General features: G+C 46.5%; 6 protein-coding genes, 1 long non-coding RNA gene and 6 other non-coding genes across 24 annotated transcripts; 9 read left to right on the forward strand and 4 right to left on the reverse strand.

Moving 5' to 3' along the window:
• The first annotated feature begins 10,006 nt into the window (after positions 1–10,006).
• On the forward strand, positions 10,007–10,080 carry trnan-auu (transfer RNA asparagine (anticodon AUU)). Its single transcript has one exon. It is a non-coding gene; the product is annotated as a tRNA-Asn (tRNA).
• Positions 10,081–12,562: 2,482 nt separating this feature from the next.
• trnae-uuc (transfer RNA glutamic acid (anticodon UUC)) lies at positions 12,563–12,634 on the forward strand. The gene has a single exon. It is a non-coding gene; the product is annotated as a tRNA-Glu (tRNA).
• A 5,972-nt stretch (positions 12,635–18,606) lies between these two features.
• On the reverse strand, positions 18,607–18,678 carry trnaw-cca (transfer RNA tryptophan (anticodon CCA)). The gene has a single exon. It is a non-coding gene; the product is annotated as a tRNA-Trp (tRNA).
• Positions 18,679–50,070: 31,392 nt separating this feature from the next.
• On the forward strand, positions 50,071–50,142 carry trnar-ccu (transfer RNA arginine (anticodon CCU)). Its single transcript has one exon. It is a non-coding gene; the product is annotated as a tRNA-Arg (tRNA).
• A 36,027-nt stretch (positions 50,143–86,169) lies between these two features.
• Positions 86,170–86,241, reverse strand: trnam-cau (transfer RNA methionine (anticodon CAU)). The gene has a single exon. It is a non-coding gene; the product is annotated as a tRNA-Met (tRNA).
• A 7,235-nt stretch (positions 86,242–93,476) lies between these two features.
• LOC140460391 (endogenous retrovirus group 3 member 1 Env polyprotein-like) lies at positions 93,477–116,871 on the forward strand. Of its 4 annotated transcripts, XM_072554910.1 has the most exons (4): positions 93,488–93,686; positions 101,423–101,531; positions 105,602–105,856; positions 106,042–116,871. In XM_072554910.1, the coding sequence occupies exon 4, from the start codon at positions 111,229–111,231 to the stop codon at positions 112,828–112,830; it is 1,602 nt and encodes a 533-aa protein (XP_072411011.1). In that variant the 5' UTR covers positions 93,488–93,686; positions 101,423–101,531; positions 105,602–105,856; positions 106,042–111,228; the 3' UTR covers positions 112,831–116,871. The 4 variants fall into 4 exon arrangements, with proteins under 4 accessions (XP_072411014.1, XP_072411013.1, XP_072411015.1 ...); XM_072554913.1 differs by lacking the exon at positions 105,602–105,856 and having other exon boundaries at positions 93,477–93,686; positions 110,937–116,871; XM_072554912.1 differs by lacking the exon at positions 105,602–105,856 and having other exon boundaries at positions 93,485–93,686.
• A 5,864-nt stretch (positions 116,872–122,735) lies between these two features.
• Positions 122,736–135,147, reverse strand: LOC140460397 (uncharacterized). Of its 3 annotated transcripts, none has more exons than XM_072554931.1 (3): positions 134,611–135,147; positions 134,287–134,517; positions 122,736–124,326 (listed from the first exon to the last, which is right to left on the reverse strand). In XM_072554931.1, exon 3 carries the CDS (start codon positions 123,937–123,939, stop codon positions 123,055–123,057), a length of 885 nt encoding a protein of 294 aa, XP_072411032.1. In that variant the 5' UTR covers positions 123,940–124,326; positions 134,287–134,517; positions 134,611–135,147; the 3' UTR covers positions 122,736–123,054. The 3 variants fall into 3 exon arrangements, with proteins under 3 accessions (XP_072411032.1, XP_072411031.1, XP_072411030.1); XM_072554930.1 differs by having other exon boundaries at positions 134,605–135,147; XM_072554929.1 differs by lacking the exons at positions 134,287–134,517; positions 134,611–135,147 and adding an exon at positions 125,251–125,386.
• Positions 134,844–142,047, forward strand: LOC140460400 (uncharacterized). Of its 3 annotated transcripts, none has more exons than XM_072554938.1 (2): positions 134,844–134,906; positions 137,976–142,047. In XM_072554938.1, the coding sequence occupies exon 2, from the start codon at positions 138,384–138,386 to the stop codon at positions 139,203–139,205; it is 822 nt and encodes a 273-aa protein (XP_072411039.1). In that variant the 5' UTR covers positions 134,844–134,906; positions 137,976–138,383; the 3' UTR covers positions 139,206–142,047. The 3 variants fall into 3 exon arrangements, with proteins under 3 accessions (XP_072411039.1, XP_072411038.1, XP_072411037.1); XM_072554937.1 differs by having other exon boundaries at positions 134,850–135,164; XM_072554936.1 differs by having other exon boundaries at positions 134,850–135,019.
• A 17,012-nt stretch (positions 142,048–159,059) lies between these two features.
• Positions 159,060–172,881, forward strand: LOC140460399 (uncharacterized). 5 transcript variants are annotated; one of them, XR_011954065.1, is made up of 2 exons: positions 159,060–159,354; positions 171,259–172,881. XR_011954065.1 is itself a non-coding variant. In XM_072554935.1 (2 exons), exon 2 carries the CDS (start codon positions 160,997–160,999, stop codon positions 161,867–161,869), a length of 873 nt encoding a protein of 290 aa, XP_072411036.1. In that variant the 5' UTR covers positions 159,073–159,195; positions 160,589–160,996; the 3' UTR covers positions 161,870–162,324. The 5 variants fall into 5 exon arrangements, 3 of the variants coding, with proteins under 3 accessions (XP_072411036.1, XP_072411033.1, XP_072411034.1); XR_011954064.1 differs by lacking the exon at positions 171,259–172,881 and adding an exon at positions 160,071–160,481; XM_072554935.1 differs by lacking the exon at positions 171,259–172,881 and adding an exon at positions 160,589–162,324 and having other exon boundaries at positions 159,073–159,195.
• A 2,470-nt stretch (positions 172,882–175,351) lies between these two features.
• Positions 175,352–225,157, forward strand: LOC140460061 (uncharacterized). The gene is given in 4 exon segments (XM_072554467.1): positions 175,352–175,556; positions 183,158–183,740; positions 183,743–184,680; positions 223,128–225,157. Coding segments are annotated over 3 exon segments (2,388 nt in total). The 5' UTR covers positions 175,352–175,556; positions 183,158–183,565; the 3' UTR covers positions 224,403–225,157.
• LOC140460409 (uncharacterized) lies at positions 189,724–197,845 on the reverse strand. The gene is made up of 3 exons (XR_011954075.1): positions 197,741–197,845; positions 193,042–193,141; positions 189,724–190,602 (listed from the first exon to the last, which is right to left on the reverse strand). It is a non-coding gene; the product is annotated as an uncharacterized lncRNA (long non-coding RNA).
• Positions 225,158–232,306: 7,149 nt separating the features above from the next.
• On the forward strand, positions 232,307–232,380 carry trnan-guu (transfer RNA asparagine (anticodon GUU)). The gene has a single exon. It is a non-coding gene; the product is annotated as a tRNA-Asn (tRNA).
• A 2,770-nt stretch (positions 232,381–235,150) lies between these two features.
• LOC140461038 (uncharacterized) lies at positions 235,151–236,106 on the forward strand. Its single transcript, XM_072555823.1, has one exon. The coding sequence runs from the start codon at positions 235,183–235,185 to the stop codon at positions 236,104–236,106; it is 924 nt and encodes a 307-aa protein (XP_072411924.1). The 5' UTR covers positions 235,151–235,182.
• The last annotated feature ends 11,815 nt before the right edge of the window (positions 236,107–247,921 follow it).

Here is a 247,921-nt window from a genome sequence, read left to right on the forward strand (position 1 = left end):
TGGAGAAACTCAGCCAGTCTGGCAACACTGGTGGAGAGAGAGAGAAAGAAACAAAGACAATATCCTGGCTTGAGTCCAGAACAGTTGTGAGGAAGGGTCACAGCACTTGAAATGCTAACTCTGCTTCTCTCTCCACATGTGCTGCCAGTCCTATTGAGTTTCTCCAGCATTTGATGCATTTTTGTGTTTCAGAACTCCATCATCTGCAGTTCTTCATTACACTGACTTAGGGAAGCTCAAATCCCATAAAAGGGTAGAGCAGAAGCGCTGGAATTACTCAGCAGGGCTGGCACCAGTTATGGAGATAAAAACAGTTCGGACTTCAGGTCATTGAATGATCTTACATCAGGGACAAACTTTTGGGAAAGCTGCAAGAGTAAAAGGCACTTGTGTAACTTCAAAATCTGGGAGAACTCTCTCAGCCTTGGGGGTCAGGCTGACTCAGCATTCTGGTCCTGTTCATTACCTGTTAAATTCTCAGTTTGTTGTTCTTGCTATATTTCTACATGGTTGACACATTCCTATGTTTTAAAATGAAATTACAAACAGACAAGAATTTTCCATGTAAGTAATCATACATTAGAGGGTTTGGAACGTGAATGTAAACTTTTAAACAGAAAGTATTTTTTCATGCATGGGGTGTGGGCATCGCTGGCAATGCCAGCATTTATACCCATCCTTAACCACCCTGTGGTTGGTTGGAAAAGTGAATGAAGGTGTCTGAGATTGTCTTGATCAGGACAGCAATCTCAAAGATGGGCGTGCTCAGGTAGAAGTACCCTCCACTCCCACAGCCAAGTCTGCATTCACTTCAATTATAGATGTCATCTAAACTTCCCAGGACAAGGACAGCATGGGATGACAATCAGAATAAAGCTTCCTCTACTCTTCAATTGCAAGTGAAGCTACCTCAACACTGTCCCCAACAAACACTGCCAAGACAGAGACTGCATTGGGTTAGATACAGAGTAAAACTTCCTCTACACTTCCCCATTCATGCAGTCCCAGGGGAATGACAGCAAAGGGTTAAAGAAACATTCGCGCTTCTTCCATTCTGACTGACACTTAGTCCGCTCTACACCAATCCTCAAGGAAAATTCAGAACTGAGAGTATTATCTGGTCATGAATTCACACATCCTCATGCGAATGACAGCAACAGAAAATCATGTCGTGACACACAGATAAAACACACACAATGTACAACAAAACAAGACTGTTATTGGGATCAAAGACATTTAAATGACAGGAGACATAGTCCCTGCAGTGATCCAAATGTGAGCTGAACAAATTTCACACTTGAACAATATTCTATGAGAATGCAATGTCCACCTCACTGCTGTCTATTCAGTTCCTCTGCTCTCGTTCAGGGCTGAGTTGCGGCTGACCACATTGTGGCGTGGGGGTCAAGAGGTTGGACAGTTAAGGTCAACTTGGATTGAGGGCATCCTTTGTCATGCCAGTGAGGTCGAGGGTCGCTCATTTACTCAACTTATAATCGGGGACAAGGGGATGTCAGGCTGGGCTTGTATCAGTTTGAGTTTAGAAGAAACAGATGATCCGATGGAGCTGTATAACATCTGGAGAGGACTTAATGTAAATGCAATTTCAACTCAATTCTAGCCAGAGACTAGTCTCTCATTTAAGATAGGAAAGTTTTGTTTTTCTCACAAGTGTTCTCGAGTCTTTGAAATTCACTTCTTTAGAGAGCAGCACGTGGTGGTGGGTAACCAACATGGTCTGGGTGGGACGGTCAGTCAATGTTGACTCGATGGGCTGAATGGCCTACTTGCACGCAATTGGCCTATATCAATCAATAGTATGCACTTGCTTTATGGTTACCGACATCAAATTACATGAGTGGTTTTGGTTATTTCATCTCTTATTATCGTATTCAACCAACTACAGCATCTAGAAACTAGCTCAATTACAATATCCAATATCTGCTGAGTACTTTTTCTTTTTGTCACGACCAATATCTTGAACTCTGACGTGTGACCTTTTCATTACTGTCAAAGTTCCTGATTTATCCGGACATTGTCATGGTTTTACTTTGTCGAATGTCCTCCTGGCATTTGCAGTTAAGACCCTATATTCTGCCCTTGTCAACATTTCCCCTTACAATTCTCTACTAAGGATTTCATGAAAAAGCTCAGAGTGTGGTGAGACTGCGGAACTGACTACCATAGTGAATAGTTGGGGTGGAAGACACTACAACTAAGGGTAAGCAACCCAATACAAATGAATGTCACTGTCACCAGATTCACAACACACTGAAATTTAAACATGCAATGTCCCTCAATTTCTCAACTGTCCCGAACCAGACTTGATGAAGAACAGATCTTGCACATCAACATTATAATTTAAACAACAACCAAATTATAAATATGGCAAATTTTCTCGGGCAAAGTTAAAGAAGATAATCTAATTAATAGCAATGATTTAAACCCTTTGATCAAGCCCCCCACCATCTCAGAGACAGAGACTTAAGCGGCAAATTAAGAAAGAATTTATTTTTAAACTTACCAATTCAAGCAAACAGTTTCCAACAATGGATTGCCAAGCCTTTGTGCAATCTTTGGACTATGACTGTTTCACAGACACGTAATTGTAAATCTAATTTAAAAGTCACTGCCGAAGGTGAATAGACACCCCAGTATTCAGCCATTTCTTACAGGCTGGGAGTCATTCCCAGAAAGAGCCAACAATTCTTTAACTGGACAGCTCCTGGTCTCAACGAGCAGCAGTGCCCAATGGAAGCAAAGTTGCAGGGGTGGGGGAGCATGACGGCATAAAACAAAAAAAAACCGACCGACTCTCCCACGATGAGCACTGTCAGAATGTGCAGGGGTTCAGTCCTTTCAGTGACCCACAGCAGTTTCACCAGCAGAATCAGATTGTTGGGAGCACTGGTGTGCCTGCTGGTGCTTCTGCAAGGTGCAGAATGATGAGAACCTCCGCTTCCACTCGGGGCACCTGTGCCTCAGCAGGTGGGAGGAATTGCTGAAGGCCTTCCCGCACTCTGGGCAGGGGAAGGGCCTCTCCCCCGTATGGACCCGAAGGTGGGATGGCTGGGTAAAGCCCTTCCCACACTTGAGGCAGGAGAACGGGCTCTCCCCGGTGTGGACCCGCTGGTGCCTCAGTAGGGCAGAGGTATCATTGAAGGCCTTCCCGTACTTGGAGCAGCTGAAGGGCTTCTCTAATATGTGGACCCCGAGGTGGATCAGTCGGACGGAGGAATAGCTGAAGGCCTTCCCGCATTCGGGGCAGGAGAATGGCCTCTCGCCTGTGTGGACACCCTGGTGCCTCTGCAGTACAGAGAAATTGCTGAAGGTCTTCCCACACTCAGGGCAGGAGAACAGTCTGACCCCGGTGTTACTGCGCCCATGAGTCTCCAGGTCAGATTGGAAACGGAAGCCTTTCCCATAGTCGCCACATTTTCATGGTTTCTCCACGGGACGGGATTCCTTGGGTTTCTCCATGACCGAAGCTTCAGCTGCACACAAACGAGTGTACAGCACCTCCCTGCCGTGAATTCCTTTTCCCAGTCTGTATAACGTTTACTGGCTCCAGAATCAGAGTGCTGCAATAGTCGGGTCTCTCATCCAGTCTCACTGATGCTGAAAACGTACTGAAAGAGGAATCAAAAAGCTTGGTTCCTTCTCACAGAATCATAGTCGAAAATTGTTATAGTCCCGATGGATTCAGTGACTGCCAGACATTGACGTGAAATTGAGGACTGCAAATGCTGTAGAATCAGAGTCAAAGCACAGCCGATCAGGCAGCATCTGAGGAGCAGCAGAGTCAATGTTTCAGGCAAAGCTCTTCATCTATTGATATTGAAACGTCCATCTTCAGATCTACAAATAATCTGTAAAAAGAGATTACAAAAGTCATTAATGTCAGTCCAGGTTAGAAATTCAAAACAAGCAATTCTACTTTCTGCAAAACATACTTTTCTTTTTCCACAAAATTGAAAGCACCATCCCACCCCCTCTCACCCCTCTATTCTCACTCCGCTCAAACTAATCCTCCCGACGGAACTGATTCAGGATCTTACAGAGACCGAAAAGTGAAAACATCAAGACAGACACCTCTGAATTCTGGATACCTCCACCTGAAAGTTAGTATCTTTCACGACATCTAGGAGTGAGTAAGTCTGATTTTGGGAAGAAAAAAAAGTGTTAATTCAGGAAGAACCTTCAATGCAGCTTCTTGAGAAACAACCAGACACGAAATGGTTAACATCTGGGGAGGTGGAAGTGGGGAGATGGAGGAAATGAGATATCAAGACATTGACACCGACACCAGACAGAAACTGAACACACAGACATGGCAAACTTTACGGGCAAGCCAGAGTCATAGAGATACACAGCACAGAAACAGGTCCTTCGGTCCAACTCATCCGTGCCGACCAGATCGCCTAAATTAATCTCGTCTCATTTAGCAGCACTTGGCCATATCCCTCTGAACTCTTCCTATTCATATACCCGTCCAGATGCCTTTTAAATGTTATAATTGGACCTACATCCATCACTTCCTCCGGCAGATAATTCCTTACACTTGCCTCCCTCACCTCAAACATATTATCCTCCTGTTCTGGAGTTCTCCCATCCCAGGGAAATGACCTTGTCTATTTACCCTATCCATGCCTCTCATGATTCTATAAATGTCTGTAAGATCACCCCTCAGCCTCTGGTCCACCGGGGAAAACAGCTGAAGCAATGCACTGCGTTTCCTTTTAGCTTCACACTCACAGAACCTTACTCCCGTGTAAAACATTGTTTCCCTCCCCCACACTGTCCATGGGAAAAGCCAAGACTGCAGAGACTCTGGAGTTGGGGGAATGCCACGTAGAATTCCTGCAATGTGGAAACACGCCATTCAGCCCAACAAGTCCACACCGACCATCCAAAGCGTAACTCATATGGACACATTCCCCTATCCCATTCCACTACACTTCCTGCACACTATGGGCCCATTTAGTATGTCCACTTCTCCCGAAACTGCACACCTTTAGATGTTGGGAGGAAACCAGAGCACCCGGAGGAAACCCAGCAGACACGGCAGGGAGAATGTGCAAACTCCACACAGAGAGTCGCCCCAAGGCTGGAATCCAAAGTAGATCCCTGGCGCTGTAAGGCAGCAGTGCGAACCACTGATCCATCGTGCTGCCCATGTGTGCAGAAAGAGGTGGGGGCTGGGAACTTTGTTAATTGTACCACACAGTGGATTGTTGTGTAAGGTTAAATCTCACGGCATCCAGGGAGAGCTAACCAACTGAGCACAAAATTTAGAAGCGCGTTGTTGGAGATGCTGGAATCCTTCCTGAAAACAACAAATGCCGGAGATCACAGTGGGTCAGGCAGCGCTGTGCTACTCTATGACTGGACAGTGTGGACGTGGAGATGATGTTTCCACTAGGAGAAGAGTTGAGGATGCCAAGTCATTGAGGGCATTTAAGACAGAGATAGGTTCTTGATTAATAAGGGGTCAAGGGTTATGAGGAGAGGGCAGCAGAATGGGATAGAGAAACATATCAGCCATGATCGACTGGTGGAGCAGACTCGATGGGCCAAATGGCCTCATCCTGCTCCTGTGTATTGTGGTCTTAAAGCTGGGCAGATGACTTAAGGGGTTCTCACAAACTATTTCAGAATCCTGAAGAGGGGTTGTTGGACTCGAAACTTTAACTCTGCTTTCTCTCCACAGATGCTTCCAGTCCTGCTGAGTTTTTCCAGTGTTCTCAGTTTTTGTTTCAGATTTCCAGCATCCACAGTTCTTTGTCTTCTTCATCAAATTCATTTCTTGCCCTTCCCAAGTGTGTGGAACTTCATCTCCCTGATCGACAAACTGTTCACTTACCCTAGAAATGACCAAACCTCCTTCTCAAAGTAGACGCCTTTGTTGCAAAATGATTCTTCAATTCTGTGACCAAAATTATTGCATTCGTAATTACTTACACCAGGGACTCACAATATCTCAGGCCAGAACACAGCTAGATTGTTTCAGACAGTACATTTATGTGATTTCATACAATTCCCTATTCCCAACTTTACCAGCGTGTTGCAGGGAATGGAGGGTTTGAGTTAAGAAGAAGTTGGGACATTTTTCCAATGGAGCCGAGGAAGTAGACAGTTAACCTTATAGAGATTTTTAAAATCAGAAGGGGTATAGATAAGGTGTCATTCCCAGGAGGCTCAGAATATTTTATTGCTCCAGAAGGTGTAAAAGGGGGTCAAAGCTTCAACAGAAATCGAGCAGAGCTGAGAACAGATAATATTTAACCCTGTGGGAACAGGGAGATTAGAGGACAGAGAAATCAGGACCTGAAATCCGAGCTGACACCAGACTGCCATGTTATCAGTGCTTTGATTAGTGCCCACCCTCTACCTTTACTGAGCCTCTCACTCGACTTGAATGCCACGTATCCCCTCGATATTCCGGATCCAATCCTTGTCATTCTGAAGCCATATCTCTGTAAGGAGTCTCAGATCACAATTATTCTCTACAATGTGTGCAGTCAATTAATTCGCTTTTGTTACAATGGAGCACACATTCACATACTGAGCTTTTAGTCTTATTTTTTGTGATGGTTAGAATCCAGTTTTGATTGCTCGTACATTTATTCTTCTTGTCCCTTTCTATCATTCTCTGGTGTTTGGTTTCCACATCACTGCATTGCTCACTGGCCTTGATTTGGATTGGCCGTGCTAAATTGCCCAGTGTCCAGGGATGTGTAGGTTAGGTGGGTTGGCCATGGGAAACGCAGGGTTATCGTTTCAAAGTAATAGAAGGAGTAGGCCATTTGGCCCATCGACCCTGCTCCGCCATTCATTAAAATCATGGCGGATCGATCAATCGTCTCAGCTCCTCTTAATTGCATTATCCCAACTTCCCTGAATTCCCTTACCACGCAAAAAACCCATCCAACAGTGTCTTAATGAAGCTGCCTCTACTGCTTCCTTGAGCACAGAATTCCATTAATTGACCATTAACCACATAGGTCCTGCCCTGAGTTGCCTCATCAAAATGCAACAGCTCATATTTGTCTAAATTAAACTCCATCCACTACTCCTTGGCTCATCGGCTCATCTGATCAATTATAATTTATATTAAACTTTCTTTCCTACCTTATTCCCTAAAAGATGAAAATCTCCATCCCAAACTCTCGCCCTCCATTCTCACTTTGTTGAATCTCATCACGGATGTCCTCATCCTGAAGGGTTTGGTTCATGCTGATTAACAGGCTCACATTCAAGGGGGATCTAACTGAAACGTACAGAACATTGAACGGCCTGGACAGAGTGGACATAGGGAAGATGATTCATTGGGAGGAGAGACTAATACCCATGGGCATAGCCTAAGCATAAAGGGAGAATGGAGATTAGGAGCAATCTCTTTTGCCAGAGAGTCGTGAATCTATGGAATTCATTGTCACAGAAAACTGTGGAGGCCAGGTCACTGAGTATGTTGAACATTGAGATAGAGATGTACAGCACAGAAACAGACTGTTTGGTCCAACTTGTCCATGCCGACCAACTATCCCAACCCAATCTAGTCCCACCTGACAGCACACGGCCCCATATCCCTCCAAACCATTCCTATTCATACACCTACCCAAATGCCTTTTAAATGTTGCAATCGAACTAGCCTTCAACACTTCCTCTGGCAGATCATTCAATAAACGTACCATCCTCTGCGTGAAAAAGTTGCCCCTTAGGTCTCTTTTGTATCTTTCCCCTCTAACACGAAACCCATGCCCTCTCGGTCTGGACTCACCCACCCCAGGAAAAGACTTTGTCTATTAATCCTATCCATGCCCCTCATGATTTTATACACGTACAGTTACAACGTTTAAAAGACATTTGGATAAGTACATGAATACGAAAGTTTCGAAGGTTTATGGGCCAAACACTGGTAGGTGGGCCGAGTTTAGTTTGAGAATATAGTCAGCATGGACTAGTTGGATGAAGGGTCTGTTCAGTGCTGTCAGACTCTGTGAATGACCTGTATTGGTCTTAAAACCATTTTCTTACCTCCCCCGATAAGCATCCACTTCTTTGTTGTTCAAGACTCAGATGAACTTAGCCTTGAATATGTTCAATGACCCCACTTCTGAACTCAATTCCTCTTCATAATTTACCACTTGCCTCGCTCATTGCCTGCTGCATCTGCCCGACAACTGGTATTGACTGGTGTGGAGGGACTCTGAGACCCCTCTATACATCCATACATCATTCCTGATGAAGGGCCTGTGCCCGAAACGTTCCCTGTCCTGCTCCTCAGATGCTGCCTGACCTGTTGTGCTTTTCCAGTGCCACATTTTTCGACTTTCACCTCTAGTCCTCACTTTCTCCACATTCCAATATGTCACCATTTCAACAATGCACTGCTTTTTTTTAAACAGCAAAGGCTATAACTTCACATTGCGGCACTGCACTTGCCTTGTGTTTGTCAATTGAGACACAGGCCTGGACCAACTTCGGGAAGAGGCAAATGACTGAGTTCTGAACAAAAACCGTAGCACACTCAAAACGTCGGCTCTGTTTACCTTTCCACTGATGCTACTCGACCCGTTGGCTTTCTGCAGTATTCGCTGTGTTTGTTTGACACAAATGCTGCTTTCCATTAAAGAACTGCAATCCCTGTCCTCTGGTAACTGACCCTAGTCAGTGGCAATAGGTTCTTCTGATCATTAAGGTAAAAACAATGACTGCAGATGCTGAAAACCAAATACTGGATTAGTGGTGCTGGAAGAGCACAGCAGTTCAGGCAGCATCCAACGAGCAGCGACATCGACATTTCGGGCAAAAGCCCTTCATCAGGAATAAAGGCAGTGAGCCTGAAGCATGGAGAGATAAGCTAGTGGAGGGTGGGTGTGGGGAGAGAGTAGCATAGAGTACAATGGGTGAGTGGGGGAGGAGATGAAGGTGATAGGTCAAGGAGGAGAGGGTGGTGTGGATAGGTGGAAAAGAAGATAGGCAGGTCGGACAAGTCAAGGAGACAGTAACTGAGCTGGAAGTTTGAAACTAGGCAAATGTGGCTGTGGTACCGAGTTTGTTTCATAACATGGTTGAAGAGCTTCAGAGCAGAGGAAATGACCTGGGAGTTGCAGTGGGAGAGGGACTCACTGAGATTCTTGTAGAGAGAGGAGGAAAACTTCTTCAAGGCAGGCATCCTTGCAAGAGGATTCGCAGTAGGGTTAAAATCAACAAGGTAAAAACAATGACTGCAGATGCTGAAAACCAAATACTGGATTAGTGGTGCTGGAAGAGCACAGCAGTTCAGGCAGCATCCAACGAGCAGCGAAAACACCACGTCTTCTCCCATCATTGACAGAAACCCCTGGAAATCTCCAGTTAACCATCTTTGCTCCAAAGAGAACATTCCCAAACTTGGGAATGTCTCCACATAATGGAAATTGCTCATCCCTGGACATGATGCATGTGTTACAATGGGGAAGAGGTTTTGGCAAAATATTGTCAGTTAGCAGGTGGAAAAATGTTCAGGAAGTAAAACACAAATCCCAGTCTCCAGCTTTGTGAATCTTTAGAAACTCTTTGGGAAGTGGAATTAGAGGAGAATGAAGGATGAACTGACGGACTGAGCAGAGACAGTCCAGACACCGTCCCCTTGTTTAAGAGGCTGATTGACTCTGATATTCTCGGGACATCAACTGACCCGAGACATTGAAAGAATTCTCTGCACATCAGGAATTCAAACCCATTCTCGGCTCGGGGCCAATGAGAAAATTCGGGAAAAGGCAAAACACTGAAAGGCTCGGAGGGCGATGGCCCCGGTGTAGGAGAGCTCGTTCGTCGTGACATGGATGTGCCTGCAGATGGTGGGATCAGGCTGTCCCCATGTCTCCATAATGAATGTCCAAGGCTTTATTATGGAAAAGTAAAACTGATAGAAGACAATGGTAATTTTGGGCGGGGCGGGTTGAATTATGAATTGAATAGTAGGTTCCTCAAAGACACTGTGGGCCTGGCGCTCGGGTCTGTCTCTGTGGCGCAATTGGTCAGCGCGTTCGGCTATTAACCGAAAGGTTGGTGGTTCGAGACCACCCAGGGACGGTGTGTTTCTTGTTCTCGCTCCTACCGCTTTCTTGGCTGCGAACGTGCACGTTCTTAATGGTTTCAGGAAAATGTTTCCCAAACGGAAATCTTTTCCACTGAGGCAGCACAAAGGGGTTTCTGAATTGATTGAATTTCTAACGTAAAGGACTGCGGATGCTGAGAATCCGAGACAGAAAGCGAAACTGCTGGAAAAACTCAGCAGGTTTGGCTGTACCTGGATGAGGAAAAAGACGAGTTCTGAAATATTGTCTCTGATTCTCTTTCCACAGATGCTGCCTGACCTCCTGAGTTGCTCCTGCAATTTCTGTTTTTGACTGAACGTCCATTTCATCTTTCGGGATGAAACACTCAGACTCGCCATTTGCAGATATTTAACCCTTTTGAAACCTGTGAAGTGATTGGATTCAAACAAACTCAGCAATGATTTACTCTTTCGCAGCTCCACAGGCAGACAGACCTGGGAAATGAAGCTGTCAGTGTGGTTCTGTATTGGTGGGCCGAGTACTGAATGCGATGGACATGAAATCCATTGCGGTTCCCCCACGCAGGTATGAACCCTGCCGACGACAGTTGAGAAACGACGTCAAAAGAAAAGGGAGATTGCTCCACGGTTTTTTTTTTAAATGCAGTCAGTGGACGGGTTGAAATATTTCAATCACATTGGGACTGGTCGGGAATCTGTAGCCCACTGCCTGTCACGGTGGAACAAGCAGAAACCCACAGAGCTGCTATTGAGGCGATGAGCCAAGTGTTTTGAAATGAGACGAGAACAGTGAGGGGCGTGAAGTCGTGATCGAAGTTAAGCAGGCACCTGAGGACAAAGGTGTTTGATTTGCCAATGAAAGATACTGCTTCACAAAGTTGGGCCTGTGGAAGGGAATCTGTGATTTAGATTATCTTTGGTTGTTCACATTGTGAATGTTCCCATTGCTGCGCATGTCCGTGTCAACGTCAGAACTCTGCAGCATGGTGGCGTTTGATCCGCACAGGGCCAGGGGCGCAATGGATGACGCATCTGACTCCACCTACCTGTTTGAAATGCAGCTCACAGCTTCTTCACGCACCCCAATTAATCTTTCTCATTGTCCTGAAGCCGGCATATGGTTTGAATTCCTGATCTGCGGGAATGAGAATCCTTTCACTGTCTCGCGTCAGTAAATGTCCCTGAGAACATCAGAGTCAACTCACAGCGCTGTCAGAGGAGGGGAAGCTGAAATAGCCCCACACGCTGCTCACGGGCACATTTCACTTTCCCCAACTCACCGCCCCAACCACTGCGGCTCTTGGGAGTGGAAAGGGAACAAACACCAAAACCCAGTCTCACCTTTGTAAATCTTCAGGAAATAAGAAAACTGTCCATCCCTTCGGATCTTCCATCCTGGGCTGACAGCCTTGATTTTAAATGGCTGTCCAGTCAGTGCCGATTCGTTTTGGCTGAAAAAAATCTTCCGTATCTCATCCCAGCATTTCTTGCCACAGAGACCTGTGTGGCAGAGTTCATGTATATATTTCCTTGTATGGTATTTTATAAATAACATTCGTTTGCTGGTTGTTTGTATCGGGTATTTCAGGTTCATTAGCCGCTGTTTGAGTGTGTTGGGAGGTTTGTGGACTACCATGATGCTGAGAGGGTTGAGTTGTCTGGACATCATTTCCCAGATGTTTTTAATGTAAAGTAATGTGCTAGGGTTTCTGTAGACGTTGTGTCCGCTTGTGTCAGTTTGTTGATGTGAAATCGGCACACTGGGTTTATTGGTTAGGCAAAAGTGAGGACTGTAGATGCTGGAAACCAGAGTTTAGATCAGAGTGGTGCTGGAAAAGCACAGCAGGTCAGACAGCTTCCGAGGAGCAGGAAAATCGACGTTACGGGCAAAAGCCCTTCATCAGGAACAGAGGCAGGACGCTTCCAGGAGTGGCGAGATTAATTGGGGGGTGCTGGGCCAAAGGTAGCAAAGAGTACAATAGGTGAATGGGGGTGGGGACGGAGGTGACAGGTCAGAGAGGAGCATGGAGCGGATCGGTGGGAAGGGAGATTGACAGGTCCTGAGGACAGCGCTCAGTTGGAAGGTTGGAACTCAGGTAAGGTGGGGGGGAGGGGAAATGAGGAAACTGGTGCAGTCCACATCGATGTCCTGGGGTTGAATGTATCCGAGGCAGAAGTTGGGGCGTTCTTACCCCAGACATCGGGTGGGGAGGGAGGGGCGATGGAGGAGGCCCCGGTCCTGCATGTCCCTGGCAGAGTGGGAGGGGAGGTTGAAATGTTGGGCCACAGGGCGATGGGTGTCCTGGAGATGTTCCCTCAAACGCTGTGACTTGACTCTGCGACGGGGCTCCAGTCTCCCCAATGTAGAGGAGACCGCATCGGGAGCAATGGATACAAGAAACAACTTTGGTGGAAGCCTTCTCAATACCGTGACCCGGGTTCGATTTCCGGGCAGGGAAGCAGTTTTCAGTAGGGCTGTCAAACTTCACTGTCGTCTCCCTGGTGGTCTAGTGGTTAGGATTCGGCGCTTTCACCGCTGCGGCCCGGGTTCGATTCCCGGTCAGGGAAGCAATTTGCAGTGTGCTTTTTTGGCTGCTCGTTCTCCTTAAAGTTGTAGAGTTACTTGTTGGTCTTCGTAGTCACTGGGTGCTGCACTGTGTTGTGGTTCGTTGAAACAGTGTCCTCGTTCAGATTTGTTTGTATGTGTAGGGATGATTACTTCTGTAGCTAAGTACTTGGTTCGCGTGTGTGGCTTTCCTGCAGAGGCTGTTTTGAATTTATCATTGACTGTTCGCTCTACTGTGACATCTAGATATGGCACTTTGTTGTTGTTCTCCTCTTTTGTTAATTTTATGCCAGGAAGGAGATTGTTGATGGTGTTGTAGGTTTCCTCTAATTTGTTTCATTTTTTGATGACAGAAGTGTTTCATGGGCGTTTCGTTGTTTTGTTTGTAGGGCTTGTTACTGAATATGAAGTGGGTGATAAGGTACAGTTCCACGAGGTTGACAGTGTTATCTTTGCTGCTGAAGTTGGTTCTGTGTTTTTGTCTTTAGTTCTTCGAGTAGTGTCTTCAGTTTTCTTTGGCCACGTTGATGTTAATGGATGTGAACAGGGCTGTTATGTCAAAGGACAACATTATTCCATCCTCTTCTATCTTCGTGTCTTTGGTGTTTGGGAATTCTTGGATGGAGTAAATGGAGTGGCATGAATCTTCGACTTGGTGTTTTAGTCCTCAGTGTAGGCCTTTAACTAGTCCGTATATTGGTGTTCCAAGTAGTGAGACTATGGCCTGAGGGGGGCTCCTAGTTTGATAAAGAGGAGAACAACAATAAACAGCATTCTTCGATGTCTCAGTAGAGCGAACAGTCAATGGGGAACTTCAAACTAGCATCTACAGAAAAACAACACACACAAACCAAATACTTAACCACAGAAGCAATCATCCCAACACCCACAAACGAAGCTGCATCAGGACATTATTTCAACGAGCCACGACACACTGCAGCACAGAGAAACTACGAACACCACAAGAGAAAAACGTAGATAAGCTTATCTCTCCATGCTTCAGGCTCACTGCCTTTATTCCTGACGAAGGGCTTTTGCCCGAAACGTCGATTTCGAAGCTGCTTGGATGCTGCCTGAATTGGAGTTGCGAAGTTATGTTGTGGCTGTACAGGACATTTGTGAGACCACTTTTAGAATATTGTGTGCAATTCTGGTGTCCCTCCAATCAGAAGGATATTGTGAAATTTGAAAGGGTTCTGAAGCACCAATGGGTCCACAGAGGGGAAGAGGCCCTTCTGCTGCCCTGAGTGTGGAAAGGCATTCAGTGATTCCTCTGCCCTGCTGACGGACCAGTTGGCCCACACCGTGGAAGGCTGTTCTCCGGCCCCAAGTGCGAGATGGCCTTCAGCAGTTCTTCCCATCTGTTGAGACACCAGTGGGTCCACACTGAGAGGCCGTTCTTCTGCCCCAACTGCAGGAGGGGCATTGCTCTTTCCTCCGATGTACTGGCCCATTGGTGTGTCCAAATGGTAGAGAGGTCGTTCAGTTGCCCTATGTGCAGGAAGGCCTTCAGCAATTCCTCGGCCCTGCTGAGGCACCAGTCTATCCACACCGGGGAGAAGCCATTCTCCTGCCTCGAATGTGGGAAGGTCTTTACCTGCTCATCCACACTGCTGAATCACCAGCTGGACCACACGGGCGTGTTGGGGGGGGGGGGGGGGGGGGACAGTGGCGGAGGAGGGGAGGCCATTCTGCTGCCCTAAGTGTGGGAAGGCCTTCAGCAATTCCTCTGCCCTACTGAAGCACATATCTGCCCACACCTGGGAGATGCCCTCCAGCTGGACCGAGTGTGGGAAGAGGTTCATGTTTTCCTACAACTTGCGGAAGCACCAGCGGGGGCACCAGCGCTCCCAGCAATCAGATCCGACCAGTGATGATGCCTTCAGTCACCTCCCAGGTCTGAACCTCCTGCCATTTCTGACAGTGGGTGCAGTGGGAGAGTCGGTGGGCTGTTTTAGTCTTCTGCTGGACTGCAATTGCCTTCCCGACACCCCACAATCACAACTCCATGGTGGCTCAGGGTTAGCACTGCTGCCTCATGGCACCAGGAACTCAGGAATAATTCCACCCTTGGGAGTCTGTGTGCAAGTTATGAAGGATAGGAAAATGGATCTGAGTGGGTTAGTTTTCGGAAGATCAGTGCAGATCTGTTTGGCTGAAGGACCTGGTTCCACATTGTGGGGGTTCTATGATTCTATGAGCTTTGCCTTCAGTGGACACTGTTGCTCATTGAGCCCGGGACTGCACATTGCCAATGAAATGATCCAGAGAAACCTAAGACCGCAAGAACATCGGAGAAGAAGTTTGGCCTACTCTGCCATTCGTTAGTAACAAATGTATTGGATGAGATTAGCTACAGTGTGGAAACAGGCCATTTGTCCCAACAAGTCCACACCGACCCTCCGAAGTGTAACCCATCCAGACCCATTTCCCTCTGACTAATGTACCTAACTCTATGGGCAATTCAGCATGGCCCATCCACATGACCTGCACATCTTTGGTTTATGGAAGAAAACAGGACCACCCAGAGAAGACTCACTCAGACATTGGGGGAAAGTGCAAATTCCTCACAGACAGCCACCCAAGGCTGGAATCAAATCTGGGTCCCTGGCGCTGTGAGGCTGCAGTGGTAATCACTGAGCCACTACATATTGCAACCCGAAGTTGGCAAGCCGGGGGTTGGGAGAATACAGCAAGCCAGGTAGCACCAGGATGTGGAGTAGTCAGCGTTTTGGGTATTAACCCTTCTTCATGACTGAAAGAGTGACTTATCTATGAGAAAAGATTTACATGAATGTTGCTGGGGGTTGGAGGGTTTCAGCTGCAGGGAGCGGCTGAATAGCGTAGGGTTGTTTTCACTGGAGCATCGGAGGCAGAGAAGGGACCTAATACCGGTTATAAAATCATGAGGGGCATGGACAGTGTAATAGACAATGTCCTTTCCTTGGGTAGGGGAGTCCAGAACTAGAGGGCACAAGTTTAGGGTAAGAGGCGAAACAAATTAAAGGGACAACTTCTTCATGCAGAGAGTGGTACTTATATGAAATGAGCTGCCAGAGTATATGGGTCAGGTGCTGTCAAATGGGAGTAGATTAATATAGGATATCAAGTCAGCATGGACATGTTGGACCGAAGGGTCTGTTTCCATGCTGTACGTATCTCTGACTACTGGTCCTGATGTAAGTTTAAAATAGAGTCCAAGTAACTTTGAATAGTTCAATCTTGTTGAGCTCACCTCCTGAAAAGTTTCAGATGAATCCCTCTGAGAGATACTGTTTAAACATGCTGAGTTGGACAAAGTATCCCATTAAGTTCAACACAAACCCAGAGTTGAAGAAGTCAGAAGTCAGAACACCAAGGGGACCAAAACTGATCACAATATTCCAGGTGCAGCCTCATCAACGTCCTGTATAACGACAACATAACTTGCCAACATCTGTACTCAGTTCCCTAACTGATGAAGGCCAGTGTGCTGAAACCTTTCTTCACTGCCTTGTGTACCGATGTTATCAGAGATATAGGACCTACTTTAAACTGATCCACGGTCCAGCTGCTGGGAGCACAGAAGTAGAGTAGTGCTGCGTGAGTGTGCTGGGTAGATAACCCAGAGGTCGATGGGTAAAAACCATGTGATTCTATTGCTCAATGTCTCTGTAAGCTGCTTTCATATACAAAGGTTCTCTGTTCTGCATCTTGCCTTTGCATCTGCTTCCCAAAGCTTCTTCAGTGGAGGCGTGGCCGCTGGAGCCCAGGAGTTCAACAACCCCCCAGCGCTGGAGGAAGGACCGAGCTCCAAGATGCGCGGGGTACGGCTGGAAGCTGGATTTGCTCAATGCTTGTATTTTTAACTCATTTAAATGGTACCTACTGTATGGGGCTATGGTTTACATTAAAACCAAAGGATCATATCAGAGTGTTTATATTTAGCAGTGGTGGTTGGTAAAATGCACTTTCTGGGGGAGCACTTTCTATGATGCTGCATTTCTCGCCTTCTGCCCTTCCCCCATTTCTTATCTCCCATCTTGATTTTATATTTTTTTGGTCAAATTTAATTTCAGATTAATCAGACTTGCGATTCACTGTGTGCTATTAATTTGTTTGTTCGAATAGTTCAAGTCAAAATTAATGCTGCAATTTAATTTCTGATGTCAGAGTTTGACATTGAATGTGCAGGTGTGAATACCAGTAAGTTGTGAAAATAAATCAAGAACTTGTGGTTTGTAACAAAAAGAGCAGTTCACTGATATTCATGGCATCGTCTCATTTGGGAGTGATGATTCAAATCTGACCAACAAACCGTTTCATGCAGTCATCCAATTGAATAAAAATTTTCTTTAATTTAATAAAAGAAAATAATTCTGGCAGGCTAAGACTTATGCAATGTATTAATAAGATTCTGTCCATTGCTCGCAATATGGTCTCAACCACATTGGGGAAACTGGATGGCAACTAACCGAATATTTCAGTGGACAGCTCTTGGACTCTAATTCTAACCGACACACCGCCCTGTGGCTAAACACTTTATCCCACCCTCCTCAAGCTTATCTCTCCACGCTTCAGGCTCACTGCCTTATTCCTGATGAAGGGCTTTTGCCCAAAACGTCGATTTCACTGCTCGTTGGATGCTGCCTGAACTGCTGTGCTCTTCCAGCACCACTCTTCCAGTATTTGGTTTTCAGCATCTGCAGTCATTGTTTTTACCACTTTAACTCCCCCTCCCATTCCACCAAGGACATGCAAGTCCTGGGCCTCCTCCACTGCCAACCTCTTGCTACCCGACACTTGTAGGAAAAACACCTCAACTTCTGCTTTAGGACCCTCCAACCACATGGTATCAATGCAGTTTTCATCAGTTTCCTTATTTCCTCTCCCCCACCTTGTCCCAGATCCAACCTTCCAATTGGACACCAACCTCTTGACCTGTCATACCTGTCCACCTTGCTTCTCACCTATTTACTCCACCCTCATCTCTGACCTATCACCATCAATTCCTACCTCCATCTACCTATTGCACTCCCAGCTGCCTTCCCTCCAGCCCCACTTCCTTCCCATTTATCTCTCAGCCCCCTTGGGCCACCCTTTATTCCCGATGAAGAGCTTATGCTCTAAACCAAGACTGTGATGAAGCAACATCCTCAACAAATAGAAAATAGCTCCCAAGTCAGATTTCATCCCCTCTTCTGTTTCTCAGTTCTTTCAGAAATAAGGAATGTCTTTTTCTTCCACTAGAAAGTGGTCTTCCCCTTTGCACTGTCTGAAGTGTTATGCCTCACCACTCCTTCAGACACCTTTTAAGAATCCTTTCAACCTGTTTTTCTAACAATTGTGGAGGTGACCAAAAGCAAACATTTCACTTCTCCTCAATGTCCCATTTCTCCTCCTATGAGCCATTTTGTCATGTTGTCTCTGTTACAAGCAGCCGAGTGCACTTGGTTTCTGAATTGAAATTTGGCCATTGAAGTGAACAGGATTAATATTTATCGATGGCGAGCTGTGTTTGCACTAACTGTAATTTTCCATCAATACGATGTCTTTTGTTCCACCAAAACTGGAAACAATGATCTGTGTTTATATTGCAGTCGGATGTAGAAAATCATCCCAGCGATCTTCACGTTATTATAGTTTACTGAGGCCATAACATCAATACGTGGCAGTTTGATGTGACTAAAACCTGGATGGAAATCTCTAGATTATGTTGTAAAAATATCGGTATAATGTTATTCACACTGCGCTGTCACCAACTGAACGAAGCGGCTGTGTGTTTAAATCCCGTGATGAACAGTTTGTGTTCGACTTCTCACATTGCGGGGAGCTGAGCATTTACCCAAACAATAGGCACACCACCTCCCTGACACAGTGTTCACAAATCAAACTGACAGCAAAGATTCACATGTGATCGAATGCTTCTGCAAAGAACTTTCGACATAACCGACGTATTTCTTTCTTCATTTGAAGTGTTCGACGTTGACTGTAGTGAGCCTGACGTGATTTGAACACGCAACCTTCTGATCTGGAGTCAGACGCGCTACCGTTGCGCCACAAGCTCACGGAAGGCTGGTAGCCTCTATTCATACTTAAGGGAAGTGATCGCAATACAATGATTTTACGTTCATGTCTGTTCTGTTTCTCCCCCTTCTCCTTCTGTCTCTCGAAACAATTTCCAACTCTCTCTCAATAAAAATCTGAAAGAACTGCGGATGCTGTATATCAGGAACAAAAAACAGGAGTTGCCGGTGACCCTTCCACAGAACAGATGGTGATTGGGAACATGTCGGTTTATATTCAGGAGATATTGTGGGAGGAAGGCGGAGATCAGGACAGAGCCCAAAGAGAAGGAAGAACTGTTGGACAGAAAAAGGAGTTGATAACGATCTGTGTGGGAGGGTGAATAACTGTGAGGGTGAATAATGGAGACTGTTCGTGGCTAAGTAGTGTGGAATGACAGACTATGTGATAACAAGGCTTGGTGTGTGTGGAAGGGACGGGGATACTATGGAGATCAGGCCCTAGAATTACTGAGTTCGGTCTTGGTACTGGAGGGATGTATGGTCCCCAAGTGTAATATTCGGTGCTCTTCGTTCTGCTGGTGCTGAGCTTCGCTGGGACAATACAGCAAACCTGAGACAGAGATGTTTGCCAGGGAACAGGGTGGGGTGTGGAATTGGCAGGCAACTGGAAGCTCAGGGACTTTTTTGCCGGCAGAACGTAGATGTTCTGTGCAGCAGTCACCCAATTTATGCTTCGTTTTCCCCAATGTAGATGAGGCCACATTGTGAGCAGCAAATGCAGTAGACTGGGTTGCGGGTAGTGCAGGTAAAGTGCCGCTTCACCTGGAAGGTAAGTTTGGCCCCTTGGATAGCGAGGAGGGAGCAGGTAAATGGGCTGGTGTCACACATTCAGCGGTTGCAGGGGAAAGTGCAACTCAACCTGCAAGTTTACTTTGAGAAAATCCTAGACTTGAACTCCCAAGTCTCTTTGCATTTCGGATTTCTGCATTTTCTCCCCATAATCCTTCTGTTCCAACAGTGACTGTCTAGTGTCAGGGCAGCACCAGTGATTTCCTGACATATGGATTGTATTTGGGGATACCATGGAATGTCAGGAATTGCGAGTATCTCAGGAGCAATCATTATTCCTGGAGGAGGCAGAGAGGAATGTAAACTCCGGAACTTTGATAACTTCATGAGGCAGCAATAAATCTTTCTGAACCAAGAAACGAAAGGGCCAATGAGAAACTGCTACAAGGGAGTTAACAAATAACATACATTAACTATCGCTGGGAAGGAGGAGGCAAAATAAATGAGCTGTTTCTTTGGACAGATGAGATAATGGTGTTTAATAACTGTGTGGCAAAAGGACAATTAATTCTGCCTGTAGAAGGAAGGCCTTGGCATAAACGGGTTAATCGCAGGACAGGCTGTTTCAAACAGGTGGAAACCCCTCAAGGATAAGAAGGTAAGCTACAGACCTGAGGTCTCCAGAAGTGTGGGGAGGTGGTGTCAGAATCTAAAGAAACGTGACACCACAAATTTGAAAGTGAGGGAACTCCACCAGAAATCAACTCCAGAATGATTTAGCAGCAGTACTTGGAAGAACAACACTGCATCAAACCCCTGTAAACTTCCAGAGATGGGCACTGTTGGTGGAAACAATGTTAAATTCCACCATCACTTGGGTGATAGCCAAGGTGGCGGGGTGGGGGGGGGGGGGGGGGGGGCGGAGGGGGGTGTGGTTCGGGGGGAGAGAGAGGCTGAAATTGCTTACTTGAGGGATTTTATTTTTTGGTTGCTACCTATAATAAAGTGTAAATCATTGTTTCAACAGTTGGTTGTCTGTGTAGTTTCTGAGTCAGTATTCAAATTAAAGCGATTCACCCACAACCAGAGTGAGAGGCTGGGATTAATAATGACTCCTTTGCATTCAGCAGGACGGCACGTCAATACTGTTATAAAGCGAATGCTGAATCCCTTCCCCTCTCTGAGATCTCAAACCGAAACACCAAAAGAGGAGTGCATTGCCCTATAATCTATAAAATTAGTATGAAAAGTGGTGTCATCTGCTCTAGTCTTAAAAACAAAAATAAATCCCTGTCACTTTAAAATCAAGGAAAAGTAATTTACATATCCAATTTGAATGGAGAACAACTGAACTAAACTATTAACAAACCAAATAAATCCCTTCGAACTACTGACAATTCTGGCATAAAACAGGATTCTTGCTGTTCCAATAAAGACAGGACCCACTAATATAACAAGAAATAGAATTTAGTCTCTCAGATTACAGCCAGGTTACATGTCTTCCAGGATATTCTATACATCCTTCTGTTGAATCTTTTGTCAGGAATGTCTCCTCCAATTCCTGCCCTTCTGGGTTTTTTGTAAATGATGCTGTCTCATTCACAGATGACTGTCAGGGCGGATTTCTCTGTCTAGTGCTGAGGACTCTTAGCTCAAGCAATGGGGAGTTAGCTCTGGGGCTCTGTCCTTGATGCGATATTGAGTTTTTACAATAGGATTGGTCCTCTGTTGTCAGGTTTAGATTTAATAGGTTCTGGTAGTCAAAGGACCTGATTTAAATTAATTGTCTTAATTGAAATGTCATTATCTTGGCCCGCTAACTGTACGAACTTTTGATAGAAATGTTTCAGCTTGTGTGCTTTCTGTTGTGATGATGTTACTCCTTTAAGAAGATTATGTCGTTCTTGATTTTCTTTCCCAACAGGGGTTGTAAAAGGCAGAGGGTCTGATTCGTTTGGGCTAAGGGACTTCACTAATGGCCAACAGGTATTGGCAAAGGCAACAAAGGTTTGAGATCTTTTTTTTCTAGAACGCTTCGACCGCAAAACCGTCTGTAACGTCACCCCTCAGCCTCTGACCCTCCAGGGAAAATAGCCCCAGTCTATTTCAGCCTCTTGCAGCAGCTCAAACCCACCAACCCTGGTAGTATATTTGTAAGTCTTTTCAGAACGCTTTCATGTTTCACAACTTGTAACAAACATGTCGACTAATTCAGAGAAGCCTCTCAATTACAGCTGTAAATGGAGAAAGTGTGTTTAATAATGAGTCATGAATAAAGGCTGCATTAATCTTTTACTGTGACGTTTTACTCCTACATCTCAAAACAGAGCATACAAACCTGGTCAGAAGCAGCCTATGGGATTTAAGACACTATTGGCTGTTTTCCAATGAGAACTGACTTTGCACAGAAACCATAGATATTTTACATGAAAGGGGTACCATTCGTTTTAAGGTCAGGTACATTTAAGTGGCACTGCATTGGCTTAGAAATGAGAGATCCTTGACACACACACAGCTGGACTCATCACTGCGCCATTATTAGCAAATTGGAATTAAGGCTGGGATGTTTTCCCCCTGGAGCAGAGGAGGATGAGAGGCGAAGTTTATAAAACCGAGAGAGTTATAGATAGGGTTAAGGATTGTTGTCTCTTCCCAAGTATGGGGGAATTTCAAGACTTGGGACACATTTGTATGGTGAGTGGGGACGCATTCGTATGGTGAGAGGGGAGAGATTGTAAAATGTTTGTCCCACATAATTTTTCAGAGTGTGGTTTGCGTATGGACTGAGCTGCCAGTGGAAGTGGTTGAGGTAGGTACATTAACAACAGTTAAAATACATTTGGTCAAATACATGGAGAGGTAAGGCTTAGAAGGATAATTGTCAAGTGCAAGGAAATGGGGCGACAGTTTATGGACATTTTGGTCGGTGTGGACCAGTTTGGGCCGATGGGCCTGTTTCCATGCTGTCTCACTGATTCGTGTCTCTTTGTCGCTCCAACAGTTTTGAGTTTTCAGATGAACATCTCACTGAATCAGCCTGAATAAAATCTGATCTCAATAGTCAACTCTGATGTGGAAGTGCTGGTGTTGGATTGGGCTGGACAAGGGCAGAAGTCACACGGCACCAGGTTAGAGTCCAACAGGTTTATTTGAACTCACGAGATTTCAGAGCACTGCTCCTTTGTCGGTGAAGTGATGAAGCAGCAGCATTGAAGAAGGAGCAATGCTCCTAAAGCTTGTGATTTCAAATAAACCTGTTGGTCTGTAAGCTGGTGTTGTGTGACTTCTGATGTCTTCAGCTGTGGGTTTGTGTCGAACTTAATGGGATATTTTGTCCAACTCGGCATTTTTAAACAGTATCACTTGGAGGGATTCATTTGAAACCTTTCAAGAGGTGAGTTCAACAAGACTGAACTATTCAAAGTTACTTGGACCCATTTTAAAACTTACATCAGGACCGGTCGACATAGAGATATACAGCACGGAAACAGAACCTTTGGTCTAACTCATCGATGCTGACAAGACATCCTAAATTAATTTTGTCCCATTTGTTAGTATTTGGCCCATTATCTTTCTAAACCCTTCCTGTTCATGTCCGAAACCAGATGCCTTCTAAGTGGTATAATTGTACCAGCCTCCACTTTCTCTGGAAACTCATTCCATACACGCACTATCCTCTGCGTGAAAACATTGCCCCTTACGTCCCTTTAAATCTCTCACCCAGCCAAATAGCCTCTCCCTGCAGCTCAAACCCTCCAACCCCCGGCAACATCCTGGTAAATTGTTTCTGATACAGAAGTCAATGTTTTGCGAAGAACCCTTCTTCAGTCCTGAAGGAGGGTTAATACCTGAAACACTAACTTCACCTCTTAATGCTACCTGGCTTGCTGCGTTCTCCCAGCCTCCTGCTTGCCTACTTTGGATTCCAAAAACCTCAATGTTTTTTTTGTTTCTAACAAATGGCAGAGCAGTCTCAATGGGCTGAATGGCCTAATGTCTGCTCTTGTGATCTTTGCTTTCTGCGGATCGTTTCAATGGGAACGTGTAGTCCCGGACCCCGAGTAGCGTTGCCCACTGGAAGCAAAGTTTATGGAATCACAGAATCCCTACAGAATGTAAACAGGCCCTTTGGCCCAACAAGGCAACACCAACCCTCCGTAGAGTTACCCACCCAGACCCATTCTCTTAACCCTATTACTTTACATTTACTTGGAGAAAGTGAGGACTGCAGATGCTGGAGATCACAGTAGAGAGTCTGGTGCTGGAAAAGCACAGCAGATCAGGCAGCATCCGAAGAGCAGGGGAATCAATGTTTCAGGCATCATTGCTGAGGAAGGACTTATGCCCAAAACGTCGATGCTCCTGCGCTTCAGATGCTGCCTGACCTGCTGTGCTTTTCCAGCACCACACCTTTGACCAGTCTACATTTACCCCTAACTCATGCACCACACTTACACATCCCTGAACACTATGGACAATTTAGCGAGGCTAACTCACCCTAAATTGTACATCTTTGCATTGTGGGAACAAACCGGAACACCCTGAGGAAACCCATGCAGACACGGCAGGAGAACGTACAAACTCCACACAGACAGTCACCCCAAGAGTAGAATCAAACTCGGTCCATGGCTCTATGAGGCAGCTGTGCTAACCACTGAGCCACCATGCCGCCCTGAGCTACTGTGGGTTTGCAGTTGGGGGTGCGAGGCAGTGTGCAGTCCATAATTTTTTTTTAAAAAGCCCACCAACTTTCCCACTGCACCCATTGCCAGAGTGGGGCACAAGGTTTAGTCCACAGTAGCGTCACTGGCCGTATCCGATTGTTGGGAGCACTGGTGCACCCGCTGGTGTCTTCGCAAGTTGCTGGAAAATGTGAACCTCTTGCCACACTCAAGACAGCTGAATGGCCTCTCCCCTGTATGGACCTGCCCGTGGGTCAGCAGAGCAGAAGAATTGCTGAAGCCCTTCCTGCACTCGGCAATAGAACGGCCACTCTCCTGTGTGAACCTGCCAGTGGGGCAGTATGTGGGAGGAGCGGTTAAAGTGTTTCTCGCACTCTGGGCAGGAGAACGGCTTCTCCCCGGTGTGAACCCAATGGTGTATCAGCAGGTGGGAGGAATTGCTGAAAGCCTTCCCGCACTCGGGACAGCTGAAGGACCATTCCCACGTGTGAATCCGCTGGTGGGCCACGAGGTTGGAGGAGACCGCAAAGCCCTTCCCGCACACTGAGCAGGGGAATGGCTTCTCCCCGGTGTGGACTTGCTGGTGGGTTAGCAGTTGGGAGGGCTGGGTAAAGTCCTTCCCACACTCAGGGCAGGCAAATGGCCTCTCCCCAGTGTGGACCCGCTGGTGTGTCAGCAGGGAGGAGGAACTCCTGAAGCCCTTCCTGCATTCGGGGCAGGGGAAGGGCTTCTTGTCTGTGTGGACCCACTGGTGCCTCAGCAGGGCAGAGGAATCGTTAAAGGCCTTCCCGCACTCGGGACAACTGAATGGCCTCTCCCCCGTGTGGACCTGCTGGTGCTTCAGTACATCAGAGGATTTGCTGAAGGCCTTCCCACAATCAGAGCAGGGGAAGGGCCTCTCCCCGTGTGGACACGCTGGTGCGCCAGTTAATGCGAGGAGTGGGTGAAGCTGTTTCCGCACTGGGGGCAGGTGAATGGTCTCTCCCCAGTGTGGACCCAGCGGTGGACCAGCAGGTGGGAAGAGCGGATAAATCCCTTCCCACACTCTGGGCAGGAGAACGGCCTCTCCCTGGTGTGACTGCGCTGATGAATTTCCAGGGCAGATGGGACACTGAAGCCTTTCCCGCAGTCACCACACTTCCACGGTTTCTCCATGGGGCGAGATTCCTCTGGTTTCTCCATGGACAAAGCTTCAGCTGCACACAAATACATGTCCAACCCCTCCCTGCCGTGAATTCCTCTTTCCAAGCTGTATAATTGTTACAGGCTGCACACTCAATGCGCTGCCACATTAGCGTCTCTCATCCAGCTCCACTGATGCTGAAAACGTACTGAAACAGAAACCAAAGAGTTTCGCTCCTTCTCATAGAATCATAGTCGAAGATCGTTACAGTCCCAATGGATTGATTGATTGTCTGTCATTGACGTGAAAATGAGGACTACAGACTCTGGAGAGTCAGTCAAAATGTGTGGTGCTGGAAATACACGGCAGGTCAGGCAGCATCTAAGGAGCAGGAGAGTTGCTGTTTCGGGCATAAGCCCTTCAACTACTGAATTTGAAACTTCAGTCTTCAGATCTTCAAATGCACTGGTTAAAAAAAGATTATGAAAGTCATCACTGTCAGTTAGGGTAGAAATTCAGAACAAGCAATTCTACTTTATGTGGAACATGCTTTTCTTTTGTAATTCCATGAAATTGAAAACACCATTTACCCTCCTCCGATTGCTCTACATTTACACCTGATTAATGCATCTAACCTACACATCCTGGACACGATGGACAATTTAACATGGCTAATTCACCCAAACATGCACATCTTTGGATCGTGAGAAGAAACAGGTGCACTGGAAGAAATCCGCCGCAAACACCAGTTGGAGAATATGCAATATCCACATAGACAACGGCCCCGAGGCTGGAATCATACCTGAGGCCATGGTGCCATGACGCAGCAGCACTAACCACTGAGACACTGTACCTTCCCTTTCCAGCCCCGCCACCAAGTCATTCAGCTTAAGTTCAAGCAAAGCACTACGTTTGATTTTCGCTTCACGCTCACTGAGCTTTCAGCCGGTCCCCACTTCCTCTACGAGAAATGCAAAGAGCTGGGGGATGCCACATAGAATCCCTGCAGTGCGGAATGAGGCCATTTGGCCCAACCAGTACATACCAACACTCTAAAGAGTAACCCACCCACACCCATTTCCCTATTCCCATCATTCTCCATTTACCTCCGACTAATATACGTAACCCACACATTCCTGAACACTATGGGACAATTTAACATGGCCATTTTCACCCTAACCTGCACATCTTTGGACTGTGGGAAGAAACCGGAGCACCTGGATGAAACCCACACAGCTACGGGTGGGGGGGGGGGGGGGGGGACAATGTGCAAACTCCACACAGACAGTCACCTGAATCTGGAATCAAATCCTTCTCCCTGGTGCGGTGAGACAGCAGTGATAACCACTGAGCCAGCGTGCCGCCCATGTGTGCTGAAAGAGATGCAATGTGGAACTTTATTGACTGTACCGCACAGTGGATTGTTGAGTAAGGTCGAGTCTCGAAGGATCGAGAAAGAGGTAGCCAACATTCAGGAGCGCATTGCGACAGATGCTGGAATCCGTCCTGAAAACAACAAATACTGGAGATCACAGCTGGTCAGGCAGCGTCCACATAGAGAGAGCAATCTGACATTACAGGTTCAGATGACCCTTCATAGAGATTTATAAAATCCTGATGGATACAGAGAAGATGAATGTCAGGAGTCGTTTCCCTGGAATGAGGGATTTCAAGACTAGCAGACATATTTTTAAGGTGAGAACAGAAAGATTTAAAAACAAAATAAGGGGCAACATTTTTACACAGAGTGCTTCATGTGTGGAATGAATTTTCAGAGGAAGTGGTAGATGTGCTTAGTCACAGCATTTAAACATTTGGATAAGTACACGAATAAGAAATGTTTCACAGGATATTGGGCCAAGCACATGTAGGTGGGACTAGTTTAGTTTGGGATTATAGTCGACATGGACTGGTTGGACCGAAGGATCTGTTTCCTGACTGTGTGACTCTGACTGGATACAGTGGATGTGGGGAAGATGTTTCCACCAGTAGGAGAGACAAGGACCAGAGGACATAGGCTCAGGGTGAAGGAATGGTCTTCAGAACTGAGATGAGGAGGAATTTCTGCAGCCAGAGGATGGTGAATCTGTGGATCTCATCGCTGCAGAGGGCTGTGGAGACCAAGTCATTGAAGGCATTTAAGACAGGGATAGATAGGTCCTTGATTAGAAAGGGGATCAAGGATTATGAGGAGAAGGCAACAGAATGGGGTTGAGAAACATATTGGTCATGATCGACTAGTGGAGCAGGCTCAATGGGCCAAATGGCCTCATTTTGCTCCTGTGTATTGTAGTGTTAAAACTGGGCAAATCGTGGAGGTGGTTTTCATGAACAATTTCAGAGTCCTGAAGAAAAATTGTAAAGACGTGCAGCACAGAAGCAGACCCATTAGTCCAACCCATCCATGCCGACCAGTTATCCTAACCTAATCTCGTCCCATTTGCCAGGACATGGCCAATATCCCTCTAAACCCTTCCTATTCATATACCCATCCAGATGCATTTTAAATGCTGTAATTGTACCATCTTTCATCACTTCCTCTGACACTCATTCCATATATGCACCACCCTCTGCATGAAACATTTGCCCCTGAAGTCCCTTTTAAAGTCTTTCCCCTCTCACTCTAAACCGATGCCCCCTAGTTCTGGACACTACAAACAGGGAAAAGACCTTGCCTGTTTCTAAAATCATGAGGATTATGGATAGATTAAACATCTGGAAGGACACACCTCCCCCCCCCCCACCCCCACAAGCCTCTAACGCTTCAGGAAAACAGCCCCAGTCTATTCTGCCTCTCCAGATAGTTAAAATCCTTCAAACCCGGCAACATCCTTGTAAATCTTTTCTTAACCCTTTCAAATTTCACAGCATCCTCCTGTTAGGATGTAGACCAGAATTGCACACAATATTCCAACAGTGGCTTAACCAGTGTTCTGTACAGCTGCAACATTACCTCACAATTTCTGTACTCTATGCTCTGACCAACAAAGGAAGGCATACCAAATGCCTTCCACACTGTTCTATCTACCTGCAACTCTACTGTTAAGGAGCTACAAACATGCACACCAAGGTCTCTTTGTTCAGCAACACTCCCTCGAATCTTACCTGATTTGCTTTTCCAAAAATGCAGCACCTCACATTTATCTAAATTAAACTCCATCTTCCACTCCTTAGCCCATTAGCCCATCGAATCAATATACCATTGTGATCTGAGGTAACCTTATTTGCTGACCACTGCACCTCCAATTTTAGTATCATCTGCAAACTTACTAACTCTACCTCTTATGCTCACATCCAAATCATTCATATAAATGATGAAAAGCAGTGCAACCAGCACCAATCTTGTGGCACAACACTGGTCACAGGCCTCCAGGCTGAAAATCAACCCTCCACCACCACCCTCTGTCTTCTACCTTCAAGCCAGATTCTATCCAAATGGCTAGTTCTCCCTGTATTTCTCGAGATCTAACCTTGCTATCCAGTCTCTCATGAGGGACCTTGTCGAACGCCTTTCTGAAGTCCATGGAGATCACGTCTACTGCTCTGCCCTCGTCAATCCCTTGTTACTTCTTCAAAAACCTCAATAAAGTTTGTGAGACATGATTTGTCATGAACAAAGCCATGGTGACTATTCCTAATCAGTCCTTGCCTTTCCAAATACATGTAAATCCCGTCCCTCAGGATTACCTCCAACAACTTGCCCACGGGCAATGTCAGGCTCACTGGTTGATAGTTCCCTGGCTTTTCCTTACCAACTTTCTTAAATATTGGTACGACGTCAGACAACCTCCAGTCTTTCATCACCTCATGTGTGACTATCGATGATACAAATACCTCAGCAAGGGACCCAGCAATCACTTCCCGAGCTTCCCACAGAGTTCTCGGGTACACCTGATCAGATCCTGGGGATTTATCCGCTTACATGCATTTCAAAACATCCAGCACCACCTCCTTTGTAATATGGACACTTCTACATTTTTCAAGATATCATCATCTTTTGCCCCAAATTCTATTTCTTCCATGCCCCTCTCGACAGTAAACACTGATGCAAAATACTTGTTTATTATCTCCCCGATCTCCTGCAGCTCCACACATAGGCTGTCTTGCTGATCTTTGAGGGGGCCCCCTTCTCTCCCTAGTTACCCGTTGCTCCTATTTATAAAAACCCTTTGGATTCTCCTTAACTCTACTTGTCGAAGCTATCTCATGTTCCCTTTTTGCCCTCCTGAGTTTACTCTTAAGTATACTCCAACTGCCTTTATACTGTCAGGATTCACTCGATCTCTCCTGTCTCTTCTTGTCATATGCTTCCTTCTTTTTCTGAAACAAAAGCTCAATTCCTCTAGTCATTCAGCATTCACTACACCTACCAGCCTCCCTTTCACCCTAACAAGAATATACTGTCTCTGAACTCTCTGTTTCTTATTTTTGAAAGCTTCCCATTTTCTAGCCATCTCTTTACCTGCGAACATCTGCCCCCAGTTAACTTTTGAAAGATCTTGCCTAATACCATCAAAGTTAGCCATCCTCCAATTTAGAGCTGATCTATTCTTTATCACTCTTTTATAGTTCATAGAATTATGGTCACTGGCCCCAAAGTGCTCCTCCACTGACAGCTCAGTCACCTGCCCTGCCTTATTTCCCAAACGTAGGTCACGTTTTGCACTTTCACGAGTCAGAACATCCACTTCATGAATCCGAAAATTTTCTTGTACACATTTGAATTCCTCTCCATCTAAACCCTTAACACTATGGCAGTCCCAGTCTATGTTTAGAAAGTTAAAATCCCTGATCATAACCACCCTATTATTATTACAGATAACTGAAATCTCCTTACAAATGTTTTTCTCAATTTCCCTCTGACTATTAGGGGGTCTATAATAAAATCCCAATCTGGTGATCATCCCTTTCTTATTTCTCAGTTTCACCCAAATAAGCTTCCTGCATGTATTCCCAGGAATATCCTCCCTCAGCACAGTAATATATCCCTTCTCAAAAAAGCCACTCTCCCTCCTCTCCTGCCCCCCTTTCTATCCTTCCAATACAATGTGTGTTCTGGAACATGAAGCTGCCAGTCCTGTCCATCCTTGAACTATGTTTCTGTTACTGCCATAATATCTCAGTGCCAGGTTCCTAACCATCATCTGCCTTCCCTGTTTGGCCTCTTGCAATTGAAATAAATGCAGTTTAATTTACCAGTCCTACCTTGTTCTCTGCTTTGTTCCTTCCTGCTCGGATTGTTTGACTCAGTCCGTTTCCCAACTGGACCAGTCACAGATTGATCCCTTTCTTCGCTGTTTCTCTGGGTCCCAGCAACCCCAGCTCCCCGCCACCATCCCCCCACCCACCCCCACCTTACTATTTTAATTCATCCGGAGCAGGTCTCGCAAATCTCCCAGCAATATATTAGTCCCCTTCCAATTCGGGTGCGATCCATCCTTCTTGTACAGGTCTTTTCCACCCCAGAAGAGATTCCTATATTCACATTTTGGATCCTTTCTCCCATGCACCAGTTCCTCAGCCACGCATTCATCTGCTCTGTCCTCCTATTCCCACCCTCACGAGCAACATTCCCCATTAACTGGTTAATTCCTGGATTGCTTTTCTAAAATGCAACACCTCACGTCCGTCAAAATTAAACTCCATCTGCCAATTCTCACTCCATCAGCCCATTCGATCGATTATAATTTATAGCAAACTCTCTTTCCTCCCTTATTCCCTAAAAGCTGCTTTCCTTTCATTCTCATTTCACTGAACCTAATCCCTGCTCTGTCTCATCCTGAAGAGTCTGGTTCATGCAGATTAACAGGCCTACACTCGGATGGGGAGGGGGGGGGGCGGCGGGGTGGGGATTTAATTGAAACATAAGAATGCTGAATGACTTGGACAGAGTGCATGTTGGGGGAAGTGTTTCCATTGGTAGGAAAGATGGGGACTCGAGGGCACAGCCTTCGAGTAAACGGAAGTTCTTTTCGAACGGAGATAAGGAGAAACTTCTTCAGCCAGACAGTGGCGAATCTATGAAATTCACTGCTACAGAAAGCCGCGCTAGCCAAGTCACTGAGTATATTTAAGACTGAAACGGATAGGTTCTTGAGTATCAAGGGGAGAAAGCTGGAGAATGGGGTTGAGAAACTTATCAGCCATGATTGAATGGTGGAGCAGACCCAGTGGACTGATTGGCCTAATTTCTTTTCCTATCCCTTATGGTCTCTTGCTGTCCGAGACACAGAGAGAAAATTGAGAGCAGGAGTAGGCCATTTGGTCTTTCAAGCCTGCACCAGCATTCAACAGATCATGACTGGATATGAATCTACCTACATTTAGGTTGAGAAACTGAGATTTTTTTTCACTGGAGCATAGGATATTGAGAGGTGACCTTACAGAGGATTATAAAATCACAAAGGATAGCGATGTCCTTTCGCTCAGATGTGAGTTTCAAGATTAGGGAGCATATTTTTAAGGAGAGAGGAGAAAGAGTTTTAAAAAGACATCAGAAGCACCCTTTTTTAAGAGAGTAGTTTGTGTGTGGAATGAATGTCCAGAGAAAGCCCAGAGGTCAGAAAAGTTTTCCTTCGTGTGAATCCAAGGAAAGCGATGGGTCAGATGTAGGACCAGGCCGTGCACTCAGAGCATGTGCAGATCAACTGGCAGAGGTCTTCTCGGACATCTTCAACCTCTCCCTGCAGCAGGCCACTGTCCCTGCCTGTTTCAAGAGGGCCAACATCATCCCTGTGCCTCAGAAGACTCATGCAGCACATTTCAATGACTACCTCCCAGTTGCTTGAACTTTGGTGGTCATGAATTGCTTTGAAAAGCTAGTCATGGCATTAATCAACTCCAGCCTCCACACGACTCTTGCCCCACTCCAATTTTGCCTATTGGCAAATTGGTATCCACGTCAGATGCCATATCATTTGCCCTTCCCTCCTCCCTAGAACATCTTGACACCAAGAACAGACACGTAAGAATCCTAAAAGATTGACTACAGTTCAGCCTTTAACACTGTTGTCCCCTCGAGACTGATTACTAAACTTAGTGATCTCGGACTAAGCCCCACTCTCTGCAACTGAATCCTCAGTTTCCTGACCCACAGGCCACAATCAGTGAAGACTGGGGACAATATTTGATCCTCACTAACACTTAACACGGGAGCCCTCCAGGGGTGCGTACTCAGCCCCCTACTGTACTCACTGTATACCCATGGCTGCATCGTGAAAAACCAGACTAATGCCATTTACAAGATCCTCTGGTCAAGGGCTCGTGCCTGAACTGTTGAATCTCCTGCTCCTCAGATGCTGCCTGAACCTGCTGTGCTTTTCCAGCGAACTGGAACCCACTCCTCCCACAGCAGACTTTTTCAATATTTTCGTGGTGAAGGCAGTAGAATCATATAATTCTGACATGCCATTCGGCCCATTGAATTCATACCGACCTTCCAGACAGTACCCCATCCAGATCCACCTGCTGACCCTACAGCCCTGCAGTTCCTCATGGCTAACCCACTCTAATCCGTACACTTCAGCATGGCCGATCCACCCTAAACTGCAGATCTTTGGACTGTGGGAGGAAACTAGAGCACTCGCAGGTAACCCCCACAGACACAAGGAGGAGGACGTGCCAAAGTCCACACAGACAGTTGCCCAAGGATGGAATCAAACATGGACCCCCTGGCACTGTGAGGCAGTGGTACTAACCACTGAGCCACTGTGCCATCCAGAGTTAGCTTCTAACTTTTCACACACCCGCAGCAGAGGCTCTCTCCTGACACTTGTGGACCACATCTGCTGTAACCTCCCTTTCCCACATCTTCAGCCCTGAGCACATTGTTTCCCGAATCCTGGCACCAGATAGACACCGATGTCATCTGTCCTCCTGCTACCAACTGCAGAGACTGGAGACAATCCCTGTCACTATTCTGTCCCTTACCACCACCTCCCCAATGTTGTTCGTACTCCTAGCACCCTGCCAGTTCGTTCTCCCACTCCCTTGCAGCCCTCTCTCAGATCCCCTTTACCTGCCTGATCCACGCTCACACCTCCTGACCCTGTCCACTGACTCAATCAGAACGGTCTGTCCGGAGAGGAATGACCAACTCCTGGAATAAAATGTCTGGTTATCTTTATCCCCAAAGGTCTGCAGCCTGGCTTCCAGCTCCATCTCTCTGAGCCGAATGTCCACCAGCATGTGTTTGCCCTGGATCACAGCATCCAGAGCCTCCCACCTTCTGCAAATCAACAGACAAGTCCCACCTTACCCTCTCCAACGTGTGTTGTGTAACTGCTTAATCATTTCTGGTGGCCGAGCAGAGGCTAAGTTCAACTTGGATTCCAAACTTGGGTATCAATAGCCATGAGGATGGCTTCAAATGGACATTTGGTTCATGTCACACAGCAGGTGACTCCACTACACTATACAGTCTCTCTCTCTCTCACACACACAGACACACAGACACACACACACACACACACACACACACTCACACATACTCTCATACACACACGCTTGCACGTAAGTCAATAGTGTGAATTTGCGGAATTATATTTGCAAACACACTATATTTTGCTCAAAAAGTGCACAATCTCCAGGCAGTCAATGCATGTAATATTTTATAAATTCCTACTTTGGAAATAGAACCAGTCTGACTCACGACTGGGATACTGACAGACTTGAACCTCACACCTTCCATGCATTGTCTGAGCTGTCACTTCTTTTTATAAAATGGAGTCATAGAGTCTTAGAGACGTAAAGCATGGAAACAGACCCTACGGTCCAATCTGTCTACGCTGACCAGACATCACAACCCAATCTAATCCCGCCTGCCAGCACCCAGCCCATATCCCTCCAAACCCTTCCTATTCATATACCCATCCAAATGCCTTTTAAATGTTACAATTGTACCAGCCTCCACCACTTCCTCTGGCAGCTCATTCCATCCACGTATCACGCTCTGCATGAAAAAGTTGCCCCTTAGGTCTCCTTTATATCTTTCCCTCTCACCCAAATGGAATGCCCTCTAGTTCTGGACTCCCCGATCCCAGGGAAAATACTTTGTCTATTTATTCTATCCATGCCCCTCATAATTTTGTAAACGTCTATAAGGTCACCCCTCAGCCTCCAACGCTCCAGGCAAAACAGCCCCAGCCTGTTCAGCCTCTCCCTATAGCTCAACTCCTCCAACCCTGGCAACATCCTTGTAAATCTTTTCTGAACTCTTCCAAGTTTCACAACATCTTTCCGATAGGAAGGAGACCAGAATTGCACGCAATATACCAACAGTGGCCAAACCAATGTCCTGAACAGCTGCAACATGACCTCCCAACTCCGGTACTTAATACTCTGACCAATAAAGGAAAGCATACCAAACGCCTTCTTCACTATCCTAATTACCTTAGGTTATCTCGAGGATATGACTTAAAAGAAGTTCTAGGATTTGCATATTAATGAACTGAAACCTGCAATCCATTCTAAAAGATGAAAGACTTAACAACAATCTTGGTTTGTTCAATATATCATTTCAGTTGCATGACACTGACCTTTTGCGATAAATTCTGTGTCTTTTAGCAGCGGTTCGAAAGCTAGTGCTTCCAAATGAACCTGTTGGACTATATCCTGGTGTTATGTGATTTGTAACGTTGTTTCTCATGAACACAGCCACAACACTTCCTGCTGGTGCCAGTAAACATTGCGATGTTGATGAAACGATGCAGTACCTGAAGAGATCTTAACAGTTTCTAACGATACTTGCGACTGATTCACTACTCCTTCTGATTCAAGACTTTGGCAACATAGTGCTGGGAGCTGAGTGAGCAGCTTTGAAACAGAAGCATGTTGGATTTTAAATCTTTCAGTGTCTGAGTCCGAATTTAGGCAACCTTTATTGCGACCCAACTTTGTTACAGCTTCATGATCTCCCCAGCAAAAAAATTACAAAAAGCACCTTTCCTTTTCTTCAACAGCTGAAGCTCAAAGCACACACACACACATCCCTGACCTCCCCTGCCACCCCAGTTGCTTTACTATTGGTAAGCACTGAGGTGTCCGTTTGTAACTGAATCCTTGGTACAGTCTTAACCCAAAGGAAGTAATGCCTCACTCAGCGATTTCAACCCATACACTTTCTTCAAGTAAATTTCTCCCCACTCATTTTCCAGGGGCAGGGGTGGGGACAGGGGTTTAAAGTCGACCATATTGCAGAGAGTCTGGAGTCATGTGTAGGCCTGACCGGGTAAAGGATGCATCTGGGACGACTGAGTGAATCCTTTCCCACAACAGCAATTTCCTTCCCTAAATAAACCATGAGTGAATCAGATGAGGATGCGTTCCCCCTGAAAATGGTTTCATCATTAGATTCTGAACTCCAGATTTCTGACTAAATTCCAACCTGCCGTGGTGGGATTCAAACCTGGGAGCTCCCAGAATTGAGTGGGTCATTCACTTGACAATACCCCTTGGTCATTGCTCTTTCAATACCAGTGATGACACATGAACTCACTACTGCCTTCGGAAGTTGTCCACCCAACCAAATCCCTTCCTGCAGTCAGGGCAGGAGAACAGCCTCTCCCAGTGTTGACCCACTGGTATGTCTGCAGGGTGGATGAACTCATGAACCCCTTCCTGCAGTGACAGTAGGTGAACGTCCTCTCCCCAGTGCGGACCCAAGAATGTTTCAGCAGGCCAGGAGAATTGACGAATGTATTCCTGTACTTGGAGCAAGTGAATGGCTTCTCCCCGGTGTGAACATGCCAGTACATCAGCTGGTTGCACAGCCAACTGAATCCCTTCCCACACACAGAGCAGGAGAATGGCCTCGCCCCTGTGTGAATGCTTCAATGAGTCTCCAGCACTGATGGGGAAGGGAACCCTTTCCCACAGTCCCCACATTTCCACAGTTTCCCCATGGGGAGAGCTTTCCTTGTGTCGCTCTGGGTTTGAAATTACCAACAGAATGGGTACACAGTCTCTCTCCACCGTGAGGGGTGAGACTTTGATTCCCCAAACTGAGTAACTGATTCAAGCACTTTTCACAGTCAGTGCACTGAATCTCCCTCACTCGGGTGTCTCCGTATTCTTCCTGCAAAAGTGTCCAAAATCTCTCAAGCAGACAAAAGCGAACATTTCTTCTCAATTGGAATTGTTGCTGATATTCAAGTCCCAATGAATCAAGTGGCTCTGTCAGAAGTTGATGTATCATTTGCTTTCAGATTTCTTTCTATATGTCTTCCTGCAAAAATAAATTCACAAAATACGTGATCCCAGACTGTACTGTTAAATGAACATAACATCGGTGACAATTCCTGTAGTTTGCCAGATGCCTGATCACATATTATCCAGGACACAGAAACCCGAAAACCCTCATGCAGCCAGATAGCCTTAAGTGTGTATGGAGGAAATCTTCATGTCGGTGACAATAACCTGGAACAAGCTGCTGACAAAGGCGCTGGAAATGGAGCTGAATCAAGGACAATGAAAATGAAATGTTAAGGCTACTTGAGAAAAACAGACCAGTAAAGTTGCTGAATGACTTTCTGCTGTCCTATTCAATAAAAAAGATGACAAGAAATACAGAATATAACTTCAGTGCTAGATTAGAATGTGAAAAATAATAGCCACAAAGCTTTTATAACAGCGAATAATATCAGTTATACACCACATGAAGCAACATACGTCCACATTTTATATCAACGTGCCAATCTCTTAGATTCTGCTCCATCCCACGATTAACTACCCTTTTAAATCTGAACACGAGGAAAGAAGCGATCTTTTTCCACAATGCAAATTGTATTTAAATAAACGTGTCAAACTGAGGTTAAAAAGAATTAATATACCGTTAAGAAGAACAGAGAGCGTCTGACACCTTTGCAGAGTCTGCTCCCTCCCTCGATTCACTTCAGTTGCTCCAAGTGAATAGTGTTTCCTCCCTCTCTCTCTCCGTCCCAGGATGAGGAATGGAAAGGGCGAAGATATTGCTTTGTTCCCACGATTTCACCATGATGTGGGAATCCTTGTCTCTCTCCAGCTTTGACAATCAGTTGAAAGACGACTCATGTACGGAGCGTGTTCCATCTATTGCTGCTGCGAATGGGGTGTTGCTATTTCAGGCTGTGTACCCGCTTAAAGCTCATCCCACAGTCAGTCCATTGGAACACTCTCACTCAGCTATGCATACCTCAGTCTCACTGATGTTTGAAACCTTGTGAAGCAGACAGGACAGGAGAGAAATTTTTAAAATCTACGAGATTCAAAGGCCGATGATATTCCCGTGTCAATGAATTGATTGTCTCTATCAGATCTTGTTTTGAGATTTCTGGCTGTAAATCCTCCCTTTCTCGTATCCTGTAAAAGGAGATTACAGAAGACATTGCTGTCTAGAAAGTATAGAAATTCAAAACAGACAATTCTGGTTTCTGTGGAATATTCTTTCTTTTCTCCTTCCCTCCCTCAAAACTGTGAATCTTAATGCTACAGTCTCCCTCCATTCTTACTCTGCTGTAGCTATTATCACCCTCATTCCCGCTCTCCTTAAAATGGTGACAAATGTTGACTGACAGATCTATGCTCGCCTTCTCCCGTCCTGGACACAGGCTGTAAGAGACTGGGCCAGGAGTGGGCCATTCAGCTCATGGGGCTTGTTCTGCCATTCCACAAGATCATGTCTGTGCTGCTGTGGCCTTAACTCCATTTCCTGCCTGCTGTCTATAACCTTTCACATACCTGTCACTCAAAATTATGTTTAATTCAGCCTTGAAGACATTCCATGGGCCAGAATCCATTATTCTCTGAGGGGAAGCATTACACAAATTAACGAGAGAATCAAATTCATCATTTCTGCCTGATATTGGGAGAGCCCTGATTTGTAATCTGTGTAAGTGAGCTCTAGACTTTCTGACTAGGAAGCATTTTATCAGAACCTGTGTTGATGAGAACCATCAGAGTTTTATTGGTTTAAAATGACGTCACCCCTCATTTTTCTCAAAGCCAGTGACTGCTTACCCAATCTGCTCAACCTCTCCTCATAAGACAATCCTGTTCATGCCAGGAATCAGTCGAGTGAACCTTCTCTGAACTGCTTCCAAGACAAGTACATCCCTCCTTAAGGAAATGACCCAGAAATTCACAGAATATATTTGAGCTGTGGTCTCACCAATACCATGAGCAGCTGGAACAAGCCCTCTCATCCTATAAACTCTACCCCACTTTCATCTCCTGCAAAGTCAACAAGTTAACCTCAGAATGAGAAAATAAATGGAAAAGGAGAGGGTGAGAAAAGAGTGTGTGGTACTCACAGATATCATATAGAGGAAGGAAGTTGCAGTCTGGGGTGAAGCTCAATCTTCGTTCAGAGAAAGAGGCGCAACAGCTTCAGGAACTCATGGTCCAACTTCTGCAATCAGACATAGGGGGTTCTGATTGACAGGATGACCTACCAGCCTTCCGGTCCTCCAGAAATTCCAATTGGTCAATCTCCAGGCACATGCGAGGGCAGTTGACCAATGCGAGACAGGCAGTTTAAAACACATGGACATCACTGGCTGGCACTGCGGCTCCAAGGCCTTCAAATTTCTTCCTCTCCTGGGGTCCCCAATGGTACCCCTCCAATGATTCACTGATTCATTTGGCTGAACTGGTTCTCACCCTCAATAATTTCTCCTTTGAATCCTCCCACTTCTGCCAGACCAAAGGGGTAGCCATGGGCACAGGCGTAGGCACCAGCTATGCCTGTCTCTTCATTAGGTACATAGAAAAGTCAGTCTTCCGCAGCTACACCGGGACCATTCCCCACCTTTTCCTCCGTTACATTGATGGCTGTATCGGTGCCACCTTGTGCTCCCACGTGGAGGTTGGACACTTCATCAATTTCACCAACACATTACACCTTGACTTTAAGTCCACCTAGACCATTTCAGACACTTCCCTCCCTTTCCTGGACCTCTCCCTCTAACAGAGACCGATGCAACACGGACATCTTCTACAAACCCACCGACTTCCACAGCGACCTGAACTACAGCTTCTCCCATCCTGCCTCGTGTAAAAACGCTATCCCTGATTCCCAATTCTTCCGCCTCCACCACATCTGCTCCCAGGAGGACCAGTTCCACCACAGAACACATCAGATGGCCTCTTTCTTCAAAGACCACAATTTCCACTCCAATATGGTCGATGATGGCCTCCAAGCGCATCTAATCTGCTCCCCAACCCAACCCACTCTCCAATCTTGGCACCTTCCCTCACCACTGCAAGAATTGGAAAACCTGCGCACACAGCTCCCCTCTTACCTCTGTCCAATGCCCTAAAGGAGCCTTCTACGTCCATCATAGATTCACCTGCACTTCCCCACACATCATTTACTGTCTCTATTGCTGCTGATGCGGTCTCCACTACCTTGGGGAGACAGGACAACTACTTGCAGAACACTTCAGAGAACATATTCAGGACAGATGCACAAAGCAACCCCACTGCCCACTGCCTGAATGCTTTAACTCCTCCTCCCATTTCGCCAAGGACATGCAGGTCCTGGGACTCCTCAATCGTCAAAACCTAACCACCCGACGCCTGGAGGAAGAACGCCTCATCTTCCACCTTGGGACCCTTCAACCAGACGGGACTGGCGTGGATTTCACCAGTTTCTTCATTTGCCCTTTCCCCACTTTATCCCAGATCCAATCTTCTAACTCAGCACCGCCCTCATGACCTGTCCATCTTCCTTCCCACTTATCCGCTCCAAACTCCTCTCTGACCAATCGCCATTATCCCACCTTCACTACCTGTCACACTCTCAGCCACCTTCCCCCACCCACCCCCATCTCCACGCCCCTCTCATTTCTTTCTCTACCCCCTTGGCTCACAAGCCTCATTCCTGAAACACCAATTCTCCTGCTCCTCAGATGCTGCCTGACCTGCTGTGCTTTATCAGCACCACACTCTCAAGACTGCGGTTCCGATTGGCTCCTCCAATAATTCTCTGCCATGATTCTGTACGTCACAACGCAGAAGCAGCCCTATCAGTTTCAGAGTGAAACTCTGTACCTCTGCGCGACATCGGGGAGAAAAACAACGTTTCTCCTTTCCCATTCCTCGTCCTGGGAGAGAAAGAAAGGTGGCGGGGGGTGGGGTGGGGGTGGCGAAAAACCACTGTTCACTTGTAGCAACTGGAGGCCGAGGCTGTGAATCCAAGGGTAGGAATTTCAGATTCTCTCTCTCCAGGCTTTCAGATCCTCATGGCACTTATCAGTATTGGAACTTAAAAAGGGACACAGATCTGTCTGGTGTTACTGAAGCATTTAATGCACTATTCGTGGTTCTCTAAGATTAGATAATAATTATTTGTTGAAATATTGTGTTTTAGATATGTCAATATACTTCCAATTATACTGTTATTGAAGGGGACAGGAAGTGAGTATTGGACGGAGAGTCACAACGATGTACAGCACGGAAATAGTCCAACACATTCAGTCCAACACACTCATGTCCAGCAGCTATCCTGGACAAATCTAGTCCCATTTGTCAGCGTTTGACCCATATCCCTTTAAACCCTTCCTATGTATGTCCCCATCCAGACGTCTTTTAAGTGCAGTAATTTTACTAGCGTTTAGCAAATCCGCTGGCAGCACACACCACACTCTGTGTGAAAAGGTTACCTCTTTATGCCCCTTTTAAATCTTTTCCCTCTCACCTGAAACTTCTGCCCTTGGACAGTTTTGGACACCCCACTCTGGGAAAATACCTTGTCTAATTCCCCTACCCATGTCACTCATGATTTTATAAACCTCTATTAGGTCACCCTTCAGCCTCTGATACTCCAGAAAAGCAGCCACAGCCCATTCCGCCTCTCTCCATAACTCAAACACTCCAACCCTGGCAAGATCCTTGTGAATCTTTTCTGAGTCGTTTTAAGTTTAAAACCCTTCCTAAATCAGGGAGAGCCGAACTGAACACAGTATTCCACAAGTGGCCTGACCAATTTGGGATATCTGATCGGCATGGACATGTTGGAATTGAAAGGCCTGTTTCTGTGCTGTCGAGCTCTGTGACTCTATCATAGGGATGTTACCCAAGTCCACATTCCCTTCACCATCCTGCCACCTGTTGTGTGGCTCAGACCCTGGAAACCTCAGTTGGTGACGAAAACCTGACAATGTCAAAAACGTCTTGGCATTTCTCACAAAAGCCACCAGGATTTTAAGCTTCCGTCAAAAACATTATTTTCCTATTTGTGCAACCTGAAACAATGGATGAGAATTCCCTGTTTCACATGCGTGGTCTTCTCCTGTTCCCTGTATCCGATGTTGAGGACGGCAATGCTTGTCACGGGCCGCTCGTGTGTCAGAGAAATGTTTCAAAACAAAATGGTTGAATTATATGCCAGTGGAGAGAGTTGTTCATGTGCCCCGCATTAATGTAACTGACACCTCTCACCCCAAGGGTTTCAGAGAGAGAGAGAAAGAGGGAGAGAGAGCAGAAGAGCGAATGGACTCTTACTCTCCCCCAACCCTACATTCCCCCACCCCCCTCCCCCGAGAACAACGTGCAAGTAGAAATAAAATGGTTTAATTATCCGCCAGTGGAGATAGTCCAGTTCCTGGGGAAGAGACAAACATCAGCCCCCCCGGGGACAGAATGACAAGCAGATGTTCTGGAAAGGCTTTGCTGCTTGCAATTCTTGCAGCAATGTGGAATGTACTTCACACTGAGCAAGTTTCAGCTGGCTCAGAGTCTCCAATGTTCATTGCTGTGTTTGCCGCCAGCTCAGAGAAAGAACAATATGAAGGACGTAGGAGTGAATAACGATCCTCGTGAGAGGGCGAATAACTGTTAATGGAGACTGTTAGTGGCTAACAATACGTCGTATGTCATAGCAGACGAGGTGATAAACAGGAGTCTTTTGTGTGGTAGGGGTGAAGGACATGGGGGAGTTCAGGCCCTATAGTTATGGAACTCGATATTGAAGACCGGAGGGCTGGAAGGGCTTCAAGTGGAAAATGAGATGTTGTTCTTTCATCTGGAGCTAGAACACTGCTGCAAGCCTGAGACAGGGATGTTGGCCAGGGAACAGGGTGATGTGTTAAAGTGGCAGGCAACCGCAAGGTCAGGGCCTTGAGTTTCTGCGGGCAGAAGCGGGATGTTCTGCGAAGCAGTCACCCAGTTTATGCTTCATGCTACGTTGGGGAAACGGCACTGTGAGCAGAGAATGCGGTGGAATGAAATAGCAGCAGGGAGACTGGATGAGAAGCAGCTGTTCGGGAAAGTCTTTGCCGCTTGCAATTCTGAGAGCAATCTCAAATGTATTTCATACTGAGCATGTCTCAGTTCGCTCAAGAGGTCTGGGGCATTACCTGCGCGCGTGCTTTCTGGCTCGTTGGTCTAGGCGTATGATTCTCGCTTAGGGTCTGTTACTGCGCTGATTTGCGAAAGGTCCCGGGTTCAAATCCCGGACGAGCCCGTATTTTTTAACTTGACTTGTGCAAAACTGCCTGATTAACTTTCTCAAAAAGCACCTTCGTGAAACCAGCGTGGGCTGCTTGGAGTACGAATGAGGCAGAAAACAGAGAAATGAAATGGTTGGGGATCGTGTTCAACAAGCTACTTGGATGCTGCCTGAACTGCTGTGCTCTTCCAGCACCACTAATCCAGAATCTGGTTTCCAGCATCTGCAGTCATTGTTTTTTACCATAGTGCTCAACAGGTTGACGTGAGTGGTGCGGTGTTTGAGGAATGTCAGCAATCAAGGTAGATTGGAAAATTGGGACAGCTCTCCTCGGAGAACCGAACTTTTCCAAGGCATGAGGGACCTAGAAACAGGAAATAATGTTGTGAAAATGCTCCCACGCCTGAAAGGATCCATAACGATTCGGCAGAATTTTAAGTCACGAGGAAAAGAAGTAAAAGTGACATTAGGAAGAACGTTTTCGTACAGGGAGTGGTGAGGGTCAGTAAGTCCCTGTCTGACATTGACAAAGAGGAAGATTCAATGGACCCAAAAGGGAATTCGGTGGTCACGTTCAGATGTGCAGATTTACGCTGAGAAGGCGAGAGAATGAAACGACTAGAGTCACACGTTTACTTTAGTGTAGAACCAGCAGAGCGAAGGTGGGCCGCATAGCCTCCGTCTGCGCTGTGACACATGTTGTGATTCAGTGTGAAATCACAGTTCGACCAACAGAATGTGGGAATTTAGAAAAAAGTTTAAATTGACACAGCTTCCATACGTCTGCGAAACAGCATATCACACGACAGCAGCGGAGGTCTTTGACATCAGGCTCGAAGGTGCCTGCCGCGTGCCAGATAAAAACCTGAAGTGTTCTGTGCAACGTGCTCCCCAAGCAGCAGCAGAGTGGCGCAGCGGGAGCGTGCTGGGCCCATAACCCAGAGGTCGATGGCTCGAAACCATCCTCTGCTATCGTTCCCGTTCTTCAGCAAACTGCCTTTGTATTTACTTGCAGATGTTCATATCGCTCCACTCCATTCAAGCGGCAAGGTTTTAGAGGTCTCAGTGGTGTTCTGTTCTTGGTCGGTTTCCTCTGAACTGAATCGCAAAACCGGTTCTCTCCGATGCGAATGAGCTGGTAAAGTTGTAAACCCATGCCTTGCGGTTTCGGCCATTCCCTGCAGTAATTCGCCACCCTGGTTCAGACATCAATGACAAGCATGTCAGAAACCGCATCACGACTCAGACATCGTCCCCCACTATTCGGACGGATACCACCGATTGTGAATAACCTCAGAGAGAGAGAGAGAGAGAGAGGCAAGTGACAGACAGTCGCCGTGGAATCCATGGGCTGAATGGCTTCTGTCTGCGCGAGAATGATGCAACGTGTTGCTGAGGGAGCAAAAATGGTTCATTTTTAACCGTCCCTTCCGTGTTGGACTGCCTGCAGTCCCTCAGCTCAGGGCCGTGGGGATGACTCTCAGTGAGTGAACGTTTCACACGGATTCTCTTCATCTGGGACACTTGGGGCTCAGATGTTAACTGCTGCACGGTCGCAGCAAAGAAAGCGATGCCCACTTTGCAATAGACTTTCCGTAAGATTGCTGCGTGAAGACGATTTCTGAACACCATGCAGGCTGCACAACAATGTGAATTTACCTGGGCGAAGAGTCCTCGGTGTTCATTTCTCTCTGTCCTGCCAGCACAGCATCTTTCTGTCTCTCCGATAACACACCTTTGGAGAAAGTTCACAATCAAAGTTGTTCATGTTCCCCGCATTAATGTAACTGACACCTCTCACCCCAGAGGTCGATGGATCGAAAACATCCTCTGCTATCGTTCACTGTCACCTTGATCTGCTTTCTTCAGCCAGCTTGCCGAGTTTCCAAATGGCGTGTTCGTATCGACGCCCTCTCCATTCAAGGGATGTGGTTTTAGAGGTCTCAGTGATATTCTGTTCTTGGTCGGTTTCCTCTGAACTGAATCGCAAAACCAGTTCTCTACGATGCTAAACAGCGGGTAAAGTTGAAACCCATGCCTTGCGGTTTCGGCCATTCCCTGCAGTCATTCGCCACCCTGATTCAGACGTGAATGACAAGCATGTCAGAAACCGCATCACGACTCAGACATCGTCCCCCACTATTAGGACGGATACCACCGATTGGGAATAACCTCAGAGAGAGAGAGGGACAATTGACAGACAGTCGCCGTGGAATCCATGGGCTGAATGGCTTCTGTCTGCGCGAGAATGATGCTACGTGTTTATGCCGTCCCACTGCCTGTCTCTGGGGCAGACAGGCTGAGAGAGCAAAAATGGTTCATTTTTAACCGTCCCTTCCGTGTTGGACTGCCTGCAGTCCCTCAGCTCAGGGCGGTGGCGATGACTCTCAGTGAGTGAAGGTTTCACACGGATTCTCTTCATCTGGGACACTTGGGGCTCAGATGTTAACTGCTGCGCGGTCGCAGCAAAGAAAGCGATGCCCACTTTGCAATAGACTTTCCGTAAGATTGCTGCGTGAAGACGATTTCTGAACACCAAGCAGGCTGCACAACAATGGGCGAAGAGTCCTCGGTGTTCATTTCTCTCTGTCCTGCCAGCACAGCATCTTTCTGTCTCTCCGAAAACAGACCTTTGGAGAAAGTTCACAATCAAAGTTGTTCATGTTCCCCGCATTAATGTAACTGACACCTCTCACCCCAAGAGTTTCAGAGAGAGAGAGAGAGAGTAAGAGGAAGAGAGAGAGCAGAAGAGCGAATGGACTCTTACCCTCCCCCAACCCTACATTCCCCCACCCCCCTCCCCCCAGAACAACGTGCAAGTAGAAATAAAATGGTTTAATTATCAGCCAGTGGAGATAGTCCAGTTCCTGGGGATGAGACAAACATCAGCCCCTCGGGGACAGAATGATAAGCAGATGTTCTGGAAACGCTTTGCTGCTTGCAATTCTTGCAGAAATGTGGAATGTACTTCACACTGAGCAAGTTTCAGCTGGCTCAGAGTCTCCAATGTTCATTGCTGTGTTTGCCGCCAGCTCAGAGAAAGAACAATATGAAGGACGTAGGAGTGAATAACGATCCGCGTGAGAGGGCGAATAACTGTTAATGGAGACTGTTAGTGGCTAACCATACGTCGTATGTCATAGCAGACGAGGTGATAAACAGGAGCCTTTTGTGTGGTAGGGGTCAAGGACATGGGGAGTTCAGGCCCGAGAGTTATAGAACTCGATATTGAAGACCGGAGGGCTGGAAGGTCTCCAAGTGGAAAATGAGATGTTGTTCTTTCATCTGGAGCTAGAACACTGCTGCAAGCCTGAGACAGGGATGTTGGCCAGGGAACAGGGTGATGTGTTAAAGTGGCAGGCAACCGCAAGGTCAGGGCCTTGAGTTTCTGCGGGCAGAAGCGGGATGTTCTGCGAAGCAGTCACCCAGTTTATGCTTCATGCTACGTTGGGGAAACGACACTGAGAGCAGCGAATGCAGTGGAATGAAATAGCAGCAGGGAGACTGGATGAGAAGCAGCTGTTCGGGAAAGTCTTTGCCGCTTGCAATTCTGAGAGCAATCTCAAATGTATTTCATACTGAGCATGTCTCAGGTCGCTCAAGAGGTGTTGGGCATTACTCGCGTACGTGCTTTCTGGCTCGTTGGTCTAGGCGTATGATTCTCGCTTAGGGTCTGTTACTGCGCTGATTTGCGAGAGGTCCCGGGTTCAAATGCCGGACGAGCCCGTATTTTTTAACTTGACTTGTGCAAAACTGCCTGATTAACTTTCTCAAAAAGCACCTTCGTGAAACCAGCGTGGGCTGCTTGGAGTACAAATGAGGCAGAAAACAGAGAAATGAAATGGTTGGAGATCGTGTTCAACAAGCTACTTGGATGCTGCCTGAACTGCTGTGCTCTTCCAGCACCACTAATCCAGAATCTGGTTTCCAGCATCTGCAGTCATTGTTTTTTACCATAGTGCTCAACAGGTTGACGTGAGTGGTGCGGTGTTTGAGGAATGTCAGCAATCAAGGTAGATTGGAAAATTGAGACAGCTCTCCTCGGAGAACCGAACTTTTCCAAGGCATGAGGGACCTAGAAACAGGAAATAATGTTGTGAAAATGCTCCCACGCCTGAAAGGATCCATAACGATTCGGCAGAATTTTAAGTCACGAGGAAAAGAAGTAAAAGTGACATTAGGAAGAACGTTTTCGTACAGGGAGTGGTGAGGGTCAGTAAGTCCCTGTCTGACATTGACAAAGAGGAAGATTCAATGGACCCAAAAGGGAATTCGGTGGTCACGTTCAGATGTGCAGATTTACGCTGAGAAGGCGAGAGAATGAAACGACTAGAGTCACACGTTTACTTTAGTGTAGAACCAGCAGAGCGAAGGTGGGCCGCATAGCCTCCGTCTGCGCTGTGACACATGTTGTGATTCAGTGTGAAATCACAGTTCGACCGACAGAATGTGGGAATTTAGAAAAAAGTTTAAATTGACACAGCTTCCATACGTCTGCGAAACAGCATATCACACGACAGCAGCGGAGGTCTTTGACATCAGGCTCGAAGGTGCCTGCCGCGTGCCAGACAAAAACCTGAAGTGTTCTGTGCAACCTGCTCCCCAAGCGGCAGCCGAGTGGCGCAGCGGGAGCGTGCTGGGCCCATAACCCAGAGGTCGATGGATCGGATCCATCCTCTGCTATCGTTCCCATTCTTCAGCAAACTGCCTTTGCATCTGCTTGCCGATGTTCATATCGATCCACTCCATTCAAGCGGCAAGGTTTTAGAGGTCTCAGTGGTGTTCTGTTCTTGGTCGGTTTCCTCTGAACTGAATCGCAAAACCGGTTCTCTCCGATGCGAATGAGCTGGTAAAGTTGTAAACCCATGCCTTGCGGTTTCGGCCATTCCCTGCAGTAATTCGCCACCCTGGTTCAGACGTCAATGACAAGCATGTCAGAAACCGCATCACGACTCAGACATCGTCCCCCACGATTCGGACGGATACCACCGATTGTGAATAACCTCAGAGAGACAGAGAGGCAAGTGACAGACAGTCGCCGTGGAATCCATGGGCTGAATGGCTTCTGTCTGCGCGAGAATGATGCAACGTGTTGCTGAGGGAGCAAAAATGGTTCATTTTTAACCGTCCCTTCCGTGTTGGACTGCCTGCAGTCCCTCAGCTCAGGGCCGTGGGGATGACTCTCAGTGAGTGAAGGTTTCACACGGATTCTCTTCATCTGGGACACTTGGGGCTCAGATGTTAACTGCTGCGCGGTCGCAGCAAAGAAAGCGATGCCCACTTTGCAATAGACTTTCCGTAAGATTGCTGCGTGAAGACGATTTCTGAACACCATGCAGGCTGCACAACAATGTGAATTTACCTGGGCGAAGAGTCCTCGGTGTTCATTTCTCTCTGTCCTGCCAGCACAGCATCTTTCTGTCTCTCCGATAACACACCTTTGGAGAAAGTTCACAATCAAAGTTGTTCATGTTCCCCGCATTAATGGAACTGAAACCTCTCACCCCAAGGGTTTCAGAGAGAGAGAGAAAGAGGGAGAGAGAGCAGAAGAGCGAATGGACTCTTACCCTCCCCCAACCCTACATTCCCCCACCCCCCTCCCCCCAGAACAACGTGCATGTAGACATAAAATGGTTTAATTATCCGCCAGTGGAGATAGTCCAGTTCCTGGGGATGAGACAAACATCAGCCCCTCGGGGACAGAATGACAAGCAGATGTTCTGGAAAGGCTTTGCTGCTTGCAATTCTTGCAGCAATGTGGAATGTACTTCACACAGAGCAAGTTTCAGCTGGCTCAGAATCGCCAATGTTCATTGCTGTGTTTGCCGCCAGCTCAGAGAGAGAACAATAGGCAGGACGTAGGAGTGAATAACGATCCGCGTGAGAGGGCGAATAACTGTTAATGGAGACTGTTAGTGGCTAACAATACGTCGTGTGTCATAGCAGACGAGGTGATAAACAGGAGTCTTTCGTGTGGTAGGGGTCAAGGACATGGGGGAGTTCAGGCCCGAGAGTTATAGAACTCGATATTGAAGACCGGAGGGCTGGAAGGTCTCCAAGTGGAAAATGAGATGTTGTTCTTTCATCTGGAGCTAGAACACTGCTGCAAGCCTGAGACAGGGATGTTGGCCAGGGAACAGGGTGATGTGTTAAAGTGGCAGGCAACCGCAAGGTCAGGGCCTTGAGTTTCTGCGGGCAGAAGCGGGATGTTCTGCGAAGCAGTCACCCAGTTTATGCTTCATGCTACGTTGGGGAAACGACACTGAGAGCAGCGAATGCAGTGGAATGAAATAGCAGCAGGGAGACTGGATGAGAAGCAGCTGTTCGGGAAAGTCTTTGCCGCTTGCAATTCTGAGAGCAATTTCAAATGTATTTCATACTGAGCATGTCTCAGGTCGCTCAAGGGGTGTGAGGCATTACCCGCGTGCGTGTTTTCTGGCTCGTTGGTCTAGGCGTATGATTCTCGCTTAGGGTCTGTTACTGCGCTGATTTGCGAGAGGTCCCGGGTTCAAATCCCGGACGAGCCCGCGTCTTTTAACTTGACTTGTGCAAAACTGCCTGATTAACTTTCTCAAAAAGCACCTTCGTGAAACCAGCGTGGGCTGCCTGGAGTACGAATGAGGAAGAAAACAGAGAAATGAAATGGTTGGAGATCGTGTTCAACAAGCTACTTGGATGCTGCCTGAACTGCTGTGCTCTTCCAGCACCACTAATCCAGAATCTGGTTTCCACTATCTGCAGTCATTGTTTTTTACCATAGTGCTCAACAGGTTGACGTGAGTGGTGCGGTGTTTGAGGAATGTCAGCAATCAAGGTAGATTGGAAAATTGGGACAGCTCTCCTCGGAGAACCGAACTTTTCCAAGTCATGAGGGACCTAGAAACAGGAAATAATGTTGTGAAAATGCTCCCACGCCTGAAAGGATCCATAACGATTCGGCAGAATTTTAAGTCACGAGGAAAAGAAGTAAAAGTGACATTAGGAAGAACGTTTTCGTACAGGGAGTGGTGAGGGTCAGTAAGTCCCTGTCTGACATTGACAAAGAGGAAGATTCAATGGACCCAAAAGGGAATTCGGTGGTCACGTTCAGATGTGCAGATTTACGCTGAGAAGGCGAGAGAATGAAACGACTCGAGTCACACGTTTACTTAAGTGCAGAACCAGCAGAGCGAAGGTGGGCCGCATAGCCTCCGTCTGCGCTGTGACACATGTTGTGATTCAGTGTGAAATCACAGTTCGACCGACAGAATGTGGGAATTTAGAAAAAAGTTTATATTGACACAGCCTCCATACGTCTGCGAAACAGCATATCACACGACAGCAGTGGAGGTCTTTGACATCAGGCTCGAAGGTGCCTGCCGCGTGCCAGACAAAAACCTGAAGTGTTCTGTGCAACGGGCTCCCAATCGGGAGCAGAGTGGCGCAGCGGGAGCGTGCTGGGCCCCTAACCCAGAGGTCGATGGATCGAAACCATTCTCTGCTATCGTTCACTGTCACCTTGAAACTGCCTATGCACTCGCCACGTCCACTCCATTCAAGCGGCATGGTTTTAGAGGTCTCAGTGGTATTCTGTTCTTGGTCGGTTTCCTCTGAACTGAATCGCAAAACCAGTTCTCTACGATGCTAATCAGCTGGTCAAGTTGAAACCCATGCCTTGCGGTTTCGGCCATTACCTGCAGTCATTCGCCACCCTTATTCAGACGTGAATGACAAGCATGTCAGAAACTGCATCGCCACTCGGACATCGTCCCCCACTATTAGGACGGATACCACCGATTGGGAATAACCTCAGAGAGAGAGAGAGAGACAATTGACAGACAGTCGCCGTGGACTCCATGGGCTGAATGGCTTCTGTCTCCGCGAGAATGATGCTTCGTGTTAATGCCATCCCACTGCCTGTCTCTGGGATTGGTGGGCTGTAAGGTCTCCAGGTGGAAAATGAGGTGTTGTTCTTTCATTTGGAGCTGGAACACTGCTGCAAGCCTGAGACAGGGATGTTGGCCAGGGAACAGGGTGATGTGTTAAAGTGGCAGGCAACCGCAAGGTCAGGGCCTTGTTAGTGAAACTGACACCTCTCACCCAAGGGATTCAGAGAGAGGGAAACAGCTGAACCGCAAAAGTGCTAGATCACTTTTCCACAAAAGCATCTTTGTTAAACGAGATCGGATTGCCAGAAGTAGGGGATGGGGCTGAGCTACCATTGCAGTGAACACTGCGAAGGGAAACATTTGTTCAAAGTTAGAACATGTTTTGCAGATTGTTCGCCCACACAATCCGAGTCTGAATGAATTCTCCAGCTGCGTTATTGCTAAAATCTGAGAGTGAAATTTCAGGAAGCGGGGAATTGAAGTGATTGGAGACAGCGCTGAACAGGTTGTCGTGAATTGTGCCGTGTATGAGGAATGTCAATAATGAAGGCAGATTGGAAAGTTGGGACAGTTCTCCTTGGAGAACAGAAGTTTGAAATCTGGCCCAGTTGACGTTTTCCAAGGCATGAGGGATCCCGACAGAGAAAATATGACCATGAAAATGGTACCACGCCTGAAAGGATCGCTCCCAATTAGGCAGAGTCTTGAGCAAAGGAAGTAAAAATGACATTATGAAGAACGTTTTCGTGCAGAGAGTGGTTAGGGTCAGATTTACACAGTTGCGCTGGCACCCTTGGAGAGCTCTGAGTTGTCTTGTCCTCTTCTGTCGCTGTGTTCTGATCTCAAGTGTGAAACCTCTTCCCTCAGATGGGAATGAACTGGTGAAGTAGAAACACATGACTTGCTGTTTTTGTCCATTTCCTGCGGTAAAGAAACAGACGCCCTTGGAACAAAATACTTTCTGCAGGATTGCTGTGTCAAGGCAAATTCTGAACACCAAACAGGTCGCACAAGAAGGCACTCATATCAATTTACCTGAGGGAAGAGTCTCCGGTGTCCATTTCTGTCTGTCCCGATACCACATCACCTTGTCATTTCTCCGAGAACAGACCTTTGGAACAAGTTTAAAGTTGCCATTTGATGGATTCGTGTCAATGACGTCTCCTCCCCCAAGTGATAGGGAGAGAGAGCAGAAGAGCGAATGGGCTCTGCCTTCCACCAGCACAGCTTGGAAGGAGAAACAAAATGGTTCAATTATCCGCTAGTGGAGAGAGCCCGGTCCCTGGGGACGGGACAAACAGCAGTGTCCTGGGAGCAGGGAGACAGACTGAGAAGCAGATGTTCTTGAAACCCGTTGCTGCTTGAAATTCTGGGAGCAATGTACAATGTATTTGGTACTGAGCAACTCTCAGCTGCTTCTGGAGCTGGCTGCGCCCATGGCATGTGGCTCGTTGGTCTCAGGGTATGAACAGGTTGACGTGAATGGTGCCGTGCCTGAGGAGTGTCAGTTCTGAAGGTAGATTGGAAAGTTGGGACAGATCTCCTTGGACCTATGGTTGCTGTGGAGGAGGATGATAAGACACAGAATATCGAATAAAATATTATAGTGTTAGCAATATAAATGATAGATTGAAGAAACCTTGATTGCTGTTAAGACTTTCATCTTTCAAAACGGGTTGTAGATTTCGGTTCATTAATCTGTAAATCCCAGAACTTTTAAAAGTCACATTCTCCAAGTAACTTAAGGTTCTATAAAAGGAGGTGACACCTCAGGTCAGACAATGCATGATAGCTGTGAGGGTAGGGTCTATCTGTATCCTAATCTTGAGTGAGACTGGTTCTATTTCCAAATATACAACCCTGCAAACGCAGATTCACCCCAAAGACTTCTATATGTGAGTGCATGCATGAGAGAGAGCGTGTGTGTGTGTGTGTGTGTGATGGAGTATAAGCATGTGAGATGGTGTATGCGTAAGTTTGAGTGTGGGGATGTATTACTGTGTGTCTGAGAGAGAGCATGTCTATCGGAGAGGGTCTGTACGAGCGTGTGAGTATGTAAGAGAGTGTGCTTGTGTGTGAGAGAGTGTATTGTGTAGTTGGGTCTCCTGTAGTGTGACGTGAACCCAGGGTCTCGGCTGAGGCCATCCTCATGTGTTCTAAACTTGGCTATCAGCCTCTGCTCGGCCACTAGATCAAAGAGGGCTGAGGCACGAGAAAGGACGGGCGGGGGAACTGGTGGTGGTGGAGAAGGGAGAGAAATGGAGAGGGGACAGAGGTTGGGGAGTAGAGAATGACTGGGGTTCAGAGGGTTAGGGAGAGAATCGGGGTGCAGTGTGAAGAGGGGAGAAAGGGCAGTGGGTGGGGTGAAAATGGACAAGGGGCAGAATGGGAAGCGAGAGACAGCACAAATCCCACCTTCCCCAGGACTGGTGTCAGTGTCCCACGAACTGGAACCCACTCTTTCCACAGCAGTTTTGGGGCAACCATTTCTCAATATAAGCATGGTTAAGGCATATCATCCCTGCAGGCCATTCACACCGACCTTCCCAACAGCATCCCACTTAGACCTGGGTTCAATTCCCGTCTCAGGCGACTGACTGTGTGGAGTTTGCACATTCTCCCTATGTTTGCGTGGGTTTCCTCTGGGTGCTCCGGTTTCCTCCCAAAGTCCAAATATGTGCAGGTTAGGTGAATTGGCCATGCTAAATTGCCCGTAGTGTTAGGTAAGGGGTAGATTTAGGGGTATGGGTGGGTTGCGCTTCGGCGGGGCGGTGTGGACTTGTTGGGCCGAAGGGCCTGTTTCCACACTGTAAGTAATCTAATCTAATCTAATCTAGACTCACTCGATTATGCTACAGCCCTGCAGTTCCTCATGGCTATTTCCTGATGAAGGGTTTTGCACGAAACGTCGATTCTCCTGCTCCTCAGATGCTGCCTGACCTGCTGTGCTTTTCCAGCACCACACTCTCGACCCTAATCTCCAGCATCTGCAGTCCTCACTTTCGCCCTGTAGGGGGTGAATGTTATATTCCTAGTCTTTTAAATCTTTTTAAATCGTTTCCCCTCACCCTAAACCTATACCCTGTAGTTTTGGAATAGCTCTACCCTGGGGAAAAGACAGAAACGTTGAGCAGCCAAACAAAATGCAAAAGGAATAACATGTCGAGGCACAGGGGAAAAAGCATTTCGACAAAAAATTGCTTTAGTATTTTTCTTTCGTATTCGCATTTAGAGACTTAAAATTTGTCACGATCTGGAGGTGCCCGTGTTGGACTGGGGTGTACGAAGTTAAAAATCACACAACACCAGGATACAGTCCAATAGGCTTGTTTGGAAGCACTAGCTTTCGCAGCGATGCTCCTTCATCAGGTGGTTGTGGAGGATAAGATCATAAATTCTGTGTCTTATGATCTAGGATTTGCACATTAATGAACTGAAACCTGCAACCCATTCTAAAAGATGAAAGACTTAACAGCAATCTTGGTTTGTTCAATACATCGTTTCAGTTGCATGACACTGATCTTTTGCTATAAATTCTATGTCTTACGATCCTGCTCCACAACCACCTGATGAAGGAGCAGCGCTCTGAAAGCTAGTGCTTCCAAATAAGTCTGTTGGACTATAACCATGTGTTTTGTGATTTTTAACTTTAAAATTTGTAACAAATCCCTGCACACTGAGCATGCTCCGCGGTGTCAGTTATCAATGTGCATGACCGCCAGTGTCAGCAAAGCACTGCGCATATTCCTTGGTGTTTGCAGAAACTGCGCGTCAGCTCCTTTCCATGGACCAATGAAAAACCTTGGAGGACCGGAAGGAGACTGGTCCTCCAGCCAAGCAGAGCCGGCTATTGTCGAAATCTGGAGGTTGGACCGTGATCTCTGAAGATGCTGCCGCTCCTTTCTCTGTGAACTTCACCCCAGACTGTTACTTCCTTCCTCTGTCTAACTTTTGTGAGTACAACAGTCTGTTTCTCACCACTTTTTCCATTTTTGTTGCATTCTGGGGTTCAATTGTTGACTTGCAGCAACTGAAAGGAAAGAGTGAATCGAGGGAGGGGACAGCATCTGGAAAAGTTGATCCAGGTCTGTGTCTCAATTTGCAAACACATGGCAAATGCAGTGACACAATCTATAGCCTTTGGTGTTTAAAGAAATAAAGGCAGAGAGGAGGCGTATTGTTTAAATGGTGATATGTTGAGATGTGGTGAAAGTGAGATGATGGAGGTCAGAGTTGAAAGGTGTGGCGCTGGAAAAGCACAGCAGGTTAGGCAGCAACTGAGGAGGAGGAGATTCAATGTTTTGGGCACAAGCCCTTCATCAGGAATGATGTGTGGATGGACAAAGGGGCCTCAGCGTCCTTCTACACCAGTCATTGCCAGTTGTCAGACAGGAGCAGCAAGCAATCAGCAAGGCAAGTGATATATTAGCAAGAGAATTTGAGTTCAGAAGTGGGGATGTCTTCCTGCAGTTAGGTCAGTCATTGAATGTATTCAAGGCTGAGTTCATTTGACTTTGAAGAACAAAGAAGTGGATGGGTATTGGGGAAGGTAAGAAAATGGTTTTAAGACCAGTGTAGAACAGTTACAGTCATATGGCTTTTGCCCAAAACGTTGATTTTGCTGCTCCTTGGATTCATCCTGAACTGCTGTGCTCTTCCAGCACCACTAATCCAGAATCTGGTTTCCAGCATCTGCTGTCATTGTTTTTACCAGCACAGAAACAGACCATTAAGTCCAACTAGTCCATGCTGACTGTCTTCTGAAACTAAGCTAGTGCCACCTGCCAGTGTTTGGCCCAGACTCTCTGAACCTTTCCTATTACAATTGCAACATTTAAGAGGCATTGGATGGGTATATGAATAGGAAGGGTTTGGAGGGATATGGGCCGGGTGCTGGCAGGTGGGACTAGATTGGGTTGGGATATCTGGTCAGCATGGACGGGTTGGACCAAGGGTCTGTTTCCATGCTGTACATCTCTATGACTCTATGTACATATCCAAATGTCTCTTAAACACTGTAATTGTACCTGCATCCACCACCTCCTCTGGACATTGATACCACATGAGAACCATTCTCTGTCTCAAAATAAAAAGGTGCCCCTCATGTTTTTTTAAACTATTTCTCCTCTCATCTTCAAAGTTTGCTCCCTAACCTTGAAACACCCATCCCGGGGAAAGATACCCGTGAAGATTTTATAATCCTCTCTAAGGTCATCTCTCAACTTCCGATGCTACAGTGTAAAAAAAATCCCACCCTGTCCACCTAGATGCCGGTATATTTATATCCAGTTATGAACTGTACAATGCTGGTGCTGACTGGAAAGACCAAATGACCTATTCCTGCTCCCAATTCTCACACTCTGTGTCCAGGACAGCAAGAGACCATATGACAAAGGTGCAGAAATTAGGCCATTTAGCCCATCAGATCTACTCCACCATTCAATCACAACTGATACATTTCTCAATCCCATTTTGAAATTTTGATTTTGGAAAGGCAGATCAGGGCAGGATCTGCAAAGTTAATGGGGAGTGTTGTTGACCAAAGATACCTTGGAGTGCTGCTTCATAGTTTCTTGAAAGTGGAGTCGCAGGTAGACAGGATTGCGAAGGAGGTGTTTGATGTGCTTGCCTTTATACGTCAGTGCATTTCAGTACAGATGTTGGGAGGTCATGTTGCCCCTGTACTGGACATTGATTCGGCCACTTTTGGAATACTGTGTTCAGTTCTGGTTCCCCTGCTACAGGAAAAGTATTGTGAACCTTTGAAAGGGTTTGACAAAGATTTACGAGGCTATTGCCAGAGTTGGAGCGTTTGAGCTATAGGGAGAGGCTGAATAGGCTGGGGCTGTTTTCCCTGGAGCATTGGAGGCTGAGGGGTGACTTTATAGAAGTGCATAAGGAGCATGGATAGGGTGAATAGCCAAAAACATTTCCACATAGTAGGGAAGTCCAAAACTAGAGGGCATAGATTTGAGGTGAGAGGGGAAATATTTAAAAGGAAGCTTATGGACAACTTTCTCACACAGAGAGTGATACAAGCATGGAATGAGCTGCCAGAGGAAATGGTGGAGGCTGGTATAATTACAGCATTTTAAATGGCATCTGGTAACAGGGTGAATTGAGAGGGATATAGGCTAAGTGCTGGCAAATGGGACTATGTTAATTTGGGATATCTGGTCAGCACAGACAATTTGGACTGAAGGAAAGCAGAAGTATGGTTGTGAAGACTGGAATTTCAGAGCAGCTTTCAAAGATATTTTGTCCTTACTGGGAGCAGAAGCTACAATGAAATCTTTCATTTGAGAGACAGCAACTGAGAAAGTGAGGACATCCAGGATTTTGATGGAATGTGGGAATTTGTTGCCATGTGGGGTTGAAGTGTTTCAAGTAAAGTGTCCTGAGCGGGAAGCCTAGTGAAGGGTTAGGTGGGTTTTTTTTTTAAACTGCTCATTTCTTTCAGCCCCCAACAATGTATTTCCAATGCTGTGCATCAGAAGAAGCGGTGAATCAGTCACTGGTATCATCAGAAGTCTTACGATTTTCTGTACTGCAGGTATTGCATTGTTGTATCAGCATTGTAAAGGTCACTGGCAGCAGCGGGAGGTGTGGGTTCTATTCACTGGAAGCGATGAAGCAGTTAGATAACACACATATGAGAGGGCAGAGTGGGACTTGACTTTCAATTTGCAGAAGTTGGGAGGTTGTGGCAGCTGTGGTTCTGGGCAAACACAACTGCAGTAAATCATAGAAGCCCTACAGTGTGGAGGGAGGCCATTCAACCCATCAAGTCCACACTGACCCATCGAACAGCATGCCACCCAGACCCATCGTATGTCGTTGTTTCTGCTGGTGGGTTAGAGTAGGTAACAAAATTAGGGGTAGGTTTAAGGCAGAGGAGGAGGGACTACGTTTCCTGGAGAGTGGTGAATCTATGGAATTCTTTGCCCAAGGAAGCAGTAGAAACAGGCATATTCAAGATAATCGATGGGATTTTGGATGGTAGGTGAATTTAGGGTAGTCAGGATAATGCAGGTAAGAGGAGCTGAGATGATGGATAGATCAACCATGATCGTAAAGAATGGCGGAGTAGGCTCGATGGGCCAAATGGCCTCTTTCTGCACTGCAGGGATTTTATGATTGCTTCATATGGTGTATATGTGATATTCGCTGTTGTACACGCTGCATGGCTATGATTTTTCACCTTTTAATATAGTAATGGAATTACATCCTGTATTTCTTGTATTCATCTTTACTGAACAGGTCAGCAGGAAGTCTTTCGGCAACTTTACTGGCTTTCTTTCCTGAAGCAGCCTTGATATTTCATTTTCATATCCATATTGATTCAGCTCCATTTCCAGCACCTTTGTAGGAAGGTTGTTCCAGGTCATTGTCACCTAAATGAAGTTTTCCTCTTTATATACCTCATGCTACCTTGCTGAATGAGGGTTTTCAGGTTTCTGTGTCATGGATAATATATGATCAGCAGGTATCTGGCAATCTAAGGAATTGTCACCGATGTTATGTTCATTTGACTGTACTGACCGTGACTTATTTTGTGATTTCTTTTGCAGGAAGACATGGGGAAAGAAATCTGAAACCAAAAGATACATCAGCTTCTGAGAGAGCCACTTGATTCATTGGGACTTGAATATCAGCAGCCATTCCAGTCGAGAAGAAATGTTTGCTTTTGTCTGCTTGGACACTGGTGTGGCAGGAAGAATACTGATACACCCGAATGAGGGAGATTCAGTGCGGTGACTGTGAAAAGTACAGTACTTCACACCAGTTACTCAGCTTGGAGGATCAAAGAGACCGTTCACTTGCTCTCCGTGCGGGAAGGGCTTCACCCACTCCTCCCACCTGCAGAGACATCAGTGAGTTCACCGACCATCGCAGGGGGATTGAAGGAACTTCGGCCGAGTGCCATTATCGACTGCATTAATAACCCAGTTCTGGGGACTCCCGGGTTTGAATCTCACCAAAGCAGATGGCGGATTTGGAGTTCAGTCAGAAATCTGGAGTTCAGAATCTCATTATGAAACCATTTTCGGGGAACATACTCCCCAATCTGATTCACTCATGCTTTCGGGGAGGAAACTGCCCTTGTGGGAAAGGATTCACTCAGTTGTCCCAGCTGCATCCTTTCCCTGGTCTGGCCTATATGTGTCTCCAGACCCACACAGTGTGGTTGATTCTTGACAGCCCAACTGCAAATGCGTGGGGAGAATCTTACTTGCATACAGACTATGGGTTGCAATTGCTGAGTGAAGCAATACTTCCTCCAGGCTAAGGCTGCACCAAGGATCGAATTACAAAGGGACAACTCAGCTGACCAATAGTGAAGAAAGTGGGATGCAGGGAAGGGGTGTGTATGTGTGTGTGTGTGTGCGTGTGTGTGTGTTTAAAAAAAAAGCTACTTTTTGTGCACCTTTTTGCTGGGTCGATCTGAAGCTGCAACAAAGTTGGGTCCCAACAAAAGTTACGTGAACTTATCGTCAGACTCAGACATTGAAGGCTATGAGATCCAACAGGTTTTTCTTTTAAAACTGCTCATTTCTTTAAATCTCCGGCGCGAGGTTTCCAATGTCTTATATCAGAAGGAGCAGTCAACGTGTAGCTCGTAGTATTAGAATTGTACATTTTTCAGGAGTGATGGTTCATTGTTTCCTCAGCATTGTAAAGTTTACTGGCAGCAGTGGGAGGGGTGGGCTGTCTTCACTGGAAACAAAGGTAAAAATCCAGTTCTAGTCCAACAGGTTTATTTGGAAGCACTAGCTTTCGGAATGTTGCTCCTTTGTCAGGTAGCTGTACAGCAGGATCATAAGACACAGAATTTGTAGCAAAATGAAATATTGAACAAATCTCGACTGCTGTTAAGTGTTTCATCTTTAGAATGGGTTGCAGGTTTCAGTTCATTAGTATGTAAATCCCAAAACTTCTTTTCAGTTACAGTATCGAGATAACTTAAGGTTTTACAAAGAGGTGCCATCTCAGCCCAGACAATGCATGAAAGATGTGAGGTTCGAGTCTGTCTTGAGTCAGACTGATTCTGTTCCCAAAGTAGGAGTTTATAAAATATTACATGGATTGACTGTCTGCAGATTGTGCACTTTTCGAGAAAATAGAATGTATCTACAAACATAATTCTGCAAATGCAAATGCACCCCATGGTCTTATCTATGTGTGCATGCATGAGAGTGAGTGAGTGTGTGCATACACAAGAGTCTGTCTGAGAGAGTGTGTGTTTGTGTGTGTGCATGCTTGGTAAAGTGAGAGTGTGCAGGAGTATAAGTCTGTGAGAGGATGTGTGTGTAGGTGAGAGTGTGAGTGGGTACATGTGTGTGCATCTGAGAGAGCGTGTATATCTGAGAGAGTGCCTGCGTGAGTATGTGAGAATGTATGGCTGTATGTGAGAGACAGAGAGACAGAATGTGTCCAGTGTAGTGGGGTCACCTGCAATGTAACATGAACCCAAGGTCCTGGTGGAGGCCATCCTCATGGGTTCCAAACTTGGCTATCAGTCTCTGCTCAGCCACGAGAAATGATTAAGCAGTTACACAATAGACACGGGAGGGGGCAGGGTGAGACTTGTCTTTTGATTTACAAAAGGTGGAAGGCTCTGGATGATGTGATCGAGGGCAAACACAACTTGGAGGACCTTCGGCTCAGAGAGGTGGAGCTGGAAGCCAGGTTGCTGACACGCTGGGAGGGCAAGGCAGAAAGTTAATCAGATGCTTTGTATTCCGGGAGATGGTCTTTCCCTCCGGACAGAGCCTTCTGATGGGATCAGTGGACAGGGTCAGGAGGGTGTGAGCCTGGGTCAGGCAGGTAAAGGGGATCTGAGAGAAGGCTGAAGGGGAGAGGAGCTAACTGTGGGGTGGTGGGAGTAAGAACAACGTTAGGGAGGGGGAGCTAAGGGACAGAACAGTGACGGGGATTGCCTCCGTTCTCTGCAGTTGGCAGCAGAAGCACAGATGGCATCAGAATCTGATGCCAGGTTTCAAGACCGCTGTGCTCTGGGCTGGAGAAGTGGGAAAGGGCGGTGCAATGGGTGTGTTCCAACAATGTCAGCAGGACACAGCCTCTGCTGAGGCTACATGAGAAGTTAAAAGCTGCAAAGACAAAGCAGAACCTCAAAGCACTGGGTGGGATGGTGGCTGAGTGGTTAGCAATGCTGCTTAATAACGCTCGGAGCCTGGGTTTGATTCCACCCTTGGGTGAGTGTCTGTGTGAAGTTTGGCATGTTCTCCCCCTTGTGTCTGTGTTGGTTACCTCTGGGTGTTCTGGCTTCCTCCCACAGTCCAAAGATCTGCACTTTAGGGTGGATCAGCTGCGCTAAAGTGTGCAGGTGAGCTTGCATCTTGGATGACCATGTTAGTTTCGGTTCCTTCATTTGTAAATCCGAGAACGTTTTTAAACTTACATTCTCAAGATAGCTTTTAACAATAGTTGTCATCTCAGCTCAGATAATGTATTGAAGGTGAGACATTAAAGTCTGTCTGTGTCTCAATGTTGGGTCAGACTGATTCTATTTCTAAAGTGGGAGCTACAGAATCTTGCATGGATTTATGCAGTTTTTGATTAATTCGGAATAAATGCACTTCTGCAAGGAAGTGTACAAACAACTGACCAGGAACACGATAGGCAACTACCAGCTGATCTGACCAAAGAGCACAAACGTGAACTGACAGCATTCATCAAGACTTCTGATCCAATCCTTCCAGAAGCTCAGCATCCATGGACTAGTTGAATCCGTGGATGTGTCAGCACTCTACACCAGCATTCCTCATGATGATGGCATCACGGTAACAGCTTCAGTACTCAATACCAACAACTGCCAATCTCTGAGCACTGTCCTACAACTCATCCGCTTCATTCTCAACCACATTTTCGCCTTTGGCAACCAGTTCTTCATCCAGACACATAGAACAGCCATGGGGACCAAATTTTCTCCCCAGTATGCCAACATTTTCACGCAGAGGTTCGAACAAGGCTTCTTTTCTGATCAGGACCTCCAACCAACACTATACACCAGATATATTGATGACATTTCTTCCTTTGGACCCATGGTGAGGAGTCACTGAAACAACGATACTGTGATATTAACAAGTTTCATCCCACCATCACACTCGCCACACTCTTTAGTATCTGTCTCATTTTTGAACACATGCAGCTCTATCAAGGATGGGTATCTCAGCACTTCTCTGTACCACAATCCCACGGATAACCTGACAGTGCTACACTTCTCTAGTGAAACATATTAAAACAGCCACCCCCTCTGGACAAGCCCTTCGCATACATAGGATCTGTTCAGGTGAGGAGGAACGTGACAGACACTTGGAATTACACAAGCATGCTCTCATAAGAATGGGATACAATGTTCAACTCATCAACTGCCAGTTCCAATGTGTCACAGCAAGAAATTGGAATGACTTCCTTTAGGAGACAGACACGAGCTGCAACCAAAATAGTACCCTTTGTTGTCCAGTACTTCTCAGGAGCTGAAACACAACGCCATGTTCTTCACAGCCTGCAACACATTATTGATGAGGATGAGCACCTCGCCAAGACCTTCCTCACGCCTCCACTTCTCGCCTTCAAACAACCGCCAAACTTTAAACAGATAATTGTTCTCAGAAAACTGCCTGGCCTTCAGGACAACACAATACAACTCTGTCATGGCAGATGATGAAAGACGTATCAGTGTGTTGACATGATTACCACCATTACACGTGGGGACACCACCCACCGTGAGTACAGCAGGTACTCATGTGACTCAGCCAACATTGTTTATCTCGTACGCTGCAGGCAATGATGCCCTGAGTCTTGGTATATTGGTAAGACCCAGCAAAGGCAACAGCAACAGATGAATGGACACTGCACAACAATCACCAGCGAGGAGTGTTCCCTTCCAGTCGGGAAATACTACAGTGGTCCGGGACATTCAGCCTTGGACCTTCGGGTGACTATCCTTCAAGGCAGACTTCAGGACAAGCAATCACGGAAAGTGGCTGTGCAGAGGCTGATAGCCAAGTTCAATACCCATGGAGATGGCCTCAACCAGGACCTTGGGTTCATGTCACACTACACTATACATTCTGTGTCTCTCTCTCTCTCTCACTCACTCACTCACTCACTCAAACACACACGCGTACATTCACACACACCCTTTCGCAGACTTATACCCCATTACACTCTCTCTCACACACATGATCACTCGGTTTCTCCTGCACACACTCACACATAAAAGTTTGTGGGTTGAATTTGTACTTGCAGAATCGCATTTTATTTTGCTCAAAAACTCATACACGTAAGATTCTGTAATACCACGATAGAAATAGAATCCGTCTGACCTAACACTGGGCCACAGACAGACTTTAACTTAACATCTGATTGAGATGACACCTATTATTAAAAGTTGGCTTGACAACGTAACTTTTGAAAAGTTCTGGGATTTACATGTGAAGGAATCAAAACTAACATGGTCATTCTAAAAGATGGTAGAGGTCAGCTAAAGTTGTTTAATATTCCATTCCATGACACTGCAATCCTGTTGCTATAAAGTCTGTGTGTTATGATTCTGCTCCACAACCAACCGATGAAGGAGCAGCGCTTCGAAAACTAGTGATTCCAGATAAACCTGTTGGGCGACAACGTGGCATTGTGTGATTTTTAACTTTGAAAATCTGACAGTGATGCCAACATCTCCATACTGCGCTTGCTACTCGGTGTCAGCAACGAAATGCGCATGTTCCACGGTGTCAGCAAGACATTACGCATGCTCACGCAAAAAGCGGAAACACTCTGTGACTTTGTTTTGATGGACCAACGAGAAGCTCTGGAGGATCGGATGGAGACTGGTCCTCCTGCCAATCACAGCAAACCCATCGTTTGGATGCGGAAGTAGGACCATGTGCTTCTGAGGTGGTTGCTGCTTCTGCTCCCCTCTCTCTGAATGAAGATTGAGCTTCACCCCAGACTGCAACTTCCTTCCTCTGTCCAACATCTGTGAGTACAACACACTTTTCTCAACCCCTTTTCCATTCTGGGGTTGAGCTGTTGACTTGCAGGAACTGAAGGGAAACGGAGTGAATCCAGGGAGAGGACAGACTCTGGAAAAGTTAAAAACAATGACTGCAGATGCTGAAAACCAAATCCTGGATTAGTGGTGCTGGAAGAGCACAGCAGTTCAGGCAGCATCCAACGAGCAGCGAAATCGACGTTTCGGGCAAAAGCCCTTCATCAAGAATAAAGGCAGTGAGCCTGAAGCATGGAGAGATAAGCTAGAGGAGGGTGGGGGTGGGGAGAGAGTAGCATAGAGTACAATGGGTGAGTGGGGGAGGAGATGAAGGTGATAGGTCAAGGAGGAGAGGGTGGAGTGGATAGGTGGAAAAGAAGATAGGCAGGTCGGACAAGTCAAGGAGACAGTTACTGAGCTGGAAGTTTGAAACTAGGATGAGGTGGGGGAAGGGGAAATGAGGAAGCTGTTGAAGTGTTCCGAGGCGGAAGATGAGGCGTTCTTCCGCCTCAGAACACTTCAACCCGAGGGCATCAATGTGGTCTTCAACAGCTTCCTCATTTCCCCTTCCCCCACCTCATCCTAGTTTCAAACTTCCAGCTCAGTAACTGTCTCCTTGACTTGTCCGGACTTGTCCGACCTGCCTATCTTCTTTTCCACCTATCCACTCCACCCTCTCCTCCTTGACCTATCACCTTCATCTCCTCCCCCACTCACCCATTGTACTCTATGCTACTCTCTCCCCACCCCCAACCCTCCTCTGGAAAAATTAGTCCAGGTCTTTTTTCAATGGCAAATACAGGAGAATTGACATTTCAGGCTCGAGCCTTTCATCAGTAATGATGTGTGGATAAACAAAGGGGCCTCTGCGTCCTTCTAATCCAGTCAGTGCAAGTTGTCAGACAGGTGCAGCAAGTAGTGAGTAAAGCAAGTGGTATATTAGCAAGAGGAATTGAGTTCAGAAGTGGGGACGCCTTCCTGCAGTTTGGGAGTAACTGAATATATCCAAGGCTGAGTTCATCTGAGTTTTGAACAAGATGTGATGGTTATGGGGGAAGAAAGACCAATACAGATCACTTACAGAAACAGACCCTTCAGTCCAACTAGGCCATGCTGACTATGTTCTCAAACTAAACTGGACCCACCTGCCTGTGTTTCACCTGTATTCCTCTGAACCTTTTATATTGGAGTCATAGAGATGTACAGCACAGAAACAGACCCTTCGGTCCAATTTGTCACTGCCTATCAGTTATCCTAATCTAGTCTATTTGCCAGCCCTGGGCCCATATCCCTTGAACCCCTTCTATTATAGACCAATCCAAATGCCTTTTAAATTCTGTAATTATACCAGTCTCCACCACTTCCTCTGGCTGGTCATTTCATATGTGCACTACTCTGTGTGAAAAGGCTCCCCTTAGAGCTCTTTTATGTCTTTCCCCGTTTGCCCAAAACCTTTAGTTCTGCACTCCCCCACCCCAGGGAGAAGACTTTGTCTATTTACCCTATCCATGCCTCTCATGATTTTATAAACCTCTCAGATCATCCCTCAGCCTCCGATGCTACAGGGAAAACAGCCCCGGCCTATTCAGTCTGTCCCGAGAGCTAATTTTTTCAAATCTGGCAACATGCTGGTAAATCTTTTCTGAACCCTTTCAAGTTTCACACCGTCCTTCTGATGGGCAGGAGACCAGAGTTGCACGCAATATTCTAAATGTGGTCTCACCAATGTCCTGTCGAGCTGCAACACCATCTACCTCCCAACCCCTTTACTCAGTGCTGTAACCGATAAAGGAAAGCATACCAAATGCTGCCTTCTCTATCATATCTACCTGGGAGTCTACCTTGAAGGAACTATGAACCTGCACTCCAAGGTCTCTTTGTTCAGCAACACTCACCAGGAGCTTACCATAAAGTGTATAAGTCCTGCTTTGATTTGCTTTTCCAAAATAAGGTACCCCATGGCAGGCTCATGCAAAAACTACGGAGGTATGGCATTGAGGGTGCATTAGAGGTTTGGATTAGGAATTGGCTGGCTGGAAGGAGACAGAGGGTAGTAGTTGATGGTATAGGTTCATCTTGGAGTGCAGTTACTAGCGGTGTTCCACAAGGATCTGTTTTGGGACCATTGCTGTTTGTCATTTGTATAAATGACCTGGAGGAGGGGCTTGAAGGCTGGGTGAGCATGTTTGCAGATGACACGAAAGTCGGTGGAGTTGTGGACAGCGAAGAAGGATGTGGCAGGTTACAGCGGATATGGATAAGTTGCAGAGCTGGGCAGTAAGGTGGCAAATGGAATTCAATGTAGCTAAGTGTGAAGTCATTCACTTTGGTAGGAGTAACAAGAAGATGGATTACTGGGCTAATGGTAGACTACTTGGTAGTGTGGATGAGCAGAGGGATCTTGGTGTCCATTGACACAGATCTTTGAAAGTTGCCACCCAGGTAAGTAGTGCTATGAAGAAGGCATATGGTGTACTGGGCTTTATTGGTAGAGGAATTGAGTTCCGGAGTCCTGAGGTTATGTTGCAGTTGTATAAGACTCTGGTGTGGCCTCATCTGGAGTATTGTGTGCAGTTTTGGTCGCCATACTATGGGAAGGATGTGGAGGCTTTGGAACGAGTGCAGAGGAGGTTTACCAGGATGTTGCCTGGCATGGTAGGAAGATCGTATGAGGAAAGACTGAGGCACTTGGGGCTTTTATCGTTGGAGAAAAGAAGGTTTAGGGGAGATTTGATAGAGGTGTACAAGATGATTAGGGGTTTAGATAGGGTTGACAGTGAGAACATTTTTCCGCGTATGGAGTCAGCTGTTACTTGGGGACACAGCTTTAAATTAAGGGGTGGTAGGTATAGGACAGATGTTAGGGGTAGATTTTTTACTCAGCGGGTTGTGAGTTCATGGAATGCCCTGCCAGTAGCAGTGGTGGACCCTCCCTCTTTATGGTCATTTAAGCGGGCATTGGACAAGCATATGGAGGTTATTGGGCTAGTGTAGGTTAGGTAGGCTTCGGTCGGCGCAACATCGAGGGCCGAAGGGCCTGTACTGCGCTGTATTTTTCTATGTTCTATAATCCAGCACTTCACACTTATTTAAATTAAACTTCATCATTCATGTACTAATCCAAATGTCTTTTAAATGTTCTAACTGTATCTGCATCCACCCCTTTGTCTGGAAATTCATTCCACACACAAACCACTCTCTGGTGGGGGGGGAGGAAAATGGCGATCCTCATGTCCTTTTAAAACCTTTCTCCTCTCTCTCTCTTTCAAATTTTGCTCCGTAGTCTTGAACCCCCATTCTAGAGAAAGGATTTTGGCCGTTCACCTCATCTATACCCGTCACAATTTTATACTCCTCCTCTGCTCCAGTGGAAAAATTTCCAGCCCATTAACCTGAATGTAGGTATATTCATGGCAGGTCAGGCAGCATCCGAGGAGCTGCCTGACCTACTGTGCTTTTCCAGCACCACTCTAATCTAGACTCTGGTTTCCAGCATCTGCAGTCCTTGTTTTTACCTTTTACGTCAGTATACTCATATCTACTTATGATCTGTTCAATGCTGGTGCAAGCTCGACAGGCTCAATGGCCTATTCCTGCTCCCAATTTGCACACTCCTAGTCCAGGACAGCAAGAGACCATAAAACACAGGAGCAGAAATTAGGCCTCTCAGCCCATCAGGGCTGCTGCACTATTAAGTTCTGGCTGATAAGTTTCTCAATCCCCTTCTCCCACTTTCTCCCTGTAACCCTCGATCCCCTTGATACTCAAGAACCTATCTATCTCCATCTTAAATCTACTCAGTGACCTGGCCTCCACAGCCTTCTGTAGCAATGAATTCCACATATTCACCACTCACCGGCTGAAAACGTTTCACCTTATCTTTGTTCTAAAAGATATTCCTTTTACTCTGATGCTGTGCCCTCGGGTCCTAGACTCTCGTCCCAATAGGAACATCTTCCCCATATACACTCTGTCCAGGCCATTCAGAATTCTGTCTGTTTGAATTAGATCTCACCCCTCCCTGAGTGTGGGCCTGTTAATCAGCATGAACCACACCCTTCAGGATGAGTTACAGCAGGAATTAGGTTCAGCAAAGTCAGAATGGAGGAAGTGTGTGTGGGACGGAGATTCTCAGCTTTTAGGGGATGAGAGAGGAAACGAAGTTCAATATAAATTAGAATTGATCGGATGGGCTGATGGGCCCAGGAATGGCAAAATGAGTTTAATTTAGATAAATGTGAGGTGTTACATTTTGGAAGGCAAATCAGGGCACGACTTACATAATTAATGGGAAGTGTTGCTAAACAAAGTGTCCTTGCAGGTTCATAATTCCTTGAAAGTGGAATTGCAGGGAGACAGGATTGTGAAGAAGGCATTTGGTACGCTTTCCTTTATTGGTCAGAGCATTGAGTACAGGGGTTGGGAGGTCATGTTAGGCCACTTTTGGAAAACTGTGCAATTCCAGTTGCCCTCCTCTGGAAGAATATTGTGAAACTTAAAAGGGTTCAGAAAAGATTTACAAAGATGTAGGCAGAGTTGGAGGGTTTGAGCGATATGAAGATGCTGAATATGCCAGGAATAATTTCCCTGGAGCATTGGAGGCTGATGGGTGACCTTACAAGAGTTGATAAGGGGTATAGATAGGTTGGATAGCCAAAATCTTTTCCCCATGATAGGCGACTCCAAACCTAGAGTGAATAGGTTTCACGTGAAAGGAGAAAGATTTAAAACGGACCTGAGGGGCAACTTTTTCACACAGAGGAAAGTGCATGTTTAGAATGAGCTGCCAGAGGAAGTGGTGGAGGCGACTACAATTACAACATTGAAAAGGCATCTGGATGGGTATGTGAATAAGAAGGATTTAGAGAGATACAGGTCAAATGCTGGCAAATGGGATTAGATGAGTATAGGATATCTGGTCGGCATGGATGAGTTGGACCGAAGGCTGTGTTTCTGTGCTGTATGACTTTAATCATCTTGCGTGAAAGCAGAAGTGTTGTTGTGAAGATTGAACTTTCAGAGCAGCTTTCAAAGATGTTTTGCCTTTACTGGAAGCAGAAGAAGTGACAATGAAGTATTTCATTGGTGAGACAGCAACTGAGTACGTGAGCACATTTAGGATTTTGGTGGAAAGTGGGAATTCATTGCACTGTGGGGGTGAAGTGCTTTAAGGCTTCCCAGCAGGAAGGACAGTGTGCTGATTGGGGTGCCCAGTGAAGGGTTAGGTGGATTTTTGTTTTAAACTGCTCATTTCGGCCAGCCTCCAACATTGTATTTCCAATGCTGTCCATCAGAAGGAGCTGTGTGTAACTGGTATCGTTAGAAGTCTTACGGTTTTCAGTACTGCAGGAATGGCATTGTTTCATCAGCATTGTAAAGGTTTCTGGCAGCAGAGGGTGGTGTGGGCTGTGTTCACTAGAAACGATTAAGCATTTAGATAACATACATACGAGAGGGCAGGATGGGATTTGTCTTTCGATTTGCAGAAGGTGGGAGATTTTGGGAGCTGTGATCTGAGGCAAACACAACTGCGGTAGATCATAGAAGCCCTACAGTGTGGAAGCAGGCTATTCAGCCCATCAAGTCCATTCTGAACCTTCCGAAGAGCATCCTGCTCAAACACCCCTCCCACCCCCACCCCTTAGGGAATCAAGGATTCGGGATAATGCAAGTAAGAAGAGCTGAGATGATGGATAGATCAGCCACGATTTTAATAAATGGTTGCCATAAGGCACAAACAAATTCAAATTCGGCCAATCAGTTTAGATTTTGCCCCAAAATAACAAAGTCCAATCAAGTTTGAATTAAATATTTTGATAATATTAACACCAATAAAATGATCCGATGTTTTGGACTATAACACCAGGCATTTTTGTGAGTTTTAATATTCTCTGTGTTGCACATAAAGAGTAAAGTCGTTAATTTTTACTTTAAATATTTACCTCTGGGATAGTTCTTTGCCTCTCAAACTTTTACATATTACTGCATGGGGTGAATCACTTCTGTGTTGATGGTTTAATTTAGCAGAGGGGGTTACCCCGTGTCGTAACAGCGCTGCAACATAACAAAAGTGAATGAATTGACTGCACACATTGAAGAGAATGATTTTGATCTGGGACTCCTTACAGAGACATGGCTTCAGGATGACAAGGATTGGATCCTAAATATTGAGGGGATTTGTGGCATTCAAGTCGAATGGGAAGCTCGGTAAAGGTAGAGGGTTGACACTGCTAATCAAAGCACTGATCACAGGGTAGTCTGGTGTCAGCTCGGATTTCAGGTCCTGGTTTCTTTGTCCTCTATTGATCTCCCTGTTCCCACACAGTTGTTGTCCGTTCTCAGCTCTGCTTCATTTCTGCTGAAGCTTTAACCTCCTTTGACACCTTCCAGAACAATAAATCATTCAGTCAATCAAAGTCCAGCCCATAATCTCCCAGCCTGTCAACCATCCAGACACAGAGTATCATACCAGAAAATATAACAAAAAAGATGAAAAGTTAGAATTAAATAGGTGCTTGTGTCTGTTCATTGGCAAGTAAACGAGAAATAGGGGTCTGCCAAGAATCTTATAGTGCCCTAATTGAAGAATTGTCTCTCCCTTACATCTATGTATTAGGACCCAGCTATGATTTATAACAATATTTACATCAACAGAAATAAAGCACCTGTTATGCAATAGACCTAGAGATATACAGTATGGAACTAGACTTTTTCTCTCTCTCGTGTGTGCGTGCGCGCACACACACCAAGGTCTATGGGGTGAATTTGTATTTGCAGTTACCATGTATTTTGCTCAAAAAATGCACAATCTGCAAGCAGACAATACATAGAATATTTTATAAATTCCACTTTGGAAATAGAACCAGTCTGATTCAAAAACTGGGATACAGACAGACTCTGGCCTCACACCTTTGATGCATTGTCTGAGCTGAGTTGTCATCTTTTCTAATAAAACCTTAAGTTATCTCGAGTAGGTGTCTTATGTAAACCCCAGAACTTCTTATATTAATGACACCAGCAACTCTTTCTAAAAGATGAAAGACTTTACAATCCAGGTTTCTTCAATGTATCATTTCAGTGGCATGACTCTGTAATGTTTTGCTGTAAACTCAGTGTCTTATGATCTTATACTCCACAACCACCTGATGAAGGAGCAGTGCTCCGAAAGCTAGTGCTTCCAAATAAACCTGTTGGACTGGCGTCATGTGATTTTTATCTTTGCCCAGGTTAGGGTGGATTGGCCCTGCTAAATTACCCATAGTGCTGAGGGTTTGCAGGTGTGGGAGAATTGTTAGAAGCGATTTGATTCCACCTTCTCGTGACTGTCTGTGTGAACGTTGGTATGTTCTCCTCCTTCTGTCTGCGTGGGTTACCTCTGGGTGCTCCGGTTTCCTCCCACAGTCCAAGGATCTGCAGTTTCGGATGGATCGGCTGTGCTAAAGTGTCCAGGGATGTGCAGGTTAGCCATGGGGAACTGCAGGGCTGTAGAGTAAGTTGATGAGTCTGGGTGGGATGCTGTGTGGAAGGTCGGTGTGAATTTGATATGTGAAATGGCCTGCAGGGATTATATAATTCTCCTGCTTTAGCCACATGTGGATTGAGAAATGACTGCTGTGGGAGGAGTAGGTTCCAGTTCATGGGACACTGCCCCAGTCCCGGGGAAGGTGGGAATTGTGCTGGCTCTCTCCCCACCCACTGCCCCCATCCATTCTCTCTCGCCCCGCAACTCTCTGCCCCCCATTTTCTCTCTCTCCCCCTCATTGTCTTCCTCCACCCTTTGACCCCGAGTCTTTCCTTTCCACCCCCACCACCCTCTGTTCCCCCCAGTCTCTCATGGCCCCCACAATCTGTCACCCTGTCCATTCTGTATCTCTTCCAACTCCCACTAAACTTTCTCATGCCTCGAGCTCTCTTTGATCGCTGTATCAAGCTCATCTCAGAAGAGAGAGAGAGAATGGTTGGTGATGACACTGCCTGGGAGATAGGGGTGCACGAGAAATGGCTGATCTTTCAAACTGAGTATAGCTAAAATAATATATTCAGAAACAGCATTAAAGTTTGAACGCATGTTCAATTTTATATTAAGACAAAGCTGCAGCCATCTTTCTCAAACTTGATTTGAACTATGTGCAGTTGAGGACACGCTGTTCGGGCTGAATGAGGCTTTTGTCCAAAATGTCAATTTTCCTGCTCCTTGGATGTTGCCTGACCTGCTGTGCTTTTCCAGCACCACAGTCTTGACTCTAATCTCCAGCATCTGCAGTACTCACTTTCGCCTGTTAGGGGTGAATGGCCGATTCCTAGTCTTGAAAAATTGGTTCTGTGAGGTGTAGAGGTGTATTCTACCTTCAAGAGAGTTGAAAAGTGAGCAGAACCAGCTGACATAGCACCAAACGTTCTGAACAAGGTAACAATTTAACATTTTAACAGCTCAGTAGCTGGGTTGCCTGGAGACAAAAATATACTCAATTTTGGCCAATTGATTTAAATCTTGCCCCAAAATACTGAATTCCAATCAAGTTTGAATTTAGTATTTTGCGAATATTGGTTAGCACTGCTGCCTCACACCACCATGGTCGATTCCAGCCTTGGGTGACTGTGTGGAGTTTGCACATTCTCCCCGTGTCTGCTTGGGTTTCCTCTGGGTGCCCCGGTTTCTTCCCACAATCCAAAGATGTGCAGGTTTGGACAGGGCACTTCTTCAGGGGAATTAACTTTCACACTTTTTTTTCTACTCCTTAGGTCCTTTTTAAATCTTTCCCCTCTCACCCTCAACCTATGCCCTCCAGTTTGGGAGTCCCCGACCCTGAGAAAAAGATGAGTAGTCAAATAAAATGCAAAAGGAATAAAATGTCGAGTCGCAGGATAAATATAAAATGTCGCTCCAGCCTTTCTTGTCTCCAATTGTCATTTGGGCACAAAACCTGTCAGTAACACCAGCAACTTCACAGAGCGTCTTGCGCATGCTCCTCGGTGACAGAGGGATATAGGTTAAACACAGGCAGGTAAGTCCAGTTCAGTTTGAGAACATAGTCAGCATGGACTAGTTGGACTGAAGGGTCTGTTTCTATATCGGATCTGTATTCGTCTTGCCTTCCCCCATACCCATCACATCTTTGTTGTTCAAAAATCAGATGAACTCAACCTTGGATATTTTCAATTACGCCCTAACTGCAGGAAGGCGTCCCCACTTCTGAACTCAATTCCTTTTGCTAATATACCGCTTGCCTTACTCACTACTTGCTTCACCTGTCTGACAACTTGCACTGACTGGATTAGAAGGACGCAGAGGCCCCTTTGTTCATCCACACATCATTGTTGATGAAAGGCTCGAGCCTGAAATGTCAATTCTCCTGTATTTGCCATTGAAAAAAGACCTGGACTAACTTTCCCAGAGTCTGTCCTCTCCCTGGATTCACTCCGTTTCCCTTCAGTTCCTGCAAGTCAACAGCTCAATCCCGGAATGGAAAAGGGGTTGAGAAAAGAGTGTGTTGTACTCACAGATGTTGGACAGAGGAAGGAAGTTGCAGTGTGGGGTGAAGCTCAATCTTCATTCAGAGAGAGAGGAGCAGCAGCAGCAAGTTCAGAAATTCATGGTCCTACTTCCGCATCCAGACGATGGGTTTGCGGTGATTGGCAGGAGGACCAGTCTCCATCCGGTCCTCCAGAGCTTCTCATTGGTCCATCAAAGCAAGGTCATAGAGTGTTTCCGCTTGTTGTGTGAGCTTGCGTAATGTTTTGCTGACACCGTGGAACATGCGCAGTATGTTGCTGACACCGAGTCGCATGCGCAGTATGGAGATGTTGGCATTGATGACATTTTCAAAGTTAAAAATTACACAATGTCGCCCAACAGGTTTATTTGGAATCACTAGTTTTCAAAGCGCTGCTCCTTCATCGGTTGGTTGTGGAGCAGAATCATAACACACAGACTTTATTAGCAACAGGATTGCAGTGTCATGGAATGGAATATTAAACAACTTTAGCTGACCTCTACCATCTTTTAGAACGACCATGTTAGTTTTGATTCCTTCAATCCCAGAACTTTTCAAAAGTTCCCTTCTCAAAATAGCTTTTAACAATAGGTGTCATCTCAATCAGATAATGCATTGAAGGTGTTAAGTTAAAGCCTGTCTGTGTCCCAATGTTAGGTCAGACAGATTCTATTTCTATCGTGGTATTACAGAATCTTACGTGTATGAGTTTTTGAGCAAAATAAAATGCGATTCTGCAAGTACAAATTCAACCCACAAACTTTTATGTGTGTGAGTGTGTGCAGGAGAAACCGAGTGATCGTGTGTGTGTGACAGAGTGTAATGGGGTATAAGTCTGTGAGAGGGTGTGTATGTGTGTGTGTGAGTGAGAGAGAGAGAGAGAGAGAGAGTGTGTAATGGGGTATAAGTCTGTGAGAGGGTGTGTGTGAGAGAGAGAGCCTTTGAGAGAGCGCATGTGTATAAGAGAGAGTCTGTGTGAGTGTGTTGGTTTGGAGGAGCATGTATTTGTGTAAATGCATGAGTGTGTGAGAGAGTGAGTGAGTGTGAGTGAGTGTCAGTGAGTGAGTGAGTGAGTGAGTGAGAATGTATATTATAGTGGGGTCACTTGTAGTGTGACTGGAACACAAGGTCCTGGTTGAGGCCATCTCCATGGGTATTGAGCTTGGCTATCAGCCTCTGCCCAGCCACTTTCCGTTGTTGCCTATCCTGAAGTCTACCTTGAAGGATGGTCACCCGAAGGTTCAAGGCTGAATGCCCCGGACCGCTGTAGTGTTCCCCGACTGGGAGGGAACACTCCTGGCTGGTGATTGTTGTGCAGTGTCCATTCATCTGTTGCTGAAGCCTCTGCTCGGTCTCGCCAATATACCAAGACTCAGGGCATCATTGCCTGCAGCGTATGAGATAAAACAACGTTGGCTGAGTCACATGAGTACCTGCTGCACTCATGGTGGGTGGTGTCCCCACGTGTAATGGTGGTAATTGTGTCAACACTCTGATACGTCTTTCATCATCTGCCGTGACAGAGTTGTATTGTGTTGTCCTGAAGGCCAGGCAATTTTCTGAGAACAATTATCTGTTTAAAGTTTGGCGGTTGTTTGAAGGCGAGAAGTGGAGGCGTGGGGAAGGTCTTGGCGAGGTGCTCATCCTCATCAATAATGTGTTGCAGGCTGTGAAGAACATGGCGTAGTGTTTCGGCTCCTGAGAAGTACTGGACAACAAATCGTACCATTTTGGTTGCAGCTCTTGTCTGTCTCCCAAAGGAAATCATTCCAGTTTCTTGCTGTGACACATTGGAAGTGGCAGTTGATGAGTTGAACATTGTATCCCATTCTTATGAGAGCATGCTTGTGTAATTCCAAGTGTCTGTCACGTTCCTCCTCACCTGAACAGATCCTATGTATGCGAAGGGCTTGTCCAGAGGGGGTGGCTGTTTTAATATGTTTCACTCGAGAAGTGTAGCACTGTCAGGTTACCCGTGGGTTTGTGGTACAGAGAAGTGCTGAGATACCCATCCTTGATAGAGCTGCATGTGTTCAAAAATGAGACAGATACTAAAAAGTGTGGCGAGTGTGATGGTGGGATGAAACTTGTTAATATCACAGTATCGTTGTTTCAGTGACTCCTCACCATGGGTCCAGAGGAAGAAATGTCATCAATATATCTGGTGTATAGTGTTGGTTGGAGGTCCTGTGCAGAAAAGAAGCCTTGTTCGAACCTCTGCGTGAAAATGTTGGCATACTGGGGAGAAAATTTGGTCCCCATGGCTGTTCTATGTGTCTGGATGAAGAACTGGTTGCCAAAGGTGAAAATGTTGTGGTTGAGAATGAAGCGGATGAGTTGTAGGACAGTGCTCAGAGATTGGCAGTTGTTGGTATTGAGTACTGAAGCTGTTACCGTGATGCCATCATCATGAGGAATGCTGGTGTAGAGTACTGACACATCCACGGATTCAACTAGTCCATGGATGCTGAGCTTCTGGAAGGATTGGATCAGAAGTCTTGATGAATGCTGTCAGTTCACGTTTGTGCTCTTTGGTCAGATCAGCTGGTAGTTGCCTATCGTGTTCCTGGTCAGTTGTTTGTACACTTCCTTGCAGAAGTCCATTTATTCCGAATTAATCAAAAACTGCATACATCCATGCAAGATTCTGTAGCTCCCACTTTAGAAATAGAATCAGTCTGACCCAACATTGGGACACAGACAGACTTTAATGTCTCACCTTCAATACATTATCTGAGCTGAGATGACAACTATTGTTAAAAGCTATCTTGAGAATGTAAGTTTAAAAACGTTCTCGGATTTACAAATGAAGGAACCGAAACTAACATGGTCATCCAAGATGCAAGCTCACCTGCACACTTTAGCGCAGCTGATCCACCCTAAAGTGCAGATCTTTGGACTGTGGGAGGAAGCCAGAACACCCAGAGGTAACCAACACAGACACAAGGGGGAGAACATGCCAAACTTCACACAGACACTCACCCAAGGGTGGAATCAAACCCAGGCTCCGAGCGTTATTAAGCAGCATTGCTAACCACTCAGCCACCATCCCACCCAGTGCTTTGAGGTTCTGCTTTGTCTTTGCAGCTTTTAACTTCTCATGTAGCCTCAGCAGAGGCTGTGTCCTGCTGACATTGTTGGAACACACCCATTGCACCGCCCTTTCCCACTTCTCCAGCCCAGAGCACAGCGGTCTTGAAACCTGGCATCAGATTCTGATGCCATCTGTGCTTCTGCTGCCAACTGCAGAGAATGGTGGCAATCCCCGTCACTATTCTGTCCCTTAGCTCCCCCTCCCTAACGTTGTTCTTACTCCCACCACCCCACAGTTAGCTCCTCTCCCCTTCAGCCTTCTCTCAGATCCCCTTTACCTGCCTGACCCAGGCTCACACCCTCCTGACCCTGTCCACTGATCCCATCAGAAGGCTCTGTCCAGAGGGAAAGACCATCTCCCGGAATAAAAAGCATCTGATTAACTTTCCGCCTTGCCCTCCCAGCGTGTCAGCAACCTGGCTTCCAGCTCCACCTCTCTGAGCCGAAGGTCCTCCAAGTTGTGTTTGCCCTCGATCACATCATCCAGAGCCTTCCACCTTTTGTAAATCAAAAGACAAGTCTCACCCTGCCCCCTCCCGTGTCTATTGTGTAACTGCTTAATCATTTCTCGTGGCTGAGCAGAGACTGATAGCCAAGTTTGGAACCCATGAGGATGGCCTCCACCAGGACCTTGGGTTCATGTTACATTGCAGGTGACCCCACTACACTGGACACATTCTGTCTCTCTGTCTCTCACATACAGCCATACATTCTCACATACTCACGCAGGCACTCTCTCAGATATACACGCTCTCTCAGATGCACACACATGTACCCACTCACACTCTCACCTACACACACATCCTCTCACAGACTTATACTCCTGCACACTCTCACTTTACCAAGCATGCACACACACAAACACACACTCTCTCAGACAGACTCTTGTGTATGCACACACTCACTCACTCTCATGCATGCACACATAGATAAGACCATGGGGTGCATTTGCATTTGCAGAATTATGTTTGTAGATACATTCTATTTTCTCGAAAAGTGCACAATCTGCAGACAGTCAATCCATGTAATATTTTATAAACTCCTACTTTGGGAACAGAATCAGTCTGACTCAAGACAGACTCGAACCTCACATCTTTCATGCATTGTCTGGGCTGAGATGGCACCTCTTTGTAAAACCTTAAGTTATCTCGATACTGTAACTGAAAAGAAGTTTTGGGATTTACATACTAATGAACTGAAACCTGCAACCCATTCTAAAGATGAAACACTTAACAGCAGTCGAGATTTGTTCAATATTTCATTTTGCTACAAATTCTGTGTCTTATGATCCTGCTGTACAGCTACCTGACAAAGGAGCAACACTCCGAAAGCTAGTGCTTCCAAATAAACCTGTTGGACTAGAACTGGATTTTTACCTTTGTTTCCAGTGAAGACAGCCCATCCCTCCCACTGCTGCCAGTAAACTTTACAATGCTGAGGAAACAATGAACCATCACTCCTGAAAAATGTACAATTCTAATACTACGAGCTACACGTTGACTGCTCCTTCTGATATAAGACATTGGAAACCTCGCGCCGGAGATTTAAAGAAATGAGCAGTTTTAAAAGAAAAACCTGTTGGATCTCATAGCCTTCAATGTCTGAGTCTGACGATAAGTTCACGTAACTTTTGTTGGGACCCAACTTTGTTGCAGCTTCAGATCGACCCAGCAAAAAGGTGCACAAAAAGTAGCTTTTTTTTTAAACACACACACACGCACACACACACACATGCACACCCCTTCCCTGCATCCCACTTTCTTCACTATTGGTCAGCTGAGTTGTCCCTTTGTAATTCGATCCTTGGTGCAGCCTTAGCCTGGAGGAAGTATTGCTTCACTCAGCAATTGCAACCCATAGTCTGTATGCAAGTAAGATTCTCCCCACGCATTTGCAGTTGGGCTGTCAAGAATCAACCACACTGCTGTGGGTCTGGAGACACATATAGGCCAGACCAGGGAAAGGATGCAGCTGGGACAACTGAGTGAATCCTTTCCAACAACGGCAGTTTCCTCCCCTAAAGCATGAGTGAATCAGATTGGAGAGTTTGTTCCCCGAAAATGGTTTCATAATGAGATTCTGAACTCCAGATTTCTGACTGAACTCCAAATCCGCCATCTGCTTTGGTGAGATTCAAACCCGGGAGTCCCCAGAACTGGGTTATTAATGCAGTCGATAACGGCACTCGGCCGAAGCTCCTTCAATCCTCCTGCGATGGTCGGTGAACTCACTGATGTCTCTGCAGGTGGGAGGAGCGGGGGAAGCCCTTCCCGCACAGAGAGCAAGTGAACGGTCTCTTTGATCCTCCAAGCTGAGTAACTGGTGTGAAGTACTGTGCTTTTCACAGTCACCGCACTGAATCTCCCTCATTCGGGTGTATCAGTATTCTTCCTGCCACACCAGTGTCCAAGCAGACAAAAGCAATCATTTCTTCTCGACTGGAATGGCTGCTGATATTCAAGTCCCAATGAATCAAGTGGCTCTGTCAGAAGCTGATGTATCTTTTAGTTTCAGGTTTCTTTCCCCATGTCTTCCTGCAAAAGAAATCACGAAATAAGTCACGGTCGGTACAGTCAAATGAACGGAACGTCGGTGACAATTCCTTAGATTGCCAGATACCTGTTGATCATATATTATCCATGACACAGAAACCTGAAAGCCCTCATTCAGCAAGGTAGCATTAGGAATATAAAGAGGAAAACTTCATCTAGGTGACAATGACCTGGAACAACCTTCCTACAAAGGTGCTGGAAATGGAGCTGAATCAAGGATATGAAAATGAAATGTCAAGGCTGCTTCAGGAAAGAAAGCCAGTAAAGTTGCGGAAAGACTTCCTGCTGACCTGTTCAATAAAAATGAATACAAGAAATACAGGATGTAATTCCATTACTATATTAGAAGGTGAAAAATCATAGCCATGCAGCGTGTACAACAGCGAATATCAGATATACACCATATGAAGCATTCATAAAATCCCTGCAGTGCAGAAAGAGGCCATTTGGCCCATCAAGTCTACTCCGCCATTCTTTAAGATCATGGCTGATCTATCCATCATCTCAGCTCCTCTTACCTGCATTATCCTGACTACCCTTAATTCACCTACCATCCAAAATCCCATCGATTGTCTTGAATATGCCTGCTTTTATTGTTTCCTTGGGCAAAGAATTCCATAGATTCACCACTCTCCAGGAAACGAAGTCCCTCCTCTGCCTTAAACCTACCCCTAATCTTGTTACCTAGTCTAACCCACCAGCAGAAACGACGAGATAGGGTGGGTCTGGCTGGCATGCTTTTCGATGGGTCAGTGTGGACTTGATGGGTTGAATGGCCTCCTTCCACACTGTAGGGCTTCTGTGATTTACTGCAGTTGTGTTTGCCCAGAACCACAGCTCCCAGAACCTCCCAACTTCTGCAAATTGAAAGACAAGTCCCACTCTGCCCTCTCATATGTGAGTTACCTAACTGCTTCATCGCTTCCAATGAATAGAGCCCACACCTCCCGCTGCTGCCAGTGACCTTTACAATGCTGATACAACAATGCAATACCTGCAGTACTGAAAACCATAAGACTTCTGATGATACCAGTTACTGATTCACCGCTCCTTCTGATGCACAGCATTGGAAATACATTGTTGGGGGCTGAAAGAAATGAGTAGTTTAAAACAAAAACCCACCTAACCCTTCACTAGGCTTCCCGCTCAGGACACTTTACTTGAAACACTTCAACCCCACATGGCAACAAATTCCCACATTCCATCAAAATCCTGGATGTCCTCACTTACTCAGTTGCTGTCTCTCAAATGAAAGATTTCATTGTAGCTTCTGCTCCCAGTAAGGACAAAATATCTTTGAAAGCTGCTCTGAAATTCCAGTCTTCACAACAATACTTCTACTTTCCTTCAGTCCAAAGTGTCTGTGCTGACCAGATATCCCAAATTAATATCGTCCCATTTGTCAGCACTTAGCCTATATCCCTCTCAATTCACCCTGTTACCAGATGCCATTTAAAATGCTGTAATTATACCAGCTTCCACCATTTCCTCTGGCAGCTCATTCCATGCTTGCATCACTCTCTGTGTGAGAAAGTTGCTAAAAGGTTCCTTTTAAATCTTTCCCCTCTCACCTCAAATCTATCCCCTCTCGTGTTGGACTTCCCTACTATGTGGAAGTGTTTTTGGCTATTCACCCTATCCATGCTCCTTATGAACTACTATAAAGTCACCCCTCAGCCTCCAATGCTCCAGGGAAAACAGCCCCGGCCTATTCAGCCTCTCCCTATAGCTCAAACCCTCCAACTCTGGCAATAGCCTTATAAATCTTTGCCAAACCCTTTCAAAGGTTCACAACACTTTTCCTGTAGCAGGGTAACCACAGTATTCCAAAAGTGGTCTAATCAATGTCCAGTACAGGGGCAACATGACCTCCCAACATCTGTACCGAAATGCACTGACCTATAAAGGCAAGCCCATCAAACACCTCCTTCGCAATCCTGTCTACCTGCGACTCCACTTTCAAGAAACTATGAACCAGCACTCCAAGGTATCTTTGGTCATCAACACTCCCCATTAACTTTGCAGATCCTGCCCTGATCTGCCTTTCCAAAATCAAAATTTCAAAATGGGATTGAGAAATGTATCAGTTGTGATTGAATGGTGGAATAGATCTGATGGGCTGAATGGCCTAATTTCTGCACCTATGTCATATGGTCTCTTGCTGTCCTGGACACAGAGTGTGAGAATTGGGAGCAGGAATAGGTCATTTGGTTTTTCCAGTCGGCACCAGCATTGAACAGTTCATAACTGGATATAAATATACCGGCATCTAGGTGGACAGGGTGGGATTTTTTTCACTGTAGCATCGGACGTTGAGAGATGACCTTAGAGAGGATTATAAAATCTTCAGGGGTATCGATGAGGTGAACAGCAGGTATTCTTCTCCCGGGATGGGTGTTTCAAGGTTAGGGAGCAAACTTTGAAGATGAGAGGAGAAATATTTGAAAAAGACATGAGGGGCACCTTTTTGTTTTAAAACAGAATGATTCTCATGTGGTATCAATGTCCAGAGGAGGTGGTGGATGCAGGTACAGTTACAGTGTTTAAAAGACATTTGGATAAGTACATAGAGTCCTAGAGATGTACAGCATGGAAACAGACCCTTCGGTCCAACCAGTCCATGCTGACCAGATATCCCAACCCAATCTAGTCCCACCTGCCAGCACCCGGCCCATATCCCTCCAAACCCTTCCTATTCATATACCAATCCAAATGCCTCTTAAATGTTGCAATTGTAATAGGAAAGGTTCAGAGAGTCTGGGCCAAACACTGGCAGGTGGGACTGGTTTAGTTTCAGAACACAGTCAGCATGGACTAGTTGGACTTAATGGTCTGTTTCTGTGCTGTATGACTGTAACTGTTCTACACTGGACTTAAAACCATTTTCTTACCTTTCCCCAACACCCATCCACTTCTTTGTTCTTCAAAGTCAAATGAACCCAGCCTTGAATACATTCAATGACTGACCTAACTGCAGGAAGACATCCCCACTTCTGAACTCAACTTCTCTTGCTAATATACCACTTGCCTTGCTGATTGCTTGCTGCTCCTGTCTGACAACTGGCAGTGACTGGTGTAGAAGGACGCTGAGGAGCCTTTGTCCATCCACACATCATTCCTGATGAAGGGCTCGGGCCCAAAACATTGACTCTCCTCCTCCTCAGTTGCTGCCTAACCTGCTGTGCTTTTCCAGCGCCACAATTTTCAACTCTGATCTCCATCATCTCACTTTCACCACATCTCAACATATCACCATTTAAACAATGCGCCTCCTCTCTGCGTTTTTAAAAACACATCAAAGGCTATAGATTGTATCACTGCATTTGCCATGTGTTTGCAAATTGAGACACAAACCTGGATCAACTTTTCCAGAATCTATCCACTCCCTCGATTCACTCTTTACTTTCAGTTGCTGCAAGTTAACAATTGAACCCCAGAATGAAACAAAACATGGAAAAAGTGGTGAGAAACAGACTGTTGTACTCACAAAAGTTAGGCAGAGGAAGGAAGTTACAGTCTGTGGGTGAAGTTCACAGAAAAAGGAGCAGCAGCAGCTTCAGACCTCACGGTCCAACCTCCACATTTCGACCATGGCCGGCTCTGATTGGCAGGAGGACCAATCTCCTTCCGGTCCTCCAAGGTTCTTCATTGGTCCATGGAAAGGAGCTGACGCGCCGTTTCTGCGGGCACCAAGGAATATGCGCAGTTCTTTGCTGACACTGGCGGTCATGCGCAGTGATTGCTGACACCGCGGAGCATGCTCAGTGTGCAAGGATTTGTTACAAATTTTCAAGTTAAAAATCACAAAACACATGGTTATAGTCCAACAGACTTATTTGGAAGCACTAGCTTTCAGAGCGCTGCTCCTTCATCAGGTGGTTGTGGAGTATAAGATCGTAAGACACAGAATTTATGATCTTATTCTCCACAACCGCCTGATGAAGGAGCAGCGCTTCGAAAGCTAGCGCTTCCAAACATGCCGATTGGACTGTAACCTGATGTTGTGTGATTTTTAACTTCGTACACCCCAGTCCAACACGGGCACCTCCAGATCATGACAAATTTTAAGTGTCCAAATGCGAATACGAGAGAAAAATACCAAAGCAATTTTTTGTCGAAATGTTATTTTCCCCTGTGCCTTGACATGTTATTCCTTTTGCATTTTGTCTGGCTGCTCAACGTTTCTTTCTTTTCCCCAGGGTAGAGGTATTCCAAAACTACAGGGTATCGGTTTATGGTGGGGGGAAACGATTTTAAAAGATTTAGAAGACTAGGAATATAACATTCACCCCTTACAGGGCGAAAGTGAGGACTGCAGATGCTGGAGATTCGGGTCGAGAGTGTGGTGCTGGAAAAGCACAGCAGGTCAGGCAGCATCCGAGGAGCAGGAGAATCGACGTTTCGGGCAAATCCCTTCATCAGGAAATAGCCATGGGGAACTGCAAGGCTGTAGCATAATCGAGTGAGTCTAAGTGGGATGCTGTTGGGAAGGTCGGTGTGAATGGCCTGCAGGGATGATGTGCCTTATATTGAGAAATGGTTGCTCCAAATCTGCTGTGGAATGAGTGGGTTCCAGTTCGTGGGACACTGACACCAGTCCTGGGGAAGGTGGGATTTGTGCTGTCTCTCGCTTCCCATTCTGCCCCTTGTCCATTTTCTCCCCACCCACTGCCCCCGCCCTTTCGCCCCTCTCCACACTGCACCCCAATTCTCTCCCCAACTCTCTGAAACCCAGTCATTCTCTACTCCCCAACCTCTGTCCCCGCTCCATTTCTCTCCCTTCTCCGCCGCCACCAGTGCCCCCGCCCGTCCTTTCTCATGCCTCAGCCCTCTTTGATCTAATGGCCGAGCAGAGGCTGATAGCCAAGTTTAGAATACATGAGGATGGCCTCAGCCTAGACCCTGGGTTCACGTCACACGACAGGAGACCCAGCAACACAATACACTCTCACACACACAAGCACACTCTCTTACATACCCACACGCTCGTACAGACCCTCTCTGATAGACATGCTCTCTCTCAGACACACAGTAATATATCCCCACAATCAAATCTACGCATCCACCATCTCAAATGATTATACTCCATCACACACACACACACACACACACACTGTACCCAGCATGCACACGCGCACACACGCTCTCTCTCATGCATGCACTCACATATAGAAGTCTTTGGGGTGAATCTGCGTTTGCAGGGTTGTATATTTGGAAATAGAACAAGTCTCACTCAAGATTAGGATACAGATAGACCCTACCCTCACAGCTTTCATGCATTGTCTGACCTGAGGTGTCACCTCCGTTTATAGAATCTTAAGTTACTTGGAGAATGTGACTTTTAAAAGTTCTGGGATTTACAGATTAATGAACCGAAATCTACAACCCGTTTTGAAAGATGAAAGTCTCAACAGCAATCTCGGTTTCTTCAATATATCATTTATGTTGCTAACACTATAATATTTTATTCGATATTCTGTGTCTTATCATCCTTCTCCACAGCAACCATAGGTCCAAGGAGATCTGTCCCAACTTTCCAATCTACCTTCAGAACTGACACTCCTCAGGCGCGGCACCATTCACGTCAACCTGTTCATACCCTGAGACCAACGAGCCACATGCCATGGGCGTAGCCAGCTCCAGAAGCAGCTGAGACTTGCTCAGTACCAAATACATTGTACATTGCTCCCAGAATTTCAAGCAGCAACGAGTTTCAAGAACATCTGCTTCTCAGTCTGTCTCCCTGCTCCCAGGACATTGCTGTTTGTCCCGTCCCCAGGGACCGGGCTCTCTCCACTAGCGGATAATTGAACCATTTTGTTTCTCCTTCCAAGCTGTGCTGGTGGAAGGCAGAGCCCATTCGCTCTTCTGCTCTCTCTCCCTATCACTTGGGGGAGGAGACGTCATTGACACGAATCCATCAAATGGCAACTTTAAACTTGTTCCAAAGGTCTGTTCTCGGAGAAATGACAAGGTGATGTGGTATCGGGACAGGCAGAAATGGACACCGGAGACTCTTCCCTCAGGTAAATTGATATGAGTGCCTTCTTGTGCAGCCTGTTTGGTGTTCAGAATTTGCCTTGACACAGCAATCCTGCAGAAAGTATTTTGTTACAAGGGCGTCTGTTTCTTTACCGCAGGAAATGGACAAAAACAGCAAGTCATGTGTTTCTACTTCACCAGTTCATTACCATGTGAGGGAAGAGGTTTCACACTTGAGATCAGAACACAGAGACAGAAGAGGACAAGACAACTCAGAGCTCTACAAGGGTGCCAGTGCAACTGTGTAAATCTGACCCTAACCACTCTCTGCACGAAAACGTTCTTCAGAATGTCATTTTTACTTCCTTTGCCCAAGACTCTGCCTAATTGGGAACGATCCTTTCAGGCGTGGTACCATTTTCATGGTAATATTTTCTCTGTCTAGATCCCTCATGTCTTGGAAAATGTCAACTGGGCCAGATTTCAAACTTCTGTTCTCCAAGGAGAACTGTCCCAACTTTCCGATCTGCCTTCATTATTGACATTCCTCATACACGGCACAATTCACGACAACCTGTTCAGCGCTGTCTCCAATCACTTCAATTCCCCGCTTCCTGAAATTTCACTCTCAGATTTTGAGCAATAACGCAGCTGGAGAATTCATTCAGACTCGGATTGTGTGGGCGAACAATCTGCAAAACATGTTCTAACTTTGAACAAATGTTTCCCTTCGCAGTGTTCGCTGCAATGGTAGCTCAGCCCCATCCCCAACTTCTGGCAATCCGATCTCGTTTAACAAAGATGCTTTTGTGGAAAAGTGATCTAGCACTTTTGCGGTTCAGCTGTCTCCCTCTTTCTGAATCCTTTGGGTGAGAGGTGTCAGTTTCACTAAAAAAGGCCCTGACCTTGCGGTTGCCTACCACTTTAACAGGTCCCCCTGTTCCCTGGCCAACATCTCTGTCTCAGGCTTGCAGCAGTGTTCTAGCTCCAGATGAAAGAACAACACCTCATTTTCCACGTGGAGACCTTACAGCCCTCCGGTCCCAGAGATAGGCAGTGGGACGGCATAAACACGGAGCATCATTCTCGCGGAGACAGAAGCCATTCAGCCCATCGAGCCCACGGCGACTGTCTTGTCACTTGTCTCTCTCTCTCTCTCTGAGATTATTCACAATCGGTGGTATCCGTCCTCATAGTGGGGGACGATGTCTGAGTCGTGATGCGGTTTCTGACATGCTTGTCATTCACGTCTGAACCAGGGTGGCGAATTACTGCAGGGAATGGCCGAAACCGCAAGGCATGGGTTTCAACTTTACCAGCTCATTAGCATCGTAGAGAAGCGGTTTTGCGATTCAGTTCAGAGGAAACCGACCAAGAACAGAATATCACCGAGACCTCTAAAACCATGCCGCTTGAACGGAGTGGAGTGGATCGATATGAACATCGGCAAGTAAATGCAAAGGCAGTTTGCTGAAGAAAGCAGGTCAAGGTGAGAGTGAACGATAGCAGAGGATGGTTTCGATCCATCGACCTCTGGGTTATGGGCCCAGCACGCTCCCGCTGCGCCACTCTGCTGCCGCTTGGGGAGCTGGTTGCACAGAACACTTCAGGTTTTTGTCTGGCACGCGGCAGGCACCTTCGAGCCTGATGTCAAAGACCTCCACTGCTGTCGTGTGATATGCTGTTTCGCAGACGTATGGAGGCTGTGTCAATATAAACGTTTTTCTAAATTCCCACATTCTGTCGGTCGAACTGTGATTTCACACTGAATCACAACATGTGTCACAGCGCAGACGGAGGCTCTGCGGCCCACCTTCGCTCTGCTGGTTCTACACTTAAGTAAACGTGTGACTCTAGTCGTTTCATTCTCTCGCCTTCTCAGCGGAAATCTGCACATCTGAACGTGACCACCGAATTCCCTTTTGGGTCCATTGAATCTTCCTCTTTGTCAATGTCAGACAGGGACTTACTGACCCTCACCACTCCCTGTACGAAAACGTTCTTCCTAATGTCACTTTTACTTCTTTTCCTAGTGACTTTAAAATTCTGCTGAATCGTTATGGATCCTTTAAGGCGTGGAAGCATTTTCACAACATTATTTCCTGTTTCTAGGTCCCTCATGACTTGGAAAAGTTCGGTTCTCCGAGGAGAGCTGTCCCAATTTTCCAATCTACCTTGATTGCTGACATTTCTCAAACACCGCACCACTCACGTCAACCTGTTGAGCACTATGGTAAAAACAATGACTGCAGATGCTGGAAACCAGATTCTGGATTAGTGGTGCTGGAAGAGCACAGCAGTTCAGGCAGCATCCAAGTAGCTTGTTGAACACGATCTCCAACCATTTCATTTCTCTGTTTTCTTCCTCATTCGTCCTCCGGGCAGCCCACGCTCGTTTCACGAAGGTGCTTTTTGAGAAAGTTAATCAGGCAGTTTTGCACAAGTCAAGTTAAAAAACAGGGGCTCGTCCGGGATTTGAACCCGGGACCTCTCGCAAATCAGCGCAGTAACAGACCCAGAGCGAGAATCATACGCCTAGACCAACGAGCCAGAAAGCACGCACGCAGCTAATGCCCCAGACCTCTTGAGCGACCTGAGACATGCTCAGTATGAAATACATTTGAGATTGCTCTCAGAATTGCAAGCGGCAAAGACTTTCCCGAACAGCTGCTTCTCATCCAGTCTCCCGGCTGCTATTTCATTCCACCGCATTCGCTGCTCACAGTGTCGTTTCCCCAACGTAGCATGAAGCATAAACTGGGTGACTGCTTCGCAGAACATCCCGCTTAAGCCCGCAGAAACTCTAGCTTATCTCTCCATGCTTCAGGCTCACTGCCTTTATTCCTGATGAAGGGCTTTTGCCCGAAACGTTGATTTCGCTGCTCGTTGGATGCTGCCTGAACTGCTGTGCTCTTCCAGCACCACTAATCCAGTATTTGGTTTTCAGCATCTGCAGTCATTGTTTTTACCTAGTAAAAACCCTAGGCCTGCATGCTCTAAATAAGTTGGACATTGTACCTGCACTGAATAAAAGAATAAAGGATATTAAACTGCTTACTGCAGCTGGGTCATGAAATTTCTTTAGTATTTGCCAGCGTGAGTTTCATTTATTCCTGCAATTTCACAGAAGTGCAGTCCAGATAGTCAGTTTCTTAAAGGGACAGTGGCTGCGAGTTGAGGAAACTGTTTGATGCTCTGTATCTGTGCAGGTCCCGAGAGGTGGTTGGTAAGGACTGATTAATATCATAATTTTTCATGGAGACAAGATGGCATGGGATGGTATTGTTCTGAATACATTACTGCGTTCAAAGTTAGCTTTTGATGTAGAAATAACTGCTTGTAACAAGAGCTGTTAAGGGTTGAAGGTGTGAAAAAGCAGGAATGACTTGAAAGGTGTTTTAATTTAGTCTATTTTATAAATAGACTACAAAACCGCGGTTTTATGAATGAATGAAGCCGCATTATAGGAAGGAGTTATGAATGAATCAAACGGGAATGCAGTATTATTAGATATAGGGCACTTGTGAACAGGTTAGAAAAGACTTATGAATGAGTAAATAGAAAGCGTTGTGAGTGGGTTAGTAAAGAGACCACTTTATAATACAACATTGGACAGCCTTGCAGGTGTAAGCTGCAGTGAAGGGATCTGTGGCGTGAGGTCTGGCTCTGAGACTCAGAAGGGAAAGGGGGGGAGGAGGAGAGCGCTAGTTATAGGAGACTCTCTAGTTAGAGGGACGGACAGGCGGTTCTGTGGACATGGGCGAGACTCTCGGATGGTTTGTTGCCTCCCGGGTGCCAGGGTCCGAGACGTCTTGGACCGTGTCTTTAGAATCCTTAAGGGGGAGGGTGTGCAGCCAGAAGTCGTGGTACACATTGGCACCAACGACATTGGTAGGAAGAGGGGTGGGGAGGTCATTCAAGAGCTCAGGGAGTTAGGCTGGAAGCTAAAAGCTAGGACAGACAGAGTCGTCATCTCTGGGTTGTTGCCGGTGCCACGTGACAGTGAGGCAAGGAATAGGGAGAGAGTGCAGTTGAACACGTGGCTGCAAGGATGGTGTAGGAGGGAGGGCTTCAGGTATTTGGACAATTGGACTGCATTCTGGGGAAGGTGGGACCTGTACAAACAGGACGGGTTACACCTGAACCAGAAGGGCATCACTATCCTGGGAGGTAGGTTTGCTAGCACTCTTCGGGGGGATTTAAACTAATTTGGCAGGGGGATGGGATCAGACTTGTAGTCCAGCAAGTAAGCTAGCTGTGTGTCAGGATGTCCGAGACTGTAGGGAGGCTGTGGAGAAGGTAGCACTGACAGGGAATACTTGCGGACACAGAGATGGGCTCAAGTGTGTATACTTCAATGCAAGGAGTATCAGAAATAAGGTGGGTGAACTTAAGGCGTGGATCGGTACCTGGGACTACGATGTTGTGGCCATCACGGAAACGTGGATAGAAGAGAGACAGGAATGGCTGTTGGAGGTTCCTGGTTACAGATGTTTCAGTAAGATTAGGGAGGGTGGCGTTGCTAATTAGAAATGGTATAACGGCTGCAGAAAGGCAGTTTGAGGGGGATCTGCCTTTGGAGGTAGTATGGGCTGAAGTCAGAAATAGGAAAGGTGCAGTCACCTTGTTGGGTGTTTAGTATAGGCCCCCCAATAGCAGCAGAGATGTGGAGAAACAGATTGGGAAGCAGATTTTGGAAAGGTGCAGAAGCCACAGGGTCGTAGTCATGGGCGACTTCAACTTCCCACATATTGATTGGAAACTCTTTAGAACAAGTAGATTGGATGGGGCGGTGTTTGTGCAGTGTGTCCAGGAAGCTTTTCTAACTCAGTATGTAGATTGTCCAACCAGAGGGGAGGCCATATTGGATTTGGTACTCGGTAATGAACCGGGACAAGTGGTGGGCTTGTTAGTGGGTGAACATTTTGGTGATGGTGACCACAATTCTGTGACTTTCACCTTGGTTATGGAGAGAGATAGGTACGCACAACAAGGTAGATTTTACAATTGGGGGAAGGGAAATTACGATGCTGTAAGACAGGATTTGAGGAGCATACGTTGGGAGCATAGGCTGTCAGGGAAGGATGTGGTGGAAATGTGGAACTTTTTCAAGGAGCAGATACGACGTGTCCTTGATATGTATGTACCTATCAGGCAGGAAAGAAATGGTCGTGTGAGGGAGCCTTGGTTGACGAGGGAGGTTGAATGTCTAGTAAAGAGGAAGAAGGAGGCCTACATAAGGTTGAGGAAACAAGGTTCAGACAGAGCAGTGGAGGGATACAGGATAGCCAGAAGGGACCTGAAGAAAGGGATTAGGAGAGCTAAGAGAGGGCATGAAAAATCCTTGGCGGATAGGATCAAGGATAACCCCAAGGCATTTTATGCGTATGTGAGAAACCTGAGAATGACGAGAACGAGGGTAGGTCCGATCAAGGACAGTAGTGGGAGATTGTGTATTGAGTCGGAAGAGATAGGAGAGGTCTTGAACAAGTACTTCTCTTCAGTATTTACGAACGAGAGGGACTGTATTGTTGAAGAGGAGAGTGTGAAACGGACTGGTAAGCTAGAAGAGATACTTGTTAGGAAGGAAGATGTGTTGGACATTTTGAACAACTTGAGGATAGACAAGTCCCCCGGGCCTGACGGGATATATCCTAGGATTATGTGGGAAGCAAGAGAGGAAATTGCAGTACCGTTGGCAATGATCTTCTCGTCTTCACTGTCAACGGGGGTAGTACCAGGGGACTGGAGAGTGGTGAATGTTGTGCCCCTGTTCAAAAAAGGGAATAGGGATAACACCGGGAATTACAGGCCAGTTAGTTTTACTTCTGTGGTAGGCAAAGTAATGGAAAGGGTACTGAGGGATAGGATTTATGAGTATCTGGAAAGACACTGCTTGATTAGGGACAGCCAGCACAGATTTGTGAAGGGGAGGTCTTGCCTTACAAGTCTTATTAAATTCTTCGAGGAAGTGACGAAGCATTTGGATGAGGGTAGATCAGTGGATGTAGTGTACATGGATTTTAGTAAGGCATTTGATAAGGTTCCCCATGGTAGGCTTATGCGGAAAGTCAGGAGGCATGAGATAGAGGGAAATTTGGCCAATTGGATAGAAAACTGGCTAACAGGTCGAAGTCAGAGAGTGGTGGTAGATGGTAAATGTTCAGCCTGGAGCCCAGTTACAAGTGGAGTTCCACAGGGATCAGTTCTGGGTCCTCTGCTGTTTGTAATTTTTATTAATGACTTGGATGAGGGAGTCGAAGGGTGGGTCAGTAAATTTGCCGATGATACGAAGATTGGTGGAGTTGTGGACAGTGAAGAGGGCATTTGTCGTTTGCAAAGGGACTTAGATATGATGCAGAGCTGGGCTGAGGAGTGGCAGATGGAGTTCAACTCTGCCAAGTGTGAGGTTGTCCATTTTGGAAGAACAAATAAGAATGCGGAATACAGGGTTAATGGTAGGGTTCTTAGTCAGTTGGAGGAACAGAGGGATCTTGGGGTCTATGTAAATAGATCTTTGAAAGTTGCCACTCAGGTGGATAGAGTTTGTAAAAAGGCCTATGGTGTATTATCGTTCATTAGCAGAGGGATTGAATTCAAGAGTTGTGAAGTGATGTTGCAGCTGTACAGGACTTTGGTTAGGCCACATTTGGAGTACTGTGTGCAGTTCTGGTTGCCTCACTTTAGGAAAGATGTGGAAGCTTTGGAGAGGGTGCAGGGAAGATTTACCAGGATGTTGCCTGGAATGGAGAATAGGTCGTACGAGGATAGGTTGAGAGTTCTCGGCCTTTTCTCGTTGGAACGGCGAAGGATGAGGGGTGACTTGATAGAGGTTTATAAGATGATCAGGGGAATAGATAGAGTAGACAGTCAGAAACTTTTTCCCCGGGTACAAGAGAGTGTTACAAGGGGACATAAATTTAAGGTGAAGGGTGGAAGGTATAGGGGAGATGTCAGGGGTGGGTTCTTTACCCAGAGAGTGGTGGGGGCATGGAATGCGCTGCCCGTGGGAGTGGTAGAGTCAGAATCATTGGCGACCTTTAAGCGGCAATTGGATAGGTACATGGATGGGTGCTTAATCTAGGATAGAAGTTCGGCACAACATCGTGGGACGAAGGGCCTGTTCTGTGCTGTATTGTTCTATGTTCTATGTTCTATGTTCGAACATCTCACACCATGTTATCGTCCTCACAGCCTCATGGAAAGGGAGAAAGCAGAGCCAATCTTTACACAGAGTAAACTTCTTCACAGAGATAAACATGACGCGTATGCACCTCCCAACCCTACTGCTTGTTCCAAATCAGTAAGTGTGTCTTAAATAGGTGTTCAATTCACCAAGGAATGTATGTCCTCTTGAAAACTAATAGAAGTCACACCCACAAAGCTTCCAAACGTTCTCTACTCGGTGTGACTGGATTGTTGTCTGAACAGATGGGATGACTGACTGAATCCCTTCCCGCACTCGGGGCAGGTGAACGGTCTCTCCCTGGTGTGGACCTGCTCCGTCACATGAAAGAAAACTAGATTTACAATTTAAGGCCAAACATGCTATTCTGCTAAGTTATTCCAATTAATTGGTAATTTTTTTTGTTTAAAAATGTGAAAACTTAGTGTACAGTTCTTCCAGTTAATCACTGGTATTCAAATTTCTCTTCAGAATCAATCATAACAAAACTGGGTGTCACTGTGGGATTTTAAATCTGTAGGGTGTGCTTGGTAAAGTTTGAATGAACAATATTTCAAAGTGAATTTTATCGTGTTCAGTACCAAGATTTTCTGGAGAGGAAAGATATGCCCACAAAATAAGTGTTGGTTCTGTAGAAAATGAGTCTGGGGACTCAATAACAGGATAAAGAGACGACAGATGAATTGAAAAGAACTTGAATGTCTTTACTAGAGAGGATACAAGAAACACCCTGGTACTAGCTGTAAATCAGGAATTGAAAGGGAGGGAGGAACTGAAGAAAATTACAATTACCAGGGAAGTAGAACTGTTGGAACTACGGGTTGACAAGTCCCAGGTATCCGAAGGATTTCATCCGACACTCAAAGAAAAACTGGCTAGTGAAATAGTTAATGCATTGGTTTTAATTTTCCAAACCACATTAGTTTCAGGGAAGGTTTCTTTAGATTGGAAAACTCCTTTCTTCAATAAGGGAGACCGAGAACAGGAAACTGTGTCATAGGGAAAATGTTCAAAGCTATTATTAAAGATTTTATGACAGGGCACTCGTATAAGTTCAAGGTTATCAGGCAGCGTGAATATGTTTTTGTCAATGGGAAATAATGTTGTAATAATGTTTTGAAGAACGGCCTCTCCCCACTGCGACTGAGCTGATGAATCTCCAGTACCGACAGGGAATGGAATCCCTAGTCTCCACTTTTCCACAACTTCTCCGCAGTTCTGGTATCCTTTTGTCTCTCGGTTTCCGATGAACAATTGAAACTGTGATCACACTCAGGAAGTACATACAGTTACCTCCTGCTGCGAAGAGTGTAAGGGCTCTTCAGTCTGTGTAACTGGTTACAGCTCCTTCCCACAGTCAGCTCACTAGGACACTCTCTCTCAACAAGGGGAAAAGACATACAAACGTTGAGCAACGAGACAAAATGAAAAAGCAATAACATGTCGAACCACGGGGCAAAACATTGTGGCTCTGTCCTTTTTATTTTCTTTCGGCAGTTGGACTCTTAAAATTTGCCAGTAACACCATCCAGGTAGAGCATACTGCGCATGTTTGCCGGTGTCAGCAAAGCTGTGCGCATGCCCACCAGTGTCAGCAAAATACTGGGCATGCTCATCGCTGTCCGCAAAAAAAGGCGCGCGACCTTTTCTTGATTGACCAATAGAGAAACCTGGAGGACCGGAAGGAGTCTGGTCCTCCTGCCAATCAGAGCCACCCCATTGTCTGAATGTGGACGTTGGTCCATGAGCTTTTGAAGCTTCTACTCCTGTTCCTCTCTCTGAGTAAAGATTGAGCTTCATCTAGACGGCAAATTCCTTCCTCTGTCCAAGATCTGTGAGTACAGCACTCTCTTTTCCATTTTGGGATTCAATTATTGACTTGCAGCAATTGATAGGAAAGGGAATGAATCCGGGAGGGGACAGACTCTAGAAACGTTGGTGCAGGTCTGTGTCTCAATTAGCAAAATGGACAGGCAGGAGACTTGAAGAACACACCAGCCAGGCAGCATCAGGAGGTGGAGAAGTCGACATTTCGGGTGTAACCCTTCTTCAGGACTGGGGGCAGGTGTAGGGGGAGATGCAGATAAAGGGAGTGCTGGGGGCAGGGTGGTGAAGTGGGGATATGTGAAGACAGGCTGAGGGTATGACTTAGTTACTGGCATGGACCAGTGGAAATGAGCGGTCCAGGCTAAGAAGGGAGTCGGGGAATGGGATGGGAGGTTATTTGAAAGTGGAGATATCAATGTTGAGTCCTCCGAGCTGTAAACTACGCAGGTGGAAGATGAGGTGGTGTTCCTCCAATTTGCGGTTTGGTTCGTTGTGACAATGGAAGAGGCCAAAGATGGTCATGTCAGAAAGAGAGTGGGAGGGGGAATTAAAATGGGTGGTGACTGGGAGGTCTGTTCGGCCTCTGCTGATCCAGCTGCCACGCTCAGCGAATCCAAAATTTTTTGAAGATGTAACTCTGAAGATGGGCAAGGGAGATCCAGTGGATGTAGTGTACTTGGACTTTCAGAAAGCCTTTGATAAAGTCCCACATAGGAGGTTAGTGAGCAAAATTAGGACACATGGTATTGGGGGCAAAGTACTGACTTGGATTGAAAATTGGTTGGCTGACAGGAAACAAAGAGTAGTGATGAACAGCTCCCTTTCAGAATGGCAGGCGGTGACCAGTGGGGTACCGCAGGGATCAGTGCTGGGACCGCAGCTTTTTACAATATGTATTAATGATATAGAAGATGGCATTAATAGTAACATTAGCAAATTTGCTGATGATACAAAGCTTGTTGGCAGGGTGAAATGTGATGAGGACGTTAGGAGATTACAGGGTGACCTGGACAGGTTAGGTGAGTGGACAGATGTATGGCAGATGCAGTTTAATGTGGATAAATGTATGGTTATCCACTTTGGTGGCAAGAACAGGAAGGCAGATTACTACCTAAATGGAGTCAAGTTAGGTAAAGGGGCAGTACAAAGAGATCTGGGTGTTCTTGTACACCAGTCAATGAAGGCAAGCATGCAGGTACAGCAGGTAATGAAGAAAGCTAATAGCATGCTGGCCTTCATAACAAGAGGGATTGAGTATAGAAGCAAAGAGGTTCTTCTGCAGCTGTACAGGGCCCTGGTGAGACCGCATGTGGAATATTGTGTGCAGTTCTGGTCTCCAAATTTGAGGAAAGACATTCTGGCTATTGAGGGAATGCAGCGTAGGTTCACGAGGTCAATTCCTGGAATGGCGGGACTATCTTATGTTGAAAGATTGGAGCAACTGGGCTTGTGTACCCTTGAATTTAGAAGACTGAGAGGGGATCTGATTGAGACATATAAGATTATTAAAGGATTGGACACTCTGGAGGAAGGAAACATGTTTCCACTGATGGGTGAGTCCCAAAACAGAGGACACAGCTTAAAAATAAGGGGTAGGCCATTTAGGACAGCGATGAGCAGAAACGTCTTCACCCAGAGAGTGGTGGGTGTGTGGAATGCTCTGCCCCAGAAGGCAGTGGAGGCCCAGTCTCTGGATTCGTTTAAGAAAGAGTTGGATAGAGCTCTCAAGGATAGTGGAATCAAGGTTTATGGAGCTAAGACAGGAACAGGATACTGATTAAGGATGATCAGCCATGATCATAATGAATGGTGGTGCAGTCTCAAAGGGCAGAATGGCCGACTCCTGCACCTATTGTCTATTGTCTATTATCATTATCCAAGTTTACACTTGGTCTCCCCAATGGACTGAAGACCACAATTTGCAAACACGTGGCAAATGCAGTACCACCATGTGAAGATTTAGCCTTTGTTGTGAAAAAAAAGCAGAAAGGGGGTGTATTACTTAAATGGTGATGTATTGGGATGTGGAGAAAGTGAGAATTGCAGATAATGGAGATCAGAGTCAAAAAGTGTGGTACTGGAAAAACACAGTAGCTTAGGCAGCATCCAAGGAGCAGAAGAGTCAACATTTTGGGCACGGGTCCTTCTTCAGGAATGATGTGTGGATGTATAGAGGGACCTAAGCATCCTTTCTACACCAGTCAATGCCAGTTGTCAGACAGGTGCAGCAAGCAATCAGCAAAACAAGTGGTATATTAGCAAGAGGAATTGAGTTCAGAATTGGGGATGCCTTCCTGCAATTAGGGGGTTGTTGAATATATTCAAGGCTGAGTTCATCTGGGTTTTGAACAGCAAAGAAGTAGATGGTTACGGGGGAAGGCAAGAAAATGATTTTAAGACCAGGAAAGAACATTTATAGTATCAGACAGCACAGACCCTTCAGTCCAACTAATCCATGCTGACTATATTCACAAACTAAACTAGTCCCACCTACCTGTGTGTGGCCCATATCCCTCTGAATCTTTCCTATTCATGTACTTATCCAAATGTCTTTTAAATGTTGTTACTGGACCTGCATCCATCACTTCCCCTGGATATTCATTCCACACATCAACTATTCTCTGTGTAAAAAGTAAAGGAGCCCCTCATGCCTTTTTAAAATCTTTCTCCTCTCTAATTCAAATTTGCTGCATAATCTTGTAACCCCCCCTCTAGTGAAAGGATACCCGGTGGTCACCTCCTCGATGTCCCTCATGATTTTATACACCTCTGTAAGGTCACCTCTCAACCTCCTGTGCTCCAGTGAAAAAAGTCCCAGCCTATCCACTGAGGTGTTGGTAGATTAATATCCCATTATGATCTGTTCAATGCTGGTGCAAGCTCAAAAGACCAATGACCTTCTCCTGTTCCCACTCTCACTGAGTCCAGGACAGCAAGAGATAGGACATAGGAGCAGAAATTAGGCCATTCATCCCATTGACTGTCATCGAGTCATAGAGATGTACAGCATGGAAACAGACCCTTCAGTCCAACCCTTCCATGCCGAACAGATATCCTCACCCAATCTAGTCCCATCTGCCAGCACCCGGCCCATATCCCTCCAAACCCTTCCTGTTTATATACCCATCCAAATGCCTCTTAAATGTTGCAATTGTACCAGCCTTTACCACTTCCTCTGGCAGCTCATTCCATACACGTACCACCCTCTGGGTGAAAAAGTTGCCCCTTAGGTCTCTTTTATATCTTTCCCCTCTCATCCTAAATCTGTGCCCTCTAGTTCTGGACTCCCCGACCCCAGGGAAAAGACTTTGTCTATTTACCCTATCCATGCCCCTCATAATTTTGTAAACCTCTATAAGGTCACCCCTCAGCCTCCGACACTTCAGGGAAAACAGCCCCAGCCTGTTCAGCCTCTCCCTATAGCTCTAATCCTCCAACCCTGGCAACATCCTTTGGAATCTTTTCTGAACCCTTTCAAGTTTCACAACATCCTTCCAATAGGAAGGAGACCAGAACTGCACGCAATACTCCCAACAGTGGCCTAACCAATGTCCTGTACAGCTGCAATATGACCTCCCAACTCCTGTACTCAATACTCTGGCCAATAAAGGAAAGCATACCAAACACCTTCTTCACTATCCTATCTACCTGCAACTCTACTGTCAAGGAGCTATGAACCTGCACTCCAAGGTCTCTTTGTTCAGCAACACTCCCTAGCACCTTACCATTCAGTGTATAAGTCCTGCTAAGATTTGCTTTCCCAAAATGCAGTACCTCGCATTTATCTGAATTAAACTCCATCTGCCACTTCTCAGCCCATTGGCCCATCCGGTCACGATCCTGTTGTAATCTGAGGTAACCTTCTTCGCTGTCCACTACACCTCCTCCAATTTTGGTGTCAACTGCAAACTTACTAACTGTACCTCTTATGCTCGCATCCAAATCATTTATGTAAATGACAAAAAGTAGAGGACCCCGCACCGATCCTTGTGGCACTCCACTGGTCACAGGCCTCCAGTCTGAAAAACAACCCTCCACCACCACCCTCTGTCTTCTACCTTTGAGCCAGTTTTGTATCCAAATGGCTAGTTCCCTCTGTATTTCATGAGATCTAACCTTGTGAATCAGTCTCCCATGGGGAAACTTGTCAAACGCCTTACTGAAGTCCATATAGATCACATCTACTGCTCTGCCCTCATCAATTCTCTCTGTTACTTCTTCAAAAAACTCACTCAAGTTTGTGAGATATGATTTCCCACGCACAAAGCCATGTTGACTATCCCAAATCAGTCCTTTCCTTTCCAAATACATGTACATCCTGTCCCTCAGGATTCCCTCCAACAACTTGCCCACCACCGAGGTCAGGCTCACAGCTCTATAGTTCCCTGGCTTGTCCTTACCACCCTTCTTAAACAGTGGCACCACATTAGCCAACCTCCAGTCTTCCGGCACCTCACCTGTGACTATCAGTGATTCAAATATCTCAGCAAGGGGCCCAGCAATCACTTCTCTCGCTTCCCACAGAGTTCTAGGGTACACCTGATCAGGTCCTGGGAATTTATCCACTTCTATGCATTTCAAGACATCCAGCACTTCCTCCTCTGTAATCTGGACATATTTTGCAAGGGTGTGATCATCTATTTCCCTACACTGTATATCTTCCATATCCTTTTCCACAGTAAATACTGATGCAAAATACTTATTTAGCATCTCCCCCATTTTCTGCAGCTCCTCACAAAGGCCGTCTTGCTAATCTTTGAGGGGCCCTATTATTTCCCTAGTTACCCTTTTGTCCTTAATATATTTGTGAAAACCCTTGGGATTCTCCATAATTCTATTTGCCAAAGCTATCTCATGTCCCCGTTTTGCCCTCTTGATTTCCCTCTTAATGTATACTCCGACTGCCTTTATACTCCTCTAAGGATTCACTGAATCTATCCTGTCTATACCTTACATATGCTTCCTTCTTTTTCTTAACCATACCCTCAATTTCTTTAACCCTCAATTTCTTCATTCCTGAAGAAGGGCTCATGCCTGAAACGTTGATTCTCCTGCTCCTTGGATGCTGCCTGACCTGCTGCGCTTTTCCAGCAACACATTTTCACCTCAATTTCTGTAGTCATCCAGCATTCCCTATTCCTACCAGCCTTTCCTTTCACCCAAACAGGAATATACTTTCTCTGGATTCTTGTTATCTCATTTCTGAAGGCTTCCCATTTTCCAGCCGTCCCTTTACCTGCGAACATCTGCCCCAATTAGCTTTTGAAAGTTCTTGTCTAATACCGTCAAAATTGGCCTTTCCCCAATTTAGATCTGGTCTATCCTTTTCCATCACTACTTTAAATCTAATAGAATTATGGTCACTCCCCCAAAATGCTCCCTCACTGACACCTCAGTCAGCTGCCCTGCCTTATTTCCCAAGAGTAGGTCAAGTTTTGCACCTTCTCTAGTAGGTACATCTACATACTGAATCAGAAAATTGTCTTGTACACACTTAACAAATTCCTCTCCAGCTAAACCCTTAACACTATGGCAGTCCCAGTCTATGTTTGGAAAGTTAAAATCCCCGACCATAACCACCCTATTATTCTTACAGATAGCTGAGATTGTATTATAGACCTCCTAATAGTCGGAGGGAAATTGAGAAACAAACTTGTAAGGTGATCTCCGCTATCTGTAAGAATAATAGGGTGGTTATGGCCGGGGATTTGAACTTTCCAAACATAGACTGGGACTGCCATAGTGTTAAGGGTTTAGATGGAGAGGAATTTGATCCGCCATTCAGTCATGGCTGCTAGGTTTCTCAACCCCATTCTCCCACTTGCTCCCCGTAACTCTTGATCCCCCTTTCTACTCTGACCTATCTATCTCAGTCTTAAATATCCTCAGTGACCTGACCTGCACTGCCTTCTGTGGGTTTCTCATTATCTCCATTCTGAAAGGGGGTCCCTTCACTTTAAGGCTGGGCCTCGAGTCCTAGTCTCTCCTCTCAATGGAAACATCTTCCCAACATCCACTCTGTACAGGCCATTCAGTATTCTGTATGTTTCAATTAGATCCTCCCTGAGTGTGGGCCTGTTAATCAGCACGAACCAGACCCTTCAGGATGAGGTACAGCAGGGATTAGGTTCAGCAAAGTGAGAATGTGGGATGGAGATTTTCAGCTTCTAGAGAATAAGAGAGGAAAGAGATTTGCTTTCAATTAGAATTGATCAGATGGGCCAGTGGTCTGAGGAGTGGCAGATGGAGTTTAATTTAGAGAAATTGAGGTGCATTTTTGTCAAGTAATGCTGGCGAGACTGACACAGTTAAGTGGAGTAATGCATAACAAAGAGCCCTTGCAGTGCAGGTTCATAGTTCCTTGAAAGTGGAGTCTCAGGTAGGCAGGATAGAGAAGGCAGCATTCGGTATGAAGGTGGAGAGGAGCTCCTTTTCCCGGTGAGTAGTGAATCCATGGAATTCTTTGCCAAAGGAAGCAGTAGAGGCAGCTTCATGAAGTATATTTAGGACACTGTTGAATGGGTTTTTGCATGGTAGGGGAATGAAGGATAGTTGGTACAATGCAGGGAGGTGCAGCTGAGATGATGGATAGATCAACCATGATCTTAATGAATGGCAGAGCAGGCAGGATGGGTCAAAAAAAATGGCCTACTCCTGCTTCTGTTACTATAACCCTGCATTTCCCATGGCTAACCCACCTAACCTGCACATCCTTGGACACTCTGGGCAACTTAGCATGGCCAATCCAAATCAAGATCAGTGAGCAATGTGGAAAATGAACATCAGAGTATGATAGAAAGGAACAAGGAGATTAAATGTACCAGAACTCAAGATTGGATTCTAAAGATACAAAAGTTGAAATTAAAAAGGGTGTGTCTGAATGTATTGTAACAAATGTGAATGAATTATCTGTCCGCATTGAAGAAAATAATTATGATCTGAGAGTCCTTACAGAGACACGGCTTCAGGATGACAAAGATTGGATCCTGAATATCGAGGGGTAGTCAAATGTGAAGCGAGGTAAAGGTAGAGGGTTGGCCCTGCTAATCAAAGCACTGATCACAGGGTAGTCTGGTGTCAGCTCAGATTTCAGGTCCGGATTTCTCTGTCCTCTGTTGATCTCCCTGTTCCCACAGAGTAAGATGTTCGTCCGTTCTCAGCTCTGCTGGATTTCTGCTGAAGCTTTGACCTCTGCCTTTTACACCTTCCAGAACAATAAAACATTCTCAATTGAGACCCAACCCACGATCTCCCAGCCTGTCAACCATCCAGACACAGAGTTTAGTCATAGCAGGGAATCAAACGAGAAACCTGAAACAAAATTAGAAACAAATGTGCAATTGGTGCTCATGCTTCATGTTTGTTCATAAGGAAGTAAACCAGAAATAGTGGTCGCCTGGGATTCTGATGTCCCCGATATGAGGAATTCTGTCTCCCTTAGATGTAACTGTTAGTGCTGTTGGGGCAAAGTAACTCGTGTGGCAAATCATTTAAAACAAAGTCGTCAGGAGAGGAGACCTTGAGCAATTAACTAGCTTTATTCATTCCCATGGGGAAGCCTTTTTTGTTTAAAACAAACTCCAACGTATTCCAATGAAATACAGAATGTTACAAGTTTTATGGTAAAACACAAGCCCACTCTCCATTAATTATGCAACTGAGGGGCAGTCGTAAGGTTCACAGACCTTGTCCAGATCTACATTTCTTAATGTCTACAAAACTGAATGTTATCTTTTACTGCAGGTTTAGCTGGGCTCGAATTACCGATAAGGGACAAAGAGAACCAATCCATCATTCTATGAAGCAGCACAGTCTAATGGCCTGAGGAGCAGAGACAGCCCGCAGCTGCAAGGTCAGGCTATCAAAACAGAATTCCTTAGCCAGGGCATTACGTTAGCAGGCTACATTTTACTGCAAACATAGCTTTGTGACAAAATAACTTCCACAGAGTTTTGTGTCAACTTTGGTCAAATTCTCCCATATTCCCTCCTTCTTTTATTAAAAAGAGGAGATTGAGGATGTCAGCAAAAGGGGGATTATATACCCAGAGCCAGGGGGATTGCCAAGGGGTGATGGTTGGAGATCGGACAAATAGTCCTCTGGTTCAGTAAGGACAGGGGCAGAAGGCTCCAGGGATTGGGAATCATCATCGGGGTTTCATCAGGAAGGGGAAATCTCAGCATCTGGGAGATCGCTGGAGAGGAGGGCCACAACAGTGAACTGAGCCAAGCACAGGATTGTCTGCGGGGTGACTTTGATTTTCAGTCGAGCAGTTCCAAAGGCTGGGGGAAAAGAAAGCTGCAAGTCGGTCAATTTCCGTAAGGGCTCACGTGGTGTGAGTTCAGGACAGATGGGGATATGGGCACATACCCAGCAGCTAGAGTGGTTGACCTTCTGTGTATAAAGAAGAGTATTCAATTGTAATTCCCATTTACTCAACGTTATCAGGCCCAATCAAACATAGTTCATGAAAGAAAGATAAGAAAGAGTGCAGTGAAAGGCTGAATGATCAAATTAAAATTTACAAATTAAACACACTTCAGCTCATTTCCAAGCTGCTTTCTGAAAATCTGGGTGCCAACAGGTTTGTAACAGAGTATTAATCATTCCCTTCTTGCTCAACTGTGTACAGTAATGTACATAATCAACTGAAAAAGGCAGCAGCAAAGAATGAACACAAACCAGTCCATCAGGGGTCACCCACAATTTGGTGTGGGTGCGGAGGGAGTACCCTATTTGAGGCCATAGTTTGTGCTTTTCAGCGGCTTCCCCTGTGATTTCAGCACCATACCCAGGCAAATGTGCATTCAAACCAGATTACAAAGTGTTAATCTTTCTGCAAACTGCAGGGTGTCGGCGCTGAGTCAGTCTCTCCCTGTCTGTCTGTCTCTCTCTGCCTGCCTGCACCTCTCTCTCTCTCTGTGCCTGCCTGCGCCCCTCTCTCTCACTGTCTGCCTGCCTCTCTGACCCCCCCCATCTGCCTGCCTGCGTGCGTGCGTCTCTCTCTGTAACATTTTCCAACTTTCTTCATATCTCAGTTTGTCAGCTTTTGTTTATTCCTTCCTTCCAAGGATAATGAGGCACTCACATTCCAGAACAGTCCAAGTTAGGGAGTTGAGCCTCATAGATCCTGGTTGTGACACTTGGTTTGCTTAACCAAGTGTGCAACCTCTAAATACCTGTCAGCCATTCCATTTTCAAATCAAACACTTGTTTCAAGGCAAGTTGTTCATGTCTCTGCATTAGTCCACAACCCAGGGGAATTACAATGGAGTCTTTAATAGTTTCCCAAAGTATCGTGTATGTCAAATTCATTCAAGTCTAGATATCCTGAAGCGAGCAATTATACTTACTGCAGATTTCTACTCCCCAATTAAAACGAATGTTGGGAACTCAAATGGATCAGGGGCCTTTTGACGCAGCCTCGCACCTCCGTGTGGGTCAAGGGCTTATCAAGTAGGGTTTCCCTTGTCATAACCCTGGGCCAAGCAAATTCTTTATTACTAACTTTGTAAAGTGTAAGTGCTCTCAGCAGCATTACGTCAGGACACCAGGAGCCTGTTGAGTACTCACACTCGTATCTTGTGGCTGAGTAGCGAGAATTGTATCAGCATTTTTAACAGCATTTTCATCTCTGGTCAGCTTTCCTTTTTATTTTGACACACCAAAAGCAGCAACCACCCTCTATATTTCATCTCTCCAACGATATCGGCCGGTGACCTGGCAGGATCATGGTATCTCCTGCCTGACTTGCCATATGTGGAGGATGGAAATGAAAGTCCCATGCAAGGAAAGAATTTGTTTATCAGGGAGCAGTACAGCTGCAAGACCAACCATCTCCGCTGAGCCTGGGAAACACAATCTTAACCTGGGAAACATTCAGCCCGAAGCAAGCAGGCACTAAGAAGGTCACAAAATGGTTGCAGGCACAAAATAGTTTCCAGGTTTTCAATATGTAACAAAATGTCTGACCCAAATCTAACAATTCTCCTACATCATCGCAGGGAAGAAAACAAGAAAAATGAAACAAAATTAGAAATAAATAGGTGCTTGTGGTTAATGTTTGTTAATTAGGAAATAAACGAGAAATAGGGGTCTCCCAGGATTCTTCTGGTGCCCTCCCTGAGGAATTCTCTCTCCCTTTATATCTATTAGTACCCAGCGAAGATTTACTACAATATTTACATCAACAGAAATAAAGCATCTGTTATCAAATAGACTTAGAGACTTACAGCACTGATGTAGACTTTTCCTCTCTCTCAGGGACATATGCACCCACAAATCCATGGGAGTGAATGTGTATTTGCAGAATTAAAAATCCTACAACACCAGGTTATAGTCCAACAGGTTTAATTGAAAGCCCTTGCTTTCAAAGTGCAGCTCCTTCATCAGGTGCTTGTGGAGAATAAGATTGTAAGACACAGAATTTATAGCAACAGTTTACAGTGTGATGTAACTGAAATTATATATTGAAAAAGACCTGGATTGTTTAAGTGTTTCATCTGTTAGAATGGCCATGTTGATTTCAGTTCTTTCATATGTAAATCACAAAACTTTTTTTTAAAAAACGTTACGTTCCCAAGTGAACTTTACCAATTGCTGTTGTGTTAGCCTACATAATGTATTGATGGTGTGAGCCCCCCTGTGTGAGACTGTCTGTGCCACAATGGCTAGACTGATTTTAATCTAAAAAATTGATTTATGGAATCTTACATTGATTCATGCAGTTTCTGAGCAAAGAAAGATGTAATTTTGCAAGTACAAATTCACCCAACAAACTGTGTGTGTGTGTGTGTGTGTGTGTGTGTGTGTGTGTGTGTGTGTGTGTGTGGGTATATTTGCAGATACAGTCAATTTTGCTTAAAAAATGCACAATCTGCAGGCAGTCAATCAATGTAATATTTTGTGAATTTCACTTTGGAAATAGAACCAGTCTGACTCAAGATTGAGTTACAGGCAAACTCTGACCTCACACCTATAATGCATTGTCTGAGCTGAGATGTCACCTTTTGCTATAAAACCTTGTTATCTCGAAGGTAGCATACAAGAAGTTCTGGGGTTCACATTGTAATGATACCTGCAAACCATTCAAAACTGTGAAAGACTTAACAATCCAGATTTGTTCAATATACCATTTCAGTGGCAGGATGCTGAAATGTTTTGCTATAAATTCTGTGCCTTATGATCTTATACACCACAACCACCAGATGAAGAAGCAGCACTCCAGAAGTCAGCGCTTCCAAAAAAGCCTGTGGGACTACAATCTGGTGATGTGTGATTTTTGACTTTTGTGCAGGGTTGGAGTGGATTGGCTGTGCTGGCCATGTGAAATTATGCATGATGTATAGGTAAGGTGCATTACTAAGGGTTAAGTGTAGAGCAGTGGTGGTAGGGGAATGGATGTGGGTGGGTTACCTGAGAGAGGCGATTTCGGTTCAAACAATTAAGATGTGCATGACCCTGAAGACTAAGGGGAATAGAGCCATAGGGGTGGGGTAAAACAGGCTTCTCTATAATAAAGGACAAGGCATGCTTCTTTTGTAAGAACATTTTGTACACTCAAAAGTGGGATAATTTAAATTGTGCAAATGCTGACATTTTGTGAGCAGAGTAAAAACAAACAAGTCCTTGATTGATGAGACCACTAACTCTGACAGAGAAGAATAAGTCCTTGACTGATAAGACTACAGGGTAGCAAAACAACTTGGGAGACATCCGCTGCAGACTTTGTGACATGGGTGCAGAATGGAAAAATACTGATGGTTTAGAATGTGAACCTCGTGACTCTTTAGAGCCAAAGAGGGGAGGGACTTGTGCTGTATATAATGAGAAACTTTGTAAGCCTCGGGGCGCCTTTTTCTCAGAAGGGTGCCCAACTCTGCAGACTTGCTAATAAAACTTTGTTTTCCTGAATATGTCTAGAGCGATTATTAAGAAGCGATTTTCGTTTCTAACAACTTGGAGGCTCGTCCGATCGACGCTCCGGCCGCAAGGGGAGCTGAGGAAGGACATCGGAGAAGGTGCACCCTGCCGAGTTCGGCAGTCCCTGATTCCTTGCTTGTCGCCCCGCGCGGCTTGAGCGAGTGATATCCGGAAGGCTCAGGAAAACAAAGGAGGGGTGTGGCCGAGGCAGTGGGGACGGTTAACGATCGAGTAATTTCAGTGCACCAAACCCAGGTAAGAAAAAACTTGCGGGGACCGTGTTTCCGGAGGACTGGGGACCTGCGGAGTGCCTGTAGATTTTTCTACAGAGGCGTGGGACTCAGGAATCTAGAGACCGGGGCTCGTCTGTGAGAGATTTTGCAGAGACCGTGTTTGCGGAGGAACGTGGACCTACGGGGTGTCTGTGATCTGTTTCACAGAGACGTAGGACACAGGAATCCAAAGACCGGGGGTGCCTGCAAAGGGACCTGGGCGACCACGGGACTGAAGGTCCGGGAATTGGCTAACTGGTGATAGATTATCACGGGATAATACAAGATTCTCCGATTCTACGAAGTCCTCGGCAATGGGAAATAAGGGATCCAAGGCGAATAAGGGAAAGGTAGGCTTGAACGTAGACAATGAAAAATACCCCGGGGTACCTGACGATAGTCCGTTAGGAAGAATGTTAAGTAATTGGGATCAGGGTAGGAGAAAAGGAAAATCTAGAAAAAAGATGGTGAAATACTGTCAAACGTGGTCCCAGAAACCTATTCAGGGAGACTCAGTGTGGTGGCCTAGATTTGGCACTGACCAAGACTGGGTCTGGCAAGCTCTGATTTTATATGTCAATTCAAAACCTAATGTTATTCAGGAAGAAAGTGATTACGCCCTTTGTTGGCTACCGGTCACAATATCTTGCAAAATGAAGGCCACTACTGAAGACTCAGAAGAGCAGACAGAATGGGAACCTTTAGATCACTTACCGCCGCCCTACGTGACCCCGTCTGCCCCACAGAATGATCCTTTGGGTGGCGACGATTCAGGGGAAGGGGAAGAAAACGGGGAGGAATCACCAGCAGCCTCAGGGGTACAGACTAGATCTCAAGCTGAAAGGAGTCACAGACAAAACTCTGTCTCGATTGCAAGAATGATTCCACTCCGGGGAGTGCCCATGGGGGGCGAGGAAGGAGGGACGGGATATGTGAACGTCCCCTTAACGAGTACTGAAGTACGGAATTACAAGAGGGAGATGAAGGGCCTACTGGAGGACCCCATGGGCCTGGCTGAACAATTAGATCAGTTCCTGAGGCCGAATACTTACACGTGGGATGAGATGTATTCCATCATGGGAACATTGTTCTCTAGCCAGGAGCGACAGATGATACGACAAGCTGCGCTGTTGGTCTGGGAGAGAGGGGGAAGAGCAGGAGGGGAGCAGAAATTTCCCCTCACCGACCCCGAGTGGGATAAGCAAACGGAGGAAGGACGGCGCAATATGAGAGACATGCGGGAATATTGGATAAAAGGAATAAGGCAGGCAGCCCCGAAGGGGCACAATTTTACCAAGGCCTTTGGGAATCATCAAAACCCGGAGGAAACCCCTACAGACTTCCTAGACAGGATTAGGAAGAACTTGCAGCAGTTCGCTGGGGTGGACCCTGAGACGGAAGTGGGACAACAACTCATACGGGTCGAGTTTGTATCAAAAGCCTGGCCGGACATACGAAAGAAGTTAGAGAAAATGGATGATTGGGATAGTAAACCTCTAAGTGAACTACTATGGGAGGCGCAAAAGGTGTTTGTGAGAAGGGACGATGAGAAGCAAAAGAAGGCGACAAAGATAATGATTCAGACGGTGCAACAAGTGACAGCTGGAAGAAGGGAAAAGGGAGAGCCGTGGCAGGAACAGGAAAGGGGAGAGTCGTGGCAAGAGCAGAGGAAAAGAGGACCGTGGCCGGAACAAAGGAAGGGTGGAGGAACTCGAGACCGCGACAGGGAAACGAGGAGGATACTCAGATGTTACTACTGTAATGAAGAGGGACATTTTAAACGGGAGTGCCCCCGCTACAAGCGGGAAGTGCGGTCGTACGCCCTGATGGAGGAAGATTAGGGAGGTCGGGGGTTCCTACCCTTGGGGCAAAAGGACTATCGACAGGAACCCCTGGTAAACTTGAAAGTAGGGCCCCAAGGGTAGGAGATCACATTTATGGTAGACTAGGGAGCCGAAAGATCAAGTATAATCCAAATACCCCCCGGCGCCCGAGCAGGAAGAACAGTTATGGGGGTGTCTGGCATTGGAGGAAAGACATTGCAAGTCCCAGTAGTGGAGGACGTGGAAATTGGGTATGAAAATAGAACTACTAAACGAGACCTCCTTCTACTGCCATCGGCGGGGTTTAATTTGTTAGCAAGAGACTTGCAGGTCAAACTAGGGATCGGAACGGTACCAAGTAACGGGGAAATGGTGGTAAGGTTGTTCGCCCTCACCGAAGAAGATGATCAACAAATAGACCCGGAAGTATGGTACCGAGAGGGGAACAGAGGGGGTCTAAACATCAAACCTCTCCAAATCACCATGTTACCAGGAAGAGGCCCGGAAAGAAGGAAACAGTACCCGATTGCTATGGAAGGAGGGGAGGGGTTACAACCTGTGATAGAAAGATTAATCACAGATGGACTACTGAAGGAATGTATGTCCCCTTTCAATACTCCAATACTCCCTGTGAGGAAGCCGGATGGGACGTATAGGCTGGTGCAAGACTTGCGGGGGTTGAATGAAGTAGTCCAGGCTAGATACCCGGTGGTACCCAATCCCTACACGTTAATGAGTAAAATTCCCCCCGAACATGAATGGTTCAGCGTAATAGATTTGAAGGATGCCTTCTGGAGTTGCCCCCTTGACAAAGAAAGTCGGAACCTTTTTGCATTTGAATGGGAGAATCCCTTCACAGGACGAAAGCGACAGTTAAGATGGACTGTCTTGCCGCAGGGATTCACGGAGTCACCCAACTTGTTTGGACAAATACTGGAGCAGATCTTAGGAGGATTTCGGTGTAACGCGGAGAATCAATTGCTCCAATATGTCGATGATCTCTTACTCTCAGGACCAAGAGAAGAGGAGGTACGAGCAGACACCGTTGCCCTGCTGAACTTCCTGGGGAAACAGGGCCTACGCGTCTCCAGGACAAAACTCCAGTTTGTGGAGCAAGAGGTAAGATATCTGGGCCATCAAGGCAGTAAGGGGCATCGCCGTATCACGCCAGAACGAATATCAGGGATTACGGGTATGCCAATACCCAGGACGAAGAAGGAAATCAGACAATTCCTGGGGCTAGTAGGGTATTGCCGGATATGGATTGAAAGTTACACCACTCTAGTAAAAATTTTGTACGACAAACTGGGACAAGAAGGACAAAAGGTGGACTGGTCAGATGAGGAGGAGCAGCGATTTAATATTATTAAAAGTAAACTGATCCGAGCTCCGGTATTGGCTTGACCCACCCTGAAGGAACCGTTCCAGTTATATGTCAATAGCACCGGCGGAATTGCCCAGGGTGTGCTTACCCAGCTGCGGGCAGGGAAACATCAGCCGGTTGCATTTTTGTCAAAAATGTTAGACCCTGTGTCCTGTGGATGGCCGACCTGTATACAGGCAGTGGCAGCTGCGGCAATGTTAGTAGAAGAGGCACGGAAACTTACCTTTGGAGGAAGGATCACAGTATACTCCCCACATTCGGTTAGTACCATACTGGCTCAGAAGGCTCACCGCTGGTTAACAGACTCTCGCATCCTGAAGTATGAGACGATTTTGATGACCGGGGACGATCTCAATTTTGCAAAAGATCTCAGTTGCAACCCTGCCCAGTTTCTATACGGACGTCCTGCAGATGGGGAACAGGAGCATGATTGTGTGGAATTTGTAGACTTGCAGACCAAATGCCGAGAGGACCTGCAAGAGGCCCCGCTGGGTGGAGGACAGGAACTGTACATCGACGGGTCCTCCCGGTGCATCAGTGGGGTCCGGTACAGTGGCTATGCTGTCGTAGATGGTGCAACGAAACGGACGATCGAGTCCGGACGACTGCCCGGGAAGTGGTCAGCCCAATCCTGTGAGTTGTACGCCCTCCAGAGGGCCCTGAAGTTGTTGGAAGGGAAAGTGGGGACCATATATACTGACTCAAAGTATGCATACGGAATCGTTCATACTTTCGGGAAAATCTGGAAAGAGAGAGGATTGATAACTTCCCGGAGAAAAGAATTAGCTCACGAACAAATGATCAGCCTAACGTTGGAAGCCCTGGCGTTACCTACGGAACTCGCAGTAGTCCATGTACCCGGCCACCAGAAGGGGTCGACACCGGAAGCGGTGGGAAACCGGCTGGCAGGTGAGGAAGCCAAGCGGGCAGCGGTCGAAAAATCCGTCCAATTGTTAACGTTAATACCGTTGAGGGAAGGGCTCGTTAAACAACCCGTCTTCACCCAGGGGGAGATTGATAAAATGGATCAATTGGGTGCCCGGCTAGAAACTAACGGGAAGTGGACGGTTCCTGATGGGAGACAAGTACTGAACAAACAGATCACCCGGGGTATTCTGCACCAATTACACCATCAGACCCACTGGGGGGTGCAAGCCATGTCTGACACGATCCTGAGAGACTATGTATGCAGGGGGATATACACATTAGCCCAACAAGAGGTAGTCGGATGCCCCACTTGCCGGCGTATTAACCAGAAAGCCATGCATTCTATGCCAGTGGTGGTCAGCCCCTCGCAATTAGGCCATTCCAGAGGATCCAAGTCGACTTTACAGACTTACCCCCAGTACAGAGATGGAAATATCTGCTAGTAATAGTAGACCATTTCACTCACTGGGTAGAGGCTTTCCCAACTGCCAAAGACGATGCACCAACCGTGGCCCGACTGTTGTTAGAGAACATAATCCCGAGATATGGCATAATGGAATCTATCGACTCCGACTGCGGGACACATTTTATTTCTAAGCTACACCATTTGATCTGTACTGCCCTGGGTATCCAATGGAAATTCCATGCACCCTGGCATCCTCAGAGTTCGGGTCGGGTTGAGAGAATGAATGGCATGCTCAAGACCCAATTGACTAAGCTGGTGTTAGAAACTAAGTTACCTTGGCCGAAGTGCCTTCCCATTGCCCTATTGAGGATACGTACGGCACCTCGCCGGGATGTCGGGGTTTCCCCCTATGAAATGCTGTTCGGATTACCATATTGGAGTAAGGTTGATGGGTGTCCCACTCTACAAGGGGGAGATGTATTTGTCAGAAACTATTTACTGGCCTTATCCCGTTCTTTTGCAGAACTCCGGAGGAAAGGTCTCCTGGCTCAGACTCCGCCGCTCGACTTCCTCCTGCATAAGGTGGAGCCCGGAGATTGGGTGCTTGTTAAGACCTGGAAGGCCGAAAAGCTCCAGCCGCGGTGGGAAGGACCGTTCCTGGTTCTGTTAACAACTGAAGCAGCTGTTCGGACGGAAGAAAAAGGGTGGGTCCATGCATCAAGGATAAAGGGGCCTGTTCTGCCTGAAGGAGAAAGCACTTGGACATGTGAGCAAGGGGACAAGCCGTTGGTGGTAAAACTGAAAAGACAGCAATAATGAACTCTCCTTGGACTGTATTGGTGGGGATATTGATCAGTTTACTCCTGTATGTGGGGGAGGGCGAGGGCGAGGGGAGATGTGACAAATGTCGGACTACGGTAAGGCTCGGGATTCGAATCTACTCGGGATCATTTGTGTCCCATTCCTATGTGGACGATTGGTGTTACGATGTGAGTGCACGACACGAATGTTGGGAGGGTGGAAGACCCTATTATCAGGTGTATAATAAAGGATACGGTGGCAAAATCCGTGGATGCCCTATAAATGACCGCTGGGTGTGTATTAGCAAAACTGGGAGGTGGGACCTATCCTCCGTGTTGCTCAGGGAGCAGGTTGACAGAGTCAAGGAGACCAAGATACAGAACACTGATCGGGGGTTGGGGAAAGAGCAAAACCGTCAAGGAACGGTCGTGCTCTCTAAAGTGCCATCTGTATACGAAGAGGTAGAAGAAAAGATTGAACTCCCTGATGTAACACAAAACCTGTTTATTGATCTCACCTCTCGAATAGCCACTGTTTTAAATGTTAGCAATTGCTGGGTTTGTGGGGGGCCGCATAAGTCGGAACAATGGCCGTGGACTGGTCAAAGCTTAGACATAGGGGAATTGCTGCAAACCACTTGGACCCATGTCAACGAAAGGAAAAGCCAGGGGTGGAGACTGACGAACAGCCCTGAGGGCCAGTTCTGTATTGAAGGCAAGGGGACTGTGGAGGTAGGGATTAGTCCCTGTCAGAGTGTATTGGACGCGACCACGCGAGTATGGTGGCCTGAGGATATTACTTGGTACATTGCAAACCGAGATCATGGAAATTGCGTTCCATTACGTACTGATTCCTCCTCTGACGAGCTGGGGGCTGGTTACTGGAATTGCAGTGGTCCTGGTCCTTATGAGGGCATCCCTGGGGTAAAGGAACTGTGGGATGACGTTGTGAGGCAGGGTGGCCCTGCTCCAGATGGCCTATTTTGGATATGCGGTAATCAGGCATACTCCAAACTGCCCATGGGATGGGCTGGGGTATGCTTCCTGGGTCTAATACGACCTGCGTTCTTCCTATTACCCCGGAAGGAAGGCGACGATTTGGGAATTAAACTCTTTGACTCCCTCCGTAGGTCGCCAAGGGATATCCAAGTCGGTGATTGGGGGGATGAGTGGCCACCGGCCCGGATTATTGCATACTACGGGCCAGCTACATGGGCACAGGACGGATCATGGGGATACCGTACTCCTATCTATATGTTAAATCGTATTATCAGGCTCCAAGCAGTCGTAGAGGTTATTACTAACCGGACTGCCCTGGCCCTGGAGTTGCTGGCTAAGCAGCAGAATCAGATGAGGGCTGCTATATATCAAAACCGACTTGCCTTGGATTATCTGTTGGCCTCGGAGGGGGGCATGTGCGGGAAATTTAACCTGACTAACTGCTGTCTAGAAATTGACGATAATGGTAAAGCGGTTTTGAAAATTTCCGATGAAATTCGGAAATTGGCCCATGTGCCAGTACAATCTTGGCGTCCTCTTAGTGGCATCGGATGGTGGGATGGTCTCCTAGGTGGTAGTTGGTGGCGCACGGCGTTGCTGGTGGTTGGGGGGGCGTGATGCTTCTCCTCATATTACCCTGCCTAACCCCCTGGATTCAGTTTTTAATTCAGAAAAATATTTCCCAACTCCAGGCAGTGGCGGTTCCACAACATGGGATGCAGGAACTTGAGACCATAAGACATAGGAGTGGAAGTAAGGCCATTCGGCCCATCGAGTCCACTCCGCCATTCAATCATGGCTGATGCGCATTTCAGCTCCACTTACCAGCGTTCTCCCCGTAGCCCTTAATTCCTTTAGACAACAAGAACCTATCAATCTCGGCCTTGAAGACATTTAGCGTCCCGGCTTCCACTGCACTCCGTGGCAATGAATTCCACAGGCCCACCACTCTCTGGCTGAAGAAATGTCTCCGCATTTCTGTTCTGAAATGACCCCCTCTAATTCTAAGGCTGTGTCCACGGGTCCTAGTCTCCTCGCCTAATAGAAACAATTTCCTAGCATCCACCTTTCCAAAGCCATGTATTATTTTGTACGTCTCTATTAGATCTCCCCTTAATCTTCTAAACTCCAACGAATACAATCCCAGTATCCTCAGCTGTTCCTCATATGCTAGACCTGTCATTCCAGGGATCATCCGTGTGAATCTCTGCTGGACACGTTCCAGTGCCAGTATGTCCTTCCTGAGGTGTGGGGACCAAAACTGGACACAGTACTCCAAATGGGGCCTAACCAGAGCTTTATAAAGTCTTAGTAGTACATCTCTGCTTTTATATTCCAACCCTCTTGAGATAAGAGACAACATTGCATTCGCTTTCTTAATCACGGACTCAACCTGCATGTTTACCTTTAGAGAATCCTCGACTAGCACTCCCAGATCCCTTTGTGCTTTGGCTTTATTAATTTTCTCACCATTTAGAAAGTAGTCCATGCTTTTATTCTTTTTGCCAAAGTGCAAGACCTCGCACTTGCTCACGTTAAATTCCATCAGCCATTTCCTGGACCACTCTCCCAACCTGTCTAGATCCTTCTGTAGCCACCCCACTTCCTCAGTACTACCTGCCTGTCCACCTAACTTCGTATCATCGGCAAACTTTGCTAGAATGCCCCCGGTTCCCTCATCCAAATCATTAATATATAATGCGAACAGCTGTGGCCCCAGCACCGAACCCTGCGGGACACCACTCGTCACCGGCTCCCATTCTGAAAAAGAACCTTTCATCCCAACTCTCTGCCTTCTGTTAGACAGCCAATCCTCAATCCATCCCAGCAGCTCACCTCGAACACCATGGGCCCTCACCTTGCTCAGCAGCCTCCCGTGTGGCACCTTATCAAAGGCCTTTTGAAAGTCTAGATAGACCACATCCACTGGGTTTCCCTGGTCTAACCTACTTGTTACCTCTTCAAAAAATTCCAACAGGTTTGTCAGGCATGACCTCCCTTTACTAAATCCATGTTGACTTGTTCTAATCAGACTCTGCTCTTCCAAGAATTTAGAAACCTCATCCTTAATGATGGATTCTAGAATTTTACCAACAACCGAGGTTAAGCTGATTGGCCTATAATTTTCCATCTTTTGCCTTGATCCTTTCTTGAACAAGGGGGTTACTACAGCCATCTTCCAATCATCCGGGACCTTTCCTGACTCCAGTGACTCTTGAAAGATCTCAACCAATGCCTTCGCTATTTCCTCAGCAACCTCTCTCAGAACTCTAGGGTGTATCCCATCGGGGCCAGGAGATTTATCAATTTTAAGACTTTTTAACTTTTCTAGCACTCTCTTTCGTAATGGCAACCATACTCAACTCAGCCCCGTGACATCCTTTAATTTTTGGGATATTACTCCTGTCTTCCTCTGTGAAAACTGATGCAAAGTACTTGTTAAGTTCTCCTGCTATTTCCTTATCTCCCATCACTAGGCTCCCTGCATCAGTTTGAAGTGGTCTAATGTCTACTTTTGCCTGTCGTTTGTTTCTTATGTACTGAAAGAAACTTTTACTATTATTTCTAATATTACTGGCTAGCCTACATTCATATTTGATCCTCTCATTTCTTATTACACTCTTTGTTATCCTCTGTTTGCTTTTGTATCCTTCCCAATCTTCTGATTTCCCACTGTTCTTAGCCACTTTATAGGATCTCTCTTTTTCTTTAATACATTTCCTGACTTCCTTTGTCAGCCAAGGTTGTCTAATCCCTCCCCGGTTAATCTTTCTTTTCTTGGGAATGAACCTCTGTACAGTGTCCTCAATTATACCTACAAACTCCTGCCATTTTTGCTCTAGTGTCTTCCCGGTTAGCCTCTGCTTCCAGTCTATTTTAGTCAGTTCCTCTCTCATGCCTTCATAATTACCTTTATTCAACTGTAACACCATTACATCAGATTTTGCCTTCTCCCTTTCAAACTCCAGACTGAACTCTACCATATTATGGTCGCTACTTCCTAAGGGTTCCCTTACTTTAAGATCTTTTATAGAGTCTGGTTCATTGCAAAGCACTAGGTCCAGAATAGTCTGCTCTCTTGTGGGCTCCATGACAAGCTGTTCCAAAAAAGCCATCCTGTAAGCATTCCATGAATTCCCTTTCTTTAGATCCACTAGCAACATTATTTACCCAGTCCACCTGCATATTGAAGTCACCCATGATCAATGTAACCTTGCCTTTCTGACATGCCTTCTCTATTTCCCGGTACATGTTGCGTCCCTGGTCCTGACCACTGTTAGGAGGTCTGCACACAACTCCAATTATGGTTTTTTTGCCTTTGTGGTTCCTCAATTCCACCCACACAGACTCCACATCATCCGACGCTATGTCATTCAATACCATAGATTTAATTTTGTTCTTAACTAACAAGGCAACCCCACCCCCTCTGCCCACCTCTCTGTCTTTTCGATAAGTTGAAAAACCATGGAGGTTTAACTGCCAGTCCTGACCCCCCTGTAACCAAGTCTCTGTGATGCCTACTACATCATAATCATTCACTATTATCTGTGCCATTAGTTCATCGGCTTTGTTATGAATGCTACGAGCATTCAGGTAAAGTGCCTTAATGCTAACTTCCTTATCATTAGAGATGTTGGAAGTCATATGTCCTAAGTTATCCTTGCTTTTTTCTGCATTCTCAGTCTGCCTCAATTTTAAATCCGCCTGGAAACAGGCTATCCTGCTGCTTATCTTTCCATTTACCTCCATACTCCCTGTCGCTTTCACTTTCCCTTCCCCCCAACTCAGAAGTTTAAAGTCCTACTGACCACCCTATTTATCCTCTTCGCTAGAACATTGGTACCTGATCGGTTCAGGTGGAGACCGTCCCAATGGTACAGATCCCCCCTGTTCCAAAACTGATGCCAATGCCCCATGAAGTGGAATCCCTCTTTCCCACACCAATCCCACAGCTGTTGCTGTGAAAGACCAAGGATTTCCCGGGCCCTTGAGGAGGGGAGGCTTATCTTGGTCAGGCACATCTTAAAAAGAGAAAGGGTGGAATTGTGAGAGGCAATTTCGGTTCAAACAATTAAGATGTGCCTGGACAACATTTTGTATACTCAAAAGTAGGATAGTTTAAATTGTGCAAAATGCTGACACTTTGTGAGCAGAGTAACTTCTTTTCTAAAACATTTTGTATACTCAAAAGTAGGATAGTTTAAATTGTGCAAAATGCTGACATTTTGTGAGCAGAGTAAAAACAAACAGGTCCTTGATTGATGAAACCATAAACACAGACAGGGAAGAATGAGTCCTTGACTGATAAGACTGCAGGATAGAAAAAAGACTCGAGAGACATCTGCTACAGATTGATACAGAGACATCTGCTACAGATTGATAAGACCGTTAGCACAGACAGAGAAGAATAAGTCTTTGACTGATACGACTACAGGGTAAAAAAAACAACTCTGGAGACACTTGTTGCAGACTTTGTGATAAGGGTGCAAAATGGAGAATAATGACGGTTTAAGAATGTGAACCTCATGGCTCGTTAGAGCCAAGGAGGGGAGGGACTTGTGCTGTATATAATGAGAAACATTGTAAGCCTCGGGGCGCCTTTTTCTCAGAAGGGTGCCCAACTCTGCAGACTTGCTAATAAAACTTTGTTTTCCTGAATTTGTCTAGAGCGATTATTACGAAGCGATTTTCGTTTCTAACAAACTATATTAAACAAAATAGCTTTCCTGGGTATCAATATTTACAACAGTAAAGCAGCTATTATTTGGCAATCGACCAACTAATTGAAATAATTTCAGAATAAATTAGCTGTTTCATTATTATACATTGAGATATTTTAATTAAAATGTCACAAAGGAAATCTTTAACACAAAGCAAAGTTAGATAAAATACAAAAGTATCTTGCAGAATTCACTTCAAATCATATCTGTTGAATCACAAAAAGATGATGCTCAATGTACTAAATGATGGACAAACATTGTAAAGAATGTATATATCTCAATTATATCTTAAATGAATATTTACTCTGCCTTGGACAACAACAACTGAAAGTTTTTTTAACAAATTGACAACTACAATAGCAAAGCTTTAGAAAATCCACCACTGAGCCAAATCTTGCATAAAAGTTTTTTTCAGGAAATCCTTTAAAGATTTCAGGCTTCTACAGCTTCAATTAGCTGAAGAAGAAAAAAATGCATCTGGTTGGAAACACGAATAGAAAAGAATCAGAGGGATATGGACCAAATGTTGGGAAATGGGTCACTAGATTAATTTAGGATATTTGGTTGTCTGGACTGAAGGGTTTGCTTCTGTGCTCTACAACTCTATGACTCTATTTCTACATAGTCAGAATCAATTTCACAAAACTAGGATTAGGCCATTCATCCTTTACAGCCTGTCTTGGGCTGTGGCCTAACTGTGCACGTTTAAATGCAAGTTTCAGAAAGATTTCAGCAGTTCTTTTCAAAAAGTGAACATATATTCAGAAACATTGTTAAAGTCTGAAAGTATCAATGTAACTATTCTCAATGTTAAAGATCAGCCATTTCAGAAAGTCATTTAAATGTAGAGCTTTTCTAACAATAGGTGTGAATTCTGTCTGTGTCCCAATATCGAGTCAGATTGACATTGTTGTTCGAAAAGCTCTGCATTTAAATGACATTCTTGAAGGTAATTTAAAACAAGTTCTGGGATTAATGTACCAAAGAACAGAAGCCCATTCTGAAATATGAAAGATTTAATCTAAAATTGTTTAGTGAAGGACATCTCCATGACCGTGGACTCCTTTGGCTAAAATTTCTGTGATCATGATCTTATTGTCCATGACCACCTGATGAAAGAGCAGCACTCTGAAATGGAGTGATCAGTAAAAATGTCTCATTTGGATTTCCCAAGGTTAGAAATGGAAGCATATCTCTTCAAGGTTACAGTTTGATTTGCCCTTTCAACGTTCTTGAAATGTAAGGTGTTCCATTGTAGTGTTCAATTCTGATTCATTAATATCAGTATCCAGTCTCATCTGAGTGCAGAACCAACTCAACTGACGGAACAAACAAAAACTTTTCGGTTTGCTTTTTAGATGTGACATCTTCTCTCCCTCCCTCTCTGGTGACCCAACAGGACTACCAGAGCTGGAAGTACCACTCTCGAAATACGATTACTGACCTACAGTTTTCTTGTGCTGCTGAACATAAGGATTTAAAAGCTGCTAGCCTGATCTCTCACAAAGCACAAAAACAGACTGCTCACCCTTGTCTGCGTAGAGGAGAAATTTCAGGTGGAACAGATCACAAAATAACTGTTACCAGTCCCACAACACGTGTTTCCCATGGACAAAGTTAAAAATCTCACAACACCAGGTTATAAACCAACAGATTTATTCGGAAACGCGAACGTTTGGAGCACCGCTCTCTTATCAGGTTGGTTGTGGAGAATGAGATCATGTTCGTGGAATTTATAGCCAAAGGAGTCCAGTGTCATGGAGATGTCATGTATTAAACAATTTTAGATTAAATCTTTAATCTTTTAGAATGGGTTTCTGCTCTTTAGCATGTTAATTCCAGAACTTGTTTTTAATTACCTTCGCAAGAAAGTCATTCAAATGCAGAGCTTTTCTAACAATAGGTGTGAATTCTGTCTGGGTCCCAGTGTTGAGTCAGACAGACATTTTTCTTAGAAATGTTGTGCATTTAAATTACATTCTTGAGAAGGTAGTTTTTAGATTAGGGTATAGGTTAGGCTGGATTGGCCATGCTAAATTACCCTTATTGTTCATGATATGTAAGGTAGGGGGGGATGAGCTATGAGAAATATGAAGTAAGGGAGTGGATCTGGGTGGCAATGCCTTCCTAACCATCCAGTCTACCAGTTCTTTGCAGGTTGCATCACTATGTATCTGAACCCTCTTATGTCTCTGTTTTAACTATGCAAGCCCTATCCTTCCTCGTTTTAGCAAAATGCAACCCCTTGCTTTTTCATACCTCTCTCATATACGCACACCCTAACACTCTCACACACTCACAGACTTACACTCCATCACACTCAACCAAGCATGCACACTCTTACATACAAACGCACATGCGCACACATACACAACTCTTATGGAGTGAATTTTTATTGGCAGGATTATATTTGCAGATACTTTCAATTTTGCTCACAAAGCACACAATCTACAGGCAGTCAATGCATGTAATATTTTATATATTCCTACTTTAAAAACAGAACTAGTCTGATTCAAGATTGAGATACTGACAGACTCAAATCTCACAACTTTAATGTATTGTGTGAGCTGAGATGTCACTTTTAAAAAATATATAAAACCATAAATCATCTCAAGGACATGACTTAGACGTTGTTCTTGGAGTAACATATTAATGAACTGAAACCCGCTATCTCTGGATGAACTGACCAAGGCCCTCGAGTCCTTCGAAAAGAATAAAACTCCCGGAAGCGACGGCTTACCGGTCGAGGTTTATTCCGCTCTCTGGGACTTGATCGGCCAGGACCTGCTGGAGGTGTATGTCAGTATGCTTCGGGCAGGTACCATGAGTGAATCCATGAGGAAAGGCATCATCACCCTCGTCTACAAGCGGAAGGGGGAGAGGGAGGAAATTAGAAATTGGAGACCGATCTCACTGTTAAATGCAGACTACAAAATCTTGTCAAAGGTCATCGCCAACCGGGTCAGGTCTGCTCTGGGATCGGTGATCCACTCGGACCAAACCTGTGCTGTACCGGGCAGGAAGATCTCTGAGAGTCTCGCACTCCTCAGGGATACGATCGCCTACGTGCAGGACAGGGGGGTGGACACCTGCCTTATCAGCCTGGACCAGGAGAAAGCCTTTGACAGGATATCGCATACATATAAGAGGGATGTCCTCTCCAAAATGGGCTTTGGGGAGGGAATCAGAAATTGGATCAGACTGCTCTACACCAACATTGTCAGTGCAGTCTCAATCAATGGGTGGGAATCAGATAGCTTCCCTGTAAGATCTGGAGTCAGGCAGGGATGCCCCCTCTCACCCGCCTTGTTTGTGTGTTGCATAGAGCCATTTGCCGAATCCATCAGGAAGGATGCGAGCCTGAGAGGGGTGACTATTCCTGGCAGCGGGGGCCTGCAGGTTAAGGCCTCCCTGTACATGGATGACGTCGCTGTTTTCTGCTCGGATCCGCTGTCCGTGCACAGACTCGTGTGCATCTGCGACCAGTTCGAACGGGCCTCGGGGGCCAAGGTAAACCGAGGCAAGAGCGAGGCCATGCTCTTCGGGAACTGGGCCGACCAATCCTCTATCCCCTTCACCGTCAGGACTGACCACCTGAAGGTGCTGGGTATTTGGTTCGGGGGGGCTGGGGCGTGCGCCAAGACCTGGGAGGAGCGGATCAGGAAGATGAGACAGAAACTAGGCAGATGGGGGCAACGGTCGCTCTCCATCGCGGGAAAAAACCTGGTCATCAGGTGTGAGGTACTCTCAGTATTGCTATATGTGGCACAGGTCTGGCCTATCCCCCGGACCTGTGCCGCCGCAGTCACCCGGGCCATCTTCCAATTCATTTGGAGATCAAAGATGGACCGGGTCCGAAGAGACTCTATGTACAAAGACCGGTGCAATGGGGGAAAAAACACGCCCAATGCCACCCTCACCCTGATGGCCACCTTTGTGTGTGGCTGCATCAAGCTGTGCGTGGATCCCCGGTACGCAAACACCAAGTGTCACTACGTACTGAGGTTCTACCTGTCCCCGGTGTTGCGAAGGATGGGCCTGGCCTCGCTGCCGCGGAACGCTCTGAGTAGTTGGACCGTTCCGTATCACCTGTCCTTCGTGGAGAAATTTATGAGGAAAAACACCTTTGACCACAAGTCCATCAGGAAGTGGTCAGCACGTAGCGTCCTTGAGACCCTTCGGGAAAAGGAGAGGGCGGATCCTGTCGAGCGGTTCCCTGAGCAGACTGTCAAAGCCATTTGGCAGAATGCCTCATCGCCAGAACTTTCCAAAAAGCACCAAGACGTGGCCTGGCTGGTGGTGAGAAGGGCTTTGCCTGTGAGATCCTTTATGCACGCCCGGACTCTCTGCCGCACCGCACGCTGCCCTCGAAGTGGCTGCGGGGGGGACGAGACTGTCACACACCTCCTTCTGGAATGTGCCTATGCAGAGGAAGTCTGGAGAGGAATGCAGTGGTGCTTGTCGAGGTTCGTCCCGAGCAGCGCCGTGACGCGGGACTCCGTGCTCTACGGCCTGTTCCCTGGGACTCACACCGAGACGAACATTAACTGCGCCTGGAGGATCATCAACTTGGTGAAGGACGCTCTCTGGGCGGTCCGAAACCTGTTGATCTTCCAGCTGAAGGAGTTGACCCCGACCGAGTGTTGCAGACTGGCACATTCCAAGGTCCAAGACTACGTGTTGAGGGACGCGCTGAAGCTTGGGGCAGCTGCCGCCAAGGCGCGGTGGGGAAAGACCACCGTGTAAGATCGGCCTGCCTAAAGAAGAACAGGGGGCCCATACAGATGTTTTTTTTGGGCTCTGCTGATGCCTCAGCCAAATATATGTATATATACAAGATTGAAAAAATGCACAGGATTGTAAATGCGAATGAAAAGGATAAAGTCGAATCTGTGTTTGTAAATATGGACATATGTATGGCATGATCCAATGTACAGAACATCAAATCATTTATGAATAAAGTATATTTTTGAATTTAAAAAAAAATTAATGAACTGAAACCTGCAACCCATTCTAAAAGATATCAGTTGCATGACACTGTGAATTTTGCTATAAGATCTCTGTCTTATGATCCTGCTCCACAGCTACCTGTGGAAGGAGCAGCGCTCCGAAAGCTAGTGCTTCCGAATAACCTGTTGGACTATAACCTGGTCTTGTGTGATTTTTAACTTTATCCACCCCAGTGGTTTCTAGTGAACACAGCCCTTACCTCCCAGTAAACTTTACAATGCCAATGAAACAACACAGTACCTCCTGAAAAATTTACAATTTCTAATGATACGAGCGACCCATTCACTGCTCCATCTGATACACAACTTTGCAAACTTAGTGTAGGAGGCTGAAAGAAACGAACAGCTTCAAAACAAAAAACCTCTTGGAGCTCAAAACTTTCAATGAGAGTCTGAGCCCGTGGTAAGTTCAGGTAATCTTTATTGTGACCCAACTTTGTTAAAGCTTCAGATCCTCCAGCAAAAAGGTGTAGAAAAAGTAGCTGCTTTTTAAACAGCTCAAGGTCAAAGCACACACACACTCCTCACCCCCCATCCCACCTCACTTTCTTTACTATTGGTCATCACCGAGTTGTCCCTTTGTAATTGGATCCTTGGTACAGCCGTAACCTGGAGGTGGTATTGCCTCACTCAGCAATTTCAACCCATACCCTGTCTCCTAATATGTTTCTCCCTGCTCATCTGCCAGGGGCTGAGGGGGGAAGGGGGGGGAGGGGGGGGAGAAGGAGGGGGGGGTGGGAAGGGTGGGGGGGGGGGGGAAGGAGGGGGGGGGGAGAAGGAGGGGGGGGGGAAGAGGAGGGGGGGCGGGTGGAAGAGGGGAGGTGCTGGGCAGTGTAGTGTTAACCACACAGCTGTGGGTCTGGAGTCACGTGTAGGATGCAGCTGGGTGACTGAATGAATCCTTTCCCACAATGGCAGTTTCCTTCCCTAAAAAGAGCATGCGTGATTCAGATGGGCCCCCCACCCTAAAAACGGTTTCATTATCAGATTCTGAACTCCAGATTTCTGACAGAATTCAAATTCCATGATCTTGCCATGGCTGTATTCAAACGCAGGAGTCCCCGGAACTGGGTTGATAGTCCAGTCCCTAATGGCACTTAGTTGTTGCTCCTTCAATCACCCTGTGATGGCACGTGAACTCGTTGGTGCCTCCGCAGGTGGGAGGAGCAGGTGAAGGCCTTCCCACACTCTGTGCAGCCGAAGGGCTTCTCCCCAGTGTGGAGACGCTGGTGGGTCTGGAGATTGGAGGAATCGCTGAACCCCTTCCTGCACTCAGGGCAGCTGAAGGGCCACTCCCCTGTGTGAATCCTCTGGTGTCTCAGCAGGATGGAGGAATTGCTGAAGGCCTTCCCGCACTCGGTGCAGGGGAATGGCCTCTCCCCCATATGGATCTGCCGGTGGGTCAGCAGAGTGGTGGAATTGCTGAAGGCCTTCCTGCACTCGGGGCAGCTGAAGGGCTTCTCCCCAGTGTGGAGACGCTGGTGCTTCCACAAGTTGCTCACCTGACTAAATCCCTTCCCGCACTTGGGGCAGGTGAAAGGCCTCTCCCCAGTGTGGACCCGCTGGTGAGTCAGCAGGTGGGAGGAATTGCTGAAGGCCTTCCCACACTCGGGGCAGCTGTAGGGCCTCTCCCCCGTGTGGACCCGCCAGTGGGTCAGCAGGTCAGAGGAATGTCTGAACGCCTTCTTGCACTCGGAGCAAGAAAATGGCCTCTCACCAGTGTGGAGTCGCTTGTGGGTCTGGAGGTTGAAGGAATTGCTGAAGGCCTTCCCACACTCGGGACATGGGAAAGGCCTCTCCCCTGTATGGACCCGCTGGTGAGTCCGCAGGGCAGAGACCTGGGTAAAGCCCTTCCCACACTCAGGGCAGCTGAAGGGCCTCTCTCTGGTGTGACTGCGCCGATGAGTCTCCAGGGCAGATGGGACACAGAAGCCTTTCCCGCAGTCACCACACTTCCATGGTTTCTCCACAGGGCAGGATTCCTCAGATTTCTCCATGGCCGAAGCTTCAGCCGCACACAAACACGTGTAGAGCCCCTTCGCACCGTGATTTCCTCTTAACAGGCAGTATAGCTGTTACACGCTCCACACTCAGTGCACTGCAACAGTAGGTCTCTCATCCAGTCCCACTGATACAGGAAATGTACTCAAACAGGAACCAAAAAGCTTTGCTCCTTCTCACAGAATCACAGTCAAAAATCGTTGTGGTCCTGATGGATTGATTGACCGTCAGACATTGCCACCAAAGTGAGAACTGCTGACTCTGGAGAGTCACTGTCAAAACGTACGGCACTGGAAAAGCTCAGCAGATCAGGCAGCATCCGAGGAGCAGGAGAGTTGACGTTACAGTTAATTTTGAAACTTCTGTCTTCAGATCTTCAAACGCTGTAAAAAGAGAATATAAAGTCATCACTTTCAGTTCTGCTTTCTGGTGAACATTCTTTTCTTTTATTATTCCACAAAACTGAAAGCGTCATCCCATTCTCTCTCTCTCCCCCTCTGTTCTCATTCCACTTTAACCAATTCTCCTGAAGGTGCTGATTCAGGATTTTACAGGTGCTGAAAAGCAAAAACGTCAAAGCTTATCTCTCTGAAACTCCACCTGAAAGTTAGTATCTTTCACGTCATTGGCATAATGCTGAGAGTGAGCAGGTCTGATTTGGAAAGCAAAATAAAGTGTGCCACTTCAGGATGAGCCTGCAATGCAGCTTCTTGAGGAACAACCTCAAGAAATGGTTAATGTCCCCGGGAAGGGAAGCATAATGAGACTTCAAGGTATTAACACCGACACCAGAGAGAGAAACAGAACATACAGACGTGGCAAACGTTACTGGAAAGCCAGAATCATAGAGATATACACACAGAAACAGACATAGGCATTTAAGTCAAACTATTCTGTGCTGACCCGATATCCTAAATTAATCTAGTGACATTTGCCAGCACGTGTTCCCTGGCCCTCTGAACCGTTCGTTTTGATACACCCGTGCAGATGCCTTTTAAATGATACCAGCCTCCATACTTTCTCTGGCAGGTCATTCCATACACAGATTCACACCCGACCAAACCTTGTAAAAAAATTGCCTCCTTTGGTCTCTTTTAAATCTCCACGCCCCCTCCCCCTAAACCAATCACCCTCTAGTTCTGGACTCCCCCACCCCAAGGAAAAGACCATGTGTATTTACCCTATCCATGCTCCTTATGATTTTATAAAAGTCTAAAATGTTACCCCTAAGATTCTGGCGCGGGCTGGGGAAAACAGCCCCACCCTACCCTTCCGTCCCTCCTCACCCGGGCAATTAAGACACATACCTGAGTTTGCAGAGTCTGCTCCCTCCCTGGATTCACTCCAGTTGCTACCAGTGAACAGATTTTCTCCCTCTTAGATTGAACAGTTGCTCAGCGAAAGGGTTTTACTCTGAAACGGGCAGAGCCACTTCCGCGTTGTGACGTCATCGATGGGTCGATGCGGGAAAAGGAGAGACAGGAAGGGGAGGGGCGAACAGCGAGGAGGGGGCGGAGCGATAGGGCGGAGAGACGATTGGGGTCAGGGGCGGGGCGACAGAGTGGAGCGAGAGGCGGGTACGGAGGCGGAGTGCGGCCGGGACAGTGGGAGGAGCAAGTGTCGAGCGACGGCCCACGAGATAGGGCGTGACGAAACAAAGGGGCGGGGCGAACGGCGGCTCCGCACTGCGCCTGCTCCGGATTGACGGCCCGCACTGTTCTGCACAGTTTGCAAAAATCTTTTCCCTTCAGAGAATCCGCACAATGTAGAAGCAGGTCACCCGGCCCAATGAGACCACACCGACCCTCCGAAGGGTAACCCACCCACATCCATTCCCTTTCCTCTCCTGCCCGATATTTACCCCCCGAATAGACCTCACCTGCACATATCTAGGCACGATGGGTAATTTAACATGGCGAATCCACCCTAATCTGTACAACCCTGGACCATGTGGGGAAATTTAGCATAGCCAATCCACCCTCACCCTTCACAGATTAACTACTCTCCGGGAAAAACAGCTCCTCCTAAACTCTACCTTAAATCTACTCCCCCTAATTTTATGGCCGAGTCTCATCCACCAACAGAAACTACTAGACAAGGCAGGGAGCTGGTGGGCGTGCGTCTGGATGGCATGCTCTTCAGAGGGGTTGAATGGCCTACTTCCACACTGTGGAGATTGAATGATTTATTGCAGTCGTGTTTGCCCCGGATCACAGCGCGCAGAACTACCCACCTTCCACCAAATCAAAAGACAAGTCCCACCCTGCCCTCTCGTATGTGTGTTATCTGTCTGCTTAATCGTTTCCAGTGACTACGGCCCAAACCCCGCTGCTGTCAGTAAACTTTAAAATGCTCAGGAAACAATGTAACGAGGACATGCCGCAACCCAAAGGACTAGCCACACTACCATACATCAGGAGCATTTCTGAACTGAAAGCCAGACTACTGCGACCACTAGGACTCATAACAGCACACAAACCAACAGCCACGCTCAGACAACAACTCACCAGAATGAAGGACCCGATACCCAACATGAGCAAAACTAATCTAGTGTACAAAAATCCCATGCAAGGTCTGCACAAAACACTACATAGGACAAACAGGAAGACAGTTAACGATCCGTATACACGAACACCAACTAGCCACGAAACGACACGACCAGCTATCCTTAGTAGCCACACACACAGACGACAAGCAACATGACTTCGACTGGGACAACACTACCATTATAGGGCAAGCCAAATAAAGAACAGCCAGGGAATTCCTAGAGGCATGGCATTCATCCACAGACTCTACCAACAAACACATCGACCTGGACCCAATATACCGGCCACTACAGCGGACAGCTGGAAATGACAACTGAAAGCGGCAGAGACAGGCCACTATAAATGCCGGAGGAAACAGCACAGAAGCACTTCACAGGAGGCTCCCAAGCACTGAGGATGTCACCTAGACAGGGGACGAAACGTTTGCAAGACAAATTCCCACTCAGCGAACAGAATCACAACAACGAGCACCCGAGCTACAAATCTTCTCCCAAACTTTGAAAACAATGTAATACCTGAGGTACTGAAAACCGTAAGGTTTCTAATGATAACAGTGACTGATTCACTCCTTCTGATGTACAGCAGTGGAAATACAATGTTGGAGGCTGAAAGAAATGAGCAGTTTAAAACAAGAACCCACCTAACCCTTCACTTAGCACCCCACTCAGCACACTGTACATACTGCCGGTAAACCTTAAAGCACTTCATCCCCACAGTGCAATGAATTCCCACTTTCCACTAAAATTCTGGATGTACTCATTCACTCAGTTGCTGTCCCACAAATTAAAGATTTCACTGTAACTTGTTCTGTGCAATGAACCAGAATTGATCAGGGACCTCGAAGTGAAGGAGCCATTGAGAAGTAGTGACCATAATACAATACGCTTCAATCTCCAATTTGAGAGGGAGAGGGTACAATCGGAAGTGACAGTATTCCTGTTGAATAAAGGGAACCATGGAGCTATGAGGGAGGAGCTGGCCAAAGTTCAATAGTGCAATACCTTGGCAGGGATGACAGTGGAGGAACAATGGCAGATATTTCTGCGTATAATGCAGAAGATGCAGGATCAGTTCATTCCAAAAAGGAAGAAAGATCCTAGGAGGAGGCATGGGTGGCCGTGGCTGATGAGGGAAGTTAAGAAACATATAAAGTTAAAAGAGAAAAAGTATAACATAGCAAAGATAAGTGGGAAAATGGAGGACTGGGAAGCTTTTAAAGAACAACAGAGGATTACTAAGAAGGAAATACACACAGAAAAAAATGAGGTACCAAGGTAAACTGGCCAAAAATATAAAGGAGGATAGTAAAAGCTTTTTTAGGTACTTGAAAGGCAAAAAAGTGGTTAAGACTAAAATTGGGCCCTTGAAGAAAGGCGAATATGTTACGGGGAACAAAGAAATGGCAGAAGAATTGAATTGGCACTTCAGATCTGTGTTCACTGGGGAAGACACAAGCAATCACCCTGAAGTAACAGTGGCTGAAGGACCTGAACTTAAGGGAATTTATAGTTGCCAGGAATTGGTGTTGGAGAGACTGTTAGGTCTGAAGGTTGATAAGTCCCCGGGGCCTGATGGACTACATCCCAGGGTACTGAAGGAGGTGGCTCCAGAAATCGTGGATGCGTTGGTGATTATATTCCAGAGTTCGATAGATTCGGGATCAGTTCCTTCGGATTGGAGGGTGGCTAATGTTGTACCACTTTTTAAGAAAGGTGGGAGAAAGAAAACAGGAAATTATAGAGCAGTTAGTCTGACCTCAGTGGTGGGAAAGATGCTGGAGTCTATTATAGGGGATGAAATTATGACATATCTGGATAGTAGTAACAGAATAGGTCAGAGTCAGCATGGATTTATGAAGGGGAAGTCATGCTTGACTAATCTTCTGGAATCTTTTGAGGATGTAACTCTGAAGATGGATGAGGGAGATCCAGTAGATGTCGTGTACCTGGACTTTCAGAAAGCTTTTGATAAAGTGCCACATAGGAGGTTAGTCAGCAACATTAGGGCACATGCTATTGAGGGAAAAGTACTAACTTGGATTGAAAGTTAGTTAGTTGGCTGACAGGAAACAGAGTAGTGATAAATGGCTCCATTTCGGAATGGCAGGCAGTGACCAGTGGGGTATTGCAGGGATCAGTGCTGGGACTGCAGCTTTTTACAATATATATTAATGATATAGAAGATGGTATGAGTAATAACATTAGCAAATCTGCTGATGATACAAAGCTGGGTGGCAGGGTGAATTGCGAGGAGGATGTTAGGAGATTACAGGGTGACCTGGACAGGTTAGGTGAGTGGTCAGATGCATGGCAGATGCAGTTAAATGTGGATAAATGTATGGTTATCCACTTTGGTGGCAAGAACAGGAAGGCAGATTACTATCTAAATGGAATCAATTTATGTAAAGGGGCAGTACAAAGAGATCTGGGTGTTCTTGTACACCAGTCAATGAAGGTAAGCATGCAGGTACAGCAGGTAATGAAGAAGGCTAATAGCATGCTGGCCTTCATAACAAGAGGAATTGAGTATAGAAGCAAAGAGGTTCACTGGCCACTTGGGTGTTTTCCCTTTTCAGAATTGGACCATTTTGTAGAAGCAAAGAGGTGCTTCTGCAGCTGTACAGGGCCCCGGTGATACCACACCTGGAGTACTGTGTGCAGTTCTGGTCTCCAAATTTGAGGAAAGTCATTCTAGCTATTGAGGGAGTGCAGTGTAGGTTCATGAGGTCAATTCCTTGAATGGCGGGACTACCTTACGCTGAAAGGTTGGAGCGACTGGGCTTATATACCCTTGAGTTTAGAAGGGCTATAAGATTATTAAAGGATTGGACACTCTGGAGGCAGGAAACATGTTTCCGCTGATGGGTGAGTGCCGAACCAGAGGACACAGCTTAAAAATACGGGGTAGACCATTTAGGACAGAGATGAGGAGAAACTTCTTCACCCAGAGAGTGGTGGCTTTGTGGAATGCTCTGCCCCAGAGGGCAGTGGAGGCCCAGTCTCTGGATTCATTTAAGAAAGAGTTGGATAGAGCTCTCAACGATAGTGGAATCAAGGTTTATGGAGCTAAGGCAGGAACAGGATACTGATTAAGGATGATCGGCCATGATCATATTGAAAGGTGGTGCAGGCTCAAAGGGCAGAATGGCCTACTCCTGCACCTATTGTCTATTGCTCCCAGTAAGGGCAAAGCTGCTCTGAAAGTGCTCTGACTCTACTGCTTTCAGCAAAGCTGATTAGAGTTAAAAAGCATGGAAACAGACCCTTCGGCCCAGCTTGTCATGCCAACCAAATATTCTAAATTAACCTAGTCGCATTTGGCCCATATCCCTCTAAATCCTTCCTATTCATGTACATATCCAGATGCCTTTTATATGTTGTCATTATCTGGTAGTTTGTTACAAACATGCACCATCCTCTGCACGAAAACCTTGCCGGTCACGTCCCTTTTAAAACATTCCCCTCTCACCTCAAACATATGCCCTCTAGATTTGGACTCCCCTACCCTGGGGAAAAGTGCTTGGGTATTTACCCTATCCATGCCCCTCATAAACATCTGTAAGATCACCCCATAGTCTCCAATTCTCCAGGGAAAATATCCCTGGCCTCTTCAGCCTCTCACTATAGGTCACAAGCATGGCAACAGCCTTGTATATCTTCTCCAACCAATTCCAAAGTTTCACAACCTCTTTGCTACAGCAGGGAGACCAGAACTGAACACAGTATTCCAAAACTGGCCTAAACAATGTCTTATACAGCTGCAAAATGCAGCACCTCTCATTTCTCTAAATTAAACTCCATCTGCCACTCCTCGGCCCATTGGCCCACCTGAACAAATCTAATTTATAATGAACTCTCTTTCCTCTCTTATTCCCTAGAAGCTGAAAATCTCCATCCCACATACTCTCTTTCCATTTGCCGAAACTAATCCCTGCTGTACCTCATCCTGAAGGGTCTGCTTCATGCTGACTAACAGGCCCACACTCAGGAGAGATCTAATTGAAACACAGAGAATACTGAATGGCCTGGATACAGTGGACGTTGGGAAGATGTTTCCGTTGGTAGGAGAGACTCAGACCCGAGGGCACAGCGTCAGAGAAAAGAGAAGGCCTTTTAGAAAATAGATAAACATAAAACTCTTCAGCCAGATAGTGGTGAATCTATGGAATTCATTGCCACAGAAGGTTGCAGAGGCTAGGTCACTGAGTATATTTAAGACTGAGACATATGTTCTTGAGTACCAAGGGGATCGAGGGTTATGGAGAGAAAGCAAGAGAATGGAATTGAGAAACCTATGAGGTACAATTGAATGGTATGAGCAGACTTGATGGGCTGAATGGCCTACTGTCTGCTCCTATGTCTTATAGTCTCTTGCTGTCCTGGACACAGAGTGAGAACTGGGAACAGCAGTCGGCCATTTGTTTTTTTGAGCCTGCATAAGCATTGAACAGATCATAACCGGATATGAATCTAACTACATCTAAGTGGATAGGCTGGGACTTTTTCACTGGAACACAGCAGGCTGCGAGGTGACCTTATAGAGGTTTATAAAATCATGAAGGATATAGATGAGGTGAACGGCGGGTCTTCTTTCTCTGGGGTGGTTTCAAGATTAGGGAGCAAATTTTGACAGTGAGTGGAGAAAGATTTTAAAAAGACATGAGGGGCACCAGTTTGTTTTAAAAAAACACAGAGCGTGGTTTGTGTGTGGAATAAATGTCCAGAGGAAGGATGCAGGTACCGTAACAACGTTTCAAAGAAATTTGGACAAGTCCATGAATAGGAAATGTTTGGAGGGATATGGGCCAAACACAGGCAGCTGGGACTAATTTAGTTTGAAAACATAGTCAGCATGGACTAGTTGGACTGAAACTGTTCTAAAACCATTTCCTTGCCTTCCCCCATAAACATCCACTTATTTGTTGTTCAAAAATCAGACAAACTCAGCCTTGAATACACTCAATGACCCCCCCTAACTGCCGGAAGACATCCCACTTCTGAACTCAATTCCTCTTGTTAAAATACCACTTGCCTTGCTGATTGCTTGCTGACCCTGTCTGACAACTGGTATTGACTGGTTTCAATTACATTCACACATCATTCCTGATGAAGGGCTCATGCCCAAAATGTCAACTCTCCTACTCCTTGAATGCTGCCTGACCTGCTGTGCTTTTCCAGTGCCACACTTTTCGACTCTGATTTCCAGCATCTGCAGTCCTCACTTTATCCACACCCCAATACATCACCATTTAAACAATACACCTCCTTTCTGCTTTTTTTCACACCATAGGCTATAATTTTACATTGTGGGATTGCATTTGCCATGTGTTAGCCAATTGTGGACTTCTCTACATCGGGGAGACTTGGAGAACCCATTGTGCCTGGGCCCGCAGAGGCCGACCGGAACTCCCAGTCACCAGCCATTTTAATTCCCCTTCCCACTCCCTTTCTCACATGACCATCTTTGACGTCCTCCCTTACCACAATGAATCAAACTGCAAATTGGAGGAACAACATCTCATCTTCCGCCCGGGCTGCGTAGAGTTGGGAGGACTCAACATTGGGGAACTCAATTTCAAATAAGCTCCCTATCTTTCTAGCTCCTCCTCCTCCCTGCCATCAACCAGATTCATTCCTCTCATTGATGGGGGCTAGAGGGTGGGGCTGGGGAGAACAGAAAGAGAATGGACGGGGGCTGGGTGGAGCTGTGGAGAACAGAGAGAGAGAATGGACGGGGGAGCAGAGCGTGCGGGAGAGGAGAAGGACTTGGGGGGGAGAGAAAGGCCTGCAGGGCAGAGCGTGGGGGACCCGGAGAATGGGGGAGAAGGGTCTGAGAGGGAGAATGTGGGGGTAGAGTGTTGGGGGGGGGCAGGAGAGAGAATGGTGTGGGGTGCAGAACGTGAGGAGAGAGAGAATGGACGGGGGCAGAAGATGGGTGGAGAGAGAGAATGAGTGGCAAGGAGAGGGTGGGGGCGGTGGAAGAATGGACAGCAGAGAGTTGGTGGAGAGAGAGAATAGACAGGGAACAGAGAGATGGAGAGCAGAGGGTGAGGGGAGAGAGGGAGGATAGATGGGGTCAGAGGGCGGGGAGAGGGAAATGGACAAGGGGCATTGTGGGTGGCAGGGTGGAAATGGACAGGAGGAGCTGTGGATGGACAGGGGATGCTGAGGGTGGGGGGAGGGGAACGGAAAGGAGGTGCTGTGGGTAGCAAGAAGAGAATAAGTGACCTCAAGGACAATTGTTTTATGCAGAGGGTTGTGTGTGTGTGTCTGTGTGTGTGTGTCTGTCTGTCTGTCTGTCTGTCTGTCTGTGTCTGTGTGTGTGTGTAAAACAAGCTGCCAGGGAAGTGGTGGAGATGGGTACAATTACAATATTTAAAAGGCATCTGGGAGGGATATGGGCCAAAGGCTGGAACTTGAGACTGGGTCAGCTTGGGACATCTGGTCAGCATGGATGAGTTCAACCAAAGGATCTGTTTCCATGCAGTATGTCTCTAGATATCTATAACTGTATGATTGAAACCAGATCTTTTTACTGATAATCTTCCTGCTGGACTTTTGTAGTGCACTCAGTTTCAGGAGATTTGTGGTGGGTATAAGTGGCACATGTCTCCTATCATGGGAATTCTGGAAAATATAAAAGGGCTGATAAAAGTACTTCACCTTTGGGAACACTGGGTCTTGTGGAAGCAGGGCATTTGACAAACCTTTTCAGAGAAATTTCCTCCAACTGGTGCACTATAGACAGATTTCCCACGGAACATTACACAGATATTAAGAATGTTACCTTCTGTAAAACATTTTCCTGAAAAATGCAGAAGAATTCAACTTGCTAATGTGAAACAAATGTTGGAGAAAAAGGAAACTGCCAAGATCAAAAGGCTGATGAATCTCAACATTTATCAGATTGTTTCGAGGACAGAAAAATCTGCACTGGAGACACCCTGAAAAGGGTTGTCTCATACCTATTCCTTCAATTAGTTTTGTATGTCTTAATTGTTAAGTCATACCTCGTACATGGAAAGATGGCTATGGTTTGTGGAAGTCAGTCATCTCGGCTTCAGGACAACTCTGCAGGAGTTCATAGGCCAAACCATCTTTTTCAATGACCTTCCTCCATCATAAGTTCAGAAGTGGAGATGTTGCAATAATTGCAGATGTTCAGCACTATAAACAACTCCTCATAAACTGAAGCAGTTCAGTTTGAAATGCTACAAGATCTTAACCATATCCAATGGGCTGATGAGTGGCAAGTAACATGAATGCCACGCAAATGTCACACAATGACTCATCCCCAAAAGAGATAATCTGACCACTGACCTGTGATATCAACAATGTTACTGTCACTAAGTACCCCACGATCAACAGCCTTGGGGTTTACCATTGAACAGAAACTCAACTCGATGAACCATATATACACAGTGGCTACAAGAGCAGGTCAGAGGCCAGAAATACTGCAGTGAGTAACTCACCTCCTGACTCTCCAAAATGTGTTCCAATTTCTACAAGCCACAAGTCAGCAGTGTAATGGAATACTCCCCACTAGCTTGGATGGGGTTGCAGCTTCAACTGTATTTGAAACGCTTCATACCATCCAGGTCAATGTTGCCTGCTTGATTGGTACCATATCCACTGTTCAGAAGCAGTAGTGTGTAGTATCTACAAGACGCACTGCAAAAATTTACCAAAGCACCTTACAAATTGCCTTTCAAACGAACAACCACTTCCATCGAGAAGGACCAGGAAAACAGATACATGGGAACACAACCTATTGCAAGTACCCCTCCAAGCCACTTACCATCTTGACTTGGAAATGTATTACTGTTCCTTCAGTGTCACTGGTCCAAATCCTGGAATTCCTTCCCTGAAGACATTGTGGGTCACCGGACAGGATGTGGACTGCAAAGGTTCAAGAAGGCAGCTCACCATCACATTCTCAAGGAGAACCAAATGCTGGCCAGCCAGTGACGCCCATGTACCAGAAGTAGATTTTAATAAATTATTGTAACAGCGAGTTGGAATCTGCAAACTAAAGAGAATCAACGTTAAGAAGGGTCAGATGGAGAGCATTGATTCGGTGCTTATTTGAGAACAGACAAAGAGTGATTATACTGACACTGACTTGGAACTAGAGTTTAGAGTTAAACACCTGTAGTGTTCTACTCAATGCATAAATCTAAAATCGCTGAAAGATTTGCCCCTGACGTGTACTTCATTAACACATGAATAGGACAATTAAGAAGGCATATGGGATACTGGATTTCATGACATTAATGGCGCCTTCAATTCCCACAATCCCATGCGATCGAGAAACCTCTCTATGGGGTCCTGGCAGTGCGCATGCGTGCGGTAAGTGTGAGCGAAATGGCGCCGGCGGCTGAAGGAACAAGAACAGAAATCGCTGGAAAAGCTGAGCAGGTCCGGCAGCGCCTGTCGAGAGAAATCGAGGAGGTGTTTCGGGTCAAGTGATCCTTCTTCAGATCAGGAACAGGTTTCATAAACATCCCGGGGAGAGGAGACAGTGAGACAGGGTAGGATTGGAAACCGCGGGAGGAGGGAGACTGGGGAGTTTATAAACTCCTCGGGGGAGGCCTGAGGCCGTGAATAAAACCTCCCCAGGCCCACTTCACCACCGGAGGAGCTCTCGTGTTGCCCGGGCAACAGGGCGCCATCATTGTAAGGATAAGGCGCATTTTGACTTGGGGCGGGGAGCGCGGGCGGCCATCTTGGTGAGGGCACCATCAGCCGTCATTTCCGGGAGAGAAATGACAGTTGGTGTCATTCAACTAGAATTTCCTCATTTCACTCAGAGACCTGTCCCTGAGCTTGGTCTGTGTGGCCTTCAGACAGGAAAAGGGAGTGGGAGGGAGAGAGAGAGATCTAGAATGACACGAAGGTGGACTGTGAATTTGTGGTGAATGAATCTGATCATTTGTGGCGCTGGGTACTTCCAAGATCGCAGTGGCCAGGAGAGCATTGATGTGTTGATGTTATTTTCAGTTTGTAGACAGGAGAAAAGAGAACGCCAGGAGTGGAGGAAAGACATGATGAAGATAGATTTGAAATTCAATACAGGAGGAGGGTTAACTTGAGCCAGCACTTGCCCATATCCCTCCGAACCCTTCCTATTCATATACCCATCCAGATGCCTTTTAAATGTTGGAATTACACTAGCCTGCTCCACTTCCTCCGGCAGCTCATTCTATATACTTACCACTATCTGCATGAAAAAGTTGCCCCTTCGTTCTCCTTTAAATCTTTTCCCTCTCATCCTAAACCTATGTTCTGTAGTTATCGACTCCCCCACCCCAGAGAGAAGACTTTGTCTATTTATTCTATCCATGCACCTCATCATTTTATAAACCTTTATAAAGTCACCCCTTAGTGTTCGACTCTCCACGGAAAACCGCCAGACTGTTTAACTTTTCCCTATAGCTCAAATCCCTCAACCCTGGCATCATCCTTGTAAATCTTTTCTGAACCCTTTCAAGGTTCATACATCCTTCTGATAGGAAGGAGACCAGAATTGCATGCAATATTCCAAAAGTGACCGAACGAATGTCATATACAGCCGCAACATGACCTCCCAACTCCTGTATCAATACTCTGACCGATAAAGGAAAGCATACCAAACACATTCTTCACTATCCTATCGATCTGCAACTCTACTTTCAAGGAGCTATGAACCTGCACTCCAAGGTCACTTTGTTCAGCAACACTCCGTAGGACCTTACCATTAAATAGTTCTGCTAAGATCAGCCCAAGGTTTGCCAATTGCATGACCTCGGACCATAGTTTGGGGTGTGGGTTACCAGCACTGGGATTTGTAAACTTTTAATCCTATCAATTGCCCCAACACCATTTCCCCACAACTACTCATTTCCTTCAGTTCTGCTCTCAGTGGACCATGTGTTCCCCACCATTTTGGGGATGTTACCTGTGTCCTCCTTTGTGATGATAGAAGCAACATATGTGGGTAATTGGTCTGCCATCCCTTTGTTCCACATGAGAACTTTGCCTGTTCTAGTTGTTATTGTTTTCTCTAATCTTTTTTTATCTTCACATACCCATTGTCCCCTTTTGATCAATCCTTTTGTTGAAACCTGAACTGCTCGCAGTCTTCAGATCTGGTACTTTATTTTTAGCCAATTTGTACGCCACTCCTTTGGATCTCGTCCTATCCATCATGTCCCTTGTTAGCCGTGGCTGCGCCACCTTCTGTGTTTTATTTTTTCAGACAGGAATAGACAACTGTTGCAGTTCCTCCAGGTGCTCTTTAAATGTTTGTCATTTCTTTCAATAATGTTCCCTCATTTGTTGTGACCTGTTTGTGCCTCTGCCATTGTAATTTCCTTGCTTTAGATATAAGTCCCCAGTCTCAGAATCACCTCTGTTCCTCTCCATTTTAATGGAAAGTTCTCTCACTTGGTTCTTCACTCTTCTGCAAGAGACCTCTTACAGCTACAATGCCAATTATTCCCTTCTCATGAAGAAATTAATATTTTGGAATTAAATTGCCATTGTTCAGCAGAACCATAGCCACTTTTGGAATGTTGTGTGCTGTTCTGGTCTCAGTCCTATCAGAAGGATGTTGTGAAACTTGAAAGGGTTCAGAAAGGATTTACAAGAATATTGCCAGAGTTGGATGGTTTGAGTGATAGGGAGAGGCCAAGCAGACTGGGGCTGTTTCCCCTTGCGTGCTGGAGGCTGAAGTTGATAAAATCATGAGAGGGCATGGATAGGGTAAATAGTCAAGGTCTTTTCCTTGAGATGGGATACTCCAGAAAGTAAGGGTAATAGGTTAAGGGTGGGGTGGGGAAGGGAAGGTTTAAAAGGGACATAAGGGGCAACTTTTTCATTCAGAGGGCGGTGTGTGTAAGGAACAAGCTGCTAGAGGAAGTGGTGGGGACTGGTACAATCACAACATTTAAAAGGCATCTGGATGGGTATATGAATAGGAAGGGGTTAAAGGAATATAGGCCAAGTGCTGGCAAATAGGCCTAGATTGATTCTGGATATCTGGTCGGCATGTTCACTTTCTCTCTGGTGTCGGTGTCAATACCTTGATGTCTTGTTTTCTCCCCCTTCCTGGGGACGTTAACCATTTCGTGTCTCATTTTTCGTCAAGAAACTGCATTGCAGATTCACCCTGAATTGACAGTTTTTGCTTCCTAAAATCAGATCTGCTCACTCTCAGCAGTATTCCAGTGTTGGGAAAGAAACTAACTTTCAGATGGAGCGATCCAAAATTCAGAGAGATGTCAGTCTTCACATTTTTGCTTTTCTGCCCCTGTAAGATCCTGAATCAGCACCTTCAGGAGAATTAGAGTGGAGTGAGAACAGAGGGGGAGTGAGAGTGAGAGTGGGATGATGCTTTCAATTTTGTGGAACAACAAAAGAAAAGAACATTCTGCAGAAAGTAGAGTTGCTTGTTCTGAATTTCTACCCTGCACTGACAGTGATGACTTTTGTAATTTTTTTTTACAGAGTATTTGAAGATCTGAAGACTGAAGTTTCAAAAATATCAGATGAAGGCCTTATGCTTGAAACATCGACTCTCCTGCTCTTCGGATGCTGCCTGACCTGCTGTGCTTTTCCTGCACCGCACATTTCAACACTGAGTGTCCAGTGTCTTCAGTCCTCACTTTGATGTCAATGTCTGACAGTCACTCAATCCATTGGGAACACAACAATTTTCGACTGTGATTCTGTGAGAAGGAGCAAAGCTTTTTGGTTCCTGCTTCTATATGTTTTCAGAGTCAGTGGGACTGGATGAGAGACCGTATGGTTGCAGTGCACTGAGTGTGGAGCCAGAAATAGTTATATGACCTGGAAAGAGGAATTCAGAGCAGGGAGGGGCTCTACACATGTTTGTGCGCAGCTGAAGTTGTGGCCATGGAGAAACCTGAGGGATCCTGCCCCATAGAGAAACCATGTAAGTGTGGTGACTGTGGGAAAAGTTTCCATTTCCCGTCTGCCCTGGAGACTCATCGGCGCACTCACACGGGGGAGAGGCCGTTCCCCTGCACAGAGTGCGGTAAGGCCTTCAGCAATTCCTCTGACCTGCTGAAGCACCAACGGGTCCACACAGGGGAGAGACCCTTCAGCTGTCCCAAATGCGGGAAGAGCTTTACCCAGGCCTCCAGTCTGCTGACCCACCAGCAGGTCCACACCGGGGAAAGGCCGTTCCTTTGCACCAAGTGCGGGAAGGCCTTCAGCAATTCCTCAGCCCTGCTGAGGCATCAGCGGGGCCATACTGGGGAGAGGCCCTTCAGCTGCCCTGAGTGTGGGAAGGTATTTAGCAATTCCTCCGCCCGGCTGAGGCACCAGCGGGTCCACACGGGGGAGAGGCCCTTCAGCTGCCCCGAGTGCGGGAAAGCCTTCAGCAATTCCTCCGACAGGCTAAAGCACCAGCGGGTCCACACGGGGGAGAAGCCCTTCAGCTGCCCCAAGTGTGGGAAGGGCTTTACCCACGCCTCCAGCTTGCTGACCCACCGGCGGGTCCACACCAGGGAGAGGCCCTTCACCTGCCCCGAGTGCGGGAAAGCCTTCAGCAATTCGTCCGACAGACTGAAGCACCAGCGGGTCCACACAGGGGAGAGACCCTTCAGCTGCCCTGAGTGTGGGAAGGGCTTTACACAGGCCTCCACCCTGCTGGCCCACCAGTGGGTCCACACTGGGGAGTGGCCATTCACCTGCTCTCAGTGTGGGAAGTGATTCACCCGCTCTTCCCACCTGCAGAGGCACCAGCGAGTTCACATGCCATGGCAGGGGGATTGAAGGAGCAATGGCAGAGTCCCATTATTGACTGGACCCCTGGGTTTGAATCCTGACGTGGCAGATGGCGGAATTGGAATTCGGTCAGAAGTCTGGAGTTCGGAATCTAACGATGAAACCATTTTTGGGGGTGGGGGCATGAGAACCCCCATCTGATTCACTCATGTCCTTTTTAGGAAAGGAAACTGCCGTGTGGGAAAGGGTTCATTCAGTCGTCCCATCCTTTACCCGGGCTGGCCTACATGTGACTCCAGACCCACAGCTGTGTGGTTGACTCCCCCACCTGCGGAAATGAACAGGGAGAAACTTACTTGGATACAGGGTCTGGGTTGAAATCGCTGAGTGAGGCAATACTTCCTACGGGTTAAGACTGTACCAAGGATCCAATTCCAAAGGGATAACTTGGTGCTGACTAATAGTAAAGAAAGTTGGGGGTGAGGGGACTGTGTACTCTTTGATATTGAGCTGTTTTTTTTTAACAAAGCTACTTTTTCTACGCCATTTTGCTGGGAGGATCTGAAGCTGTAATAAAGTTGGGTCTTGATAAAGGTTACCTGAACTTACCGCTGGGCTCAGACTTTCATTGAAGGCTTTGAGCTCCAAGAGGTTTTTGTTTTAAAGCTGCTCATTTCTTTCAACCTCCTGCACTAAGTTTCCAATGTCATGTATCAGATGGAGCAGTGAATGAGTAGCTAGTATCGTTAGAAATTGTAAAGTTTTCATGAGTGCAGGTCCTGCATCATTTCCTCAGCATTGTAAAGTTTCCTGGCAGCACCGGGAGGTGGGGGCTGCCTTCACTAGAAAAGATGGGGAGGAGCCAGAGATGGACTGGGTTGGATCAAGTTCAAAAATCACACATCAGGTTATAGTGGTTTATTTGGAACCACTAGCTTTCGGAGCGCTGCTCCTTCATCAGGAAGCTGTGGAGAAGGATCATAAGACAGAATTTATAGCAAAAGATCACAGTACAGTGCAACTGATCGGATATATTGAACAAACCTAGATTGTTGTGAAGTCTTTTGTCTTTTAGAATAGGTTGCAAGTTTTAGTTCATTAATGTGTAAATCCCAGAAAGTCTTTGAAGTCAGATTCTCGAGATGACATAAGGTTTTATATAAATAGGTTTCATCTCAGTTCAGACAACAATGAAATGTGTGAGGTTTGAGTCTGTATCCCAATCTTGAATCAGACTGGTTCTATTTCCAAAGTAGGAATTTACAAATATTACATGTATCAACTGCCTGCAGGTTGTGTGCTTTTGGATCAAAATTGAATGTATCTGCAAATGCAAATTCACCCCATAGACATGTGTGTGTGCATGAGAGCGCGTGTGTCTGTTTGCATAGGTGCTAATGTCTCCTCTGAAATGGTGAGGTGCTTCCATTGTCCTGTCCTGGGAGCAATGCTCTTGCTGGTGCCTCTCTGTCTGACCTGTCCTTTTGTGTGGCTTTGGTATTGCTGGGTTGTGAAGCTGCCCTCAGGGCTTTGGGATAGCTGTGGTATTCTGTCATTGTTAGTGGGTACTTGAGGTGGACAGGTATTCCCTTGTCTGCAAGTGTTGTCTAGTTTCACTTGTCAGCCTGCTTGGTCCCTGCTAAGGCATTCTGGGTGTTTTGGTACAGTTTGGCCAATTTTGCTTTTGTGGGCCTATTGTGGGTTGCCAGGGTGGCAGATCTTTTCCCACATACAATTACCAGGAATACTTGGAATCCTGAGAAGGATTTAAGTGAATCCTCAAGAGATGTTGTATCCCTTGGACTATTCCCAGCAAGTCAATGAACTATCAAGACTCTTGTAAAGATTCGTGGGAACTCTTGCAGGGATTTAAAGAAAACTAGATTTACAATTTAAGGCCATACATCCCATTCTGCTAAGTTACACCAGTTAATGGGTAATTTTTATTTGTTTTAAAAATGTGAAATCTTAATGAAGAGTTCTTCCAGTTAATCACTGGGTATTCAAATTTCTCTTCAGAATTAAAGATCATAACAAAACTGGGTGTCTTTGTGGGATGTTGAATCTGTAGTATGTGCTTGGTAAAATTTGGATGAACAATATTTCAAAGTGAATTTTATCGTGTTAAGTACTAAGACTTTCTGGAGAGGAAAGATTTGCCCTTGTGTGTTTTGCAACACTTAATCAAGGTCAGTTCAATAGAATACGCAGACAAGTTGATGCTAGAGTTGAGAGCTATGGCAAAATATCAGAAATAATGCAGGCAGTCGCACGGCAATTTAGGGTTAGAAAGTTAGCTTAAAAAATGGTGGAAAGTTTTGTCAGCTTTTCTTAAAAATAGTTAACAAAATAAGTGTTGGTTCTGCAGAAAATGCGTCTGGGGATTTAGTAACAGAGGATAAAGAGATGGCAGATGAATTGAAAAGAATTTGAATCTGACTTCACTTGAGAGGATACAAGTAACACCCTAGAACTAGCTGTAAATCAGGAATTCAAAGGGAGGGAGGAACTGAAGAAAATTACAATCCCCAGGGAACGAGGACTGAGTAAACTGTTGGAACTCCGAGCTGATAAGTCCCGGGTATTTGAAGGAATTCATCCTAGACTCTTAAAGAGAAATTAGGGCGTGAAATAAGACCATAAGACATAGGAGTGGAAGTAAGGCCATATCGAGTCCACTCCGCCATTCAATCATGGCTAATAGGCATTTCAACTCCACTTCCCCGCATTTCTCCCCGTAATAGTTAATGTATTGGTTTTAATTTTCCAAACCTCATTAGTTTCAGGGGTGGTTTTTTTTTTAGATTGGACAAATCCTTTCTTCAAAAAGGGAGACCATTTAACTTAACATATGTAATGGGAAAAATGTTCAAAGCTATTATCAAAGATATTATGACAGAGCACTTGTATAAGTTCAAGGTAATCAGGCAGCGTGAATGTGTTTTTGTCAATGGGAAATAATGTTGTAATAATTTTTTGAAGAACGGCCTGTCCGCACTGCGACTGAGCTGATGAACCTCCAGTGCCCCCAGGGAATGGAATCCCTTCCCTCAGTCCCCACATTTCCCCAAATTCTCCGCAGTTCTGGTGTCCTTTTGGTTCTGTGTTTCCGATGAACAATTGAAACTGGGATCACACTCAGGAAACGTGTACAGTCACTCCCTCCTGCGAATAGTGTAATGTTTCTTCAGTCTGTGTAACTGGTTAAAGCGCTGCCCAAAGTCAGCTCACGGGGAGACTCTATCAACAAGGGGAGAAGACATACAAAAGTTGAGCAGCGAGACAAAATGCAAAACCAATCAAATGTCGAACCACGGAGAAAAAATATTGTGGCTCTACCCCTTTTTTTCCTATTGGCATTTGGACACTTAAAATCTGTTAGTCACACCAGCATCTCGATAGAGCATACAGCGCATGATTGACGGTGTCAGCAATGTCGTGCACATGCTCGCCGGGTGTCAGCAAAATACTGGGCATGCTCATCGCAGTCGGCACAAAAAGGCGCGCGATCTTCTTTTGATTGACCAATAGGGAGTACCGGAGGACCGGAAGGAGTCTGGTCCTCCTGCTAATCCGAGATACCCCATTGTCTGAATGCGGAAGTTGGACAATGAGTTTCTGAAGATGTTGCTGCTCCTGTTTCTCTGAATGAAGATTGAGCTTCACCCCAGACTGCAATCTCCTTCCTCTGTCCAACATCTGTGAGTACGGCACTCTCTTTTCTCACCACCTTTTCCATTTTTTTTTCATTCTGGGATTCAGTTGTTGACTTGCAGCAACTGAAAGGAAAGGGAGTGAATCGGGGTGGGGACAGACTCTGGAAACGTTGTTCTACGTCTGTGTCGCAATTGGCAAAATAGACAGGCAGGAGGCTGGAAGAACAGAAGAAGCCAGGTAGCATCAGGAGGTGGAGAAGTCGACGTTTCAGGTGTAACCCTTCTTCAGGATTGGGGATGGGTGCAGATAAAGGGTGTCCTGGGGGCAGGGTGGTGAAGTTTGGGACACGTGAAAGGTCTGACCTGGTTGGTGAATGGGAGAAATAAATCTGGTTAGTGACAAGGAGGAGTGGAAATGAGGGGGAGGGGCTGAGAAGGGAGTCGTGGGGGGAACGGAGTCGGGCGGTGGGGGGGAAGGGAGGGGAGGAAGGAAGAAGGGAGTCGGAGGGGGGAGGGGAGGAAGGAAGAAGGGAGTCGGAGGGGGGAGGGGAGGAAGGAAGAAGGGAGTCGGAGGGGGGAGGGGAGGAAGGAAGAAGGGAGTCGGGGGGGGAGGGGAGGAAGGAAGAAGGGAGTCGGGGGGGGAGGGGAGGAAGGAAGAAGGGAGTCGGGGGGGGAGGGGAGGAAGGAAGAAGGGAGTCGGGGGGGGAGGGGAGGAAGGAAGAAGGGAGTCGGGGGGGGAGGGGAGGAAGGAAGAAGGGAGTCGGGGGGGGAGGGGAGGAAGGAAGAAGGGAGTCGGGGGGGGAGGGGAGGAAGGAAGAAGGGAGTCGGGGGGGGAGGGGAGGAAGGAAGAAGGGAGTCGGGGGGGGAGGGGAGGAAGGAAGAAGGGAGTCGGGGGGGGAGGGGAGGAAGGAAGAAGGGAGTCGGGGGGGGAGGGGAGGAAGGAAGAAGGGAGTCGGGGGGGGAGGGGAGGAAGGAAGAAGGGAGTCGGGGGGGGAGGGGAGGAAGGAAGAAGGGAGTCGGGGGGGGAGGGGAGGAAGGAAGAAGGGAGTCGGGGGGGGAGGGGAGGAAGGAAGAAGGGAGTCGGGGGGGGAGGGGAGGAAGGAAGAAGGGAGTCGGGGGGGGAGGGGAGGAAGGAAGAAGGGAGTCGGGGGGGGAGGGAGGAAGGAAGAAGGGAGTCGGGGGGGGAGGGGAGGAAGGAAGAAGGGAGTCGGGGGGGGAGGGGAGGAAGGAAGAAGGGAGTCGGGGGGGGAGGGGAGGAAGGAAGAAGGGAGTCGGGGGGGGAGGGGAGGAAGGAAGAAGGGAGTCGGGGGGGGAGGGGAGGAAGGAAGAAGGGAGTCGGGGGGGGAGGGGAGGAAGGAAGAAGGGAGTCGGGGGGGGAGGGGAGGAAGGAAGAAGGGAGTCGGGGGGGGAGGGGAGGAAGGAAGAAGGGAGTCGGGGGGGGAGGGGAGGAAGGAAGAAGGGAGTCGGGGGGGGAGGGGAGGAAGGAAGAAGGGAGTCGGGGGGGGAGGGGAGGAAGGAAGAAGGGAGTCGGGGGGGGAGGGGAGGAAGGAAGAAGGGAGTCGGGGGGGGAGGGGAGGAAGGAAGAAGGGAGTCGGGGGGGGAGGGGAGGAAGGAAGAAGGGAGTCGGGGGGGGAGGGGAGGAAGGAAGAAGGGAGTCGGGGGGGGAGGGGAGGAAGGAAGAAGGGAGTCGGGGGGGAGGGGAGGAAGGAAGAAGGGAGTCGGGGGGGGAGGGGAGGAAGGAAGAAGGGAGTCGGGGGGGGAGGGGAGGAAGGAAGAAGGGAGTCGGGGGGGGAGGGGAGGAAGGAAGAAGGGAGTCGGGGGGGGAGGAGGGAGGAAGGAAAGAAGGGAGTCGGGGGGGAGGGGAGGAAGGAAGAAGGGAGTCGGGGGGGGGAGGGGAGGAAGGAAGAAGGGAGTCGGGGGGGGAGGGGAGGAAGGAAGAAGGGAGTCGGGGGGGGAGGGGAGGAAGGAAGAAGGGAGTCGGGGGGGGAGGGGAGGAAGGAAGAAGGGAGTCGGGGGGGGAGGGGAGGAAGGAAGAAGGGAGTCGGGGGGGGAGGGGAGGAAGGAAGAAGGGAGTCGGGGGGGGAGGGGAGGAAGGAAGAAGGGAGTCGGGGGGGGAGGGGAGGAAGGAAGAAGGGAGTCGGGGGGGAGGGGAGGAAGGAAGAAGGGAGTCGGGGGGGGAGGGGAGGAAGGAAGAAGGGAGTCGGGGGGGGAGGGGAGGAAGGAAGAAGGGAGTCGGGGGGGGAGGGAGGAGGAAGGAGAAGGGAGTCGGGGGGGGAGGGGGAGGAAGGAAGAAGGGAGTCGGGGGGGGAGGGGAGGAAGGAAGAAGGGAGTCGGGGGGGGAGGGGAGGAAGGAAGAAGGGAGTCGGGGGGGGAGGGGAGGAAGGAAGAAGGGAGTCGGGGGGGGAGGGGAGGAAGGAAGAAGGGAGTCGGGGGGGAGGGGAGGAAGGAAGAAGGGAGTCGGGGGGGGAGGGGAGGAAGGAAGAAGGGAGTCGGGGGGGGAGGGGAGGAAGGAAGAAGGGAGTCGGGGGGGGAGGGGAGGAAGGAAGAAGGGAGTCGGGGGGGGAGGGGAGGAAGGAAGAAGGGAGTCGGGGGGGGAGGGAGGAAGGAAGAAGGGAGTCGGGGGGGGAGGGGAGGAAGGAAGAAGGGAGTCGGGGGGGGAGGGGAGGAAGGAAGAAGGGAGTCGGGGGGGGAGGGGAGGAAGGAAGAAGGAGTCGGGGGGGGAGGGGAGGAAGGAAGAAGGGAGTCGGGGGGGGAGGGGAGGAAGGAAGAAGGGAGTCGGGGGGGGAGGGGAGGAAGGAAGAAGGGAGTCGGGGGGGGAGGGGAGGAAGGAAGAAGGGAGTCGGGGGGGAGGGGAGGAAGGAAGAAGGAGTCGGGGGGGGAGGGGAGGAAGGAAGAAGGGAGTCGGGGGGGGAGGGGAGGAAGGAAGAAGGGAGTCGGAGGGGGAGGGGAGGAAGGAAGAAGGGAGTCGGGGGGGGAGGGGAGGAAGGAAGAAGGGAGTCGGGGGGGGAGGGGAGGAAGGAAGAAGGGAGTCGGGGGGGGAGGGGAGGAAGGAAGAAGGGAGTCGGGGGGGGAGGGGAGGAAGGAAGAAGGGAGTCGGGGGGGGAGGGGAGGAAGGAAGAAGGGAGTCGGGGGGGGAGGGGAGGAAGGAAGAAGGGAGTCGGGGGGGGAGGGGAGGAAGGAAGAAGGGAGTCGGGGGGGGAGGGGAGGAAGGAAGAAGGGAGTCGGGGGGGGAGGGGAGGAAGGAAGAAGGGAGTCGGGGGGGGAGGGGAGGAAGGAAGAAGGGAGTCGGGGGGGGAGGGGAGGAAGGAAGAAGGGAGTCGGGGGGGGGAGGGGAGGAAGGAAGAAGGGAGTCGGGGGGGGAGGGGAGGAAGGAAGAAGGGAGTCGGGGGGGGAGGGGAGGAAGGAAGAAGGGAGTCGGGGGGGGAGGGGAGGAAGGAAGAAGGGAGTCGGGGGGGGAGGGGAGGAAGGAAGAAGGGAGTCGGGGGGGGAGGGGAGGAAGGAAGAAGGGAGTCGGGGGGGGAGGGGAGGAAGGAAGAAGGGAGTCGGGGGGGGAGGGGAGGAAGGAAGAAGGGAGTCGGGGGGGAGGGGAGGAAGGAAGAAGGGAGTCGGGGGGGGAGGGGAGGAAGGAAGAAGGGAGTCGGGGGGGGAGGGGAGGAAGGAAGAAGGGAGTCGGGGGGGGAGGGAGGAAGGAAGAAGGGAGTCGGGGGGGGAGGGGAGGAAGGAAGAAGGGAAGTCGGGGGGGGGAGGGGAGGAAGGAAGAAGGGAGTCGGGGGGGGAGGGGAGGAAGGAAGAAGGGAGTCGGGGGGGGAGGGGAGGAAGGAAGAAGGGAGTCGGGGGGGAGGGGAGGAGGAAGAAGGGAGTCGGGGGGGGAGGGGAGGAAGGAAGAAGGGAGTCGGGGGGGGGAGGGGAGGAAGGAAGAAGGGAGTCGGGGGGGAGGGGAGGAAGGAAGAAGGGAGTCGGGGGGGGAGGGGAGGAAGGAAGAAGGGAGTCGGGGGGGGAGGGGAGGAAGGAAGAAGGGAGTCGCGGGGGGGAGGGGAGAGAAGGAAGAAGGGAGTCGGGGGGGGAGGGGAGGAAGGAAGAAGGGAGTCGGGGGGGGAGGGGAGGAAGGAAGAAGGGAGTCGGGGGGGAGGGGAGGAAGGAAGAAGGGAGTCGGGGGGGGAGGGGAGGAAGGAAGAAGGGAGTCGGGGGGGGAGGGGAGGAAGGAAGAAGGGAGTCGGGGGGGAGGGGAGGAAGGAAGAAGGGAGTCGGGGGGGAGGGGAGGAAGGAAGAAGGGAGTCGGGGGGGGAGGGGAGGAAGGAAGAAGGGAGTCGGGGGGGGAGGGGAGGAAGGAAGAAGGGAGTCGGGGGGGGAGGGGAGGAAGGAAGAAGGGAGTCGGGGGGGGAGGGGAGGAAGGAAGGAAGAAGGGAGTCGGGGGGGAGGGGAGGAAGGAAGAAGGGAGTCGGGGGGGGAGGGGAGGAAGGAAAGAAGGGAGTCGGGGGGGAGGGGAGGAAGGAAGAAGGGAGTCGGGGGGGGAGGGGAGGAAGGAAGAAGGGAGTCGGGGGGGGAGGGGAGGAAGGAAGAAGGGAGTCGGGGGGGGAGGGGAGGAAGGAAGAAGGGAGTCGGGGGGGGAGGGGAGGAAGGAAGAAGGGAGTCGGGGGGGGAGGGGAGGAAGGAAGAAGGGAGTCGGGGGGGGAGGGGAGGAAGGAAGAAGGGAGTCGGGGGGGGAGGGGAGGAAGGAAGAAGGGAGTCGGGGGGGGAGGGGAGGAAGGAAGAAGGGAGTCGGGGGGGGAGGGGAGGAAGGAAGAAGGGAGTCGGGGGGGGAGGGGAGGAAGGAAGAAGGGAGTCGGGGGGGGAGGGGAGGAAGGAAGAAGGGAGTCGGGGGGGGAGGGGAGGAAGGAAGAAGGGAGTCGGGGGGGGGAGGGGAGGAAGGAAGAAGGGAGTCGGGGGGGGAGGGGAGGAAGGAAGAAGGGAGTCGGGGGGGGGAGGGGAGGAAGGAAGAAGGGAGTCGGGGGGGGAGGGGAGGAAGGAAGAAGGGAGTCGGGGGGGGAGGGGAGGAAGGAAGAAGGGAGTCGGGGGGGGGGGGAGGGGAGGAAGGAAGAAGGGAGTCGGGGGGGGGGGGGAGGGGAGGAAGGAAGAAGGGAGTCGGGGGGGGGGGGGAGGGAGGAGGAAGGAAGAGATGGGAAGTGAGGTTATTTGAGACTGGAGAACTTAATGTTGAGTCCGCTGGGCTATAGGCTGCCCAGGCGGAAGTGGAGTCGCAGGTAGACAGGATAGTGAAGAATGTGTTTGCTATGATTTCCTTCATTGGTCGGAGCATTATGTATAGGCATTGGGAGATCATGTTGTGGCTGTAACTTAGTAAGGCAACTTTTGGAATAGTGCGTCCAGTTCTGGTCTCCCTGGTTTCGGAAAGAACTTGTGAGACTTTGAGAGGGGTCGGAAAAGATTTGCGAGGATGTTGTTAGACTTGGAGGGTTTGACCTACAGGGAAAGGCTGAGTAGATCCAGGATATTTTCCCTGGAGCATCGGAGGCTGAGGGGCAGCCTTATAGAGGTTTATAACTAGCATGGATAGGGTGAATATCCAAGGTCTTTTCCCCAAGGTAGGAGAGTCCAAAACTATAGGGCATATGTTTAGGTGAGAGGGGAATGATTTAAAAGGGCCCTGAGGGGCAACGTTTTCACGCAGAGGGTTGTGGATGTACGGAATGAGCTGCCAGAGGAAGTGGTGGGGCTGGTACAATTATATTTAAAATGCATCTGGCTGGGTACATGAATAGGAATGGTTTAGAACCATAAGATCCACATGCTGGCAAATGGGACTAGATTAATTTCGGATATCTGTTTGGCACAGACGAGTTTGACCAAAGGGTCTGTTTCCGTGCTGTATGACTAATTGTCTTCGGTGAAAGCAGAAGTGTGGTTGTGAAGACTGGAGGCTGGGAGCAGAAGAAGTTACAATGAAATATTTGATTTATGAGAGAGCAACTGAGTGAGTGTGGACATTTGGGATTTTGGTGGAAAGTGGGAATTCATTGCACTGTGGGGATCAAGCCCTCCCTATCCAGTCATTTCAGCTGGTGGATGAGACTTGGCAGTTCATGCAGGCAGTCAATCCAGATAATATTTTATAAATTCCTGCTTTGGAAATAGAAACAGTCTGAGTCAAGACTGAGATACAGGCAAACTCTGACCTCATACCTTGAATGCATTGTCTGAGCTGAGATGCCACCTTTTGTTGTAAAGCCTTATGTTATCTTGAGAGGGTGCCTTACAGGAAGTTCTGGGATTTACATATTAATGATACCTGCAATCCATTCTAAAAGATGAAAGACTGAACAATCCCGATTTGTTCAATATATCATTTCAGTGGCAGGCCACAAATGTCTTTCCATAAATTCTGTGCCTTATGGTCTTATTCTCCACAACCACCTGATGAAGGAGCAGTGCTCCGAACGATTGTTCTTCCAAATAAACCTGTTGGACTATAACCCGCGTTTGTGTGATTTTTAACTGTGCCCAGGTTAGGGTGGATTGATCACGCTAAATTATGCATAGTGCCCAGGGATGTGCAGGTGAGGGTGGATTGGCCGTGCTAAAGTACCCATCGTGCCCAAGGAGGTGCAAGTTTGTGTGGGTTAGCCATGCTAACTTACACATAGTGTCCAGGGATGTGCAAGGTAGGGTGGATTGGCCAAGGGATATGGGCCAAGTGCTGGCAAATGGGACTAAATTGATTTACAATATCTGGTCAGCATAGACGATTTGGACCAAAAGGTCTGCTACTGTGCGGTATATCTTAATGACTCTGGCTTTCTACTAACGTTTGCCACGTCTCTTCTGTTCAGTTTCTCTCTCGTGTCTGTGTTAATACCTTGATGTATCTGGTTATTCCTCAAGATGCATTCCTGATTCATCCTGAACTGACACATTTTATTTTGCTTCCCAAAATCAGACCTGCTCACTCTCAGCAGTATCCCACTGTTGTGAAAGATATTAACTTTCAGGTGGAGTTATCCAATATATAAGTCTTGACGTTTTTGCTGTTCTGATCTTGAATCAGCACCTTCAGGAGAATTACTTAAAGCGGAGTGAGAACAGAGGAAGGGGAGGAGAGAGAGAGAGAGAGAGAGAAAGAAAGAAAGAGAGAAGGATGTTGCTTTCAATTTTGTGGAATAACAAAAGAAAAGAATGCTCCACAGAAAGTAGGAAAGCTTGTTCTGAATTTCTACCCTGCACTGACAGTGTTGTCTTTTGTAATGTCTTTTTCCAGAGTATTTGAAGATCCGAAGGGAGAAGTTTCAAAATGAACAGATGAAGGCCTTATGCCCGAAATGTTGACTCTCCTGCTCCTTGGATGCTGCCTGACCTGCTGTGCTTTTCCAGCGCCGCACTTTTCAACACTGACTCTCCCGCGTCTGCGGTCCTCACTTTCACGTCAATATCTGACAGTCACTCAATCGATTGGGACAGCCACAATTTTTGATTACAATTCTGTGAGAAGGAGCAAAGCTTTTTGGTTCCTATTTCAGTACATTTTCATGATCAGTGGGACTGGATGAGAGACCCTACTGTTGCTGCGCACTGAGTGTGGAGCCTGAAACTGTTATACGGCCTGGAAAGAGGAATTCACACCGGGGAGGGGCAGGACACACATTTGCTTGTGGCTGAAGCTTTGGACATGGAGAAACCGTGGAAGTGTGGTAACTGTGGGAAAGGCTTCCGTACTCCGTCTGACCTGGAGATCAATCGGCGCATCCACACCGGGGAGAGGCCGTTCTCCTGTCCCAAGTGCGGGAAGGGCTTTACCCAGGACTCTGCCCTGCTTAGGCACCAGCGGATCCACACGGGGGAGAGGCCTTTCACCTGCCCTGAGTGTGGGAAGGCCTTCAGCGATTCATCCTCCCTACTGACCCACCGGCGTGTCCATACGGGAGAGAGGCCCTTCAGCTGTCCCGAGTGCGGGAAGGCCTTCAGCCGTTCCTCCAATTTGCTGACCCACCAGCAGGTCCACACAGGGGAGAGGCCCTTCAGCTGCCCTGAGTGTGGGAAGGCCTTCAGCTATTCCTCCTCCCTGCTGACTCACCGGCGAGTCCATACGGGGAAGAGGCCCTTTTGCTGTCCCGAGTGCGGGAAGGCTTTCACCCGCTCCTCCCACCTCCGGTGCCACCAGCGATTTCACGTGCCATCGCAGGGGGTCTGACAAAGCGACTGCCGAGTGCCGTGATCGACTGGACTATCAACCCAGTTCTGGAATCTGTTGGGTTTGAATACCACCGCGGCAGATGGTGGAATTGGAATACGGTCAGAATCTAAAGATGAAACCATTTTCTGTGGGAGGGAGGGGGGAGGGGAGAGAGAAAACCCCAATCTGATTCACTCACTCCCTTTTTAGGGAAGGAAACTGCCATTGTGGGAAAGGATTCACTCAGTAGTCCCAGCTGCATCCTTTACCCAGTCTGGCCTACACGTGACTCCAGACTCACAGCAGTCTGTTTCACTCCACACTGCCCCCGTTCCAGGCCCCATGCGTTAAGGCTGTACCAAGGATCCAATTACAAAGGGACAACTCTGTGCTGACTGATAGTAAAGAAAGTGAGGTGGGGGGAGGGGGAGGGGGAGGGGGAGTGTGTGCGCTTTGACCTTGAGCTGTTTAAAAAGCAGCTACTTTCTCTACATCTTTTTGCTGGGGGGGATCTGAAGCTGTAACAAAGTTGGGTCACAATAAAGATTACCTGAACTTACTGCTGGGCTCAGACTCATTGAAAGCTTTGAGCTCCAGATGGTTTTTTGTTTTAAAGCTGCTCATTTCTTCCAGCCTCCTGCCCTAAGTTTCTAATGTCGTGTATCAGATGGAGCAGTGAATGAGTAGCTAGTATTGTTAGAAATTGTAAATTTTTAAGGAGTACAGGTACTGCATCGTTTCATCAACATTGTAAAGGTTACTGGCAGCACTGGGAGGTGTGGGCTGTGTTCGCTCGAAACTCTTATCTTTAAAATTGAGAATAGCTAAAATGATATATTCAGAAACATCATTGAAGTCTAAACGCATTTCAATTTTTTAAAAAGAGCTGCTGAAATCTTTCTGAAAATTGCACTGGAATATGTGCAGTTAGGCCACAGCTCAGGACAGGCTGTAAGGGGTGAATGACCTATTCCTCATTTTGTGAAATTGGTTTCAACTATGTAGACATAGTCAGAGTTGTAGAGCCGGAAACAAACCCTTCAGTCCATATCTTAAATGAATCTAGTGACCTATTTGCCAGCATTTGGCCTATGTTCATTTGTACCCTTCCTATTCATATCCCCATCCAGCTGCCTTTTAAATGTTGTAATTGTACCAGCCTCCACCACTTCTGCTGGCAGTTCATTCCATACACACACCACCCTCTGCGTGAAAATGTTGCCCCTCAGGTCCCTTTCCCCACTCCCCTTCAACCTATGCCCCTTTCGGACTGGACCTTTGGGAAAGACCTTGGGTATTCACTCTATCCATGCCCCTTACAAGTGTCTATAATTTTAAGGAGGGGAAAATGAGGACTGCAGATGCGAGACATCATTTTCCACACCCCCACCCCACTTTATTCCAGTCCCGTGACTTCAACTCAGTACGCTCTCTTGACCTTTTCCATCAACTTTTCAATCTATCAGCTCCACCCACTTCTCCAACCTATCCATCGCCAAACCGTTATTTCCCGATGCCTGGAGGAGGAACACCTCATTCTGCCTTGCGACCCTGCAACCACACAGGACAAATGTGGATTTCAACAGTTTCCTCGCCTCCCCCACTTTATTCCAGTCCCAAGCCTCCAACTTGGCGCTGCCCCTTCTGACCTGTCCATCATATTTTCCTATCTATCTGCACCACAACTCCCTCCGACCTATCATCTTGCCAACCCACCTCTCTCTCTCTCTCTCACACACACACACACACACACACACCTACCTTCATCTACCTATGGCATTCTCAGCTACCTTCTCCCCCAACCTCACCCTCTTCCCATTTATCTCTCAGCACCCCCCGCCCACAAGCCTCGTTCCTGATGAAGGGCTTATGCCCAAAATGTCAATTCTCCTGCTCCTTGGCTGCTGCCTGACCTGCTATGGTTTTCCAGCATCACACTCTCGGCATAATTTTAAGGTAACTGGAGGAAGGTTTCGGGAGAGATGTCAGAGTAGGTTCTCTACTCAGATAGTGGTGGCTGTGTGAAATGCACTGTCAACAGTGGTTGTAGAGTCAGATACATTAGGGACATTTAATTGACTCTTGGATAGGTACATGAAAGTTAGTACAATAAATGGTATGTAGGTCAGTCTGATCTTAGAGTCGGATAAAGGGCCGGTACTGTGCTATATACCTAAGTAGAGTCAAAAATGTTGTTTTATCAGCAGTACAGTCAGATCCGAGCAAACAAGGACATGCAGGTCATACTGCGCTTAGACAGAGTGAGGCAGACAGAGTTACAGCTGCACAGGAGGTGCGCAGAAGCAACATCAGATTTCATATTGGAGAGCTCCATTCAGCAGTCTAATAATAGCAGGGAAGAAGCTATTCTTGAACCTGTTGGTACATGTGTTCAAGCTTCCGTATCTTCTGCCTGGCAGAAGATGGTGCAGGAGATCATTCCCGGGGTGGGAGGGGTCCTTGAGGTTGGTAGCCTTTCAACGACAACGAGAAGTGTAGATGGATTTCATGGGTGGGAGGTTGGCTTCTGTGATGGACTGTACTGTGCACACAACCTTCTGTAGTTTCTTCCAGTCCTGGGCAGAGCAGTTGCCGTAGCAGGACGTGATGCACCCAGATTCAATGCTTTCTGTGGTGCATCTGTAAATGTTGGTGAGTGTCATTGTGGACATGCTGAATTTGTTGAGCATCTTGAGGAAGAAAAGGTGTTGTTGTGCCTTCTTGACCGTTGCATGGGTAGGTTTAGATATTTCGCCACTCCTTTCTCATTCTTACTAACTCCTTTACTTGATGCAGTCACAGTCAGTTTCATACCTTGTGCAAATCTCTTTTGAAGGTCTTCTTCAGAAGGATAAAATATTATGAGGGGCAAAGGTAGTGTACATACATAATATGAAATCTTTAAACTTGAATTCATTTTAAAGAGCAGAACAACGTATTTATGGTAAAAATGGGTAAACTTAACAGGTTTTATGAAGGGTGAGAGTGGGGAGTATGTGGAGGTGCATGTTAAAACAGGACTGAGTCTGCATGGCTTTGACAACAGGAGGTCATGTCTGACAAATCTATTAGGATTCTTTTGAGCAGGTAATGAGTAAGTTAGACAAAGGGAGAGCCAGTGGACGTGAGCGATTTGAATTTCCAGAAGGCCTTTGACAAGGTGCCGTGCAGGAGGCTGCGAAGTAAGATAAGAGTCCCTGGTGTAGGAGCAAGGTCCACCTCATTCTTGTAGAGGATTGGCTGACTGGCAGAAGGCAGAGAGTTGGCATAAAGGGGTCTTTGGAGTTCTAAAGGGGTCCATGCTGAGAATGCTTGGACAGTCCAGGAGAATGGTCAGAGAAGGGGCAGATGGAATACAATGTGGTAAAGTCTGAGGCTATACACTTTGGGAAGACCAGAAACAGAGACTGTTTTCAAAATGGGAAAGGCTTCGGAAATGTGAAACAGAAAGGGATTGTACCATTCATTCGGGGTGGTGTGGAAAGGATCGTATCATTGAGACTTGGGAGGATTATACCCTTAACGGCTGTGGGGGAGTAATGGATTATACCATTCAGAGGGGGACGATTACATCATTCGAAGGTGAAGGGGCGGGGAGGATTATACCATTCACATCACGGGGTGTGGATTGTACCATTCACAAGGAGAATTATTTAGTTTTATTTTTCAGAATTTCCAGGATACACGATATATGCCAATTTTACCCACCAGAAATCGACTGAAACTGGGTGCACTAAAAAAATCCAGCAGGAAGATTATCAGTAAAAAGGTCTAGTTTCGGTCATAGCAGTTATGGACTTATATCGTCACACTGCACAGAAACAGACACTTCAGTTCTACTCATACACGCCGACCAGATGTTCCAATCTGGCCCAGTCCCAAGTTCCAGCATTTGCTCCATATTCCTCTAAATCCGAACTATTCATCTCGACACCTTTTAAATGTTGTAATTGTACCCACCTCCACCACTACCTCTGGCTGCTCATTCCATACACGCTCTACCTTCTGCATGAAAACGTTGCCACCTCCACTCCAGGGAGAACAGCCTCAGCTGAGTCAACGTCTGCCTATAGCTCAAATCTGGCAGCATCCTTGTAAATCTTTTCTGAACCCTTTCAAGTTTCACAACATCCTACCAAGAGGAAGGATGCCGGAATTGTACACTTATTCCAAAAATGGCCTAAACATTCTCCTGTACAGCCACAACATGACCTCTCAAATCCTATACTCAATACTCTGACTAATAAAGGAAAGTATACCAAACATCATCTTCACTATCCTATCTACCTGCAACTCCACTTTCAAGAAACTGTGAACCTGGTCTCCAAGGTCTCTTTGTTCAACAACACTCCCTAGAACCTGACCATTAAGTGTAGATGTGCTGCTCTGATTTGTTTTTCCAAAATGCAGCACCTCGCATTCATCTAAATTAAACTTCATCTGCCACTCCTCAGCCCACTGGCACATCTGATCAAGATCCCATTGTAATCTGAGGTAACTTTCCTCGTTGTTCACTACACCTCTAATTTTGGTGTCATCAGTAAACCTACAAACTATACATCCTACGTTCACATCCAAGTCATTTGCATAAAAAATATAGAAAGGAGTGGACCGAGCATCGATCCTTGTGACACTCTGGTCATAAGCCTCCAGTCTGAAAAACAACTCGCCACCACCACCTTCTACCTTTTCAGCCAGTTCTGTATCCAAATGGCTAGTTCTCTCTGTATTCCATAAGATCTAACCTTGCTAACCAGTCTCCCTTGGGGAACCTTGTCGCATGCCTTACTGAAGTCCATATAGATCAAGTCCATTGCTCTGCCCTCATCACTCTTCTTTGTTACTTCTTCAAGCACTCAATCAAGTTTGTGAGACATGATTTCCCACGCACAAAGCCATGGCGACTATCCCTAATCAGTCCTTGCCTTTCCAAATATGTGTAAATCCTGTCTCTCAGGTTTCACTCCAACAACCTGTCCACCACCGATGGCAGGTTCCCTGGCTTTTCCCTATCACCTTTCTTAAATAGTGGTACCATGTTAACCAATCTCCAGTTTTCTGGCACCTCTCCTGTGACTATCACTGATGCAAATATCTCAGCAAGGGGCCCAACAATCACTTCCCGTAGCCTCCCACAGAGTTCTCAGGTACACCTGATCAGGTTCTGGAGATTTATCCACCTTTGTGTTTCAGGACATCCAGCATCACCTCCTCTGCAATATGGACATTTTTAAAGATGTTCTGATCTATGTCCCTACATTCTATATTTTTCATGTCCTTCTCCAGAGTAAACATTGATGCAAAATACTTGTTTAGTATCTCCTCCATCTCCTGTAGTTCCACACATTGGCTGCCTTACTCATCTTTGATGTGCCCTATTCTCTCCCTAGTGACCCTTTTGTCCTTAATGTATTTGTACAAACTCTTTGGATTCTCCTTAACCCTATTTGCCAAAGTTATCTCATGTCTAGTTTTTGCCCTCCTGATTTCCCTTTTAAGTATACTCCTATTACCTTTATACTCTTCTAAGGATTCACTCAATCTACCTGTCTATACCTGACATATGCTTCCTTCTTTTTCTTTACCATACACTCAATTTCTCCAGTCATCCAACATTCCCTACACCTTTCACCCTTCACCCTAACCGGAATATACTGTCTCTGGACTCTCATTATCTCATTTCTGAGGCTTCCCATTTTCCAGCCGTCTCTTTACTTGCAAACATCTGCCCCCAAACAGCTTTTAAAAGTTCTTGCCTATTACTGTCAAAGTGAGACATTCTCCAATTTAGAATTTCAATTTTTAGATCTGGTCTATCCTTTTCCATCACTATTTTAAAATTAATAGAATTATGGTTGCTGGCCCCAAAGTGCACCCCCACTGACACCTCAGTCAGCTGTCCTGCCTTATTTCCCAAGAGTAGGTCTAGTTTTGCACCTTCTCCATCGGTATATCCACATACTAAATCAGAAATCTTTCTTGAACAAGCTCAGCAAATTCCTCTCCATCTAAACCCTTAAACCTATGGCAGTCCTGGTCTATGGTTGGAAAGTTAAATCCCCTACCATAACCATATAAGGGGAAATGAGTTTAAAGCTGGGCACAATCCTCCAGGTGCAGTTTCAGCAATGCTATGTTTGGTTGCAGCAACACTTCCCTCCCATTATGTTCTATTCCTTTAGCGATAAAAGCGAATGCTGTATTCACTTTCTTTATTATCTACTGTACCTGCATGCTAGTTTTCTGTGACTCATTAATGAGGATACCCAGATCTCTCTGCACCAGATCATCCCAAACCTTCTATTAGATAATACATTGCTTTGCTGTTTTTGTTTTGACCAAAATGCATGACCTCACACTTATCCACATTAAACTCCATCTGCCACATTTTGTCCTACTCTCCTAACCTATCTCGATCCATTTGAATGGTTCATGTTTCCTCATTGCAATTTACCATCATGCCTATTTATGTGTCATCCACAAACTTGGCAAATGAGCCTTTTATACGTGTATCCAAGTCACTAATGTAGATTGTAAATAGCTGGGGTCCAAGGACACAACCCTGTGGCACCTGACTAGTTACATCTTGCCATTCAGAAAAAAAGCCATCAATTCGGACTGTCTGTCTTCTGCCCATCAGCCAGTCACCTATCCAAGCTGATAAATCACCCCATATCGCATATGATCTAACCTTGTGAATTAATGCTTTGAGTGGCACTTTAGCAAATTCCTTCTGAAAAGCCAGATCTATTACATCTACAGGATCCCTATTATCGACTTGTTACATTGATGAAGAACTTAGTTAAATCTGATTTGCCCATCATAAAACCATGCTGACTCTGATGGATAGAGTTTTGACTTTTCAAATGTCCTGATATTGCTTCCTTGATAATTGACTCTAACACCTTCCCAACAACAGATGTGAAACTAACTGGTCTGCAATTTCCCACATATTGCCTGCCTCCCTTTCTGAATACAGGCATTACATTAGCATTTTTTCCAATCCACTGGAACCAGAGGATCCTAAGATATAGGAGCAGAAACTAAGTCATTCAATCATGTCTGAAACGTTTCTCAGCTCCATTCTCCCTTTTTCTCCCCATAACCTTTGATCCAAGTTATCAGCTTGGATAGGTGACTGGCTGATGGGCAGAAGACAGACAGTCCGAATTGATGGCTTTTTTTTCTGAATGGCAAGATGTAACTAGTCCGGTGCCACAGGGTTGGGTCCTTGGACCTCAACTATTTACAATCTACATTAGGGACTTGGATACACGTATAAAAGGCTCATTTGCCAAATTTGTGGATGACACATAAATAGGCGTGATGGTAAATTGCAATGAGGAAACATGAACCATTCAAATGGATCGAGATAGGTTAGGAGAGTGGGCCAAAATGTGACAATCAAGAACCTACCTATCTCTCTATTAAATAAACTCAATGAATCTTTCTCATGTCCAGGGAATTTTGAAATATTGTAACTGATGTAGGCCATCAGGCCCAGGGGAGTTGTTTGCCCTCAATCCTAATAGTGTACCTATCGACGTTGATGTGACTTTGACTTGCTCGTTCCAATCCGAATTTTACTGCTGTCCTCCAACGTGAAAACTGAGGAAAAGTATTGATTTAGCAGCTCTGTCATTTCAGTGTTCCCCTTATTAACTCACCTGTTTCATCTTCCAAGGAACCAACATTTACTTTAGCGACTCTGTTCCCTTTGGCACAACAATAGAAGCTTTTGATATTTTATATTAGGCTTCTTTCGTAATTTACCTTACCTATTTCTATTCATTTTTGAAAACCCCTTTGTTTGTGTCTGGAAGTTTCCCGATGTTTCAGCCTTCCAAAGGTCTGGAGTAACATTCCTGAACAGGCTGAACATTAAAAAGAAAACCACATTCACATTTAAATGACACCCACCTTTCAGGGGCTGGGGGCGGGGAAAACCAACCCCCATTGTCCCCTATTGGTTGGAGGCCTCCCCAACCACGCCCCTCAGATGGTGACGATATTGTTTGGACCACGCCCCCTGTGTGTTGGCGCATGTGCAGTGTAGGTCCCGCGGCCGGACAAAGACCGTGTTACTGAGTGTGGGAGAGGAATGGCGCCGGCGGCTGAAGGAACAAGAACAGGAGCCGCTGGAAAAGCTGAGCAGGTCCGGCAGCTCGTGTCGGGAGAAATGTGAGGACGGGTTTCGGGTCCCGGTGATCCTCCTTCAGGACAGGACCAGGTTTCAGAAACATCCGGGGAGGTCGCCAGGCCCGAGCGCCAAGACCTGGCTCCTGCCCCCGGGGAGAGGAGACAGTGAGACAGGGTAGGATTGGGAACCGCGGGAGGAGGGAGACTGGGGAGTTTATAAACTCCTAGGGGGAGGCCTGAGGCCTCCAATAGAAGCCCCACAGGCCCCAGTGTTTACTTCACCGGCGAAGGAGCTCTCGGGTTGCCCGGGCAACCGGCCGCCATCTTTGTGAGGGTCAGGCGCGTGTTGTCTTGGGACGGGGTTGTTGGATTGTTGTATAATATTGATCTCCTCTGTACTTTTAATCTTGAATATTTTAAAAATGTACACTGGCTTCAATTCATGAATTCTAAGTACAGAAGCAAACTATAAACATCTCCTTACATGCATCTCAACATGTGCATAGGAGCCAAGACTGTCTCAAGATTTCCTGAGGTGATGAATCAATAGCTCTTTCTATTTTGATTAATGAAGGTGGTGCCCAGCAGACTCCTGCTCACAGCCTGTTCTGTTAGCCTTTATGGGAGAGATAGGATAGCAAAACATCTCTGACTCTATAATTGCTGAGATTACCTTTACAACCTTTCTTAAACCAGGCTGCAATGTTTGCAGTTCTCTAGTCTTCTGGCACCTCCTCCAAGTCCATGGAAGACTGATAAATTACGGCTTCCACAATTTCTGTTGTCCCTTCCTTCAAGATTGTTGGATGCATTTCATCAGTGCCTTGTCAAACTTTAAGTACCAAATGCTTAGCGAAGACTTCTTTCATGTTAATTTTGTACTCTTGGCAGGTCATGTTGCGGCTGTGCAGAACATTGGTTAGGCCACTGTTGGAATATTGCGTGCAATTCTGGTCTCCTTCCAACGAAAAGATGTTGTGAAACTTGAAATGGTTCAGAAACGATTTACAAGGATGTCACCAGGGTTGGAGGATTTGAGCTATAGGGAGAGGCTGAACAGACTGGAGCTGCTTTCCCTGGAGCGTTGGAGCCTGAGGGGTAACCTTATAGAGGTTGCAAATTTATGAGGGGAATGTATAGCATAAATAGACAAAGTCTTTTCCCTGGGTTCGGGTCTGTTTCCATGCTGTACATCTCTATGACTCTGTTGGTTGCATCTGTAAGATCCTGAATCAGCACCTTGAGGAGAATTAGAGTGGAGTGAGAACAGAGGAGGGAGAGAGTGTGGGATGGTGCCTTCAATTTTGTGGAATAACAAAAGAAAAGTATATTCCGCAGAAAGTAGAATTGCTTGTTCAGAGTTGTTACCCTGCACTGAGTGTAATGACTTTTGTAATCTCTTTTTACAGAGTATTTGAAGATCTGAAGACAGAAATTTCAAAATCGACAGATGAAGGCCTTATGCCCGAAGCATTGACTCTTCTGCTCCTCGGATGCTGCCTGACCTACAGTGTTTTTCCAGCGTCTCACTTTTGAAGTCTTGACTCTCCAGCATCTGCAGTCCTCACTTTCACATCAATGTCTGACAGTGACACTGGGACATCGGGACTGCAACGATTTTTGACTGTGATTCTGTGAGAAGGAGCAAAGCGTTTGCTTCCTGCTCGAGTGCATTTTTAGAATCAGTCGGACTGGATGAGAGACCCTACGTTGCAGCGCAGTGAGTATGGAGCCTGAAGCAGTTATACGGCCTGGAAAGAGGAATTCACGGCAGGGTGGGGCTGTACCCACGTTTGTGTGTGGCTGAATCTTCGACCATGGAGAAACCCGAGGAATCCCGTCCCATGAAGAAACCGTGGAAGTGTGGCGACTGTGGGAAAGGCTTCTGTGCCCCGTCTGCTCTGGAGACTCATCGGCGCAGTCACACCGGGGAGAGGCCCTTCAGCTGCCCCGAGTGCCGGAAGGGCTTTACCCAGGCATCCGCCCTGCAGACCCACCGGCGGGTCCACACGGGGGAGAGGCCTTTCAGCTGCCCCGAGTGTGGGAAGGTCTTCAGCAATTCCTTTGCCCTGCTGAGGCACCAGCGAATCCACAAGGGGGAGAGGCCACTCTCCTGCCCCGAGTGCGGGAAGGCCTTCAGTGATTCCTCTCACCTGCTGACCCATCGGCGGGTCCACACAGGGGGGAGGCCCTTCAGCTGCTCCGAATGCAGGAAGGCCTTTACCCAGGCCTCTGCCCTGCTGATCCATCAGCGGCTCCACACAGGGGAGCGGCCCTTCAGCTGCCCAGAGTGCGGTAAAGGCTTCAGCGATTCCTCCACCCTGCAGACCCACCAGCGGGTCCACACGGGGGAGAGGCCCTTCACCTGCTGTGAATGCGGGAAGTGCTTTACCCAGGCCTCTGCCCGGCTGAGACACCAGCGGTCCCACACCGGGGAGAGGCCCTTCAGGTGCCCCGAGTGTGGGAAGGGCTTTGCCCGGGCCTCCAACCTCCAGACCAACCAGCGGATCCACACGGGGGAGAGGCCCTTTAGTTGTCCCGAGTGCGGGAAGTGCTTTACCCAGGCCATCACACTTCAGAAACACCAGCAGGTCCACATAGGGGAGAGGCCCTTCAGTTGCCCCGGGTGCAGTAAGGTGTTCACCTGCTCCTCCCACCTGCGGAGGCACCAGCACGTTCACGTACCATAGCAGAGGCATTGAAGGAGTGACGGCTGAGTGCCATTATTGACTGGAGTATTAACCCAGTTCTGGGGCCTCCCCGGTTCGAATTCTGCCGTGGCAGATGGTGAAGTTGGAATTCAGTCAGTAATCTGGAGTTCCAAGTCTAACGATGAAGCCAATTTTGGGGGCGGAGTTGTGGGGGTGGGGATGGTGTTGGGGTGAGAAAACCCCATCTGATTCACTCACGCCATTTTTCGGGAAGGAAACTGTCGTTGTGGGAAAGGATTCACTCAGTCATCCCAGCTGCATCCTTTACCCTGTCTGGCCTATGGTTGACTCCACACTGCACCCATGCCCCCCCTCCGTGCCCCCCGCCCCCTTTCTCTCTCCCACTGGGCCCCTCCCATTCCCTTTTTGCTGGGGCAGGGGGAATCTGAAGCTGTAACAAAGTTGGGTCACAATAAAGGGTTACCTGAACTTACCGCCAGGCTCAGACTCTCATTGAAGGCTTTGAGCTTCAAATGGTTTTTGTTTTAAACCTGTCGATTTCTTTCAGCCTCCTGCACTAAGTTTCCAATGTCGTGTATCAGATGGAACAGTGAATGAGTAGCTAGTATCGTTGGAAATTGCAGATATTTCAGGAGTGCAGGTACTGTGTTGTTTTATGGGCATTGTAAAGTTTCCTGGCAGCACCAGGAGGTGGGGGCTGTGTTCATTCGAAATGATGGGCAGTTGTTGGTGTTGGACAGAGGTGGAGAAAGTTAAAATCGACACAACTCCAGGTTAGAGTCCCAACAGATTTATTTGGAAGCGCTAGCTTTTAGAGCGCTGCTCCTTCATCGGGTAGCTGTTGAGCAGGATCATAAGACATAGAATTTATCACAAAACATTACAGTGTCATGCAGTTGATCAGATTTCCTGAACAAGTCCAGTTGTGATTCAGTCTTTCATCTTTTAGAATGGGTTGCAGGTTTCGGTTCATTAACATGGATATCCCAGAACTACTTTTAAATCACATTCTCCAGATGACTTAAGATTTTGTAAAAATAGGTGACATCTCAGCTCAGACAAAGCAAGAAAGGTGTGAGGTTCAAGTCTCTCTGTATCCCAGTCCTGAGTCACACATGTTCTATTTCCAAAGTAGGAATTTATAAAATATTACATAGATTGACTGCCTGCAGATTGTATTTTGCTCAAAAAGCACAATGTATCTGCAAATGCAAATTCACTGCATAGGTTTGTTTGTGTGTGTGTGTGCACGCGTGCGCATGAGAGAGAGAGATGGAGAGTTTGCATGTGCATGCTTGATAAAGTGTGTCGATGCAGTGGAGTATAAGCCTGTGAGAGGGTGTGTGCATGGATTTGAGTGTGGGAGGTGTGTGTGAGAGAGGGTCTGTGTGACTGGGTGTGTATGTGTGGGAGTGAGAGACAGTGTTAAGTGTAGTGTGGTCACCCAAGGTCCCGGTTGAGACCGTCCTCATGGGTTCCAAACTTGGCTATCAGCCTCTGCTTGGCCAGTAGAAACAATGCAGCAGTTACTGGGTGACATGGTGGCTCAGTGGTTAGCAGTGCTGCCTTGCAGCACCAGGGATCCGGGTTCGATTCCCACCTCGGGCAACTGTCTATGTGGAGTTGGCACATTCTCCTCATGGGTTTCCTCCGGGTGCTCCAGTTTCCTCCCACAATCCAAAAGATGTGCAGGTCATGCTAAATCCCACATAGTGTTGGGTGCATTAGTCAGGGGTAAATTTAAGGTCGGTGAACAGGTCTGGGTGGGTTACTCTTTGGAGGGTCAATGTGAACATTTTGGCCCAAAGGGCCTGTTTCCATACTGTAGAGAATCGAATCTAATCTACACACACACATTGGAGAGGGCAGGGTGAGACTTGTCTTTCACTTTGCAGAAGGTGGGAGGTCCTGGATGCTGTGATTCAGTGTAAACACATGCTGGAAGACCTTTGGCTCAGAGAGATGGAGTTGGAAGCCAGGCTGCAGACACGTCACGGGGAAAGTTAACCGGACACTTTATTCCAGGAGATGGTCATTCCCCTCTAGACAGATCCTTCTGATTAGGTCAGTGGACAGGGTCAGAAGGGTGTGAGTGTGAATCACACAGGTAAAGGGGATCGGAGATTGGGAGGCAGGGGGAGGAGCTAACTGGCTGTGTGGTGGGGGGGACACTGGGGGGTAAGGGCAGAATATTGACAGATGATTGTTGTCTTTCTCTGAAGTTAGCAGCAGGAGGCCAGATGGCATCGGTGTCTGTCTGGCACCAGGTTCAGGAACCGACGTGCTCACGACAGGAGAAGTGGGAAAGGGAGGCTGCAGTGGGTGTGGTCCACAAATCTCAGGAGGGCAGAGCCTTTGCTGAGGGCGCATGAGAAGTCAGAAGCTAAAAAGATAAAGCAGAACATCAAAGCTCTGGGTGGCATGGTGGCTCAGTGGTCAGTACTGCTGCCTCACAGTGCTGGGTTTGATTCCAGCCTCAGGCGACTTTGGCACATTGTCCCCCTTGTGTCTGCGTGGGTTCCTCCCACAGTCCAAAGATCTGCAGTTTAGGGTGGATCAGCTGTGCTGAAGTGTCCAAGGATATGCATTTTCAGGTGCGTAAGCCATGGGGAACTGCAGGGCTGTATGGTAAGTGGGTTGGTCTGGTGGGATGCAATTTGGAAAGTCAGTGTGAGGTAAATGGGCTGAATGGCCTGCAGGGATTATGTGATTCTACTGCTTTAGCCATTTGTATATTGAGAAATGATTACTGTGGTCCTGGGGAAGGTGGGATTTGTCGTGTCACTGCCCTTTGTCCATTCTCTTTCTGTCCCCTGTCCATTTTCTCTCTCTTGACACCCACCCTCAGCTCCTCCCCCTCCCCCCCCAACCATTCTCTTTCCCCACCACCTGTTATTTCTCGTGCCTCCATCCCTCTTTGATTGTTGTATCAAGTCCTTCTAAGAAGAGAGAGACAGATGGTGATGACTCTACCTGGGAGATGGGGGTGCACGAGAAATGGCTGATCTTTAACATTGACAATAGCTACTCAGAGACAACATTAAAGCATGTTCAATTCTATTTTTAAAAAAGCTGCAGGCATCTTTCTGAAACTTGCGTTGAAATATGTGCAATTTGGCCACAGTTGAGGACAGGCTGTAAGGGGTGAGTTGCCTATTCTAATATTGTCAAATTGGTTCCATGTAGAAATAGAGTCATGGAGCATGGAATGGAACAGTTTGGTCTGTGCCGACCAGATATCCTAAATTATTCTATTCCTATTTGCCAACATTTGGCCCAAACCCCTTTAAACCTTCCTATTCGTACACCCATCCAGATGCCTTTTAAAAGTTGTAATTGTACCAGCCTCCACTCCGGCAGCTCATTCAATACATTTACCATCCTCTGCGTGAAACAAGTTACCCCTTAGGTCCGTTTTAAACCTTTCCCCACTCACCCTAAACTAATGTCCTCTCGTTCTGGCATTTCTTGAGGCAAATTAAAAGTCACACGTTTTTTCTAATCCTTTTGTCCCTCATCTTTCCCCACTCAACCTAAACCTATGCCCTCCAGTTTGTGGCTCCCCTTAACGAGGGAAAAGAAATACACAAGTTGAGCAGCCAGTCAAAATGCAAAAGGAATACAATGTCGAGCCGTGGGGGGAGGGGGGAAGGAGATTGTAATTCAACTTTTTTTTTCCTCCGATTGGCATTTGGAGACTTCAAATCTGATCGTAACGTAAGCATTTCTGAAGTGCATAATGCGCATGCCCCTCGGTGTCATCAAGCACTGCGCATGTCCGCTGGTGTCAGCGGAAGACTGCATGCTCCTGGTTGTACGCACAAACGACTCATGACCTACTTTTGATGGACCAATAGGGAACTCGGGAGGACCGGAAGGAATCTTGTCCTCCTGCCAATCAGAGCACCGCTATTGTCTGAATGCGGGAGTTGGACAATGAGCTTCTGAAGTAGCACTTGCTGCTGTTCCTGTCTCTCTGAATAAAGACTGAGCTTTACCCCAAACTACAACTTTCTTCCTCTGTCCAACAACTGTGAGTACAGCACTCTCTTTTCTCGCCATCTGTTCCACTTTTTTTTCCATTCTGGCGTTCAATTGTTGACTTCCAACAACTGAAAGGAAAGGGAGTGAATTCAGGGTGGGGTCAGAGTGTAGAAATATTGGTCGACAGTGTGGTGCTGGAAAAGCATAGCAGGTCAGGCAGCATCCGAGGAGCAGGAAAATCGACGTTTCGGGCAAAAATCCTTCATCAGGAATTTTCCTGCTCCTCGGATGCTGCCTGACCTGCGTGCTTTTCCAGCACCACACTCTCGACTTTAATCTCCGGCATCTGCAGTACTCGTCTAGAAATGTTGGTCCAAATCTGTGTCTCAATTGGCAATCACATGACAAATGCATGACCACAATGTGATAATATAGCCTTTGCTGTGGGAAAACAAAAGCAGAAAGGAGGTGCATTGTTTTAATGGTGATATGGAGAAAGTGAGGAGTGCAGATGCTGGAGATCAGAGTTGACAAGCGTGGCCCTGGAAAAGAACAGCGGGTCAGACAGCATCCAAGGACCAGGAGAGTCGACGTTTTGGACACAAGCCGTTTATCAGGAATGTTATGTGGATGTACAAAGAGGTTTCAGTGTCTTTCTGCACCAGTCGATACCCGTTATCAGACAGGTGCACTAAGCAGTCAGCAGGGCAAGTGGTGTTTTAGCAAGGGGAATTGAGTTCAGAAGTGGGGTGGGGCCTTCCTGTGGTTAGGGGGTCATTGAATATATTCAAAGCTGAGCTCATCTGGTTTTTGAACAACAATGAAGTGGATGGTTATGAGGAAACAGAAAAAATGGTTTTAAGAACAGTTACAGAATCGTACAGCACAGAAACAGATACTTGATTTCATGCTGACTATATTCATAAACTAAACTAGTCCTACCTTGTTTGGCCTATATATCTCTGAACCTTTCCTATTCATAAGAGCAGAAATTAAGCCATTCAGCCCACTGGGTCTGCCCATACCATTCAATCACGGCTGAGAAGTGTCTCAGCCCCATTCTCCTGTTTTCTCCCTGTAACCCGTGATACTCAAGAACTGTTTCTGTCTCAGTGTTAAATATCCTCAGTTACCTGGCGTCCACAGCCTTCTGTGACAATGAATTCCATCAGTTCACCACTCTCTGGCTAAAGAAATTTCTCCTAATCTCCGTTCTGAAAGGTCTTCCCTTTACTCTAAGGCTGTGCCCTCGGCTGCTAGTCTCTCCTTCCAATGGAAACATCTTCCCAACATCAACTCTGTCCAGGCCATTGAGTATTCTGTTTGTTTCAATTAGATTCCCCTGAGTGTGGCCCTGTTAATCAGCATGAACCAGACCCTTTGGGATGAGGTACAGGAGGGATTAGGTTCAACAAAGTGAGAATGGAGGGAGTGTGTGGGATGGAGATTTTGAACTTCCAGGGAATAAGAATTAGAGAGTTTGCGATAAATTAGAATTGATTGATTGGATGGGGCAATGGGCCAGGGAGTGGCAGATGGAGATTAATTTAGGGAAATGTGATGTTTGCATTTCGGTAAGGCAATCCAGGCAGGACAGTTAAGGGAGTGTTTCAGAACAAAGAGACATTGGAGTGCAGGTTCATTGTTCCTTGAAAGTGCAGTCTCAGGTAGCCAGAATAGTGAAGAAGGCATTTTGTACGCTTTCCTTTATTAGTCAGAGCATTGAGTATCGGAGTTGGGAGGTCATGTTGTGGCTGTACAGGACATTGGTTAGGCTACTTTTAAAATACTGCATTCAATTCTGGTCTTCCTGCTACAGAAAAGATGGTGTGAAACTTTGAAAGGGGTCAGAAAAGACTTGAAAGGCTGTTGCCAGAGTTGGATGGTTTGATCTACAGAGAGAGGCTGAATCGGTCAGGGATATTTTCCTGGAGCATCGGACACTCAGGGGTGACCTTATAAATATTTATAAGGGGCATGGATAGGGTGAATGCAAAACTAGAGAGCATATGTTTGAGGTGAGAGGGGAATGATTTAAAAGGGACATGAAGGGCAACTTGTTTCACGCAGAAGGTGGTGCATGTATTGAATGAATTGTCATAGGAAGGGGTGGAGCCTGATACAATTACAGCATTTAAAAGGCATCTGGATGGGTACAAGAATAGGAAGCGTTTAGAGGGATATGGGCCAAATGCTGGTAAATGGGACTAGATTAAGTTAGGATATCTGGGCGGCACATATGAGTTGGACTGAAGGGTCTGTTTCTGTGCTGTATGACTCTCTGGGTCTTTGGTGAAACCAGAAGTGTCATTGTGCAGACTGGACTTTCAGAGCAGCCTTCAAAGATGTTTTGTCCTTACTGGGAGCAGAAGATGTTACAATGAAATCTTTCATTTATGAGACAGCACCTGAGTGAGTGAGTACATCTGAGATTTTGGTGGAAAATGGGATTTCATTGCACTGTGGGGATGAAACCCTACCCTATCCAGTCATTTCTGCTGGTGGGTGAGACCACTCCTCAAGATTAGTTGGAGTAGATTTAGGATAGAGATGAGGAAGAACTGCTTTTCCCAGAGAATAGTGAATCTATGTAATTCTCTGCCCAGGGACGCAGTAGAGGCAGCTTAATTAAGTATATTCAAGACACAGTTAGATGGGTTTTTGCATGGTAAAGGTATTAAGGGTAGTTAGGACAATGCAGGGAGGAGAAGCTGAGACAATGGAGAGATCATTCATTAAATGAATGGCAAAGCAGACTCGACGGGCCAAATGACCTACTCCTGCTTCTATTACTATGAAACTCTAACCCTGCATTTCCCATGGCTAACCCACCTAACCTGCACATCTCTGGACACTATGGGCAATTTAGCATGGCCAATCCGAATCAAGGCCAGTGAGCAATACAGTGATGTGAAAAATGAACATCCGAGAACGACAGAAAGACATGGAGAGTAAATGTACCAGCAATCAAAACTGGATTCGAAAGATCATAAAAATTGAAACTAAAAATGGTATGTCTGAATGTGTGCTGCATTGCAGCAAAAGCGAATGAATTGACTGCACACATTAAAGGGAATAATTAAAATATGGGACTCCTTACAGAGATATGGCTCCAGAATGACAAGAATTGGATCCTCAATATTGAGGAGGTGATCAAATGGAAAGTAAGATCAAGGTAGAGGGTTAGCACAGGTAATCAAAGCACCGATCACAGGGGAATCTGGTGTCAGCTCCAATTTCAGGTCCTGATTTCTCACCCCTTCTGGATTTCTGCTGATGCTTTGACCCCTTTTTTTTACACCTTCTGGAACAAGAAGTCAACCCAGACCCACAATCTCCCAGCCTGTTAATCATCCAGACATGAAGTGTAGTCATAGCAGGGAATAAAACAAGAAATGTGAACCAAAATTAGAAATAATTAGGTGCTTGTGTTTAATATTGTTCAATAGGAAGTAAACCAGAAATAATACTCTCCCAGGATTCCTTCAGTGCCTTATTTGAGGAATTCTCTCACCCTTCCATCGAGCTATTAGTACCCACTATGATTTACAACAATATTTATACCAACAGAAAAAAACGTATCTGTTCTCAAATTGACATAGAGATATACAGCATGGAAACTGACTTTTTCTCTCTCTCATGCACACATGCACAAGTCCATGGGGGTGAATTTGTGTTTGCAGAAGGATATTTGCATATGCATTCTATTTTCCTCAAAAAATGCACAATCTGCAGGCAGTTAATATATGTAATATTTTGTAAATTCCACATTGGAAATAGAACCAGTCTGACTCTAGACTGGGATACAGACAGATTCTGACCTCACACCTTTAATGCATTGTTTGAGCTGAGGTGTCTCCTTTTGTTATAAAGCCTTAAAGTTATCCTGAGAAGGTGCCTTACAGGAAGTTCTGGGATTTACATATTAATGATATCTGCAATCCATTGTAAAAGATGAAAGACTTAACGATCTGGGTTTGTTCAATATATCATTTCAATGCCAGGACACTGTAATGCTTTTCCAGAAATTGTGTCTTATGATCTTACACTCCACAACCACCTGATGAAGGAGCAGTGCTCCAAATGCTAGTGCTTCCAAATAAACCCGTTGGATGATAACCTGGTGTTGTGTGATTTTTAACTTTGTCCAGGTAAGGTGTGATTGGCCAGGCCAAATTACCCATAGTGCCCAGGGATGTGCAAGTTCAGGTGGATTGGCAGTGCTAAATTACCCACAGTGCCCAGGGATGTGCAGGTTCGATGTATTCGTCAAGGAGTAAATGTAGAGCAATAGGAGTATGGGTGTGGTGAGGTTGCCATTCGGAGGTTGGTGTGAACTTGTTAGAACAGTGAGGGTTCTCTGAAGAGAAGGGATTTTTGTTAACTGTTCAGGAAGGGGGAGAGGGGGGAAGCAGTGGGTGGAGTGCAGGGGGAGGAAATTTGTTCACTTGTAGCAACTGGAGTGAACCCAAGTAGGGAGCAGACTCTGCAAACTCAGATATGTGTCTTAATTACCCAGGTAAGAAGGGTTGGAAGGATAGGGTGTTGCTGTTTTCCCTAGTGCGTCAGAATGTGAGGGGTAATCTGATAGACTTATTTAAAATCATGAGGGGCATGGATTGGGTAAATAGACGAGGTCTTTTTCTTGGGATGGGGAGTCCAGAACTAGAGGGTAATAGATTTAAGGTGGGGGAAGGGGGAGGGAGACTGCAAAGAGACCTAAGGGGCAACATTTTCATGCAGAGGATGGTGCATGTATGGAATGAGCTGCCAAAGGAAGTGGTGAAGGCTGGTACAATGACAACATTTAAAAGTCATCAGCATGAGTGTATGAAAAGGAAGGGTTCAAAGGGATATGGGCAAAACGCTGGCAAATGGGACGAGATTAATTTTGGATATCTGGTTGGGCACAGAAGAATTTGACTGAAGTGTCTGTTTCTGTGCTGTACATCTCGATGACTCTGGCTTTCCATGAATGTTTGTCATGTCTGTTTGTTCAGTCTCTCTGGTGGTGGTGTCAATGCCTTGATGGCTCATTTTGCTTTCCCCCCCACTTCCTGGGAATGTGAACCACTTTGTCTGATGGTTCTTCAAGAACCTGCATTGCAGGTTCACCCTGAATTGACATTTTTTGGCTTCCCAAAATCAGACCTGCTCACCCTCAGCAATATCCCAGTGTTGTGAAAGATATTAAATTTCAGGTGGAGTTATCCAAAACTGAGATGTCAGTCTTGACATTTTTGCTTTTCTGCCCCTATAAGATCCTGAATCAACACCTTCAGGAGAATGAGTTAGAGCGGAGGGCGGGAGAGAGTGAGTGTGGGATAGTGCTTTCAATTTTGTGGAATAACGACACAAACAAATTGCTTGTTCTGAATTTTTATTCTGGACTGACAGTAATGAATTTTGTAATCTCTTGACAGAGTATTTGAAGATCTGAAGACGGAAGTTTCAAAATCAACAGATGAAGGACTTATGCCCAAAATGTCGACTCTCCTGCTCCTCAGGTGCTGCCTGACCTGCTGTGCTTTTCCAGCATCGCACTTTTCGATACTGACTCTGCAGCGTCTGCAGTTCTCACTTTGACGTCAATGTCTGACAGTCACTCAATCCATCGGGACCACAACAATTTTTGAATGATTGTGAGAAGGAGCAAAGTGTTTTGGTTCCTGTTTCAGTCCGTTTTCAGCATCAGTGGGACTGGATGAGAGACCCTACTGTTGGAGTGCACTGAGTGTGGAGCCTGAAACAGTTATAAGGCCTGGGAAGAGGAATTCACGGAGGGGAGGAGCTCTACACGTGTTGTGTGCGGCTGAAGCTTCGGCCATGGAGAAACCTGAGGAATCCTGCCCCATGGAGAAACCGTGGAAGTGTGGTGACTGTGGGAAAGACTTCCGTTTCCCATCTGCTCTGGAGATTCATCGTCGCAGTCACACCGGGGAGAGGCCATTCCCCTGCACAGTGTGTGGGAAGGCCTTCAGCAATTCCTCCGACCTGTTGAGGAACCGGCGGGTCCACACCAGGGAGAGGCCCTTCAGCTGCCCCGAGTGTTGGAAGGCCTTCAGCAATTGCTCTGACTTGTTGAGGCACTGGTGGGTCCACACGGGGGAGCGGCCCTTCAGGTGCTCCGCATGCGGGAAGGGCTTCAGCCAGGCCTCCACCCTGTTGGCCCACCGGCAGGTCCACACTGGGGAGAGGCTGTTCCTCTGCACAGAGTGCGGGAAGGGCTTCAGCAATTCCTTCGCCCTGCTGACCCACCAGCGGGTCCACACGGGGGAGAGGCCATTCAGCTGCCCTGAGTGCGAGAAGGGCTTTACCCAGGTCTCTGACCTGCTGAGACACCAGCGGGTCCACACAGGGGAGAGACCATTCACCTGCTATCAGTGCGGGAAGAGTTTTAACCGCTCCTCCCACCTGCAGAGACACCAGAGAGTTCACATGCCATCGCAGGGGGTTTAAAGCAGCGACGGCTGAGTGCCTTTATCGACTGGACTATCAACCCAGTTCCAGGTGCTGCCAAGGCAGATGGTGGAATTGGAATTCGGTTAGAAATCTGGAGTTCAGAATCTAACAACAAAACAATTGTCAAGGAGGGGAGCGGGAATCCCCATCTGATTCACTCACAACCTTTTTGGGGAAGGAAACTGCTGTTGTGGGAACGGATTCACTCACTCGTCCCAGTGCATCCTTTACCCGGGCTGGCCTACACGTGACTCCAGACCCACAGCAGTCTGGTTGACTATTCTCCACTCCTTCTTCCCTACCCCCCCCCCCCATCCCAACTCCAGCCGATGAGGGGGGAGAAACCTACTTGGAGACAAGGTATGTGTTCAAATTGGTGCATGAGGCAATACTACTTCTAGTTTATGGCTATACAAAGGATCCAATTCCAAAAGGACAACTCTGTGCTGACAAATAGTAAAGAACGTGTGTGTGCTTTGACTTTGAGCTGTTTTATAAAAAAAAGATACTTTTTCTACACCTTTTTGCTGGGGGGATCTGAAGCTGTAACAAAGTTGGGTTGCAATAAACATTACCTGAACTTACTGCCGGGCTCAGACTCTCATTGAAAGCTTTGAGCTCCAACAGGTTTTTGTTTAAAAGCTGCTCATTTCTTTCAGCCTCCTGCCCCAAGTTTCCAATGTCATGTATCAGATGGAGCAGTGAATGAGTAGCTAGTATCATTAGAAATTGTAATTTTTTTAGGAATGCAGGCACTGCGTTGTTTTATCAGCATTGTAAAGTTTCGTGGCAGAAGTGTGGGCTGTGTTCACCAGAAACGTTGTGGAGGTGTCAGTGTTTGGACTGGTGTGCACAAAGTTAAAATCTCACAACACCAGGTTATAGTCCAACAGGTTTATTTGGAAGCACTAGCTTTCAGAGCGCTGCTCCTTCATCAGGTAGCTGTGGAGCAGGATCAGAAGACACAGATTTTATAGCAAAAGATCACAGTGTCATGCAACTGATAGGATATATTGAACAAACCTTGATTGCTGTTAAGTCTTCCATCTTTTAGAATGGTTTGCAGGTTTATGTTCATTAATATGTAAATCCCAGAACTACTTTTAATTCATGTTCTCAAGGTGACTTAAGGTTTTATAAAAATAGTGACATCTCAGCTCAGACAATGCATGAAAGGTGAGAGGTTCGGTCTGTCTGTATACCAATCTTGAATCAGACTGGTTCTATTTCCAAAGTATGAGTTGATAAAATATTACATGGATTGATTGCCTCCATTAACTGCCTGCCGATTTTTCCACAAAAAGCACACACTGAATCTATCTGCAAATATAATACTGCAAATGCAAATTCATCCCATGGACTTGTATGTATGTGCATGCATGAGAGAGTAGTGTGAGTGAGTGTGTGTGTTTTTGCATGTGTGATGGAGTATGAGGGTATCTGCAGTGGTGGATTTGTGTGTGTCTGAGAGAGACCATGTGTATGAGAGAGGGTCTGCGTGAGTGTGAGAGAGTGTAGGGTGTAGTGGGGTCACCCAAGGTTCTCCTCGTGGGTTCTGAACTTGATCATCAACCTCTGCTCAGCCACTGGAAACAGTTAAGCAGTGACACAACACACATCGGAGAGGACAGAGTGGCACTTGTCTTACAGAAGGTGGGAGGCTCTGGATGCTATCATCCAGGGTCAACACACGCTGGAGGACCTTCGGTTCAGATTCAGCTAGAGGCCAGGCTGCAGACACGGTGGTGGGTGGGGGGAATCTTAACCGGACACTTTATGCTGGGAGACGGTCATTCCCCTCAGGACAGCCTTCTGATTTGCTCAGGGATTGTCTCCGTTCTCTACAGTTCCCAGCTAGAGGCCAGATGACATTGGTGTCTGCCTGGTGCCAGGATTCAGGAACCGATAAGAAGAGGGAGAGAGAACGGATGGTGATGACTCTACCTGGGAAATGGCTTATTTTTAAAATTAAGAATAGCTAAAATGATATATTCAGAAACATTATTAAAGCATGTTCAATTTTATAAGAAAGCTGCAGACATCTTTTGAAACTTGCATTGAAATATGTGCAGTTAGGCCACAGCTGAGGACAGGCTGTAATGGGTGAATGGCCTATTCCTAGTCTTGTGAAATTGGCTCAGACTATGTCAAAAAAGAATCATAGAATTGTAGAGCACAGAAACAAAGCCTTCGGTCCCAACTGACCAGATATCCTAAATTAACCTAGTCTCATTTGCCAGTACTTTGCCCATATCCCTGTCAACCTTCCTGTTCATGTCCCCATCCAGATACCTTATATATGTTGTAATTGTACCACATCCTCTCGCAGCTCATTCAATTTACGTACTACTCTCTGTGTGAAACAAGTTGCCCCATAGGACACTTTTAAGTTTTCCCCTCTCACCCTAAACGACTTCTAGTTCTACTCCTGGACCTCTCCACCTCAGGAGAAATACCTTGTCTATTTACATTATCTATGCCCTTCATGATTTTATAAACCTCTATAAGGTTACCCCCTCAGTCTCCAATACTCCAGGGAAAACAGCTCCAGCCTTTTCAGCCTCTCTCTGTAGCTCCAAACTTAACAACATCCTTATAAGTAAGTCATTTCTGAATCCTTTCAAGTTTCACAACATTCTTCCCACTGAGTGATCAATAGGCTGTGAACAATTTATTTTTTTGTTGGGGTGTAAGAGAGGGCATTTCTTAAGACCAATTAACTTTCACACTTTTTCTTTCTCATCCGAGGTCAGTCAAATCTTTCCCCACTTACCCTAAACCTATGCCCTCTCGTTTAGGACCCCCAACCCTGGGGAAAAGATATACAAAAGGTGAGCAGCCGAACAAATGCAAAAGGGCTAATAAGTCGAGCCACAGAGGGGGAAAAGAAAGTGGCTCCAGCCTTTTTTTCTCCTATTGGCATTTGGACACTTCAAATCTGTCAGTAATACCACCTTCCAGGATCTCCAGCGTCACTGTGACAGCAAGCACTGCGCATGCTCCTCGGAGTCAGCAAAATAACTACACCAGCTGCTCGGTGTCCGCGCACACGGCTCGCGCCCTTCTTTTGATGGACCAATAGGAAGCACTGGAGGACCGGAAGGAGACTGATCCTCCTGCCAATCAGAGCGCCCCTATTGTCTGAATGCGGAAGTTGGAACATGAGCTTCGGAAGTTGCTGTTGTTGCTCCTCTCTCTCTCTCTGAATAAAGATTGAACTTCACCCTAGATTGCAACCTCCTTCCTCTGTCCAACATCTGTGAGTAGGGCACTCTCTTTTCTCACCCTATTTTCAATTTCTTTTCTAAATTCTGAGCTTCAGTTGTTGACTTGCAGCAACTGAAAGGAAATGGGGTGAATTGGGGGTTGGGGGAACAGACTCTGCAAACGTTGGTTCAGGTCTGTGGCTCCATTGGCAAACGCATTACCACAATGTGATGATTTTGCCTTTGCTGTGGAAGGAAAAGCAGAAAAAAGGCGCATTGTTTAAGTGGTGATATATTGGGATGTGGACAAAGTGAGGACTGCACATGCTGGAGATTAGAGTCGAAAAGTGTGGTACTGTAAAAGCACAGCAGGTCAGGCAGCATCCGAGGACCAGGATTGTTGGTGATTTGGACACGAGCCCTTCGTCAGGAACGATGTGTGGATGTACAAAGGGGCCTCAACATCCTTCCACACCAGTCACTGCCAGTTGTCAGACAGGTGTAGTAAGCAATCAGCAAGGCAAGTGATATATTAGCAAGAGTTCAGAAGTTGGGATGGCTTTCTGCGATCAGGCAGCCATTGAATATATTCAAGCCTGAGTTCATCTGATTTCTGAACCACAAAAAAGTGGATGGTGATGGGGGAAGGCAAAAATAATGGTTTTAAGTCCAGTACACAACAGTTACAGAGTCATACAGCTCAGAAACAGACACTTCAGTCCAACTAGTCCATGCTGAATATATTCACAAACTAAACTAGTCCCATGTAGTTTGGCCCATATCCCTCTGAACCTTTCCTACTCACGTACTTATCCAAATGTCTTTTAAATGTTATTACTGTACCTATATCCACCACTTCCTTAGGACATTGATTGCACACACAAACCACTCTCTTTCAAGAAAAGGTGTTCCTCATGTCTTTTTAAAATCTTTCTCCTCTCTCCTTAAAAGTTTCCTCCCTAATCTTGAAACCCCCATCTGAAGGAAACAGCACCAGCCACTCACCTCATTGACACCCCTCTTGGTTTTATAAACTTCTCAACTTCCTGTGCTCCTGTGAAAAAAGTCCCAGCCTATCCACTTAGATGTAGGTATATTCATATCCAGTTATGCTCTGTTCAGTGCTGGTGCATGCTCAAAAGACCAAATGGCCTACTCCTGCTCCCAATTCTCTCTCTCTGTGTCCAGGACAACAAGAGACCATAAAACATAGGAGCAGAAACTAGACCATTCAGCCCATCAGGTCTGCTCATACCACACAACCATGGTTGATAAGTTTCTCAATCCCATTCTCCCACTTCCTCCCCGTAACCCTTGATCCCCTTGATACTCAAGAACGTATCTATCGCAGTCTTAAATACCCTCAGAGACCTAGCCTCCACAGCCTCATGTTGCAATACATTCCACGGATTCACCACTGTCTGGCTGAAAAGTTTCTCCTTATGTCCCTTCTTAAAGGTCTTCCCTTTTCTAGTCTCTTTCAGGTCTGGTCTCGCCCACCAATGGAAACATCTTCCCAATGCCCACTTTGTTTAGGCCTTTCAATGTTCTGTATGTTTCAATTATATCTCCCCTGAGTGAAAGTGTGGGCCTGTGTTATGAACTAAGCCAGACCACTGAAAACATTCTGAAGCAGGCAGCCCCAGACCATAACTTTGAAATTTGATTTGGTAAGTGTACAGTGAAAATTACCTGGAGTAAGTTAGCTTGGTTGACTACTAGATTTTAAAACAGACAAAAATTTATTCACAAAATTACACAATGAAACACAAAGATCAGAATAAAGAACCCCTACAGAACTCAACCTTGCCAACTAGACTCAGTTATGCTGTTCTGAATATACACAACAGTCCCAATAAGCCAACTCCCTTTGAAAACCAGTATAAATGGAACACATGCTTATAGGTTGAAGTTGAGAGGCGGAAAAGAGAGAGAGTTTCCACATAGCTCCCTGTTGAACTTCCAACCAGTTCAATACTGAACTAAAACTGCTCAGCTCACTCCCCTTTCTTTATACAGGTCACTTCTAAAACTTGACCAATTTGGCCTGAAGTCACACCTGTTTACATATAAACAAAAGGCCTTTCAAATTCCCGTTCATCTCTGTTCAAACCAGACTGATCAGAACCCAGCCGGTTTATTACCTCTGAAAAAAGTCATGGACAGAGTCTCCTTGAGCCAGAGAAAAGCTTTTAGTCAAAAAGGAACTAGCTTTGTGACACCTGTTAATCAGCATGAACCAGACCCTTCAGGATGAGGTACAGCAGGGATTAGGTTCAGCAAAGTGAGAATGGAGGGAGAGTGTGTGAGATGGAGATTTTCAGCTTCCAGAGAATAAGAGAGGAAAAAGAGTTTGCTGTAAATTAGAATTGAACGGATGGGCCAATGAACCGAGGAGTGGCAGAAGGAGTTTAATTTAGAGAAATGTGAGGTGTTGCATTTTGGTTAAGCAATCCAGGCAGGACTGGCACAGTTAAGGGGAGTGTCACAGAACAGAGAGATCTTGGAGTGCAGTTTCATGGGTCCTTGAAAGTGAGTCTTAGGAGGTCATGGAGTGGCTGTACAGGACATTGGTTAGGCCACTTTTAGAATACTGTGTTCAGTTCTGGTCTCCCTGCTACAGGAAAGATGTTGTGAAACTTTGAAAGGGTTCAGAAAGGATTTTCAAGGCTGTTGCCAGAGTTGGAGTGTTTAAGACAGGAAGAGGCTAAATAGGCCAGTGAAAATTTTCCGTGGAGCATTGGAGGTTGAGGGGTGACCTTATAGATGTTTATGAGGGGCAGGATAGGGTGAGTACCCAGGTTAGGGGAGCCCAAAACTGGACGGCATATGTTTGCGGTGAGAGGGAATGATTTAAAAGGGACCTGAGGAGCAACGTTTTCACAGAGGGTGATGGAGTCTGATACAATTACTACAAAATTTAAAAGGCATCTGGATGGGAATATGAAGTGGAAGGGTTTAGGGGGATATAGGCCAAATGCTGGCAATTGATTTAGGTTAATTTAGGATTTCTTGTTGGCACAGATGAGTTGAGTTGAAGGGTCTGTTTCTGTGCTGTATGACTCTAATCATCTTCGGTGAAAGCAGAAGTGTGGTTGTGAAGACTGGACTTTCGGAGCAGCTTTCAAAGATGTTTTGCCTTAACTGGGAACAGAAGTTGCAATTAAATCTTTTATTTATGAGACAGCAACCGAATGAGTGAATATATCTTGGAAAGTGGGAATTCATTGAACTGTGGGGATGAAGCCCTACCCTATCCAGTCATTTCTGCTGGTTGATGAGACTCGGACTCAAGATTTGGGGGAGTAGATTTAGGACAGAGATGAGGAGGAACTGCTTTTCCTGGAGAGAAGTGAATCTATGGAATTTTCTGCCAAGGAATCAGGAGAGGCAGCTTCATTAAGTATATTCAAGACACAGTTGGATGGGTTTTTGCAATGGTGGGGGAATTAAGGGTAGTTGGGACGATGGATAGGTCAGCCATGAGCTGAATGAATAGCAGAGCAGGCTCAATGAGCCAATGGCCTACTCCTGCTTCTATTACTATGGAACTATAACCCTGCATTTCCCATGGCTAGCTCACCGAACCATCCCTGGACACTTTGGGCAATTTAGCCTGGTCAATCCAAATCAAGGCCAGTGAGCAATGTCGTGATCTGGAGAATTAACATCAGAGAATGATAGAAAGGGACAAGGAGAGTAAATATACCAGCAATCAAAACTGGATACTAAAGATCACAAAAATTGAAACTAAAACGGTGTGTCTGAATGTGTGCTGCATTGTAACAAAAGCGAATTAATCGACTACACATTTGAAGAGAAAAGTTATGATCTGTGACTCCTAACGGAGACATGACTTCAGAATGACAAGGATTGGATCCTGAAAATTGAGGGGGTAGTCAAATGGAAAGCAAGATAATGGGAGAGGTGCTAATGAAAGCACTGATCACAGCGTAATCTGGTGTCAGCTCGGATTTCAGGTCCTGGTTTCTCTGTCCTCTGTTGATTTTCCTGTTCCAACAGAGTTAAATGTGGGTCTGCTCTCAGTTCTGCTGGATTTCTCCTGAAGCTTTGACCCCACCCCACCCCTTTACACCTTCTGGAACAATAATACATGCAGTTAATTGAGACCCAATCCACAATCTCCCAGTCTCTCAAACCAATCAGACACAAGAGTGTAGTCATAGCATGGAATCAAACAAGAAGAATGAAACAAAGTTAAATGTATATAGGTGCTCGTGCTTAATTAGATTAGATTCCTATAGTATGGAAACAGGCCCTTCCACCCAAAAAGTCCACACTGACCCTCCGAAGAGTAACCCACCCAGACCCATTCCCCTACATTTACCTAATGTGCATCTAACATGGGCAATTTAGCATGACCAATTCAACTGACCTGCGCAACATTGGACTGTGGGAGGAAACGGGAGCACTCGGTGGAAACCCACTCAGACCGGGGGAGAATGTGCAAACTCCACACAGAATCAAACCCAGGTCCCTAGTGCTGTGAGGTAGCAGTACTAACCACTGAGCCACCATGCTGGCCCCAAATGTTTGTTCATTAGGAAGTAAACCAGAAATAGAGCTTTCCCAGGATTCTTTTAGTGCCCTACTTGAGGAATACTCTCTCCCTTACATCTAACTATTAGTACCCAGCTATGATTTACAACAATATTTACACCAATGTAAATAAAGCATCTGTTATCAAATAGACATAGAGATATACAGCACGGAAAGAGACTTTTCTCTCCCTCATGCATGCATGCACACACGTGACTGACAGGAAGTTCTAGGATTTACATATTATTGATACCTGCAACCCATTCTAAACGATGAAAGACTTAATCCAGGTCTGTTCAATATATTACTTCAGTGGCAGGACACTGTAATGTTTTTTCCATGAATTCTGTGCCTTATGATCTTATTCTCCACAATCACCTGATGAAGGAGCAGCGCTGTTAACACCAGTCCTTCCAAATAAACCTGTTGGGTGTTTGATTTTTAACTTTGTCCAGGTTAGGTTGGATTGGCCAAGCTAAATTACCCGTAGTGCTCAGGGATGTGCGTTAGTCAGGGCAATAGGGGAATGGACGTAGGTGGGTTACCCTTCGGAGGGTCGGGATGGACTCCTTGGGCCGAGTGGCCTGCTTCCACACTCTGGGAATTCTCTGAAAAGAAGGGATTACTCTATTGCAAATTGCAGGGCAGCGCAGGCGCAGTGCGCGGAGCTGTTGTCGGCCTTTCCCCGCCCCCTCACTTCATCTATGACAATAGACAATAGACAATAGACAATAGACAATAGATGCAGGAGTAGGCCATTCTGCCCTTTGAGCCTGCACCGCCATTCAATATGATCATGGCTGATCATTCCTAATTAGTATCCTGTTCCAGCCTTATCTCCATACCCCTTGACTCCACTATCTTTAAGAGCTCTATCCAATTCTTTCTTAAAAGAATCCAGAGACTGGGCCTCCACTGCCCTCTGGGGCAGAGCATTCCACACAGCCACCACTCTCTGTGTGAAGTAGTTTCTCCTCATCTCTGTCCTAAATGGTCTACCCCGTATTTTTAAGTTGTGTCCTCTGGTTCGGCACTCCCCCATCAACGGAAATATGTTCCCTCCTGCCAGAGTGTCCAATCCTTTCATAAGCCTATACGTTTCAATCAGATCCCCTCTCAGTCTTCTAAACTCAAGGGTATACAAGCCCAGTCGCTTCAGTCTTTCCGTGTAAGGCAATCCTGCCATTCCAGGAATTGACCTCGTGAACCTACGCTGCACTCCCTCAATAGCCAGAATGTCTTTCCTCAAATTTGGAGACCAGAACTGTACACAGTACTCCAGGTGTGGTCTCACCAGGGCCCTGTACAGCTGCAGAAGCACCTCTTTGCTTCTATACTCAATCCCTCTTGTTACGAAGGCCAGCATGCTATTAGCCTTCTTCACGACCTGCTGTACCTGCATGCTTGCCTTCATTGACTGGTGTACAAGAACACCCAGATCTCTCTGAACAGCCCCTTTACCTAATTTGATACCATTGAGGTAGTAATCTGCCTTCCTGTTCTTGCCACCAAAGTGGATAACCAGACATTTATCCACATTAAACTGCATCTGCCATGCATCTGCCCACTCACCTAACTTGTCCAGGTCACCCTGTAATCCCCTAACATCCTCATCACATTTCACCCTACCACCTAGCTTTGTGTCATCAGCAAATTTGCTAATGTTATTGCTGATACCATCTTCTATATCATTTACATATATTGTAAAAAGCTGCGGTCCCAGCACGGATCCCTGCGGTACCCCACTGGTCACTGCCTGCCATTTCGAAATGGAGCCGTTAATCACTACCCTTTGTTTCCTATTAGCCAACCAATTCTCTATCCAATCTAGTACTTTGCCCCCAATCCCGTGCGCCCTAATTTTACTCACTAACCTCTTGTGTGGGACTTTATCAAAAGCTTTCTGAAAGTCCAGGTACACTACATCCACTGGATCTCCCTCGTCCATCTTCCGAGTTACATCCTCAAAAAATTCAAGAAGATTAGTCAAGCATGATTTCCCCTTCATAAATCCATGCTGACTCTGTCCTATCCTGTTACTATTATCCAGATGTGCCGTAATTTCATCCTTTATAATAGACTCCAGCATCTTTCCCACCACTGAGGTCAGACTAACTGGTCTATAATTTCCTGCTTTCTCCCGCCCACCCTTCTTAAAAAGTGGCACAACATTAGCCGCCCTCCAATCCTCAGGAACCAACCCCGATTCTATTGAACTCTGGAAAATAATCACCAGTGCATCCACGATTTCCCGAGCCACCTCCTTCAGTACCCTCCTTCATAAGGCGGAAGTGGCCCTGTCCGTTTCAGAGTGAAACTCCCTCCCTCTGGGCAACTCTTCATCCTGGGAGGGAGTGGGGGGAAAATCTGTTCACTTGAAGCAACCGGAGTGATCCCAGGGAGGGGGCAGACTCTGCAAACTCAGGTATGTGTCTTAATTACCCGGGGGAGGAGGGACGGAGGGATGGGATGGGACTGTTTTCCCTCCTGCGCCAGAGACTTAGGGGTGACCTTCTCGACTTCTAGAAAAGCACGAGGGGCATGAATAGGGTAAATATACAAGGTCTTTTCCTTGGGATGGGGGAGTCCAGAACCAGAAGGTAATAGGTTTAAGGTAGGGGGAAGATTTAAAAGGGACCTAAGGGGCAACTTTTTCATGCAGAATGTGATGTCTGTTACGAATGAGCTGCCAGAGGAAATGGTGGATGCTGGCATCTGGATGGGTGTTTGATTAGGAAGGGTTCAGAGGGATATGAGCCAAGTACTGACAAATGGGACTAGATTGATTTTGGGTATCTGGTTGGCACGGAAGAGATTGACCGAAGGGTCTGTTTCTGTACTGTGTATCTCTATGACTCTGGCTTTCTACTAACGTATGTACAGTTTCTGTCTGGTGTCGGTGTTAATGCTTTGATGTCTCCTTTCCCCCCCACTTCCCAGGGACGTTAATGTGAGAACAGAGGGAGAGAGTGAGATGGTGCTTTCAATTTTGTGGAATAACTAAAGAAAAGAACGTTCCCCCAAAAGTAGAAATGCTTGTTCTGAACTTCCACCCTGGACTGACACTGATGACTTTTGTAATCTCTTTTTACAGAGTGTTTGGCGATCTGAGGACGGAAGTTTCAAAATTAACAGATGAAGGGCTTATGCCTGAAATGTTGACTTTCCTGCTCCTCGGATGCTGCCTGACCAGATGTGCTTTTCCAGCACTGCGCTTTTCGGCACTGACTGTCCAGTAACTACAGTCCTCACTTTGTTGTCAATGTCTGACAGTCATTCAATCCATCGAGACTGCAACAATTTTTGACTGTGATTCTGTGAGAAGGAGCAAAGCTTTTTGGTTCCTGTTTGAGTACGTTTTCAGCATCAGTGGGACTGGATAAAAGTCCCTACTGTTGCAGCGCACTGAGTATGGAGCCAGAAACAGTTGTACAGCCTGGAAAGAGGATTTCACGGAGAGGAGGGGCTCTACACGCATTTGTGTACAGCTGAAGCTTTGGCCATGGAGAAACCTGAGGAATCATGGAAGTGTGGCGACTGCGGGAAAGCCTTCCGTGCTCCATCTGCCCTGGAGATTCACCGGCGCAGTCACACCGGAGAGAGGCCATTCATTTGCCCCAGGTGTGGGAAGGCCTTCAGCAATTCCTCCGCCCTACTGAGGCACCGATGGGTCCACACGGGGAGAGACCCTTCAGCTGCCCCGATTGCGGGAAGGACTTCAGCTATTCTTCTGACCTGAAGACCCACAGGCGGGTCCACACGGGGGTGAGGCCATTCTCCTGCACTGTGTGTGGGAAGGCCTTCAGCACCTCCTCCACCCTACTGACCCACTGGTGGGTCCACACTGGGGAGAGACCATTCACTTGTTCCGAGTGCAGGAAGGGATTCTCTCAGGTGGGCAAGTTGCGGACGCACCAGCGGGTCCACACTGGGGAGAAGTCTTTCAGCTGCCCTGAGTGTGGGAAGGCCTTCAACGATTCCTCTGCCCTTCAGACCCACAAGTGGGTCCACACACAGGAGATGCCTTTCCCCTGCACAGATTGCGGCAAGATCATCAGCAATTCCTCCACCCTGCTGAAGCACCAATGGGTCCACACAGGGGAGAGGCCCTTCAGCTGCCCCGAGTGTGGGAAGGGCTTTACCCAGGCGTCGGTCCTGCTGATCCACCAGCGGATCCACACGGGGGAGAAGCCTTTCTGCTGCCCTGAGTGTGGGAAGGGATTCACTCAGATGGGCAACTTGCGCACGCACCAGCGGGTCCACACCGGGGAGAAGCCCTTCTTCTGTCCCAAGTGCGGGAATGCCTTCAGCGATTCCTCCACCCTACTGAAGCACCAGCGGGTCCACACGGGGGAGAGGCCATTCCCCTGCCCCGAGTGTGGGAAGGCCTTTAGTAATTCCTCTGACCTGCTGAAGCACCAGCGTGTCCACACAAGGGAGAGGCCCTTCAGCTGTCCCAAGTGTGGGAAGGCCTTCAGCGATTCCTCCGCCCTGGTGAAACATCGGCGGGTCCACACGGGGGAGAGGCCCTTCAGCTGTCCCGAATGTGGGAAGGGCTTTACCCGGGCAGCCACCCTGCGGAGGCACCAAGGAGTTCACGTGCCATCGCAGGGGGATTGAAGGAGTGACTGTCGAGTGCCATTATGGACTGGGCTATCAACCCAGTTCTGGAACTCCCAGGTTTGAATCCCACAGCAGCAGATAGCGGATTTGGAATTCAGTCAGAAATCTGGAGGTCAGAATCTAACAATGAAACCATCGGGTGGGGTGGGGGGGAAGCCCCATTCTGATTCAGTCACATCCTTTTTAGGGAAGGAAACTGCTGTTGTGGGAAAGGATTCACTCAGTCATCCCAGCTGCATCCTTTACCTGGTCTGGCCTACACATGACTCCAGACCGACAGCAGTGTAGTTGACTCCACCTGTTTCCCCCCACTTCTTTCCCTCCCGGCAGATGGGGGGGGGGAGAAACTTACTTGGAGACAGGGTATGGGTTGAAATCGCTGAGTGAGGCAATACTTCCTCCGGGTTAAGGCTGTACAAAGGATCCAGGTACAAAGGGACAATTCAGTGGTGACCAATAGTAAAGAAAGTGGGGTGGGGGGAGGGGGCTTTGATCTTGAGCTGTTAAAAAATCAGCTACGTTTTCAACACCTTTTTGCTGAGGTGATCTGGAGCTGTAACAAAGTTGGGTCGCAATCAAGGTAACCTGAACTTACTGCTGGGCTCAGACTTTGAAAGCTTTGAGCTCCAACAGGGTTTTGTTTTAAAGCTGCTCATTTCTTTCAGCTTCCTGTACTAAGTTTCCAATGTCGTGTATCAGATGGAGCAGTGAATGAGTAGCTGGTATCGTCAGAAATTGTAAATTTTTCAGGAGTGTAGAGTGCGTTGTTTCATTGGCATTGTAAAGTTTACTGGCAGCACCGGGAGGTGTGGGCTGTGTTCACGAGATATGATGTGGAGATGCCATCATTGGACTGGGGTGGATAAAGTTAAAAATCACACAACACCAGGTTATAGTCCAACTGGTTTCTTTGGAAGCACTAACTTTCAGACTGCTGATCCTTCATCAGGTAGCTGTGGAGCAGGATCATAAGGCACATATTTTAAAGCAAAAATCACAGTGTAATGCAACTAATAGGATATATTGAACAAACCTAGAGTGCTGTTAAGCCATTCATCTTTTAGAATGGGTTGCAGGTTTTAGTTCGTTAATACGTAAATCCCAGAACTACTTTTAAGTCATAGTCTTGAGATGACTTAAGGTTTTTTTTAAAAAGTGATATCTTAGTTCAGACAATGCATTACAGATGTGAGCTTCGAGTCTGTCAGTATCCCAGTCTTGAATCAGACTGGTTCTATTTCCAAAATAGGAATTTATAAAATATTACATGCATTCACTGCCTGCAGATTGTGTTTTTTGAGCAAAATTGAAAGTGTCTGCAAATATAATACTGCCAATACAAATTCACCCCATAGAATTGTGTGTGCATGAGAGAGTGTGATTGTGTGCATGTCAGTTTGTGCATGCGAGTGTGCGTAAGACTGTATGAACATTTGGTAAAGTGTGAGTGTGATGGAGTATAAGCCAGTGAGTGTGTTTGGGGGGGGTGGGGGGTGTGTGTACATGTATATGACAGAGAGAGAGTGTGTGTATGAGAGAGGTATGAATAAAAGCGAGTAGTTACGTTTTGCTAAAACAAGGGCAGGACTTGTACAGTTAATGGTAGGGCCCTGGGTCATGATGTAAAACAGAGACATGGGGGGAGTTAAGGTACATAGTTCTTTGAAAGTTGCATCACTGCTAGACAGGGTGGTTAAGAAGGCATTCAGCAGCATTGCCTCCACTGTTCACACCATTGAGTTGGAACAACTTGTTGAGGTTGTACAGAATGTTGGTGAGGCCACTTTCTGGGTACTGAGTACAGCTCTGGGTGACCCTGTAAGAGGAAGAATACTTCAAAGTTTGTGAGAATATTTGTAGCTCGGGTGCTCGTTGTTGTGGTTCTGTTTGCCAAGCTGGGAATTTGTGTTGCAGACGTTTCGTCCCCTGTCTAGGTGACATCCTCAGTGCTTGGGAGCCTCCTGTGAAGCGCTTCTGTGATGTTTCCTCCGGCATTTATAGTGGTTTGTCTCTGCCGCTTCCGGTTGTCAGTTCCATTTCTAACCTTGGATAACCCAACGGATAGCTCCATAATTATTTTACTGCTGGATTTTTTTATTTCAGGGCAAATAATTTCTGGGAGAAAATTTCTATCCTGGGAAGGCAGGGAAATTTAAAGAAAAGGCTGTTAAAAGCATTTTAACTGTGGCCCCACGAGCTCTCGTGGGACAGTGCATTTGCCATAAACATTTCAGAGAAATTCTGTCTAACTGTTGGACTGAAAATAGTTTCCCCATTGAATGTTAAACAGCTATTGAGAACATTGCGCATTATAAAGTGTGTTCTTGAGGAACGGAGGAGGATTGAACTTGCCAACGTGAACCACATTTTGCAGAGAGAGGAAGTTTCTCAGGATTGAAGAGGTTGGTAGAAGTCAACAATTGTCAAATTATTTCATGAAAAGTACAGCTGGTATGGAGAGATGACTGGGGATCACAGAAGAGGAGTATCTGTAATGAGTACATAGAAACAAACCCTTCAGTCCAGGCCAACCAGATATCCTAAAGTAATCTAGTGATCCATTTGCCAGCATTTGGCCCATATCCCTCTGTTTCCTTCCTTATTCATATCTCCATCCAGATGCATTTTTTTCTTCTTCGGAGAATACTTGGGTGAGAGCCAAGATATTGCTATTGCTCATCCTTTCCACACTGTGCCTAACCTTCCCTTCGTACTAATTGTAGCTGGAGAAGCCTGAAATCTGAAAAGGATTTCCTGAAAAAAAAAACATTGATTTGAGGTTGGGCTCAGTGATGGATTTTCTGAAGCTTTGCTATTGTAGTTTTCAATTTGCAAAAAAAATTTCAGTCATTGTTGTCCAAGACAGAGTAGATATTCATTTAAGATATAATTGAGATATATATGTTCTTTACAATGTTTTTCCTTCATTACCAGTGATTGTCTGTCATTTGGTACATTGAGCATCATCTTTTTGTGATTCAACAGATATGATTTGAATTGAATTCTGTAAAATGGTTTTGTATTTTATTTAACTTTGTGTTAAAGGTTTCCTTTTCATGACTTTGTTAAAATATCTTAATGTATTATAATGAAGCAGCTAATTTATTCTGAAATTATTTCAATTAGTTGGTCAATTACCAAATAATAGCTGCAAAACTGTTGTAAATATTGACACCCAGGAAAGCTATTTTGTTTAATATATATTATCAAAACAATAAAATTGTTTTTCATAGGAAATAAAATTTGCAGTCTTTTGTTAAATGGTTGAAAGTAACTTTGCACTTAATTGCTGTGTTTGGGATTAAACATTGTGACTTTGATAAAAATAATCTTTCAGAGTTTATGGTGAGTGTATTAACAAACAAATGTTGCCATTTGCTCTTGAATTACCTCAAGCTCAATTTGAAATTCTTGAATGAGTTGAATAAGGGGTACACAGTGAATATTTATTGCACTTTGCTGAAATTCTCTGCACTGCCAATGTATTTGGTTAAACAAGATATGTATCTCTCCTGATAACTTTGTATTTCTTTGATATTTTATTTGTCAGTGCTTGTGCCCAAACATCCTAAAGAAAAACGTTTTGGCATTTGGTGAAGTTGTGAATTTTCAGTCTGTTTCACAATTAAATGACACAACCAATCGAAAGATTAAATACAGAAAACAATGTCAAAGAGATTGTGATCATAGAAAGTCATCATGTAGAATTGCCAATGAAACATAAACCGTGGCTGCTCTTAATTTGGTAAGACTGAATATCAATTGAAATGATCAGAATTAGTAGACATGATGGCATTGTGCACAAACTGTGAGTAGTGTGAGTTCAGAATTTTTCTGATCACTTAATTCTGACACATGCAGTGATGGCAGCATCATAATCTGTTTTATTTGTTCATGGAATGAGAGGATCACTGGTAAAACCAGTATTTTTCTTCATCCCTTAATTTCCCTTGAATAGTGGGTGAGGATAAGATGAGGTTGAGTTGCAAGGCCTACTGGCTTACACTGTCCCCTGACAAAACAGAGACTTTGGGAGGAGAACAAAAATTGGAAGTTTACTTAAATATTGATGCTCCCATTTATCTCTGTCAAAAGGCAATTGTTTGGTCCATCACATTTGTAATGGCTCTTTTTATAGAGTCATAGAGATGTACAGCACAGTATTCTTCCAATAACAGAGTGACCAGACCTGTACTCAGTACTCTAGAAGTGGCCTCACCAACATCCTGTACAACCGCAACATGATGTCCCAACTCCTATACGCAGTGGTGTGAACAATAAAGGCAATGGTGCTAAATACCTTCTTAACCACCCTGTCCACCCCTCCCGGTGCTGCCAGTAAGCTTTACAACGCTGATGTAACAACACAGTACCTGCGCTCCTGAAAAGTTTACAATTTCTAACGATACTAGCTCCTCATTCACTGCTCCATCTGATACACGACATTGGAAACTTAGTGCAGGAGGTTGAAAGAAATGAGGGGCTTTAAAACAAAAACCTCCTGGAGCGCAAAGCTTTTAATGAGAGTTTGAGCCCAGCGGTAAGTTCAGGTAACCTTTATTGTGACACAACTTTGTTACAGCTTCAGATTCCCCAGTAAAAAGGCATGGAAAACGTAGCTGCTTTTTAAACAACTCTGGGTCAAAGTGCGCATACACCACCCCACCTCACTTCCTTTACTACTGGTAACCACCAAGTTGTCCCTTTGTAATTGGAACCTTGGTACAACCTTAATCAAGAGGAAGTATTGCCTCACTCAGCAATTTCAACCCAGACCCTGTCTCCATGTAAGATTCTCCCAGCCCATCTGCTGGGGGAGGGTGGTTGGAGATTTGGGGTAGTGTAGAGTCAACAAGACTGCTGTGGGTCTGGAGTCACCTGTCAGTGAGACCAGGTAAAGGATACAGCGAGGGTGACTGAGTGAATCCTTTCCTCAAAAGGATGTGAGTGAATGAGATGGGATTCACCCCCCCGCCCCCCCCCCCCCACCATGAAAATGGTTTCATTTATAGATTCTGAACTCAAGATTTGCGACAGAATTCCAATTCCACCAACTGCCACAGCAGAATTCATACCTGGGAGTCCCCGGAACTGGGTTGATAGTCCAGTCAATAATGGCACTCAGCCATCACTCCTTCAATCCCCCTGCAATGGCACGTGAACTCGCTGGTGCCTCCACAGGTGGCAGGAGTGGGTGAAACCCTTCCCACACTGAGAGCAGGTGAAGGGCCTCTCCCCAGTGAGGACCCGCTGGTGGGTCAGCAGGGTGGAGGCCCGAGTAAAGCCCTTCCCGCACTTGAGGCAACTGAAGGGCCTCTCCCCGTGTGGACCGGCCGGTGCCTCAGCAGGGTGGAGGCATCACTGAAGGCCTTCTCACAGATGGGGCAGGAGAACGGCCTCTCCCCGGTATGGCTGTGCCAATGAGTCTACAGGGCAGACGGGGCACGAAAGCCTTTCCCATAGTTGCCACACTTCCACGGTTTCTCCATGGGGCGGGATTCCTCAGATTTCTCCATGGCCGTAGCTTCAGCTGCAAACAATCATGTGTACAGCTCCTCCCTGGCGTGAATTCCTCTTTCCAGGCCGTATAGCTGTTTCAGGCTCCACACACAGTGCGCTGAAACAGTAGGGTCTCTCATCCAGTCCCACTGATGCTGAAAATGTACCGAAACAGGAACCAAAAAGCTTTGCTCCTTCTCACAGAATCATGGTTGAAAATTGTTGCAGTCCCGATGGACTGAGTGACTGTCAGAGACATTGACGTCAAAGTGAGGACTGCAGACGCTAGACAGTGAGTGTCGAGAAGTGCAGCACTGGAAGAACACAGCAGGTCAGGCAACATCAGAGCAGCAGGAGAGTCTGTTTTGGGCATAAGGCCTTCAGCTGTTCAGTTTGAAACTTCAGATCTCAAATACTCTGTAAAAAGAGATTACAAAAGTCATCACTGTCAGTCCAGGGTAGAAATTCAGAACAGTTAATTCTACTTTCTGCAGAATGTTATTTTCTTTTGTTTCTAGATTAGATTCCCTACACAGTGTGGAAACAGGCCCTTCAGCCCAACAGGTTCATACTGACCCTCCAAAGAGTAACCCACCAAGAACCATTTCCCTCTGATGAATGGACCTAACACTACGGGCAATTTAGTATGGCCAATTCGCCTAAACTGCACATGTTTGGACTGTGGGAGGAAACCAGAGCACCCAGAGAAAACCCACGCAGACACTGGGAGAATGTGCAAACTCCACACAGACAGTCACCCAAGACTGGAATCGAACCCAGGTTCCTGGCGCTGTGAGGCAGCAGTGCTAATCACTGAGCTACAGTGCCGTACCCTCCACAAATTTGAAAACACCATGCCACTTACTCTCTTCCCCCTCTGTGCTAACTCATTCTCCTGAAGGTGCTGATTCAGGATCTTACAGGGGCAGAAAAGCAAAGATGTCAAGACTGACATCTCTCTTTCTTTTGGATAACTCCACCTGAAAGTTAATATCTTTCACAACACTGGGATCTGCTGAGAGTGAGCAGGTCTGATTTTGGGAAGCAAAAAAAAGTCTATCAATTCAGGGTGAACCTGCAATGCAGCTTCTTGAGGAACAATCAGACATGAAATGGTTAACATTTTAGGACGGTGGGAGCAAAATGAGACATCAAGGCATTAACACACACACTTCAGTCAAACTCTTCTGCTCCCAGTAAGGGCAAAACATACTTGAAAGCTGCTCTGAAAGTCCAGTCTTCACAACCACACTTTTGCTTTCACCGAAGACAATTAGCACTAGACAGCACCGAAACAGACCCTTTGGCCCACCTCATTTGAGTTGACCAGATATCCTAAATTAATCAAGTCACATTTGCCATTATTTGGCCCCTATATAGGCCGGGTGCTGGCAGATGGGACTAAATTGGATTGGCTATCTTGTCGGCATGGACGAGTTGGACCGAAGAGTCCGTTTCCATGCTGTACACCTCTATGATGCCAGTTGCATTTGCTATCGCTTGGCCCCTATCTGTCTGAACCGTTTGTATTCATGCACCCATCCAGATGCCTTTTAACTGTTGTAATTGTACCATCCCCCACCACTTCCTCCAGCAGCTCATTCCACACATGCACCATCCTCTCTGTGAGAAAGCTGCCCCTGAGATCTCTTTTACATCTCCTCCACCCTCATCTGGAACCTATTACCCTTGAGTTCTGCACTTCCCCATCCCAAAGAAAGAGCCTTGTCTACTTCCCCTATCCATGCCTCCCATGATTTTATAAAAGTCCATAATGTCACCTATCAGACTTTGGCGTGATGGGGAAAACAGCCCTACCCCATCCTTCTGTCCCTCCTCACCCGGGTAATTAAGACAAATACCTGAGTTTACAAAGTCTGCTCCCTCCCTGGGTTCACTCCATTTTCTGCAAGTGAATAGATATCCCCCTCCCCTCTCTCCCACAGGAGGAAGAGTTACCCAGAGGGAAGGAGCTTCACCCTGAAACTGACAGGGCCACTACCACGATGTGACGCCATCAATGGGTTGGGGTGGGGTAGGGTAAGGGAGAAGGGGCGAGAGAAAGGGGTGGGGTGAGATCCAGGGCTCAGCCAGCACTGGGACCCAACACTGCGCCTGCGCTGCCTTGCACAGTTTGCAGAACTTCCCTTCCCTCCAGAGAATCCCCACAGTGTGGAAGCAGGCCACTCGGTTTAACAAGGCCACACCGACCCTCCCAAAGGTAACCCACCCACACCCATTCCCCTACCCCTAGTGCTCTACATTTAGCCCCTGACTAATACACCTAACCTGCACATTCCTGGGCACTATGGGTAATTTAGATTAGATTATTTACAGTGTGGAAACAGGCCCTTTGGCCCAACAAGTCCACACCAACCCGCCGAAGCGTACCCACCCAGACCCATTCCCCTACATTTACCCCTTTACCTAACACTATGGGCAATTTAGCATAGCCAATTCACCTAACCTGCACATTTTTGGATTGTGGGAGGAAACCGGAGCACCCGATTAGCACTGCCAATCCACCCGAACCTGAACATCCCTGGGCACTATGGGTAATTTAGCACTGCCAATCCACCCTAATCTGAACATCCCTGGGCACTATGGGTAATTTAGCACTGCCAATCCACCCTAATCTGAACATCCCTGGGCACTATGGGTAATTTAGCGTAACAAATCCCCCCCTAACCTGGACAAAGTTAAAAATCACAACACCAGGTTATGGTCCAACAGGTTTATTTGGAAGCACTAGCATTTGGAGCGCTGCCCTTTCATTAGGTGGGTATGGAAAATAAGTCACAGAATTTATAGAAAACATTATAATGACCTGCCATTGAAATGATATATTGAACAAACCTGGATTGTTAAGTCTTTCATCTTTTCGAATGGGTTGCAGGCATCACCAATATGTAAATCTTGAACTTCCTGTAAGGCACCTTCTTGAGATAACTTAAGGCTTTATAACAAAAAGAGACACTTCAGCTCAGCTGTACAAAAATATACATTCACTCCCGTGGATTTATGTTTGTGTGTGCATGAGAGAGAGAAAATGTCTATTTCCATCCAGAATGTCTTTATATCTATTCGAGAACAGATGCCTCACTTCTGTTGGTGTAAATATTGTAAATCATAGCTGGGTACTAATAGTTAGATGTAAGGGAGAGCGTTGTCCTCAGGTTGGGCACTGTAAGAGTCCTGGGAGACCCCCATTTCTGGTTTACTTCCTCATGAACAAACATTAAGCACGAGCACCTATTTCTTTCAAATTTGGTTTCATTTTTCTTGTTTGATTCCCTGCTATGATTACACTGTGTCTGGATAGTTGACAGACTGGGAGATTGTGGGTTGGGACTTGATTGACTGAATGCTTTATTGTTCCAGAAGGTGTAAAGGATGGGGGGGGTGTGTCAAAGCTTCAGCAAAAATCCCGCAGAGCTGAGAACATCTTACTCAGTGGAACAGAACAGAGAAATCAGGGCCTGAAATCCGAGCTGACACCAGACTATTCTGTGATCAGTGCTTTGATTAGCAGTGTCAACCCTCTACCTTTACCTGGTTTCCCATTTGAGGACACCCTCAATATTCAGGATCCAATCCTTGTCATCCTGAAGCCATGTCTCTGTAAGGAGTCTGAAATCATAATTATTCTCTTCAATGTGTGCAGTCAATTCATTCACTTTTGTTACAATGCAGCACACATTCCGACACACTGTTTTTAGTTTCAATTTTTGAGATCCTTAGAATCCAGTTTTGATTGCTGGTATATTTACTCTCCTTGTCCCTTTCTATTGTCCTCTGATGTTAATTTCCCACACGACTACATTGCTCGCCGGCCTTGATTTGGATTGGCCAGGCTAAATTGCCCATAGTGTCCAGGGATGTGCAGGTTCGGTGGGTTAGCCAAGGGAAATAGTAATAGAAGCAGGAGTAGGCCCATTTGTCCCGTCTAGCCTGCTCAGCCATTCATTAAGATCATGGCTGATCTCTCCATTGTCTCAGCTCCTCCTCCCTGCATTGTCCCAACTACCCTTTATTCCCCTACTATTGCAAAACCCCATCCAAATGTGTTCCAAATATACTTAATATACTTAATGAAGCTGCTTCTACTGGTTCCTTCAGCAGAAAATTCCATAGATTCACTCCTCTCCAGGAAACGCAATTCCTCCTCATCTCTGTCCTAAATCGACTCCTCCTAATATTGAGGCCTGGTTTCAGTCATCAGCAGAAATGACTGAATAGGGTAGGGCTTCATCCTACAGTGCAATGAAATCCCACTTTCCACCAAAATCCCGGATGTACTCACTCACTCAGTTGCTGTCTCATAAATGCAAGATTTCACTGCAACTTCTTCTGCTCCCATTAAGGGCAAAACATCTTTGAAAGCTGCTCTGAAACACCAGCCTTCACAATCACACTTCTGCTTTCACAGAAGGAGATTAGAGTCATACAGAACGGAAACAGACCCTTTGGTCCAACTTTTCCGGCCAAAATTAATCCTAAATTAATCTAATCCAATTTGCCTACATGTGGCCCATATCCCTCTGAACGCTTCCTATTCATGTACCAATTCAGATGCCTTTTAAAATTTCCCCTCACCTCAAACATATGCCTTCTAGTTATGGACTATCCTACCTTGGGGTAAAGACCTTGGGTAATCACTCTATCCATGCCCCTGATGAATGTCTATAAGGTCACCCCTCAGCCTCCAATGCTCGAAGCAAAATATCCCCAGCCTATTGAGGCTCTCCCTGTAGCCCGAACCCTCCAAATCTGACAGCAGCCTCGTAAATCTTTTCTGACCCCTTTCAAACTTTCACAACCGGGTTCTCCAGTTTCCTCCCACAGTCCAAAAATGTGCAGGTTCAGTGAATTGGCCGTGCTAAGTTGCCCGTAGTGTTAGGTGAAGGGGTGAATGTAGGGGAATGGGTCTGGGTGGGTTGCGCTTTGGCAGTTTGGTGTGGACTTGTTGGGCCAAAGGGCTTGTTTCCACACTGTAAGTGATCTAATCTAATCTAATCTTTCTTATAACAGGGAGACCAGAAATGAATGCAGTTTTGCAAACGTGGACTATGGCCTATACAGCCACAACATGACCTCCCAATTCCTGTACTCTCTACTCTGACCAATAAAGAAAAGCATACCAAACACATTCTTCACTATCCTGTCGACTGGTGACTCCACTTTCAAGGAACTATGAACCTGCACTCCAAGGTCTCTTTGTTCTGCAACACTCCCCTTAACTGTGTCAGTCCTACCTGGATTACTTGTCCAAGATGCAAACCACACATTTCTCTAAAGTAAACTGTCACTCCTTGGTCCATCAGCCCATCCGATCAATTCTAATTCATAGTGAACTCTCTTTCCTCTCTTACTCCCTCGAAGTTGAGAATCTCCATCCCATACACTCTCCCTGTATTCTCAGTTTGCTCACCTAATCCCTGCCGTACATTATCCTGAAGGGTCTGGTTCATGCTGATTAACAGGCCCACACTAAGGGGGGTTCTAATTGAAACATAAAGAATACTGAATGGCCTGGACAAAGTGGAAGTTGGGAAGATGTTTCCATTGGTTGGAGGGACTAGAACCAGTGGGCACAGCCTTAGAGTAAAGGAAAGACCTTTCAGAATGGAGGTAAGGAGAAACTTCTTCAGCCAGAGAGTGGTGAATCTATGGAATTCACTGCCACAGCAGGCTGTGGAGGCCAGGTCACTGAGGATATTTAAGACTGAGATAGAGACGTTCTTGAGTATCAAGATGATGGAGGGTTATAGAGACAAAGTGGGAGAATGTGGTTGAGAAACCTATCAGCCATGATTGAATAGCAGAACAGACTTTGGATGGCCTAATTTCTGCTCCGATGTTTTATGTTCTCTTGCTGTCCTGGACACAGTGTGAGAGAATTGGAAGCAGGGGTAGGCCATTTGGTCTTTCAAACCTGCACCAACATTCAACAGATTGGTTGTGAATCTGCCGACATCAAGCTGAATAGGCTGGGACTTGCTCACTGGACCACATGAGGTTGAGAGGTGACCTTATAGAGGTTTATAAAATCACAAGGGGCAGAGATGAGGTGACTGCTGGGTATCCTTTCCCTAAGGTGGGGGTTTCAAGATTAGGCAGTAAATTTGAAGGTGAGAGGAGAAAGACTTTAAAAAGGCACCGTTTCTTTTACACAGAGTAGTTTGTGTGTGGAATGAATGTCCAGAGGAAGTGGTGAATGCAGGTCCAGTAACAACATTTACAAAACCCATTTGAATAAGTACATGAATAAGGAAGGTTCGGATGGATATGGGTCAAACATAGGCAGGTGGGACTAGTTTAGTTTGTGAATATATTTGGCATGGATTATTTGGACTGAAGGGTCTGTTTGTGTGCTGTATGGCTCTGTAACTGTTCTATATTGGTCTTAAAATCATTTTCTTGCCTTCCCCCAATAACATCCACTTTTTTGTTGTTCCAAAATCAGATGAACTCAGATTTGAATAATATTCAATGACCCCCTAACTGCAGGAAGATATCCCCAGTTCTGAACTCTATTCCTGTTGCTAATATACCATTTGTCTTGCTGATTGCTTACTGCACCTGCCTGACAACTGGCAGTGACTGGTGTGGAAGGACATTGATCATTTGTACATCCATACATCATTCTTGATGAAGAGATCGTGCCCGAAACGTCAACTCTCCTGCTCCTGGATGTTGCCTGACCTACTGTGTTTTCCCAGTGCCACACTTTGACTCGGATCTCCAGCATCTGCAGTTCTCCCTTTCTCCACATCTCAATACATCAACGTTTAAACAATACATCTCCTTTCTGCTTTTTTTCACAGCAATGGCTATTACTTCACATCGTGTTACTACATTTGCTATGTGTTTGTCAATTGTGGTCTTCTCTACATCGGGGATACAGAGCGTAAACTTGCGGAATAGTTCGCTGGTCATCGCAGCCAGGTCCACAGAGGCCAACCAGACCTCCCAGTCACCATCCATTTTAATTCCCCTTCCCACTCCCTTTCTGACATGACCATCTTAGGCCGCCTCCTTTGCCACAACAAACCATACCACAAATTGGAGGAACAACACTCCATCTTCCGCCCGGGCAGCCTAGTGCCTGCAGAACTCAACATCGAGTTCTCCAATTTCAAATAATCTCCCTTTCCATCCCCCGACTCCCTTCTCAGCCCCGTATCCCTCATTTCCACTCCTTCCTGCCACCAACCCGATCTCTTCCTCCCATTGAATAATCAGGTTGTATCCTCTCCCTGTCTTCATCTATCCCCACTTTAGCCCCCGGCCCCGGCACCTACCTCCAATCCTGAAGAAGGGTTACATCTGAAACATCGACTTTTCCACTTCCTGATACTGCCTGGTTTGCTGTGTCCTTCCAGCCTCCTGCCTGTCTATTTTGCCAATTGAGACACAGACCTGGACCACGTTTCCAGAGTCTGTCACCTCCCTGGGTTCACTCCCTTTCCTTTCGGTCACTGCAAGTCAACAAATGAACTCCAGAATGAAAAAGAAATGGAAAAGGGGGCGGAAAAGAGAGTGCTGAACTCACAGATCTTGGACAGAGGAAAGATTTTGCAGTCTGGGTGAAGCTCAATGTTGATTCAGAAAGAGAGGAGCAGGAGTAGCACCTTCAGAAACTCATGGTCGATCTTCCGCATTCAGACAATGGGCTGGCACTGATTGGCAGGAGGACCAGTCTCCTTCCGGTCCTCCAGGGTTTCCTATTGGGCCATCAGAGGAAGGTCGCGCGTTTTTTTCAGTTTTGCTGACACCGGAAAGCATACGTAGTCCGCTCACTGTGGGTGCTGGTGTTTTCAGAGTCCAGATGCCAATAGGGAAAAAAGGGGTAAAGCCACAATTTGTTTTTCCCTGTGATTCGACATTTTAATGCTTTTGTAATCAGTCTGGCTGCTCAACCTTTATGCGTCTTTTCCCCTGGGTAGGGGCGTGAGTCCAGAACTGGACGGCAGAGGTTTAGGGTGAGAGGGGAAAGATTTCTGATGGGCAACCTTTTTGCATAGAGGGCGGTGCATGTATGGAATGAGCTGCCAGAGGAAGTCGTGGAGGCTGGTACAATGATAATGTTTAAAATGCACCTGCATGGGAATATGAATAGGAAAGATTCAGAGGGATAAGGGGCCAAATGCTGGTAAATGGGTCACTAGATTAATTTCGGATATCTGGTCGGCGTGGACCGAAGGGTATGTTTCTGTGCTCTGTGACTCTATTTCTAGATAGTCGGAATCTACTTCACAAGACTAGGATTCGGCCATTCACCCCTTTACAGTCAAGATTAGAATTCAGCTGGAAAAGCACAGCAGGCCAGGCAGCAACTGAGGCCCAGGAAAATCGATGTTTCGGCCAGGAGCCCTTCATTCCTGACAGGGGCAGAGTGTGGGGGGAGAGAGAGACTGGGTGGGGGGTACAGAGAGAAAGAGAATGAGTGGGCTTGATAGAGAGATTGGACGGGGGGAGAAGTGGGAGCTGGCACGGGGCAGGGTGACACTAGGTACACGGATACACAAGATGGCCGCTGAGCCATCCGTTGGCCAACTTGACACACAAAAAGGCCCCTGGATCACAATACGGAGAGATACAGCAGAGCAGGTACAGATACTGCCTGGGCCGACCACAATACCAGCACAATGAACTCACAACCCCAGTTGTGAGTTGGGGGAGACAATACTCATGAGTAATTAACACTGCCCGCCGAAGTGTCTGGGTCCAGCAAACACCCATTATAGAAGTGCTAACAGCTTGATACAGACTCAATACCAAATGCTAATAGCCAGGGCTGCAGGAATCCCCCTTCTCAGGAAGAGCAATTAGCGCCCATTACTACAACAATGGATTTCCATGCAGACATTGAAATTGACAATGTCTGCACTGAAATTGAAAAGACTGCGGAAGTTAACAGGGGCTGTGCTGGAACTGACAAAGACTGTATCGAAACTGTCAATGATTCTGCAATGATTACCATAAACAAATCATGTGAGGGGCATGGATAGGATAAATAGACAAAGTCTTTTCCCTGGGGTCGGGGAGTCCAGAACGAGAGGGCATAGGTTTAGGGTGAGAGGGGAAAGATACAAAAGAGACCTAAGGGGCAACTTTTTCACGCAGAGGGTGGTGCGTGTATGGAATGAGCTGCCAGAGGATGTGGTGGAGGCTGGTACAATTACAACATTTAAGAGGCATTTGGATGGGTATATGAATAGGAAGGGTTTGGAGGGATATGGGCCGGGTGCTGGCAGGTGGGACTAGATTGGGTTGGGATATCTGGTCGGCATGGATGGGATAGACCGAAGGGTCTGTTTCCATGCTGTACATCTCTATGACTCAATGTTACAAAGAGAATAATCTCATCACTGATCGATTGTATCATAAGATGCATAAAAGTTTCTTGACATCTGCTCTGGGTTGAGAGAAGATCCGCAGCTGACACTGTGTTGTTGGTGTCTTTCTCTCCCCTGAGCTCCGGTATTTCATTATGCAATAAACTCTGTCATTGAACCCCAATTCTGACTCTGAGCCTAGTGTTTTTTCCACAACAGGGGAGAGAGAATGGGTGGGGGTGGCAGATGGTGGCGGTGGGGTGGGAGGGAGAAAGAAAGAATGGGTGGTGGGGGACTGGAAGAATGGACATGGGATAGAGGGTGTGATGAGAAATAATAGATGGGGGCAGAGGGTGGGTAGGAGGACTGGAAAGGAGGCAGAGGGTGGGGAGAAAAACAACAGGGGTGCAGAGGGTTGCGCGAGAGAGAATGAACAGGGTGGTCGGAGTATAGAGGGAGAATGGACAAGATGCTGGGGATGGAGAGAGAATGCACAGGGGGAGCTGTGGGTGGTGGGGGGGAATGGACAGGGGGCGCAGTGAGTGGCAAAGATCAAAAAGGTTGATGAAAGTCAACACTTATCAGATTGTTTCTGGAACAGAAAAGCTTGCACTGGAGATTTACAAAAGAGGGGTGTCTTCTGTGTATTCCTTCAATTAGTTTTGAAATATTGTTTGTGTGTCTTAATTGTTAATCCATACCGGGCACATAGAAAAATGGCTATGGTTGTTGGAGGTCAGTCATCACAGTTCCAGGACGGTCTCTGCAGGAATTCATAGGGTAGTGTCTTAGGCTCAACCATCTTCATCAATGACCATCCTCCATCATAAGGTCAGTGGTGGAAATATTCGCCAATAATTGCACAATGTTCAGCACGATTCACATCTCCTCACAAACTTCAGTTTGAAATGCAACAAGACCTTAACAACATCCAATGGGCAGACGAGTGGGAAGTAACATTTATGCCACGCCAATGCCAAACAATGACTCATCCCTAAAAGAGATAAATTGACCACTGCCCCGTGATATTCAATAGTGTTACTGTCACTAAACACCCCGCTATCAACATCCTTGGGGTTTACCATTGACCAGAAACTCAACTAGACTAATCACAGCCGCAACGACAACAAGAACAGGTTACAGGTGGCTCAGTGGTTAGCACTGCTGCCTCATAGCACCAGAGACCTAGGTTCACTTGCTGCCTCGGGTAACTGTCTGTGTGGAGTTTGCACATTCTCCCCGTGTTTGTGTGGGTTTCCTCCGGGTGCTCCGGTTTCCTCCCACAGTGCAAAGATGTGCAGGTTAGGTGAATTGGCCATGCTAAATTGCCCATAGTGTTGGGTGTATTCGTCAGGGATAAATACAGGGTAGGGGAATGTGTGTGGGTGGGTTGCTCTTCGGAGGGTTGGTGTGGGTTTGTTGGGCTGAATGGTCTGTTTCCATAATGTAGGTAATCTAATCAGGTCAGGAATACTGCGGCAAGTAACTCACCTCCTGACTCCCCAAAACCTGTACATCTTCTACAAGGCACAAGTCAGCAGTGTGATGGAATACTCTCCCACATGCTTGAATGGGTGCAGTTTCAACAGCATTCAAACAGCTTGATACCATTCAGTACAAAGTCGCCCGCTTGATTGGAACCATCTCCACATACATCCCCTCCCTCTGCCCCACTGTTGAGAATCAGTGGTGTGTCCGATCTACAAGATGCACCACAGAAATTCACCAAAGATACTTAGAAAATACCTTCCATACCACAAACCACTTCCATTTAGAAGGACTGGGACAACAGATACTTGGGAACAGAACCTCTTGCAAGTACCCCTCTAAGCCACTCTCCATCTTGACTTGGAAGCAACTTGCTGTTCCTTTAGTGTCGCTGGAGCTAAATCCTGGAATTCCCTCCATAAGGGCATTGTCGGTCACCGTATAGCATGTGGGCCACAGCAGTTGAAGAAGGCAGGTCACCACCACCTTCTCAAGAGGAAATAAATGCTGGGCAGCCAGAGATGCCCATGCACCTTGAATAACTTTTAATAAATGATTGAAACAGAGGGTTGGAACCCACAAATTTAAAAAAAATCGACGTTCAGGTGGAACAGGTGTTGGGCTTTGATTCAGTCCTTATTTGAGGACAGATAATAGACAATAAGCAATAGACAATAGGTGCAGGAGTAGGCCATTCTGCCCTTGGAGCCTGCACCACCATTCAATATGATCGTGGCTGATCATCCTTAATCAGTATCCTGTTCCTGCCTTATCTCCATAGCCCTTGATTCCACAATCCTTGAGAGCTCTATCCAACTCTTTCTTAAATGAACCCAGAGACTGGGCCTCCACTGCCCTCTGGGACAGAGCATTCCACACAGCCACCACTCTCCGGGTGAAGTAGTTTCTCCTTATCTCTGTCCTAAATGGTCTACCCCGTATTTTTAAGCTGTGTCCTCTGGTTCGGCACTCACCCATCAGCAGAAATGTGTTTCCTGCCTCCAGAGTGTCCAATCCTTTAATAATCTTATATTTCTCAATCATATCCCCTCTCAATCTTCTAAGCTCAAGGGTATACAAGCCCAGTCGTTCCAGTCTTTCAGTGTAAGGTAATCCTGCCATTCCAGGAATTGACCTCGTGAACCTACATTGCACTCCCTCAATATCCAGAATGTCTTTCCTCAAATTTGGAGACCAGAACTGCACACACTACTCCAGGTGTGGTCTCACCAGGGCCCTGTGCAGCTGCAGAAGAACCTCTTTGCTTCTATACTCAATCCCTCTTATTATGAAGGCCAGCATGCTATTAGCCTTCTTCACTACCTGCTGTACCTGCATGCTTACCTTCATTGACTGGTGTACAAGAACACCCAGATCTCTCTGTACTGCCCCTTTACCTAAATTGATTCCATTGAGGTAGTAATCTGCCTTCCTGTTCTTAGCACCAAAGTGGATAACCATACATTTATCCACATTAAACTGCATCTGCCATGCATCTGACCACTCACCTAACTTGTCCAGGTCACCCTGTAATCTCCTAACATCCTCATCATATTTCATCCTGCCACCCAGCTTTGTATCATAAAGAGCGATGTGCTGACACTGACCTGGAAATAGAGTTTAGAGTTGAACACCTGTAGCGTTTCACTCAGTGTAACAATTTAAAATCGATTAAAGATTGGTTTATGATGTGTACGTTACCAACGCATGGAAAAGGACGATTAAGAAGGCATGTGGCACTCTTGATTTCATGTCTGTAATGGCCGATGTAGTCTCCACAATCCCAGGCGATCCAGGAACCACTCTATCGGCGGTGAGCAGTGTTCATGGTGCGCATGTGTGAGATGAGTGGGGCCCCACCCCTCATCGTTCTGATGGACGGGGAGACCAACCTTTGGGAATCCCTGGAGGACCGGAAGGAGACTGGTCCTCCTGCCAATCAGAGCCCCCCCATTGTCTGAATGCGGAAGTTGGACCACGAGCTTCGGAAGTTGCTGTTGCTCCTCTCTCTCTCTGAAAGGAGATTGAACTTCACCCCAGACTGCAACTTCCTTCCTCTGTTTAACATCTGTGAGGACGGCACTCTTTTTTTTCACCCCCTTTTCCATTTTTTTTCTCATCCTTGGGTTCAGTTGTTGGTCTGTAGGAGCTGAGGGAAAAAGAAAGTCAATCGAGGGGAAGGGACAGACTCTGGAAAATGTTGGTCTAGATCTGTGTCTATTAATGTTTGACAGGCTTTGTTTCCTCAGCTTGACACATTTACTTGTCTGGCAAAAATGGGTGGCCCCTTGGTCCATGCTGGGACTGGAAATAGATTATGCTGTGGGTGACTTGCTTGTAGTAGTCCAATTTAGATATGTAATCATGACACAAAAACCTTGGGTTATTGACTGTTCATTCAGGAGCTCACAGGGAGAGCTAAGTCAACCTAATGGTCACAAGTCACTCCAATGAGAAAGAGAGAGTTGTGTGATAATTTAACAATTGGCAAACTAAGTCACTTTGCCCAGTGACTTAGTGTCTAGACAGTGTTGGTTAGTAGCTGATAACTATATAATAGGTCCTTGCAAAGAGAAGAATATTCCCATGCAAGGAAAGAATGTGTTTAACAGGTAGCAGTACAGCTGCAAGGCCGACTGTCTCTGATGAACCTGGAAAAGACAATCTTATCCTGGAAACAAGCTTGAGCAAGCAGGCACTGAGCTGAGATTGAAAATGGATTCCAGGTTTTTAATATGTGACAAAATGGCTGACCAGAATGCAATAATTCTCCCACAATTCCTTCTTTCTTTTCACCAAATCAGGAGGGCAGTTCAGAGGAACCGGCAAAAGGAGGGACGTAGCGGACCCAGAGGTGTGTGTTGGTGGTGGGGGTTTAGAATCGCCTCGGTCACTGTCATAGTCAGGGTCACCAGGATCGAGAGAGTGAGAGTCAGTGAAACCATCCATTGGTGGGGGAATGTCAGAAAAGGTTTTTCCTTCACTTTAAGGCTGGGCACCCGGGTCTTAGTCTCTCCTCCCAATGGAAACATCTTCCTAATGTCTACTCTGTCCAGGTCATTCAATATTCTGTATGTTTCAATTAGATTCCCCCTGAATGTGGGTCTGCTAATCAGCGTGAACCAGACCCTTTAGGATATGGTACAGCAGGGATTACGCTCATCAAATTGAGAATGGAGGGAGAGTGTGTGGATGGAGATTTTCAGCTTCAAGGGAATAAGAGAGGAAAACTGTTTGGTATAAATTAGAATTTACCTGATGGGCTGAGGACTGGCAGATGGAGTTTAATTTAGAGAAATGTGAGGTTTTGCATTTTAGTCAAGCAATCCAGGCAGGACTGGCACAGTGAAGGGGAGTGTTGCAGAACAAAGAGACCTTGAAGTGCAGGTTCATAATTCCTTGAAAGTGGAGTCTCAGGTGGACAGGTTAGTGAAGGCGGCGTTCGGTATGAAGATGAAGAGGAGCTCCTTTTTCTGTTGAGTAGTGAATCTATCGAATTCTTTGCCGAAGAAAGCAGTAGAGGCAGCTTCATTAAGTATAGTCAAGACACAGTTGGATGGGTTTTTGCATGGTCGGGGAATTAAGGGATTACTTGTGACATGCAGGGAGGAGGAGCTGAGACAATGGATAGATCAGGCACGATAATAACGAATGGTGGAGCTACTGGACAGGTCAAATAGCCTACTCCTGCTTCTATTACTATGAAACTATAACCCTACATTTCCCATGGTTAACCCACCTAACCTGCACATCCTGGACACTATGGGCAATTTAGCCTGGCCAATCCAAATCAAGGCCGGTGAGCAATGTAGTCATGTGGGAAATTAACATCAGAGGACAATAGAAAGGGACAAGGAGAGTAAATATACCAGCAATCAAAACTGGATTCTAAGGATCACAAAAATTGAAACTAAAAACGGTGTGTCTGAATGTGTGCTGCATTGTAACAAAAGTGAATGAATTGACTGCACACATTGAAGAGTATAATTATGGTCTGAGACTCCTTACAGAGACATGGCTTCAGGATGACAAGGATTGGATCCTGAATATCAAGGGCGTAGTCAAATAGGAAGCTAGGTAAAGGCAGAGGGTTGGCACTGCTAATCAAAGCACTGATCACAGGGTAGTCTGGTGTCAGCTCGGATTTCAGGTCCTGATTTCTCTGTCCTCTGCTGATCTCCCTGTTCCCACAGAGTATGATGTCGGTCTGTTCTCAGCTCTGCTGGATTTCTGCTGAAGCTTTTACGCCTCTTTACAGCTTCCAGAACAATAAAACGTTCAGTCAATCGAAAGCCAACCCACAATCTCCCAGGCTGTCAACCATCCAGACACATAGTGTAGCCATAGCAGGGAATCAAAGAAGAAAAACAAAACAAACTTAGAATAAAATAAATGCTTAATGTTTGTTCATTAGGAAGTAAACCAGAAATAGGGGTCTCCCAGGATCCTGATGTCTACTACATGAATTCTGTCTCCCTTAGATGTAACTGTTAGTGCTGTTGGAACAAAGTAACTCGTGTGCCAAATCATTTAAAGCAAAGTAGTCAGGAGAGGAGACCTTGAGCAATTAACTAGCTTTATTCATTGCCATTGGGAAGACCTATTTGGAGTACGTTGGACTTTGTGTTGAATAATGAAATACAGAATGTTACAAGTTTTATGATAAAACACAAGCCTACTGTCCATTAATTATGCAACGGAGGGGCAGTTGTAAGGTTCACATTTCTTAATGTCTGCAAAACTGAATGTTATCTTCTACTGCAGGTTTAGCTCGGCTCGAATCACCAATAAGGAACAGAGGGAAACAATCCATCATTCTATGAAGCAGCACAGTCTAATGGTCTGAGGAGCAGAGACAGCCCGCAGCTGCAAGGTCAGGCTATCAAAACAGAATTCCTTAGCCACAGCTCAGACAGCATTATGTTAGCAGACTACATTTTACTGCTAACATTGCTTTGTGACAAAATGACTTCCATGCAGTTTTGTGTCAATTTTGGTCAAATTCTCCCACAATCTCTCCTTTTTTTTTATTAAAAAGAAGAGATTGGGGTTGTCAGCAAAAGGGGAATTATACCCAGAGCAAGAGGGATTGTCAGGGGGTTGTGGTTGGAGATCAGACAGATAGTCCTCTGGTTAGTAAGGACAGGGGCAGAAGGCTCCAGGGATTGGGAGTCATCATCAGGGGTTTCATCAGGAAGGGGAAATCTCGGCAACTGGGAGATCACTGGAGAGGAGGGCCACAACAATGAACTGAGCCGAGCGCAGGATTGTCTGTGGGGTGACTTTGATCTTCAGTTGAGCAGTTCCAAAGGCAGGGGAAAGAAAGGTGCAAGTTGGTTAAATTCTATAAGGGCTCGCTTGGTGCAAGTTTGGGATGAATGGGAATATGGGCACATACCAGCAGCTAGAGTGGTTGACCTTCTGTGTAGAAAGAAGAGTATTAACCTGTAATTCCCGTTTACTAGAGGTTATCAGGTCCAATCAAACGTAGTTCATGAAAGAAAGCTAAGAAAGAACGCAGTGAAAGGCAGAATGATCAGGCTGAGCCATTCACGGATGAAGGCTGAAGATCTATCTCTGACGGGGTCTTCTGTGTTCCTCCAGGAGGTGGCGCTCTTTTGCATTCTGTTGTGTGTGTCCATGCGGCCTCCCTTGACCTTGACTGCTGAATGGGTGACCAACAGGACTAGGAATGGGCCCTTCCATCTCGGCTCCAATATGCCCGGTACTAATTCTTAGGCTTGGCGTACCTGTGAATGCAAACTTTGAAGAGTTTTGGTTAATTGATGCAAATATTTTGCATTTGTCCAACACTATAGTGGCAGCTGTTTCAATCATTGGGATGGTTTTGATTCATCTATTAAATACATCTACTCTTATTAGACAATATTCATAACAACGTACGCAACAATTCTATATGAGCCGGTTGTAGACAGGTAAAAAGGCCCACTAGGCAAGGAAGTGGTTAACCAAGACAGGGCAGCCCTCTTACAGCATGCATATGGTTTATTTACAAATTAAACACTCTTCAGCTCTTTTCCTCGCTACTTTCTGAAAATCTGGGTGCCACCAAGTTTGTAACAGAGTATTAACCGTTCCCTCCCTGCCCAAGTGTGTACAATATTGCATATATTCAAATGAAATAGGCAGCAGCAAAGAAGGAACACAAACCAGTCCATCAGGGGTCACCCACATTTTGGTTTGGGTGTGGAGGGAGTACCCTATTTGAGGCCATAGTTTGTGTTCTTCTTCAGGGGCGTCCCCTGTGATTTCAGCACCATACCCAGGCAAATGTGCATTCAAACCAGATTACAAAGTGTTAACCTTTATGCAACCTGGAGGGTTTCGGCACTGAGTTGAAAAGTGTGGTGCTGGAAAAACACAGCAGGCCAGGCAGCATCCGAGGAGCAGGAGAATTGACGCTTCGGGCATAAGCCCTTCTTCAGGCCCGAAACATCGATTCTCCTGCTCCTGGGATGCTGCCTGGCCTGCTGTGATTTTCCAGCACCACATTTTTCAACTCTGGTCTCCAGCATCTGCAGTCCTCACTTGCTCCTCGGTGTCGGCACTGTGTCAGTCTCTCCCTGTCTGTCACTCTCTATGCCTGCCGATGTGCCTCTCTCTTTTTGTGCTTGTCTCTCTCTCTCTCTCTCTCTCTGCCTGCATACCTCTTTCTCTCTCTTCCTGCCAGCGCGTCTCTCTCTCTGCCTGCCTGTTCCTCTCTCTCTACCTGCATGCCTCTCTCTGCAATATTTTCCAACTTTCTTCGAATCTCAGTTTCAGTGTTTGTTTATTCCTTCCTTCCAAGGGTAATGAGACACTCTCATTCCAGAACAGTCCAAGTTCAGGAGTTGAGCCTCATAAATCCTGGCTGTGACACATAGCTGCCTAACCAACTGTGCAAACTCTAAATACCTCTCAGCTGTTCCATTTGCAAATTGAACACTGTTTTCAAGGCAAGTTTTTGGGCAGCACGGTGGCACAGTGGTTAGCACTGCTGCCTCACGGCGCCAGAGACCCGGGTTCAATTCCCGTCTCAGGCGACTGTGTGGAGTTTGCACATCCTCCCCGTGTCTGCGTGGGTTTCCTCCAACAGTCCAAAAATGTGCAGGTCAGGTGAATTGGCCATCCTAAATTGCCCGCAGTGTTAGGTGAAGGGATAAATGTAGGGGAATGGGTCTGGGTGGGTTGCGCTTCGCCGGGTCGGTGTGGACTTGTTGGGCCAAAGGGCCTGTTTCCACACTGTAAGTAATCCAATCTAATCTAATCAAGCTGTTAGTGTCTCTGCATTAGTCCACAACCCAGGGGAAATACAACAGAGTATTTAATAGTTGCCCACTGCGTCGTGTATGCCAAATTTATTCAAGTCTGGACATTATACTTATTGCAGAATTTTACTCGCCAATTAAAACGAATGTTGGGCATTTGAATGGATCGGGGGCATTTTGAAGCCTGCCGCAGACATCAGTGTAGCTCCAGGTTTTATCAAAGAAGGTTTCACCAGCCATAACCCTGGGGCAAGCAAATTCTTTATTACTAATTTTTTAAAGCATAAGCTGCTCTCAGCAGCATTACGTCAGGACACTCTCACTAGTATCTTGTGGCTGAGTAGCGAGAATTGTATCACCATTTTTGTCCCTGGCCAGCTTTCCTTTTTATTTGGATACAACAAAAGCAGCAACCACCCTCTATATTTCATCTCTCAAAGTATATCAGTCAGTGACCTGGCAGCACCAGGGTATCTCCTGGCTGACTCGCCAACTGTGGGGGATGGAAATAAAGTCCCATGCAAAGAAAGAATTTGTTTATCAGGGAGCAGTACAGCTGCAAGGCCAACCGTCTCCACTGAGCCTGGGAAACATAAGCTCTGGAAAGCAAGCACTAAGATGAGATTCAAAATGGTTTCCAGGCTTCAATATGTGACAAAATGGCTGACCCAAATCTAACAATTCTCCCACGTCATTGCAAGGAATAAAACAATGAAAATGCATTAAAATTAGAAATAAACAGACGATAGAGCGTAATGTTTGTTCATTAGGAAGTAAACAAGAAATAGGGGTCTCCCAGGATTCTTATCATGCCCTACTTGAAGAATTCTCTCTCTCTTACATCTAACTAAGATTTACTACAATATTTACATCTATAGAAATAAAACATCTGTTATCAAATAGACATAAAGGCATCCAACACTGATGTAGACTTTTCTCTCTCTCATGCACATACGCGCATACATAAGTCCATGGGAGTAAATGTGTATTTGCAGAATTATATTTGCAGGGTTAAAAGTCACACACAACATGTTATAGTGCAAAAGGTTTAATTGGAAGCACTGGCTTTCGGAGTGCAGCTCCTTCATCAGGTGTTTATGGAGTATAAGATGGTAAGACATAGAATTTATAGCAACAGTTTACAGTGTGATGGAACTGAAATTATACATTGAATAAGACCTGAATTTGTTAAGTCTCTTATCTGTAAGGATGACCATGTTGGTTTTGGTTCTTTCATATGTAATTTACATATGTTTTGTAAAAGTTAAATTCTCATGTGAACTTTAGCAATTGGTGTTGTGTCAGCCCAGATAATGTATTGAAGGTGTGAGCTCCCCTGTGTGAGACTGTCTGTGCCACAATGGTTAAACTGATTTACGGAATCTTACATGGATTCATGCAGTTTTGAGGAAAGATGTAATTCTGCAAGTACAAATTCACCCAACAAACGTGTGCATGGCTGGGGAGGTATATTTGCAGATACATTCTATTTTGTTTAAAAAATGCACAATCTGCAAACAGTCCAAAACATGTAATAGTTTGTAAATTCCACTTTGGAAACAGAACCAGTCTGACTCAAGATTGGGATACAGGCGGACTCTGACCTCACACCTTTAATGCATTGTCTGACCTGAGATGTCACCTTTTGCTATAAAACCTTGTTGTCTCGAGAAGGTGACATACAAGAAGTTCTGGGGTTTACATTGTAACGATACCTGCAACCCATTCTTAAAGGTGAAAGATTTAACAATCCAGGTTTGTTCAATATACCATTTCAGTGGCAGGATGCCTTAATGTTTTGCTATAAATTCTGTGTTTTATGATCTTATTCTCCACAACCACCTGATGAAGAAGCAGCACTCCAATCGTTACTGCTTCCAAAGAAGCCTGTTGGACTACAACCTGGAGTTGAGATTTAATTTTTTTTTCTTTTTCTTTTTTTTTCCCTTTTTTTAAATATTTTTTTTTCCTTTTTAACCCCCACACTACCGCCTAAGTGCGGTAGTGCTTATTTTTTCCCCAGCACCCATGGTGTGTGTGTGCAGGTGTGAGACACAGTGAAAGACACAAAGTGTACGAATCTTTATTCAATTTCCACCACCAGGAAGATAGGAAAAACACCCGAGTGGCCAGTGACAAGCACTGCCCTTCAAACCACAGGGCAATGCTGTGTGATCAAAACAGTGAAGGGGAGGGTAGGGATCAAATCAAAATAGAGTTGGAGGGGGAAATGATGCACTCCACTCCCTGCGGCGCCCACCTCTCCCTGAACGACTCCAGGGTGTTGGTGGACACCGCGTGCTCCTTCTCCAAGGACACCCGGGCTCTAACGTAACCCCGGAAGAGGGGCAGGCAGTCGGCCCTAACGACCCCCTCCACGGCCCGCTGCCTGGACCTGTTGATGGCCAGTTTGGCCAGGCCCAGGAGCAGACCCACGAGGAGGTCCTCGGACCTGCCCTCCCTCCTCCGTACCGGGTGCCCGAAGATCAGGAGCGTGGGAGTGGAGTTGAGATTTAAACTTTGTCCAGATTAAAAGTGGATTGGCCATGCTAAATTACCTATTGTGCCCAGGGGTGTGTAGGTTAGGGTGGATTGGCTCCGCTAAATCATGCATAATGTCCAGCGATATGCAGCTAAGGTGCGTTACTCAGGATTAAATGTAGAGCAGTGGGAGTAGGGGAATGGATGTGGGTGCGTTACCCTTGGGAGGGTCGGTGTGACCTGCTTTCCACACGATGGGGATTCTCTGAAGTGATGGGGTGTTGTCCTCCCCTTGTGCTGCCGGGCACCGCATGCGCAGTGCGTGGGCCGCTCTCGGTCTGGTCCCGCCGCCTTTACCGTCATTTGGCTCCGCTTTTCGCCCCGCCCCTCGTTCCTTTATTGACGTCACAACGCGGAAGTTGCCCTGTCAGTTTCATAATGAATCCCCCTCCCTCTGGGCAACTCTTCATCCTGGGAGGGAGACAGAGATGGCAGGAGGGGAAATTGTTCACTTGTAGCAACTGGAGTGAATCCAGGGAGGGAGCAGACTCCGCAAACTCAGGTATATGTCTTAATTATCCGGGTGAGGTGAAAGAGAAGGATCGACGTTGGGAAGGCGGAGGGTAGATAGCTTTTCTGTTTTTATTTTTAAAATGCACCTGATTCCCACAAGTAACTGCAGCAGGTGCAATATTCCTCATTGCAGCTTGAAGCCGGTTTTGTATCCTCTGTTCTTCCTGCGCCTTGGCTCCAGCACATTCAGTTTCCTTCCCTCATTCTCATCCCCCGCCCTGATGTCCAAGCTGACCCGCAAAAGTTCGGTTTGTTCCTCCATTCTTTCCCGGTTGTCTTTTATGGGGGTTTGAAAACTTTCCCAATCCTCTGATTATACGAGCTGGCAAGTTATGTTGTAGCTGCACCAGACATTGGTTCGGCCACTTTTGGAATGTTGTGTGTACTTCTCGTCTCTCTGCTATAGGAAGGATGTTGCAAAACTTGAAAGGGTTCTGAAAAGATTGACAAAGATGTTGTCAGGGTTTGAGCTGAACAGGGTGGGGCTGTTTTCTCTCGAGCGCCAGAGGCTGAGGGGTGACCCTACAAACCTTTGTAAAATCATGAGGGGCACGGATAGGATAAATAGACAAGTCTTTTCCCTGGACGTGTCATAGGTTCACTGTGAGGGTGAGATTTAAAAGGAACCTAAGGGGCAACTCCTATATTCAGAGGGTAGTGCGTGTAAGGAATGAGCTGCCAGAGGAAGTGGTAGCGGCTGGTACAGTTACAGCATTTAAAAGGTATCTGGATGGGTACATGAATGCGAAGGGTTTAGAGGGACATGGGCCAAGCGCTGGCAAATGGGACGAGATAGATTTAGGATATCTGGTCGGCACAGATGAGTTGGACGGAAGGGACTGTTCCTCTGCTGTAACTCTCTAACGTTTGCCATATCTGTTTATTCAGCTTCTCTCTGGTGTTGGTGTTAATGCCTTGTTGTCTCATTTTGCTCCCCACATCCTGGGGATATTAACCATTTCCTGTTTGGTTGTTCTGATGATCTGAACTGCTGTCCAGGTCTTCGGGTTTCTGGGATTGGTCGATAAATGCACCTGGAAATGACTCTTTGTTGATCACACAAGCAATTGTTTATTCTTTAGTATGGCCGGGTTGGTAGACTGATCAGCCCAGAAGGATGAGTACTCCTAGACCGCCAAAATAATCCGCTGACTTTTCCAGAGTTTGTATAGAGCTTATATACATTGTTTATAGTCAAACACTGAGCATGATGACATAGTAACAACTGTCATGGAAATTAAATCGACTCGATTCAAATGTTTATTTCAGACCTTTGCCAAAGGACCCAATACATTGGCAAGAGGCCTTATGTAAGGGGCGCCTGATAGCTTTCACATCCTCCCTTTATACTATAATTCGCTTTTCCTTATCAGCTCCTGCATGGCCAGAGGCCTGGAACATTCAAGTTCCTTTCCAAATATGGAGTTGATTTTCTCATTTCTTGGCTGCTGATATGGTAGTTTAACTGGCCGTGTAAGTCTGCTGTCAGGTCGGTTTGCCTTTACATTTTTGTTTGTTTGCAATCCCCTTAGTTCCAGTCAGATCCTTACTTCTTTGTTCCCCTATGCCTTTATAGATTTCACAATAAATGTTAATTTTCCATTTCATGACTACAATGACATGAAAATATACCGAGCCAGATAGCTATATATCAGACTGCTTAGGGAGCACCAGGCCTTTCCTCCAACATCATCTACCTGGAACACAGCTTTCTGGTGTTATCGCCACTTGCTCTGGTGTGCCCTGTACATAGCCCATTTTTACACGTCACACACTTCAACGTTACTATATGGTGGGATCCACGCGATCAGGTCTTCCTGCGGTGGAACCTCTGGTCGTTTTACCTCTTGGTATCCTGCTGCACTCCTAAGCAAACACCATAGGCAGGTACACAAGCAGGGTCCTTATACAAAACGCTATCAGTATGACCAGCCCTACAACTAGTAGAGCGTGTAGAATCTAATACCCCCAAGCTTCCCAAAAGGCGGTAAGCTGTTGGAACTAAGAGTCATATGCTGGGGGAGGCGGTCTTACTGCCTCCTTCATATGATTTATCACATTAGTGATATTCTGGGACTCATCGGGAATATTAAAACAGCAGGAGGTACATGACAGTTTGCAGATGCATCCTCTCTCTGCCAACAGTATGATGAGTGCTAATCGATTTTGTATCACTGCTTCCCTTACTGCCGTTAGTTCATTAATGGTGAGTGCTAGACCTTCCTCCGTCTCATTTGCTAACAGTAATATACTATATGCCCCGCCATTAATCTTGTTTATTGCCAATGTTGTCCCAGCTCCCAAGAGAATAGACCACCCAGGGGTCTGCAAGTGTGTTCCCCTTCCAATGCAGTGGCATGTCCCTTCAGGTTTGCCCATTATTAGCTTTTGGGACGAACACTATTATTAGCTTTTGTGCCAGTGGACAGTACCATGGGGTAGCAGCACCCTTTTCATCCCGAAGGGAAGTGTTGGTACCCTCTCTCTCCACAGGCCCATATTATACCCGCCATCTTGGTCTGATTACTGATTAAAGGAACAAGTAATGTTGACGTACCATTTGCGTAGGTTGCTGAGCAAGAATCGTTGTTCAAGTACAATGTCGTAATACATTGGGAGATCCCCAAATGGAGTCTCCCCTGATTTGTGCAAATACACATTTCTCCCCTGCCTTCCACTATATAGAAGGCTGTGGTCGGGAGCGTGTCTGCCTTTGGACTGCAGTTTGCCTTGTGTTCGGGTGGTGGTGCGAGTTTTGCCCTAATTGCTCCCCCTATCAGGGTCAGGGCAGTCGCTGCCCGCAGAAGCAGGCAGCTAGCATTTCTTGCCGGGCTCTGTGATTGGTTCGGCAGTCCACCATTGGGCTGTGTGCAAACATATCCAACAAGGGTAACCAACCTCTAATCTCCGGTGTTGTATTTGGGCCAAGGCACAAGCTCTGTTCCCTTCACATCTAGCGATGGCCCTTCGCACCTCCCAACCTACTGGCGTGGCATTTACACCATTTATCTCATGGAGGGCCAATTCCACTACCGAGTTAGACTCGCTCCTGAGCCCCGGCTGACTCCCTCTAGGTTCTGGCATGACATTAATGCCCTTTGCCCTGCTTGGGGTTATGTCCATGATTTGGTTTGTTTGGTTGTCATGCCCTGGTGCTACTATCTTCTGTAGGACCTTCTGCTGGGTTGGGTGGTGGGGTGGGGGGCGGGGGGGGAGCTGTACCACTATATTCACCTTCCTATAAATGTCGGAGAAGGGTCTATCTATTCCACACCACCAGACACCCTCATCATTCTTCTGAGTCTTGGTTATTATTACCCGTGTCTTAGGACCTCCTTCCTTGATAATAGAATACCTATTTCCCATGTCAGGTGTCCCTGTAGCCGTGATGGCCACCATTAAGTGCCAGTTACTGGGACACAAGGATCCTTGCATAAATATTTATCATCCCATTTCTTGTCATCCTGGTTACTAAACAGCCATGGGTCGCATTTAAAGGTCCCCTTCGCACCCTCGGTTATGATTACCATATGCGGCTGTATCTCAGACGCACCTGCCCTTGGGAATAGTCCTGCCAGGGTGCTTACTGACAGTGTGAGCTGGGACAGCCCCAAATTTCTGAGGCATCTAGCAACCTTTCAATCCCCATGTATATAAGTCTAATCTGGTTATCGGAGTTTCACTGCTTGCACTTATTTGGTTCCGGTGCTGTCCGATGTCTCCTCAGGTCCAGCTACACATTTGCAATGGCTGGCGTGTATCCATGTGGTTCTTTCAGTGATCTTAACAGCTGTCTGTGTTGTAAGGAGCACTTGAAATGGCCCCAGTCACCACTTTGCCTTCCAGCTTTTCCTCCTGAATTCTTTCATCACTATCCAGTCTCCAGGTTCTAGATCGTGCAGCTTCCCTTCTGCTGGTTGGGGTAGTGCTACCTTAACTTGATTCTGTATTTGAGACACAAGTCTAGAGTTTTATACAGTAACACAACATCTCATCCTCACAGTGGCCTGCTATCTGTCTTACCTTAGGTCTTGGGCCAATTCCTGTGTTGGGCGGTCTACCAAACGAAATCTCAAAACGGGCTAAGATTAGCTCTTCCCCTCCTCCCATATCTCATATACACTAGCACAATTGGAAGTGTCTTTGTCCATGTCACCCCGAGTTCCTCACAGCATTTTGTCAATTTATTTTTTAGGGTAGCATTTTCTCTTTCCACTGCCCCACTGCTTGCTGGGTGGTAGGCACAGTGTTGTCTCATGTTTATTCCCGAATAATCACTGGTCTGCTGTAAAGCATTATTGACAAATGGTGTCCCATTGTCACTCCTAAGCCTTTCAGGGATGCCCCATCTTGGAATTATCTCAGTTAGCAAAGCCTTGGCTCTGGCACTGTTATGTCCTCGGGTGGTGTCAGTCCACGACAGGCATCATGGATTAGAGTGAGGAGCGTAAGGTACTGGGACACTGTCTCACCTTCGTGTTGTTTACACGTTGCAATGTTGGTCATGTCCATTCATACTGGGAATGTCTCTGTCTCTCTCTCTCTGTCTCTCTCTCTCTGTCTCTCTCTCTCTCTGTCTGTCTCTCTCTCTCTCTGTCTGTCTCTCTCTCTCTGTCTCTCTGTCTGTCTGTCTCTCTGTCTCTATCCTTTTGGGCGCATCCAGGCAAGTCCAACTCAGCCAGTGGTGGTTCCAGGGCTAAAAACCACCCTTAAACCTGCTCTCTCTTAAACGCTCTAGAGTCAGCAATCCTTTCCCCTGAGTTTTACTCTAAACCGCGCGAGAGTTCACTGGACCCTACTCCTGATTTATTTATTCTCTATGTAGGATTATTTAAGCCACGACTCTTACCCGGAACCTATTCGATTCAGATCCCGGCGCCAGGATGATCCACAGATTCCCAACCCTCTCGCGAAAGGGGCCAATTTAGCGCTCAAGATGAAGTGAAAGTCCTTCAAGGCGCTGGCGCCTACATTTCCTGGGAATCTTCAGAATCTTCCCCAGTTGTGGGGTCCTGGGCGAGCCCTCAAGTTTACTATCATGCAAATTAAATCGACTCGATTATTAGCAAGAGCAAAGAAAAAGTTTATTTTTAACTTCTGCAAAGGGACCCGATATATTGGCAAGGCACCTCATGTAAGGGGCGCCTGAGAGCTTTCCCATATTCCCTTTATAATATAATTCACTTTTCCTTATCAACACCTCAAGGCCAGGAGCCTGGAACATTAGAGTTCCTTTCCATATATGGAATTATTTTTCTCATTACTTGACTGTTGATATAGTAGTTTACTGGCTTTGAAAGTCTACTGTTAGGTCGGTTTAACTTTACATTTTTCTGTCTGTCTGCAATGCTTGCCCTCTGCAAAGTCAGGCCCTTACTTCTTTGTTCCCCTGTGCTTTTATAGATTTCACAATAAATGTTAATTTGCCAATACACTTCCCAATGAACAAACATTAAACACAAGCACCTATTTATTTCTAATTTTGTTTCATTTTATTTGCTTGTTAACCCTGCTATGACTACACTCCACGTCTGGATGGTTGACAGCTGGTCAATTGTGGTTTGGGTCTCAATGGACTGAATGTTTTATTGTTTCGGAAGGTGGAGCAGGGGGTCAGAGTTTCAGCAGAAATCCAGCAGAGCTGGGAACAGACACACATCTTACTCTGTGGGAACAGGGAGACCAACAGGGGACAGAGAAATCAGGACCTGAAATCCGAGCTGATACCAGACTACCCTGTGATCAGTGCTTTGATTAGCAGTGCCAACCCTCTACCTTTACCTAGCTTCCCATTTGACCAAACCCTCTATATTCCGGATCTAATTTCTGCCATCCTGAAGGCGGGTCTCTGTAAGGAGACTCTGTTCATAATCATTCTCTTCATTGTGTGCAGTCAATTCATTCACTTTTGTTACAATGCAGCACACTTTCAGACACACTGTTTTTAGTTTCAGGTTTTGTGATCCTTAGAATCCAGTTTTGATTGCTGATATATTTTCTCTCTTTGTCCCTTTCTTTAGTTCTCTGATCATTTTCCACATCACTCACCAGCCTTGATTTGGATTGGCCAGGCTAAATTGCCCAGAGTGTCCAGGGATGTGCAGGTTAGGTGGGCTCGCCAGTGGGAAATGCAGGGTTATAGTTTCATAGTAAAAGAAGCAGGAGTAGGCCATTTGGCCAGTCTAGCCTGTTCCACCATCGTTTAGATGGTGGCTGATCTTTACATCATCTCGGCTTCTCCTCCCTGCATTATCCCAACTACCCTTTATTCCCCACCATGCAAAAACCCATCCAACTGTGTCTTGAATATTTTTAATGAAGCTGCCTCTCCTGCTTCCTTGGGCAGAGAATTCCATAGATTCACTATTCTCTGGGAAAAGTAGTTCCTCCTCATCTGTGTTCTAAATCCCATCTTCCAAATCTTTTGGCCACCAGCAGAAATAACTGGATAGGGTTTGGCTTCATCCCCATAGTGCAACGAATTCCCACTTTCCACCAAAATCCCGGATTTACTAATTTAGTTGCTTGCTGTCTCAGAAATGAAAGATTTCATTGTAACTTCTTCCGGTCCCAGTAAGGGCAAAGCATCTATGAAAGTTACTCTGAAAGTCCAGTCTTCATACTATACTTCTGCTTTCACCAAAGGTGATTAGAGTCCTCCACCATGGAAACAGACAGTTCGACCCAACTCGTCCGTGCCAACAGATATCCGAAATCAATCGATTCCCATTTGCCAGCTTGTGGCCCATGTCCTTCTCAACCCTTCCAATTTATGTGTGCACTCAGATGCTTTCTAAATGTTGTCATTGTACCAGCCTCCACCACATCCCCTGGCAGCTCATTCTATACGTGCGCCACCCTCTGCATGAAAACGTTGTCTCTTAGGTCCCTTTTAAATCTTTCCCCTCTCACCTCTAGCTTATGCCCTCGAGTTTGGACTCCCCTACCCTGGGGAGAAGACCTTGGGTATTCACCCTATCCATGCCCCTTATAAACGTCGACGAGTTTACCCCTCGGCCTCCGATGCTTCAGGGAAAATTTCCCTGGCTTACTCAGCCTCTCCAACCCCGGTAACAGTCTTGTAAATCTTTCCAACCTCTTTCAAAGTTTCACAAGTTCTTTCCTATATCCGGGAGACCAGAACTGAACGCAGTATTCCAAAATAGGCCAAAATAATGTACAGCCACAACATGACGTCCCAACGCCTATACTCAATGCTTTGACCAATAAAGGAAAGCATACCAAATGCCGCCCTCACTATCCTATCTACCTGTGACTCCACTTTCAAGGAACTATGAACCTGCACTCCAAGGTCTCTTTGTTCTGCAACACTCCCCTGAAGTGTGTCAGTCCTGCCTGGATTGCTTGACCAAAATTCAAACCTGACATTTCTCTAAATTAAATTGCATCTGCCACTGCTCGGCCAATCCAATCAATTCTAAGTTATAGTGAACTCTCTTTCCTCTCTTATTCCCTAGAAGCTAAATATCTCCATCCCACACACTCCCTCGATTTTCACTTTTCTGAAAGTGGGAGAATAGGGTTGAGAAACGTATCGGCTACGATTGAATGGTATGAGCAGACCTGATGGGCTGAATGGCCTCATGTCTGCTCCTATGTCCTATGGTCTCTTGCTGTCCAAGACACACAGAGAGAATGTGAGCAGGAGTCGGCCATTTGGTCTTTTGACCCTGCACCAGTATTGAACACATCATAACTGGATATGGATCTACCTACATCGAGGTGGATAGACTGGGACTTTTTCACTGAAACACAGACGGTTGAGAGGTGACCTTATCGAGGTTTATAAAATCATGGAGGGGGGTGGATAGATGAGCTGAATGGCAGGTGTCATTTCCTTTGGGTGGTAGTTTCAAGATTAGAAAGCAAATTTTGAACATGAGTGGAGAAAGATTTTAAAAAGTCTTTGGGGCACCATGTTTTTTCATAGTGGTTCATGTGAGGGATGAATGTCCAGAGGAAGTGGTGGATGCAGGTACAGTTACAATGTTTTAAAAGACATTTGATTAAGTACGTGAGTAGGAAAGGTTTGGAGGGATATGAGCCAAACACAGGCAGGTGGGACTAGTTTGGTTTGAGAACACAATCCGCATGGACTAGTTGGACTGAGGGGTCTGTTTCTGTGCTGTCTGACTCTGTAACTGTCCTGTACTGGTCTTAAAAACATTTTCTTGCCTTCCCCCATAAACATTCACTTCTGTGTTGTTCCAAAATCAGATGAACTCGGCCTTGAATATATTCAAGGACCCCCGAACTGCAGGGAGATATCCCCAATTCTGAACTCAATTCCTCTTGCTGATTGCTTGCTGCATCTGTCAGATGACTGGCATTGACTGGTGTAGGAGGACGCTGAGGCCACTTTGTACACGCACACGTCATTCCTGCTGAAGGGCCTGTGCCCGAAACGTCGAGTCTCCTCCTTGGATGCTGCTTGACCTGCTGTGCTTTTCCTGCACCACACTTTTTGACTCTGATCTCTAGCATCTGCACTTCTCACTTCCTCCACATCCAAATACATCTCCATTAAAACAAAAGCTATGACTTCACATTGTGGTTCTGCATTTGCCATGTGTTTGCCAACTGTGGTCTTCTCTACTTTGGGAAGACCAAGCGTAAACTTGGGCAATGGTTCACCAGGCATTGCAGCCGGGTCTGCAGAGGCTGTACGGACTTCCCAGTCACCACCCATTTTCATTCCCGTTCCCACTCCCTTTCTGACATGACCATCTTTGGCCGCCTCCATTGCCACAACAAACCAAGCCGCAAATTGGAGGAACAACACCTCACCTTCCTCCTGAGCAGTCCACAGCCCAGAGGACTCAACATTGAGTTCTCCAATTCAAATAACCTCCTTTCCCATCCCCAACTCCCTTCCCAGTCCTTCCCCCTCCCTTCCACTCCTCCCTGCCACCAACCCTCGTGATGAAAGGCTTATGCCCGAAATGTTGATTCTCCTGCTGCTCGGATGCTGCCTGACCTGCTGTGCTTTTCCAGCACTACACTCTCGACACTGAGTTAGGATACCTGGTCGGCATGAACGGGTTGGACCAAAGCATCTGTTTCTGAGCTGTACAACTCTATGACTCTAAATAACAAAAAGTATACTTTGACAAATATCAAACTCTATCCTTGTTAACAAGGCTTGGTACATCACATGCTTTACTAACCATTCTCAACAGGTCCTGCCCCTTCAGTGACTGGGTAACATATACATGTTAGTGCATAATCTCCTTCACTAGTATTTACACACTACCCTAAGCAATTGCACAAGTAACAGCAAGGGTAAACAGCACAAGGATTAAAAAAAGTATGGGTAAACAGCACAGGAATTAAAAAAACAGTGAGGGTAAAAAGCACAAGCCCCAGTAAAAACAGATGGAAAGTGAGTGTAACATGTCACTATGACAGATTCTAGATTAGTGGTGCTGGAAGAGCACAGCAGTTCAGGCAGCATCCGAGGAGCAGTAAAATCGCCGTTATATGTGCGCATGTGGGTCTTTGTCGGTCTGGGTTGGGGGTTGTGAGTGTGAGAAAGTGTATGTGTGTGTAGTGAGTGCAGAGTGTCTTAAGTCTGTGAGGCGGTGAATGTGGGAGTGTGTGTGTCTGTAAGGGTGTGTGTGGGTGTCTGTGTGCGCGTATGTGTGTATATGTGTGTGTGTGTGTATAGTGTACTGGTGGTCACCTGTAATGTGACATGAACCCAAGGTCCCGGTTGAGGCCCTCCGTATGGATACTGAACTTAGCTATCAGCCTCCGCTCGGCCACTTTCCTTTGCTGCATGTCCTGAGAATGCTAACCCGAGAATGCAACTTTTTTAAAAAAAAGGTTTTGTGATTTACACATGAAGGAAGTGAAACTATCACTGTAATCTAACAGATAAAAGCCTTAACAGACAATCAATTTTTCAATGTATAATTTCAGTTACATCACACTGTAAATTTTTGCTATAAATTCTGTGTTAGGATTGAGCCCTCCACTATCACCTGATGAAGGAGCGTCGCTCCGAAAGCTAGTGTGCTTCCAATTAAACCTGTTGGACTATAACCTGGTGTTGTGTGATTTTTAACTTTGTACACCCCAGTCAAACATGACTGTTATCAAACAGGCACAGAAATATACAGCACAGAAATGGACTTTTTTTCTCTCTCATGCACATACACATTTATAAGTCCATAGGGGTGAATTTGAACTTGGAGAATGATAAATGCAGATACATTCTATTTTGCTGAAAAAATGCACAATCTGCAGGCAGTCAATCCATGTAATAGTTTGTAAATTCTGCTTTGGAAATAGAACCAGTCTGACTCAAGATTGGGACACAGACAGACTCTGACCTCACACCTTTAATGCATTGTCTGAACTGAGATGTCACAGTTTGCCATAAAATCAAGTTATCTTGAGAAAGTGACCTACAAGAATTTCTGGGATTTACATAGTAATAATAACTGCAAAAGATGAAAAACTTAATAACCCAGGTTTGTTCAATACAGCATTTCAGTGGCAGGACACTAGAATGTTTTCCTTTTAATTCTGTGTCTTAGATTAGATGACTTGGTGTGGAAACAGGCCCTTCGGCCTAACAAGTCCATACCGACCCTCCGTAGACCAACCCACCCAGACCCATTCCCCTACGTTTATCCCTTCACTGAACACTACAGGCCACTTAGCATAGCCAATTCACCTGACCTGCAGATCTTTGGACTGTGGGAGGAAACCAGAGCACCCAGAGGGTGCCCACACAGACACGGGGAGAATGCAAGCTCCACACAGACAGTTGCCTGAGGCTGGAATTGAACCCAGGTCTCTGGCGCTGTGAGGCAGCAGTGCTAACCGCTGTACCACCCTTATGATCTTTTTCGTCCACAGTCACCTGACGAAGGATCAGCATTCTGAAAGCGAGTGCTTCCAAATAAACCTGTTGAACTATAACCTGGTGTTGTGTGATTTTTAACTTTGCCCAGGTTAGGATGGATTGACCATGCTAAATTACATAATGCCCAGGGACGTGCAGGTTAGGCACATTAATCAGGGGGTAAATGTTGAGCAATAGGGGTAAGGGAATGGGTGTGGCTGGGTTACCCTTCAGAGGGACAGTGTGGAATATTTGGGCCGAGTGGCCTGCTTCCACACTGTGGCGATTCTCTGAAGAGAAGGGATTGTCACAAACCTTTTGCTTCCCAAAATCAGACCTGTGCACTCTCAGCAGTATTCCAATGTTGTGAAAGATATTAACTTTCAGATGGAGTTATCCAAAATTCAGAGAGATGTCAGTCTTAATGTTTTTGCTTTTCTGCCCCTGTGAGATCCTGAATCAGCAACTTCAGGAGAATTAGTTAAAGTGGAGTGCGAGCAGAGGGGAAGAGACAGTGGGATGGTGCTTTCAATTTTGTGGAATAAGAAAAGAAAGGAATGTTCCACAAAAAGTAGAATTGCTTGTTCAGAATTCCCACGCTGGACTGACAGTGATGACTTTTGTAATCTCTTTTTACAGAATATTTGAAGATCTGAAGACGGAAGTTTCAAAATTAACAGATGAAGGGCTTCTCCCCGAAACGTTGACTGTCCTGCTCCTCTGATGCTGCCTGATCTGCTGTGCTTTATCAGCGCTGCACTTTTTGACTCTGACTCTCCAGCATCTGCAGTCCTCACTTTGACGTCAATGTCTGATAGTCACTCAATCCATCGGGATCGCAACTGTTTTCAACTATGATTCTGTGAGAAGGAGCAAAGCTTTGTGGTTCCTGTTTGAGTACGTTTTCAGCATCAGTAGGACTGGCTGAGAGACCCTACCATTGCAGTACACGGAGAGTGGAGCCTGAAACAGGTGTACAGCCCAGAAAGAGGAATTCACGCCGGGGAGGGGCTGGACACACGTTTGTGTGCGGCTGAAGCTTTGGCCATGGAGAAACCTGAAGAATCCTGTCCCGTGGAGAAACGGTGGAAGTGTGACGACTGTGGGAAAGGTTTCTGTGTCCCGTCTGCCCTGGAGATTCATCGGCGCAGTCACACCGGGGAGAGGCCGTTCTCCTGCCCAGAGTGTGGGAAGGCCTTTATCAGTTCCTCCGACCTGCTGACCCACCGGCGGATCCACACGGGAGAGAGGCCGTTCTCCTGTCCTGTGTGTGGGAAGGCCTTCATCAATTCCTCCAACCTGCTGACTCACCAGCGGGTCCACACAGGGGAGAGGCCCTTCAGCTGTCCTGAGTGCGGGAAGGCCTTTACAAAAACCTCCAACCTGCTGACCCACCGGCGGATCCACACAGGGGTGACGCCCTTCAGTTGCCCCGAGTGTGGAAAGGCCTTTACCCAGGCCTCCACCCTGCTGACCCACCAGCGGGTCCACACAGGGGAGAGGCCCTTCAGCTGCCCTGAGTGCGGGAAAGCCTTTACCCAGGCCTCCAACCTACTGACCCACCGGCGGATCCACACAAGGGAGAGGCCCTTCAGTTGCCCAAAGTGCGAGAAGGCCTTCAGCCATTCCTCTGCTCTGCTGACCCACCAGCGGGTCCACACAGGAGAGAGGCCCTTCAGCTGCCCTGAGTGTGGGAAGGCCTTCACCCAGGCCTCCAACTTGCTAACCCACCGGCGGATCCACACGGGGGAGAGGCCGTTCTTCTGTCCCGAGTGTGGGAAGGCCTTCATCAATTCCTCCAACCTGCTCACCCACCAGCGGGTCCACACAGGGGAGAGGCCCTTCAGTTGCCCTGAGTGCGGGAAAGCCTTTACCAAGGCCTCCAACCTGCTGACCCACCGGCGGATCCACACGGGGGTGATGCCCTTCAGTTGCCCCGAGTGTGGAAAGGCCTTTACCCAGGCCTCCGCCCTGCTGACCCACCAGCGGGTCCACACAGGGGAGAGGCCCTTCAGCTGCCCCGAGTGTGGGAAGGCCTTTACCAAGGCTTCCAACCTGCTGACCCATCGGCGGGTCCACACGGGGGAGAGGCCCTTCAGCTGCCCAAAGTGCGGGAAGGCCTTCAGCAATTCCTTCGACCTGCTGACCCATCGGCGGGTCCACAGGGGGGAAGAGGCCCTTCAGCTGCACTGAGTGCAGGAAGGCCTTCATCCGCTCCTCCCACCTGTGAGTTCACGTGCCATTGCAGGGGGATTGAAGGACTAACGGCCATCATTACCGACTGAACTATCAACCCAATTCCAGGGCTCCCGGGTTCGATTCCCACCGCGACAGATGGTGGATTTGGAATTTGGTCCGAAATCTGGAGGTTAGAATCTAATGATTAAACCATTGACGGTGGGCTGGGGGTGGAAGAAAACTCCCATCTGATTCACTCAGTTCCTTTTTAGGGAAGGAAACTGTCATTGTGGGAGAGGATTCACTCAGTCGTCCCAGCTGCATCCTTTACCCAGTCTTGCCTACATGTAACTCCAGACCCACAGCAGTGTGGTTGACTCTACACTGCCCGTCCAACTTACTAGGAGACAGGTTGAAATTGCTGAGTGAGGCAATACTTCCTCTGGGTGAAGGCTGCACCAAGGATCCAATTAGAGGGACAACTTGGTGGTGACCAATAATGAAGAAAGTGAGGGGTTGGAGGGGGTGTGTGCACTTTGACCTTGAGCTGTTTTTAAAAAATTGCTACTTTTTGAACGCCTTTCTGCTGTGAGCTTCTGAAGCTGTAACAAAGTTGGGTCGCAATAAAGATTACCTGAACTTCCCACCGAGCTGACTCTCATTGAGAGCTTTGAACTGCAACAGGTTTTTGTTTTAAAACTGCTCATTTCTTACAAGTCAAAGTGAGAACTGCTGATGCTGGAGATTAGAGTGGTGCTGGCAAAGCACAACAGGTCAGGCAGCATCCGAGGAACAGGAAAATCGACATTTTGGGCAACGTTGATGTTCCTGCTCCTCGGCTGCTGCCTGACCTGCTATGCTCATTTCTTATAACCTCCTGTATTATGTTTCCGATGTTGTGTCTCAGTTGCAGCAGTGAATGAGTAGCCAGTATTGTTAGAAATTGTAAATTTTTCAGGACTGCAGGTACTACATCATGTCATCGGCATTGTACAGTTTCCTGGCAGTGCTGGGAGGTGTGGGCTGTGTCCACTAGGGTGGATAAAGTTAAAAATTACACAACACCAGATTAAGGTCCAACAGGTTTATTTGGAAGCACTAGTTCAGAATGCTGCTCCTTCATTAGGGAGCTGTGGAACAGGATCATAAAACACCGAATTTAGAACAAAAGCTCAGTGTCAACAACTGATAGGATATATTGTACAAATCTAGATTGTGGATTAGTCTTTCATCTTTTACCATGGGTTGCAGGTTTCAGTTCGTTAATATGTAAACCCCGAAACTATTTTTAATTCATCTTCTCGAGATGGTTTAAGGTTTTATAAAAATAGGTGACATCTCAGCTCAGACACTGCAAAAAATGTGTGAGGTTCGAGTCTATATCCCAATCTTGAATCAGACTGGTTCTATTAACCAAAATAGGAATTTTTAAAATATTACATGGATTGACTGCCTGCAGTTTGTGTGCTTTTTGAGCAAAATTGAATATATCTGCAAATGCAAATTCACTCCATAGACTTGTGTGTGCATGCAAGCTTATGCATGCATGCTAATGAAGTGTGTGTTTGATGGAGTATAAGCCTGTGAGACGGAGTGAGTATTGGGTGTGTCTGAGAGATTAACAGATGAAGGCAAGGAGTTGCATTTTACTAAAACAAGGACGGACAGGACTTGTACAGTTAATGGTAGGGCCCTACGTCGTCATAGAGACGTGGGGTGGGGGAGTTCAGGTACATAAAGTAAAAATTCACACATCATCAGGTTGGAAGCACGAGCTTCTTCATTGGGTGTTTGTGGAGCAGGATCATAAGACACAACCACCTGATGAAGGAGCAGTGCTCCAAAAGCTGTGCTTGCAAATGAGCCTGTTGGGAGTATCACCTGGTGTTGCGTGAATTTTAACTTTGTACACCTCAGTCCAACACCAGCATCTCCAAATCAGGTACATAATTCTTTGAAAGTTGCATCATTGGTAGACAGGACGGTGAAAGAGGCGTTTAGCACACTTGCTTTCATTGTTAAAGCCGTTCAGTGTAAGAATTGGGACATCATGTTGATGTTGTACAGGATTTTTGCAATATTGGTGAGGCCACGTTTAGAGCACCGAGTACAGTTCTGGTCACCTTATTGACGACCACAGGTTGACGGGTGACCTTATTTCGAATTATAAACTCATGAGGCATGTTGGAAAGGTAAATATCACCAGGGGAAAAAAGTTGTGAATCTCCCCTATTTTTACTTCACTTGGCATTTGGACACTTAAATTCTGTCAGCATCGCCAGAGCGCATACTGCCGATGTCAGGAAGAAAATGCGCAGGATCCTGGCTGCACGGAAGGTACGCATCACGACTTTCTTTTGGTGGCCATGATTTGGAGATGCCGGTGTTGGGCTGGGGTGTACAAAGTTAAAAATCACACAACACCAGGTTATAGTCCAACAGGTTTAATTGGACTAGCTTTCCAGGCTGTTGCCGCGATGCCATCCTTGTGGGGGGTGCTGGTATAGAGTGTGGAAACGTCCATTGTGATGAGGAATGTTCGACTGGTCCGTGGGTGCCGAGTTTCTGTAAGAAATCCGTAGTGTCGCGATAGAAGCTGGAGATCCCCTGTACAATAGGTTTCAAGATGCCTTCCACATAGCCAGAGAGATTCTCACATAGGGTCCCATTGCCCGACACGATGGGACGTCGCGGTGTGTTGGCTTTGTGTACCTTTGGAAGACAGTAGAAGTCGCCTACACGAGGAGTACGTGGGATGAGGGTGCGTAGGGAACTCTGAAGGACTGGGTCCAAAGTTCTGATCAGTGTGTTTGATTCTCGGGTGTGTTCTTTGGTCGGATCAGCTGGTAGTTGCCTGTAGTGTTCCTAGTTGTTCAGTTGTCGGTACACTTCCTTGCAGTAATCTGATCTATTCTGAATGACAATGTCATCAAACCAGCAGATAAAGGAGGAGCCAATTTTGTGATTGGTTTTGAGAGCGTGGATGGCATTGCGCTGTGAACGGGTGATGTTTTGCTCTACCTTGTGGGTACGGCTGAAGAATCTGGCATTTATAATATTTCCTGACGGTTTGAGCATACATGTCAAGCCCAGGGCAGCGGCCCTCCGGTGGGGTCCATGTTGACACCTCCTTTGGTCGCTCCTCTACAGATCCCTGTGATGACTGTTCCAGTTCATCAGTGGGATCACTGCCGGCACCTTGAAAGAATTCCCGGAGTCTCATTCGTCTGATGAACTCCTGTGTCTGCTGCCAGAACCAATGGATCCATTTTGGTGGTGGGGCAGAAGTTGAGACCCCTCCTCAGGACTTCAATCTCTTCCGGTCGAAGGGTATAGTCCGATAAGTTGACAATAGACTTCCCCGCAGTGATAATGTTGTCTACTGTGGTTTCAGGGCGGGCTTTGCTATTACTGGTAAGAATGCCAAGCTTCTCCAGTTTTTTGTTCTTGGTGTGTATGTACGTGATGTAGTTTTGTCACCTTGTCTGTTTGGCAATGTCACATAATTGTACTGATGTATCCTGTGTGCAGGCTGAGTGTGGACTCCATCTGAATTTCAAGGTTGTGGCGCCTGCTGTAGAGTTGGTGTATGAGATGATGGAGAGGTTTACGAGAGGTGCAGTGGCAAAGTCTCTCTGCGTAGTCTGTGTTGTAGGTCGACCTAAGTGGGTTCGTGATCCGTAATCCTTTCGGGATCTTGCCTGTATTCCTGTAGAAACTTGATGTCTGTGTCGATATGTGCAATCTTCTTGGAGATCCTCTCCACTTTAAGCCAGTGGTTAGTGGTGTCAATAGTAGTCATGATTACTACTTAATTACACACACGCTCACGCTCACACACACACACACACACACACTTTCTCACACTCACAACCCCCATCCCAGACAGACAGACAGACACACACACACACACACACACACACACACAGAGAAAGACCCACATGCACACATATACTTGGTGGGGTGAATTTGTACTTGCAGAGTTACATTGCCCTTTGCTCAAAAGCTGCATCCATTCATGTAGAACTCTGAGCTCAAAAACTGCATGAATTTATGTAAAACTCTGATTCTAATCTAAAGAGTGAGATAACAATCTAAACATCAGGTCATAGACAGAGAACACAGGGGCCTAACACCTTCAACATATTGTCTAGCTATCACCATTGGTAACAGCGAACTCGAGAATGTACCTTTTAAAAAAAGGGTTTTGTGATTTACAAATGAAAGAAGTGAAACTATCACTGTATTCTAAAAGATGAAAGGCTTAACAGACAATCAATTTTTCAATGTATAACTTCAGTTACATCACACTGTAAATTTTTGCTAGAAATTCTGTGTAACGATCGAGCCCTCCACTATCACCTGATGAAGGAGCGTCGCTCCGAAAGCTAGTGCTTCCAATTAAACCTGTTGAACTATAACCTGGTGTTGTGTGATTTTTAACCCCGAATGCTTGGAGGACTCGCTATCTCCACAATAAATGTCCCAGGCTTTATTATGGAAAAATAAAACTGATAGACGACAATTGAAATTCTCGGCGGGGAGGCTGAATTATAAAATCACGAAGCGATGGTGCAGAGCCCTTCATCGCCTGTCTCTGTGGCGCAGTTGGTCGGCGCGTTCGGCTGTTAACTGAAAGGTCGGTGGTTCGAGCCCTTCTTTGGCTTCGAAACTGTGCGCTTTTAATGGGGTCAGGAAAATGTTCCCCAAACTGAAACCTTCTCCACAAAGGGGTTTCGGAATTGAATTAATGTCTAACGGAAGGGACTGCGTATGCTGAGAAGACCAGACCAGAAGAGAAACTCGGCAGGTTTGACAGTACCTGACGGAGAAAACAGAATTTTGAAATGTTGCCTCTGATTCTCTTTCCACAGATGTTGCCTGACCTGCTGAGTTCCTCCTGCAATTTCTAACTGAAAGTTCATTTCATCTTTTGGGGTGAAACACCTAAATATCTGCAAACACCATGTGCAGATATTTAACCCTTTCGAATCACTGTGAAGTGATTGGATTCAAACAAACTCTGCGATGATTCACTCTTTCTCAGCTCCATAGGCAGACAGACCTGGGAAGTCAAGCTGTCAGTGTGGTTCTGTATTCGTGGGCCGAGTCCTTAATGCGATGTACATGAAATCCATTGCGGTTTCCCCACGCAGGTGTGAACCCTTCCGAGTACAAAATGAGAAATGTCGTCGAAAAGAAAGGGAGTTTGCTCTCCGGCTTCTTCTTTAAGATTCAAATCAGTGGAGGGGGAAAACTATTTCACTCAAATTGGGACTGGTGGGAATCTGCAACCCACTGCCTGTTCGGGTGGAACAAGCAGATACCCGCAGAGCTTCTTTTGAGGCTCTGAGCAAAGTGTTTGGAAATGAGACTAGAACAGTGAGGTGCTTGAAATCGTGATCGAAATGAAGCAGGCACCTGAGGACAAGGGTGTTTCCTTTGCCAGTGAAAGATACTGCTTCACAAAGTTGGGCCTGTGGAAGGGAATCAGTGACGGTGATTATCTTTGGTTGCTCACCTTGTGAATGAACCCATTGCTGCGCATGTCCATGTTAACGTCAGAACTCTGCAGCATGGTGGCGTGAGATGCGCACAGGGCCGGGGCGCAATGGATGATGCATCTGACTCCACCTACCTGTTTGAAATGCAGCTCACAGCTTCTTCACACACCCCAATTAATCTTCTCATTGTCCTGAAGCCGGCATACGGTTTGAATTCCCGATCTGCGGGAATGAGAATCCTTTCACTGTCTCGCGTCAGTAAATGTCCCTGAGAACATCTGAGTGAACTCACAGCGCAGTCAGATGAGGGGAAGCTGAAATAGCCCCACATGCTGCTCACGGGCACATTTTATTCTCCCCAACTCAACGTCTCAAACCCTGCGGCTACTGGCAGTGGAAAAGAAACAATCACCAAAACCCAGTCTAAGCTCTGTGAATCTTCAGAAAATCAGCAAACGTTCATCCCTTCGGATTTTCTATCCTGGGCTGAGAGGGATGGGTTTTGTCACTCTTTTGTAGGACATTGCAAGTGGCTGTTTTGCAAAAAAGCACCACAATGCAATCTGATTAATCAGGACCTGGATGTTTTCGGTCTTTGAATGTAAGTGTTGTGCTCCAGAACTTTGCTGTTCACAGTTTATAATACTTATCTTCCCAGTTCCCTGTATCATTTGTCGAAAATGTTTAATTTGTGTCTTGTAATCCTTTCACTGTCTACGAATGAGGATAGCGTTTCCGTGTTTTACCTAAATTATCTTGGCCTTGCATACCTCAAGCCCCAAGCTAATTTCACGAGAAAGCTTCTCTAGTTCAAAAGCCAACTGTTAATGATGGCTCTGTTTCTTGTCACGTGTCCAGTTTCAGATCGATGTTGTTAATGTCCCTTATACTCCTTCAGATCCAGGTTTCGCTCACAGGGCTAGAACAGAACTGTCACCAAATACATTTACCAATCTACGTTCATCCTATCGATTGTATTAGCATCATCAACACTTCTCATCAAAATAACTCGAGAGACTTTCATCACAATTTTCTATGAACAGTTCTACATTAGCTTTGCTGAATGAACCCCAAATTTCTTGAAGTGGCTCCTTATTTTCGGCCCTGATTATTAATCTCTCTACGCATGGGAATGGATCCTTCCCACCCGCTCTATCTCTCATCAATGTATTTAGTTCAATTCGATCTCCCATCAGCCTCCTCTGTCCTGATCAAATCCAGGGGAACAGGAAACGTTGGGCCTATGGTGCGGACAGGATAAGCCCAATACTCACCTTTCCTGTTAGAAGTATTCCATGAGAAAGTTTAGAGCACAACTTTGGGCGTGTAGTTGTGGCCGAACACTTAAGGTGTTGGCGTAGAGATCCTTTGGGGCTCCCCCGCCCAGGGTGGTAACCTGCTGGCTATGCTTTCTTCGCTGGCGATTTTAAATGACTTCCTGTTGGTTGCATTATCGCTCAAACTTCACAAAACCCGTCTCAATAAAGACCCGTTTTCTCATGTCTGGGAATTGATTGCCATGCAGGAAACTCGGGTTCTGAACAAACAACGGACCAGACTCACAACGTCAGCTCTGTTTCCCTTTCCACAGATGCTACTCGACCCGTTGGCTTTCTGCAGTATTCTCTGTGTTTATTAGGCACAAGTGCTGCTTTTCATTCAAGAACTTCAATCCCTGTCCTCAGGTAACTGACTCTGGTCAGTGGCAATTGGTTCTTCTGATCATTAATCTGCCCATTCCCACCGCTTCTTCTCCCATCATGGCCAACAGCCCCAGGAAATCTCCAGTTATCCTTGTTTGCTCCAAAGCGAACATTCTCAACCTTGGGAATGTCTCCCCAGAATGGAAATTCCTCATCCCTGGACATGAGGCAAGGGAAGAGAATTTGGCAAAATATTGTCAGTTAGGAAATGGAAAAAATGTGCAAATGTTCATGAAGCAAAACAGAAATCCCAGTCTCCAGCTTTGTGAACCTTTAGAAACACTTTGGGAAGCGGATTGCGAGGAGAATGAAAGATGACCGGTCCGATTGAGCAGAGACAGTCCAGACACCGTCCCCGTATTGAAGAGGCCGGGAGGTTGACTCTGATGTTCTCGGCACATGAACTGATCTGAGACATTGAAAGAATTGTCGTTCCTGCACATCAGGAATTCAAACCCCTTCTCCCCTGCGAGCCAATGAGAGAACTCGGGAACAGGCAAAACACTGAAAGGCTGGAAGGGCGCCGGCCCCGGAGTAAGAAAGCTAGTTCCTCGTGACATGGATGTGTCTGCAGACTGTCCCCGGTATCTCCACAACACATCTCCCAGGCTTGATTATGGAAAAGTAAAACTGATAGACGACAATTGTAATTCTCGGCGGGGAGGCTGAATTATAAAATCACGAAGCGATGGTGCAGCCCTCGTCAGCGCCTGTCTCTGTGGCGCCATTGGTCAGCGCGTTCGGCTGTTAACCGAAAGGTTGGTGGTTCGAACCCACCCAGGGGCGGTGTATTCGTTGCCCTTCTTTGGCTTCGAAGCTGTGCGCTTTTAATGGGGTCAGGAAAATGTTCCCCAAGCGGAATTCTTCTCCATAAAGGGGTTTCGGAATTGAATTAATGTTTCACGTAAGGGACTGCGTATGCTGAGAAGACCAGACCAAATGAGAAACTCGACAGGTTTGACAGTACCTGTCGGTGAAAACAGAATTTTGAAATGTTGCCTCTGATTCTCTTTCCACAGATGTTGCCTGACCTGCTGAGTTCCTCCTGCAATTTCTAACTGAAAGTTCATTTCATCTTTTGGGGTGAAACACCTAAATATCTGCAAACACCATGTGCAGATATTTAACCCTTTCGAATCACTGTAAAGTGATTGGATTCAAACAAACTCTGCGATGATTCACTCTTTCTCAGCTCCATAGGCAGACAGACCTGGGAAGTCAAGCTGTCAGTGTGGTTCTGTATTCGTGGGCCGAGTGGTTAATGCGATGTACATGAAATCCATTGCGGTTTCCCCACGCAGGTGTGAACCCTGCCGAGTACAAAATGAGAAATGTCGTCGAAAAGAAAGGGAGCTTGCTCCCCGGCTTCTTCTTTAAGATTCAAATCAGTGGAGGGGGAAAAATATTTCACTCAACTTGGGACTGGTGGGAATCTGCAACCCACTGCCTGTTCGGGTGGAGCAAGCCGATACCCGCAGAGCTTCTTTTGAGGCTATGAGCAAAGTGTTTGGAAATGAGACTAGAAGAGTGAGGGGCTTGAAATCGTGATCGAAATGAAGCAGGCACCTGAGGACAAGGGTGTTTCTTTGCCAGTGAAAGATACTGCTTCACCAAGTTGGGCCTGTGGAAGGGAATCAGTGACGGTGATTATCTTTGGTTGTTCACCTTGTGAATGAACCCATTGCTGCGCATGTCCGTGTTAACGTCAGAACTCTGCAGCATGGTGGCGTTAGATACGCACAGGGCCGGGGCACAATGGTTGATGCATCTGACTCCACTGACCTGTTTGAAATGCAGCTCACAGCTTCTTCACACACCCCAATTAATCTTCTCGTTGTCCTGAAGCCGGCATACGGTTTGAATTCCCGATCTGCGGGAATGAGAATCCTTTCACTGTCTCGCGTCAGTACATGTCCCTGAGAACATCGGAGTCAACTCACAGCGCAGTCAGATGAGGGGAAGCTGAAAGAGCCCCACATGCTGCTCACGGGCACATTTTATTCTCCCCAACTCAACGCCTCAACCACTGTGGCTCCTGGGAGTGGAAAAGAAACAATCACCAATAATTCATAAGGAAGAAAAGCTAATTGACAGATCTGTGAAGCTTGACTAATTACTCCTACAGACCCTAACCCATTCGTGAGGTGGGAACCTGCTCGTGAGATAAACTCCTCTCATAAAGAGGTACCAGTCTCAGCTAATTGGAGAGTTCACAAGATAACCTTGCACAGCTCACATTGTCAGATACAGTTCTTTTATAAAACGGCTTCTTAGTAAGGAGGGCAAACGTTCAATCATAAAATGGCTTCCCGACACATTGTGCAAGAATCTCTTCAATATTCAACCTTGAATATTTTCTAAGCTAGGAGCAGACTCTTGCTTTTTCAGCTCTAAACCATTCTGTACCTGAGGCAGAGATGTTACCATAAGGTTGCATTCAAACTGATTCATTCGTCTTCAAATGAAACATGCCTACTTTTCAAGTTTGTGATTCAAATTCAAATAAGACATAAGATCTAATTAGTTAGAATTGACAGTGGGGCAGTCTGTAAAAACAGCAAGTAAGTTAAAGCTTTATCAGTATTTCTTTTTACAGAATTTGCACTTCAGAACCAGAATTGGCTTCTCAAAATGCAATTAAATTCAATCCATACCAGCTAAGCACTAAGAGTTAATTTTCTGCTGGATTCAACAGCCTCAGCACTAAAATGGTGTCTCTCTCTAGTGTCCTTTTGAACTCTCATGTCAGGGTTTTGTAACAGCAAAGATTTATTTTCTCTGTGACTGCCCTGCTTGCGAGGGGTATACGAATCCATTATAATTGTCAGCAACTGAGTGTTAATTACAAAGTTTTTGATAGTACCGAGTTTCGTTTCAGGGTCAGAATCAAATACTGTCATTAATTTCACAAGGGAACGGTTGTGAATGTTATCACTTGGTGTCCTGTTCATACAGATTCACCGATGCTAAGGCAAACCTTCTTAATTGTCTTACAGCATCCTGTTATCACTTGGTAAGCCCAGGTGTCCCTATCTTTTGCATTCTTTAAGATGCCCCCCTTTCTGAGTCTTGTTGTCTATTTTGTGTTCTATAATTCAGCCTTACATTTAGTCTAAATATTTAAAGACAAGTTTTAAGGCTATAGACCTTCTCAGTGACAATGATGACTTTTGTAATCTCTTTTTACAGAGTATTTGATCTGAAAACTGAAGTTTAAAAATCAACAGATGAAGGGCTTATGCACAAAATGCCAACTCTCCTGCTCCTCAGATGCTGCCTGACCTGGTGTGCTTTTCCGCACTTTTTGACTCTGACTCTCCAGCGTCTGCTGTCCTCAATTTCAAGTCAATGTCTGACTGTCATTCAGTCCATTGGGACTGGAACGAGTTTTGACTAAGATTCTGTGAGAAGGTTCAAAGTTTTTTGGTCCCTGTTTCAGTACGTTTTCAGCATCAGTGGGACTGAATGAGAGACCCTACTGTTACAGCGTACTGAGTGTGGAACCTAAAACAGTTATCCAGCCTGGAAAGAGGAATTCACAGCAGGGACGGACTGTACACGTGTTTGTGTGCCGCTGAAGCTTCAGCCATGGAGAAACCAGAGGAATCCCGCCCCGTGGAGAAACCTTGGAAGTGTGGCGACTGTGGGAAAGCCTTCCATGTCCCGTCTGTCTTGGAGGCTCATCAGCGCAGTCACACTGGGGTCAGGCCATTCTCCTGCCCAGAGTGTGGGAAGCGGTTCAGCAGTTCCTCCACCCTGCTGAGACACCGACGGGTCCACACAGGGGAGAGGCCCTTCAGCTGCCCTGAGTGCAGGAAGGCTTTCAGCAATTCCTCTGACCTACTGAAGCACCAACAGGTCCACACCAGGGAGAGGCCATTCGCCTGCCCAGAGTGTGGGAAGGGGTTCAGCAGTTCCTCCGCCTTGCTGACCCACCGACGGGTCCACACAGGGGACAAGCCCTTCAGCTGCCCTAAGTGTGGGAAGGGCTTCACCCAGGCCTTTTCCCTGCTGAGGCACCACAGTGTCCACACAGGGGAGAGGCCATTCACTTGCCCAGAGTGCGGGAAGGGGTTCAGCGATTCCTCTGCCCTGCTGACCCACCGGCGGGTCCACACAGGGGAGAGGCCTTTCAGCTGCCCTGAGTGTGGGAAGGCCTTCACCCATGCCTCCAACCTGCTGACCCACCGGTGGGTCCATACTAGGGACAGGCCCTTCATTTGCCCCGAGTGTGGGAAGGCCTTCAGCAATTTCTCCCACGTGCTGATCCACCGACGGGTCCACACCGGGAAGAGGCTATTCGCTTGTCCTGAGTGCGGAAAGGCCTTCAGCAATTCCTCTGACTTACTGAAGCACCAGCAGGTTCACACTGGGGAGAGGCCCTTCAGCTGCCCTGAGTGCGGGAAGGCCTTCACCCAGGCCTGCAACTTGCAAAGACACCAGCGGGGGCACCAGCGCTCCCAACAATCGAATTCTGCCGGTGAGGCTGCTGTGGGTCACCCCCAGGACTGAACCTCCTGCCCAGTCTGACAGTGGGAGAGTTGGTGGGCTTGTTTTGTTTTCTGCTGGACTGTACCCACTCCTACGGTGGCTCAGTGGTCAGTAGCATTGCCTTACAGTGCCAGGGACCCAGCTTTGATTCCACTATTGGGGCAACTATCTGTGTGGAGTTTGCACATTCTCCTTCTGTGCCTGCGTGGGTTTTCTCTGGGTGTTCCGGTTTCCTCCCACAGTCCAAAGGTGTGCAGGTAGGGTGGATTGGTGAAATTAAATTGTCCCAGTGTTCAGGGATGTGTAGGTGTGGTGCATTAGTCAGGGGAAATGTCGAGTAATAGGGGAGGGAAATGGGTCTGGGTGGGTTACTCTTCAGAGGGTCAGTTAGAGCTTGTTGGGCTGAAGGACCTGTGTCCACACTGTAGGGATTCTGTGATTCTATGAACTTTGATCCATTGGGCGCTGCTGCTCGTTGAGCCCAGGACTGCACATTCCCACTGAAACAATCCGCACAAACCCAAGCCTGCGAGACCTTTGGAGCAGAAGTTAGGCCATTCAGCCGATCGAGTCTGCTCTGCCATTCGTTAGAGACAAAAACAAACTGCAGATGCTGGAATCCAAAGTAGGCAAGCAGGAGGCTGGGAGAACACAGCAAGCCAGGCAGCACCAGCAGTGAAGTCAGTGTTTCAGGTGTTAACCCAAATCATTGACTTCTCGACCAGAAATGATTTACCAGGATGTTGCCGAGTGTTTGGGTTACAGGGAGAGGTTGAATAGACTGGGGCTGTTTTCCCTGGAGTGTCAGAGGTTGAGGGGTGACCTTATATGGGTTTATAAAATCATGAGTAATATGGATAGGGTAAATAACAAGGTCATTTCCCTGGAGGTTGGGCAGTCCAGAACCAGAGGGTTTATGGTGAGAGGGGAAAGATTTAAATGGGACCTAAAGGGCAACCTTTTCATACAGAGGGTGATGCATGAATGGAATGAGCTGCCAGAAGATGTGGTGGAGGCTGGTACAATGACAGCCTTTAAATAGCATCTGGATGGGGACATGAATAGGAATGGTTGAGAGGGATATAGGCCAAGTGCTGGAAACCGACCCTTTGGTCCAACTCATTCATGCTGACCAGATATCCTAAATTAATCTAGTCCCATTTGCCAGCATCCCTCTAAACTCTTCCTGTTCATACACCCATCCAGGTGCCTTTTGATTAGATTCCCTACAGCGTGGAAACAGGCCCTTCGGCCCAACAAGTCCTCACCGACCCTCCAAAGAGTAACCCACCCTAACACTACAGGCAACTTAGCATGGACCTCAAGGGACAAGTTTTCACACAGAGGGTGGTGCATGTACAGAATGAGCTGCCAGGGGAAGTTGTGGAGGCTGGTACAATGACAACATTTAAAAAGCATCTGGATGGGTATATGAGCTAAATGCTGACAAATGGGAGTAGATTAAATGTTGGATGTCTGGTCAGTATGGACGAGTTGTACCGAAGGGTCTGTTTCAGTGCTGTACATCTCTACGACTCAGCCTCTCGGGTTCACACACAAAGAATCTGTCAGTAACGTTGGGTTTCAGAGTTCGGTTGAAGCAATGTGGTATCTTGTGGAGACTTCGAGTCAAAAGAGATGCACAGCAGGGAAACAGACCCTTCAGTCCAACTCGTCCATGCTGACTGCATATCCTAAATTAATCTCATCCCATTTGTCAGCACTAGTCCGTATCCCTCGAAACTCTTCCTATTCATGTTCCAATCCAAATGCCTTTTAAATGTTGAAATTGTACCAGATGCCATCACTTCCTCTGGCAGCTCATTACATACATACACCACTCTCTCCGTGAAAAGGTCTCCCCTCAGGTCCCTTTTAAATCTTTTCCCCCTCATCCTAAACCTCTAGTTTTGGATTCCCCATCCTGGGGAAAAGATTTTGACTATTTACCCTATCTGTGCCCCTCATAATTTTATTAATATCTACCAGGTCACTCCTCAGCCTCTGATGTTCCAGGAAAAAATACCTGCAACTTATTCAATCTCTCCCTGTAACTCAAACCCTCCAACCTCAGAACCATCCATTTAAATCTTTTCTGAACCCTTTCAAGTTTCACTACATCCTTCGTGGAAACATAATTTGCAGGTGTTCAGTGTTATGGACCAGGCCAGATCCCCTCAAAACATTCTCGGAAGGTAGCCCAGACCCTAACTTTTTTTAGTTGTTTTAGGCAGAGCTATCTCAGGAGTGATGTAACTGGTCAAATCACTTGGCTTCCAGGAAAACAATTTATTTACACACCGCCGAATGAAACCTTTGTGACCACTCCATTGACCTGTGTTGCCACCTTCAGGGTCCAATCGTCTGAACACCCAGATCTCTAACTCCCCCTCGCGAGAGCCAAAAGTCCTCAGTTCTATTGAGGGGGGGAAATTGGATGTCAGTCATCTCTGTATTAGAGAATGCATCATTTAAATAAAACTGAGAAGGGCATTCCTGACAGAAGATACAACAGAAGGTGGCACAGAGTATTCCAAGAGACACGTAACCTGGCTGTAATCTGAGAGACTAAATTCCATTTTTTGTTACGAGAGGGAATCATATTTATTGGATCAGCATATCATGAGAACCTTGTTTTATTCCGGAACTGTCAGTAGTTAGAAGGGATTTATTTGGTTTGTTAATAGTTTAGTTCATCTGTTCACCGTTACTGTTGGATAAATAAATGGATTTTTGTTGAGTGTCAGGGATTTATTTTTAAACATTAGAGCAGGTTACACCACTGTTCACATTAATTTTACAGATTATAGGGTGATGCGCTTGTCTTTGGGTGTTTCGGTTTGAGATCTCTGGTGGGGTGGGAGTTGGTGTCAGCTTTCCCTTTCTAACAGTATTGACGTGATGTCATGCTGAATGCAGTGGAGTCAATATTAATCCCAGCCTCTTGCTCTGGTTGTGGGTGAATCGCCTTAATTTGGTCACTGACTCAGAAACAACACACAGAACCAACTGCTGAAACAATGATTCACACTTCATTGCACGTAGCAACTGAAACTAAAAACCCTCAAGTAAGCAAGTTCAGTCTCACCGCTGCCACCCTCCCCACACCCGGCTATCACCTGATTGCTGGCAGAACTTAACCGAGTTTCCATCGACAGTGCCCATCTCTGGAAGGGTCAAGGGGTTTGACGCAATATTGTTCTTTCAATACTGCTGCTGCATCGTTCTGGAGTGAGAACGTAGAACAATACAGCACAGTTCAGACCCTTCAGCCCTCGATATTGTACCAGCCTTTTATCCAACTTGAAGATGAGACTAGCCTGCACACCCCCCAATTTACTGCCATCCATGTGCTTGTTCAGCAGTTGCTTAAATGTCCTTAAATGTATCTGACTCTCATTCCAACCCTGGAAGTGCATTCCATGCACTCACCATTCGGAGTAAAAAACCTACCTCTGACATCTCCCCTAAACCTTCTTCCAATTACCTTAAAATTATGCCCTGTCATTTCTGACCTGGGGAAAGAGTCTCCAGCTATTCATTCTATCTATGCCTCTCAACATATCGTACACCTCTATAAAGTCACCTCTCATCCTTCTTCGCTCCAATGAGAAAGGCCCTCGCTCCCCCAACCTAAGACATGCCCTCCATTCCAGGCAGCATCGAGGTAAATCTCCTCTGTACCCTCTCTCAGCTTACACAGCTTCCTGTTGTGGGTCTGTTCGCCGAGCTGGGAATTTGTGTTGCAGACATTTCGTCCCCTGTCTAGGTGACATACTCAGTGCTTGGCAGCCTCCTGTGAAGCGCTTCTGTGATGTTTCCTCTGGCATTTTCCCTATACATCTTCCCTAAAATTAGGTGACTAAAAGTGAACACAATATTCCAAGTGTGATCTAACCAATACTCCATACAGCTGCAGCATAACCTTGCAACTCTTAAGCTCAAACTCCCTGCTAATGAAAGCCAACACACCGTACACCTTCGTAACAACCTTCTCAACCTGGGTGGCAACTTTGAGCGATCTATGGACTTGGACTCCAAGATCCCTCTGTTCCACCACAGGGTCAAGAATCCTGCCTTTAACCCCATAGGTTGAACAAACAGAGGAGTTTGGTGAAATGAGAATCATTAGATAAATGCTATTGAGCGAACTGATGGTGCTATGGGCTGGCAAATCTCTGGGTACAGGTGGACTTCATCATAGAATTTTAAAAGGTGGCTAATGAGTTCATATTTGCATTAATGTTAATTTTCCAAGATTTATTAGATTCAAGCAAATTTTCCTTAGACTGGAGAGTAACATATTTAATACTTCTGTTCTCGAAGGGAAAGATACATCATGAAAAATGTGGCCCTTGAGTCTATGGCAATTAAACATTTGTTTTTGAACCAATTAAGGAGATTATAACCACCATGTCAAAAAGCTCATGGTAATTGAAAAGAATCTGCATGCTAATATGAAAACGAAATGTTGTTTCACCAATTAATTCATAGAATTCCAAGAGTGTGGAAAGAGACCATTTGGCCGATCAAGTCCTGCACCAACCCTCAAGTGCATCCCACCCAGATCCAGACCACCACCCTACTCCTGTAACCCTGCATTTCGCATGGCTAACTCACCTAGCTTGGACATCCAAGGACATTACACAATCCAGCATAGCTAATCCACCCAACCTACACATCTTTGGACTGTGGAGTGCCCAGTGGAAACTCACAAAGACATAGGCAGAACATGCAAACTCCAAACAGATTGTCAACTCAAGGCTGAAATCAAATAGGTGTCTCTGGCCGTGAGAGGGAGCCACTGTGCCACCATGCTGTCCTCAAGGAATTCTTTGAAAGAGTATGTAAATTGAAGCCTGTGGATATACTGAACTTGAATATCCTAAAGGTGTTTGACATGTTTTCACCAAAAGCATATTGCACAGAGGAGCTCATGGTGTAAAGTATAGTTATAGAACATCAACTGACTGGCAGAAAACAGAATATGCAAAAATGGTTCTTTTGTCAAATTGGTTGTTTATGACAATGTATGGTGGGGTTCCAACAGGCATCTCTGCTGGCTCCTCAACTTTCTACAATGACTTACAGGAGGGGATCAAATGTATGTGGTTACATATGCAGGCAACACAAAGATAGATGGAGATGTACATTGTGGAGATGACATATCAATTATGCAGATTGATAGATTGGTTAAATAAATAAGCAAAACTCTTGCAAGTGGTGTACAATATGGTAAAATGCAATTTGTTACCTACTTGGAGAACAACTGCATAATTCTGAGATGCAGAGGGATCCGGGGGCCTTGCAAATAAGTCACAAGTTAGAATGCAAGCACAGCAAGTGATTAGAAAGGCCAATGACATAAATGTAAGGCGATTATGCCTCAGTTACAGAGCAATGGTGGGACTACATCTTGAACACGGTACTCAGTTTTGATATCCTTATCTAAGGAAAAATGAAAATGCATTAAAGGCAATTCACAGAAGGTAAACTAGATTGACACCCACAATGAACAGACCGTCTAATGGAAAATCATTAGACAGGCAGGTCTGACTTTCAACCCGAGTTTGGAATAGCAAGGGGTGATTTGATTGAAGTTTCTATGAGCCTGAATGGTCTTCAAAAGATGGATGTTGAAGGATGTTTACTTACTGTTGTGAATGAACAATTAGATCACCCATTTATAGAGTCATAGAGATGTACAACATAGAAACAGACCCTTCGGTCCAACCCGTCCATTCTGACCAGATATCCCAACCCAATCTCGTCCCACCTGCCAGCATCTGGCCCATATCACTCCAAACCCTTCCTATTCATATACCCATCCAAATGCCTCTTCAATGTTGCAATTGTACCAGCCTGCACCACTTCCTCTGGCAGCTCATTCCATACACATACTAACCTCTGCGTGAAAACGTTGCCCTTTAGGTCTCTTTTATATCTTTCCCCTCTTACCCTAAACCTATGCCCTCTAGTTCTGGACTCTCCAACCCCAGGGAAAAGATTTTGCCTATTTATCCAATCCATGCCCTCATAATTTTGTAAACCTCTATAAACATCTTTCCAACAGGAAGGAGACCAGAATTGCACGCAATATTCCAACAGTGGGCTAACCAATGTCCAATACAGCCGCAACATGTCCTCTCAACTCATGTACTCAATACTCTGACCAATAAAGGAAAGCATACCAAATGCCTTCTTCACTATCCTATCTACCTGCGACTCCACTTTCAAGGAGCTATGAACCTGCACTCCAAGGTCGCTTTGTTCAGCAACACTCCCGAGGACCTTACCAATAAGTGCATAAGTCCTCTTAAGATTGGCTTTCCCAAACTGCAGCACCTCGCATTTATCTGAATTAAACTCCATCTGCCACTTCTCAGCCCATTGGCCCATCTGGTCAAGATCCTGTTGTAATCCGAGGTAACTCTCTTCTCTCTCCACTACACCTCCAATTTTGGTGTCATCTGCAAACTTACTAACTGTACCTCTTATGCTCGCATCAAAATCATTTTGGTAGATGACAAAAAGTAGAGGGCCCAGCACCGATCCTTGTAGCACTCCACTGGTCAAAGGCCTCCAGTCTGAAACACAACCCTCCACCACCACCCTCTGTCTTCTACCTTTGAGCCAGTTCTGTATCCAAGTGACTAGTTTTCCCTGTATTCCATGAGATCTAACCTTGCTAATCAATCTCCCATGGGGAACCTTGTCGAACGCCTTACTGAAGTCCATATAGATCATGTCTACTGCTCTGCCCTCATCAATCCTCTTTGTTACTTCTTCAAAAAATGCAATCATTTGTGACAAAGAAGGAGGGAAATTTTTTGGAAGGTTGTGCAGCTTTGCGACAGAAGATAGTGGAGGCAGGACCATTGAATATTTCTACGGCAGAAGTAGGTTAATTCCTTTGCCTAAGAAGAATCTAAGGTTATGGGGATGGATGCGAATGTGCAATGTATAACACAAAGTAATCAGCCATTATCTTCTTGGAGTGGAGCAGCTTAATGAGCCGAATGGCTTACTTCAGCTCCTAATTTGGACATTCATATATTCTGCTAGCTATAATGACCTGAGCTTGACCAGCATATATTTCCAATAAGCCCATGTTGATTCTGCTCAGTCCTATCATTAATTTTTAACTGTCCTGTTGTACCTTTCAATATGGATTCCCTGTGCTCTCTTCCTTCTTTCCAAAACAGTGGGATGACATGTGCCACTTTCCAATTACCACTTTCCAGTGAACTAACGTTAACAACCAAGCCCAGGAAATTTAGCTACTTTAAATCCTGTTCAATTCTCTGATGCATTTTTGTTTCATACATATTAATATCCTTCAGTTCTTCATTTATACTAGCCCCGACATTCGCCATAATTTCTGGGAGCTATTAGTATTTTCCACTGAATGACATTTCCATCACTAAACCTCTTACAAGCAACATCCTGTGATTTAAACCTGTGACCTCCTGATTCAGAGAGAAGGCTGATCCCTACTAGCAGCTGGTTTGGGTGTATGACTGTCACCAACACTGTGGCAGTTTGGGAAATCCATTCTTGTTGGGCCAGTAAATACTCAATTCACGCTGCTCAGTATCAAAGCAGTTGACAGTCAGTAATTTGATTTATCTGATACAGGTGAGATGTTTCCTGCCTCTGTGCCAAAAGCAAAGATCATGTCCAAAGAATCTGTCCCTAGTGGAGGTTTACTACTAACAATTGGAGTCCAAGACCTTTGTCCTTGGTTACTGATAGCTTATTGCTCGAGAGGTTGGATCAAGGGGACACCTATCCAGTTCTTGGTCAACTATCCACTATCCAGGGGCAGAGGGGCATCAACTTCTGCAGAAAGGAGCAGGAAGAAGCTAAACAGCATTCATGGGTTAAACGAATGAGTGGAAAAAATGTTTAATATCACCCAATACGACAACATCAGAACCATTTACTTTTCACCCAAGAAAGACTGATTGGAGAACTGCTAAATTATTAGAAACTAAGCACTATAAAAGGGGAAAAAAGACTTTGGAGACCAAGTACACAAATCATCAAAATTAGCAGACAGGTACAAAAACCAATTGAAAAATACAAATAGAGGCCTCTATTACAAAGGAGATGAAATACATGGGGTTGAAAGTTATGTTTCAGTTCCAAGCATCATAGAATTCTACATTAAAAATAGACACCATTGGCCTGTCATGTCTGATAATTGAATTCTGGTGGAGTTTCCTCACTTTCAAATTTATGGTGTTAAATTCTAACACCACCTCTGCACACTTCTGGAGACCTCGAGTTTACAGAATCACACCACATTCCTCTCTACCTCCTCCAGGAATAACTTTCTCCCGAAATACTGCCAGTTCCTCAGATTACTTGGCACCCCGGAATAAAATCCGCATGTCAGGAAATCTCTGGTGCTGCCCCGACACCAACAGTCACCCTTGGAACTGAAGAAAATACAGAAATCTAAGGTGCAAAGAGACTTGGGTGTTCTAGTCCAGGATTCTCTCAAGGTAAACTTACAGTTTGAGACAGTAGTTAGGAAGGCAAATGTAATGATGACATTTAATTTGACAGGACTTGAATGTAAAAGTAGGGATGTAGTTGAGGCTTTGTCAGGCCATATTTGGAGTATTGTGCGCAGCATTGGGCCCAAATCTCAGGAAGGATGTACCGGCCTAGACGTGTGTTCAGAGGAGGTTCACGAGAATGGTCCCAGGAATGAACATTTGAACAAATAAGGAATGTTTGAGGACTCTGGGTCTATATTTAATGGAATTTGGAACGATGACGGGGGATCTAATTGAGACCGACAGAATTCTGAACAGACTGGATGTTGGGAAGATGTTTCCTTTGGTAGGAAAGGCTAGGAGCCGAGGGCACAGCCTTAGACCAAAGGGAAGACCCTTTAGAATGGAGGTAAAGAGAAACTTCTTCAATAGAGTGGTGAATATATGGAACTCACTGCCACCGAAGACTGTGGAGGCCAGGTCATTGAGTACATTTAAGCTGTGAAAGATAGTTTCTTGAGTATGAAAGGGATCAAGGGTTACTGGGAGAATGGGGTTAAGAAACTTATCAGCCCTGACTGAATCGCAGAGCAGTCACAATGGGCTGAATGGCCTAATTTCAGCTCCTATGGTCTTATGATACTCTGATGTGTGGAGGGGTGAGGAACGGGGGGGGGGAAAGAGATGAAGAGAGGAATACAATTAAGGGGAAGCTGGATACAGATGAGGGAGAAAGGAAGAGAAGGAAATACAAGAAGCGTACATTAAATTACAGAACGCATTGGAGATCTGGCATACAGAGGGATCTGGGCATAGAGATCCCTGAAAGTGGCAAAGCAGGCAGGCACGTGGTCAAGAAGGCATACAGCACGCTTGCCTAGAGTATAAGAGTTAGCGAGTTATGTCACAGCTATTTATTCCGGCCACATTCATAACATTGCGTGCAGTTCTGGCCAGCATGCTACCGGAAGGACGTGGATGCTCTGGGAGAGGGTGCAGAGAAGGTTCACGAGGATGTTGCCTCTCATGAAAGCAAAAATCCTCTTTGGATTTCTTTTGATTAGCGAAAACAGGTACTAATGTGGGTCTTTTGTAAAAGCAAAGTGGCATAAAGCAAACGTGCGATAAGTGGGGGATACCAGTTTGCTGATGAGGGATGGGAAGGGGCGATGAAGAGGGGTGGGTGGAGGCTCAGGCAGAGCGAAAACACTAGTAGAGGCCAATTCAGCCGACCAGCCTAGCCCTGTTCTGGAGCCTCAATGGGACAGAGACAAATGTATCTATTTCAGACCTACATGCAGGGGTTGGACAAACATTACGCTCCATCCAGGGTAAAAATATTCTCTATCTGCTCCTGCAGATCAATTCCGTAGGGAAGGTGCTGTCAGACAGCACTGGAAGTAAAGTGGGTGCAAGAGCAGCAAGTCCGACATAAAGGATCCTCTTGTCCCTCCCACTTCACCCACTAAACAGGGATCAAGGTGTGACTCAGCGGCAGTAACAGCAGAATATACTGGCACTAGAGTGTGTCCAGCAGAGATTCACACAATCGATCCCTGGAATGGTACGCCTAACATACAATGAATGGCTGATGATCCTGGGATTGTATTCATTAGCGTTCGGAAGGTTGAGGAGAGATCTAATAGAAACTTACAAGATTATGCTTGGCTTAGAAAGGGTGGATACTGGGAAGTTGTTTCCATTAGGCGGAGGAGACTAGGATCCAGGGACACAGCCTGATAATTGGAGGGGGTCAATTTAGAACAGAAATGAGGAGACATTTCTTCAGCCAGAGAATGTGGGCCTGTGGAATTCATTGCCAGGGAGCGCAGTGGAGGCCAGGATGTTAAATGTCTTCAACGTAGAGCTTGATAAATTCTTAATTATGGAATTAAGGGCTACGGGGAGAGTGTGGGTAAATGGAGCTGAAATGCCCATCAGCCATGATTAAATGACAGAATGGACTCAATGGGCTGAATGGCCTTACTTCCACTTCTATGTCTAATGGTCTTAATTTATTGATGTTGGCTAGATATTCTAAATTAATCTAGTCCCATATGCCAGCACATGGCCCATACCCCTCTGAACCCTCCCTATTCAGAAACCATCCAGATGCCATTCACATATTGTAATTGTACCAGCCTCCACCATTTCATCTGGCAGCTCATTCTTTACGCTCACTACCCTCTGAGTTAAAAAGTTGCCCTTAGGTTTCTTTTAAATCTTTGCTCATCCACTTCACCCTAAAGCTATTACACTTTAGTTCTGGACACCCCCAAACCCAGGGGACAATATCTTGTCTAATTACCCAATCCATGCCTTTCATGATTTTATAAATGTATACAAACACCTTTGCCACACTCGGGAAAACAGCCCAAAACAATTCAGCTCAAACCCTCCAACACTGGCAGCATCCTTGTAAATCTTTTCTGAACCCTTTCAAGTTTCACAACATCCTTTTGATAGGAGTGAGAGCAAAAGTGGCCTAACCAATGTCCTGCACAGCCACAACATAACCTCCCAACTCCGATACTCAGAGGATTGGGAAAGTTGTATTTTGTGGGTTTTGAAAACTGGGAAAGAATGGAAGTATAACCTGAACTTTTGAGGGTCAGTTTGGAAGCATCAACACTTCGGGGTGGGGGGGGTGCAGGGGGGGGGGGGGGGGGGGGGGTCAGAAAGAAGAGATGAGGGAAGGAAACCAAATGTGCTGCAGCCAACACGGAGCAAGAACAGAAGATGTAAAACTGTTGCAGCCAGCTTGAAGCTGCAATGTGGATCATTGCACGTGCTGTACTTGAACCTGATGCATTTATTTGTAGGAATCAGATGCATTTTAAAAATAAAAATAAAGTATCTCCCCCTCCCCAATTGCTATCATCCGTCCCTCCTCACCCGGATAATTAAGACACATACCCGAGTTGGCAGAGTAGATTCCCTCCTTGAATTCACTCCAGTTGCTACAAGTGAACAGATTACCCCCTCCCTCTCTCCCTCCCAGGATGAGGAGTTGCCCAGAGGGGTGTTTCACATTGAAACTGATACGGCCACTTCCGCGTTGTGATGTCAAAAATGGGACAGGGAGCGGGGACAGGCCGACAGCAGAACTCTGCAGCAGATGGAAGGAGAGCAATTTGCAAAAATCCCTTCCCTTCAAAGGATCCTCACAGTGTGGAAGCAGGTCACTCGGCCCAACAAGTCCAAACCAACGTTCTGAATGGTAATTCACCCATACCCCTCCCCTTATTGCCCTACATTTATCCCAGAGTAATACACCGAACTTACACATCCCTGGACACTATGGAGGGAATTTAGCATGGCCAATCCGC

This window comes from Chiloscyllium punctatum, chromosome 36 (assembly GCF_047496795.1).
Source record: "Chiloscyllium punctatum isolate Juve2018m chromosome 36, sChiPun1.3, whole genome shotgun sequence".
In the NCBI taxonomy this organism is placed as follows: Eukaryota; Metazoa; Chordata; class Chondrichthyes; order Orectolobiformes; family Hemiscylliidae; genus Chiloscyllium; species Chiloscyllium punctatum.

Bases quoted from the DNA above. Each gene is read 5' to 3' on its own strand.
- LOC140460391 (XM_072554913.1), top strand. From the start codon at position 111,229: ATGAACTCTCCTTGGACTGTATTGGTGGGGATATTGATCAGTTTACTC.
- LOC140460397 (XM_072554931.1), bottom strand. From the start codon at position 123,939: ATGGAGAAATCTGAGGAATCCTGCCCTGTGGAGAAACCATGGAAGTGT.
- LOC140460400 (XM_072554938.1), top strand. From the start codon at position 138,384: ATGGAGAAACCTGAGGGATCCTGCCCCATAGAGAAACCATGTAAGTGT.
- LOC140460399 (XM_072554935.1), top strand. From the start codon at position 160,997: ATGGAGAAACCCGAGGAATCCCGTCCCATGAAGAAACCGTGGAAGTGT.
- LOC140461038 (XM_072555823.1), top strand. From the start codon at position 235,183: ATGGAGAAACCAGAGGAATCCCGCCCCGTGGAGAAACCTTGGAAGTGT.